The sequence below is a fragment of the Podarcis liolepis genome (assembly GCF_965112155.1).
Source record: "Podarcis liolepis genome assembly, chromosome: Z".
Taxonomy (NCBI): Eukaryota; Metazoa; Chordata; class Lepidosauria; order Squamata; family Lacertidae; genus Podarcis; species Podarcis liolepis.
This window is the reverse complement of record NC_139570.1, coordinates 35,872,485-36,160,189: the sequence shown is the minus strand read 5'-3', so window position 1 is coordinate 36,160,189 and position 287,705 is coordinate 35,872,485. Positions and strand designations below refer to the sequence as shown.

The 287,705-nt window shown below is 44.7% G+C and overlaps 6 protein-coding genes and 2 long non-coding RNA genes across 21 annotated transcripts; 3 read left to right on the top strand and 5 right to left on the bottom strand.

The window, feature by feature from the left end:
* Positions 1 to 6,872: 6,872 nt before the first annotated feature.
* On the bottom strand, positions 6,873 to 102,936 carry CFAP77 (cilia and flagella associated protein 77). The gene is made up of 6 exons (XM_083485366.1): positions 102,154 to 102,936; positions 50,127 to 50,226; positions 48,007 to 48,235; positions 27,465 to 27,570; positions 25,443 to 25,544; positions 6,873 to 7,181 (listed from the first exon to the last, which is right to left on the bottom strand). Exons 1-6 carry the CDS (start codon positions 102,337 to 102,339, stop codon positions 7,053 to 7,055), a joined length of 852 nt encoding a protein of 283 aa, XP_083341492.1. The 5' UTR covers positions 102,340 to 102,936; the 3' UTR covers positions 6,873 to 7,052.
* A 10,968-nt stretch (positions 102,937 to 113,904) lies between these two features.
* TTF1 (transcription termination factor 1) lies at positions 113,905 to 135,785 on the bottom strand. The gene is made up of 11 exons (XM_083485445.1): positions 135,665 to 135,785; positions 130,813 to 132,059; positions 129,690 to 129,922; positions 127,948 to 128,133; positions 126,601 to 126,679; positions 124,634 to 124,764; positions 123,985 to 124,207; positions 121,703 to 121,792; positions 119,409 to 119,474; positions 118,349 to 118,434; positions 113,905 to 114,245 (listed from the first exon to the last, which is right to left on the bottom strand). Exons 1-11 carry the CDS (start codon positions 135,671 to 135,673, stop codon positions 114,046 to 114,048), a joined length of 2,550 nt encoding a protein of 849 aa, XP_083341571.1. The 5' UTR covers positions 135,674 to 135,785; the 3' UTR covers positions 113,905 to 114,045.
* A 1,001-nt stretch (positions 135,786 to 136,786) lies between these two features.
* On the top strand, positions 136,787 to 188,522 carry SETX (senataxin). 5 transcript variants are annotated; one of them, XM_083484928.1, is made up of 25 exons: positions 136,787 to 137,006; positions 141,617 to 141,794; positions 150,430 to 150,598; positions 151,278 to 151,387; positions 153,516 to 153,735; positions 154,730 to 154,849; positions 157,582 to 157,753; positions 159,521 to 159,611; positions 160,070 to 163,462; positions 165,426 to 165,528; positions 166,273 to 166,428; positions 167,730 to 167,953; positions 169,349 to 169,516; positions 172,464 to 172,608; positions 173,336 to 173,437; positions 175,062 to 175,177; positions 176,290 to 176,361; positions 177,268 to 177,420; positions 178,558 to 178,665; positions 179,848 to 180,035; positions 181,729 to 181,821; positions 182,590 to 182,760; positions 184,233 to 184,331; positions 185,689 to 185,776; positions 187,778 to 188,522. In XM_083484928.1, exons 2-25 carry the CDS (start codon positions 141,618 to 141,620, stop codon positions 188,360 to 188,362), a joined length of 7,023 nt encoding a protein of 2,340 aa, XP_083341054.1. In that variant the 5' UTR covers positions 136,787 to 137,006; position 141,617; the 3' UTR covers positions 188,363 to 188,522. The 5 variants fall into 5 exon arrangements, with proteins under 5 accessions (XP_083341054.1, XP_083341055.1, XP_083341057.1 ...); XM_083484929.1 differs by lacking the exons at positions 181,729 to 181,821; positions 182,590 to 182,760; positions 184,233 to 184,331; XM_083484931.1 differs by lacking the exons at positions 136,787 to 137,006; positions 141,617 to 141,794; positions 150,430 to 150,598; ... (1 more) ...; positions 153,516 to 153,735; positions 154,730 to 154,849 and adding an exon at positions 155,559 to 155,714.
* LOC310698377 lies at positions 186,398 to 195,290 on the bottom strand. 2 transcript variants are annotated; one of them, XR_014521475.1, is made up of 3 exons: positions 195,160 to 195,290; positions 188,369 to 188,452; positions 186,398 to 187,632 (listed from the first exon to the last, which is right to left on the bottom strand). It is a non-coding gene; the product is annotated as an uncharacterized lncRNA (long non-coding RNA). The 2 variants fall into 2 exon arrangements; XR_014521476.1 differs by lacking the exon at positions 195,160 to 195,290 and adding an exon at positions 189,168 to 193,702.
* Positions 195,291 to 195,407: 117 nt separating this feature from the next.
* Positions 195,408 to 208,893, top strand: REXO4 (REX4 homolog, 3'-5' exonuclease). The gene is made up of 9 exons (XM_083485264.1): positions 195,408 to 195,555; positions 197,478 to 197,741; positions 199,139 to 199,500; positions 200,605 to 200,754; positions 201,821 to 202,014; positions 203,175 to 203,263; positions 203,953 to 204,027; positions 205,782 to 205,856; positions 207,050 to 208,893. The coding sequence occupies exons 2-9, from the start codon at positions 197,517 to 197,519 to the stop codon at positions 207,140 to 207,142; spliced, it is 1,263 nt and encodes a 420-aa protein (XP_083341390.1). The 5' UTR covers positions 195,408 to 195,555; positions 197,478 to 197,516; the 3' UTR covers positions 207,143 to 208,893.
* On the bottom strand, positions 208,636 to 238,721 carry STKLD1 (serine/threonine kinase like domain containing 1). 6 transcript variants are annotated; one of them, XM_083485147.1, is made up of 20 exons: positions 238,702 to 238,721; positions 237,046 to 237,150; positions 232,923 to 232,967; positions 230,353 to 230,427; positions 229,384 to 229,488; positions 228,591 to 228,661; positions 228,328 to 228,443; positions 226,277 to 226,389; positions 225,504 to 225,655; positions 224,547 to 224,677; positions 220,664 to 220,747; positions 219,573 to 219,692; positions 218,568 to 218,708; positions 215,074 to 215,202; positions 213,902 to 214,030; positions 213,212 to 213,340; positions 211,942 to 212,082; positions 211,029 to 211,108; positions 208,904 to 208,952; positions 208,636 to 208,804 (listed from the first exon to the last, which is right to left on the bottom strand). In XM_083485147.1, exons 2-20 carry the CDS (start codon positions 237,139 to 237,141, stop codon positions 208,791 to 208,793), a joined length of 1,920 nt encoding a protein of 639 aa, XP_083341273.1. In that variant the 5' UTR covers positions 237,142 to 237,150; positions 238,702 to 238,721; the 3' UTR covers positions 208,636 to 208,790. The 6 variants fall into 6 exon arrangements, with proteins under 6 accessions (XP_083341273.1, XP_083341271.1, XP_083341272.1 ...); XM_083485145.1 differs by lacking the exon at positions 238,702 to 238,721 and adding an exon at positions 238,439 to 238,528; XM_083485146.1 differs by lacking the exon at positions 238,702 to 238,721 and adding an exon at positions 238,041 to 238,394.
* A 3,342-nt stretch (positions 238,722 to 242,063) lies between these two features.
* On the top strand, positions 242,064 to 264,109 carry SURF4 (surfeit 4). 3 transcript variants are annotated; one of them, XM_083485382.1, is made up of 7 exons: positions 255,007 to 255,213; positions 257,011 to 257,051; positions 258,725 to 258,911; positions 260,461 to 260,537; positions 261,502 to 261,545; positions 262,069 to 262,255; positions 263,364 to 264,109. In XM_083485382.1, the coding sequence occupies exons 3-7, from the start codon at positions 258,806 to 258,808 to the stop codon at positions 263,628 to 263,630; spliced, it is 681 nt and encodes a 226-aa protein (XP_083341508.1). In that variant the 5' UTR covers positions 255,007 to 255,213; positions 257,011 to 257,051; positions 258,725 to 258,805; the 3' UTR covers positions 263,631 to 264,109. The 3 variants fall into 3 exon arrangements, with proteins under 3 accessions (XP_083341506.1, XP_083341507.1, XP_083341508.1); XM_083485380.1 differs by lacking the exons at positions 255,007 to 255,213; positions 257,011 to 257,051 and adding an exon at positions 242,064 to 242,415; XM_083485381.1 differs by having other exon boundaries at positions 254,995 to 257,051.
* LOC310698367 lies at positions 263,871 to 287,436 on the bottom strand. Of its 2 annotated transcripts, XR_014521462.1 has the most exons (4): positions 282,854 to 287,436; positions 281,981 to 282,143; positions 266,874 to 267,073; positions 263,871 to 266,749 (listed from the first exon to the last, which is right to left on the bottom strand). It is a non-coding gene; the product is annotated as an uncharacterized lncRNA (long non-coding RNA). The 2 variants fall into 2 exon arrangements; XR_014521461.1 differs by having other exon boundaries at positions 263,871 to 267,073.
* Positions 287,437 to 287,705: the final 269 nt, after the last annotated feature.

The following is a 287,705-nucleotide window of genomic DNA, read 5'->3' as shown; positions in this document are numbered from 1 at the left end:
CTTATTACAAGTCAGACCACTGATGCATCTAGTTCACTGTTATCTAAGAACAAAAGAAATGCCCTGCTGGATGTTTTCACAGTGGTCAAGCAGATGCCCTAATGCAGTGATGGCCAAACTTGGCCCTCCAGCTGTTTTGGGACTACAACTCCCATCATCCCTAGCTAACAGGACCAGTGGTCAGGGATGATGGGAACTGTAGTCCCAAAACAGCTGGAGGGTCAAGTTTGGCCATCACTGCCCTAATGTAAAGCTTGGTAAGCAGGATCTGAGCACAAGAACACTGAAGCATTTACTGCCTCCAGCAGTAAATAAAGGCAGAGCATAGCCATCAGGGTAGCTAGCAGCCATTGAAAGCCCTACCTTCCATGAATTTGTCCAATCCTATTTTTTAAAGCCATCCAAGTTGGTGGCCATCACTGCCTCTTGTGGGAATGAGTTGCGTTTTTTTTAAAAAAACAATTCTTTGTTTTCAGCAGTTCTTGCATCTATAGGCAGCACTGAGTATCATAACAGGAAAAGGCAGGGTATAAATAAATAAAGATATTATAATAATAAGTAAAAGGGCCATGGGACGGGTGACGCTGTGGGTTAAACCATAGAGCCTAGGACTTGCTGATCAGAAAGTCGGCGGTTTGAATCCCCGTGACGGGATGAACTCCCGTTGCTCGGTCCTTGCTCCTGCCAACCTAGCAGTTCGAAAGCACGTCAAAGTGCAAGTAGATAAATAGGCACCACTCTGGCGGGAAGGTAAACAGCGTTTCCGTGTGCTGCTCTGGTTCGCCAGAAGCGACTTTGTCATGCTGGCCACATGACCTGGAAGCTGTACACCGGCTCCCTCGGCCAATAAAGCAAGATGAGCGCCACAACCCCAGAGTCGACCACGACTGGACCTAATGGTCAGGGGTCCCTTTACCTTTACCTTTATATTATCCACCATCAAAACCCCTGATTTAAATCTCTTCTCTCTATTTGTCTCTCTATCTGATTTCTGAAGCATTAAACAGCACTTCTGACAAGTTTGTTCTAGATCTTGGAAGGAAGCAATTAATGACCATAAAACATGTATTTATTATAGTGACTAACATAACAGGGACTAACATTGCAATGTTATAACAGACCAGCACAATATCCTAAAAACAAAACATTTTTGGTTTCCACCTTCAGCTGCTGTGATGTGAATCAAAGGGCATACTAGCCAAAGTGCCACCACATCTGAAGTGCTGCTTGATGTTATATATATATATATAACCTCCCTCTCACAATTTCTGCGTGTGAGAGAGTGAGGGTGGAAGTGTTGTTTTTCAAAGCTAAAGAATATGTTTTTATTATAATGTAGCATTATCAGATTGTGTTATTTCCAGAGGGGTTGCAAAAAAAAAAGTGTGTGGGTGGGTGGGGATGTACAGTATGTCTTGTGACTCCTGAAAGATTAACACATTTATTAAGGCATGTAAGCTTTCAGGGACTACAAATGTAGACTATGTTACGTTGTGTTTCAATAGGTTCAGAACAGACAAATTCATAATCAGTTTATGGAATTCATTCCCACAAGACAGCAACTAGCTGATAGCTTTTTTTTTTAAAAAAAAATCCACATATATTAATGGAGGATTGATTTATATATTTCTATTAGCCTGGGATCATTGACTGAGACTTCCATATTCAGTGGCAAGGTACCTCTGAGAAGCAGATTCTGGTCAAGTGGGGTGGATTTAACTTTTCCTGATATGGGAGTGACTTCAATCCTTTTCATCATCTTGGTTAAAGAAGCTTGTGTAGCACAGTGACCAAGGGACAGAGCAATGAGCTCTGAAATTGCTGTTTGCTCCATCTCTGCACTTGCCTTACCTTTCTTACCTGCAGTATGGTCGTCACAGCAGCACCCCACCTTACAGGGTTGTTGATTACTGATACTGTTTCTTTACCAGCAGCTGGGTCACTAGCCAAGAAGTCTCAGGCCTTTTTTTGTTGGCTGGAATATTTATTTATTTATTTAGACATTAAAAAGCCATTTGAACCCTTAGCCAGGTATAGAATCATAGAAATGTAGAGTTGGAAGGGTCATCTAGTTCACACACCCCCACCCCCACCCCGCAATGCAGGAAACTGAGCTAAAACATCCATAACAGTTGGCCGTCCAACCTCTGCTTAAAAACCTCCAGAAAGGAGAGTCTACCACCTCCAGAGACCATTCCACTGTCAAACAGCTCTTACTGTCAGAAAGTTCTTCCTAATGTTTAGTCAGAATTTCTTGGAGAGTGAAGTCATTGATTCGAGTCCTACCCTCCAGAGCAGGAGAAAACAAGATTGCTCCATTTTCCTTTAGACATTTGAAGATGGCTATCATATCGCCTCCCAGTCTCTTCTTTTCCAGGCAAAACAGACCCCGCTCCTTCAACTGTTGCCCATAAGGCTTGCTTTGCAGACCCTTGATCATCTTGGTCACCCTCCTCTGCAAACATTCCTGCTTGTCAATATCCTTAAATTGAGGTACCCAGAATTGGACACAGGACTCCAGGTGGGGTCTGACCAAGGCAGAAAAGAGCAGTACTATTACTTCCCTTGATCTGGACACTATACTTCTGTTGATATTTGCATGCTAATGAACTTCATGCTCTGCTCAGAGTCCTCTTGAGGGTTTCCCCTCTGAAAAAAGCTTATTTATTCGGCATCTGGAGGATAGTCAAATAGCCATCCAGAATATGATGTCATCAGTCTTGAAATGACCAGGATTGCCTTCCAGCGTCTGTTGGTCACTGGTGGGTGGGGCCAGAGGCAAGAGTGGGTAGGGCACTGGATGTGACTCTCATAGTAGAGTATTTTCCAGCCACACAAAACCCAGGAATTCCGACACACCTCCCCATCCAGATAGATGGGCTGTGAGGCTGTAGCTCAGTGGTAAAGTATCTGCTTTGCATTCAAAAGGTCCCAGGTTCAATCCCCTGGCATCTCCAGGTGTGTAACCACTGTGATAATAGGCTGCTGGACCAGATGCATTACTGGCCTGACCCAGCAACCTCTTCTCAGGTTCTTATGTTCTAGTACAGGCATAGGCAAACTCGGCCCTCCAGATGTTTTGAGACTACAATTCCCATCATCCCTGACCACTGGTCCTGTTAGCTAGGGATGATGGGAGTTGTAGTCCCAAAACATCTGAAGGGCCGAGTTTGCCTAGGCCTGTTCCACTGGTGGAAGAGGAGTGCGGGGGGAGCGCACCGTCCTCGGCAGCACCATCCCGGCAGGGTGCCATGGCAGGTGTCCCCCCCCTGCGCTGGATGCCCCACCCCCGCAGGTGGCACGCCCCGCCCCTGCCTGCTCTCCGCCCCTCGGTGCCCTCTAGTACCTGCAATGATACACAGAGCCACCATTAATTCCCAGAGTTTCCTGTGAAAAGGGATTGATTGTTAAACCATTCCAGGATTTGTAGCTCAGGAAGGGGAATGGGGGTGGGGGTCTCCTAGCAACTCTCAGCGCCCTTGACAAACCATAGTTCCCAGAATTATTTAGGGGAAGCCATAACTGTTGAAAATGGTATCACAGTGCATTAAATCTATGGTGTGAATGTGGTCAAGGTTTCGTGGCAATAAAAAGGGTGAAAGGGTGTCAGAAATATGATTTTTAAAAGGAAAGGAGAACCAGCTTTTCCATATAAGTCATTCACCTCCAAAAAAGAGAGATGAGAATGTAAGGAAGGGAAGAACTTGGTTGATGGGAGTTTGAAATGACATTGGAGTTACCAGTGGGTGTCACTACAGGACAAGGAGGCATTCGTGTGTGTGTGTGTGTGTGTGTGTGAGAGAGAGAGAGAGAGAGAGAGAGAGAGAGAGAGAGAAAGAGAGAGAGAGATTTGAAAGATAGGAGGCAAGCAAGAACAGTGACTATCCGATCTGGGAAGTGGGATGGTTCAAGGGAAGGCATAAGGGAAGCCCATTTGACAGAGAACCTCTGTTACAAAATGCCCAGGCAGGGAATCCCTCCATGGCAGCTGTTAGCAAATGCAGTAGTGGGAAGAGGGAAGAGTTTTAGTTTGGAGAGGGGGGTTCCCAGCAAACTTGCCTCTTACAGGTAATCAAGACTGCATTTCAAAAATTGTACGTGCGAGTCACATGCCAGAATTACTAAGCTATTGAATTTTGTTGCCACAAGAGGGAGTGACTGCCACCGATTTGGATGTCCTTTAAAAAGAGGATTAGGCAAATTCATGGAGGATACTATTTGCTGCGATGGCCACTTAGTACTTCCATGGTCAGAGGCAGAATGCCTCTGAATACTAGTTGCAGGTGGGGAGCTTGCTTGTTGCACTTAGGTCCTGTTTGTGGGCTGGACTCGATGGGTTACTGGCCTGACTCAGCAGTCAGGCTCTTCTAGTGTTCTACATCCACTTCTGGAGGCTGTCTGCCTCTGGGCTAGACCACACTCCAGCATTCCTTGCTGCTTTCCCCCAGAAAAACCTGCTGTTTCCCTCTGAATCGGAACGAACATCAATTGTTTCTTTCCTGTAGATTGACGTTTGTTCCAATTCAGCAGTAAAAAGTGGGTTTTCCTGGGGATAGCAGCAGGACAATTTTTTAAAAAACCTGTTCATACTCATGCCTAGAAAGCATAGGAGGGGGCAGAAAACCCATTGGTCTCATGCTTTCTAGGCATGGGACATGCAGAAGTGTGGACAAATCCTCTAAATAACAGCTGCTGGGAATCACAGGTGCGCAGAGTACAGTACTCTTGTTCTTGGGTTCTTATTGTGGGCATCTGCTTGGGCCCTGTGAGAACAAGATGCTGGACTAGATGGGCCATTGGCCTGATCCAGAAGGCTCTTCTTAGGTTCTTATTTTGAGATCACCTGTTGCGGTTATTTACTTTATTTTTTAAATAAATTGCAACTACTCTCGTAATACTCAAAGACTAATAAACTTAGGTTTTGGGCCTATACTTTTACTAGTTTCCTTTTACCAGAATGCCTTTGACGATGCTCTGCTGTTGAATGTCTAAGAAAACATTCCATTTCTTAGAAGCTACACACAAGTCTCCCTTTTGAGGGGATCAAAGCATTATCTTGGTTCTGGGCAGGGTTGAGGAGTCTCTCTTCTGTCTGGGTGTCACATTCTCAGGGTGGTAATCTGACAGGGGCCATCCTCCCCTCTCATTTCCCTCCCTTTCTTGCTACCTCCCGTTTTCTCTCTCTCTCTCTGCCTCCTCTTCATTTTCTCTCTCACTGCTACCTCTTTCTCTTTCTGTCAGCCCTTTCTCTCTCTTCTCTATCCCTCTACCACCCTATCTAGAGAACTGTCAGAGAAGGAACAGAACACTATTGTCAAACGCCTTCCAAACTATAGAGGACTTACCCCTCTCCACCTTCCATCACCCCATTTCTTTTGACTTTCTCTTCCTCCTCACCCCACACCTGCCCTCCTCTGGCTCTCTCCACCTTGGGAGAGGAGACCCCATTCTTAGGCCTCTCTCCCCTGCAGACATGAAAGAGCAAGAACCGGGCATCTTTTTCTATCAAGTGTGTGTTTCCTACAATAAACTTATATTTCTTACTTTCATACTCAGGTGTGACTCAGTGTGATGGCAGTCAGGGTAAGGTGTGCTCCAGGTGGATCTATTGCTAAGCAAAGTGTCCGCTAATACATATAAACTCCAAACACTATTAGGGCATGACCCTAGGGAGAGTTCTGAGGGCCAGAGAGAAGGGGGGCTGCCTCTGGCCCCCAGGTCTGGGGTTCCTGACCCCATTTTAGATAAAGATCTCGTTGCTGATGGTGCTGCTTCAAAAATAAAGCAGTCACAGTCTCCATCCAGCCCCTCTCATGATAGATGGCTTGGAAGAGTGTGGGGTGCTGCAGTAGCTGAACACATTGCAGGGTGCTTAGGGGACACAAGAGATTTCACCATTTTGATGTTTGCATGATTCCCCCTTGCGAGTTTTATTAATAAAAACAGTGAATTATATAGCCCCCTGGCAGAACACATTATCAACTGTGTTACAGCCCGATCATTTTATCAGTCTTATCCTCACATTATCTCCCATGTTTGATTGATACAGCTGTAAGAGCCTGCTGGATCAGGCCATGTAGTGCAGCATCCTGTTCTCACAGTGGCTAAGCAGAAACCTGCAAGCATAGCCCTCTCCCACCCTGTGGTTTCCAGCTGTGGAAGAAGAGCATAGTTAGTTACCATCGTGGCTAGCAGCCATTGAAAGCCTTCTCCTCCATGAATTTGTCTAATCCTATTTTAAAGCTGTTGAGGTTGGTGGCCATCACTGCCTCTGGTGGGAGCGAATTCTGTAAGCAGATCATTGTCTTTGTGATGGAGAGGATACTTGGTCTCCATGTGACTTTACCCCGTCTCTTATGGTATGAGGCATTCTGAAGGCAGCTTCCTCCACAGAACCTTCTTTATTGTAATAAACATAACTGAATTACACCTTTATTTCTACAACTGGCATAAGTGCTCCACTATATGTGCTTTTTTGTTTCATGTATTGTTTATTTTACTCACATGCTGCTTTTTTGAAAAACCAATAAACATTTTTTTTTGGGGGGGGGAATGGTCATGTTAAGCACACTTCTTTAAAAGCTGCGAATGACATAGTGTTGTTTCATTATCTGCTTCTTTTATTTCACAAAAATTATACACTGCTTGATTGCAAACAGAACCTCTAAGCAGCTTACAGAAAAAAACATTCAAAGTGTCAGAATGTATTTGCAGTATGAACTCTGGACTATTAGATTTGTAAGGTGCTTGGGGCAGAGACTGCCTTGGTCAGTCCTGACCTTATGCAAGCTACTACAGTACCATTTTTTGGGTCAACAGCAGAGTTTTTTTAAAAATAAAAAATGCTTCCAGTGAATTAACTGACAAATGAATTAACTGAATAAATGTTTAATGTAGAGACAGAAGGTGCTTAGTCAATTATGAGCGTAATCAACTTCACAAATACAAACATAGACCTGAAATCTGAAACATGCAATGGAAGATTATAGTAGGATGCCCAGGCTGTGCAGAAGATGGAGCTTTGATTCTCTGTTTTTTCCTCTGGATGATCCTTAGCAGGCAGTGGTGGTGTAAAGGCCCTGCGCCAGGGGCCCAAGCCTCACAGGGATTTCTGACTGGAAGGCCTTCAGAGCCCTCTGGTACGATTCCTTGTCTTGGAAGGTGGAGAGGTGTGGACATATCTGGAGGGAGATGAGATGGACATTGGTCACATTATCGTTGCTGCAATGATTTTTTAAATTTAATTTTATAATGTGCATGAAACAGAGAAAATAATTATAATGATGGACATTAAAAGATGAAAAACAAAACTATAAACTAAGCACATGGAATAAGTAAAGGACGCGTGTTCTGTTTCATCGCCAGAGGTGAAACGGTAATGTAGCTGCGCTGCTGTTGCCTCGCTTAACTGGGTTGTGTGCCACTTGCCTGTGAAGTGGCAGCAGTAGCTTCCACTGAGAGCTTGCAAGATTTCACCAGAAGCCAGTGCTACTGCTGCTACCAGTGGTGGGGTGGGCAGGGTCTCCATGGGGCTGCTGCCTCTTGGCCTTTTGCCACCTTAGGTGGTTTCCTTACCCCACCTGATGGGTGGACCGGTCCTGAGAAAAAGGTACACTTGCATATGGGTTGAATGACAAAGTCCAAGCCATCAATGAAGAAAGCAAGGATAAAAGTTGCCTTCACCAGTGGCGTAGCGTGGGGGGGGCAGGGGGGCCCGGCCGCACCGGGCGCTACATCTGGGGGTTAGGGTTAGGGGGCGAAAATCCACGGGTTAGGGGGCGCAAATCCATGGGTTAGGGGGCGCAAATTACTTGCCTTGCCCTGGGTGCTGACAACCCACGCTACGCCACTGGCCTTCACATAAAGAATTATTATTATTATTATTATTATTTTGCAGATTTGCCAGGCTGCTACTGAAGGTTGTCTTGAAATGATGTTTCCACTGTATATGCAATAAAGGAATGTCAAATCATATAGAAAGGTTCTAGTCCCTGTCAAAATATCAGATTATGCATATGTTTTTTCCATTATAAGTTGTATTCCAATATGAATGGTACCAAGTGCCCCATGTAAGATTTGGAGCTGTTTGCCACTGAGTTGCAATTACTATTCGAGCTGCCATGATATTATTATGCTTATTATTATTATTATTATTATTATTATTACTTATTAGTCTCTTTTCTTACACAAAAGAACTCAAAGCAACTTACAAACATTCATTAAAACCAACATAAAACAGAGTTAAAGCTAAAATCTAAAGCACCTCCATATTCACAAAAAAGGCAGGACTAAGACATTCTACTCGGAGACAGAGGCCATAAATGAGCCATGGAAGACAAGAGGATATTTGTGTAACTTTTCAGGTGGGTTTTCGATGTGTATCTACTAAAGTCTTTGTTACAGCACAAAGTGGCGAACCTTTTCCAGTCTGAGGGCCACATTCCCTTTCGAGTGCTTTCAGGGGCCACATCACAGTGGTGGGTGGGGCCAGAAGAAAAGTGGGTGGAGCAATGGATGGGGTATGAGTGGGAGCTTACTGAAAGCTGCTTTGAGTTAATAGTATGGGGAATGTGATGATAATAATAATAATAATAATAATAATAATAATAATAATAATAATACTGCTGCCAGGTAACATTTACATTTGTTGCTCCACCCACTTTTGCCTCTGGGCCCACCCACCACCTGCACATGGTCCCTGAAAGCTTACTGAGAGGCAGCGGCGTAGCGTGAGTTGTCAGCACCCGGGGCAAGGCAAGTAATTTGCGCCCTCCCAACCCCTAACCTGCCGCGTCAGGTGATCTGAGGCGAGTTGCCGCTGGCGCTGCCGCCCAAACGACGCCGCTTGCTCAGAGGAGGAGGGGGGCAGAGAGGTGAGGAAAATGCAACATGGCCCAGCAGCTGCAGCAGCAGCGGCGGAGGCGGGGCTGTGAGGAGGGGCTGCCTGGCGCATCCTCCGCGGCCCTGACGCGCGGGGACCGCGGCGAGCGCTGAGAGCCGCTGCCTGCCGGATGCCTTCAGCCCGGACACGCGCACAGCTCGTGGGTTCCGCGAGACATGCGGCTCTGCTACAGCCTGCGCCCGAGGCTCTTCGGCGACTCCGGAGGCAGCGAGCGCGCCCCCCCCAGATGTTGCGCCCGGTGCGGCTGGCCCCCCTTGCACCCCACACGCTACGCCACTGCCGAGAGGAGATTATGGCCCTCTGGCTGAAAAATGTTCCCCACTCCTAAGTCAGGCAGAATGGGGAGCAGGTAATGGAACAGAATAGTTTTTGCCAGTGTCCCTTGATGGTGGCTGCTAGACAGAGTAGACAGCACTGGTCTAGATGCACCAACTTTCAACCTGATCTGAGGCAGTTCCCTAGGAGAGGTCCAAGAGAATTAAGAGGCCGACCTGTTCTTGCCTGTTTTCAATGGTGTTTCCTTGCCTCTAACTATCCAATCTGCCCATGAGGCTTCCCACCCTCTGGGAATGGTTGATTAAGTCCTTTGTCTCAGGTCCATTTTGGGAACCTTATCCTACCATCATCAACAAGGCTTAATGAACTACTCCGATACCAAAGGCTAATTTTCTGATTGGCAGACGAACCTCCAGCTACAAACATAATTGTGGACATTCAGGTATTAAGTCCTCAAATCTCATTAGAGCAGATCACTTGGCATTTTCCAAGTTAGATATCTAAATCCATAATTAGACTCCTGTATAATCAGGCTTTCTTTTCCTTTTTCTTTTTTTTTTGAGGGTGAGGGTGGTGGATCTCCCTTGGCTCCCTTCGAACTAAGCAGATAGACACTGTTAGGTTCTGCTTCAATGTCATTTTCAGAATATGAATTCCCAAACTGTCTGCTGTGTATGCTAAAAAAGAGGCATGTTAGAGCCTTAATAATTAGAATAATGTAAGCCCAAGGCGCCATTCACAGAGGGAAGTCTCTGTTGCATCTCTGAATGAGTCCCTGACCTGGTTTGGGCTCCTTTTTGCCAGGAATCACACCCAGTGCATGCTAAGATATGAGGAGTCAGGTGGTAGTTGTGGGTAATTGGGAGTCATGGGGAAGAAGGTAGGGAGGCCAACTGTAGGTGGAGTCAGAGCCAATGACAGGTGCAGCCATTCCCCTCCCCCTCCATCCTCCTCCAGCTGGTCCTCATCTACCTGCCTTCTTACATCTAGTCCAGGAGTGGCCCTTGTCTGTCAGCTTCCTCCCCCTTTGTCTCATGAGAACATCAAGAGAGCTCTGCTGGATCAGTCCAATGGCCCATATAGTCCAGCATCCTGTTCTCACAGTGGCCAACAAGATGACTCAGTTCGAAACCCTCAACCAGAACCCAAGCAGAGAGCACTCTCCCCTCCTGTGATTTCCAGCAAACAGTACTCAGAAGCATTACTGCCCCTGACCATAGCAATCATGGCTAGTGTCCATCAAAAACCTTCTCCTCCATGAACTTGTCTAATCCTCTTTTAAAGTCGTGTAGGTTGGTAGCCATCACTGCCTCTTGTGGGAGTGAGTTCCATAGTTTAAAAATGTGCTGCGTGAAGCAGTACTTCCTTTTATCTGTCCAACCTCACTGGATGTCTACGAGTTATCAGGGTGGCCCTTGTAGAAATTGGCAGGGAGGTGGATGTGGAGAAATGCTTCCAAGGCAACAGATGAAAAAGGCAACCGTCAGGCTTAGTATGAGCAGCCGGCCTGGTGGAATGCCTCTAATACAGACTAACACAGTGAATCACATCCAGCCATGAAACTCTGCTGTAGAAGCAGTGGTGGGAGAAAGTGGAAACTCTTTTACTCTGGCCAGATCATGCTGATTAGAAAGCACCAGATAGCAGTCCTATTGTTGTTTTGATACAATAAGGTCTGAAAAGGTTAGGTTTGTGTGAGCATCTGTGAGCCTTTCAGCAGTAGATACTCTCTGGCTCCTGAGTCTGCCAAATAATCTCCAAATCTGTCCAGTTGTAATACCCACATTATACTCTTGTTTGAGATTTCTCAGAGACAGTTTTTTCTTTGAATTTGTATGATCTGGTTTGTTTCTTGGGAGCAAAATGCCTGCCTGGGCACGAACATTCCTAGTCTCAGCACCAGAGAGGAATAATGCCATTTATTTATTTCTATGAAAAAAAATGAGAGCTTCTCTCATTATTAGGGGCACTTGAAAAGTATGGATTAATCCCAGGTCAGTCGTTAAAGCCACAGCAAGGGAACTTGAGGTTAGAGGTCTGTATCTGACAGCAGAAAGCGACAGGATTGTGCATTAAAACTGTCAGACCCTAATCACCCCTTGTTCTGCTTCTAAACTCTGTATTGGAAAATAAAATGACATTTACTCTGTAACCCTTCTCTCCCCAGCTGTGACACACACACGTATACCCTGCCAAATGTGTTGGTGGGATCCTGAAATCCACAGCTCTGGCTGCTTTGATAGTGGACACTCAGGGCCAATGGTGTAAACCACCCGTCTCTTCTTAACACAGGAATGTGGAGGTGGGCTTTTTTCACTGATAGCACCATTGTTGTGCAATGCCTACCCTGCAGAAATGGGAGAGCCCCATCAGCATTGGCATTCCCCTGGCTATTGAAGTCATGCCTGTTTAGACAACTGTTCCCCTGACCTCCAACTTGACCTAAACCTCCTCAATGAATAATTTCAATTGTTGTATTGTCTTGCTATGCTGTTTAAAGGTTTGTTGTATTGTAAACTTTGATTTTTGAGGTTTTAAACATTCTGGCAGAATTTTTTTCTTGTATATTTTAATTACTTGCAGATTTATTTTTACCAGCAGTTTTACAATTTTAAACCTCTTAGAAGCCTTTTTGGCATGTAAGTGATATATAAATTAATTGTTGTCATCATTCTGACCATGGCTTCACTGTGATTGTTGGCTTTCACCACTGGAAAATCCCATAGAACATCAGGTTCCATCAGTCTCCTGGGAGATGGACCTTCCAAACAGGTCTACCACCCTAACAAGGGATGTGATTGCCACCACCAATCCAAATTTTGCCAGATGGTGCTCAGACCATAGCAGTGTGACATCAGCATCCCGTACCCTCAAGCCATCCCTCACATCACTCTGAGCAGAGACTAAATCATGCCCGGCTCAGTGTTTTAGATAGATGACAATTTGAGACAGTGTAATGGTTGCCATGAAGACTGTGAAGTCCTGAGCTGGTCTAGCAACAGCCTCTGCATGGATGTTAAATTCACCCAGGATCATTGATCATAGGTGGGCAGAGTCAATCACCTGTTAATGACATTGACGGCTGCCATGATATTAGGTAGTCCACTTTCCTTTGCTGTGGAGGTTGTACTCAGGCTGGTTGTGTAGGAAGTTCCCAGCTAGGATTGGCTGCCTGTCAGACTTCCCAGTTCCCTGGAGTCCTGTGTATCCCAGTAAGGCTAGGACTCTAAGAGGTCCATTTGTATTAGAATACAAACAGATTAGATTCCATGAAAACCCCTAGTGTTAGGGGCAGAACAAAGTACCAGGAGCATGAAACACATCCCTAAGCCACCCCTGTAGCAAAATAATGCTTTAAAATGATAAAACAAGCACATCCCAGGTTCGGATAAGACTCCGTCAGTCAATATTCGTGGTTTTATTTTTCAGGAAGTCTAAACTTGTTGCTGGCTTTGGAACAAGGACATTTGAGGGTGCCTAGAATGGAGAGCTTTTGATTTCTGATGAAATTTCTGCAGGATTTTAACCACTCTCATACGCATTTCAAGGGTTGGACTAGAATGCTCTTTGAGTCCCCTCCAATACCTGATTCTATGATTCAGGACCAAATCCAATAATCCCAATAATCTCATCAAGTACATTATGAAAATAAACTTGTCTCTGTGTGTAAATAATGTGTATAACATTAATCATGATTTGGGTGCAACCCCCCTCCCCAAAATCAGGCATTCTAGTATGTAACTGAGTCAAAGTACAACTGCTTCTCCTCAGTGGCGGAGTTAGCTGCATGGGTGCTCGGAGTGGGGGCCATGCCATGTACCTGGTGGGGGGGGGGGAGCTGCCACGCACAGGGTCAGTGGGGCGAGCCCCTCACGGTGTGCCTTTTTGTCACCCCCCCTCATGGATGACACCTAGGGCAGACCGCCCCCACCGCCCCCCTTCCTACACCCCTGCTTCTCCTCTTGCCCACCCCATCAGAGATTTAACACCTGTACACCAGGGTGGGGTGGGAGTCACTTAAGAAGCCAGTGTGGTCTAGTAGTTTGAGTATTGGTCTAGGACCCAGGAGACCAGGGTTCAAATCCCCACTTGGCCATGAAGCTCACTGGGTGATCCTGGGCCAGTCACTGTTTCTCACCCTAACCTACCTCACAGGGTTGTTGTGGGGATTAAATGAGGAGGGGGAGAACCGTGGATCACATTGAGATCCATGATGGAATGGTGGGACGTAAATGCAATAAAGACAGGCAATTCCCTCTTTGTGCGGGAGTTGTGTTCTGGTTCATTGTGATTGGCAGCAGTCGTGTGTAAGCCCATTCCACCCCTGCCCTCTTCCGGGGCCAAAAACTGCGTGGGCATCAGTGGTCACGTGTCAAACAGACACACACAGAATGGTCACCGCCTGTAGATTAAATAAATACATAAACTCTGCTACTGCATAGTAAGAATGAAAACAAAATGTCCCCCTAAACAAAAACCAGGAGCAGTGTTTTTGTTTTTGTTTTACTGGGGACAGGAACGCAAAAATCTAGGAAAATCGCTCTTCTAGGCAGGTTTGCGAATTTTTATATTGGATCATTCCTATACAGATTGACCTGACTTGCCCCCCTCAGCCTGATGTGCAAATGTGATCTTAAGTATGCACTAGGAATCACAGTTACGACAGGCTTAAGGGCAAACACACATGCAAGTGGTGCGATTTGGCCCTCCCTAGACCATGCCAAGCCAGGAGAGCTGGGAATGGTGTGCTCTGAATATTTTGTGCCAAATTCCCTTCTGATGTCTCAATGCACGAGGAAGATGCACAGCCAGACAGAAAACACTGAAATGGTGATGTGCCCCTCATCCCACAAAACTAAACAAAACAAACCTCTCTTATCCACAGAAAAAGTAGCAGATTGTGAAGATAAGCCAAGCTAGATCCTGACTTCGTGACGTGCTAGCTTTCCCAGGGCGGTGAGTTTTTGATGTGGCGGGGAACGCACAACTCTCTGCCTCCTGCATACCATGAGCATTCCTCCTGAATGCATACATTGCTCCGAAGTGCTTGAGGCCCTCTGCCTCTGGCCTCATAGGGCTGGCACTTGTTGTGAGTGTTTTGTTGCTGTTGTTGTTAAAGCACCTACTAATTTGAGTTTCTTCCCTGGCAAACCCATCTCTTATTTTTGTGGCCTGGGGGAGTTTAAAGACACGAGGCCTTTATCGGAGAAGGGAACAACAGTGTCGCCCCTGGAACCCGGAAACACACAGATGTGCTCAGGTACACACCCTATACCACATCTCTCTGTATATATACACACACACACGGATGCAAATGATATCCGCAAAAGCCATCACTTGCGAGGCTTGGCAGAAAATAATGAGAAACACTAAATCTTTTATAAGGTCAACACTCGAGCAGCTGTCAAACAAGAAAAGATTTTAGCGGGAAAGGCGGGAGGAGAAAAAAAACTTCCATCGCCTCATTAAGCCCTACAAGCCTGGGCCTGGCGTGGTGAGGAGACGCCGGGGCGCCTCCGTTTTGTGTCAGTAATTTGTGGCGGAGGAGGCGGAGGTACCGTGCAACAGCCAGTGCCGAAGGGGCCTAGGGGGAAGCTGGGGGATCGTTAGCGCGCCAGGCGCGGCCTCGGTTCCTAATTGGAACCATTGGGCATTATCAACGGAGATTTTGCTTCGGATGCCTGACAGCTAGCGTGGCCCAGAATGATCGCCCACTTGTCAGTGTAAAAGACCATTAAAAACAGACCATTTTGATTTAATTGGAGGCGGTGCGCTGGGGGGCTCAGGTGAGGAGCCTCATCAGCTGATGGCGGCTGCGGAGGTCCTTTTAAAAAAATCCTTGGTATTGATGTGTTCTCAGCCTTCTCTACCCCGCCCCCCCGTCCCTTCAACCCCCCCTCTTTTTCATAAACTGTCTGGGAGTGAAAGATCGGTCTCCATCACGCCAAGAGCCACCTTCAATAGGGTTGTCAACAAATGCTGTGACAAGTGGCAGAGAGCATGGTAGCAGGTATTTAAAAATATATATATTTGAGAAAGCTGATGTTATCTCTGCAACAGAACCAAACTCAGCAAAAGTACACGCCCTTGGGCCACCGTTGGTCAGTCCCTCTCTTATAACTGTAGCCTTTTTGGCACCTGATAGAAGCATTTTTGTTTAGGCAAGCCTATTATAATCTATTGCATTTATATCCCACCACTTCCCCCGTTGAGTTCACGGTGGACACATGGTTCGCACCTCCTCATTTAATCCCCACAACAACCCTGTGAGGTAGGCTAGGCCTAGAGGCAGTGACTGGTCCCAAGGTGAATGGGGATTTGAACCCTGGTATTCCAAGTCCTAGTCCAACATGCCAATCATTATGGCGCACTGACTCAGATGTTTAGAAAGCTGATGTGAATTTAATCTGCTTTTTTGGTCTAAGTTTTATGAGATAAATAATAGTGAATAATGCCAGAACTTGAGTGTTGGAAGTTTCCAGGTGTAAGAAAGGCAATACTTGTTCACACTGTTCACACTTATACTATGGAATTCACTCCCTCAGTAGATAGTGATGGTCACCAGGTTTGGATGGGTTTAAGAGAAGATTATACAAATTAATGAAGGATGATGCTATTGATGACTAATGTGGCCCCTGCAAGGTTGCCCCGAAGGTAATGCCGCCCTTGGGCTGAAACAGGCTCCTCATCCCTGAAATCAGGGAATCAGGCCTGTCCCTGCAAACAGGACACATGGACTGCCTCATGTGTTCCCTCAATATCCACAAACTCCCCTTACGAACTTTTCATATGAGATGGCTTGTCAATGAGTCCCCTTCTGAAACAGTTCCATCGTGTAGAAAGAAGAGAAAATGCAAAATTCCAACAGTAAGCAAGACAACCTATACAGGCCCAGGAGGATGGTGTGAGCTCTGCTTGTTGACTGAGTTCTAAAATATCACACCCCTCCTTCTGAGAAATTGAGGAAATGTAAAATACATTGTCCCTCTCTCTGTGTGTGCGTGTGTTAAACCTCCATTGTTTGTTTTCAAGAAGAATGCGGATGTGAGTTAGTATCAGATCCTGCAGTGGGTGTCAAATTCCGATGACTAGCTTTGTTCTGGAAAAGTTGATAGAGTGGACGATTCCACCTCCGTCATCCATGATCCAGTTGTGGATGAGGAGGCTGATTTGGTCAGTATCACTGAGACATGAATGAATGAGCAGCGTGGAGTTGGTCTCAGCCAGCGGTGCCCACCTGGGTATCCAGCACAGCATCAGGGCAAACTTGAGGGTTTAAGAAGGGGAGTTGCTGTGGTCTATAAAGGTTCTTGTATCCACTGGGAGCTTGATTCCGATGTTACAGCAAATGACTCTCAAGGGGTGCCCAGAACATTGTCTTGTCCTCTTGAATTGGATGAGTTTCAGGTGGTAAGGTTTGAAGATGTGGGCAAGGTACTTGGATCAGTCAAGACAACCACATCAGCTCTTGGCTGATAAAACAGGAGGAGACAGCTGGCTGGGCCAGGAAGGTGATGAATGCCCCTTTGTGACACAGAGAGGTCCCTGCCTGCTTGAAGGAAGCAGTGGTAAAACCACTCCTTAAGAAGCCCTCCCTGGATTTGGAAAATCTAAGTAATTACCAGCCAGCTGACAATCTCCCTTTCTTGGGCAAAACTCTTGAGTGGGTGGTCATGGACCAGATGCAGGCACTCTTGGAGGAAACTGATTTTCTACATACACATCAATTCAGATTTTGGCACAGAAATCACTTTGGTCACCCTGTATGAAGTCAGGAGAGATACAAGGGAAATGTGTCACTATCAATTGTCCTCATCTCTTAGCAGCTTTCAATGCCATCAACCATAGCATCCTTCTGGAGCAACTCAAGGGGGTCAAGGGGGGCAACTCAAGCAAGTCCAAGGAGGTTGGACTCGATGGCCCTTGTGGTCTATTCCAACTCTATGATTCTATGATTCTATTCTAACTACCCAAGCTGTGGGTGGGTGGCACTGATTTGCAGCAGTGGGTGGCAGTGATTTGCAGCAGTTCCAGTCCTACCTGTCAGAGGGTGATGCTTGGGGAATGCTCTTTGGTCCCATGGAGCCTTTAATGTGGGGGTTCCTCTAGGTTAAATTTTACCCCATATGCTGTTTAACATCTACATGAAACCACTGAGTGGGGTCATTTGGAGCTTTGGAGTACATTGTCAGCAATATGCATACAGTGCTACTCCTTTACAACTGCAAGTGAGGCAGTGGATGTGCTGGACTGTGGTCCTGTCTTGGCAATGGGCTGCCAACAAATTGAAGCTCAATCCAGATAAGGCACTGTTAGTGGGTGGTTCCCTAGACCGGATGGATGCAAGGTTTCCTGTTCTTGATGGGGTTACAGTCCCTCTGAACGAGCAGGTATGTAGCTTGGGGGTACTTCTGTCACTTGAGGCTTGGATCACCATGGTGGTGCAGAGTGCCTTCCATCAGCTTCTGCTGTGCCCCTAAATGGACAAGGATTGCCTAACTTCTGTCATCTTTGGTCTGGTCACTTGTGGGTTAGATTACTCCAATGTGTTATATGACTCTGAATACAGTCTGGAAACTTTAGTTGGTGCAGAATTCATCATCCAGGTTTGAGCATATTACAGCAATCCTGGCCTGACTGCACTGCCTGCCAATTAGTTTCTGGGTCCAATTCGAAGTGCTGGTTTTGACCTATGAAGCCTTAAACAGCTGAGAATCACAATATCTCAAGGACCGTATCTCCATATATAAACCAGTCTAGTTGTTGGCATCTGTCGGTCTCAGAGGACAATGGTGGAATAGACCTTTGGGAATGAAGTCAAACTGTTGGAAGGTTGCAGTGTCTGCTGTGGTGGTAGAGACCGAAATGGAAGAGACATGTTTTGCTGCAGCTGGGGCAGATGATGGCATCTGGCTGTGCTGATGCAGGTGTACCATGACGTTTCTTCTTTCTGCACTCCTCCCAGTGGTCATTCCTCCTCTGGCTATGGCTATGGATGTATGAACCTGTCTGTCTGTCTCGAGGCATTGCGGTCATCTGCAAGGGATTCCCAAATGGAGGGGGTGACGTTGCCAGCCTTCATGTCATGTTTACAGACATCTTTGTAGCATAGAGTTGGTCTGCTAACAGGCCTGGTGCCTGAAACCAGCTCCCCGTAGAGCATGTCCTTGGGGATCCTGCCATCTTCCATTCTGTAGACATGACCAATCCAACATAGATGTCACTGATACAGGACTGCGAACATGCTGAGAATGTGGGCTTGGGAGAGCACATCTTCGTTTGAGACTCTGTCCTGCCATGCGATGCCCAAAATCTTCCTGACACAGCAAATATAGAAGGTGCTGAGGCGTCACTCCTGGCAGGTGTAAGTTGTCCACAACTCACTACCAGAAATCAGCATGCTCAACATGTAAGCCTGGTAGACCTTCACTGGACATTAGCATCACATTCTCCCATGTCCTTTTGGAGAGGCGAGTCACTGCTGTACCTGCCTTGCCAATGAACCAAGACCCTGCAATCATCACCTGAGGCTCTTCTTCGTGCATCTCATCTGTGACAGCTGCAGAGGATGGCAGAATGTGAATGAGCCTTCTCTGCTGTGGCTTCCCACTTGTGGAGTACCCTCTCAAGGGAGGCATGGAGGCATGCCTAGTGCTTTTATTATGTATCTTTAGGCAGCTTTGACTGATTAAACATTCTATGGCCTTTTAAATGTGTTTGTGGGAACGGGGTTATTGAGTTGTTATCATTAATTTTTAAAATTTCTATAGTGCTCTTCATTTGAAGATCACAGGGTGGTTTACTATATAAAAACACAAAAATGCATACTGTCATCTGTCATGGATGCTTTAGTTGAGATCCATGCATTACAGGGGGTTGGACTGGATGACCCCTGGGGTGCCTTCCAACTCTACAATTCTATGATACCATAATAAAAAACGAAAACAATACCCCATAGCTTGTTCAATTGGCCAAAGGACTTTATATGTAAGCGCTTATGAATTGTGTGTTCTTGTTTTGTATTTTTATGTTGTGAACTGGCCTGTGATATTTGGATGAAGGACAGTATACGAATTAAAAGAACAAACAAACAAACAAACAAACAAACAAACAATAAAGCATTACCATACGATTTTAAGCAATCATGGCTTCCTCCAAAGAATTATGGGAGCTGTAGTTTATTATGGGTGCTGAGAGTTCTTAGGAGGCCTGGTTTCCTCCCACGGAGCTACAATGGCCAGAGATCACCAGGAAAAGGGATGGATTCTTAAACCACTCTGGGAACTGTACCTTCTGAGGGGAATAGGGCCTTCTAACAACTCTCAGCACCCCTAACAGACTACAGCTCCCAGGATCCTTTGGGGAGAAGCCATGACTGGTAAAATAGTGCTTTAAATGTATGTTACAGAAATATGTTACACAGAGCTGCTTTGCTTTCTTTCTTGGAGGTTGTTAGGCGGAATGGACAGGATGCTAATTTTCTCCTATTCCCAAAGAGTTATGTGATGCTAAGCAATTGCTGCTGTGTCTGCACTGGCAGATATACTACAGTTCAGCAACTTTTGCTAATCCAGTGCACCTTCCCCCCGCCTGTTCCTGTTAGGTCAGTGAACTGGCGGGGAGACAAGCAAGCCCCGTAGGGTCCCAGGAGGCACAAATTAGGGCTATTTTCCCGCAAAGAGACGTCCAAATAAGAACCAAATCGGAACAGCGGCATGAAAATCCTGTAAATCAAACGGTTGGCTTAATAGCATGTGCCATTATTCTGGGGCACTGGGGCCTGAACTCTGCATCCGAATGCGAAAAAATATTCAATTTGTCTAGCCTTTAGTGACTGAATGACTGTGTAATGTCACAGAGGCTTGGCCCGGAGGGCAGGAAAGGTGGACAGATAGCAATTAAGTGGGCAGTGGGGTGGGGGGCAGGAGAAGGGTTTCCGTTGCAGAGAAATCCTTCTACATGGTCCAGGAGGATGAATGAATGGTTTGTTTGCTTGTTTATTGCATTTATATCCCACATTTTCCTCTAAGGAGTTCAAGGTGGCACACATGTTTCATCTCCCCCATGATTTAATCCCCACAACAACCCTGTGAGGTAGGTTATAAGCTGAGTGAGGCAGTGACTTGCTCAACATTACACCCAGTGAGCTACATAGCCAACTGTGGGGGGTGTGTGTGTGTGTGTGTGTGTGGGTGGGTGGGTGTGTTTTAAACCCCGGTCTCCCAGATCCTTGTCTTCATTTAATCCCCACAACAACCCAGTGCGGTAAGTTAGGCTGAGCGTGAGTCACTGGCCCAATGTCACACAGTGAGCTTCATCGCCTAGTGGAAATTTGAACCCTAGTCTCCCAAGTCCTAGTCCGGCACACTAAACACTACACCAGGCATAGGTGAAGGCAACTAGAGTGATGGGGTGGCATTAGTTTAGAGCTGTGTAAGCCTACATGCTGCCCCCAGACAAAGGGAAGTATTTATTCACACAGTGCATAGCTTATGAATGCATAAGCTTTTACAGCCCAAGGCCCGCATGCAACCTTCTGTGAGCAGGAGGGGCATGTGTTAGTGGTGGGTGGGGCCAGAGGCAAATGTGGGCGGAGCAATGGATGCAAATGTCATCTCTTGGTAGTGGGCTAGGTTCTATACACACTAACCCCTACTCTCTATCCAGGGAAGCAAGAAGCATTTTCAAAATTCAAGAACACAAAAAGGAAGGTGGTCTGGAGCATGTGGGCGTGTGGTCTGGAGAGAGACCCGATGGCCCCACAGAAAGGCTTTGAAGGCCCAAAGCTTTCCCAGGCAAAACTATGGATTAGATAACATGACCAGGGGCGCCGACTTATAAAAAATATTGGGGGGGGCCCATACCGGGGTCCATACTGGCGGCAGGATGGCAGTGGTGCTTTTGCATGCAAGAACCGGCCTGCCCTCCCCAGGCTTCGCGCCGGGAGGAGGCCACCCCCTCCTACCAATGTCACCTTAGCCGAACCCAGAAAAAAAGCCCCGCTCCGGCGGCGGGAACTCCCGTCCCCTCCATTCTCCCCTCACCCTGGTCCCTCGCCGGCGACGAATCCGCCGTTCCTCGGCCCCGCGGCTCCATTCCTTTTTAAAGTCCCGCCGCTGGGGGTCTTCCTCTGACTGACCGACCTGCCCGCCCCTTCTCAGGAGCTCCCGGTCACTTTGGGAGGCACGCGCCGGAGTCCCCTGCACGGTTTTTGGCAAGGTGCCTAATAATTTTCTTAAATTATTGGGGGGGCAGAGCCCCCCCAAACGAATTTTTGAGGGGGCTCGGGCCCCCTCAGGCCCCATGGAGTCGGCGCCTATGAACATGACCAATCACCAACTTGCATGGGAGCCAACTCCAAGGGGCCGAGGGGGCTTCAGCACCCCAATAAAATATTTGAGGAGGCTGGCCCCTCCCAAAATGGATGGGCATTGCCATTCGAATGGTGTGCGTGCACCGTGTCATATGATTGATTATGCGGGGTGGGGCTTACCTGGGCCCTCCAATATTTTATTCAAGTTGGCACCCTTGCCAACTTGGATGGCTTTGGAAGATGGAGCCATAGAGGTTATGGCTATCAGTGGTTATTAGGGACTGCCAGACTCACTATATCCTGGACTGATCATGGAGATCTTTGTGGGAGTCACTGATAGCAGTCCCTGATGGCTTGAACGTGCAACTTATATCCTCCAGGAGCCATGCATTCAGTATGGTGGGCCCAGTCTCATGGAACTCCCTCCCAGTTGAGGTCAGACAGGCCCCCTCCCTAGTGAAATTCCAGCAGCTACTGAGACTTTTTTAGTATTATTTCAGCAGGCATTTTAATTTTAACTGATTATTTCAATTGATTTTTTTAAAAAAATTCTCACTATGTTGAATTTCTCATACTCTGCTCAGAGATGATTGTAGATAACTGGTATATATAAATGGTCTAAATAAAAATGAAATAAAATCAGAGCAGTGCAGCTCTGAATACTGGTCACCCGGAATAGGGATGGGAGGACCTGTTAGTTGCAGTTACTCATTCTTTCCCCCCATCTTAAATTCAGTTTTCCACCTATCCACATAAATTTGTGGATTTTTGATTTTTTATTTATTTCATTTTGTTTCGTTTTTGGTTCAGATGAATGTAATTGGGCAAAATCAAAGATGATCTATGAGCTAAAAGACTTGTAAATAATTTAGCATCTGCATTTATCAAAGAAATAGGCCTATATGAGTCAACGCATTCAAGGTCTTTCTATCGTTTGGGGAATATTATTATAGTTGAGGTCTTCCATGTTTTGGGGATCTGGCCTTTACTCAGTCTCTCTAGAAAAAGTTTGAAGAGGAGAAAAATTGTATCTGTTCATTAAGAGATTTTATTTTAAAAGGCCCATAATTTTAAAAATAAAAAGTCCTCATGAAAGTTCACCAGTATTTTAGCACATTTTTTTTAAATCTACACAATTTTGTATGCTAATATACAAATGATTGCAAGGCAATTTTCCATTATGCACATCTTTATGTTATTTTCACAGATATATGCATTCTCACGTATACTTAACTTGCACCATATGCATTGCCATACATCTCACTTGGCGGGAGAAGTGCATTGCAAAATTCAAATAGCGCAAATTTCAGGGGATGACATCATTTCCGTTCATATCTTACTTAGGAAAACAGTGAATCGGGTAGGTTTGTTGCAAAATGTAAACTGAATAAAATCCCCCTCCACATCTATTCTAGGGAAGAACAGCAGGAGAGGGCTATTCTGACCTCTTTGTGACTTTCTCAGTGACCTCTCATTGGCCTCTATGAGAAACAGGCTAGTGAACAAGATGCCATTTTTATCTGATCCAGCAGGGCTATTTCTATGATCCGATACAGTTTTACCTTGGATCCCGAACGCCTTGGTAATCAGACGTTTTGGCTGCCGAACGCTGCAAACCCAGGAGTGTTTTGGTTTGTGAACATTCTTTGGAACCCAAATGTTTGACAGGGCTTCCGTGGCTTCTGATTGGCTGCAGGACCTTCCTGCAGCCAATTAGAAGCTGCGCTTTGGTTTCCGAATGTTTTGGAAGTCAATGGGACTTCTGGAACGGATTCCATTTGACTTCCAAGGTATGGCTGTACTAGCTTTCTGCATGTGGGGAGTATTAAAAGCAGGTGAATGTTCAAAGATGTAGGCAAGCAGTGTGGGGGTGGGGCCTTCTTCAATTCTGGGCGCCACATGCCTGTGGTAGTCTGGATAAGAGGCAAAAGTAGGCACAGCAACAAATGTGAATTTTACCTAGTTTCTACACACATGCACCACTCTCTATCTTCCATCCATGCATGCAGGAGGCATGGTCAGACCAGTGGCAGATCTTGAGGTCTCAAATTTCAGTGGTGCCCTCTGAAACACCAGAAATTGATGCCCCTCTGCCTCTTGCACTCCATTGTAAATCATAGCTGCGATGTCCCAACAGCGCCTCCGAGGCTCTGCACCCAGTGTAACTGAACCAGTCACATGCTCCTAAATCTACCTCTGATCAGAAAGGCAAAATAATTCTTGGGGAGGGTGCAAATGAGGGCTGGTGAGGGGTGTGGCCTGTGAAGAGGCCCAAGGGCCATGTAGAAAGGCTTCAGGGACAGCATTTGGTCCCCAGGCCTGATATTCTCCATCCCTGATGTAAACACTGCCACCACCTGGCTGAACTGGCCACAACTCAAGTGAAGACTTTAAACCGCTTGGTTTTGTTGAATGTATCATACTGACTCAAACCACTGCAAGCGTAAGAACAGGTGGGCAGTGGGATCAGTCTTCCAAGAAAATCTGGGCCTCCTCTCCTCTCTTGGAGGATTTGGCAAAGGGCCCGGAGGGAGTGAAGTTAGCAAGCAAAGGCTCCCAACCCCGGCTTGTGAGCAAGCGATTGCAATCTGTTTGAACAGCCCCTGGGTCGTGATCTTCCACTGACACATGCTGCTGTGGCAGACCCCACACTGACAAGTAGCTGGGATAAATTATTACTGACATATGCAAATGGATATGCAGATGAAGGTAGGGGCATAAGTGGAGTACAGCAAGGCCGAGGCAAAGAAGGCGGGGGGGGGGGGAGAGAAAGTTAAAAAACCCAGCCACACTCTTTTCTGATCAAAGCACTGTGCTTGTGATGGCATGGAGTGGCCGTTACAGGAATCTGCAAGCCCTTTTTTCTGTCCTGAGAGTAGCATTAAATGGGAAGCTGGGATGTGTGTGTATGGAAATGCAAATATATGACACCCCCACTCCTGGGACAGCCACTTGATCATCAGCAAAAGTGAGAACAACGAGGGCAGAGGTTTCCATTAAAAATGTGCATGTGCTAATTTACAAGGCGTAGAGGTAAATGTAGACATAAATGGCTATCATTTCAACAGACACATTTGCCCAGAATAGGGAAGAGGATGTGCAGGGAAACTGTGTGCCTGCTCAGGCTGCTATTCAGATGCTGCTGATAGTTGATGCACGATTTCGAGGCTCTTCCTGCTTTTGGTTCTTTATCTGTCAACTAGTTTTAGACACAGCATCTCTTCACACAAAATGGGGAGGGGAACCTCCAGCCCAAAGGGTGACCGTGGCCCGCCAGGGGTCCAATTTGATCCATGAGGCTATTTTGCTCAAACCATGCCAACCTGTCCATCAGGCAGCATCACTGGGAAATGGGCAGAAAGGTGAGGATCAGTTCTATATTGCCTGCACCTACCAGTTTCCCGCAAAGGACTGGTGCATGCATCTAAAGTGGGAGGATTTAGCCCTAACTTCTCAGCTGATAAGTCCTTCTCAGGCCCCTGCAGAGAGCAGGGCAGAAGTCTCCACTCATCAGCTGACAAGGTGAGAGTTCAATCCTGCTGGGTGCTATTTTGTCAGCCCTACCAGAAGATGTTGGTTATTGAGCCTGGGACCTTCTTCATGCAAGGCGAATGCTCAGACAACTGAGCAATAGCAGTTCCTAAACAGGAACAGAGGAATGTGGCTTATGCTGAGTCAGACCCTTGGTCCCTCTAGCCCAGTGCTGCCTACACTGTCTGGCAGTGCCTCATCAAGGTTTCAGACAGGGAGTCTTTCTCAGCCACACCTGGAGATGTTGAGGACTGAACATGGGACCCTCTACATGTGAGGGAGATGCTCTGCCCCTGAACTATGGCCTTTCCAGAGGTCTGAGTAATGTTAAGGTGCGAGCCAACTCTTCAGGACCTCTGTGATCAATGCTATGTTCACAAGTGAGTCAAGGCGACAAGTCTGTTTGTATCTCCAACGTACCTTCTGAAAGTGGGGCATTTTCCAAAGAGGATCTGCCTGCATCGGAGGCAGGAATCTCCTGAACAGCGTCGTGCGTGTGTCATATGTCTTTCCTCTGCGTTTCTAAAAACAAGTACGGCACACAGATTAATGTGCTGCCAACCAGAACATTGCTGCAGCAGAGATTCTCTTGTGTTGCATCAAGTGACAAGGGCCTAAGAGAACATCAGAAGAATCTGGCTGCTGGATCAGGTCAAAGGCCAATTCTAGTCTAGCATCTTATTTTCACAATGGCCAACCAGATGCCCCAATGGGAAGCCTGCAAGCAGGATGTCAGCGTAACAGCTCTCTCCATTTGTGATTCCTAGCAACTGGGATTCAGAGGCAGCAGAGAGGCAGAAGATAATAAGAGTCCTGTTGAATTAGGCCACTAAAAGGACCACTTAGTCCAGCATCCAACCACAAGCAGCATCTAAGGGCATCAGCAACTCTCCCCCCTTGTGACTTCCAGCAACTGGTCTACAGAGGCATATTGTCTCAGACAGTGAAGGTAGAACACTGTCATCATGGCCAGAAATGACTGATAGTGTTAGAGTCAATGAATTTGTCTGAAATATCCATTTTAGCAGAGACATATTCACCCGAAGCTTGCAAACAGACAGCTGGAAGAGAACTCAAAGGTCAGTCCAACACCTCCACCAGGGAATCCACTGCTAGAGTTCCTGATAGTTGGCCATCCAGCCTCCTTCAGATGAGGGAGAGTCCATCACCTTCTAATGTTCCTCCTAATGCACGCATGTATTCATTTCAATATTTATATCCCAACTTTTTCTCCAAGGAGGAAAAGGTAGCATACTTAGCTATCCTCCCTCTCATTACAACAACCCTATGAGGTAGGTTAGGCTGTGAGTGAGCAACTGGCCTGAGGTCACCCAGAAAACTTTGTTCTAATTTTGCACTTTGGAGAAAACACATCTGCTTCATTCTTTGTGTAAGGTATGAGCCTTGGGACTAGCCTCCAAATGAACCCTGCACCCCCAATGAGGAAACAAGTTTTTTTAAAAAGAGGTAAAAATTATACTGAAGCAGTCCAAGACAGTAAAGTCCAATTCCTTCAAACAAACTTTCAAAGAAATTACGAATGCTTGTGGTGTCACATGTTAAGCATCTCTTCTCCAAGCTAACTATGAAGAAGAAGAAGAAGAAGAAGAAGAAGAAGAAGAAGAAGAAGTCGTCAACCTTTACCCTAAGCTCCCAGTGTGGGTCACAGCAATTTTAAACACAACATTAAAAACAGTTTTAAAGAAATTACCATTTGTAGGGTTCTAAAAATATGTACCCCATGCATCAAAGGCTAGGGTAAAGAGGTGAGTCTTCTTATTTCCCCCCAAAGTATATAGGCACAGACCCATCTCTGTGGGGAGGGAGTTCCACAACTTAGAGGCTGCCACCCTCTCCAGGGTCACCACTATTCCATGAGATTCTGAAGGTGGTGTATCTACCATGAAGGCCCCCTCTGCTGATCCTAACACCCAAGAAAGTCTGTAGGAAAGAAAGTGGTCTTTCAGATATTTGGGGCCTAAGTTGTTTACAACTTTAAACACCAACACAAGCTCCTTAAGTTGGGCCTGGAAATGAACAAGCAACACACCTCCAATCTTTCATCATGGAGCTTGGCAAAACCCACATATCTCCAACCAGCTGCTGGAAACCACAGGAGGAGAATGTGCTCCTGCTTAAGGATTTCCCACTGAGGCATCACAACAGGATGCTAGACTAGATGGGCCATTGGCTTGATCCAATAGGCTCTGCTTATGGAGATCTATTGTGATAGCAAAATCTCCATACCCAGGCACAATGTATCTCGGAATACCAGATAATGAGGAACAACAATTGGAGAGTTGCTGTTGCATTCAGGTCCTGCTTGTAGGCTTCTATAGGCATCTGGTTGGCCACGGTGAGAATAGGACATTGGACTAGATGAGCCATTGGCCTGGTCCAGCATGCTCTTCTTAGGTTCTTATGCTCCAAAGGTCTGCTCACCTTCTGCTTTTTTTCTGCCTTCTCAGCTTTGATGATGGCTCTCTGCTCATCCATCCACATCTCTTTGTATTTGTGCTGCAATAGATCAAAGAATGGCGTGGAGGGCCTGGGGAAAAATGGGAAGGGAAAGATCTCATGGAAGAAGGAATCTATAAATGAATCTCTAATAATAAAAAGCCATATAACTGGATCAGATCAAGACCCACATGTGCCCTCTAGACATTGCTGGATTCCCAACATCCTATCAGCCTAGGGGTGGGTGGATGTATCAATTTCTGCTGTCTAAATTCCTTTTTTTTTGCAATCTTTGAAGCCACTTCTCCATAGCTCCACCTCAATTGATTGATTTCTCAAATTCTCGGAAAAATCCACCAGCCTTTTAGTATGAATTTCACCTAACAGACACAACTTTTTATATGACCTTTTGACTAACATCTCCACCCGTTGTGCAATTTCCTCTAACATAATACATTCTTTTCTACATCATATTTGCATATATATATAGTCACATGTTTCCTGATAATATATGCATTTTGATAAACATTGGTTGGATGGAGAACTTCCAACCCAAAATTTGGAAAAATGTAAATTTTGAATAACAGCTTTGTTTTCATTTGAGAAGTCTGAATTAAGTAAACAAAACTGAATTTCCCTACATTCAACCCCGGCTGGGCCAATGGTCAATGGTGATGGGAGTTGTAGTACACAACACTGGGAGGCCAGTAGATGGTGTGGTTGGACTACAATTGCCATCCCCCTAACCATTGCCCATGCTGACTGGGGCTGATGGAAGCTGTAGTCCAACAACATACAGAAGTCACTAGGAGTGGGTCCCTACCTAAAGTCAGTGTTGGGCAGCTATAAAATGCCTTCTTCATCATAGCCAACGCTTTAAAAATAAATAAATGGTGGAGGTTGCAGTTATTTCCCTGTCATGTATGCAAGTGGTCACTCTTCCTAAATCCCCCTCCCCTAATTTATTTTGCTCCTACCGTGAATTTTATTACTAATTATTGCACACTGCAGGCTTCAGAGGAGCCTTTGCTAATGATGTTATTGTTGGATATTTTCTCTCTCTGTGTGAGAATCATTTGTTCCAGAAACAGAGAAGAACACAGAAGAAGTTTCAATAAGCAGCAGAAGGCTGAGATTGTTTTGTTTATGCAAATGTTTTCTATGGGAACTCTTCTTTGGACACACACAGTATGACACTGTAACTTGTGTGTCTCTTGCTTGCGCCTTGTGGTGAGAGAAGCAGAGAGAGAGTCTTGGACTCTTGTTGGATTCAGGCATGCCTTGACCATGGAAGTGGTGAATGTCTGTATATATTTGCTACCAATATGCTTTTATGCCTGTCAAGTAAACCTCTACACTTGACTGAATCTTTATGGCGTCCATGAGTGCTTATTGCCTACTGTGTGTACCTTGAACCCCAAAGACGCTTCCAAGGAAGGAGCTGTATTGAGATGTAACTCATGGATACTGGCACACATGATCAGCGAAAGTGATGCTGGACCCAGTTCTTCTAAATCATCCATCAGAGGTTGATGGATTGATACAGTACAACAGTTATCATACCCTCTAACATTCTGCAAGGGAAAATTGGGATGTGTGCAGGAGCCAGCTGACTTGCATGAGAGCATCCCCACCCCATATACATGTTTGCAGTTGTAGCCACAAAGTTTTCCACGGCATCTTCTGCTTTTAACAGAAGCATGAGACAAAAACAACAGAGAGCTTTTCAGTTTTGTCAACTTCTATAAATACAAAAGCACTCTGTGACTCTCTTACAAAAAAGAAAAGAAAAGAAAACAACAACAACAACACCAAAGCAAACAAGAAACCTAAAATTTATTCTCTGCCTTGTGGAAAATTTCTTCCCTTCAAGTACCACTATTTAATTGAGCAGCAAACACATGCATTTTTAAATGGAAGGGGCAAAAAGGGGAAGTGACACATTTTTTTGTGTGCTATGCAGTCAGAAGACAGTTCTGGGAACTAGAATAGAAAAGGGAGGAAATGCACCATATGCACACACACATACCTGCACAACCAGGTCTTCCCCATGAGCTTCCTTCTCCTGTGCGTGGGGATGTTGCGCTCTCTCTCTTTTAACAAACCTGTTAACAATTACTGCTTCCCCCATCTTGCCCTCTCACTCCTCCTAACTGCCACCTCCTTTAAATCCTTGGCCTGTCTTTTTCTGCTCTCTGCCACCCAATGCTCCCACCACACAGCCAGCTCCACCTTCTGGCTCACCTAAGCTGCTACTTTCCAAAGTCTTTCGGGTGGGGAACACTCAGGGCTTCAGAACTATAGACGTAAACCAGAGAGTCCTACACAGACAACCTTAGAGAGGAGAGAGAAAGAGAGTGTGTGTCTCCTTTGAGCACCATAGATATATACCTAGCAAAAAAAAACCCTCTCACTTCCCATTCTGAGGAGAATCTCCCTCTTCTTTCTAGGTAGATGTGAAATTATTTCAAAGCACGTCACTGAAAAGTGGCCTTTTGGTTTAGGCAAAATCTCAAAAAAGGAAGTTCTTATTTTTTATGAAAAGAACACATACACACAAATCAGCACTTCTGATATGGGCTGCCATACACCCAGATTTCCTAGGATATTTTTGCCGCCTTTTGAAAATTCTGCCCAGACACCATTTTCAAGGGACGAATCCTGATGTCTGGCAGCCCTACATTTGGTTCTGAAAGCCTGAGTGCTCCCTGCCCAAAAAACTTTGGGAAGTGGTGGCTTAGGTGAGCCAGTATGGCTTCTGTAATTTTGGGATGTCCCATTTAAAGTGGGGCAGTTGGGGGGGCGGTATGTGTTATGTGCATGATCTAATGCTATACACCCAGTGTGGCCATTCATATATAAAGAGACCATCCTTTCTGGATGTGTGGAGCTGGGCTGAAGGGGATGGTATGCCATAGATCACAGGGACTATGTCTTATGGACATCACCACATCCTTGATTTGGGGCCAGCTGTACCATTTGATAGGCTGACACAGCCCATCTCAGAGGGCAGCATAATGCTGATTATAATTTAAGCATGATGGGAGATGCTATTTGGATTTTCTGCTTCAGGTATAGCAGGGATGGGGTCAGGAGAAGGGACAATCGGGTACGAGGAGCAATAGGCCACCTGATGCCTGCCCCAAACCGCTGTTGTACTCATGTCCTGATTGTGGGTTTCCCATTGAGGTATTTGGTTCGCCACTGTGAGAACAGGATGCTGGACTAGAGGGGCCCCCTTCAGCCTGATTCAGCAGCCAGGATCTTCTTATGTTCTTAATGCTTGCCATTCAGTTATATAAGAGAATGCAAACGATGCATCTTGGCACCCTACTGGAGAGAGGAGTTATACCTGCCCTTATTATCACCCACTCCTGCCACAGTGTCAGGGACCAGCACTAAGAATGTAAGAAGAGATTTGTTCATGCCAATGGCCCATCTAGTCCAAGATCCTGTTCTCATAGTGGCCAACCAGGTGCCTTTGGGAAGTCAGCAAGCAGGATATGAGCACTAGAGCATTCCCCACTCCTGTGGTATCCAGAAACTGGTATTCATAAGCATTACTACCTCCAGCTCTGGAGACAGAGCATGGGCATTATGCTCAGTCAGGTTTCTCTTCCTGCTACAGAACTCGGTGGGAGGCACTGAGAACCAAGCCAGCCTATTTGCATATCTCTCCTCTTCTTCACCTGCATATCTCATTCCCAGATGCAATGCAGGAAAGTTGCAGAATACCATACTTTTCCGTCTATAAGACGCCCCTGTGTATAAGACTATCCCTATTTTGGGGGACTCAAATTTAAGAAAGTGCGGGGAGATGGCACAGAGTTGTTGGCTCTGGTTGTTGAGCTTTTTTGAGGATTGCCCAGAGTTGTTGACCTTTTTTTGGGGGGGGGGATTGCAAAAAATCGCTCACCCGCACACGTCGCAAAATCCGCCTCCCGTCTGTCCCATCGCCAGCATAAGCTGTCACCCAGCCAACTACCACAGCATCAGCCAATCAACACCAGCAACCAATCAAATGGCAACCCTGTGCACTATCCATGTATAAGACAACCCCCCCCCACACAGACACACAGACACACACACACACACACACACAAACATTTAGGAGATTATTGGCAGAACTCCTTCTAATGTTGCCTCTCCTTAAATATCTGCAAACCAATTCCACAGTCTATTCAAAAACATTACTTTCAAAGGAACATCTCTCCCTCCCAAACTGCCACACTTTTCTAGATTTTTTTATGTATTCTGATGCTAAATTGATTTCCAAGACCCAGGAAATATTTCATTTGAAAGAGAAGCAAGCTCCTGTTCAGCTTGATTGTAAGATGGGCGCTAGGCTGCTTCTCTTGGAAAGCACACCTGCCTTCGAACTAGAATATGATCCTTCGCTGTGAAAAAGTTTTAACTCTTTCTTTCTTTTTGTCCATAGGGCTTTGCAGGATTAGGTGAGCAGCTGATTTTGATCAAGGCCCATCTTTCACTGTCACACACCTGACATCATATATGACCCCTGGACCACATTCACACGATGCATTTAAAGCACTGTGATACCACTTTAAACAACCATGGCTTCTCCCAAAGGATCCTGGGAAGTGTAGTTCATTAAGGGTGCTGAGGGTTGTTAGGAGACCGCTATTCCCCTCACAGAACTACAATTCCCAGAATTCTCTAGGAAGGAGGATTGATTGTTAAGCCACTCCAAAATGGGAAGAGGGAGTTCCCCCTCTCAGCCCCATCCACAAACCACAGCTCCCAGAATTCTTTGGGGGAAGCCACTACTATTTCAAATGGTATCATAGTGCTTTAAATGTGTGGCGTGAAGGTGGCAGGTGGGCATGACTTGGCCAAAACTGCCTTATGTGCCAAATGGGGAGGCTGGGAGTGCCTAATTAAGGCTCTGTGGGCTGGATCTCTCCCCCCCCCCTTTTTAAGGGATAATGAATTATTAACACTATTTTAAAATCAAAACTGTGTAGGCCTTAAACGAGCTACAAACTCTTCCCTGTTGGATACAAGCCTATGGCATGTTTGTGACAGAGACTAGGAAATCAGGACTTCTCTTTTTGAAAAAATAAAAACCCTAAGGTATTTGGTGGGGAGGACAGTCAACGCAAGGAACGATAATTATAATTTGCAAATATAAGGCTGACATTTTTCGGCTGTAGGTATGTATAAATCCTGACAGGCGTGATTCGCCCATTTGGCGAAACAGTTCTCTACCGAGAGCAGAACAGCCTGTTCTCATGATGGCCCGTCACATCCCTGCAGCTCATTAAAACTTTTTATTTTATTTTTTATATGGAGGATTAAACTTCCCCAAAGCATCAGAACCTTCTGAGGGACTTTAAGTACACACCGGTTGAAAGGTGTTTCAGGGGAAAAGCCTTGGGTCTGACAAACTGGATTTTTAGTAACGGCTTCCCGTTCACAGCGGGGCAAAATAATTGGTCATCAGTGACTACTAATTTGGTTGAATAGCCAGAGGCGGGTTTCCCCCCCACTTCCTGGAAAATCAATGACAGCTCCGAAGTCTGTTCAGCAGAAGACAGAGAATTTCTTTTTTTTATTATTAAAAAAAAAACCTTTTCAGATGTTGATGATCCTTTTGCTGGAGACAGCTGTTTTGTTAAAATTAAAATCTATGCACAACGCCGACCTGTGAGCAGGCAGCCAGGGACAAAGTGACAACACTGTACTCTAGGGTGGTGTGTCAGTTTCCTCTGAAAACTTTTCCCTCTGAAAAACTTACAAAATTCTAATCTGCTTCCTTCTCCCCATGCAACATAACCCTCTGATACCTTCTCTGGGCATTAAGAACATATAGAAAGCCCTGCTGGATTAGGTCAATGGCCCATCTCGCCCATCATCCCTTTCTCAAAGAAAGGACCCTCTCCTAGCCCAGCCTGAATATGTTAGGGATTGAACCTAGGAACCTGTTCTTTCACTTAGCTGCAGCCTCATGCCCCAAAGAAGAACATGCCCAATGGCTAAGAAACCAAGAAGAGCCTGCTGGATCAGTCCAATGGCCCACCTCACCCAGCATCCTATTGTCACAGAGGCCAACCAGTTGCCTGTGAGAAACCTGCAAAAGCAAGACCCCAGCAAAAGAGAACTGCTTTCCTGTGGTTTCCAGCAACTTGTGTTCAGAAGCATGCTGCCTCCAACTCTGGAGGCAGAGCATAGCCATCATGGCTAGTAAAAAAAGGTAATGGGCCCCTGGACAGTTAAATCCAGTCAAACTTGACTATGGAATGTGGCGCTCATCTTGCTTCAGGCCAAGGGAGCCAGCGTTTGTCTGCAGACAGCTTTCAGAGTCATGTGGCCAGCATGACTAAGCCGCTTCTGGCGCGACGGGACACCATGACGGAAGCCGGAGTGCACAGAAACGCTGTTTATCTTCCCACTGCAGTTGTACCTATTTATCTGCCTGCACTGGTATGCTTTCAAACTGCTAGGTTGGCAGGAACTGGGACAGAGCAACGGGAGCTCACCCCGTTGTGTGGATTCGAACCACCGACCTTACGATTGGCATGCCCAAGAGGCTCAATGGTTTAAACCACAGCGTCACCTGCTCCCCCATGGCTAGTAGCCATTGATGGCCATGTTCTCCATGGATTTATCCTATCCTCATTCAAAGCCATCCACATCAGTAAACATCAATACCTCCTGTAGTATATTATTATTATTATTATTATTATTATTATTATTATTATTACTTCTACCCTGTTCCACAGTTTAACTACATGCTGCATGAATAAGTCCTTTATATTGTCCATCCTGAATCTTCCAACTTTCAGCTTTGTTGGATGTTCATGAATTCTAGTGTTAGGAAAGTGGGCGAAAAACTTCCCTTTGTCCGCTTTCTCTATCCTGCACGCAATTTCATAAACTTCTGTAATGTTGCCTCTCACTTGGATTTCTCTAAATTGAGAAGCCCCAAATGTTGCAACCTTTTCCCATTTGATTTATTGCATTTATATCCCACCTTTTTCTCCAAGGATCTCAAGGTGGTGCACAACTCCCCCATCTCATTCAATCGCCATTACACCTTGTGAGGTACGTTAGGCTGAAAGGCAATGACTGGTCCTAGGTCACCCAAATGAGCTTTACAGTGGTACCTCGGGTTACAGACGCTTCAGGTTACAGACACTTCAGGTTACAGACTCTGCTAACCCAGAAATATTACCTCGGGTTAAGAACTTTGCTTCAGGATGAGAACAGAAATCGCGCGGCGGCGGCACAGCAGCAGCGGGAGGCCCCATTAGCTAAAGTGGTACCTCAGGTTAAGAACAGTTTCAGGTTAAGAACGGACTTCCAGAACGAATTAAGTTCTTAACCTGAGGTACCACTGTATGTTTGTTTGGAGATTTGAACCCTGGTCTCCCAGGTCCTAGTCAGTTGTTCCACCATTCCCTGATCAGTGTTACCATGCTGTGCAATGCTAGGGGCTCCTTTCCCCCATTCTACCTCTATCCCAAATGATAACCGATGAACAGCAGCTGACCAAGTCCCCCATGCTTATTTCTTCTGCTCTCTTTGTCCCAGTAGCAAAGAGAATGATGCATCCACAGATTCATGTCTTTCCTAGGCAGCAGATAGAGCCTGCTGTTCCTTGAACCTTCCTTCTTTCTCCCCCCTCTCTTGCTGGCTTTAATTGTTCCCATTTGGGTAAGGGACCTGTCTGGTCTAACAAGGCTGGCTGAAAGTAGGAGGGGGAAGCAGAGAAAGAGGAGAGGGAGGTAATTGAAGCACTTAGCTCCCTTCCATAGCCTTGGTGCTCACACCTTAATTAGGAAAGAGGACCGCTGGGCATTTGGTTATCTTTTTTAATTGTTTATGGCCTGGCTTGCATAAAAAAGTAATGGCAGGGGAGGGAATGTGGATGCAAGTGGCCGGAGGGCCTCAGCTTCCAAGTCAAGCTGTAAACGCCCATTTGCAGTTTGTTAGCTTGTTAGTATCCCCTCTTCCCAAGAAGGGGCAGATTCAATTAGTAGCAGGAGGGAGCCTTTGTCATAGGTGGCAGTGGGGGAAAGGCAGACAAGGAAGGCAGGACTATAAAGGAGCTGTCCTTTGAAGCCGTACCATGCAGCCCCCCACAGCTTTACAGATAGGCCTCTAAACAGACCCCAGAAATAAAGCCACTGAGAGGCATGGAGGATCATTTTGAAAATGATCCCCATTTGTCCTCATTTTCCCTTCCTCAGAAAAAGAAAGAAGACCCTTCCCCACTGACAAATCCCAAATGTGTAGGTGGAAAACATTTGGGAATCTGGATCCTGAATGCCAGCAAAACTACCCAATCAAACCAATGGTTAGCTTGCATGCATTTTAAAGCACACTAAATTAAATTAAAATGCCTTATCTTGGGTGGAAAAAGTGACTGTGGTCCCCCCCCCCCCCGTCCACCACAAAAACTGCAGATGACCTCAGATTTCCATACGCCTTCATGCCCCCGCCCCCAGTAAATTGCAAGGAGGGGGGAAACAGTGATATAAATTACTTCTCTGTGGGCAGCCAATAAGGAAAATGCTTTTTTCTAAGAGTCGGAAGATCAGTTATTTGACTCAGAGGGCTCGTATGAGCTGATGCCGTCAGAAGAATAAATTCTCTTGTAAACAGAACGCTTAAAAAGATTTATCAGATGTTCATTGCCATGCTTAGAGGAGTGTGTGTGTGTAGTTATGAGTGTCAAATTCGCTTTGCTCTTGCTGAGATGTGTCTGAAGCAGAGTACAAAGAAGTCTGGGGAAGGAAGGGCAGCAGTGCAGTGGGCTGAGCGGAAGGTCCCAGGTTCAAGCCCCAGTCACATCTCCAGGTAAGGCTGGGACCCTGGAGAGATGCTGCCAGTCAGTGTAGACAGTACTGAGCTAGATGGACCAGGAACTTGTACTGAGCTGACTCAGGACAAGGCAGCTTCCTGTGTCAATTGGCTGTTTATTCAGAATCATGAGGACTAGAATCTTACTTTATTTTGAGGGGAAGGGCCATAGCTTAGCGGTGTAGCATGTACCTGGGATGCAGGAGGTCCCAGGTTCAATCTTGTGCATATCCAGGTTGTGTTAGGGAAGTTCCCTGTTCTGAAATGATTGAGAGCTTCTGACAGGCGGTTTAAACCAGGGGTAGGAAACCTCAAGCCCAGGGGACAAATGTGGCCCTGCAGATCTCACTATCTGTCTCTTGGGACACTTCCTAGACCTCATCCCTCTCTGGCCCTGTTCCACATCCACCTTAGGTGTTTTTGCCAGGCTGGGATTTGTCATTAAACTCTGTTTGTCTGCATGGAGGATAGAGAAGTGTGAGTGTGGAAAAACTACCCTACTGTAAAAGATAAACTTTACATTCATTGCCCCAGACCACTTTTGTCTCTGACCCTGCTCATCACTGCCACATGCCATCCCCGCCCCCTGCCCTGAAGTTTGCCCAGAAAGGAACATTACTAAGTTAGGTGGACCAGCAGGTCTGACTCTTTAAAAGGCCATTTCCTGTGTTCCTAAATTGCTGGTGTTTTCAAGGAAGCTGAGTAAAGAACATGTAGGCCACATTAACATCCTATGTTTAAAGCAGTATGATACCACCTTGTAAGCAGCCATGGCTTCCCCAAAGCATCTTGGGAGCTGTAGTCTTTTAAGAGTGCTGAGGGTCGCTAGAAAATGAACTGATATTGATTTATATATATTAATGTAATTTTTATATGAAACTGTGTATTATTGCAATATTTTGTTTATCTGTTGTTGCTTCAGTTTTCTGTTGTTGTTTAGTCGTTTAGTCGTGTCCCGACTCTTCGTGACCCCATGGACCAGAGCACGCCAGGCACTCCTGTCTTCCACTGCCTCAGTTTTCTATACACCACTAAATCTTTATTGCAGTCCAAAGACCCATAGAGCAATTTCAGAACAAAATACAGTTAAGAAGGCCAACCGCAAAAGAGAGAGAAACTGAGGTGGTCATTTTGTTTTGTCTCGAGCTTGATGATCTTTATTTCTTTTATCCACTTAGGGATATTTATATATATATTAGGCTGTATAGAATTTCAGTAATCTAATTTATTCTCCCAGAGCTACAATTTCCAGTTCCCTGTGAAGAGGGATTGACTATTAAACCAATAGGGCAATTGTAGGTCTGTAAGGGGAATATAGGGGTCTCCCAGCAACACTCAGAACCTTTGATCAACAGGAACCCCCAGAATTATTTGGGAGAAGCTGTGACTGTTTTAACATGGTATCACAATGCTTTAAATATATGGCGGCTATATGTATGTGGCTATATTTGCAAAGCTAAGCAGGATCCAGTATTGTTTCAAAGTGGATGGGAGACCACATGTTCGGATTCTTGCATTGTAGGTGATTGGACTAGATGACACTCATGGTTCCTTCCGACTCTATAATTCTATGATTTGTCTATGATTTGTTTAGGGAAATAACTGGGGGATACCAGTTAATCCTGAAGTACCACTTGTGTGGAGAACTACCAAAAGAAAAAAATGGCTGATTACCTGAATTCAAAAAAGGATGCAGGGTTTGGCTCACTCTTTAACAAAAATAGCCCTCAGCAGAGTTTAAAATACAGATTTATGCAGCACTGGGAAAGCATGAGAAATATAGGTTGTCAAACTTATAAACATTCCATTACTAAGCACTTACAATTCTCCCCTGCCTCTACTCTTCTCTAAGTGAATAGACCACAAACTTTAGTAAGTTTAAATGCTTTACTTACAGTAATCACTGGTCTCATGTATGCATCTCAATGCTACAGCAAAAACAACAGAAGTAAGGCATTCTTGGGTTGCAAAATACAGAAGTTAGTCACAAACACGCGGTCCCAGCCTCAGATGTGTGCTCAACTTACATGGGGGCGGGGACAATACTTCCTTGCTCCCTCAAGGTGAGTGAGCATGACCTGGCCATGCTTTCTCTAGCAATTTAGTTTTGTGGTCCTTAGGCCCTTACTTACTTACTTACTGGCCCTTACTTATGCACAGTTATGTTTGGCTGCATTAAATCTCCCACTGTTTGGAGGCGGTGGCTTTTCCTTTGCTGGAAGTGCATAAGCAGAAGCTATCCAGTTTTCCGGCTGTCTGTCAGTGCAGGACAATGTAATTTAGGGTTGGTGAACCTGTTGTCCTCCAGATAAGGAAGAGCCAGGAAGCTTATACAGGAGTCAGGGAGAAACACACCATCCACTCTGGCCTATTAGATGCAACTATAACAAGGCTGGGAAACTTGTGGCCCTTAGCTTTTATAGGAGGGGCACAACTCTCCAGTCTATTTGGTAGGGTTGTAGCTAACTAAGTTATACTTGGAGTAGACCCACTGAAATGAATGAGCCTGAATTAGACATAACCATGACACTGGATACAGTGGTTAGAGTGCTGGACTAAGACCTGAGAGACCAGGGTTCAAATTCCCTCTCATCCATGAAGCTCACTGGGTAACTCTGGGCCAGTTGTTGCCTCTCTCACCCTAATCTACCTCATAGGGTTGTTGCTCTGAGGATAAAATGAGGAGGGGGGAGAACCATGCATGCCACTTTGAGCTCTTGTGCGGGGGTGGGGGAAGGTGGGATATAAATGTAATAAACAAACAGATATAAGTGCAATAAACAAACAGACAGACATGCAAACTCAGTAGTCTTTAAAAAATCATCGGGCCCTTTTTAATCAAAATGGTGTTTGATACATTAATCTAACCAATTTACTAAATATTAAAGTCACGCTGTATGTGCATAAATGCATGCGCTCTCTCTCTCTCTTTCACACACGCACGCACACACGCACACACACACACAGGCCTACTTTTGCTTGAAAGCAAGGCTCAGAGGATGAGAGCAGGGGTCTCTTGGATGAGAGCGTGGATGCAGAAGAGTTATCTGTTACTGAGGCGCTTTGCGCTCTGAGGGCAACCTCCCTGCGGCATAACCTGGTTCACAGAAGGCAGCCCTTGTAAAAATCAGAGGATGGAGTGCGGATCCGAGCGATCTGATTGGAGGATGCCCCATGGGGGCGGCCGGGGACCCCACCACATCCTCGTTAGCGCTGACCTTGGCAGGAGTGCCGGCTGCTGATGAATAGGCTACAGTCCTGGACAACGCTCCTGGGAGCGGCCATATTATCTATTATTGTCCCATCAGCGCCTTCCTGAAAAGCCCCTCCCAGCTTAGCACACCACAGACCTTAGGAAGGGAATAAATCTATGTCTGGGATGAAGAGAAGGGGAAGGAAAAAGAGGAATGAAAAATGTCCTTTTTATGGCTCTTTGCAACAAAAGGTGGCCACGTGGCCTGTGCAAAACAAGTTTCCTGGGGAAGGAGAGGGAGGTGGAGAAAACACACACACACACACGTTGAACAGCTCCTCTAATCATGATGCAATGTCTCTTGACCTAAACTGGTGCATGACCTTCCAAGGTAAACAGCCAGTTAAAGCCGCCTTACCATTTTTCTGAAGAACCTATGAAAAGCCCTCATGGATCAGGCCAAAGGCCCACCTAGTCCCATGGCCAACCAGAAATCCAAGTAAAAGAGAGCCCTCTCTCCAGAGGTGTCAAGCAAGTGGTATTCAGAAGCATTGCTGCCTCTGACTGTGGAGGCAGAGCATAACTATTGTGCTTAATAGCCATTGATAGCCTTCTCTATGAATCTGCCCAAAGAGAAAGCTTTTTTAAAGCCATTCAAATGGTCATCATTGGCTCCTGCAGGAGTGAGTTCCATAGCTTTACTATGAGCTATGTGATGAAGGACTTTCTTTTACCTATCCTGAATCTCCCAACATTCAGCTTCATTAGATGTCCCTGACGTATTAACCAGGTTGAATTTGGTTGAAGCAAACCCAGCAGACACACCGATGGTGACAGGTTACCAGGTAGACAGTACTGCTGAAGCGTTTTCTGACACTACGCTGTACAGATGCATTCCAGGCAAGTTGAATTTCATTGCTAGATGTTCAAGACCTGACATAGCTGTAAGCACTAACCTGCTTAGCAGACATGTCAACAATCCTACGGTTCAGGATTGGAAAGCTCTGAAGCGCATAGCCCGCTATTTGAAAGGGACTTTGCACTACAGGCTGAGGTTCACCAGTCAGAAGACTGGAGGTCTTGAAATCTTTGCAGATGCAAGTTTTGGAAGTGACACCACGGATGGTACAAGCACTTCTGGAGTATGCTACATGTACAACCACTGCCTTTTGACTGGTTGTGCAAAAAGCAGACGACAGTGAGCCTAAGTTCCTGTGAAGCAGAACTCAATGCTTTGTCATTTTCAGTCATGGATTGTGAATGGTTGATGCAACTGTTTAAGGACATCAGAGTTTCTGTGAAATGTCCTGTACAAGTGTATCAAGACAATAGATCCTGTTAGGCTTTGCTGAACTCGGAGAGTTGCAAGCAAAGGACCAAGTACTTGCAGATTAAGCTACATCATGCAAGAGAGTGTATTCAGAAAGGACTCATTCAGGTGTCCTACTTGGCAGGAAATGAAATTCCTGCTGATCTGTTGTCTAAGGTTGTTAACAGAGAACAACTTAAGGTTTACGTACAGAGGTTGCAATTGGGTTGAACCACAGGTACTACAGGTTACATGGAAAGGGGGAGGATGTTAGGATATTTCCGTTCCACCTTAAAAGGGAGTAGGCTTTGTGAGTCAGAGTCTGCGTATTTCCTGTTTCACAGGATGTTTCTGTTGTGTCTTTTGTTTTCGCTCTCTCTGTCTGGAGACACTGAAGAAGGCAGTCATGTTTTTTTGTTCTGATCAATGCTGAATAAAACTTGTAAATAATGCTCTCCTGAGTGCGACTTTTGCTGTGCATTATCTGCTTATAGAGTGTGCATGAGCTCTGGAATGTGGCAAGCTATTTCTGGAAGCTCGTGTCGCTAATTGCTGATACTGTATCTATGGGAGATCGATGGATCGTCCGGCAGCTGGCTTGGGGGCCATGATGGACTTTGTCTCCCTGGCAGTATCCCAACATTTTCTTCTAAACTAAAATGTCCCAAATACTGCAGTCTTTCCTCACGGGGGTTGCATTTCCCATTTATATTCCACCTGTCCTCCAAGCAGCTATACTATATATGATTTTCTTCCTCCCCATTTTATCCCTGCAGCTTTGTGAAGTAGGTTAGGCTGAGAGTGAGTGACTGGCCCGAGGTCACCCACTGAGCTTCATGGCTGAATGGGGATTTGAACCCTGGTTTCTCAGGTCTTGGTTCTAAACACTAAACCATCCTGGGTCTCAGTGGGATGTTTATCACAATTAAGGTGCCCTCAGAAGGCCAGAAACACAATTAAACATTTTAAACTGATGTTGTTCACTGTTTTATGGCTCTGAACTGCTTTGAACATAGGAACAAAGAAAAATTCCTTAAATTGAGTCAGACCATTGGCCTATCTAGCTCAGTGCCCCTTCATGGATCACTGCCTTGCCGTGGCGAAGGGGCTTGAATAACTCAGAGAAGCTATGAGCTATGCCGTGCAGGGCCACCCAAGATGGACAGGTCATAGTGGAGAGTTTTGACCAAACGTGATCCACCTGGAGCAGGAACCGGCAAGCCACTCCAGTATCCCTGCCAAGAAAACTCCATGGACAAAGACAACAGGCAGATAAAAGTTATGACGCTGGAAGATGAGCCCTTCAGGTCGGAAGGCATCCAACATGCTACTGAGGAAGAGCGGAGGACAAGTACAAGTAGATTCAGAGCTGATGAAGTGGCTGGGCCAAAGCCGAAAGGACGCTCAGTTGCGGATATGCCTGGAAGCGAAAGGAAAGTCCAATGCTGTAAAGAAAAATATTGCATAGGAACCTGGAATGTAAGAACCATGAACCTGGGTAAGTTGGATGTGGTCAAAAATGAGATGGCAAGAATAAATATTGACATCCTGGGCATCAGTGAACTAAAATGGACGGGAATGGGTGAATTCAGTTCGGATAACCATCATATCTACTACTGTGGGCAAGAATCCCGTAAAAGAAATGGAGTGGCCCTCATAGTCAACAAAAGAGTGGCGAAAGCTGTACTGGGATGCAATCTCAAAAATGATAGAATGATCTCGATACGAATCCAAGGCAGACCTTTTAACATCACAGTAATCCAAGTTTATGCACCAACCACTGGCGCTGAAGAATCTGAAATTGACCCATTCTATGAAGACTTACAACACCTTATAGAAATGACACCAAAGAAGGATGTTCTTCTCATTATAGGGGATTGGAATGCTAAAGTAGGGAGTCAAGAGATAAAAGGAACAACTGGTAAGTTTGGCCTTGGAGTTCAAAACAAAGCAGGGCAAAGGCTAATAGAGTTCTGCCAAGAGAACAAGCTGGTCATCACAAACACTCTTTTCCAACAACACAAGAGACGACTCTACACATGGACATCACCAGATGGGCAGCATCGAAATCAGATTGATTATATTCTCTGCAGCCAAAGATGGAGAAGCTCTATACAGTCAGCAAAAACAAGACCTGGAGCTGACTGTGGCTCAGATCATCAGCTTCTTATAGCAAAATTCAAGCTTATACTGAAGAAAGTAGGAAAAACCACTGGGCCAGTAAGATACAATCTAAGTCGAATCCCTTATGAATCCACAGTGGAAGTGAGGAACAGGTTTAAGGATTTAGATTTGGTGGACAGAGTGCCTGAGGAACTATGGGTGGAGGCTCGCAACATTATACAGGAGGCAGCAACGAAAACCATCCCAATGAAAAGGAAATGCAAGAAAGCAAAGTGGCTGTCCAACGAGGCCTTACAAATAGCGGGGGAGAGAAGGCAAGCAAAATGTGAGGGAGATAGTGAAAGATACAGGAAATTGAATGCAGATTTCCAAAAAATAGCAAGGAGAGACAAGAAGGCCTTCTTAAACGAGCAATGCAAACAAATAGAGGAAAACAATAGAATGGGAAAAACCAGAGATCTGTTCAAGAAAATTGGAGATATGAAAGGAACATTTCGTACAAAGATTACCATAATAAAAGACAATAGTGGAAAGGACCTAACAGAAGCAGAAGACATCAAGAAGAGGTGGCAAGAATACACAGAGAAACTATACCAGAAAGAAATGGATGTCTCGTATACCCCAGGTAGTGTGGTTGCTGACCTTGAGCCAGACATCCTGGAGAGTGAAGTCAAATGGGCATTAGAAAGCACTGCTAATAACAAGGACAGTGGAAGTGATGGTATTCCAGCTGAACTATTTAAAATTGTAAAAGATGATGCTGTTAAGGTGCTACACTCAATATGCCAGCAAATTTGGAAAACTCAGCAGTGGCCAGAGGATTGGAGAAGATCAGTCTACATCCCAATCCCAAAGAAGGGCAGTGCCAAAGAAAGCTCCAACTACCGCACAATTGCACTCATTTCACACGCTAGCAAGGTTATGCTTAAAATTCTACAAGGAAGGCTCAGGCAGTATGTGGACCAAGAACTCCCAGAAGTGCAAGCTGGATTTTGAAGGGGCAGAGGAACCAGAGACCAAATTGCAAACATGCGCTGGATTATGGAGAAAGCTAGAGAGTTCCAGAAAGACATTTAATTCTGCTTCATTGACTATGCAAAAGCCTTTGACTGTGTCGACCACAGCAAACTATGGCAAGTTCTTAAAGAAATGGGAGTGCCTGATCACCTCATCTGTCTCCTGAGAAATCTCTACGTGGGACAAGAAGCTACAGTTAGAACTGGATATGGGACAACTGATTGGTTCAAAATTGGGAAAGGAGTACAGCAAGGCTGTATATTGTCTCCCTGCTTATTTAACTTATATGCAGAATTCATCATGCGAAAGGCTGGGCTGGATGAATCCCAAGCCGGAATTAAGATCGCCGGAAGAAATATCAACAACCTCAGATATGCAGATGACACAACCTTGATGGCAGAAAGTGAAGAGGAATTAAAGAACCTTTTAATGAGGGTGAAAGAGGAGAGTGCAAAATATGGTCTGAAGCTCAACATCAAAAAAACGAAGATCATGGCCACTGGGCCCATCACCTCCTGGCAAATAGAAGGGGAAGAAATGGAGGCAGTGAGAGATTTTACTTTCTTGGGCTCCATGATCACTGCAGATGGTGACAGCAGTCACGAAATTAAGAGACGCCTGCTCCTTGGGAGAAAGGCGATGGCAAACCTAGACAGCATCTTAAAAAGCAGAGACATCACCTTGCCAACAAAGGTCCGTATAGTTAAAGCCATGGTTTTCCCAGTAGTGATGTATGGAAATGAGAGCTGGACCATAAAGAAGGCTGATCGCCGAAGAATTGATGCTTTTGAATTATGGTGCTGGAGGAGACCCTTGAAAGTCCCATGGACTGCAAGAAGATCCAACGCATCCATTGTTAAGGAAATCAGCCCTGAGTAGTTACTGGAAGGACAGATCGTGAAGCTAAGGCTCCAACTTTGGCCACCTCATGAGAAGAGAATACTCCCTGGAAAAGACCCTGATGTTGGGAAAGTTGGAGGGCACAAGGAGAAGGGGACGACAGAGGACGAGATGGTTGGATGGTGTTCTCGAAGCCACAAACATGAGTCTGACCAAACTGCGGGAGGCAGTGGAAGACAGGAGTGCCTGGCGTGCTCTGGTCCATGGGGTCACGAAGAGTCGGACACGACTAAACAACAATAGCTCAGTGCTGCTAACCCTGACAGGTAGCGGATCTCCAGGGTTTCAGAAAGGAGATATTACTGGCCCTGCCTGGAGATGCTGGGGATTGAATTTAGGAGCTTCTGAAAGCAAAGCAGATGCTATGCTACTGAGCTACCGGCCCTTTCCAGGAACGTAAGTTGCATTATGCAGAGTTGGTCCATTGGCCCATCTAGCTCAGTACTGTCAGCACTGACTGGCAGTGGCTCTTCAGGGTTTCAGATGAGGGTCTTTTCCAGCCCTTCCTAGATATTGAACCTGGGACCTTCTAAATGGAAAGCAGATACTCTACCACTGAGCTACGACCCTTCTTGGAAATACAGGTAGAGGCTTTATACTGAGTCCAATCACTGATCCCTCTAGTTCAGGGGTGTTCATTGTGGTGCCTTACACTGTGGTCATGGATGTGAGAGTTGCAGTCCAGCAAAATCTGCAGGGCCCCACATTGGCTAGCCATAGTCTGCCCTGACTGGTAGTGGCTCTCCAGGGTTTCAGGTGGAATGTTCCACTTCCCAGGTCTACCTGGAGATGCCAGCTATTGAATCTTGAAGCTTCTGTGTGCACGGCAGATACTGCCACACTACCTTGAGTCAAACTATCAATCCATCAAGCTCAGTATTATCTACACTGACTGGCAGCAGCTCTCCAGGGTTTAAGGCAAGGGAAACTCCCACCCTGACTAAGATTGAACCTGAGACTTTCTGCATGAAAGGCAGATTCTCTGCCTCTGGGAGACAGCCCTTCCCTCCACTGCAAATAAATAAGAATTGTGTGCAAAACAGTTGTTTAATTAAGGGTGCCAGGAACTGTAGCTCTTTGCGGGTAAACTATGGTTCCCAAGATTCTCTGTAGGGAAGGCATATGCTTCTGAATGCCAGTTACTGAAAACCAGAGGAGGGGAGAGTGCTTTTGTGCTGGTATCCTGCTTGTGAGTTTCCCACAGGTCTCTGGCCAGCTGCTGTGAGGACAGGGTGCTGAACTAAACATTATCCTGATCCAGCAGGGGTGTCCTTATGTCCTTATGCTTTAAATGTGCTTTTAAATGTATGGTGAGGATGTGACCGGCATCTGGCCCAGCAGGCACTTCTCTCCATTGGTGGTAACTCTTAAACCTGCCACTCAGAAGAGGAATGGGTTAAATACCACCCACCCCAGTTTTCTTTCCTTTTTAACCTAAAGTGGGTCTAATGAGCCAGTAATTTGATTTGGTCTATAACATGCTTTTAAAGCGAGGGGATAAATACAGCTGGCCTGCATAAAAGGTAGCTATTAAAGGCTATCCGGAATAGGGCATAATAACTTTAAATTAATAGCTCCCCCTCTTCTCTGTCAGATCCCGCACTTTGGCCTTACTTGGGATTTTGCCATATTTATTCTTTAAAAGGGCGGGCGGGCGGGGGGGGAGCAAACTTTCAAACCGTGCCTGCTGGTCTCTCGGGCAGCCATTTAACCTCCGTTTATGAAGAAATAAAGGGAAATTGATGCTGATTCCAGCCTGCTTCGGGGGATCATTGTGCGGTGTAAGAGCTATTCTGCCTGCAATTTACCGGTCGGCCTTGTCATCCCCATGACGGCTGCTTCTGATCAAGATAAAGCTTTATAGCCAGGGCATTTGCTGCTAACAGCAACCTAATGCTGCATTTTCATTTGGCTGCAATTAATGTTAATGCCTGCGACGAAAATTGTCATTAAAGACCATTTTAAAATCCATTCAATTTGCATAGGCGCAGCCCATTTGCTATCGGGTAAAATACTTGCTGTCGTTCATCACATCTTCCTTTTGCAGCCATTTCCTCCCCCTCCCTCCCACCCACTCCCTTTTTTAAATAGAAAAACCAACTTTATTAGCAGTTTGCTCTCCCCCACTTTAAAACGTGAGATCTGTAACATCACAGCTGACCCGGCACCATGCAAGGAATAATATTAATAATAATAATAAGTTTTTAATTACCTGTATTTGTAACCCGCCCATCTGGCATTTTACAAGGTATGCAGAATATAAGAGCCTGGCTGCTGGATCAGGCCAATGGCCCTTCAAGTATGGTATCCAGTGGCCAACCAAGATGCCTCAGTGGGAAACCCATAATCAGGATCTGAGCCCGAGTACTCTCCCCTCCTGCAGCTGGTAAGAGATTGAACCTGGGACATTCTGCATGCAGAGCAGATGCTCATCCACTGAGTTATAGATGCTTCTGATAAACACAGGAAATCTGTCAGGCCATTGATCCATCTCCCTCTGTGTTGTCTGTACCAGGAGCAGGGAACCTTTAGGCATCCAGACCTTGCTGAACTACAACTCCCATCAGCCCCAAGAAGAATTACCAGACTATATCTCCACTGCATTTGCCATGAATTCATACCAATCTCTGTCAGCGGGAATGTCAGTGGAGTTCTGGAGTGCTGCGGCAGCCCTGTGGGGGCTCAACAGATCCCAACCTGGAGTTCCCCTGACCTCACCACTTCTGGCTCACCCTGCCCCATCCTGCTGAGCGCAGCCTTGCTGGTACTCGGAAGACACTACAGTGGTACCTCGGGTTACATATGCTTCAGGTTACACACACTTCAGGTTACAGACTCCGCTAACCCAGAAATATTACCTCAGGTTAATAACTTTGCTTCAGGATGAGAACAAAAATTGTGTTCCAGTGGCGCGGCGGCAGCAGGAGGCCCCATTAGCTAAAGTGGTGCTTCAGGTTAAGAACATACCTCTAGAATGAACTAAGTTCTTAACCCGAGGTACCACTGTACTGGGTTCGCCCAATCCCCCAAGCCTCTATTATATGAGATTGGAGCATACAAAAAGAGAGAGGTAAATAACAGGGGGAATAAAATCAGTTTCTCCACCGCTACCCCTCTGTGGAATCCCTCAAGGAGGTGCCCCACTTTCTTCTGCTCACCTTGCTGGCCTCCCATATGTCATGTCCGCAGGTACTTTCGGAGGCGTCTTCTTGAAGCGCCTCTCATCATCCTCGCAGAGGCGGATGTCCTTTTGCTTGCGGTACAGGTTGCTCTCGTGTGCTGTGACAAAGCCGGCCTTGACGGCTCGGCTGTTGCAGGCCTTCTGGTCGCGGGGCCTCTCCTTCTCCGGAATGCTCTTGGGCTTCATAGAATTCCAGTGGCCAATGGCTATGGGGAGACAACAGTAGAGTCGTACCATGGTTTTTGAACAGAATGCGTTCTGGAAGTCTGTTCAACTTCCGAAACGTTTGAAACCCAAGGCGCAGCTTCTGATTGGCTGCAGAAGCTGCAGGAGCATCCTGCAGCCAATCGGAAGCCATGGAAGCCATGTCAGACATTCAGCTTCCGAGGCAAAGTTTGTTTACTTCCGGGTTTGCGGTGTTCAAGCTCCAAGTTGTTCGTGAACTAAGCTGTTCGAAAACCAAGGTATGGCTGTATTTGTGTTATGCAGTGAAGAGTATTTGTGGAAGCTGCTCCTGTGCAGAGACTGGCCAGGCAGACAGGGGGGTGGTTGAGGTTAAAGCAGTTAACTGTATAGCTTTCAGGTTGAGGACTGTGTGCTTGTATTTGTGTTTATATATTTTGGAATTTTTGAAGACCCTACCTGTTGACATCAGGCAAGTGCCTTGAGTGAACTTTTTTCAGCATCTGCTAAAAACATTTTTGTACGGGCAAACCAATACAGATATATAGAATGCTGACTTGTTTTAATCTGGTTTTTAGCATTTTTTTTAATGTTTCAAATAGTTGTTTTTGATCATCTAAATTGATAATCTCATTGTTTTAATCTTTTGATAAACCACTTTGAAGTTTTCCATTTTGTTTTTACAATGAAGTGGTATATAAATTTTATGATGTGTGTGTGTGTGTGTGTGTGTGTGTGTGTCTGTCAGAGAGAGAGAGAGAGAGAGAGAGAGAGAGAGAGAGAGAACTCCCAGCACATAGAAAGCTAGTTGTCAGTGAGAAGTCTAAGCTAGAGACAATCTTCCTGAGGCTCCCCCCCCCCCAGGGGTGGACCTGGTTTCCCACTGTTGCACTATTAGTGTTGTGTGAGATATATATATAGGTGGGGGTGGGCAAGACAGAAATCATCCATGCAGTGTCTGTATACATAAATAGCATCCCTTCTACTTTAGCCCTAAGAATGGGGAATACCATGCACAGTGAATGGCCTCTCAAAACTAGGGTCTTTTACATGGGTGTTTGCTGCAGTATACCATTGATGCAATAGTAACATACCCATGCTGGATTCATACTGGACTGTCTGCACATCATTTCACATCATTAGTTGTACTATACCACTTCCACAACATTACCACATTACTACCTATGCCCCCTGCCCACTGCCTAAACATTTATGGTACAAAAAGTTACAGGATTTCAGCAGAAATTTACGGGACATACACTCGCAGGGAATGAAGCAGCGCATCCTCCCTAGAACTTTAGTAAAGCTAAGGTAAAGGGACCCCTGACCACTAGGTCCAGTTGTGGACGACTCTGGGGTTGTGGCGCTCATCTTGCTCTACTGGCCAAGGGAGCCGGCGTACAGCTTCCGGGTCATGTGGCCAGCAAGACTAAGCTGCTTCTGGTGAACTATAGCGGCGCACAGAAACGCCGTTTACCTTACCGCCGGAGCGATACCTATTTATCTACTTGCACTCTGATGTGCTTTTGAACTGCTAGGTTGGCAGGAGCAGGGACCAAGCAATGGGAGCTCACCCCGTCGCGGGGATTCGAACCGCCGACCTTCTGATCGGCAAGTCCTAGGCTCTGTGGTTTAACCCACAGCACCACCTGCATCCCAGAACTTCAGTAGAGCACTGAAAATGGGATGGTATAGCACCTCCCTGTCCCCAGACACCACTCTGAGTTCAATATCATCCACAAATGCACAATTTTTAAATGATGTTTTGGGGGCCCAGGATAATGCCACATGAAAAGAGAGATTCAGGAAATCACAAAAATGCAAAAGACAGCACACTTTCTTCCTCTGAAAAATGTGGAAAGGTGAAAATATATCAGCAGAAATTAACAGGAAAATGCATCCTTATGGCCCTACCTTCGGCAACGCCTCCGTCCAGCCCATGCAAATATAACCCATAGTTGAAAGCATAGCCGGGGAGAGTGTAGCAACTTCTGCGGGGTTTCCCAAGCTCCGGCTGCAAAGAGAAGTAAAAACAGTCATCTTAAATATTCTACCAGCTAAATAATTTATTTATTTGCAGTCATGAAACCCTCATTTTCTGTGAGCAGAATAAATCACACAAAGTAAATTCACATGTAGAAATGCCTGATTAGTGCCAAGGCTCTGCTTCAGCATAGGAAACTGCTTTATATTGAGTCATACCATTGGTCTGTCTAGTTCAGTATTGTCTAGATTGACTGGCGGTGGCTCTCAAGGATTGCAGGCAATACCTATCTTTCTCAGCTTTTCTTGGAGATGCTGCTGGAGATTGAACAAGCGACCTTCTGCATGCTGGTCAGATGCTTAACTGCTGAACTATGGCCCCTTTCCAAATAGGAACAGAGGAAGCTGACTTACACTGAGACCAACTTGCCCAACCCCGCTCCAGGGCAGATCAATCTAGATAAGTTTGGCAAAGTCCAATCTGTGATTTTGGTAGTTGCCATTCTTCAAGATTATCAATAAAGTATTTTATAAAAGTATGCCATATTTCATTTGTAGCATTCAATGCACTTAATCTCTTTTTTAATTCCTCTGATACAGAATAGACCATACAGTCTGTTTCCAATGAGAGATACACAGATTTTCCCATCCTTTCCAATTCTGTGCCACTATTAGGTGTGCCACTGCTAAAAGAAAAGTGATTAGTTCATTATAACAAAGGTCAGATTGCCCTTGTTTGAAAATAGTTAACAATTCCAGATTTGGAGTACATTCCACATGTTGACCCGTAATATACCTCATTTATGTAAACACCCTCTGACAGAGGGGCTTCATATGTTCAACACACCCATCACATGTGAAATGTTGTACCTATACTATTGCAGCCTCTCCAGTACAATGGTGGGATAGTTTTATTAATATAACTACACTATTTAATGGTGTCAAATGCCATCAGTGTAGTAATTTAAATGTATTTTCTCATATCCAGGTTGATACTGATTTTAGTGGGTTTTTAGCCCACATTTTATTCCAATCCACCTCTGCAATCTCTATCCCTGACTGGCAGTGAATCTCTAAGACTTTAGACAGATCTCCCAGCCCTGCTTGGAGATACCTTTAGGGACTCAACCTGGGACTTGGGACCTTCTGCATGTAAAGCAGGTGCTCTACCACTGAGCTACAACCCTTCCCAGCATCTGTTTTCAAATATTATTTCATGGCATGAAGAAAGTGTATATAGAATTTTTTTTTCTCTCCCCCTCTCATTAAAACTAGAACTCAGTTGACATCTGAATAAAGCTGAATGTTGGAAAATTCAGGACAGACAAAAGGAAGGACTTTTTCACACAGCACAAGATTTAAATATGGAATTTGCTCCTGCAATAGGCAGTGGTGTCTGCCAACTTGAATGACTTTAAAAGAGTTGGCCACTATGATGGACTAGATGGGCCATTGGCATGATCTAGCAGAGCTGGAAAATATTTTGATTTTTTTTTTACAGAGGCAGAAAAAAAATCTCCAAGGGTTTCTTTGGTTTGGTGGTCACCATTAGAAGCAACAATTTCACAACAGCTCTCTCTTTCTTTTTTGCACTCTCTCCCTCTCCATCAACCTAGCATTGTCCTGAGAGATTTGTGTGCATGGGTTCATATGTATGGGAAATGGTGGTGTCCACACAGAAAAATATGGTAGAGAATATTTAGATGAAAATCTGTATTGTGGCTGCATTTCCCCCTAGGACAAAAGAGAAAAACCTTAAAAGAAATATACCCAGAGAAACTGTCTAATCCACACAAGATCTGCAAAATTTGTTTATTGCATTTATATCCCACCCTTTTTTCTCCAAGGAACTCAACATGGTATACGTGGTTCGCCCCCCACGATCTGGGCAGCGGTTGGCCCAAAGTCACCCAAGTGAGCTTCACAGCCGAGTGCAGGACCTCTTCTACGTCTTAGTCAGACACTCTAGCCACTTCATTACACAGCCTCTCCTCACAAAATCCGGGCTGCTCTTGATCCAAAGCAGCTAGACCCCGACTCAAAGATTCCCCTTGTAGCTACAACCCTACAAAGAAGACCTCCAAATTGCACTAGAACCGTGAAAACATTTGTGTGAGCAGTGTCGTAGCGTGGGGGGTGCAGGGGGGCCGGCTGCACCGGGCGCAACATCGGGGGGGGGGGCACTTGCACTCGCAGCTCTCTGCCCCTACCTGGCTCACTCACTCTCCACGGGTTAGGGGGCGCAAATTACTTGCCTTGCCCTGGGTGCTGACAACCCACGCTATGCCACTGTGTGTGAGTCCCTACAAAGGGCCCACCCTTCGCAGGCAGAAAAAGTCACTAAAACACCAACTGATGGACAAGTTGAAGCGGGGGAAGAAGGACAATATGGGGGTGGCCAGAGGAAGGTTCAAAAGAGGGCATGGGGGGAGAGTGGGCACACAATAGCTGGCCTCTTTTTATTTAGTTTTAAAATTAACTCCTTTTATTCCCTTCTGTGTACCCTGGCTTTGTGGTGTCTGTGGGATTAAGTGACCTCTGATCACTTCTTTGTGCCTTGACCAGGATCTCCATGGTGAAGCCAGCCAGAGATTAGCCCTCATGATGACATCATATTGTTTTAAAGGGGAGGGCAGGGCTGGGGAGAGCCAGACCAGACCAGAGGCTTTTGGCGGAGTGGTTTGACAGGAGGCCTGGAAGGGCAATGCCTTCAGGATGGCCCATGTTCGTGAATAGGGATGGAAGGATCTGTCAGTTTTGGTGTCTCATTTTTCCAATCTTAAATTCAGTCCTCCGCCTTTCTGCAGCAATTTGCTTTTTTAAAAAAAAAAAAAAAAAAGTACTTATGAAAATTTGGCAGCATTTATTCAAATCAACAGAACTTTGCCATTTTGACAAATATATATATTTTTTGCAAGCAATTTCTTTTAATATGCATTTTTGTATATTGTTGTTATTATTCCACATTTTGTTTAGTTATTGCATTTATATCATACCTTTCCTCCGAGGAGCTCAAGGTAGTATATGTGGTTCTCCCACTCCCCTTTTAACCCCCTGTGAGGTAAATTAGCCTGAGAGGCAGTGACTGGCTCAAGATCACACCCAGTGAGCATGATGTGCCTGTACATTTCATCCACTTTGGCCAAAAGCAGTAGAAAATTACAGCTGCATTTAGATTCCCTGTTATTGTTAATGGGAAAACTTGGAACTTTGTTTTATAGAGGGCAGTTCAAGAGCCAAATTGCAGATCAATTATGAGAGCATCCACAGTGACCCAGGAACACTGCAGAATTTTAAGAGACACACAATGTAGTGATATTTCAGTTTCTGGTTAGCAAAAAAGCTAGTGGGTTAATCTTTAGCACCAGTGAGATGTGCAGAATGGCAGAGGGAAGTACTGCAATGTGACACAAGGTGGCAGCCTTCTTTCCAGCCACATCCACCACCTCATCCCCTATAGCAGCCTGGCCTCATCTTCATCTTTTCACCAGCTTTGGCTAGAATGCAGATTCCCCCGCTTTCTTCTCCTGACAGCTGTCCCCACCAACAGACAACTTCATTAAACCTAATTAAGATGTAATTTCGCTGCCTTATTTCCACTCTCTCCGCTGTAATTAAAACCCATTTCTTGCTATCTTCCAGGCGGGCCTAATAATTTTCTCTGGGCACCTTCTGAAAGCTTTGCTCCCTTTATGGCTTCGATGATGGCAATCGAGCCTCCTAAACACTATTTATATGGCCACATTTGGAGACATCCTGCCTCAAATGTAGAAGGGGACAGAACCTTTAGGGAACCTAAAATTTAATGCCAGATTTCCACTGTTTATTATAGGAACACAGGGTGCTGCTTTAGATTGTTTTGCTCAGACCAGGGGTTATTCTCGCTACCTGGAGATGCCAGGAATTGAACATGGAACCTCCTGTGCTCTTAGCTACAGACCTTCCAGTAAGACACAGGAGCACAGGAAACTGCCTTATACCAACTCAAACTAATGGTCCAAGTGGCTCAGCATTGTCTAGCAGCAGCTATTCGGGGTTTGGGGCTGAGAGGCTTTCCAAGCCCAACCTGGAGATACAGATGACATGCTCGGACCTGCAAAACTCCACAGGTCAGCTACCTATCCTAATGCATGCATATACAATTCTTTGCAGTGGCCCGTTTACATCTACGAGTGCAATACAATGTTGGGGTATGGGGTATGCCAGCCAGTCTGTTCCATTCCATTCCATTCCCTCTCCTTGATTGTTTGATGCAGGTCTCCAGCCTAGTAATGGGTACAAAAGTTCATATACTGAGGTGTGCCTTAAAAATGCACATATTCTTGAAAGGAACATACCAAAAGAAAACAGAACAAGAGAAAACGACTTCACAAAAGATTTGCGTTGTAGGCAAAATGTGTGCATGTGAGGAAATCCTCAAAAAGGCTGTTTCTAGATTTGCAGTGAGTGCCCCCAGACTAACGGCTCTCTGCAGCACTATTTTGTAGCTGCTACAAAATTAGGGGTTAATATTTGGAGGAAAATAAAAAACATGAACAAACGAATGAAAGAAAAGCAAATGAAATCAAGTGAGTCCAGGATTTCAAATTTTATTTATTTATTTATTTATTTATTTATTTATTTATTTATTTTTGTAAAAACCACCCTTCATCTGAAGATCTGAGGGCAGTTCATAGCATAAAAGCACAAAATAAAAACACAAAATACATAATGAAACAAACAAAACAAACCCATAACCCATCCAAATGCGTTCTGTAGGCTGCTGCAACCACTACTGCTTCCTTGAAAAGCGACCTTGTGTACTTGTGGGGTTGGATGTTCAGAAAACGGGTGGGGCGACCCTTCTATGATGAAAGGTTGCAGTGTGTGGGACTTTTAGGAAAGGTGAGTGAGAGGTTAGAAGTTGGTAAAATTGTCCATGGTATGGAAAAAGTGGATAGAGAAAAGTTTATCGTCCTCTCTCATAAAACAGTGGTACCTCCGGTTACAAACTTAATTTGTTCTGGAGGTCCGTTCTTAACCTGAAACCATTCTTAACCTGAGGTACCACTTTAGCTAATGGGGCCTCCCGCTGCTGCCGTGCTGCCAGTGCGTGATTTCTGTTCGCATCCTGAGGTAAAGCTCTTAACCCGAAGTACTACTTCCAGGTTAGTGGAGTCTGTAACCTGAAGTATTAGTAGCCCGAAGTGTTTGTAGCCTGAGGTGTTTGTAACCCGATGTGTTTGTAACCCAAGGTACCACTGTACAGTGGTACCTCGTCGAGCATCCGGGATCCATTCCGGAGCCCCAGACGCTCGATGAAAGAGATGCTCGACAAAACATCGCTCTGTGCGTGTGCATGGAGCAGTTTTGCGCTTCTGCGCATGCGCAAAGCAGCAAACCCAGAAGTAACCTGTTCTGGTACTTCCAGGTTTGCCACGGATGTCTGCCGAAATGGACAATCGATGGGGCAGATGTTCGTGGAGGTAAGACTGTATTAGAATTTGTGGGCATCCAATGAAGCTGAATGTTGGCAGATTCAGGACACATTAAAGAAGTCCTTTATGCTGTTCATAATTAAACTTGGTTAAATGTGTTTGTTTTTAAAGTAAAATGATTTAATATGCATTAAGGTTACTGTAATGTGTATGGGTTGCTCGTGCAACAAAGCCTCTCCAGGCTTTGTTGCCTTGCTAAACCTTTCAGTCTGGGCAGCCCTTCACTTCGTGGCTGCCTCAGTCGCTAGCAGAATCCGTCAGTGGGCGTTTCTTAAATCTTTTCCAACATAAAAGTTGTTTGACACCCAGTCTCCTCCTACTCTCTCTGCGCGGAAGTCTTCTGCGCAGGGTGGGCGTGGGTAGCGGAGGACCCGTGCTCTCCCCGCTGGTGTCCGGTGAAGAGTCCTGGAGCCCTCTCGCCGATTCCCCCATCAGCCCCTCTATATCCCTGGTGTTGCGCTTCCCCATCTGCGGAGCTGCCTCTCTCCCTGCTGGGCCCTTCTCCAGCATCATTTGAGAGCCTTCCCTCCGCCTCTAGCTCCGATGTCAGTTCCCTGACAGTTACATTTCATCTTTTTTACCTTTTGTAATCATAAACTGCACATCCGTTTCCTTCTGGGATGTTTTACAATAAACTCAGTAAATCACCCAGCTGTGTCCTATATTTACTTATTGGTAATCGTATCAACTTAATATTCCTAAACTGTTTTTCTTTCATTTCCTTTTTCTGTAGCCTGTTATTAAAATTCAATAAAATATATTTCGAAATAAAAAAAATAGTTGCTGGATGCCCCAGAAAGGGAGAGTGCTCTTGTACTCAAATCTTGCTGGCAAGTTTCTTGAAGGCATCTGCATTGCTACTGTGAGAATAGGATGCTGGACTAGATGGGCCATTGGCCTGATCCAGCGGAGCTCAGGACATTCTTTCTGCAGAGCAGGAGGCCTCAGTGAAGGTTCAGGAGGGCTCAGAACAGCTATGGGGGGAGTCTGAACAGGAGATGGTGACAGCAGTTGAACACCTTGTCACCTATAACCAGGCAATGCCTTTGCAGAGGGAAGCAGACCCACCCTCTCTGACAGAGCTCACGTTCGCAATCCCAACACCAACATTTCCATGATGTGTGTGCCCCACTTTGTCTTTAAAAGTGTTGCAGGTGGGTTCCGAAACTTGTTGGGATATCTTCATTGCTTCCATCCACTGCTTGCCCTGCTTCTGAAGTGTAACTTCTGAGCACTGTGTCTGCTGCTGAGCCTGCACCATCATCTGACTGAATATGTATCTCTGTCTTACTTACAAGGCAGAGCCTTTGTCTGCATGTACCGTCTGGGAGAAGGATACCAGGGTTGAGATTTGTGGTGGTAGTGAGGAAAACGTGTTGTGCATGCTTGCAGCAATGGCCAGAAGCTAGTGGTTGGTGTGAACTGGCTAGTGCCCCTTCATCACATCACCAATTCACTTTCCACTAATCCCCAGAGCATTGTTGTCACTATTTTTAAAATGTTGTGTTTTTTTTTAAAAAAAGAAGAAGAGGCAAATGATGAAACTGCAAACTGATAAATGCATGGGGTTAGGGTGCGTGAGACTGACAACTCACTTAGGGTTGCTGTGTCTGATGGTAACAGACCCATTGAAATTCATGGGTCTGGCTAATTTTGAAATCCATGCATTTCAGTGGGTCTAATCTAAGTAGGACTAGCATTGGATACAGCCCCTAGCACTTAGAGTGATGGAAAGCCTATCTGCCATACATGTTGCGAAGTCAGGAGGCAGCCATGCTCACGATGTGGGTAAAGAAACTGCTCCAACATCTCTTTAAATATGACGTCTTTCTTCACCCCTAAATGGGTCTGTCCCTCATCAGAAGCTTCTGCAAGCCATGAGGTCACACCATTCCTTAACCTGTTCAAGAGCCCTGCTTGTTTCCTTCCCTTCTGCTCTGCTTTGGGTGTGTTTTTATTATTTCATTACACTCCCTTGCATAGTCAAACTCCTCATCATGCTCCCATTACGATTATTATTTCTGATTTACGGGTCCATGCCAGGCGGAGCAAAGGCCCGAAGTCTTCCCCCACCTACCCCGCCTCCTTTCCTCCACAACAGCTTGAAATCAAGCCGTTCATTTGCATTTACATGATCTCGCTGCGCAGCTTATGAGATGGAGAGATTTATTTGCTACTTAGCTTGATGTTTGATTACACTTGGAGAAGGCGGAGAGCTACAAAGTGTGGGGGTGTGGAGAGGCATGTGTTGGAGAGCGTCCCTGAGGGAACTGTAACACGGCACATCGGGTTTAGTTAGATGATGAAGAAGGAAAGGTTTCATGGTTTGGAAGGGGACGGTCGTTTTATCAAATATGCGGGCATAAAAAGGGAGTGTGTGTGTGTGTGTGTGTGTGTGTGTGTGTGTGCGTGGCCGCCACCGCATGTTGTGTGTTGTTTAAAAGAAGCAGTTCTTTATTACTGCTGCTAATATATCCTTGTATTAGGGAGGGACAGATCTCTCAATATTGGTTTTCCTCATTTTCTCATGATACCATCTTGAGTTCACTTTGCCATGTTTTCACCTTGGCTTCTAATCATTATTATTTTAGAAAGCTCTGGTGAAAATGCACCAACATTTTAGTCATGCCCTTCTAGAATACACATTTTTGTGAGTATTCCCCCCATATTATAATGAAATTTTATATACATTATTTTCACAAAGATGTCTGCAAACAGGACATCAAGGCTGGCAACATTACCCCACCGTGTGGGAATCCCTTGTAGACAACCACAGTGCCTGGAGACAAAGGAGAAATGACTGGTAGGAGCGCAGAAAGAAGAAATGCCATGGTACGCCTGCATCAGCACAACCAGACACCTTAATTTGCCCCAGCTGCAACAAAACGCGTATCTCCTGTATCAGTCTCTACAGTCATAGTATGTACTGCAACTCTCTAACGGTTTGACTTCACACCCACAGGCACACTCTTTTATTGTCTCCTGAGACAGGCGGATGCCAACCAGTACAAATATGTGGTCCAAGCATACTTGGAATACTGCGAACAGTTCTGGTTGCCTCTTCTCAAAAAGGATACTGTAGGTTTGGGAAATGCTGAGAAAAATGCAACTATGATTATCAAGGGGTTGGAGTAACTCCCCTTTGAGGAAAATCTACAACATCTGAGTTTGGGAAAAGAGAAAAGGTAAATAAGGCAGGACATAATAGAGGTGTATAACATTTATTCATAGTGTGAAGAAGGTGAATAGAGATAAGCTTCTAGAACCCAAAGGCATGCAATGAACAAGAACATTGGAAGATTCAGGACAGGCAAAAGACAGTACTTTACACAGTGCGTAGTTAAACTATGGAACTCATTCCCACAATATGTAATGATGGCCACCAACTTGGATAGCTTTAAATGAGGATTAGACAAATTCATGGAGGAAAAGGCTACCAATGGTTACTAGTAATGTACTACTAGCTACAAGGGCTATGTTCTCCCTCCACTGTTGGGAATCGCAAGCAGGAAGAATGCTGTTGTACTCCTGTTCTACTTGCCAGCCTCCCATTAGGGCATCTGACTGGCCACTGTGGGGACTAGATGGGGCTAATGGCCTGATGCAGCAGATGGCAGATGAACAATCATCGTCCATATTCGATTGTATCAGAAGAAAATAGTTGGAATTTAGCTCCGAGGCTGCCAAATTACCAAAAGATCTGCTGCCTTAATGAAGTGAAATTACTAAAAGGCTGCCTTGGCTGAGGAGTAGCCTCACAGTCATTGGAGAGACTGCCTAGAGGATCACAGACTTAATTGCTGAGGGCTTACAAAAACAGAATAGCCCATTATGGCTAAAAGAACGCTTGTTGCATCCCCCTGTATCCGACTCTCAAAACTGGCAGGCTTATTGCGGGCTGGCTGAATCTTGCCTCTTGTCTATATCACACTGAGCACAAGCTCTTGAATCTGAAGTGAACATTTTGAGATGGGGTTGGGTGGGAATGACTAGACCAGGCTGTAATTACTGAGAGAGGGGGGGTGGCGGAGGTGGGGGGGAGGAGAGAAGAGTGAAAAAGAACAGCGGGTTTTTCTAATGAATGACAAGCTACTGGGTGGAAATCTAATTTGGTCTAATTAAGCAGCCTTTGTGAGGATTTGTCTTCAGATGAGAAGGAACCAAAGGAGATCTAAATGCAAATGAACTCTTAGGAATTCGGTTTTAAAGGGCCAGCAAGACAGAAAAGCACTTAAGAACAGGTTCTTTCTGTGTGTTTGTGTGTATGTGTGTGAATAGGAGAGGGGATTGGTAAGACTTTAACTTCCTACTTGAAAACAGGGTGTTTCTAAGCAGAAATAACTTTTTAAAAATATTTTTGTACGCCTAGTGTTGTGCACTGGCAATTGGCAAGGTCTGTGCACTGGAAATTGACAGCAAGACTTTACTATCTAGGCCCAGTTGCTTAGTAACTTTAAACACGTGATGTACGAGTCTATGACGGTATAACAGTTGCACAAGTGCATACTTGCTGTTCAATAAAGTTTGTGGAGGCCTTAAAGCTACTCAGAACCAAATGATGATAAAGCCACCTGTGTAGCAATCTATCATTAGAGATCACTGTCTATCATTAGAGAGTGTGTTTCGAGAACAAGTGAGGCTTTTATATCATTGTGAATCACAATAATATTTAATCCTTACTTTTTGTAAAAATAATAATGAGTAAGGGATAGGAAAGTGGTGCTAGTAAACAAAAGCGGCAAAAAGAGCAGCAGGAAATACTTCAACGTTTAAAGCTAATCCTGTCATATGGCTTTGTACAGCAGGCAGAAGCAGTCCTACATAATCCCTCTGATACGGAAAACTCATGTTTACAAACGGAAGAAAATCAAGTAGACCACACTGAGCAGTCTGAGCAGACTAAAGAACAACCAGTCAACCATGTTGCCAGTAACTACCACTACAGGTACAGAAACTTCAGGAGAGGAGAAAATGACAATGAAGTGACCTTTGACCTACAGTGAAAGAATTAATACAAGGTGCAGAAGGAACATACTACAAGATAGTTACACCAAAAGAAGCAGTTCATGTTCATTACTGTGTTAAAGAATTAAAGGAAGTCCAAGTGTTGCAGACACAAAAATACCAATTGTTCATGCTACTAGTGACATTTCAGAGACAGTAATGATATAGGTTTCTGGATGACACTGAATAACGAGGAAATATTCTGAATTGAGAAAGGTCCATTGGAATGTCAGCACTGGGTTGGACCTCCTACCTAGAAGCGAACATACGGAACCAAGCCCAGTTCTGCTCAAATAATTTATTATATTCCACCAAAGTAAATGGAGAAACCTACCCCCTTGCACTTTCACCTGTACATCAAATAAGCTCAACCAGAAAAAATACATTTCAGCCACCAGTATATATATCAAATAATGTTGTCATGGACTGGTTGAGCTCAGAGAAATGGTGGAAGGAACCAGCTGGGGAACCACCAAGAGAGAAAGGTTTAGAGCCCGGCAACTGGTGGTGGGACAACGTCGAGTGTGCATGGTGTAATTTACTACCAGCTCACTCCTGACATATTCTAGGAGAAAATTCGACAGCTTTTCCAAATGTGGAAACACTTTTCAGATTGTTGCTGCGTTTAACTGGTTACAAATGGTACTGGCGAAAGATCCCTTTCTAGACTAAAAAGAGTGATCTGTGGTCAGCAACGTCCCAAGATCTGTTGTGTGATCTAAGCATTCTCTGCATAGAAAACAATAAATTGTGGCTTGCTGACTTTAATGATATAACTGATAAGTCTGCATCCAAGAGAGCATGAGAGAAACTGTTCTGACTCTGTATGTAGTGTATGGTCTATGTGAATGGTCCATGTGAACATCTTCATTAATGCCATACTTTCGTTAACTTATTAAGGGTTATAAATCTATAAACAATCATTTTATTAATGCTAAAATTTCAGCAATTTTCTATTTTCATTGCATAGATAAAAAAGAGAATGTGGTTTTGTTTCTTATGATCAGATGCTATCAGGTTTGGGCCTCCCAAGGTCCCCTAGCCCAGGGCCTGCAGTTGCTTTAATTTGGACCCAGATTGCTCCAGATATTGCACCTGTGACTGTGTTTGCCAGGTCAGTCAGAGAAGTGTCTGGGCAGCAGGGTGGGCAGTACACCAGCTATAGGGGTGGGTAAATCAAGGGAGTTTGAGTAAAAAGTAAGCAAATTCCATATAATGTAAGAACATAAGAAGAGCTTTGCTTGAATCAGGCCAATAGCCCATCTAGTCCTGCATCCTGTTCTCACAGTAGCCACTGAGAAGTCTGTAGGAAACCCACAAGCAGGACTCAAGCACAAGAGCGCTCTCCCCTCCTGTGGTTTCCAGCAACTGGAATTCAGAAGCATTGCTGCCTCTGACAGGGAAAGGGAGAACAAAGATATTGTGACTAGCAGACACTGATAGCCTTCTTCTGCTCCATGAATTTGTCTAATCCTCTTTTAAAGACATCCAATTTGGTGGCCATCATTGCCTCTAGTGGGAGCAGGGAGCATGTAGCAAGCTGGCCAGCCAATGGGTGCGGCTTTGGATCCTGACCGTTAGTGTTTTATTAACGTAACAACACTGGCAGAGGAAGGACCCCGCCTCCAGCAGCCTTGTACCCCACAATTCCCATAAGAAATCAAATATAATCCTATTTAAGAAGCTTTAAATAATTTTGAGCTTTCATATTGACTTATTAAAATGCAGCTTACAAATGCGCCTCACTTGCAATCCTTTTACAAGAAAGGGGTATTTTTTTAAAAAAAACACCACCACAGATGGAAGGAAAGATGATTGGAAAGATCAGTGAGTGAGAGAAATAGATATTTTCTTCTCCAGCCCTTGTGAGATCCATTCTCTCTCTTCCTCTCCCCAGCACCCCTGGCACCCAGTCCAGTCCCAGACAGCTGTATGACTCTGGCTGGACTATTAACAGAAACCAAAGCCTTTGGGAAGGTGTTATGGAGCGGGTTATATCTCCCTGCTTTTGACAGTCTTGCCTGTGCAGCGCAAGAGGCCCCGGGAAGTGGGGCCAACAAATGGCAGACCAAGGTTAGGGAGCCTTGCTCAGAGCTAAAGGGAGACACTGTCTCCATGCAAACACCACCTGCCCTGCCCCTTGCCAAGTCCCTGGATTTTGTGCCACAGTGTGGGGACAGGGACGAGAACAGCGAGAGGCAAGCAGTCCCATGGGGACAGATCACCCTAGTATAGCGATGAGCCCAGTACTTGTCTGTTCTAATACAAGGTGTGGAAAGAGCAGACTTTATGGGGGGGAAGACATCCGCTAGGATTTTTTAATTTTGCTTTTTGGCAGGGTGGAACATGCCGCTTTCAAAGTGGCATCTTGAATCTTTGCTCCCAGGCATGCTTCTGGCTTGGGCTCCTTAATGTAAATTGGTCTACTCTAAGTAAAACTTAGCTAAAACATGTGAACTTGCTGGATGGACCACAGGTCCATCTAGCCCATCATTCTGTTCTCACAGTGGCTGACCTGTGGGAAGCCTGCAAACTGGACATGAACCCTTCTTGAAGAGGGCTCTGAGGTCTGATCTCTCAGTCGAAGGCGTAGGGCAAAGCCTTAGACCACAGTTGATTCAAGGCAACAGTTGCTCATCTCTTACGGCTGTGTGACTGAAGCAGTGGGGGGGGGGGAGCCTGTTGTAGTTCCACCAGTGATATTTGAGGTAGACCTTGTACCTTCAATGGAGGTAGCTGCAAATCTGGAACAGGGCTCTTTGTGTAAGGGGTACTTCCTGTTACACCAATGACTGGCCTTTCATGGCCCATGCATCAGTCAGTCCATCAATTGGTGCTGCAAATCTTAGTATTTGAGTGTTAAAATGTGTGTGTGTGCGTTAAATTGACTCCCTGAAAGCAAACCAACTTACAACCACTTAAAAATTTGCCCAAGGTTTAATACTGACATCTTTGTGGAACTCTGCTTTATCTTGCAGTCCCCAACTTGCAGGCATAACAGAAGGTCTTGTTGTGTCAAAATCATGGTGTGCATGTGTGTGTTTTTTAAAAAACATGGAGAGAGAAAAAATGTCACACACATCCTGTGACAGCTGCAACCAAAGTCCAACCCTCAGGCATGAATAAAAAAGTTATTAGTTGCATTACTTCCCCGCGAAGTGGTTTGACATATTAGAATGTCACGATCACTAAAAAAGGTGTAATGAGCAGGGTGTGTGCTGTTGCCCATCAAGCTCAGTCTGTGAAATTTTGGCATGTTGAACGTACATTGCTGTGGGGTATGGCTTTGCAAGCATAGGGGGAAAATGAGACTGTGTATTCCAGGGAAGTGCAAGTCTCAATTTAATGGACACAGGCAAATTTATTGCATTTTAGGAAGGTTTAGGGTTGCCAGTTCTAGGTACAGAGGAGAAATTAAATTCTTTTTGCATTTTGATGAGGAATTATCTAATTCACACTTCTTGAACCAATATGTGAAACAATCTTTAGATATTTGCACTTCCCTGAATTTTTACAGTGCAATTCTTGAACCCCCAAAAATGTGTTTATTAGGGGAAACTGTGCATGAAAATACATACAGTGGTACCTCTGGTTACGAACTTAATTTGTTCCAGAAGTCCGTTCTTAACCTGAAACTGTTCTTAACCTGAGGTACCACTTTAGCTAATGGGGCCTCCCGCTGCTGCCACCGCACGATTTCTGTTCTCATCCTGAGGTAAAGTTCTTAACCCGAGGTACTACTTCCAGGTTAGTGCAGTCTGTAAGCTGAAGTGTCTGTAACCCAAAGTACCACTGTATATCGTTGGAAATAACATGCAAAAAGGCATTATGCGAGGAGAAAGACTCTGTGTTGGTCAGAAAGTAATGGCTGTTTCCACCTGCCTTGCTCCACCCTCCATCCACAGACACCTTCACAAGGGGAGGTTGGTTTAATCTGTGCTGCCCCCCCTCCAGTGAAAAATTATGAGTCATGGGGGTGAGGCATAGCTGTCAACATTTCCCCTTTTTAAGGGAAATTCCCTTATTCTGAATAGGATTCTGAATAGGATTCTGAATAGGATTCCTCACAAGAAAAGGGATGGGGTGTGGAGAGTGTGCGTATGAACTCAACAGTGCTTAGTTTATTTTTGGCTGCTACTTTGTTAATGTTTTTAATATTGTTTATAGATTATAAATGCTGTATTGATTTGTTGATTATATGACTTTTGGTTTAATTGTGATGTTTAACTTATTTTTCAGTGTCCTCTACATTCTAATTGCGTGTGAAGACCCCCAAAATAAATACACAATAGACACAGAATTTTAGTTTGTTTTGGCAATAATTTTGGCCACAACTTTATTGATTACAGCATGTGAATGGTTGCTTAGGCATGGTTCCTGACTACCTGAACCTGCACTGTGGCAGGAACAGGACTGACAACTGGGCACCACCAGAGGTCAGTAAGAGAAAGCATTCTGGGGAAGCACGAAACTGGCTTCAGTCTCTCAGCTCACCCCAAATGCTCCCAGGGACTCTGGCGTGGCCCTAGCCCCCTGACAGGGTTCGGACAAAAGCAAGGCGAGCCCCTGGATTCCTTTAATGGAATTCCCTAGTAGCAGCAAATGGAGGGGCAGGCACAGCCAACCACTTTCCCTCCGAAAACAATGCCTAACCGCCAACCTTACAAAGCTGTGACGATTTGCTACATGGTAGGCAAAAACCAGAGGGCAACAGCCAAACAGCCAAATGACAAAATTCCTACTGGGCCCCTGCTTCAAAACAGATGACCCCTAGACAGGCATAGCAAGGCCAAAAGAACAGCCCTAAATATAGGGAGGGAGGGCAGGTGATGCGGTGCATGTTGCAAGGAAGAGGAAGCTCCCAGCAACGTGCAGCAACTTAAATAGCCCATCGGTAGCCAATAGACAACCCAACAGGCCAAATATCTGCCCCAGCAACTGAGGGGCAACCAATGGGGTGTTGTGGCTATCCCCACAACAAGGAGGCAGTTTAGGTGATCTCACCGCAACATGTGCTCTCCATGATGGAGGACACAATTTGTTTCACTGATGATTTGTTAATTATTCTATATGACTTACGGTATGCTGTATGTGTGATGTTCTATTACATTTTATAATGTTATCATTATTTATTGTTTGTAAGCCGCTGTGCAATTCATTTGAATAAAAAGCGGCATAGAAATATAATAAATCAAATCAAATTATACCAAGGCTTGAGAAATTCAACAACGTGTATATTGGTCAAAACTGCATTAAAATAGAATCACAGTAGAGCTGGAAGGGACCCAACCAAGGCTGGAATGTTTGTTGGGAGAAATTCACACTTAAATGCTGATGTATTTTCGTGAGGTTTTTTTTTTTTAATGTGGAAGATTTAATTTAAGATTGGGGGAAAACAGAAACTGGGAGAAACAAACAAAAAGTACATATTTGTCCATCTCTGCATCTCACTCAGAGCATACATACTTGTCCCTTTAATAGGTCACTGTTAGAGCACATGCCTTGCACTGAAAAGGTCCCAGATTTTAAACCTGCAGGCTGACGGCGACCAGAAATTACATTTAGAGAATACGTTTTGTTAGTTTGACTCATACATGCACATAAACAAGCAAGGACTTCTGTGTTGTGGCCAGGCATGCCAATTCTAGGGGGTGGAGGTATTGCCAGCCTCCTCAATATTCCTTAGCAGGTGGCTCAGCCTCCCCCATGAATATTGAGGGGGTGGAGGAGGCCAAAGCATTGCTTCGAGCATGGTTGGTGCAGCATCAATGGAAGGCTGCACCGGCCTGTGTGGTGTCAGGAGTTGCTGTGCAGGTCGGTGCAACCTCATGCCAGGCCCACACTTGTCCCCCACATATGATGTCACACACATGTGGCCTGTGGCACCCCCGAATCTGGGGGGCAACCCAGCGCTGTGGCCGTGGCACCCGCATTATGAAACCATATTCACCAGGCTCTTAATCGGCATGGTTTTAGGTACCAATTTAGAAATGCAGTTTTTGCTCAGGCTCTTGATAAACAGCAATGCTGAATTTTTACTGCTGCGTCAGAATATTGGGTTGCCGCCAACTAAGTACCCAACTAAGTACTACACATTTAAAGCAACATCATATCACTTTAAAGTCATGGCTGCCCCCAAAAAGTATCCTGGGAACTGCAGTTTGCTAAGGGTGCTGAGAGTTGTTTTGCAACCTATTCCGCACACAGAGCTACAATTCCCATAACTTCCTGGGAAGAGGGATTGATAGTTAAACCACTCTGGGAACGGTAGCTTAGGCAAATGGCATCCCGCTGGTACATTATGTACCAGCTCATTAGCGAAGCAAAGTGTAAGTAAACATTGCATGCGGCTCGCCTAACTTATTTCAGGCGCAGAATTCTCAGGGTAACCTAAGAGCAGAATGTGTTTGTGGCTAGGCCTATTCTAACAGTCACTGTAGCAGCCCAGCACTGGCCCTGCTAAAGTTTCAGGTCCTTGAAGCTTGGGCGGCCAAGAAACATCTCCTTCACACGTCTTCCCCACCTCCACCCTTCGCAAAGCCTCATTCAGCTGGTGTGCTGTTTCCCTTCATTACGTTGGTGCCTCCAGACTGTAAACCTCTCTAATTTTCTACATCGCCGCTATTTATTTAAATGCTAACTCGCATTATGAAGTGATAATCCACCAGCGCAGGAGATAATTTATGAAGCATTTAAATTAAGAGAAGCAGCTAATTGGGAGCATGTGTCTTATAAGCCTGGCTAACACCAGAAGACTACAAATTAGGGAGGAAATGGAAGATCTGTATTTATTTATTTATTTTCATCTGAGCATAAAGGCACGGAGGGCCAAAATAACAACATCATATATATGTGCGTATATGTGTGTGTGTTTTATCTATCGATATCTATAGATAGCTATATTAAAAAATGAAGGGATGAATACTCAGTCATAGAATCAAGAGCTGAAAGGATCCCAAGGGTCATCTAGTCGAGCCCCGTGCAATTCACGAATCTCAACTAAGGCATCCAAGACAGATGGGCAGACAAGACATATGGCCTTGTCTTTCTTATGTGTGAGGTCATGTAACGTAACATCTATCCTGCTGTTTTCTTAGTTCATCTTTTGCCAACCCTCTGCCCTCTAGGTGTATCAAAGGGGAGAATGCTCTTATACAGAATAGGGGCCACCAAACTGAAGGCCCTGCTCCAAGTTACTGTGGAGTATGCTTCTGACATCTTCGGGACTTCAAGAGAAACGATATTGCAGAACACAGTGACCTACTGTGTATATATAGGGATTTTACTGGAAACTAGTGAATACTCTAGTGGATTGCACCCCATACATCTGATTTTCCACTTTCCCTTCCTGGCATCCCAAACTGATCACCTTTGCATAAAGATGTGTATGGAGATAGTGGGTGCAGTCTGAGCCACTTTTGGCAGCTATGTGGTTCAGACTGTGCACACTTGCCCCAGTTTGCAGTGAAAAAAACAACAGGGCAGGGTCAATATGTTTTTCTGCCCAAGGTGAGGATTGGGCAGGAATTAAAAATAGCTGCATTTAATAGGTAGTACTTCACACATTCTGAAACAACATTCAAATCAAAGCACAACCATTCTTTCACAGAATCATAGAATTATGGAGCTGGAAATGTGCCCCCCCCAATTATCATCTAGCCCAGGCTTCCTCAACCTTGGCCCTCCAGATGTTTTTGGCCTACAACTCCCATGATCCCTAGCTAGCAGGACCAGTGGTCGGGGTGATGGGAACTGTAGTCTCAAAACATCTGGAGGGCCAAGGTTGAGGAAGCCTGATCTAGCCCAACCTCCCTGCAATGCAGAAATCACAGCTAAGGAATCCTTGACAGGTTGGAAAAACCTCTGTTGGAAAACCTCCAGTGAAGGAGAGTCCACCATTTTCTGAACAGTTCTTGCCACCAGAAAGTTCTAATGTTTAGTCAGAATCATCTTGTAATTTGAATAAATGAAAACATCAGATTAGTCTGCCCTGGAGAGGGGTTTGCACTGACTATTGGGTTGGGCTCGCTCTGAATAGTTATGGGGGTAGGAAGCAAATACCCTTCATCCAAGGAAAGCCATAAATCCAAAACTTCAGTTGTGTCTTTATGTCCGTTCAGCAAAGGAAAGTGGGAGATTTATTCAACAAAAAAGGGAATGGCAGGGGGTTATTGCAGGAGCTATTGGTTTAGCTAAGAAACAATAGTTCCCCTGGGTGTCTCTGGAGAGCATCTGATGTGTGTCCATGCCATTGACAATAACAAGGCAATTATAAGGAACAAGAAGATGGACAGATGGGTGGCAATGGGATTGTGTATGTGTGTGTGTGTTGTGCATGGGCAGGCAGTGGTGGTGAGGGGAGAGTGTGTTCAGGCTTTGTTGAAGGTTGCACAGCAGTGCCCAAAGTGAGACATTTTGTCTGATTCAATACTTACCTTCAATATTTTTTATTAGCAGCCCAGGACTCTGAGGACCCACAGCCAGTGTTTTTCAAAATTCTTGTTTTCCCCTCACTCTGTTAGAGATCAGACATGACAGAGAGCACCATGGAAGAACCACCCAATAGCAAAATGGAGGGGACGCCTCTCTCTGCTTTTCCCACCACAAGACCCTGGGCACTAATAAAATCTATATGGTTCACTCGTAAATAGAAGGGCCATAGCTCAGTGGTAGAACATTTACCTTGCATGTGGAAGGTCCTGGGTTTGTTCCCCAATGGCATTTCCAGGTAGAGCTAGGAGGGCTCTACCCCAGAGAGGCACTGCCAGTCAGTGCAGTCAATACTAGCTAGATGGGCCAATGGCTCTGCCTTAGTATAAAGCTGCTTTCTATGTTAAAAATTAAGATAAGCCCTTTTGGCTCAGGCCACCTACAGGCCATCTATTCTCACACTCCTTTTCCAGTAGGTGTTTCAGCTACATGCCTCTGGAGAGCCTACCTGAAGGGCAGGGATGGAGACCGAAAATAGTATGCAGACCGAAAGGCAGACTGAAAATTTGCACTGCTCTGACTTTTGCAATGCAATTCTGCAGCCAAATAATGTGTGCACATTATTATTATTATTGCATACATTCAGGTAAAGTGTGCATATAATTGCATATGATAGAGAAAATTACTAATTAAGAAGACAGGGCTGCAAGGTAGGCGGATAGAGAGGGAATCTGGTTAAATTAAAGTTTAAATGAATAATAGGCCATATTATAGGGCCCTAAATATTCCTGTGAGAGGCAGGACCGCAACTCTTAAAATAGCCGATTAATTAGATTTAAAAAAAAAGGTCAAACCTGCACACTCCCTTAATTAAAGGAAGGGAAACGTTGCACTTTTCATTTTGCAAAAGAGCAATCGCCAGTTTATTCCCAGTGGCATTTCCTTCTATGCCACTGCATTGCAGGCGTCCCATCACACCCCTGCCTCCTCCCACGCTGCTTTGCTTTCTTTGTGAGTCATCACAAGCGGCTTCACCTGGGCCAGCAGAAGAGGAAGTTTTGAAATATTACGGAGAAGGGCAGGGGACATTCCCTGTGGTCCTGCCCCTGGTGGCACACAGCCAGACATTTAAACAAAAAACAAAAAACAAGCAACTACAAACACTATCAGTAACCTGTCGCCAAAGCCCAGCTCCGAGGCAGGAGTTTTCCTCCCTGCCGTGGCTGTTAACCACGATGTATATCTTTCGGCACTAAGCACCGTCTTTCCTGGGGCTGCATTAGAATGATTTATAAACCCCATTTCTGTGGCAAACTAATAGATCAAAGCGAGAGGGGAAGGATGACGCCGACAGCTGGAGAAAAGCAGTAGGAACAGGGAAAAACTAGAGGATGAAAAACTAGATGGTGACACCACTGCGCCTCTCCACGCTGTGGTTTTATTAGAGGGGGGAGGAATAATAACAGGGGCAGCTGTATTTTAACCACCTCTAATTCTTTTTTCTTTTAAATGTGTGATCCATCTGAAGAGCTTCTTCTGAACAGTGTACATGCTTGTACATGGGGGGGGGACACATCTGTGTGATTAAACCAGAACATTTGTGTTGACATTTTTCAGCCCCAAAGGTGGCTTATCGCCAATACTTCAAAGCCTTGTCCACATGCTTGACACCAGGTGGCAGACACCAGGCCTGGTCTGATAGCAGAGCAGTGATGTCAGGCCTCAACCAGAGTCAGAATCTGTCAGATCATAGTGCCAGGAGAGGGCTGTTGTGCCCTGATCCTGCTTGCAGGCTTCCCACAGCGGCATCTGGTTGCTCACTGTGAGAGCAGGAGTCTGGACTGGATGGGCCTTTGGCCTGATTCAACAGCCGAGCTCTTCTTATTTTCCGCTTCCAGTATCAGAGGTAGTCTGCCTCTGAATACCAGGGAATCACAAGTGTGGAGAACACGGTGTATGCATCTCTTGCTGGTTGCCTCAACATTGAGGCATCTGGTTGGCTACTGGCAGTGCTTTTTTTCTTTAAAAATGTTTAGGGGTACTCTCATTTTGACTCAAGAAAATTACCATTTTATAGTTCAAATTGGGGGAAATAAATACAGTCAGTGGACAAAAGTACAACGATTCACAAAATGTTTAGGGGTATGCGTCCCCCTGCGTCCCCCCAGAAAAAAGCACTGCCTACTGGGAGAACAGGAGGCAGGGCCAGCTGGTCGTTTTGCCTGACCCACTAGCCAGGGTCTTCTTGTGTTCATAAACCTGTTTCCAATGCCATAGGTTACACCATTTTATGCCTTGATGCAGGAGCAAGTGGTTGAGGCAAGCTGAAATGTCCCTTGAGAAACTAAGACACCAAGATAGCTGCATTTATGTCCTCCCCATAGGGGCATAAGCTGATCTACTGATGACCATCACCTTGGAGGATTAACACGAATTCATTGAGAACAGCTACTGGCCACTATGGCTATGTTCTCTCTCTGCTCTTTGAAGCAATATGCCCCTGAATACCCATTTATAGGAACCACTGGAGGGGACATGCTGTTGTGCTCTAGCCCCTTCTTGTGAGCTTTCAAATGGGGCACCTGGCTGGCCACTGTGAGAACATGATGCTGAACTGGGGGGGGGGGGAGGGGCCTGATCCAGGCCAGCTCTTCACTTCCAAAATGCACTGGGATACCCTAATGCAGGCTGCAAGATAACCAGAGCCCACCTGCCCATGGAGCAGGGGGAGGTGGCTGCCTCAGAGTGGTACTCAAGAGAGGCCTCGCTGCCGAATGCCACCCCTTGCCACTGCTGCTTTACATGGTTGTTGCCGAACAGTGGCCTCTAGTGCGGAGAGCAGCAATACCTCATTTTCACAGAGAGAGCTCTGTGCAAAAACAACGAGGCCTCCATTTCGCTGAGGCTGGAGAGGGGTGGTTTTGGCTGATTAAGAGACACAACTGCCACAGTTTTATACAGCAGGCAGGCAGAAAAAAAAAGAGGTGGCTTTGTTGCTGGCCAGGGAGTGTGTTCAGCAGGGCTGCCTTTGATATCACTGATGGGCTGTCCTCGCACTAACTCAGTGAGTGAAGCTGGGCCTCTTCCTCCTTTTCCTCCTGCTCCTGCAGAGAGATGTGCTCAGTTCCTAATGCATCTCTGCAGGGTGATGATGGGAGAACTTTCTTTTTGGAGCAGCAATTGTGTTGCTTCAGAGTAAATGACCTTCGAGGATGGCAGGCCCGATCTGTGCAGTACACCAGGCAGCTGGTACCTATTAAGATTTACACAGGAGTAAGCCCCCCCCCCCAAGTGCTCACTGGAAGGACAGATCCTGAAGCTGAGGCTCCAATACTTTGGCCGCCTCATGAGAAGAGAAGACTCCCTGGAAAAGACCCTGATGTTGGGAAAGATGGAGGGCACAAGGAGAAGGGGACGACAGAGGACGAGATGGCTGGACAGTGTTCTCGAAGCTACCAGCATGAGTCTGACCAAACTGCATGAGGCAGTGGAAGACAGGAGTGCCTGGCGTGCTCTGGTCCATGGGGTCACAAAGAGTCGGACATGACTAAATGACTAAACAACAAGTCCCCCACCAAGCATACTCCTAAGGACTTTTGCCAATGTACCATGGAGTAATTAAGGATTGAGTGAAAACTTGCAGGATCGTATCTCAGCTCCCTTTGAAACCCCCAGGGGTTCGATTTCACAGGTGTTGGCTTGTAAAACTCTCTTCCAGCCTACCAAGTTTAATGGGGCTTACTCTTCCATAAGTCTGCATATATTGCAGCATGAAGCATTCAAGCCCCTTTGATCACAATAAGCAGGGCCAGATTAAAACAACTGGAGGCGCAGGGCTAGAAGACCTTGGGAGGCCCAAGTTTAATTGCATTTGATCATTACGAACAAAACCTTGTTCTCTTCATCCAGCACCCCAGAGGATCTGTAGGGAAGGAAGTGCTCTTTCAGGTATTTGGAGCCTGAGTGGTTTATGACCACCCAAAAAAGAATCATAACAGTTAAAGCACATTGCATTCACAAGAACGGGGTGGGTCCTGAAAGCACACACCTCAGGTGTCACATAATCGAGAGTAGGGAATCCTCCTAGCCTAGTGTCAACAGAAAGTGTGCTATGGTCAAGGGATGGTCTATACAAAAGAAAATCAGAATGAGTAGCCGGAACCTTGAATTTTCAGGAAAGAGCTGGGGAAAATCACTTGACCTTCTCTGGCCCATCCTTAATTATGTTACAGGTGCCATAATACTTGTTCTGCATTTAATGTGGCAGGACCTACACTTTGGAACTCCCTGCCTATTGACATCAGACAGGTATCTTCATTTTATCCTTTTTGGCACCTGCTAAAAACATTATTGTTTAGGCACAGCTACCTAGACATGAATAATGTTGACATGTGCTTTAATATGGTTTTTAGCTTATTGTTAATTTTAATTATTATTTTGAAGGTTTTAAATAGTTGTTTTTAACTGCTTTTTACTGATGATGATGGTTCTGTAAACATTAAGATTTTTTAATATGAAAAATCAAGTTTTCTGTATATCTTAGGAACTAAATAAATGATAAGATTAATGATCCAATCGTTTAAGAATTCATGCCTGAGTTTAATTCCACCCTGCTTTCTTGCCTCTCTATTTTTCCTTGTGTGTCATAGAATTTTTGTTTAGATTGTAAGCCTATGAGCAGAGACTGCCCTGTTTCAACTAATTGTATGTAAACCACTCTGGGAACATATTTAGCTGAAGATCAAGGTAAAATGCTCTAATTCATTCATTCATTAACTGGCCTGGGTTAGGTCCATGCAGTTCACTGCTTCTGCCAGCAATGGATGGTGGTTCATAGGCTGACTCTCCTTCTTAAGCCCCTCAAGCCACTGGTTTGAAACCTGCCATGGGCTCATCTCTAAGGTATGCTGAGAGCTCAATATCTTGATGCTCAAATATCTTTCTGGTACTCTAACAACTAACTAGGTGCCACTTTCTACAATAAGGTGTGTATGTGTGTGTCTGTGTGTGATTTTCATTTGCTCAGAGGCTTCGAAAGAGGCTTTATGGCTTGCAAAAACACAGCTGCCCTGCCTCAAATTGGATGGAAAAAATGAAACCTGGTAATTTATTACTCTCCTAAATGTGCAATATTGTATCCATAAATTACTCACCCCCACCAACCCTGTTTCTGAAGTTGGGGAAAGGAAGCAGAAGGGCTGTAGTCTGGGTTTGTTTGCAATGTACTTATTAGTTTCATAATTTATTATTATTGCGCTCCTGCCGCAAACGTGCCAGCCAATAAAAAGCCAAATCTATTAAAACGACTGCGTTGCTTTCTCCAAGCTGCCAAGGGACACCACTCCAAAGGAATTGGGGATAAATTGCTAAAGGCAATTCCCACAGCTCTGATGTTACAAAGCAGTGGTTAGCAAGCATGCAAGATGCGTGTGTGGTTTTTAAAATAATAATAAATACGAAAAACAAAAATGTAGGTGGGTTAATTCAGGATTCAGCAGAGAGGAGCTGGATGAACTAGGAAGTAGTCTATAAAACACCACTCTCTCAATTGCACTGCTGCAGTAAGGAGGAAGAGTTATTTGATTCCAGTGGAGATGGTGGGTGGTGCGGGTCAGGACTTAATAGGGTAGAAGGTTGCTAGCCCAACAGTAAGTGGCACCAGAGCCAATGGTGTGCAGAGCCAACTAATTCTGCTTTGGTTCCTATTCTCCTCCCTGCTAAGTTGTACAAAGACAATGCCAAGGAGCAGGAAGTGGACAGGCAGTTCCACCCCCCTCCCTGAGTGGTTGTAAATAAGAGGGCAGGTAAGGGGTGCTGGTTGAGAGGAGCAGCGGCGTAGCGTGGGTTATCAGCACCCGGGGCAAGGCAAGTAATTTGCGCCCCCTAACCCGGGGCAAGGCAAGTAATTTGCGCCCCCTAACACCTAACCATGGTCATTAATACGCCAAGACGCGCGTCTTTGGGCGTCGCGGCGCAGCCTTCTCGGTCTCCCTCCCCGGCCCGGCTAGTCCCGACGCGGCTTCTTTCTGGCGCGGGGAGGGGGCGGCTCTGGGGCCAGTGCGTCGGCCGGCCTCCGGCGCGGGTGGGGGAGCCCCGTCGGGGCGGGTGGGCGGTCTTGGCGCGCAGGCACTAGAGCGCCGCCGATGGCGCGTTTGGCGGGCTGCGCGCGTCCAGACAGCGACCCGAGCCTGGGCGGCGTGGCGCTTGGTGCTGGAGCCTCCGCCCGCAGCGCCCCGTCGGGAGACCCGGCCGGAAGGAGCCTCGAGCCGGCTGTCGGACGCGGTTGAAGCAGCCAGGGCGGCATGGCAGGCGGCGGCGGCTCCTCGGCGACTCCACGCGGCCAGCCAAGCGCGCTGGCCGAGCCCCGCAGGCGAACGCTGCCCGTCGGTGAGGAGGGGCTGCCTGGCGCGCCCTCCGTGGCCCTGACGCGCGGGGACCGCGGCGAGCGCTGAGAGCCGCTGCCAGCTACAGCCTGCGCCCGAGGCTCTTCGGCGACTCCGGAGCCGGCGAGCGCGCCCCCCCAGAAGTTGCGCCCGGTGCGGCTGGCACCCCTGGCACCCCCCACGCTACGCCACTGGAGAGGAGACTGAGGGTAGTAAGGCAGTGCCTCATTCACCCTAATGGACCAACCTCCACTAATGATCCAAGACTGGAATAGGATAAGAAGAGCCCCATTGGATTGGACCAATAACACATCTGTTCCAGCTTCTTTTCCCACCTGCCTGCAATGGCCAAAAGGATGATCCAGGGAAGTAGGATGGGTGGTGGTGGGAGAATAGTCCTACTATGACTGCTTGTCACCAGTTCTGATATCTGGATGTGCTGCTTCTGTTTAGCTAGCATTATAACTAGGTAATAGCTGTTTGTGTTCTTGAGCAGTGATTGAGACCCAACCAAAATGGGTCTTTTTAGTTTATAGCCACAAGAGTACTTCGATACGAAGCCCGCAGGCTGCACACTGCCTTGTCATGAGGGGGTGGGAGAGATAGCCCAAAATTTGATAACGCCAACACCACCAGCCCTCATGTTGCCTTGCCTAAGTTGGCTAACCTAAGTGAGGCGGTGGCCTTTGGGAAGGAAGCGCAAGGCTCTGGCAAGGTCCTAGAATCCTCCCACCTCCTTCATAAAGCTGGGAAAGCACTAAGTAGGCTTTGGGAAGGAGGCGAGAAGACTCTAGGACCCTGTGAGAGCCCTCACACTTCCTTCCCAAAACCCAGCACTCTGTTTACCCAGCTTTGGGAAGGCAGAGCAAGGGCTGTGGTGTTGCTGAGGCCAGCCAAGAAAGGCCTTGAGGACCTCCTGTTGGACCACCCTGTGATAGACGTTTATCTCACCGTGGCTACTCAGCTGCCTATTGGAAACCTGCAAGCAGGCTTTGAGCACAAGAACACTCCCTCCTGCACTACACCCCGTGGTTTCCAGCAACTTGTATTCAGAAACCTTATTGCCTCCGACTGTGGAGGCAGAGCATAGCAGAGACTTCTCCATGAATTTGTCCAAACTTCTTTTAAAGGCACCCAAGTTGGTGGCCATCTCTGCCTCCTGTTGGAGAGAGTTCCATAGTTTAAATTTTGCACTGAATGAAGAAGGGTTTTCTTTTGCGTGTCCTGAATTGCGTTGGACATCCCTGAGTTCCAGGAGAGAGGGGGGAAAATGTTTCTCTAGCCACTTTCTCCAACAATGTATAATTTTTTTATACACCTCTTTTGTGTTTCCTCCTACTCATTGCCTCCTTTAGACTTACAAAGCCCCAAATGTTACAAGCTTTCCTCATAGGGCAGCTACTCTGTAAGAACATAAGAGCACATCTGGTCCAGCATCCTGGCCTCACCGTAGCCAACCAGATGCCTGTGGGAAGCCCACAAGCAGGACTCGAGAACAAGAGCACTCTCCCCCTCTTGTGGACTCCAGCATCTGGAATTCCGGAACGTTACTACCTCCTACTGTGGAGGCAGAGCATAGTCATCATGGGTAGTAGTCATTGATTGCTTTCTCCCCCATGAATTTGTCTAAATCCTCTTTAAAAGGCACCCAGTCCTCTGATAATTTTGGCTGTACCTTTCTCAGCTCTACAGTACCCTTTTGGAGGTAAGGCAAATGGGGAATACCTGATTGAGACTCACTTGGTCATGACCTCCCCTGTCTTTGAACAGTCTCTACTAGGAATAGATGGAAGGTTTATGGTCAAGGTTTTGTGGTCGCTTTTAAAGGCAGGTGGTACTCTGAGCAGTTTGGAACAGATGGACCGAACCAGGGATGGGCGGAGGTCAGAAGTTAAAGGCATCTGTGCACAGGTACAAGCCGGGGAGAAAGTTCTTACGAAGGCTGTTCTTTCAAAAGAGGAAAGAAAGAGGAAGATTTGTAGCAAAAACATCTAGAAAATATAATCTCCAAGGCAACCCCCTTAGAAGAGGAAAGAGAGGGAGGGAGAAATGCATTTCTATGCACAAGCATTCATCATTTATGAAAAAGTGAGGATATTTCAAGGAAAATGGGGGTGATCCATGCATGACAAGGTATCTATGGGCCATGCAAGGTGCAGGAAAATTGTGGGGCACTTGACAGCTTGTTACTGTAGAGTTGCTATTCTGCTGAAATACTGCAACCTGGTAGTTCGTTTGTTTATTTTGTCTGAAAAGTACAAGACGGCCCCTTTATTAGCTGTGAATCAAACAGAAATCACACATGAGACAGCACAGATGCAAGAGGAGAGGTTTGCATGCTTCTCCCAGCTGACAGAGCTACTCCCCCAAAACAAAAAGGGTTGGAAGCCTCATTAGTATTCATAATTGCCTGGGCTTATGACAAATGGAAAGTGATGTGCTTGTACAATGGCTAGGGTTCCATTTAGATTTCATACAACACCTGTTTTAAAACAGCTGGGCTGGTTGCCAGTTTGTTTCTGAGTCCAATTTAAGGTGCTCACATTTGTGTTGAAAGCCCTGAACAACTCAAGCCCCCAATACCTGAAAGAGCACATCCCTACAGAGCTTCTTGGGTGCTAAGATTGGCAGAGAAGACGTTTTTGGTTGGTCCACCAGCCTCAGAAGCTTGGAGCAGTGGAGGTGTGCCAGGAGAAGGCATTCTCCGTGGCAGCCCCTACGCTGTGGAATTCCTTCCTCTCAAGTTGACATTTGAGTGCAGGGAGGAAGCGAGGGCTGTTGTAGGAGGTTTAGAAGGCTGTGGTCTGATGGCTCATGAGGCCAATTTGGTCCTAGTTCTGAATCGGTGCCTAGATGAGAGTCCACTTTGGAACCTCATGAACACCACCCGTGTTCCATGACAGAAAAAAGCTAGGAAGGAAATAAAGGTAATAAATAAATAAAGTTCTTTAAAAAATAAAAAGCGACAATGAATCTTCCATTAAGGTACCTTCACGCATTACAAACAGGCATGTTTAAATAGTAGATGGCCACTAATTTAGAGCAAAATGATCAAAGGGGTGGAATGACTCCTCTACAGGAAAAGACGGATTTTACTTTAGAAAAATGGGAATTAAGGGGTGACAGAAGTTTATAAAAGTATGCATGGAATGCAGAAGGTGGACACAGAAAAATCCCCTCCCCAACATAACTCTAGGACTTGTGGTTATACAATGAAGCTGAACAGGAGTGTCAACTTGGGCCCACAACTGTGGGTGCCCAGGGCCATGGGTGACATGCACTGTGCATGGCCTTGGCAGTGAAATTTATTGGTGCCCGGACCCTTCATGGGGAATTTTGTGGGTGCTCGGGCGCCCAGGGCCCCAGAGAGTTGGCACCTATGAAGCTGAATGTTGGAAGACTGAGAACAGATAAAAGACAACACATCTTCATGCAGCACTGAGTTAAACTATGGAACTTTCTCCCCCAGGAGGCAGTGATGGCCACCAAATCGAATGGCTTTAAAAGAGGATAAGACAAATTCATGGAGGAGAAGATTGTGCTCTCCCTCCACTCTGATTACCAGCTTCTGGGAAATGCAGGTAGGCATAGTGCTGTTGTGTTCAGGTCCTATTTTTGGTTCAGGTCCCACAGGCGTCTGGCTGACAACTGTGAGAACAGGATGAACCCATGATAATAATAATAATAATAATAATAATAATAATAATAATAATAATAATAATAATAATTTATTTGTACCCTGACCATCTGGCTGGGTTTCCCCAGTCACTCTGGGCGGCTTCCAACAAAGATTAAAAATACATTAAATTGTCACACATTAAAAACTTCCCTGAACAGGGCTGCCTTCAGATGTCTTCTAAATGTCAGGTAGTTGTTTATCTCTTTGACATCTGATGGGAGGGCGTTCCACAGGGTGGGTGCCACTACCGAGAAGGCCCTCTGCCTGGTTCCCTGTAGCTTAGCTTCTCGCAGTGAGCGAACCGCCAGAAGAACCTTGGCGCTGGACCTCAGCGTCCGGGCAGAACAATGGGGGCGGAGACGCTCCTTCAGGTATACTGGGCCTACCCACCCGTCAGACTCTTCTTATATTCCATCTCCACTGTCAGAGGCCGTATACGTCTGAATACCATGGGCTTGTGATCACAAGTGGGGAGAGCACTGTTGCACTCAGATCCGGCTGGTGCGTTTCCCATACATATCTGTTTGGGAGCTGTGAGAACAGGATGCTGGACAAGCAGCCTGATCAAGCAGCCATGCTCATCTTTTGTTCTTAGTTGTAGTTATTGCTTTTAAGAAACCAAGCCAAACAATTCAAAAATAGTCCCTAAAGGAGAAATACTACCGATGAAGTTTAGTAAGTAACTGTGCTTGCCAGGCCTCTTTCTAGCCAGGGGAACCTGTTCATGAATTAAGCCATCCATCTTTTTCTCTGCCCTTCTCCTCACAGGTGGCAGGGTCTTACCCCATTGTAGGACTTCAGGGGTGGCTAAGGGATGCTTTTCAACAGTCAGAGAATGGAGATACATTGTAGGAGAGATGAAATGCTTGCCAAATCTTTTCCTTCTCATTAAGTTTGTTTATGGTCTGGGACCACCTTGGCTTAGCTGGATTTTTCTATCTCATGAACCCTGTGTTGAAAATATCCAACATTCATAAAAAGAAAAGTGGAAAGAAACAGAAATGCTACCAAAGCCCCTCCCCCCTCAATCCTCCTTGTCTACTTTGGGAAAAGTGTGAGATGAATTTTGTAAAGCAACGCAAACACGCTCACAAACGTGCTCTGGAAGACAAAACATCAGGCTAAACTAGAGGAGGTGGAATCTTTTTCGAGATTAAGGGCTACATTCCCTTCTGGGCAGTCTTTTGAGGGCTACATGCTAATAGGGGGCAGTAGCCTTATCTTCCAAGGAATTTGTGGGGCTGTGCTTTTTATTGCTCTTTGGTTTAAACCTAAACTGGGCAGCCCTTCATAAGTACATAGGAAGAGCCCTGCTGGATGAGGCCAAAGGAGGCACATCTAGTCCAGCATCCTCTTCTCACAGGGCACCCCAGAACTCTCCCAAAGGGAAGCCCACAAGAAGGATCCGAATGCAGGAGCAACTCTCGCCTCACTTGCAATTCCCAGCAACTGGTATTCGGAGTTATGCTGACTATAAAAGGGGAGGAAGAGCACAGCCATTGTGGCTGGTAGCCACTGATAGCCTTATCATCCATGAATTGTCTAATGCTTTGTTAATGCTCTCCAAGTTAAGTAGACCAGACCATCAACAGTGGGCACCTTGGTCAGCAATCTGAGCACAGACCAGCGTGGCCTACTCACTGTCTCTCCCCAACATGGTGATATCTGTTGTATTTCTTACTTAAATTATAGTCATTATTTCTAAATTTGCTCCTGTACATACAAATTAGCCTATGCAGATTTTATGCAAATATGCATACCTTGGAGGGAGGTGAGATGTGTGAGAGGCTAACCTACCTGAAGCCAAAGAGGCAGATGAAACAGATAAACTAACTTTCCAAAGCACCCTTCCACAACTATTTAAGCAAATCAATTATTGCAAACTTTTGATTGGTTGACAGCTGAACTTAAGGGGTTTAAACAAATAACTCTTTATTTATTTTAAAACCCTCCAATACTTTCAAAATGGCCCCTTTAAATCCAGATGAAGAAAATCGTAGCACAGCACCATAAACAACCATGCCCTATAAAAAAGGAGTCGCCATTAGGAGGAGCAGCTGTTTACATAAAATATAATTAATCCGTTACAATACTATCCCCATCCCCCTTTTAATGTAGCCATATGCTGATTTGTTTAACGACGATTCCCAGCCATCTTGATGGGTTAACTTTCTTTCCTTTTTTTAAGGCGAGGCAAACCATATTTTCTCACTCTGCTCGTAATCACTGTTATCACCTCATTAGTTTATTTGGATGGTATAATTTTCAGGAATGATTGTTGAGGGGGGTGGCCTTGTTCCTCCTCTTTCCACATGCCTTCCTCATCTGACAAACCTTATTAATTGCAGACTTGGCATCGGTAATGGGGATGGCTGCTCATGCTCTTAGTGGAGTTTTAATTTCCCCGTGGCGAGTCAATATTGACTTAAAGTGGGGTAATGTCAGCAAAAGAGACGCTCGCTCTCCCTCTTCCCCTCCCCTCCCTGCAACAAACACAACAATCGAATGGCTGAAGGAACAATACATACAAATGACTCTAGAGATGAAGGCCGTTTTATGCAACTCCCTGTGGTGACTGTCTTCATGGGATTCATCGCCACTGAGGGACTTCCCCCCCACCCCCCATGCCAACAAAACCTTGATTTCTGGTAGCATGGAAAAGGGCTGCATATGCACCACAGATTTAAAGTTATATTAGCAAACTACAGTTCCCAGAATAATTTGTAAGGGTGACATTGACACCATATATTTAAAGCACTGAGATACAGCCACTTTAAACTGTAATAGTCACTTCAAACAGCCATGGCTTCCCCCAAAGAATACTGGGAGTTGTGGTATCATTAAGGTGCTTAAAATCATTAGGAGACCCCCTATTCTCCTCACAGAGCTAAAAAAGAACTTAAACTTCTCATGGTGTGGAGCACATCCATTCATTGTGTAACAAAGACAACTTTGAAAGGCCAGCCCAAGATGTTCCACTGCCTGAGGCTAGACAAGATGGTGCCTCCCTCTCTCCTCTCCATTTCCAAGTACAAAAGCTGAGCGACACATTGTCAATGTCCTCTATTGCACCCAATGATATCAAGCTAGCTTAGGGCAATGGAGGTTGGTCCATTCGGGCAAATAGGGCACTTCCCCATGAAGCCCAGTCTGCCCTCACTTGCCTGCCTTTCTTAAAACCACTACAGGGGGTGGGACTGGCTCTCAGCTTTGTCCTCCTCCTTGGGCTCAGGACAGACCCACACCATACATTTAAAGCACTATTATTCCCCTTTAAACAGCCATGGCTTCCCTCAAAGAATCCTGGGTTCAGTAATTTGTGAAGGGTGCTGAGAGTTGTTAGGAGACCCCCTGTTCCCTTACATAGCTACAGTTCAGAGTTCCCTGTGATGAGTGACTGATCGTTAAACCACTCTGGGAATTGTAGCTCTGTGAGGAGAATAGGGGCCTCCTAACAACTCTCAGCACTCTTAGCATACTAGAGCTCCCAGAATTTTTTGGGAGGAAGACAAGAATATTTAAAGTAGTATCACAATACAGTGGTACCTCAGGTTATGTACGCTTCAGGTTATATACGCTTCAGGTTACACACTCCGCTAACCCAGAAATAGTGCTTCAGGTTAAGAACTTTGCTTCAGGATAAGAACAGAAATTGTGCTCTGGCAGCGCAGCGGCAGCAAGAGGCCCCATTAGCTAAAGTGGTGCTTCAGGTTAAGAACAGTTTCAGGTTAAGAATGGACCTCCAGAACGAATTAAGTACTTAACCTGAGGTACCACTGTACTTTAAATGTGTGGTGGGAATGTGTTCCTTGTAAGTTTTATTTTCTCTCTGTTCTGAGAACTTGTAGAGAGAGAGAGTGGTAGAAGAGAGCAACAGACAACCACTTTACCTCATGCATGTACTGACGATGGCCAGTTACCAACTGATAAATAAGTGTATTCGCCCATTGTTTTCCTACAAATGTGCTTAGGGGCTAGAGTGCACCAGAGAGATTTGTGGTAGAAATGCGCCTAATTTATCTTTTCAAATTCTGTGTCAACGGACACAGGAGAAGCCATTTGTTAATGACACAATCACATTTTAGGCTGATTATAATTTTGTAACAGTACAACGAAATGATGGCCGCAAGCAGGAATTCACATGTTTTGTAAGCACACTGTTTCTGAGACTGATGGATGCCATCCTTCTCCCAGCCTTCCTCTTTCACAATCTCCCCGATCATAATAAGTCTGTCCAAAAGTGATGTTGCTCATTCCGTTGAAAGATGGTTTCATTTTCTACTCAAAATTGCTATGGAGAAGGAAGGGGAGCGGGGGAGGAGAAACAGCAACCCTAACTTTGGTGAATGAATGTTGCGTACAAAACCTGACAGATTCTCTCTCCTGACAGAAATAAAATATAACTCTGGGTAGCGGAGCTTAAAACAGATTTAACAAGGCAACTGAGACGGAAGCAGAACATGTTTCCTTTGAGGAGGCAAGAGAGGCAGGATTAACCAGGGTGTTATGTACGCTGAAGAGTGCATAGGCCAGAGCAGTGAGTCACTCAGAGTGGCAATGGGCAGCTTTCCCTGTGGGTGGGGTAATTTAGGCACCTGGTGCATATGTGTGCACCCTTTACTATTTAATTTATTTAAGGGGGGCAGTGTGATGTAATGGTGAGAGTGTCAGACCAGGAGCTGAGAGACCAGTGTGCAAATCCCCACATGGCCTTGAAGCTCACTGGGTGAATTTTGGCCAGTTATCGCTTCTCAGCCCTAACTTACCTCACAGGATTTCTATGGGGCTCAGATGAGAAGTGGAAGAACCATGTATGCCACTTTGAGCTCCATGGAGAAGGTGGGATACAAATGCAATAAATAAATTATAAATAATTCTTAGAGGACACTGGTTGTTCCCTTGCAAACACAACACATAAAGCCCCTTCAAACTGGGTTTTTTTGGCAGGTGTATTCTGAAATGTGTCATTCATGTAGTAATAGCATGTTAGTGATGGTATTATGAGTTTGCCCTGTGGATATTTCCCTAGTGTTGCTACATTATTGTCTGGAGGGGTAACTCTTGTGCTACAATACAATAAAAGTGAGACAATAAAATAAAATAAAATAAACTGGAGCATTTGCAGTATGAAAAGTTACAGATTTCCATCAGGAACTTACAGGATGTATACCGATTGCAAATGAAGCAGGAAGTCCACCCTGAAACCTTTGGAGGTAGAAGCAGTAGAAAAAGTGGGAATGCAGATAACTGCCCCCATATCATCATGAGCACTAATTAATGCACTTTTAAAAGGATGTCTAGAGGTGCCCATAGTTTTGGAAATCACTGCCCCCACCACAGGCCCAGTGAAAGTAGAACATTGCTGAAATTTTAGCACTGATAAAATGTTTATAAATGTATAACCTTTAACAATTTTACAAAAGTATGGAATTAATGAAGACATTCACACAGACGTTCATAGGTGAATTAGAGCTATGTTATAACATTACGCTATATACAAAGTCAGAGCAGCTTCTTTCGAGCTCTTTGGGATGCAGACTTATCAATTATTTCATTAAGTAAGTCACAATTTATCATTTTCTATGCAGAGAATGCTTAGATCACACAATCAATCTTGGAACATTGTTGACTGTAGATCCTTATTTATCCTTTTTAGACTAAAATATGATATTTTGCAGGTACATTTTGTAACCAATTAAGCATAGTTGGAAAAGCTGTCAGAATTTTCTTCTCGAATATTACTTGATACATATCTTGGTGGGTGAAATTTTCTTTTTCAGGGTGAGCTGATTGATGTACAGGTAGAAGTGCAAGAGTGTGTTGACTAGACTAAGGTCAACATCCTTTGGATTCTTTGCACCAAAATCACAATGCCATTGTGAATATGTTCCTTGGTTGCTTGAAGGTTCAGCACAAATGAAAAGTTGTCAGCTAGAGTTGTATATACTGTTGCCCTTCTGTTTAGGTTGGCTTCAAGAGCATCCATGACAGGGATAATTAATTTTCTTTAAACTTGTCTTTTGGAGAAAGTTCATCTAAGTTTTCGGGTGCTCTCTCACAATTTCCCCACACCCCTAGAATCTCTGCTTTCTTTGACAGTTTTGTCTAAAGTTAACAAAGTAGAGTAATCTGGTAGAGTAAATTTTGTTTGCTGTTCAATTTCATCAAAATAAGCTTGAATATTAGATACAAGCTTGCAATAGTGAGCTGTAAATATTTGCTCAACAAAACTTGTGAAATTTGTGAGTGCCTTGTTAACTTTATGAAATTGGTCCAAAGGTGAAGCATGAATTCAAATTATTCAATTTTCTGCAGAAAAGTTTCAGCCTGTCATCTAAATAGTACAGTGGTACCTCGGGTTACAATCACCTCTGGTTACAAACACTTCGGGTTACAGACTCCGCTAACCCAGAAGTACTACCTAGGGTTAAGAACTTTACCTCAGGATGAGAACAGAAATCGCACGGTGGCGGCACGGTGGCAGCAGGAGGCCCCATTAGCTAAAGTAGTACCTCAGGTTAAGAACAGTTTCAGGTTAAGAACGGACCTCCGGAACAATTTAAGTTCGTAACCCAAGGTACCACTGTATCTCCTGTCATACATCTGGATTTTCCCATAAATATGATTGAGCGATTCAACAATGTTAGCATAACTTTTGCTAATAGCTGCAGTAGCTTTGGCATGAGCCTCTCATCTTGTGTCTGATAAATGCTTAGGAACTTTTGACTCAAGAGGCAATAATTTTTTTTATCATCGCCCATCTTTTTGTGAGAAGTAAAATAAACCTTGCAAACTTGTTCCTCTCCAGAACTTTTTCTTGAACTCTGTTATCCTTGCCAGCCATATTGGCTGCATTGTCATATGACTATCCTCTACATTTGCTGGAATCTATTTCAAGTTCAGTATCAGCTCAGCCATACTTTCACTGGTGTGATCTTCCAGCAGGAAGGTAAACGGCGTTTCCGTGCGCTGCTCTGGTTCGCCAGAAGGGGCTTAGTCATGCTGGCCACATGACCCGGAAGCTGTACGCCGGCTCCCTCGGCCAATAAAGCAAGATGAACGCCACAACCCCAGAGTCGGCCGCGACTGGACCTAATGGTCAGGGGTCCCTTTACCTTTACCTTTTTATTTCAAGTTCAGTATCAGCTCAGCCATACTTTCACTGCTCAAAAAGACTCAGAAAGTGTTGAGCTCATAATCCATCATGAAGAGAAACATTTAACAATGACAGTAAATTGAAAAACATGGGAAACATCAGGTGTTGAATTGACTAATAAACAAAAATAACCTGCCAGTTTGAAGTCGCTCAGTATTGCTTCTTGAACTGTATTACCCATCAACTGGATAACCTCATCGCATATGGCTTTGGATAAGTATGATGGGTGACCAAAGCCTTTATCTCCATACTGATTTATGAGATCACACAGAAAGGGATCAAATCTGGCAACTAATTCAAGCAATTCGAGAAAGTTACCATTATTTGGAGAACCCAAATAATAATTTCCCCTAAAGTGGCTATGTTCTGCCAAAAGAGAAATCGCTGCAATAACTTGCTGAAGTACGTGCCTCCAGTAATCCTGCTATGCTTTGATTTGCTCTTCGAGTTTTGATGTGAGCATCTGACCATGCTTTCTTGTTAAGTACAGTTAGCATAGAGTTCATATTTTCTGAGTTTCTCTGGGTTTGATGAATCCAGTAGAAGCTAAAGCTACAGTTGAGGTAGTTTGGTTACAAAAAAGTATGGAAAAAAGTAGACTTTTCCTTTTGTGGGAGAATACACTAGCCATTCTTGAGGGTAGGTTTCTCCATTTACTTTGGTGGAATAGAATAAATTATTTGAGCAGAAGAGGGCATGGCTTGCTTCAGAGTAGTAAATGGTCTATCCCAGTGCTGACATTATGATGGACCTTTCTCAATCAAGTATGATATTTCTCGTTATTCAGTGTGGTCCATAAACCTACGTCTTTATTGTCTCTGAAATCACTAATAGCATGAACAGTTGGTATTTTTGTGTCTGCAGTGTTAGGGTTTCCACTGAGATGATTTGCTTCGTTTCCAAATAATGTAAAATGGTAATGAGCTTCAACTACTTCTTTTGGTGTAACTATCTCATGCCGTGTTCCTTCTGCGCCTTGTATTAATTATTTTTCTGTAGGTCTTGCCACTTCATTGTCACTTTCCTTGGAAATTTCTTTATTGTAGTGGTAGTTACTGACAACAGTTCTCATCAAAGTTCTTGGGAGGCTGTGCTCTGATATAAACTGGTTGTTCGTCAGTCTGCTCAGACTGCTCTGTTTCGTCTACTTGATTTTCTTCTGTTTGTAAACATGAATGTTCTGTATCCAAGAGATTATGTAGGGCTGTTTTTGCCGGCAGTGCAAAGCCATTGAATATTTCCTTCTGTTGGGGTTTGGGGGTTTTTTTGGGTCACTTTCATTTACTAGCACCACTTTCATATTGCTTACTCATTATTATTTTCATAAAAAGTAAAAAATAATATTGCTATTCACAATGATATAAAAGAATCCTCACTGGATCTCTAAATGCACACTATAATGATGGACACAAGTGATCTGAACACTTGTATTGTTTTATCATTTGATTCTGAGTAGCTTTAAAACCTCCACGAACTTTACTAACGTATGCACTTGTGTAACTGTTATAAAATCATAGCACATAGTACATAGGAAGCTGCCTAATACTGAACTGTTCCACCTAGCTCAGTATTTACAGCAACTGGAGTTTAAGATAAGGAGTCTCTCCAAGCCATAGCTGGAGATGCCAGAGATTGAACCTGGTGTCTCCCGCACACAAAGCAGGTGCTCTATCACTTTGTACATCTCCAAGCCCACTGAATGTGCATAGTTTTGGGGGGCTTGGATAGAGCACAGATTGATTTGATGTGTGGTGTGGGCAGTACCAAATTTACATATGGGCTGAGCAGGCTGCAGTCCAGGGCCTCATAATCGATGGTGACCTGGAGGATGTGAATGGTGGTGTGGCGGGGATGGGCCTTCCAAACCCTTGGAACCCTTGACCAGTGCCCAGTTTGGCTAGCTGCTGGAGCCAGGCCTGCTTATAAGGAATCTAAATGGCAGCTAGAATCAGGCACCTGGTGCTTCTCGGACCATTGTCCACCCATTAGGACCCTACTGGCAATAGCTCAGTTGGTAGACCATAAGACTCTTAATCTCAGGGTCATGGGTTCAAGCCTCATATCAGGTTCCTGCATTGCAGGGGGTTGGATTAGATGACCCTTATAACCCCTTCCAACTCTACAATTTGATGATTTTATGACCCATCAAATGACAGTATCTTTGCCTACCCTGCCCCTGAAAACCTGCACAAACGTATCTGCATGGGAGTCTGTTCATGCAGCCTTCTGAATGCATGGGTGTTGGGGTGTGAGCTCTGGATATGACCCTGCTCTCCTCTCCTCAATGGTGCATTTTCTCACCTTAGATGGTGTTATAGGTTTGTGAAGGTCAGTCCAGATAATGGATGTTCAGTGCTGCCATGTACATGTCTAAAAAAGTTGCCTGTTGCCATCAATATAAATAAAGGTAAAGGTAAAGGTACCCCTGACCGTTAGGTCCAGTCGCAGACGACTCTGGGGTTGCACACACATCTTGCTCTATAGGCCAAGGGAGCTGGCATTTGTCTGCAGACAGCTTCTGGGTCATGTAGCCAGCGTGACTAAGCTGCTTCTGGCAAACCAGAGCAGCGCACAGAAACGCCGTTTACCTTCCCAATGGAGCGGTACCTATTTATCTACTTGCACTTTGACGTGCTTTTGAACTGCTAGGTGGGCAGGAGCTGGGACCGAACAACAGGAGCTCATCCTGTCACGGGGATTCGAACCACCGACCTTCTGATCAGCAAGCCCTAGGCTCTGTGGTTTAGACCACAGCACCACAGCACCACCCACGTCCCTATCAAGATAAGTAGGTGGGCCTTATCCTACCTCACCTGGCTCAATGCCATGCCATCCAAGCCTGAAGACCTACATGCGAAGGGGGGCTGTGTGAATTTTGGCTGATGCTGGGAGCTGAAGAAACAGAGACTTGTATTGCTCTATGCTGGACCCCAAAGCTATGGGTGATCTTCCTCAAAACCTAATGGGGAGAGAAGACCTATGGAGTGTTAATGCTGTGACCCCCTCCATCCTAAGCTCAGGTTGTATATATACGTAAATAAAGCCACACACCCTAAAGACACCACAGGCTCCACTGACCTTCTCTCCAAGGAAATCAGAGCCAATGTGGTGCAGCAGTTAGGATGCCAGACTAGGACCTGGGAGACCAGGGTTCAAAGCCCCACTCAGTCATGGAACGTCTCTGGGTGACCTTGAACCAGTCACTGCCTCTCAGCCTAACCTACTTTACAGATTTGTTGTGGAGATTAAGGGGGGGGGGGGAACAACCATGTAAGTCACCTTGAACTGAACTCTGGGTAAGCATTGGAACCCCTGGAGTTGCTTACCACTCAGAAATTGGAGTTTGTGCGACCATAAGAAAAAGCTTCATTTGCCTAAGATCTGTACAGATTGTTCTAGTTTTGCTCTTTCCAAAAGTTTTCAGCAGTAGAATACTCACTCCCCCCACCCCACTCTTATGGGGGGGGGCAGAGAAGTGATTCAAAGGTGTGCTTAAATATAACCACGGTAAATGATAGCTGTTTCATTATATCGCCCATCACACCATCTAAGCGACTTCTTTCCCTATTAAAATTGTTGATTGAAGGTGGTTAGCTGTTTATCAGCTCTAAATTACATTTCTTCTCTCTTAGGGCCCTGTTGGTTGGAAAACGGGGAAAAAATCATCAACAGCCCTCCTAGTTAGTCACAAGGAAAGCTTCCAAAAGCTGGATTTTCAGGGAGTGGGGAGTGGGGTGGGGGAGATCGACAAACACAGATTGCACCTCCAGATCTCCCTTGAGACATCATGCTTTCTTTGTTCTGCTAAGAAAAATTAACCTCAATCTTGGCTCAAGGTCCCCGGATTGATTATCATAGTCATTTAAATACTGTAATCTCATTTGCAGCATCAAGGAAAGGGAGCGAAAAGGAGAAGGAATTAGAAAGGGAAAAGGAGGGGGGAGGAGACCAGAGAAAAGAGTGAGCAGGGCGGGTGGTGTCTTTGGGGGGGAAGAAAACCGCATAAATTATCTGACAAAAAGAGAAGGCTTTTGGCTTTCTGCTTATGGACCCCATTTCAAGATCTTTCCACTTGATTGAAAAAGTTGATGAAGTTTAAATGAAGCAGAATTAGGAAGCGGGGGTGGACGAGTATTGACGTCGGCCCAGCTGAAGAATGTACAATTCAATAGGGCTGGGAGGGATTTTTTTTTCTCCTCTCTCCCCTTTTCAGTGGCAAAGAGGGGGAAAGGCCTAAATGGTATAATCTTCAATCAAATCTAACATTGAGGATGACAAGGCAGGGGTAATGAGAAGAGGCCAAAGCAGGCGTGTTGGTTAAAGAAATTAATCCCTCTTGCTGAGCCCAAGAGTTCAGGCTTTGATGTCTATTGTGTAGCCGTGGTGCCATCCTATCTAAATGCTAACTAACTAGGAGAGGGATGTGGGACTGTGCTTTTCATGGCGGAGGCTAATCTGATAATAACTATTTTATCCTCTCGATTCATACGCTCCAACTGTCCCCATTTCCCAGGGAAGGTCCTGTTTGTTTCGTCGTCGTCCCCTCTCCTTGTACCTGATCCTGATAAAATACTGTCCTCAATTTGGGGGGCCAAAAAAAGAGAGTTTTAATTCTGGCTTGGAAAGAGCCACTCACTTTGTATGGTTGCTTGGGGCACACAATTTCCTTCAGGTAACCCAAGTGCAAAAGTTGACAACACCTAGTTCTTGGAGTGGGGATGTTTCCTCTTTTAAGCCATAATTCAAGGACAAACTGCACATGGTTTGGGGGCAGGCATCTGTGTCTAAACACAGGTCTGCCCCATTCACTGATATAGCAGAGTACAGGATCTTTGTGTTAAGAGTCATGTGGTGAAGACTCTTGACTTAATGGTTCCCTCTTTAGATGCTAAATTTCCAAAGGTAATAAGCCAGCCCTGTTGTGTTTGGAGACCCAAGTGGGGCTCTAGGCTTCTGCTCCAAGCTACCACCCTTATGATGCCACTACCTCCCAGCTCTCTAGAGATGGGGGAGAATGTGTTTCAGTTCACATTTAAAGGCCAACCTACCAACTTCACCGTTTCAAAAACTATATGCGAACCAAAATGCGGCCATCTTTCAAAGTTCACACTTCTCCAAATTTTGCAATGCAGCTGCTCAGCCAAGTAATGCTTACAAAAGTGCAAATCCCAGAGTAAAGTGTGCATAAAAATTCATATATTAGTGAAAATGACATATAAGAATTCATTATATTATGGAAATTTGACAATTAAGTATTCAACATGAATCCTAATCAGAGTAGACCCATTGAAGTTAATGGGCATGGATAACTTATAGAATCATAAACTTCTGGAGTTGGAAAAGACCCTGAGGGTCATCTAGTTCAATCCCCTGCGATGAGGAATCTCAACTAAAGCATCCATGATAATTTGCCATCCCACCTCGGCTTTAAAACTTCAATGGAAGGAGAGTCCATCACCTCCCAAGGGAGTCCGTTCTATTGTTGAACAGCTCTTACTGTCAGAAAGTTATTCCTGATGTTTAGTCAGAATCTCCTTGTTTTGATCCTACGCTCCAGAGCAGGAGAAAACAAACTTGCTCCATCTTCCATGGGGCAGCCCTTTAGATATTTGAAGATGGTTCTCATATCTCCTCTGTCTCCCCTTTCCCAGACTAAACATACCCGACTCCCTCAACCATTCCTCATAATTTTTGTTTTCCAGACCCTTGATCATCTTGGTTGCCCTCCTTTGCACATGTTCCAGCTTGTCAATATCCTTTTTAAATTGTGGTGCCCAGAACTGGACACAGGACTCCAAGTGGGGTCTGACCAAGGCAGTACTATTACTTCCCTTGGTCTGGACATTAGACTTCTGTTGATGCATCCTAGGATAGCATTTGCTTCTTTTGCTGCTGCGTCACACTGTTGACTCATGTTAAGTTTGTGGTCTACTAAGACCCCTAAATCCTTTTCACTTGTACTGCTAAGTGCACAATCTTACATTTTTCCCGGTTGAAATTTACAGTAGTACCTCAGGTTAAGAATTTAATTCGTTCTGGAGGTCAGTTCTTAACCTGAAACTGTTCTTAACCTGAGGTACTTTAGCTTATGGGGCCTCCTGTTGCCGCCACCGCATGATTTCTGTTCTTGTCCTGAAGCAAAGTTCTTAACCCGAGGTACTATTTCTGGGTTAGCGGAGTCTGTAACCTGAAGCGTCTGTAACCCGATGTACCACTTTATTGTGTTAATTTTGGCCCAGTTCTCCAATCTGTTAAGGTAATATTGAATCCCAATTCTGTCTTTTGTGGCATTAGGCACCCCTCCCAGTTTGGTGTCATCTTCAAATTTGTCAATTTCAGTGGGCCTGCTCTAAGTAGGATGTAGCCAAATGCTACCCTAGACATTCAAAGCATGTGGCTTCCCTCAAAGAACTCTGGGAACTGTAGCTTATCAAGGGCACTGGAAATTGTAGCTCTATGTGCAGCAACCCATAGTTCCCAGGATTTTTGGGGGTAGTCATACACGTTAAATGTATGCAACGAGAACTCTTCGATGGCCCCAGACACAAGAGGGAGGGAATTGTATTTCAGTACATATCGGTGCTTTAAGGCACCATAATGACATTATCCTGTCATTTCAGTCGGTCTTGAAACCACATAGAAGGGACTCACAGATTAAAATAAGTTACACTCGTCACAGTGGAGCACATAAATTCATTGCATAACAAAGACAACTCTGCAAGAATAGTCCAAAACATTTTGCAGTTTGAGACAAAGGACAAGATGACATATTCCTCCCCTCTCTCCATTTCTATGTGCAAAAGCTGACCACACTAGCTGTTGAATCTTCCTTCAGCATCCTCCATTGCACCTGAAGGATTCAGGCTAGCTTAGGGCAGTGGAAGCTCATATGTTAGGGTATATGGGACACTGCTCCACCAAGCTCAGTCTGCCCTCACCTGCCTACCTTACTTAAAAACAGTCCAGGAGGCAGCACTGGCTCTCAGCTTCATCCCTAGTTTCAGGCCACACTCACACTAAACATTTAAAGTACTATGATACCACTTTAAACGGTCATGGTTTCGCCCAGAGAATTCTGGGAGCTATAGTTTGTGAAGGGTGCCAAGAGTTGAGCCACTGAGCCTAGGGCTTGCCAGTCGGAAGGTTGGCAGTTCGAACCCCCGCATTGGGGTGAGCTCCCGTTGCTCGGTCCCTGCTCCTGCCAACCTAGTTCAAAAGTTCAAAAGCACGCCAGTGCAAGTAGATAACTAGGTACCACTGTGGCGGGAAGGGAAACGGCATTTCCATGCATTGCTCTGTTTTCGCCAGAAGCAGCTTAGTCATGCTGGCTACATGACCCGGAAAAACTGTCTGCAGACAAACGTCAGCTCCCTCAGCCAGTAAAGTGAAATGAGATGAGCGCTGCAACCCCAGAGTCATTCATGACTGGACTTAACTGTCAGGGGTCCTTTACCTTATTCGCTTCCCAGAGCTATATTTCTCAGAGTTCTCAGGGAAGAGTGACTGATTGCTAAATCGCTCTGGGAATTGTAACTCTGTGAGGGGAATGGGGCCTCCAAGCAGCTCTCAGCACTCTTTCCAAACTACAGCTCCCAGAATTCTCTAGGGAAAGCCATGTCTGTTCACCATGGTATCACGGAGCTTTATACATATGATGGTCTTCTTTTTGTCCTTTATATAACTCATCAGGAAGGAAGATGGAGACGAAATTGAATTAATTGGTTCTGCCTGTCATTGGCTCTCTGGCACCATCTACTGGTAGGCTCCCTGCCTTCTGCCCCACCAGTCGCAATGGCCACAAGCCACCATTGGATTAGAGGCTGTGCAACGGGCTGCGAGGCACATGAACAGAGACACAGAGCTCTGTCCATTCAGCACCATTCAGCAGCTGCCACATGAGGCAGGGCCTTATGGAAAGGACAACTTTCAAGGGGCGAGGCCAGCTAAACAACAATAGCACAGGCAGCTCCAGTTTGCTCACTGCTTCTGTATCACTGAAGAAGGCGGCACCCTGGTGGTAAATTAGTCTAACCCTTTGCTCAGTGCAACTGCCACAACCCCACCAGGAGGGTATTCAACCTCTGCTAAACTACTTCCATGTTGTTCCACTATTGAATAGCTCTTCCCATTAAGACAGGGGCGAGGAACCATTTTCAGTATTGGCTAAGGCGGATGTCAGCTATAGTCCCAAGGAAGTGGAGGCACCAGATTGGTGAAATCTGCCTTACCTTTTGATTCTGAACCTAAAGGACAGAATCTAACTTTGTGCAAGGCATCCAAGAAAACACTGTGAATATTTCAGTGGTTTCCTTTAATATTTCAGGGTGTTTTGAGGATGAACTATGCTTTTTTATATATAGAAATACAGTGGTACCTCGCATTAAGAACTTAATTCGTTCTGGAGGTCCGTTCTTAACCTCAAACTGTTTGTAACCTGAGGTACTATTTCTGGGTTAGCAGAGTCTGTAACCTGAAGCGTCTGTAACCTGAAGTGTCTGTAACCTGAGGTACCACTGTAATGTGGAGAGTTTTCACTCTTCGAAATATCAGCATTTCCAGAAATGTTACATCTCTAGATAAAACTGCTTTGGTTGCTATCCATCTGTACGTTGGACAGATCACTGGGAATTTCCTGTTCATTCTTATTGGAGAGAGGGAAATGGACATTCTTGTCTAGGGTACTGCCATGACCCCAGAGTCCAGCAGCTGCCAGGATCCTGACTCAGTTGAATCCCCACCAGGTTCTGGGAATTTTTTTAATGGCAATTTATTTGTTTTTTAAAAGTTTATATCGCAATTTTCACTGCATCTGACTGGATTAGGAAAATAAAACAAATCATAGACAAAGCTAGAAAACAATGCAGTGAGCGTTAGCATGCTGTGCAAATTTAAGTATAAAGGGTTGCCGCCAACTTAAGTCCTTCTCAGAGTAGACCTACTGGAACTAATGGGCCTAAATTAGTCATGTGCATTAATTTCAATGGGTCCATTATTTCAATGGCTCTTCTCTGTCCCCCATCCCCCCCTTTTAAACATCCCATCCATTTTCTCAAGTGCAACGCTTAAGAGGATCTTCTCTTGATATAACTGCATATGGCTTCAGGGAAATTACACTACCCTGATAATTCAGTTTGGGGTAGAAAAAGGTTCCCATAATATTGCCTTGGTCTTTTTCTTATTTTATGGATCTGAGGATGGATGTACCACTCAGAATTGCAGTCATGTTACAGTTTTAAGCAACCCTTTCCAAATTCTTTCATTTTATGATCAGGCCAATCCCCCACCTTGCCCCCAGGATGTAAATATATGTAAAAGCAAGGACAGGGAACCTATGCCTCTTCAGGTGTGATTGGACTACAACTCCCATCATCCCAAACCATTGGCTATGTGGCCTGGGACTGATAGGTGTTGTAGTAAAAAAAAAAACAACAAAACTCATCTGGAGGGACACAGTTTCTTCCAGTCCTGTTATAAGCAAACTTTTCTCTTTTTTAAAAAACGGCATCTTGTGCTAAGGATAAAGGCAGTGAAATAAGGAAACTTATGAGAGGTTGCCACCTAGAGGAGGAGGAAGAAAGTAGGTGCTGCAGAAAAGGCACGCTTGGTGTCGCTAAAACAGAGGGTGGCAGCATTGCCATAAATACCGGTATATTTATTTTGGAGGGATGAACAGAAGAGGCAAAGTGAATTTTTGAGGACAGTGAGGCATCATCCCACAGACTAGATTTCTAAAAAGGAGGTAACTGGATATGCTCTGATGTCGAAACACATTTCCTGCAGTGAGTCCTGCTAAATTTTGATGGGGTTAAGTTTCAAGAGAGCAGTGCTTGGTGGGTTTCAGCCTTGTTTTAACTTCTAAACTGTAATCTGGTTACACGATTTGTATGTGGAAAGTGCAATCTGATGATGACTAGCAGGCTTGGCTTCAGCAGTTGCACCCTGGGGCAGCTAACAGGACACATCCTCAGTATGGGCTATGAATGGAAGCTGCAGGCTTGCACATATTGTATGGTGTAGTGGTTAGAGTGTCAGACAACAGTGCCTGGGAGACCCCAGGGTTTAAGTCTTTCACTCAGCCATGCTGGGTATCACTTAGGCCAGTCACCGACTCCGAGCCTAATCTACTTCACAGGGTTGTTGGGATTAAATAAGAAGAGGCAGAATCATGCATGCCATCTTGAACTCCTTGGGAGAAAAGGTGGGATATGAATGCAATAAAAATAATGGAATAGAATAGTCAATTTATCTAATAACACTCCTGGTCATTAATCTTTCAGATGTTATTTAACAAAATGTATACAGAAAACCTTTAAGCAGGTTTACAAAAAAACCCCACCCAAAACATTAAAATTATAAATAAAAAACAGTTAAACGGGTACTTTCAATGTTTTTAAAGATGATTAAAATCAACAGTAGCTAAAAAGAAATAAAACACCTGTCAACATTCTACAGGTCTGGGGAGGTCTGACTAACCAAATAGGAGAGCACAGTGAAAGTGCCTGCCTGATGCCAATAGAATTTCATCCAGCAGAGCTTTTCTGCTACTGAAGGCAAATGAGCATAATGGTCACAAATCCATTCAGGATTGGCACTGGCATTAGAAATCCAGTTGCAGCAGACTTAATTTAAACTTACAACAACTTATAATAAGACTAAACCTTAACACTATATACAGTCATACCTCAGGTTACAGACGCTTCAGGTTGCGCATTTTCGGGTTACAGATGCGTTGAAACCTGGAAGTACCGGAACAGGTTACTTCCGGGTTTCAGCACTTGTGCATGCGCAGAAGCACTAAATTGCACTTTGCGCATGCGCAGAAGTGCAAAATTGTTACCCGTGCATGCGTGCACTGACATGGCACTGCGGGTTGCGAATGCTGCAGGTTGCAAACATGCCTCCCGCACGGATCATGTTCGCAACCCAAGCGTTTACTGTACAGAAACACCCAAGGCAAAAGAGATAGAAAGATAAAGTTAAACCCACGCTCCTTCTGGCCTTATTTTTATACTCAGCATGGCCTTGACTGAAAGGGACAGCAAAGCCAGTTAAGCCAGCTGTACTCAACCCAAACATCATGAACCTTCTGCTTTTTCTTTCACACAGAGAAGCTTTCATAACCCTCTTTTTTTTAATAATGTATTTTTATTTTAAAAATTCTTGATTTACAAAAGTATGTATAATGTCTCTTGTATTTTTACCATGTAATATTTTTACAAATCAGTTTCATTTGTTGAGACATTAGAAAGAAAAGGGGGAAAGAGGAGGAGGGGGGAAAGATGGGTGAGGGTGGGGTGGGGATGTTTCTATTTTACTTAATGTATGTAGGGTTTGGTGTCAGCGTTTCTTGTGCTGTTCACTTGTGTTCCTTTGGTGGTGAGAGAGGTTGGGGTTGTTTGTTTGTGATTGGCTGTGGTGATCATTGTTTTTGTGTGTTAGGGGGTGGGTAGGTGTTCCATAACCCTCTTGAGTTAATTAGAATAGGAAAGATCTTTACACATCATATCAATACTTTCTACACTAAGAAATGCAAACTGACAGTTACAGTGCCATCCTCCATACCTGGGAGACCAGAGTTCAAATCCCCAGTTGGCCATGAAAGCTCAGTGGGTGGCCTTGGGCCAGGCACTGCCTCTAAGCCTAGCCAGCTACACAGGGTTTTTGTGAGGGTTAAATGAGGATGGGGAGAAGAACCAGGAGCAAAAAGTGGGATATGAATACAATAAACAACTGTGCAAAGGAAACAGAATCTCAGCTCATCCTTAAACTATTGATCACGTGCTTCCCTCTAGTGTTTAATCTGGCACCTGCAGGCACCCGCACTTCTAATTCTGTGTTATCATCAATATTCAAGGCCACTGGAACTTTGCTGCTTACTAAAAGTAGTCAACCTGCATTCCCTTCCATGCTGACCAGTTGATCTTATTAGCGAGAAAATCCTGATGTCTGCCTTTTGATAACAACCATCCCAGACCCTGCACTCATCTCTGAAGGATGGCAACAGGAGAGGGAGACTTTTCTGTGGTGGCTTCCTGTTTGTGGGATGGTCTCCCCAGGGAGGCTTGCCCAGTGCCTTCATTACATATCTTTGGGCACCAGGCAAAAGCATTCTGGATCTCTCAGCAGCCTTTGATACAATCGACCATAACATCCTTCTGGACCGTCTAGAAGGGCTGGGAGCTGGGGGCACTGTCATACAGTAGTTTCACTCCTTCCTCCTGGGCCGTGTTCAGAAAGTGGTGGGGGAGGAGTGTTCAGACCCCTGGGCTCTCACTTGTGGGGTGCCTCAGGGTTCCGTCCTCTCCCCCATGCTTTTTAACATCTATATGAAGCCTCTGGGAGAGATCATCAGGGGGGTTGGACTGGGTGTCCATCAATATGCAGATGATACCCAGCTCTACCTCTCTTTCAAATTAGAACCAGTGAAGGTCCTGTGTGAGTGCCTGGAGGCGGTTGAAGGATGGATGGCGGCTAATGGACTGAGGCTGAATCCTGAAAAGACAGAGGTACTGTTTTTGGGGGACAGGAGGCGGGCTGGTGTGGAGGACTCCCTGGTCCTGAATGGGGTAACTGTGCCCCTGAAGGACCAGGTGTGCAGCCTGGGAGTCATATTGGACTCACAGCTGTCCATGGAGGAGCAGGACAGTTCTGTATCCAGGGCAGCTGTCTACCAACTCCACCTGGTACGCAGGCTGAGACCCTACCTGCCCGTGGACTGTCTCGTCAGAGTGGTGCATGCTCTAGTTATCTCCCACTTGGACTACTGCAATGTGCTCTACGTGGGGCTACTTTGAAGGTGACCCGGAAACTACAACTAATCCAGAATGCGGCAGCTAGACTGGTGACTAGGAGTGGCTGCCGAGACCACATAACACTAGTCTTGAAAGATCTACATTGGCTCTCAGTACGTTTCCGAGCACAATTCAAAGTGCTGGTGTTGACCTTTAAAGCCCTAAATGGCCTCGGCCCAGTATACCTGAAGGAGCGTCTCCACCCCCATCGTTCTGCCCGGACGCTGAGGTCCACCGCTAAGGGCCTTCTGGCAGTTCCCTCATTGCGAGAAGCAAAGCTACAGGGAACCAGGCAGAGGGCCTTCTCGGTAGTGGCGCCAGCCCTGTGGAACGACCTCCCATCAGATGTCAAAGCGATAAACAACTACCTGACATTCAGAAGACATCTTAAGGCAGCCCTGTTCAGGGAAGTTTTTAATGTGTGATATTTTAGTGTATTTTTGGTTTCTGTGGAAGCCGCCCAGAGTGGCTGGGGAAACCCAGCCAGATGGGCGGGGTATAAATAATAATAATAATAATAATAATAATAATAATAATAACTAATCTTCATCTAGGCCTTTGGCTAATGAAACTGTATATGGGGCAGGGTATTGTTTGTGTTTGTTACTACCGTATTTTTCGCCCTATAGGACGCACTTTCCCCCCTCCAAAAATGAAGGGGAAATGTGTGTGCGTCCTATGGGGCAAATGCAGGCTTTCGCTGAAGCCTGGAGAGCGAGAGCGGTCAGTGTGCACCGACCCCTCTCGCTCTCCAGGTTTCGCGGACCTCTCTGCAAGCAGCGGGAGCACTCCCGCTGCTTGGGGAGAGTTGCCGGCATCCCGAAGCCTGCGCGTGCTGAGATCAGTGCGTCCAGGCTTCGCGGACCTCTCCGCAAGCAGCAGGAGCGCTCCCGCTGCTTGGGGAGAGTTGCCGGCATCCCGAAGCCTGCGCGCGCTGAGATCAGTGCGTCCAGGCTTCGCGGACCTCTCCGCAAGCAGCGGGAGCGCTCCCGCTGCTTGGGGAGAGTTGCCGGCATCCCGAAGTCTGCGCGCGCTGATCTCAGCGCGTCCAGGCTTCGCGGACCTCTCCGCAAGCAGCGGGAGCGCTCCCACTGCTTGGGGAGAGTTGCCGGCATCCCGAAGCCTGCGCGCGCTGAGATCAGTGCGTCCAGGCTTCGCGGACCTCTCCGCAAGCAGCGGGAGCGCTCCTGCTGCTTGGGGAGAGTTGCTGGCATCCCGAACCCTGCGCGCGCTGAAATCAGCGCGTCCAGGCTTCGCGGACCTCTCCGCAAGCAGCGGGAGCGCTCCCGCTGCTTGGGGAGAGTTGCCGGCATCCCGAAGCCTGCGCGTGCTGAGATCAGCGCGTCCAGGCTTCGCGGACCTCTCCGCAAGCAGCGGGAGCCAGCGCTGGGCTCCCACGGCTTGCAGAGAGCTGCCTGTTTGGGGGCTGGGGTCGGGGGAAGCTCGGGCCGCCCTAGCCCCGCGCCTGGGGGAAAAATATTTTTTTCCCCTTTATTTCCCCCCCAAAAAACTAGGTGCGCCTTATGGGATGGTGCGTCCTATAGGGTGAAAAATACCGTATGTTATGTATTTTTGTGTTTTTGTATTTTATTTTATTTTTTTAATATTTTTTATTACATTTTCAGATACAAACTCCAAAAGTACAAGAAATATAAGGAAAAAGTAAGAAAGAAAAGAAGAGAAAGAAAAAAAAACACCACCTTTCCCAAGCTTTTTCTATACAACCTACTGGACTTCCCCACATCTTCCTCACCCTGCGTTCTTTACAATAAAAATATCAGCAAATTATTACCTTGTTTCATGTCTTATTTTGTACCTTTCAGATATTATGTTTTTGAGTTTAAAATACTTTTTGTGTTTTTGTATTTTAAACTCCCTGTGATCCTTGGATTATGGGAAGTATAGACATTTATTTAATATGAACAAACAAACAAACAAACAAAAGCATTTATTGGTGTTCCTTTTCTAACATATAGAAGAAATGGCAAAATATATGTTCCCTGTAAGGCAGCCTTGAAGCACCTTAAAATTATTATTCCAATCCAGTGCAGCGAGAAGACAGGGGACACACACACACACACACACACACACACACACACACACTCATAAAATGAAAAGGTCAGATCTAAACAAATAATACTGGACAGCATGTATGTAAATGTGCTTGGCATCCACAATTTAAGGGGCAGTCCTTATCAACCTTTCTGCCCGCCCCAGGCAGCTGCTGGAGACCTCGCACCCTCCCAAGACCACCACCATGTGGCTTCTATGTGAGCCCCTGCACCATGCTGGGTGTGAAAGCTGCCATTTTGAACTTCCACCACTCCGTATCATTGTAGGAAAGTAAAATTCCCTCAGTGAGAAGCTGTGAATAGGTGTGTGTCGATCTTAACTTTTTCTACGGTTTATTACTGTAGATTAAAGACTGGCATAACTTAATATGAAAACAGGTTGCCATGGTAGCCAGAGAGCAAAATAGAAAATGGCTACTGCTACAGCCAGGCCCAATGGAGGGGAAAGAGCTGTAGCTTAGTGGTAGAACATCTGCTTTGCAGTCAGAAAGTCCCAAATTCAACTTGCTGGGGTTTGGCAAGGCCCCTATCCAAAACCCTGAAGAACTGCTGCTAGTCAGTGTGGACAATACTGAACCATATGAGCCAGTGGGCCTGACTTAGTTTTATGGCAGCTCCCTGTGTTCCTATTTTAACCAGCCTTTAAAACACAATGAGGACTGGAAACTTGCTTTGTTTTTAGCTCAGTGGCAGTCCCTGGTGCCTCCAGGTAGAGCTGGGGAAAGTTACTCCATAAAACCCTTGAGAGCTTCTGCCAGTCAGTGTAGACAGCACTGAGCCTGATGGACCAATGCTCTGACTCTCTATGTCCCAAAGCAGCTGGGGTGGGGGTCCGAAGGCTGTCAGAGGTCCCTTTGCTGACAGTCCCATCAACTTGTGAAAATGCCACAGACACAAATCCCAAGAGGTCCCCAAAAGCGGCCTGGGGACCTCCCTCCCTCCAATCCCGCGCCATAGCCTCCTCACCTTAGCGATGAGATGGTTCTGGAGCATGCTCTCGCGGGCCACTCCTAGCCGCTCATTCTCACAGCCTGGGTGCAACTCTGCCAAAGTCATTGGCCTCCGTGGCGGGGGACAGATCTGGCTGACACTGCGGCGCCGGGGCAAGCGCACCTTCTGGGCGGTCTTCTGCTCAGGGATGGCTGCTGCCATGGCTGCCCACTGGTGCCGCACGAGATGCCCACCACTGCTCTGGAACGAGAGGGATCTTGCAGCGGCTCCCGGCTCTTTTTGGGCTGCACCACGTTGGAGGGGAGAGAATGGATGCAGAGGCAAGTTGAGTAGAGAGACGCCCCTCTGGGTTACGTCAAGGCCTTGAAAAGAAGGAAAGGAAATCCTGAGGAACCAAACGTACACATACACTCTCTCCTTCTCCTCTCTGGGGAATGGTGAGGCTGGTTGTCGCGGCAACAGGGGACGCTAACCGTGTTTATAAAACAATAGCCAACAGCAGGGTAGGGCACAGCAACACCACACCAGCGCAAGGGGTTGCTAAACAACCGAGTGCAAGAAAGCACACACAGATATCAAACTGTAAAACTCTCTGGCTGATAAGATGGGTCAGCAGTCGTGAAGTCCCAGGGCAACTCTGGACTTAGGAGCATGTGCCAGTTTATGCATTGTCAAATCTGCCATGAACTGTCAGGGCCATAGGTGCCAACTCCTAAAGGGAGTAAATGAGGCAGTCCCCCCCCCCCAATGTATTTTTTTAGGGAGCCAGGCCACCTCAATGTTCAGAGGGTGTTCAGCTCCACCCCCTGGTTCCTTGCGATGTCATACATGCGATGTCAGGATGTCACGCAACATCGCATTGGGGCCCCTCAATAATGCCTCTGTTCTGGGCAAATCATAATCAAAACACATAAACAGCTATTCAAGCTCTAGTGTTCAAGAAAGGAAACAACATTCACAGTTGTTCAAGAAAAGCTCAATTAAGTGGTTGGAGTGCTGGGCCTGGGAGAGACCAGGATTTGAATCCTCACTTGGCCATGAAGCTCTCCTGCTGACCTTGGGCCAGTCACTGCCTCTCTGCCTGACCTTCCTCACAAGGCTGTTATGGGGATTAAATGAGGTGTGAACCACGTGTACCACCTTGAGCTCCTCGGAGAAAAATGTGTGCAATAAATAAATGGAGTAAAAATAATTTTAAAATGAAAAGTAAAACATTTAAATTAAAAATAGTATACAAATGCAACTTTGCATTCATTATTAGAAATTATCTTGACACAGCTTTAAAATTACCGGTAGATTAATTACATTAAAAATAACTACAACAAGGTTCTTTGGAGATTAAAGGTTGTTCTTTTAAAAAGTGTGGTGGGGGGGGAGACCTGGACAAAGATGCCGAGATGTGTTGTGTGTGTATGTATGTATGTATGTATGTAGTTATGTATTTATTTGGCAAAAGTGCCACTATGGGGAATTGCTTTGCAACTATGGGAACCTGGAACAGTTAGAGGAGAAACTGACCAATCACGAGGTGAACTAATTGCAGGTCTCAACAGTTATGGGTCACATCATTCTACCATTTGTGAGAACAAGCAGTCATAGATTTTACTTAAAACCATTAAAGGGGAGCTATGACAATCAAGGATAGCCCAAGTTTTTTGAAGCTAGAAAAAACTAGAATGCTCTAAACACACACACACACACACACACACACACCCATCACAGCCAGAAGGCAGAGGAAGGCCATATTAAAAGCGTTATGCTACCACTTTAAACAAACATGACTCCCAACAAAGAATTATGGGAGATGTAGTTTGTTAAAGGTGCTGAGAGTTAAGAGGCCCCCTGTTCCCCTTACAGAACTACAATTATTTCACTGGTACCTCGGGTTACATACGCTTCAGGTTACATACGCTTCAGGTTACAGATTCCGCTAACCCAGAAATAGTGCTTCAGGATAAGAACAGAAATCGGGCTCCGGCAGTGCAGCGGCAGCAGAAGGCCCCATTAGCTAAAGTGGTGCTTCAGGTTAAGAACAGTTTCAGGTTAAGTACGGACCTCCAGAACGAATTAAGTACTTAACCCGAGGTACCACTGTATTCATTTCCTTTCTATACCACTTTATATTTTTAAGAAGAAATCTCAAAGCGGTTTACCACACATTAAAATATGAAATAAAACAATCCAGAATAAAGCATTAGTGAAGAAATTCAAACATAAAGTATACAAAAGACTCTACCCCTCCACACTAGGAAGTACAGTACACCAGACAAAGTACAGTACTAGAGCTCTCTGCTCCTCCCAAACTGAACTTAGTGTTGCCGTCTGAGAAAACTTTTATCTCTCAGCAAAATTGCTTCTTGGGGTCACAGAATGGAAGTTGGGGAGGAAGGGAGAATCCAAGCACCTGCTCCAAGCAGTAGTTAGGCTGAAAAATCACTTGGCAGCAGTCTTGGCAATCAACTGTTATTTTGAAGAAAGGAGATACTCCCTTCCTTTTTCATCTTAGAATAAACTGGATGTGTGAGCGGGTGTGTGTGTGAGGAATTAAGGTATGAATGCAGTAGACAAATTGGTCATCTTGTATTTCTCTCCTTTGATGCTCTTTTCTACTTCCCTATGCCCCAGAATAGCCCCACCCTCACAAATATGAAGTAGCAAGCAAAAATTGCAAGGTCCAGTAGCTGCTGAGCATATCAGAGCAGTTTATTTTCATCAGGTGAAAATGAAACGCCTATGTTTGCTACACAGAGCGTAAATATTCATATCCACAAAATGAGCAGATCATTTACATAGAAAAGTCTCCTTTAACTTGATGTACGTGGAAGAGGCATTGATTCTGTTTAGCGATTAAGGTTGCATTAGGATAATACATAGGCAGGTCACACTCAGGACTGCCCCCATTACAAACACTTTGCCCCACAAAAACCCATTATTTGATAAAGATAAATCACCACCTGATTAATTATCATTGCTTTCTCACACTGCTGGTGCATAGCACTGGCCCACTTGTTGTGCCATTTTGACATCTTGGATTAATTTCCGACATCAGAATACCAGCACAAGTGACAACAATGGCTATTTCCCATGAGAACAGTTTCCCTGTTGATTACAGACCTTTCCCATACATGTTATCACCCCACAACTCTTATGTACAAGCCAAAATAAGTTTTCCATCAAAACATCCTGCACATGTGAAGTGTACCTTAATTACTGCAGCATCATAAATATTTACTAAGATGTCTTATCAGTTCAATTTCCTTTCAGTAAGGGTGCTAGTCTTATTTTCAAAGCCAGCTCATCTTTGAAAATGTTTGAAAATACAAAGATTTAAAAGGGCAAGGAAGTATTTCACTCACAGCTGTTACCACAGTTCCTTATAAAGTGGGATTGTTAAACCTCTGTAAATTGCAGCTCTGTGAGTGGAACAGGAACCTCTTAACAACTCTCAGCACCCCTAACAAACTATAGATCCCAGAAACCTTTTTTGGGAAGCTGTGACTGTTTAAAGTGATAGCATAGTGCTTTAAATATACAATTGAAACAAGAATATTGAGGGGTCCCTTCAAGGGGTTCAGCTTCTTAGGGAAGACGACCTTCAGAGAGAGTGTACATTTTAAGGCTCAAACCAGTCGGGAAATGAACAGAGACCAGACCAGGATCTACGAAAGCAAAGCGGATATTAGCCTGATCAATGGGTTACATCCATATTTCAAAGTTTCCCATAATACATCTCAGGATGCATCATCAAGACGTCATAGATATGTCGCTGAAAAGGTGTGGTCTCAGGTAGAACCTGAGATCCAGGTATGCTGGTCACTCAAATATAGTCTTTCATACTTACTCCATCACAGTACAAAGGACAGTATTTATAGTTTCCAGGTCCCTGAGTCAAGTCAAATACCCCCCTTTGTCTTGACTGGGCTTTGATATAATAATAATAATAATAATAATAATAATAATAATAATAATAATAATAATAATAATTTATTTATACCCCGCCCATCTGGCTGGGCTTCCCCAGCCACTCTGGGCAGCTTCCAAAAAAATATTAAAATACTATAATAAATCTAATATTAAAAGCTTCCCTAAACAGGGCTGCCTTCAGATGTCTTCTAAAAGTCTGATAGTTGTTGTTCTCTTTCACATCTGGTGGGAGGCCGTACCACAGGGAGGGCACCACTACCGAGAAGGCCCTCTGCCTGGTTCCCTGTAACTTGGCTTCTTGCAGTGAGGGAACCGCCAGAAGGCCCTCGGTGCTGGATCTCAGTATCCAGGCAGAATGATGGGGGTGGAGACGTTCCTTCAGGTATACTGGACCGAGGTCATTTAGGGCTTTAAAGGTCAGCACCAACACTTTGAATTGTGCTCAGAAATGTACTGGGAGCCAATGTAGGTCTTTCAAGACTGGTGTTATGTGGTCTCGGCAGCCGCTCCCAGTCACCAGTCTAGCTCCCGCATTCTGGATTAGTTGTAGTTTCCGGGTCACCTTCAAAGGTAGCCCCACGTAGAGCGCATTGCAGTAGTCCAAGCGGGAGATAACCAGAGCATACACCATTCTGGCGAAGCAGTCCGCAGGCAGATAGGGTCTCAGCCTGCGTACCAGATGGAGCTGGTAAACAGCTGCCCTGGACACAGATTTGACCTGTGCCTCCATGGACAGCTGTGAGTCCAAAATGACTCCCAGGCTGCGCACCTGGTCCTTCAGGGGCACAGGGTTACCCCATTCAGGACCAGGGAGTCCTCCACACCTGCCCGCCTCCTGTCCCCCCAAAACAGTACTTCTATCTTGTTAGGATTCAGCCTCAATCTGTTAGCCGCCATCCATCTCCAACTGCCTCCAGACACTCACACAGGACCTCCACCGCCTTCACTGGTTCTGATTTGAAAGAGAGGTAGAGCTGGGTATCATCTGCATACTGATGAACACCCAGCCCAAACCCCCTGATGATCTCTCCCAGCAGCTGCATGTAGATGTTGAAAAGCATGGGGGAGAGGACGGAACCCTGAGGCACCCCACAAGTGAGAGCCCAGGGGTCTGAACACTCATCCCCCACCACTACTTTCTGAACACGGCCCAGGAGAAAGGAGCTGAACCACTGTATGACGGTGCCCCCAGCTCCCAGCCCCTCAAGACGGTCCAGAAGGATGTTATGGTCAATGGTATCAAACGCCGCTGAGAGATCCAGCAGAACTAGGAAACAGCTCTCACCTTTGTCCCTAGCCTGCCAGAGATCATCAACCAGTGCGACCAAGGCAGTTTCAGTCCCATGATGAGGCCTGAATCCCGACTGGAAGGGATCCAAATGGTCCGCTTCTTCCAGGCGTGCCTGGAGTTGTTCAGCAACCACTCTCTCAATCACCTTGCCCAAGAATGGCAGATTTGAGACTGGGCGATAGTTGGCCATTGTGGCCAGATCTAAAGATGGTTTTTTAAAGAAGTGGTTTAATAACCGCCTCTTTCAGCGAGTCCGGGAAGGATCCCTCATGGAGGGAAGCATTCACCACCACACGAAGCCCATCACCCAGCCCTTCCCAGATAGCTTTTATAAGCCAGGATGGGCAAGGATCAAGGAGACAGGTGGTTGGTTTCACTCATCCAAGCAGCCTGTTCACATCCTTGGAGGTAACAGATTGGAATTGATCCCACGCAACTTGACTAGACAGGACTCTAGCACTCTCCCACTCCGGCCCTGCTCCCGCGGTGGAGTCTACCTCTTCCCGAATCTGAGTCACTTTATCTGCAAAAAACTTTGCAAAATCATTGCAGGAGATCATGTGGTCCATACTGGGCCCTGATGTAACAGGTGATTTCGCTAAATTGCGAACCACCTGAAAGAGTCTCCTGATGCTGTTTTCTGCAAATGCAATAGAGGCGGTGAAGAAAGTCTTCTTCGCCGTCGCTATTGCCACTTGGTAGGCTCGACATTGAGCTCTAAGCCGTGTCCAGTCAGATTCAGAATGAGTTATCCGCCACCGGCGCTCTAGCCGTTTCAGCGATTGTTTCATTGCCCTCAGATCCATGGAAAACCACAGGGCTGTCCAGGCTCCATGCAATCGGAGAGGGCGCTTCGGAGCCAAACAGTCAATAGCCCTGGTTAACTCCACATTCCAGCGGGCCACCAGGGAATCAGCTGAAAGGCCATCAACATGGGATAAAACATCCTCTACCACTCTCTGGAAACCATTTGGATCCATTAAGTGGTGGGGGCGGACTATCTGAATCGGTCCCACCTCCCTGCAGAGGGGAAGGGTTGCGGAGAAGTCCAGTTGCACCAGGAAGTGATCTGACCATGGCACTTCTTTAGTTTTGCTTTTACTTAGTGTCAGATCACCAACATCCATAGAGGTGAACACCAGGTCTAAGGCATGACCGTGGCTATGAGTTGGGTCAGACTTATTCAGGGACAGCCCCATGGAGGCCAAGCTTTCCACGAAGTCCCGAGCGGCCCCTTGTAAGGTCGTGTTGGCGGGGATGTTAAAATCCCCTAGGACAACCAAACTAGGTGTCTCCAGGAGACCATCCGCCATGACCTGAAGCAGCTCGGGCAGGGAATCATTGGTGCAGCGGGGAGGTCGATACACCAAAAGGAATCCTGTTCTGCCCCTATTGCCCAACTTCTAGAACATGCACTCAGAGAACTGGGTCTTCCCAATAGGACGCCTGGTGCAAACCAATGACTTCCTAAAAATCACTGCAACCCCCCCCCCCCCCCCCGCCCACAAGGCTGTACGTAAGACAAACCTGGTGGACAAGCAGCGGCAAGGACAGGCCCATCTGCTTCATCCAACCAAGTCTCTGTTACACATGCCAGGTCAGGTCCCCCATCCATGATCAAGATATAAGAAAAAAAACTGCTCCTTTTCCCTCATGGGGTACCCAAGAGCCCATATAAAGTCCTTTTGTAGGTTCTCTGTTGATAGGATAAAATAACAGAGACCAACCAGAGAATATTGAGAAGCAAAGCAGCTAGTAAGCCTGATCTTTTATTAACTGTTGCAACAGGGTGCTCCCCTCACATGCAGGAGAGAGGAAGAGGACCCCGAGCCATGTGTGCAAGCCCTTATATAGACATTTTAAACTGCCCGTCCTGGAGTCCAAGACCACCCCCAAAAACTTCATACATGCACCACAGAAGGGGTGTAGCCCAAGACCACCCCAATACATCATACATACAGGGGCAGGCAAACTACAACAGAAATCTGAGTGCGTTGTTTTTTCTCCTGTCTGCTAGGTTACTTGATTGGATTACCTGGGCACCCTTGCCACTCTTTTGTTTTCCTGAATCAAGGTCACAGGCTCACCTTATTCACATCTTAACTGTGCCCTTGAGACAGGATTTGTGAGCAAAGAGACAGTGGGGAGGCTCCTCGTTTCCTTTGATCTTGCAGAGAAATATTTGAGGTCAATTTGGAAGAGACAAATGGTTTCAGGACTTTTTCTGTGGGTCTCAGACATGTGGTCTATACATTTTATGTATGTGCTTGCTTGGTACATTTATGAACATTTAATATACAGTGGTACCTCGGATTACATATGCTTCAGGTTACATACGCTTCAGCTTACAGACTCCGCTAACCCAGAAATAGTGCTTCAGGTTAAGAACTTTGCTTCAGGATGAGAACCGAAATCGTGCTCTGGCGGCGCAGGGGCAGCAGGGGGCCCCATTAGCTAAAGTGGTGCTTCAGGTTAAGAACAGTTTCAGATTAAGAACGGACCTCCGGAACGAATTAAGTACTTAACCTGAGGTACCACTGTGTGTATGTCTCCTGAGAAATCTCTATGTGGAACAAGAAGCTACAGTTAGAACTGGATATGGAACAACTGACTGGTTCAAAATTGGGAAAGGAGTACGACAAGGCTGTATACTGCCTCCCTGCTTATTTAACATATGTAGAATTCATCATGCAAAAGGCTGGGCTGGATGAATCCCTAGGCGGAATTAAGATTGCAGGGGGGAAATCTCAACAACCTCAGATATGCAGATGACACAACATTGATGGCAGAAAGAAAGGAGAAAATAAAGAACCTTTTAATGAGGGTGAAAGAGGAGAGCACAAAATATGGTTTGAAGCTCAACATCAAAAAAACGAAGATCATGGCCACTGGTCCCATCACCTCCTGGCAAATAGAAGGGGAAGAAATGGAGGCAGAGAGAGATTTTACTTTCTTGGGCTCAATGATTACTGCAGATGGTGACAGCAGCCACGAAATTAAAAGACGCCTGCTCCTTGGGAGAAAGGCGATGGCAAACCTAGACAGCATCTTAAAAAGCAGAGACATCACCTTGCCAACAAAGGTCCGTATAGTTAAAGCTATGGTTTTCCCAGTAGTGATGTATGGAAGCGAGAGCTGGATCATAAAGAAGGCTGATCGCCAAAGAATTGATGCTTTTGAATTATGGTGCTGGAGGAGACTCTTGAGAGTCCCATGGACTGCAAAAAAATCAAACCTCTCCATTCTGAAGGAAATCAGCCCTGAGTGCTCACTGGAAGGACAGATCGTGAAGCTGAGGCTCCAGTACTTTGGCCGCCTCATGAGAAGAGAAGACTCCCTGGAAAAGATCCTGATGTTGGGAAAGATGGAGGGCACAAGGAGAAGGGGACAGAGGACAAGATGGTTGGATACTGTTCTCGAAGCTACCAGCATGAGTTTGACCAAATGCGGGAGGCAGTGGAAGACAGGAGTGCCTGGTGTGCTCTCGTCCATGGGGTCACGAAGAGTCGGACACGACTAAATGACTAAACAACAACAAATATAGTGTGTGTGTGTGTGTGTGTGTGTGTGTGTGTGTGTAAATTCTTATAAGACAGTGAAGATCCTGTATCTTTACTCTTGGGTCCCCTGATGTCCCTTGATGTTGCTGGACTGCAACCCCCATCAGCCCCAGCAGACATGGCCAACAGTCAGGGCTGATGAGAATCCAGGCAGTATCTGTGGAACCCAAGACTGAAGAGCACTATGCTGGCTTACTAGGGTGGGGACTACAATTCAAATGCAACAGAACCTTAAGGCAGTTTGATGCCTTGCAAGATGTTCTGACTACAATTCCTATCATCCCCTGACCATTGGCTATGTAGGGTGAGTGTCCTGATCCAAAGGAGGCCCTGTACAAGTGGTTTGATGCTAAAGGATGCTGAAATAACAGCCTGGTCAAGTCACAGTGCTTCATTATAAGAAAGGGCAAATTTACAAAAGCCTGCAGAGTCTTGCTGCCTTGATTCAGGGCAAAAAACAAGAGAGCAAGTGTTCATCATGACTGTCTGGACCCAGGCAAGCATTTTTATTTTATTGCTTACACACAAAAAACCATTGCATTCCAGCTGGCCAATTAAGGCCACCTGTCTGTGAAGACCTAGGTAGCAGGCCTCCAAGCTGAACTTATCACTTCCCTCCCTAGCCAAGTGTCCCAAGCCAAGAGATAAGCATAGCATCAAGGCAAACCAATAAGCATAAATCAAAGCAAGTGGATAAACGTATGCGAGCTCATTCTGGCAGTGAATAACAATTAGTCCAACATGGTGTTCACAGGCCTTCCATGACATTTTTAATTGTTTGGTTCTACACACTGAGGCCAAAGGGAGAAGTCTAACAATATGAGGATAGTATGTTGAACCCCAAGTGAACTGTTCTGGAAGCTCTGCATATACAACCTTGGTAGTCAAGATGACCCCACAATTAATTGGTAGTTATAGCACTGAGCTCGAATGTTTGTATTAACTTGCTTTGATATAAGCTAATTGGTTTTCTTAGGTGTTATCCTTAATTGTGGGCTTAGAGTGCTGGGCTCTGAGCCCAGGAATGGGAACTATTTGTAAGATTTGGCTATTTACCACCTGTGCCCTCATCTAATCAGATGAAGTGAAGGGAAGTGCTGGCCTAAGTGACTTAAGCTGCTTTGTGTATAAAGAATGCATTAATGTTTGCTTGGGCTCGGACAAGCCATCCCTTCCTGTGGTGCCCATCACACGTCTATAAAGGCTGTAAGACTTGGCAGGTTGATTTGCTGCAGGTTTACAACTTTCTTTTAATAAAGCACTCTAGTGGTATCCCTGCACCCATACACTCCCACGAGCCCTCCTTTGGTCTACTGTTCAGAGCAGAGGTGATGGGCTTCAGAGATAACAAAAGGAGATTCATGGCCTTACTGTGAAGCTGCATGTGTGAACAAGAGAGCCATAAAACTTGCCCAAGAGGCAACTGATGTGCCCAGGAGGCAGCAAAAGCCCAAACCAATTGCTGTTAACCCTGCTTGGCTTAAGCCAGGGGTCAGCAAACTTTTTCAGCAGGAGGCCGGTTCACTTTCCCTCAGTGGGGGGCTGGACTATTTTTTTTGGGGGGGGGATGAACAAATTCTTTTGCCCTACAAATAACCCAGAGATGCATTTTAAATAAAAGGGCACACTCTACTCATGTAAAAACACGCTGATTCCTGGCCCGTCCGTGGGCCGGATTTAGAAGGCGATTGGGCTGGATCCGGCTCCTGGGCCTTAGTTTGCCTACCCATGGCTTAAGCTATAAGGCAGGCATGAGGAATCTTTGGTGCACGTGATGATGCTGAACTACAACTCATATCATCCCTGGCCAATGACCAGATGTTTGCTAGGACTGGTAGGAGTTGCAGTTCAGCAACATCTGGCGGGTCTAACTTTTACATGGATGCTAATAGACCTAGCCAACATGATGCCCCCAGATGTGTGAACCAAAGTAAAAGGAACCATCACCATTATGAACTCAGGGTCTCACACACTTTTAGGCAGAATAAAGGATGCTTGATGCTGGCTGAGAAGCAGGAACCTGAGACAGTCAGAAAATCCATATTTATTTTCTGGTACAGGGACCCACTTTTTAAACTGCTAGAGGGGCTCTCCTTTGTTTTCAAGTATTTGTCTTGCTTATCTGATGTTATTTCGGGTGTTTAAATGCAGCCATATGGTTGCTTTGGTTTCCCCTTGCTAATCTGCTGTAGCTACAGAAGCTCTTTTAGTGAGAAAGTTGTTGCAATTGTGTGCGTTGTTTTCTTTTAGCCATTCTTGAACTTTGCATCATCCATCATACAAGGTGACCAAAGCAGTTTCTGTTTTAAAACTTGTCCTAAACTCCACCAGCTCAAAAATCTTGCCCAAGAAGGGGACAGTGGCGACTGGACAGATGTTTCTGAATCCAGGGAGGGTTTCTTGAGGAGTGCTCTATTTTACCTCTTTTTAAAATACCGTATTTTTTGCACCATAACACTCACTTTTTTCCTCCTAGAAAGTAAGGGGAAATGTCTGTGCGTGTTATGGAGGGAATGCCTACGGGTGGCATGCCTACGGATTTTCCTCCTCTAAAAACTATGTGCGTGTTATGGTCGGGTGCGTGTTATGGAGTGAAAAATATGGTAATTTTTATTAAGTACAAATTAGAAAACATACATACTTACAACAAAGGAAAAAGAAAATACATATAACCAAGGAAAAAAATTTAGAGAATACTTTGCCTATTTTACCTCTTAGATAAGCAAGGAAGAGTCTGTACTTTAGTGGAACTGAATGTTGCACCTTTATATCAGACCAAACAATAAATGTCACTGGTCACCAAAATAATATACACCTTCCCCAAAATAACCTAGCAGAGATAGAGCATGAACATATCTTGGACAGGAATTTCTGGGGGTAGCTTCCCGGACCCCAGTGGATTCAAAGCCTCTCCCATAATTCTTTTGATGGACAATGTGTCTGTTGCTCCTTCAAATACAAAGTAGTAATAAAATATTAAGTTCAATCCTCCAAAATTAAATAAAGCTTTATTTATCTTTTTATAAAGTGAAGAAAAAAAATTTTATTCTTTCTTTTTATCAGTGGAATTACTGTCTGTCTGTTATGAACTCAGAGAGTTCTGCTGGCTCTTAGCATTGGAAGCTCCAGGTCCTAATTCTCCTGATCATCGTCCGAGTCATCATCAGAGATATAGTCGCTGTCATGAAAGATGTCGCTGAACTTGAAAACTCTTTTCCAACTGTGGTCTTCAACTTGCTGGGGCTCCACAGTTATATTCTTTCTTGCCATTAGCTCTGCCTGTTGTTTCTTTAACATTGGAAGTGTCACTTCATACAGATGAGTCATGATTTCTTAAAAAGACACAAACAAATACGAAATCTCAATGAGCCACAATGGCTATGTTCTCCTTCCACTGCTGGAAGCAACATGCCTCTGAATGCCAGTTGCTGGGAATCACAAGTGGGGGGCAGGGAGCGCTGCTTGCATGGTTCCCATAATTAACGGGCATCTGGTTGGCCAATGTGAGATTAGGAAGCTGGGCCAGATGGACCTTTGGCCTGACTCTGCAGGGCTCTTATTATGCTCTGATCTTGCTGGATTTTCAATAGTTGGTTTGCCCCGCCTCCAACACTTGAACCCACAGAACAAGGTAATACTAACTGATAGACTGGTAAGGGTCAAGAACCTTATCAGGAAGTCAAAACTAGCATCTCTCATGGAGCACAGTTGGTTGCAGATGGTGCCATTTTCAGTTCAGGTGGAACATCCAAGGAATCAAAGAGAGATAGCATGAAAGAGTTCCTGGTTCACCTTCCACAACTTTGGAAGCTGCCTTGTCCTGAGTGACACTGATATAAAAATTAAGAGAACCAAGGTGTATATTTTTTATTTTAATAATTCTTCAATGTTTTGCTTTTAATTGCATGAAGGGAAAGGCTTGCTTTCTGTGCAAGGATCTTGAGGGCCTGCATTTTACAACTGTATGCTCTCTAGGCTGCAAACAAAAAACCCTGAAAATGGCACAAATGGCCCTCCAGGATGTCTATCATGAGTCAGCACCAGAGAGCTAATCAGAAATCCTTGAGGCTTCCTGGGAGGCTCAGGGACTAATAATAATAATAATTTTTATTTATACCCTGCCCTCCCCAGCCAAGGCCGGTGTCAGGGCGGCTAACAAGCAATAATAAAAACAAGTTGAATGAATACAACTTAAAAACAAGATTAGAATACTGAAACATTGAAATATTAAAATGCAGCCTCATCACAGGAGCAGAAAGGAAAAAGAAAAAAGAAAGAGGGGGAGGGAATCAAATTGGCTCCAAGCTAAAGGCCAGGCGGAACAACTCTGTCTTACAGGCCCTGCAGAACAACTCTGTCTTACAGGCCCTGCAGAAAGAAATCAGGTCCTACGGGGCCCTGGTCTCATGAGGCAGAGTGTTCCACCAGGCCAGAGCCAGTGTTGAGAAGGCCCTGGTTCTGGTTGAGGCTAATCTAACTTCCTTAGGGCCCAGGACCACTAGGGTGTTGCTATATATGGACCTCGAGGCGCTCTGTGGGGCATACCGGGTGAGGCGGTCCCGTAGGTATGAAGATCCTAGGCCATGAAGGGCTTTAAGGGTCAAAAACCAGCAACTTAAATCTGACCCTGTACTCCACTGGGAGCCAGTACAGCTGGAAAAGCACTGGGTGAATATGCTCCCATGGCAGGGACCCTGTGAGGAGCCTCACTGCAGCATTCTGCAGCAGCTGGAGTTTCTGGGACAGCTTCAAGGGCAGCCCCGCGTAGAGCGAATTACAGTAGTCAAGCCTGGGGGTGACCGTCGCATGGATCACCGTGGCCAGGTCGGGGCGGGAATGGAATGGAATGGAAGAGGTAAGGGAGTGAGATAAGAGAGAGGACTGTCAATAAGCTCTGTTCACAGGCTTGGCTACCAGGGCAACATATGATACCCAATACCTAAAATGGTCAAATGGCATGGGTATATTTGGGGCGCTCTAAGGTGATTGTGGGGATACCAATATGGAGCCACACGTGTTTTACTTCTCATGACCTATAAGCTTTTCTGATGTATGTTTAGGAATGTTTAGATGCTTAGTACTCTTTGTTTGATGTGTCTGAACTACTGTATAAGCTTTGTTCTGATTTGCCTCTCATCAGTTGGCAGTCCTAACTAGCATCTGAGCAGCTGGTTGGCAAGGCTATCCCACTGCAAGAGTTTTAATAAATGCTGGGTCCCTCCTGGATGATGGATTTGTTTTATTTCCTTGGTTTGTGAGGTTTTTTTTTAAGATGTGTTCCCCCACCAGGGTAATGAACAAGGTGGTGTAGAAGTAATTAAAAAAAAAATATTCTTTATGCTTTTACAGTAAATTGGCACATCCATTTCATTATCCGCCTGCCTTGTTCTTTCTTCCCCACACCTCCCTCCATGGGTTCCTTTTTAATCTTAGTTGTGCTACAAATCTTCCTATACCTTCCAATTAATTCAACTGCTATTCATATCTAGTCCTACTTGGAGATTTACGTTATTCTTTAAATATTCTCCCACTCCTCTCTCAAGGTATGTACATCCTGGTTTCTTATCTTTATAGTCAGGATTGCTAACGTATTCTTTTAACTTATTCTGCCAACCCTCTTTTGTTGGGCTGTTTTTGTCCTTCAACATTTGTGCATATGCTACTCTGGCCGTACCAGTTGCATAAAGAAAAAGATTTAAAACATTCTTAGGTATCTCACCCTCTGCTATACCCAAAAGGAACATTTCCATTTTGGGGGGAAATGTCAGCCTTAACATCTTTTTTTATTTCTGTCTATATCATCTAATATTCCTTAACTTTCTTACATCCCCTCTATTTCTTCTCATTTCCAACACATCTTAGATCCCCTTTTATACATTTGACTAATTTAGTCAGGGTGAGGTACCATCTTTTGTAGGTTTTCCTTTAGGGTGTGACATACTGAAAAGCTTAATGCTTTTTTCCACAGCCTCTCCCGGGATATCATGTCTATGTTATGTCCCAAATCAATTGCCCATGGGATCATTCCTGCCTTTGTTGTTTCTTCCTTAGTCTCCCATTCTAACAAAAAATTATAAATTGTGGAAGTTAGTTTTTCTCTGTTAACCATTATAACTTTTTCACACTCCAAGCTTTTCTTACTAAATCCTTTTTCCTTTATCTTTTTAAAATAAAGGAAAAAGGATTTAGTTGATGGTACTGAGAACAAGTCATTGATACAGTCTTGTACAGTGGCTTCAGGTTACAGACTCTGCTAACCCAGAAATAGTACCTTGGGTTAAGAACTTTGCTTCAGGATGAGAACAGAAATCGCACAGCGGCAGTGGGAGGCTCCATTACCTAAAGTCGTACCTCAGGTTAAGAACAGTTTCAGGTGAAGAATGGACCTCCAGAACGAATTAAGTTCTTAACCCGAGGTACCACTGTATATCTTTTCTCTTTTTAAATATTGGTTGGCCTTCTTTGAATTATATCTTTATAAGTACCCCAATTTTCTTTCATGTTTGTCTTTTTCACTGACATGTTTCACTTTTTCACTGCTTCTATGGGTGCTATCTAGTTTGGCATTTTCCTTTCTAAGAGGTCTTTATACCTATTCCAAACCCCATATAGACTTCTTCAAATTATGTGCTTTAAGAACCCACTGTGTACTCGAACCTTATCACAATACAGATACGCATGTAGAAGTAAATTCTTACCACAACATCCACACTCACACACATAGAAAGAGCATGAATGCAGCTCAGAGGTATGTGACAAGTGTGAAAAGGCAACTGGAAAGATGGGCTGGCTTTAGGCTAAAGCTGCATTAGCCAACGTGGTGCCCTCCACACAAAGGATAGCACTTCTTCACACAGTGCACAGTTCAGGCAGAGGGAACCTTTTTTAGCCCAAGAGTCACATTCCTTCCCAGGCAACTTTGCAGGAGCCACATGCCAATGGTGGTTGGGGTGAGGGCAAAAGCGTGCAGAAAAATGGATGCAAATGTTAGCTTTCCTACAGAAGACTGGTTTCCAGTCACACAAACCCTTCTCTATCCTCCATTCAAGCAAACAAGAGGCACCATCAGCGTTCAATGACACATTCCAGTCAAGCAAAAGCACTCAAGTAAGGGGTTGGAGCAGGGCAAGTAAGGGGCGTGAGAGTGCCGAGCATCAGAGAAAGTCTTAAAGGGCCACATTCAGCCCCCAGAGCTGAGGTCCCCCCCCCAAGTACATTAGAAAAAGATTCATATGTTCAATACATGGAATAAAAAAACCAGACACAAGCTGGGTGAGGGATTGGGATCCGATGGCCCTCCAGATGTTGGACTCCAATTCCCATTAGCCCCAGCCAACATGGCTAATGGTCAGGGGATCATGGGAGTTGTATTCTAAACAATTTCTGAGCCGCAGGTTTCCTGTCCCCAAGGAAGTGGAAAGACCAGCAAACTCACCCATGAAGCTTCTGTTATTCCAATGAGGGACACGGTAAGCCTTGATTCTGTAAAATCTGCTCCGAATATAATATGGAGGGACATTCCTGTGGGGCAGAGAAGGGGGTATATAAAAAGATAAATTATTCTGCAATACTGCTTGCATGAGAGAATGAAAAAGCGAGCAACCCACATTTATTTGCTCACATTGGGGGGGGGGGGCTTGGTTGGTTGGTTTCTTGATGTTGGTTTTTTGCATCTTTATTTTAAATCTTGTGATTTATGTGGAAATTGTTCAGTTTGGTTCTTTATTTTTTATTTATTTATTGCATTTATTGACTACTTTTGTTATGTTGTAGTTATGCATTTTTTTTTTCATCTGTAAGCTGCTTTGAGCCTGGTTTGAAAAGTGGAAAGGTGGCATACATATAAAATTATGTATGCATGTATTTAATGAAAATTGAAAGATTGCTCCTATGAATGCTTCTGCTGTAAACAAACCAGTCAACATCTATGGTCCATGGAGCTCGCTGTTCCCCTGATCCAGGAAACAGTTCTTAACTGTGTTTTCCTTTGCTATCGATACTTGCCAAAACGCTTCAAATAGACGCGTTCAGAAACATTACATGCTCCTTTCCATACACCTGAGATGGGAGGCTTATGACCCTCCACATGATGTTGGACTACAACTCCCATCATCTCCTGACCATTGATCCTGCAACTATGTACAGGTTCTCCAGCCCTGATCTAAGAAGCAGAATCCTTCTCTTTCATGAAGGGATCACCTCTTCTAGAGGCATTCTTCCTTCTCTTACATTCAGTAGGGAATTCTTCTTCTTGGATCAGAGGTAGGAAAATCTGTGGCCTTCCAGAGGTTGTTGAGACTCCAACGCCTATCATCCCTGAGTATTTGCCATGCTGTCTGGGAGCTGATGAGAGTTGGGAGTCCAGCAACATCTGGAGGGCCACAGGTTCCCAATCCCTGCATTATACAGACCAGCAATACATTCAGAACTTGACAACAAGGACACAGAATTGTAGGCACTTCCCCCATGTTACTGACAAATATTTTTTAATGTACCCTATAGCACTGGCTATCTCTTCCCAATCAACTTCTTCCACGTCATCAGCGTCCACTTCATACAACCTGAAATACAGAAGAAATCTGGGTGATTTGCTCATTATCTATTATTATCTTTATTATTATCTTTTTAGTATATCCCACCTTTTCCCCAGAAACTGAACTAAAGGCGGCTCACACACAAAAATTAAACATGGGTAAAACATGGAAAGCTAAAAACATATAAAAGTTTAAAAGTATAATAGAATTAGAATGATTGATGTAAAATACAATTTATTAAAATGCAGCTGGTGAAAACAGCACACCGTTAAAAGCCCTTTCCTTAAAAGCAGCCAGTTGCAAAAGTTTGTTGGAATAAAACAGTCTTCACCAGCTTGAGGAAGGACAAGAAGGAAGGAGCCAGTCTAGCTTCTCTAATAAGGGAGTTTCAAAGTCTAGGAGCAGCCACTAAGAAGGCCCTCTCTCGCATCCTCACCAGACATGTCTGTGAGGGTGGTAGGACTGAAAGAAAGATTCCCTGATGATCTCAGAGCTTGGGCAGGTTTGTAAACCAACTGAAAACAGTGGGCAGAAAACTTAAATTTTCAATTGGTTTATTCTGACTGTAATTTAGTTAGCTACAGCCCTATGTTACTGTTAAAATTAAATGCGCTCTTTAGAAAGGAGACCTGTCTTTTGGTTGTTGTTGCTTAGCTTCTTATATTCTGCTGTATAATGACAGCATCACAGGATCTGAGACGGATTCCAGGTACTTGTAAGGAACCTGGGCAGAGCTTATACACTCACTCAACCGCTTTGATCTGCGGAACTGGCACTGTTACAGATGCCACATAATTCTCATTCTGCATTATAAGGAATCAATCTTTTAGCATAGCAACACCTATGCTTTGAAACCCCCTGCCTATATGCTTCTCGGCACCTGCTAAAAACATTTCTCTTTAGGCAAGCCTACCCAGACATGTGTTTTGATCTGGTTTTTAGTTGATTGTAGTTATTACTGAATGCTTTAAAATAGTTTTAACCTGTTTTTATTGGTAGTTTTTGTGGGAGTGGTTAATCCAAAATGCTATGGAAAGAGTTAATGTAATATAGAATCCTATGACATCACCATAATAGGCAGTTTTTGTCATGAATTCTGCCTCAATATTGATCCAGAGCAGATCCCAACATATAGTTAGCAGAGTAAAAGCTGAAATACTTTGCATGATTCCCCCAAAATAGACCAGAGGCAATTAGCTTCATCCAGCAGAGCTTTTACTACTGAAGACAAATGAGCTTAACGGTTATGAATCCATTATCTTCAAGATCGGCACTGTCCACAAGAAATCCAGTTGCAGTAGACTTAACTTAAAACTTACAATATACTGAAACCTAAAGACTAAGCATACAGTGGTACCTCTGGATGCGAACAGGATCCATTCCGGAGCCCCGTTTGCATCCTGAAGTGAATGCAACCCACGTCCGCGAGCCTGGTAATTTGCCGCTCCTGTGCATGCGCGTGAAGTCATTTTGAGCATCTGCACATGCGTGAGTGGCGAAACCCGGAAGTAACGCGCTCCGTTACTTCCAGGTCACCGCGGAGCGCAACCTGAAAATACTCATCCTGAAGCTACTTCAACCCGAGGTATGACTGTACTCTGTACAGAACACCACACCAGAACAAAAGAGAAAGTGAAACAGGCTCCTTCTGACCTATTATTACGGTCAGCATGACCTTGATAGAAAGAGATAATAGAAGAGTTTGAACAAGCTGTTAAGCTCCTTGGAAATTATAACCTAAACATCAAGAGCCTTCTACTTATTTCTAAGCAGAATAGAGACTTGTTTTTTAGCTAGAAACTTTCACCTGGCACCAGCTTGTATCACACAGAAAAAGCTTCCAGAAACCTACTTGAATCAATTAGAATGTGAAAGATCTCTGCACATCAAAAGGAAAGATCTCTGTACATCGAATACCCTCTGCACCAAAAAATGCAAACTGACAGTTTTTTCAGTTAGATCTGTTATCAACTGTAGAGTGAGAGAGCACACATACACACACATGTGTAAATATGTTTTAGTATACAAAGTAAAGTAATGTGTTAAGTTTAAACTCTAAACAGAGAAGATTGTACAGTCTTTTATAGGAAAGAAAAAGAGAACTATATTTTTAAAAGGGTCAAACAACCTGGGGAAACTTTCATGCATATAAATACCAGAGTTTTATTGTCTTATTCCTTTTGAAAACTATGAGTTTGTTTCTGTTGTCCATTGTATATAATTTTTATTAAACAAACAATAAATTTTGCTAATACCTTTCAATGAGGGCAATGTTTATCCGCAGGTGTTCAAGTCTCATGCTTTTCGTCCGCTTACCCATAAACTTCTTGGTTACAATATTAATCCTTAAGAAGAAAAAGAAAGCTGATTACAATTGTTTATTCAGTAAACTGAAGGTATTTGCAGGTGACTTAGTAATAATGGTGGAAAATGCACAGGAAAGTATCTTGAAAACGCTGGAAAAAATGAGTATATTCGGTAGAGTTTCAGAATTTAAATTGAATAAATTTAAAATGAAATTAATGGTTAAAAACATGGGTGAACAAGAGAAAAATGAGTTACAAAAAAATCTGGACTGTCAATAGCAAAGAAAGTCAAATATTTAGGAATTGGGGTAACCATGTATAATAAAGTATGGAAAGAAATAAAAAAAGATATGGAAATCTGGAATAGATTAAATTTGACACTATGGGGAAGAATTTCGACTATCAAAATGAATGTTTTACCCAAAATATTATTTCTTTTTCAAATGATCCCAATTATAGGGAAATGGGAGTGTTTTAAAATCTGGAGAGGGACATATCCAAGTTTATTTGGCAGGGCAAGAAACCACGTATCAAGTATAAGGTACCCCTGACCATTAGGTCCAGTCACAGATGATTCTGGGGTTGCACGCTCATCTCGCTCTATAGGCCAAGGGAGCCGGCATTTGTCCGCAGACAGCTTCCGGGTCATGTGGCCAGCATGACTAAGCCGCTTCTGGCAAACCAGAGCAGCGCATGGAAACGCCGTTTACCTTCCTGCCGGAGCGGTACCTATTTATCTACTTGCACTTGACATGCTTTCGAACTGCTAGGTTGGCAGAAGCAGGGACCAAGCAACGGGAGCCCACCCATCACAGGGATTCGAACCACCGACCTTCTGATTGGCAAGCCCTAGGTTCTGTGGTTTAGACCACAGCGCCACCCGCATCAGTCCAAGTACAAATTACTAATGGATAAAAAAGAAAGGAGGCTTTGCTCTACCAGATTTAAAACTCTATTATAAAGCCACATGTTTATGCTGGTTAAGAGAGGAGATGATTTTGGGAAATTGGGACATTTTAGATATTGAAGTTTAGGATAAGTAAAAATCCAGATAGATAAGTCATTTATTTTACGCAAAAATGATAACAAGATATACAAAACAACAGAAAATGAAATGTAAATAGAAGAAGCTGCAATGTGGTGGTGGGAAATCACCGGGGGGGGGGGGGGGAGAGGTAATCACAACATGGATTGTTATACCTTAAATATAAGTGAAAATATGGGTGTGAATTTGTAATTGTATAATGAAAGAAAATAAAAAGCAATAATTAAAAGGAGGGGATTGAGCAACAAATTTGAATAGCCCCACCTAATAATAATAATAATAATAATAATAATAATAATATTTATTTATACCCCGCCCTCCCCAGCCAAGGCCGGGCTCAGGGCAGCTAACAAGCAATAATAAAAACAAGTTGAATGAATACAACTTAAAAACAAGATTAAAATATAACATTAAAATATTGAAACATTAAAATATTAAAATGTAGCCTCATCACAGGATGAGAAAGGGAAAAGAAAGAAGAAAGAGGAGGGGGGAATCAAATTGGCTCCAAGCCAAAGGCCAGGTGGAACAACTCTGTCTTACAGGCCCTGCGGAAAGAAATCAGAACCTGCAGGGCCCTGGTCTCATGAGACAGAGCGTTCCACCAGGCCGGAGCCAGTGTTGAAAAGGCCCTGGCTCTGGTTGAAGCTAATCTAACTTCCTTAGGGCCCAGGACCACTAGGGTGTTGCTATTTATGGACCTTGAGGCTCTCCGTGGGACAGAGGCGGTCCCGTAGGTACAAGGGTCCTAAGCCGTGAAGGGCTTTAAAGGTCAAAAGCAGCACCTTAAATCTGACCCTGTTCTCCACCGGGAGCCATTGCAGCTGGAAAAGCACTGGGTGAATATGCTCCCATGGCAGAGACCCCGTGAGGAGCCTCGCTGCAGCATTCTGCACCCGCTGGAGTTTCTGGGACGGCTTCAAGGGCAACCCTGTGTAGAGTGAATTATAGTAGTCAAGCCTGGAGGTGACTGTCGCATGGATCACTGTGGCCAGGTCAGGAGGAAAAGGGAGGAACAATTTGCCTGAGGACAGCTGGCAGGGGTTTCTTGAAAGGATCATTCTGCAGACCTAACTAAAGGTGTCAAGGATTGAACCTGGGACCTTTTCGCATGCATGTTGCCAGTGGCTGATGAGAGTTGTGCTCAATGTCTAGAGGGAGACAAAGGTTCCCTGGCCACTCTTACCACTTCTGTTTACACTGCCTCCAGTGCCTGGTGTCCACTTTGGCTTCCACTTTGGACCACGAGATGCCCTTGCAGAGATTCTCATACGTGACCATGAGTGCTCCATCCTCATCCTCTTTCTCTGAAGCAGGGTCTGAGTCTCTCATTTTGGACAGCAGTGTCTCCTTGATGGCTTGAACTAGCTTCCTTGTCTCTTCAGAACCCCAAGGACCGGAGTTATATGCTGAATTCATTTAAAAGGGGGAAATACTGATTTAATTCATTATCAGCTCTAGACATCTTGCAAGGGCTTATGCAGGGGAAGGTCTTGGCTGGCTAGCATCAGTAACAAGAATAGCAAACTGGATTGCTGGCTTAAGCAGATAGCAACAGTCCTCCATTCAACCTAGTTCAGTAGTTCCCAAACGTTTTTGGGCCTCTGTCCCCTTGGCTCCCTCACCCTCAAGTTGCCAAACTTGAATGACAGAGGTAAGAAAGTACCTTAGAATAAATGATCCAAAAAAGATACACCAGCATGCCCAATTTCCATAATTCTGCTTTTTGGTGATTTTTTTAAAATAATTATTTTTAAAGCCCTGAGCCCTGGTTTGAGGAAGGATTAGGCCAGGGTTGGGGTGGGGTGGAAGGAAGAGCAGGAGTGTTAATATACCACACTTGATCTCAGAAAATTTTGTTTCAACTGAATGGCTGCTGCGAGACATCAGGTCTGAGATCTTTTTCCAGTTGTTGCCATACATCGCTTGATACTTCTTGAGCTTCTTCTTCTCCAACTCGGAATACCTAGGGAGAAAAGGGGTTGCTGTTCTCAATGAGCTAGTTACACTAGTAGTGGGTTAGTGTGTCAGACTTGTGGTAATTATACTTTACAGAGTTGTGCGGAGGTTGCCCCAAGTTGTTAGGCCCTTTTTAATAGTTCTCTTTTTCTCCCAGAAAAAACAACAACTATGCAACACTTGCTTTTAAAGTTTAAAAATAACATATGGCTTTTACTAGGTGTGCTTGCTCTTGTCAGATTGAATGAACAAGAAAGGCAGGTAATACTTATACTACTGAAACATATTTACATGAACTTGTCTCTGAGACTGACTAATATTCACAGACTGACTATGAGGCAGACAGCAGCACAACACAATATACTTGCTACAGATTCTATGCTACAGCATTAACTCTTTGCATAGTATTCTGGATGCACCATTCCTATGACTAAGACATAGTAGACTAGGGTTCAAATTCCCATTCAGCCATGAAGTTCATGAGCCAGCTGCAGTCACTCAAACCGACCTACCTCACAGGGTTGCTGTGAGGATAAGATGAGGAGGAGGAGCTCATTCAAGGAAGGTTATAAATGTAATAAACATAATAATAATAATAATAATAATAATAATAATAATAATGCTTATGACTGGATCCAAGAGCAGCCTTTGGTAAATGAACATTTTGGAAAGAAATTGCTCAATGCAAAATACATTTTGCATTCTCACCCAGTACATACCCAATGAAGCACCAATGGAATCAATATTATAATGCCCTCATATGGATCTATGGTGCGACCGCATTTGGAAGACTGTACAGTTCTGGTTGCGTCACCTCAGAAAGGATATTGCAGATTTGGAAAAGCTTTAGAAATGGGCAACCAAAATAATCAAGGAGATGGAGTGACTGCTTTATGAAGAAAGGTTGAAGCCTTGTGGACTTTTCCACATAGAGAGAAGGCAATTACTTGGTGACATGATAGAAGTTTCTAAGCTTATGCATGGCTTGGAGAAAGTGGAGGGAAAGAAGTTTTCTCCCTCTCTCATAACATTTGAACTCATGGACATCCAATTAAGCTGTATTTTGGAAGATAAAGGAAAAATAAAAAGGGACTTCTTTATGCACCAGAGTTAAAATATGGAGGATGCTCCCACAGAAGGAAGTGATGGCCACCAATCTAGATTGTTTTAAAAGAAGATTAGATAAAATTCATGGGGAGAGGGCTATTAGCGTCTACTAGCAATGATGACTATGCTCTGCTTCCATGGCCAGCAGCAGCAATGATCCTAAAGACCAGTTGCTGGAAACCACAAGAGGGGAGAGGGCTCTTGTGCTCAGGGTCCTGCTTGCTGCTTTCCCACAGACATGTGGATGGCCACTGTGAGAAGATGGTGCTGGACTTGGTGGGCCATTGGCCTGATCCAGCAAGCTCTTATGCTCTGACTTCACTCTGTAGGAGCTGGCCTTCAGCAGATACCATATTATTGGGAGGTCCATTTGCTATGATGCAGGAATCGTCCCTTTTGTGTAGTGGCATGCTACATTTGGAACTCCCTCATGCTACACATCAGACAGTGGCTGTCTCTATTGCTTCCATGACTTGCTTCCTTGAGATCAGGAACCAGTAACCCCCACCCCCACAAGTATGCATTGAACTGGAAGTGACAAAGGACAAAAGTTAAAGCTTTAGTGAAATCAGAAATCTGGAGCTAAAACGTGAGTCTTTTGGAGTTCAGGCAGAGAGAAAAACTTTCCGAGTAGGAACTCCAGAACCCTGTCCTGTTAGGCTCGGTGGCCAAGTATTCTGGGATGCCTCCATGACAACAGCAAAAAACCCCAGAGAAGCCCAGTTGCCTTTCTTACCTTCCATTATAATTCTTGGGATCGTACATTTTTCTTGCTCGGTAATATACTAGCCTCCAAGGCCTTGGAATTCCCTGAGCTTCAGAAGAATTGATAAAGATGCATTAAAATCGACATTTTGTGATTAAAGACAATCTACATTAAGGACCTAATTGGATTATGGGTTGCTGATTTTGCAGTAGTTATGTTATGATTGTGTTTTTATACACCAAAATATTACCACTCTTTATTCAATTTATATAATAAGCCCAGCATTTATTCGTTATGAACCTTGTTCTCTCTGGGAACATGTTCTCAGAGGCCAGCTAAGGAAAACTGTACATCACATTAGAAAAAACATGAAACTTTTTGATTTCTTAATGACTGTGGTTGATCTTTTTCTTTAGGGGTTTTCCCTCTTTCTGAGAGGTTAAAAATAAAATTCACTCCATCAGCCCTGCTTGGACCACATGAGCTCCATCATGCATCATCTCCCTAAACTGTCATCTGTGAGCAGCCATTCCATCAGGCTGCCTCAGTGTGGGAGAGAGAGGAAGCTGAAGGCCATCAGCTTGGCCAAAAGACCAGCTCCATCAGAGCCTTTGACTCCTGAAGTATGCAAGTTGGTAATTGTGAGAACAGCTGTTTAAAGGGACCTCAGTTTCATTCCCGCCCTTCCCTCCCTGATGTTGCTGGACACCCATTAGTCCCAATCATCATGGTCAATGGTGATGGGAGTTCATAGAATTGGAAAGTACCCCAAGGGTCATCTAGTCCAACCCCCTGCAATGCGGGAATCTCAACTAAGAATCCCTAACAGATGGCCATCCAATCTCTGTTTAAAAACCTCCAGCAAAGCAGAGTTCACAATCTCCCAAGGGAGTCTGTTCCACTGTCAAACTACTCTTACTGTCAGAAAGTTCTTCTTGATGGTTTTGTGCAGTAATATCTACAGAACCAAAGGTTCTCCATCCCTGACTAACTTGTATATAACTAGCTAGCTTGTGCCCAGAATTGCTTGGGAATCCAAGAAATGAAGAAACCCAGGGCAGTTTTGTAAGATTTCAGTTTGCCATCTTGATTCAAAATGGCGTCCAATGGTATCCAAACAAACCTAAATACCTGCTCCGCGATCTCAGGAACCAACGTGCTAAATTTGGCTACGGTATCTTAACAAGTGTCCATACACATGTGTCCATACACATGGTAAAACAAACAACTTTCCCAAATATGTAATAGATTATGGTTTGATTCGGACAAAGGAGGGAATTTGGACAGCTTCACAAATGTACTAGAGAGGCAAATCTTTTAGCAAGACTACCCCTCACTACCAAGTCACCCACAAAAGCCACCCAGTCAAATACTCACCAATCTTTGCACCAAACAAGTTTTTAGTTTTCAGTTTGTTGATGGATTCTCTTTCTTGGGGGAACCTGTGAGCAAAGAGGAGTTTTTCTGCAGACTCTATCCCAGTGTCTTTCAAGAAGGCCTCAACATTGTGCCGCAGCTGATTGTTTTCTTTCTTGGAAAATTTGCCAAACCGCACAGCAACGCCTACATCATTTCCAAGGGAGAATAGGAAAGTTTCAGATTTCAGACCTTGCCCTTCAGCGTTAATCACTCATTCATAACGCTGAGTAGTTTTCAGGGCCACGTATACCTTGCAGTGTTGCAACATGAGCCTCACGGATAACTTGTCTACTGTCAGCTTTTGTGAAACTGGCCATTTTTCAGGACTCCTAAATTGTGCTTGGTGCTCCCATAAAACAGGTGCAGTAACCTTTGGGTCTCTAGAACCTTTGGGTACCTCGGGTTAAGAACTTAATTCGTTCTGGAGGTCTGTTCTTAACCTGAAACTATTCTTAACCCCACTTTAGCTAATAGGGCCTCCCACTGCTACTGTATCATCGCCACACGATTTCTGTTCTCATTCTGAAGCAAAGTTCTTAACCCAAGGTACTATTTCTGGGTTAGCGGAGTCTGTATCCTGAAGTGTCTTTAACCTGAAGCATAGGTAACCCGAAGTACCACTGTATTGCTGAACTCCAGCTCCCAACGGCCCCATCGCGTTTAGCCAATGGCGAGGTATGATGGGAGTTGGAAGCTCAGCAACCTTTGGATGGCCATAGCTTCTCTACACCTACCATAAAATGATAAGCTAGCTGTAGATGTGGGTTTGGGTCTTGGTTATTAGGGCAAACACCAAATGTTTGCCATCTCAAAGCCAGAGGTGGGAAACATTGTGACCCTCCACATGGTTGCTAGACTTTTATCTCCCACCATCCTTGACCATTAGCAGCCATGTTGTCTGGGGCAGACAGGAGTTAAGAGTCCAACAACATTTGGAGGGCCACATGTTCCCCACCCCTGCTGAGAATGTACACACCTACACATGTATGAGTGACATATATGAGGGCAGACCATGCTCTTTGATTTTCTGAATTGGGAGTCAAGAAACGTGGTGTCCCAACCTTTCCCCCACAAAATAAGCAACATCTAGAGAACCACCGGTTACTCACCACTATTATGCCCCTTGCAAAGAGCACATGTGTGTATGTGTAAAACCTACCATTCCATCAGGTTATCTTGGTGGGAAAGAAGGACTCTCCACCAGTTCTGCCAGAATACCAGCTGCAACAGAAACCTCCTACCCCTAAACTGTTTCTGTGTCAGCTGGTTATTAAAGCCCTGTTTGGTGCCTGAGTTTGTGTTTTCCTCTGCCTGCCATGTCTTCCTTTCCTTATGTGCTGTCTTTTAAAAATTGTGGGCCCATAAGAAGCGACTGCTTTGTTTTAAGGGATTGTATGTAAGCCACTCAGAGCCTCTTTTGGTTGAAGAATGGGGTACATGTGGTCTGAATATATATATAGACACACACACACACAAATACACACCCTTTCTTTCAATACATATAACAACATTTGTATTCCACCTTTCCTTCCAGGATGAAAGGGTAGTGTACACTTTCCTCCCCCTCTGCATTTTCATTATTTGAGTATTAATCACCTGTACATAACACTTTGGAGATTATGCAAAGAAATTGCCGTGACCTTTGATTTACTGAAGAGCCTACCCAAGTGAAAGGTGTTCTCACTCAGGACTGTACACACCTTTTTTCTTAAAATTTCTAAACCTGACCAGGTCCCGACTAGCCAGCTGTCTGATCGCTGAATCACTCAGGGTCCTGATGTGAGGAATGAACTCTTCCAGCTCCTTGGTGGCAGAGTCCAGATCTTTCACTGAAAGCTGGGAAAATTCTACAAACTCATTGTCCACAAGGGAAAACTTGCTGGAAGACGATTCCTCAGCGTCTGAATGGACAGGAGTTGGAGATTTCTGTGGCCTGTTAGGAGAGCAAAACGTGAGGCCTGCATACTATTACTGGTACTTGTTGGCACTGAAAATCGCTTTGTGATGCCAGGGAAAAGCCCGGCATTAGCTTGTGAGACACTGACAAAAGCCACACTTCACCAAGACTCCAGTCTTGGAAAAATTACTTACTAGGTGACTTGATCAACGAGCCCAGTGATGCTTATGCAGTGTTGGAATAGCATATCTAATGCTTGAGTGTAAGATTCTTGGAATGTGTTGTGTATATTGAAACAATTTACTATGCACACAAGCTTGGATAAGGAATACTAGTGGTGGCTGGCAGCTGAAACAGTCTTTTTAGTACAATCCGACACTCCAACCATGGAAACCATGGAAACGTTTTACAATTTGGGGGGAATTAATACAGCCAATTATTATTATTATTATTATTATTATTATTAAGAAGAAGAAGTGTGCATGCACACAAAAGCTTATACCCAGAACAAACTTAGTTGGTCTCTAAGGTGCACTGCGTCAGACCAACACGGATACCTACCTGAATCTGATTGGCTGTGTTTCTAGATTGTAAGCCAGTGGGAAGCAACTATTTCTGATACCTGTAAGCTGCCTGGAGTGCCTTTTTCAGCTGAAGTGGCAAAGGAAGGAAGGCTTCAACACTCCTAAGCTCCACCCTCTCTCTAGTGCATCTTCTGAATCCCAGACTCCCACTTCTACACATCTGGGACAGATCTGGGTCGAGACACACAAGAGATCTGTTGCCAACAAACTTGTTTTAGCCTTCAGCCTGTGCATGAAGCCCTTCACCCTTTTGCTAAACATCAATTTAAATACTAAAGCAGTTCATGTTTTCCTCACACCTGCCAAGAAAGCCCATCCATGGGCTTACCCACCCATACTTACCCACCATCAGAAGCATTCGTGCTGGGAGCATTTTTACGCTTATGTGATTTCTTTTGTGTGGCAGGGCTGCTGAAGTTCACAGTTCTGTCCACCTCATTCACAGTTCTGTCCACCTCATTCACCTCATTGTTCTCCTCTTGGGAAAGGTCTGAGGGCTGTGTTAAGGGTACAGGAGGAGGCAAAGGTGTAAAGAAGTCCTCCTTCACGTCCTCTGTGTCACTGCAGTTGCTTGTATTGTGCTTGTGCAATCCTGCATTTTCCAAGTCACTGGCTTCAAGCTGGCTGCTGGCCTCTTCTGGAGTTTCAGGTTTTTTACGCTTTTTCTTCTTCTTCTTCCGTGCAATGGGACTACGGAACTCCACAGTTTTGTCTGACTCAGTTGCCTCTTTTCTCTCCTCCTGGGAAAGGTCTGAGTGCTGTGTTACGAGTACTGCAGAAAGTGAAGGTGCAAAGAGGTCCTTTTGTGTGTCCTCTGTGTCACTGCAGTCTGTCCTATTGTGCTTGTGAAAACTCGGAGGGTGAGCCCTAATATCAGTGAGCCCGTCAGAAGCTCCATTTGCCTCGGCCTGCTCTGTTAACAAGAGCACTTTTGCCTTCTTCTTCTTCTGAACAGGTGTGGATTCAGAGACATAACCTGCATTTTCCAAGTCACTGGCTTCAAGCTGGCTGCTGGCCTCTTCTGGAGTTTCAGCTTTTTTACGCTTTTTCTTCTTCTTCTTCCGTGCAATGGGACTACAAAATTCTGCAGTTTTGTCCAACTGAGGTGTCTGCTTTTTCTCCTGCAGGGAAAGATCTAAGCGCTGCATTAAGGGTACCACAGGATGCAGGCTGCTGGCCTTTTCTGGAGTCTCAGGAATGCAAAAGTCTCTGCCACCCTCTTGTTCACTATGTTGATACTTCCTCTTTTTCTTATTACATACGGGAGTTTCTGTTCCAGACTTGCTATTCAGCTCACTGTCTGTTGGGATCCAAGTAGCATCCGACTCAGAGTCTGGAATCTCTTTTCCAGCTTTTATGTTCTTTGTTTTTTTTCTACAGGCCCCAGTAGCTTCTGAATCCTCAACAAGCCAAGGAAAAATTGAGGAATGTCCGGATGATGGAGGCGAGCAAGGGGCAGCCTTCACAGTTTGGTCATCCCCCTGTCCATTAAGGCCCTCCTTCCTCTTCTTTTTCTTTTTCTTCTTCACCAATTCTGGGAAATGAAAGCCATTTGAGGCTGATGATGCATCAGCTCTGTGCATAATTTCCTTTAAAAGGAGAGGTGGCAAATAAATAAATAAATAAATAAATAAAAATTATAATATATTATTTATACCCCACCCATCTGGCTGGGTTTCCCCAGCCACTCTGGGCAGCTCCCAACCTAAAACATGATACAGCATTTAAAATTCAAACAGTCTTAAGAGTATTTAGGCACCGTCAGGCCCACTACTGCGGCACTTCAGTGCTAGTTTCCAGTTATTTACCTATTATATTCACATCTTGCCTTTCCTTGCAAGGAACTCAATGTGGTGTACGTAGTTCTCACCTCCCCATTCTATCCTCAGAGCAAACTTGCTAGATAGGTTAGTCTGAGAGATGGGTTGACTGGACCAAGGTCACCCAGTAAGCTTCATGATTCAATATGAATTTAACCCACGTCCAGCACTCTTAACTGTTACACTACTCTGCAATATATTGGTATTGGGAGATATACCCCACAGATTTCTCTGCAGGATGTTTTTCAGTTTAGTTCCCGAAGAAGGCCTTTAAACTCACTGGGTAGGTTTGAAAGTAAAACCTGTATTTTCCCCCAACATCTCTGCATTGGTTGCAGGGCTGCTGTCTGGATTTTGAGTTTTTGGTTTGTTTTTTGTTTTGCAATTTAAAGACTACCGTATTTTTCGCCCCATAAGGCGCACCGGCCCATAAGGTGCACCTAGTTTTTTTGGGGGGGAAATAAAGGGGGGGAATTATTCCCCCCCCCCCCAGAGGCGGGGGAAGCCCGAGCTTCCCCCGACCCCAGAACAGGCTGCTATCCGCAAGCCTAGGGAGCCCGGCAGGAAGTCGCGCCGGTCTCCCAGGCTTGCGGATATCTGCCCGAAGCCCGGGGCGCGCTGCGCTCCCCAGGTTTCGGGCTGCAGGCTGCTATCCGCAAGCCTAGGGAGCCCAGCGGGAAGTCGCGCCGGGCTCCCCAAGGCTTGCGGAGAGCTGCCCGAAGCCCGGGGCGCACTCCGCTGTGCTCCCTGGGTTTCGGGCTGCAGGCTGCTGTCCACAAGCCTTGGGAGCCCGGCGGGAACTCCCACGGGCTCCCAAGGCTTGTGGATAGCTTACTGAAGCCTGGAGAGCGAGAGGGGTCGGTGCGCACTGACCCCTCTCGCTCTCCAGGCTTCAGCGAAAGCCTGCATTTGCCCCATAGGACGGACACACATTTCCCCTTCATTTTTGGAGGGGAAAAAGTGTGTCCTATAGGGTGAAAAATATGGTAACTTCATCAGTTGCATGACACATTTTCTTGGGTTGCAGTTCTGTGAATAATGTTTGTTAGAAACTTTCATGCTTTTGAGAACCTGTCAGGGATATAAGTGTAAATATATACAGTGGTACCTCGGGTTAAGTACTTAATTCGTTCCGGAGGTCCGTTCTTAACCTGAAACTATTCTTAACCTGAAGCACCACTTTAGCTAATGGGGCCTCCTGCTGCCGCCGCGCCACTGAGAACAATTTCTGCTCTCATCCTGAAGCAAAGTTCTTAACCTGAAGCACTATTTCTGGGTTAGCGGAGTCTGTAACATGAAGCGTCTGTAACCTGAAGCGTATGTAACCTGAGGTACCACTGTAAAAGGTTTGTTCATATATTGGTTTGCTATACTAAGATGAGATCATCCAAAACAGCTGTTACATCATGCACCTAAGGGAAACACTTTAGGCATCTGACAAAATGGGACCAGTGCACAAAAGCTTCTGTACTACAGGAGATGAAGTCAACATAGTGCCCTCCAAACTTTCATAACAAGCTGCCTTATATCAAGTTAGACCATTGGTCCATCTAGTTCAGTACTGTCTACACTGATTGGCTCTCCAGGGTTTCAAGTATGAATCATTCCCAGCCCTATCTGAAAAAGCTGGGACCTTCTGCAAGGCAGATGCTCTACCACTGACCTGCAGACCTAATCATAAGAACATAAGAAGAGTTCTTCTGGATCAGAAGAGTTCTTGTAACCACCAAGCAGAAATTGAGGTCACCAGCACTCCCTCCTCCTCTGGTAACCAGCAAGTAGCATATCCTACGTATGGTTATAAAATTTTATGATGCACACACACAGCAGACATACACTCCACAGAAAACCAATCCTTCCATCATCAAAATTTAGGAAATATTCCCAGAGAAAACAGAACAATCCTAAAAAACCATCATGGCTCTCCTAATGACCTAAAGAGAAGCCTTTCTTGATACATTAGTTCTTTCACTTCCAAATCCTGTCCTAAGGGCATTCTTTGTGTATGAATAGGGTGGACCTGTGACCTGGATTCAAGAACTAAAGTATTTACTTCAAAAGAATAGCCACACTGCCCAGGTAATGCAACCAGTAAAACATGGGAAGGCAAACTAAGGCCGGGGTGGGGGGGCGGGCAGATCCAGCCCAATCACCTTCTAAATCTGGCCTGCAGATGGTCCGGGAATCAGCGTGTTTTTACATAAGTAGAATGTGTGCTTTTATTTAAAATGCACCTCTGGGTTATTTGTGGGTCATAGGAATTGGTTCATTTTTTCTTCTTCAAAATATAGTCCGCGCCTCCCCCAAGGTCTGAGGGACAGTGGACCGTCCCCCTGCTGAGAAAGTTTGCTGACCCCTGCAGTAAAACATTATCAGGTATCCTGGCAGATAGGAGAGAAGCCACACTCTCAAATGTCTGTGGCAGTCTGCCTCTTTCTGTGATATTTTTCTGTGTGGTCTTTGGCTAAGGGGTTGAGCATTGTTGAAAGTCTTTAAAGCGGCTTACAAACCTTTGCTCTGAGCCTCTCATCTCCTTGCAAGGAGGGGGGAACTCTGTCACACAACAGAAAATTAAAGATCTGCCTTGCTTTCACTGGATGTTGCCTCCATCCATTCTTCTCTCACTGATCATGGACTTAGGGGACTCAAGAGTCTGTTGGGGAATTGGGCAGCAAAAGCCAATCCCATTTCCCCCCCTACAATACTAATATCAAACATCTCACACACAGATGAGGCCTTGCTGGTGGTGCCACCATTGAGGGTTGTCTGGTTGGTCCTGACTCATGACAGGGCCTTATCAGTGGTGGTTTCAGGTTTGTCATATGCCTTCTCTAGTGAGGCTAGTCTGTCTCCAACGTTATTAACTTTCAGGAGGAATTTGAAACTGTCAAGCTTACCCAGATATTTGGTGGCTGAAAAACACTGATCCTGGCAGTCCTGAAAACGGTGGATGAAATGCCAAGGAGTAACCCACGTGGAAGCGCTTTAGGCACCTATAATACTAAATACTGTAAAGAAGAAGAGTTTGGATTTGATACCCCGCTTCATCATTACCCGAAGGAGTCTCCAAGCGGCTAACATTCTCCTTTCCCTTCCTCCCCCACAACAAACACTCTGTGAGGTGAGTGAGGCTGAGAGACTTCAGAGAAGTGTGACTGGCCCAAGGTGACCCAGCAGCTGCAGGTGGAGGAGCGGAGACGAGAACCCGGTTCCCCAGATTAGGGAGTCTACCGCTCTTAATCACTACACCACACTGGCTCTCCAAAGCAATTAAGCATCCCTTCCTGCTTCGAAAACAGCATCCCGAGAACCCTAATTCCTCTTTACGAACTGGCCAGGCTACTGTAATGCGAGATAAACGCACGAAAATATACCTGATGCATCTGCTTCTTCTTCGGTAACAGATCGAGGCAAAGCGGTCCAGCACACGCGCCACAGGCTCCACTTCCGGTTGTTTTTCACCGTTTCCTCCCCTCGGCGGAAGGAGCGTGTTGACTTGGAAAGGCTAGAGCGCCTCGGCCGAACTTTCGAAATACGTTCCATCCCGCCCCTGCGAGTTGGTTGGAGAGAGGAATAAACATCTCCCGAGAGGAGAGGCGGGAGGCCAGGAGCTTGTGCTAAACATGGGTGGGCTGGATTGGGTTCTGAGCGGCTATTTTAAGCAGAGCGATGTGTGTGACATACCCAGAGCTCTTTAGATAAAGGGTGATGTTAGAAAGCGGACCCAGGTAAGAGGCCAAGGCTCAAGCGTCTGCTAAGCTACGGTGATCACTGCGTGTGGTATTTGAGCCGGTTAGCTTCTCTTTCTCGAAGCCTCAGCCCACTTCACAGGGTTGTTGTTGCGTCTGTCTCTGTAATAGCGTTACACAGCAGAGAGAAATAAGCACAATAAAGCACATGCAAACGAACTGCGCCCTTTTAAAACGAAGAGTGCAGCCAAATCAATGAGCGATCAGAAACAATTTAAAAAATACAGGCGCAACTAGAATTTCGCTGTAAGTTCAAGGCAGCACGTGGAGTTTTGTTTTCCTTTTCTCCTGGTGACGCGAGAAACTCTGCCGTCCAATCAGCACCGGCCTAAGGTCCTGCGTTCCCGCCTCCCTTTCATTTGGCGCAACCTTCGCAGGGCGCGCAGGCGCCGTGCGTGCGGAGGCGAGCGAAGAGTTTTTGTGCGTGTGTGCTAACTATATATGTGTATATCTATATCGGACGCATCGTCTCCGGCAGTGAGAATGACCCGCCTAATGTTTTATAAGTCTATGCAAAATGAGTAATGAAGCAGAAGAGCGGCAAGCCGAGTCTGAGGCGACTCTACTGCTTTTCCTAACTCTAGGGTTGCGGGAGGGGAGAAGAGCGGCAAACGGAGCCTGAGGCGACTCTACAGCTTTTCCTAACTCTAGGGTGGCGGGAGAGCGGGGAAAAGACTTTTTGAGCACGCGCGTTTGTGCTCTTGCCTCTCATTTACTTATCTACTACTGTGGGCGGAGCCAGGGAGGCGGGGCCAAGAGTAGAAAAAGGAGGCTCGGATGCCGGCTTGGTCTCTTTCGCTGGAGCGAGAGGCTTCCGTCGCGTGGTGGGCGGGGTCAGTGCCTGGCGGAACAGCTTGAGCGAACGGAGAGAACGAGAGAGCGAGAGCCGGAGGCAGCAAGGTTGTCCGCGCCTACGGGCCGGCTGTGGCAGCCACGTTGCCTCACGGGCACCTGTCCGGAGCAGGAGGTGAGTGAGGCGAGGGGCTGGCGGTGTGTGGGAGGCTTATGAGGGGCTGCGGCGAAGGTGTGGGGAGGAGGACAAGGAGTAATACAGCAACTCAACAGTTGCTTATGGTTGCGGGGCTGGCACGGCTATTCCCCGCTTCAGGTACCCCCCGCAACATCTCTCTGTCCCTCCAGTTCTGCATGTTAGAAAGTGCCTTTGCTGCATCCCTTTCCCCCCACTGTCAGGGGAGAGTCCCCGTGAAATGTGCGTGTAATTCGCATGTTACACTTAGGGTCGGTTCCGGGGGGTTCCTCGCGTTTCCGCGAAGTCTCTAAAAGACGGGAATTCTTGGGGTCGCTGCCGCTGCGCAGACGGCAAGGTGGAGGGCTGCTTACCGGGCTTTGGAAGAAGACGCGGGGGGTTCCCGGAATTATTTGTGTAGCTGTATGTAGCCCCTCTTTCCTTATACGTGAAGTAACTTTAGCCCCTGAAGAGATACACATTATACATTTGTAGCATTGTTCTTTGTGGCAATTTGTAGCAATTCTATGCCAACGGTACAGTTTAGTACAGTCTAATGTTTTTTTAAATAACATTTTTTAAAAGTTAAATATTGTTTTGGTTTGCAAAAGTACATGCATTGTTTTTTTCAGGCTGTAGGCTTTTTTTACATTTGAAGTGAGACATTAATTTTGTATGCAGAATAAAGTTGGGGAAGAAGAGGGGGGGAGAGGGGGTGGGGTGGGTTGGGCATGGTAATGCTTGGTCTTTGTGTGTGGTTTTTATGTCAGCGTCGCTTGGGTCGTTTCCCTTTCTATCCATTTAATTTCCTTGGTACTGAGAGAGGTGGAGGGCAGGCATGGCTGGTTGTCTTTAGCGGGCTGCAGTGAGATTTGTTTGCCTGCGGGCATGGGGGGGATTGTTGGGTTGTTAGCCATATTGATTCATATGTTGTTGGTGGGTTCTTCTTGTTTTGTTGGGTACTGCCTGAGAATGTTGAGCTGTTGACTCCTTAGGTAAGCCTATGCTGAATCTCTCAACAGAACCCATCTGGCAGTGGGTGCCTCCCCATATACATGGGTAGTGGGGTATCTAGTCATGCAGATATTATCACTGCCTGCTTTGTAAGACAGCTGAAATATTGTCAAGGCCACGGGAGGATTAACTCAGGGAACAGGTAATTAATGCGTTCCAAGAATGGGGATGAGGTGAGACAAGAGTTCTGTCCTTGCAGAAAATCCACAGAAAAATACAGCTGTAGTGTGTCCAAGTGCTGCACCTCTGCTGTCAGGATCTGACCATTTTGCCATCCAGAGGGGAGTCTCAGGCTACTGAAAGAGTTTATCTGCTTTCCTTTGCTCTTTACATTCCTCATTCTCTGAATAAAATCCATTTAAGAAACAAGCTTGGTGTCCTTTATTGCCTACTTGAATCAAGAAAACCTTGGCCAGTTTGCCAGTACAGTAGCACTGTGGCAGAGCAACTGCTTTGCATTCAGAAGGTCCCAGGTTCAATCCTCAGCATCCCCAGGTAAAGCTGGGGAAGTGTCCTGTCTGAAACCCTGGTGAGTTGCTGCTGATGGACCAATGGTCTTGTCATGGTATGTGGCAGGTTTCTATGCTCCTATGCTGATGTGTTCTGCAAAAGTTGAGTTTATCTATCAATTATAACTTCGTAACGATTTATAAAGTGCCTAAAATCTAAACATTGGATGATGATTTAAATAGGGTTACCAGATGTCCCCTGACAGTCCCCGGATTTTCAAATCTGTCCCCGGACAAATTCTGTCCCTGGAATGTCCCCAGATTTGCAAATCTGTCCCCGGAAAATGTGGCAGCGGCAGCCTCAGCAGCCTGGAGCCAGCCTGGTAGCGCAGTTGGCTCTGGCTGGCTTCAGGAGCTGCTTGCTGCCCGCAGCCATGGCGCCCACCATTTTTCCTCGCTGGAAGTCCCCATATGATGTGTATTGTGCGCAACACATCATATGGGGACTTCCGGAGAGGAAAAATGGTGGGTGCCATGGCAGCGGGCAGCAAGCAGCTCCTGAAGCCAGCCAGAGCCAACTGCGCTACCAGGCTGGCTCTGGGCTGCTGAGGCTGCTGCTGCCACTGCCAAAGTGGAACCAGGGACGTCAGGTGGTACAGATCCCCTTCCCCCTGCCCCCTTTGTTCTGACTGATCGGGGGAGGGTCGGGAGTTGTGGTTGGCCGTTGCCAAGTTTTTAAAAAACACTCTGCGCATTTATGCTTCACAGGGTGCGAAAGAAGGGCTTTGCACATTGCCTGGCAGGGAAATCATGTGCCTTGTGCCCCTCCTGGGCAACAGCCGCCTGCCCGTGACTCCTGAGCCTCCCCCAAACAAAGGGGGAAAGGGGCAGGAGATTAAGGAAGGCTCAGGTGTCACAGGTGGGTGGCGCGCCGTTGCCCAGTTTTTTAAAAAAAACCCCTGTGCATTTATGTTTCACAGGGTGCGAAAGAAAGGCTTTGCTCCTTGATACAATATGCATGTGTGCTTGGACCCAGGGTCTTTTGCCTCACCATCCCCACTACTGACTCCCTGTTGCTACTCAGCTTCAAAAAAGTGTCCCCGGATTCACTGAAAAAATTCTGGTAACCATAGATTAAAAAGAACGAATCATGCCCATACACTTAGTCTTAAAAAATACCTACCCATAAGGAAGAGTAAGGAAGTCAAAAGGAGATGCAAATACAGAGTTATGGCTTGGGATAAGAATTCTGCTGTTTAAATAATGGCAATGCATGAAAGGTGTAGTTGTAGTGTCCCTGCACCTAGGCTGTGGAATTCCCTGATAATTAGGATGAACCATTAGCGCTTTGTTTCAAATGCCTGCATTGAACATAGCCAAATTCATAATTTTATCACTCAGTTCCTTTGTTACGGCATATCACTCTACAGGTGCTTGCTTTTATGCTGTTTTACAGATGTGACTGCCACCTTGTTGATTTGTGTGGTATGCCTGTAAAATAAATGTATTGGGAGGTAGCAGGTTACAAAGAACAGGAAAAAAGTGAGTCAGGGACAGTAGTATTAGGAAGTAATCTTGTGAGTAAGCAAAGAAAAAAATGAATTTGGCAGAGTGAAAGCAAATGGGAAGAAACCAAAGTAACAAATTTGGCTCATCTGCTTTAATGTGTATTTGGGGTAGACATTTGTATTTTATTGTGGGGAAATTTTAATTGCCTTAAAGCAAGATTATCCAAAGGGATGCGGGTGGCGCTGTGGGTAAAACCTCAGTGCTTAGGACTTGCTGATCGTAAGGTCGGCGGTTCGAATCCCTGCGGCGGGGTGAGCTCCCGTCATTCGGTCCCAGCTCCTACCCACTTAGCAGTTCGAAAGCACCCCTAAGTGCAAGTAGATAAATAGGTACCGCTTTTTAGCGGAAAGGTAAACGGCGTTTCTGTGTGCTGCGCTGGTGCTGGCTCGCCAGCTGCAGCTTCGTCACGCTGGCCACGTGACCTGGAAGTGTCTTCGGATGGCGCCGGCTCCCGGCCTCTTAAGCGAGATGAGCGCGCAACCCTAGAGTCAGACACAACTGGCCTGTACGGGCAGGGGTACCTTTACCTTTAAGATTATCCAAGAAGCAGTGAACAGTTTGTGTATTAAGGTTCCATAACTAAAGCTGAAGTTTGGGCACCCCTTCACTTGTGATCTTGTGCAGTTGATTTATCACTCCAAATTTATAAGCTGCTTCTCCTCCCCAAAAGGAAGCTTTGGAGCGAAAACATTAACCAAACTACTGGACATAATAGCAGTTAATATTCATTGTAAAATTTCCTTAAATTGCATTGCAAAGGCCTTGGCAAATATTAATAAAAGTGTTAATATTCCTCCTGAGCGCAAACTAGGGTGTGAGACTGCCTGGTTTGTCCTGGGAGCACAATAGGTTGCCAGCACAGAGTTGTGCATTTCTTCTCAAGTGTTGGCAGATTCCTTGCTCATTTTGGCCCTGGATGGGTTTTTTTTTTTTGGGGGTGCATAATGGTCATGACTGAATGAATACCATCAAATCAATTTACATATTAACGTTTGGCAAAATAAACAGCTGATGTACCATTCTTAAGCATCTTTAGTTCAGGGCCACCGTGATGGTCACCAGAGTGCTTATCTCTTCCCCATTTCTGAAAACCAACCACAACTCTGACGCAGGGAGCCATCTATTTATGGCAAATATTTATGCTTTAACACAACCTATGTTGTGCTGCCTTGTCAGGCAGGAAGCTGGGAGATAGATGTATGTGGGGAGTGTGTGTTGGTAAAAGTTACATTGGCACATTAAGTCATTCAGTCACAAAATATTGATAGTTATTGTATGTACAGATGTGAACCTGTATAGGGGAGCTTCCCCCTGAGGTAACTCAGGAGGGGCTGTAGCTCAGTGATGGAGCTGCACCCACTTTGCATGCAGACAGTACAAGGTTCAGTCCCCAGCATTTCCAAGTAGGGCTTGGAATTGCCCCCTGTTGGGCTGATTTGGCAAGCTCATTTATGTTCTTATGCCAGGCTTGGTATAAGGCAACTTTCTGTGTTACTGAACTTCGCTCAGGTCACTTCTGTGTTCATGTTTTTAAATAATTAAAACAATAATTTCTCTTATTTTTGTGTTTATCTGCAGAATGGAGACGTGCTGTTGGTGCACCCCTATTGATTCGGTTATCACCACCTTAAAGAACTATGCCAATTCTTCACTGTCTCCAGAAAGACTTGCTGCAGCCAACGAAGACCTTTGTTACTGTTTGGAGTGTGTGGATGAGTATCATAAAGTGAAGGATGACTTGCCATGCTTACATGAGGTAATTTGCTTTCATTTATAGGCCACCATATCCTGGCTGTGTTGGGGTTAACAGATGACAGAGACAGTCAAAGCAGATTTAGGTAGGCAGAAGACCAGTAGTTATTGGTTTAGAGATGGGGAGCGCAATTCACCTGGTGGGAGAGATGGGCGGTGATGTTGTCAGGTGACTCATTTCCCGCTGCCCTATGTGATGAGCAGCACTTTAAAGCGCCAACAACAAAATGTTGGGGCTGCCAAACAAATCTCTATCTATCTTCCAAATGCTAAACACTGCTTTCAGCTCTAAGTTAGTCACTCATGCCCATTAATTTAACGGGGACCAGCTCAGATCGAATACAATCCACTGTAGGGGTTTTGAAGTTGAATTCACAAGGTGGCTGCAGCAACTATGAAAGTAAATTATCTGCAGTTGATTTACTTTGGAACTGAGTCTTTCTTTGTGTAAAATAAAAGTGGTCTGCAAATCCCTTTCTTTGCCTTGTTGCTCTGTTTCTATGTCCTTAAAAATAAAGTCCTTTGTTCCTCTAGTTCTGAAAACAAATTTCAGATTAACCGTTGCTGTTTAGACTTTCAGGTGGTGTTCACTGCTTGTTTTGTCTCTTTCCTTTGGTGTAACTCAAAATCTGAATTGCACAGAGAATGATCTAACAAAGTCTATACAAGTGTTTTTACCAGCTGCAGACTTGGGAGGGTACACCCCCCCACCCAGATTTTTTCTTACCTCTGTTGTGTCCTTCTGTTTTATACTTTTGTATCCTGTTGTAATTAAACTCTAGTTCCCATTTATGGTATATACGGAAGACAGCCCTGGGTCTTTTGACCCTTTAATTAGTTCTCTTTTCTCTCCTATAAAAACTATGCAAGACGCTTTCTTTTAAAGTTTAAATAACAAATAATTTTTACATTAGTGTACTTGCCGTTGCAGATTAAAATATACAATGCAGGTGGATGTTTCTTAAATTGCTAATACAGCTTACATAGGTTACACTGCCACAGACTAACTAATCAAGGCAGACAGTAGCACAACATAACATACCTGATGCTGTAACAGTTAGGACTGTTCTACTAACTGTCATAGAGTGCTACAGCTCTTGCAATTAACCCTTTAGATATGCATTTTGGATGCTAACATCCCACATATTGAACCCTTAGGAAGAGTTTTTGCTCATTACATTCTGACATGTCACTCTTTTTTGCTCTTCTTTTTTGAATAACTTTTTACTAGGCTTTGGAATAATACATGATGCATATAAATAGACAAAGTCATCACATGTCATTTGTTTATCACAAAAATAGCATAATGTGCAGTAATATCTACAACATATGATTCATCATTAGTGGTCAGTGTATAGTTTATTGGTTCGTGAATTAGTTAAAACAAAAGCAAAGGGGAAACAGTACAGAGTAGAGTTAAAAAATATTTAACATTGTATTGCCAAACATCCAATCAGGAGCCCATGCGGTTGTGCTTAGATCACCGTATTTTTCGCTCCATAAGACGCTCCTGACCATAAGACGCACCTAGTTTTTAGAGGAGAAAAGCAAGGAAAAAAATATTCTGTGCAGAGCATGTAAGCGGCTCTCGCTTTTCTTGCTTTAAACCCTTCCGTCCCTCCTCCCTCTTCGCTGAGAAGCCAGCAGAGCAAGCTGCGCAGCTCTCGCTGAAGCCAGCAGAGCAAGAGCGAGAGCTGCGCAGCGCCTCTTGTTCTGCTGGCTTCCGAGCAAAGCGGGAGGAGGGACGAAAGGGAGCCCTTACAAGGGAGCGTTGAGCAGAGCCTGGCAGCGGCTCTTGCTGGCTTTTCCAGGAGGTGTGGGAAGGGACAGAGGGCAGCCCGTCAATCCCTCCTCCCTCCTCGGGGAAAAGCCCCCAAAAGCTGTACACACGCTCCGTGCAGCTCTTTAAAGGGAGCGCTGAGCAGAGCCTCCTGCCTGCATTCACCCCATAAGACGCACACACATTTCCCCTTACTTTTTAGGAGGGAAAAAGTGTGTCTTATGGAGCGAAAAATACGGCAAGTATCATGCTACTTTTACATTATCAATGAAACAATAAAAAGTTTTGGTGTACAGTGGTTCCTTGGGATGCGAACGGGATCCGTTCTGGAGCCCCGTTCGCATCCTGAACAGAGCGTAAGACGTGATAGCGCATCTGCGCGGGTCACGTTTTGCCGCTTTTGCGCATGCATGTGATGTCATTTTGAGTGTCTGCGCATACATGAGTGGCGAAATGCAGAAGTAATGCGCTCCGTTACTTCTGGGTCGCCGCGGAACACAACCCAAAAGCGCTCAACCTGAAGCACATTCAATCCAAGGTATGACTGTATTGACGAATTTGGGAGGGGGAGTTCAAAGTGAAGATGATTACATTTAAATTTAAATTGTAAGTGTACTTATTTAGTCCGTATTTCTTGGTCTGATGGTGGTATACAGTCATACCTCATATTACGTTTGCTTCATGATACGTTTTTTCAGGTTGCATCCTGCAGTGACCCAGAAGTACTGGAGAGGGTTATCTCCAGGTTTTGCCACTTGCGCATGTGCAGACGCGCAAAATGACGTCACGCACATGTGCAGAAGCGGCAAATCGCAACCCTCGCATGCGCAGACATGCCGGTGTGGGTTGCATTCTATTCATGTTGTGAACGGGCCTCCAGAACGGATCCCGTTCGCAACCAGAGGTACCACTGTATTTCTGTTACAAAAGTCACATAACTGGTATAGACCTTCTGCTCTCTATCTGGCCACATAAAATTGTCGAGAAGTGTTGTGAAATTGTGGGTGGGAGGCAAGGGCTGCCAGAGGGGACAGTGCTGGAGTTAGGAGTCCTGCCTTCTCTTTCCATGCATTAAGAATGGTTTGTGTGGATCAAATATGAACTTTTGGGCCAGAGCCCAAACCTGAGCCTAAGCTGCCCGCTCCAGAGCCGAACCAGAAACAGCCCAGGTTGTCTGTGCCAGACCCCAGAGCACAAGCCAGAGCCCAGGCTGCCACAGCCAGAGCCTGAAACTGAGCTCAGACCATCTGCACCAGAGACTGAGCACAAACCAGAGTCCAGACCAACCACGCGAGAGCCCAAACATAAACCCAAGCCTCCGTGCACAAAAAAGTAAATACAATAAAATAAAACCAACCCCCCGAAACCTGGACAATTGCTGTAACTTGTAAAAATCTCCCTTGATGGGGATGTAGGCCCCCCAAAAGAGGACATTTATAGGATTTCCTGGGCATACGGCAACCCTACAAATTGATGCCATTGTTTTGAGGTATCATCTAAAATAAAAGGGATGGCATGTTTTACATGGTTAGCAATAAAATACAGTATCAAGTTTGGGATGCCCCTGCCTCCTTCTACAGGGAGTTTGGCATTTATTCTGGTTTGGTGTTTTTTTTGCACTTTTCTTGAGTGAGATCCAAGTGGGTTAGTGATTGGAATAGAAATGGCAGTTTTGGTAGAATCTCCATTTTTACCATTTCTAATTTGTCTAGGATAAAATGGGGTTTATTCTATTGTGTGTGTTTTTGTCAAATTCTGAATTGTCCACAGATATCCACAGGAGGATATTTTGTCAATAGAGTCTGTTAAGGTTTCTTGTTTTAATTATTCCTAAATAGCTAAGCTTTGTGTGAGAGAGTCTATCTAATGCATGTGAGTTTTGTGAAAGCTTTTTGGTTGGGTGGTACACTGAAGCATAAATCTTCAGATTTTGAGAATTTAACATGCAGACCTGATTGTGTTGCAAAGCTGTGAAGCTTTCAAAATATTGCTGCTCCTGTCTTCAAGGTCAGGTGTCATTATCATTAAATCATCAGCAAATAGTCCAGTCGTATAGTTTTGTTTTCCAATTAGGACTTCCTTGACACCTGGTGTTGTTCTGAAGTATATAGCTAATGGTTCTAAAGCTAGGATGAACAGAAAAGGGAGAAATTGGACAGCCTTGCATTGTTCTTTGAATCCCCACTAAGGATGAATTTATATTATTTATTTCTACTGTAGTGGAAGCTTCAGAGTATATTTGTTTCAAAATTTGTATGAATTTGGGGCCAAATTGCATTTTAGAAAGGACTGCCTGCAAGTAGTCACATTTCAGACATTCAAAGGCCTTGAGGATGTTTGAGGCCATTACTACCAGTGGGAAGGTTGTCTGTCTACTATGTAGACAGCTTTTTGATAGGTCCGGTGATGTTTCAATGGAGGACAAAACCAGCTTGGTCTCGGGCTTAGTCTGGGGCTATTAGTTTGTGTAACAATGTCTTAATCCTGTTGACTAGCACTCATGTAAAAATTTCATAATCAGAAAGATTGGCTAAAAAGATTCTATTTTTTGGTGGTCTTTAAATGGTTTTGGGATAGCTATAATCTTGGTGTGGTACCATATTTTGTTGATAGGTGCTCCTCTCATTAGGTCATTAAATAAGAGGACCATATATGATGATAATGTTTCTTTAAATTGTTTATAAAGCTCAAGAGCTTAGTAGTGAAGCCACCAGGTCCTGGGGCTTTATGTGGTTTCAGTTTTTTAAGAACATTGTCAATTTCTTCTAGGGAAATGGGGCTATCTAAAAAAGGTTTTCTCATGAGTTAGTGAGGGTATAGGTAAGTTTTCTAATAATTGTGGATATCTTTTGGGGGATTATAAGGTATATAATTTAGAATAGGAGGGGGTAGATGCCTTTAAAAGAGATTGTTTTAGTGCCTTTTTAATACTGTGTACTCCTGACAGAATTTATTTCTTTTTAAATCTGTTCGCTGAAAGTCTAGTCTTTCCTCCATATTCATAAAAGTATTGTTTCATATATAAGAGGTTGACCAGTGTACTACTATTTCCAGTGAGCTTATTTCTCATCTCTTTTGTTAAACTACGTTGAGGAGGTGTTTTGACTATGATTCCAGAGGGTGGCAGCAGGATACTGTATTTTGTGGCATTAGCTACCCCTCCCAGTTTGGTGTCACCTGCAAATTGAATAAGCATGCCCTCAATTCAAGCCATTTATAAATATATTGAGCAACTGTTCCAGGAGAGAACCCTTCGGCACCCCACTTGTCACTTTTTTCCAGGAATAGAAGGAACCTTGAGTAAGTACTCTTTGGATTTGGTCAATTAATCAGCTACAAATCCACCTAACAGTTACCCCATCTACCCCATATTTTACTAGCTTCTCCACAAGAATATTATGTGACACTTTGTCAAAAGCTTTACAGAAAGCAAGATACACTACATCAAGAGCATTCTATTAATCCTCCAAGCTTGTACCTCTATTAAAATAAGAGAGATTCGTCTGGCATGACTTGTTCTTAAGAAACTAATGCTGGTCTTGGTAATCACAGCATTCTTTTTTAACTGTTCACAGACTGGCTGTTAAATTATCTGTTCAAAGGCCTTTATTGGAATCAATGTCAAGCTGTCTGGTTGGTAGTTACTGACTGGTCAGTATTTTTCCCCCTTTTTGAAGATGGTGACAATATTTGCCCTCCTCCACCGTGGGTGCAGCTCATTGGGCCCTGGGAGTCTGAATTCATTTAAAGTAGCTAGGTGTTCTTTTACCACCTCTTTTCATATCTGGGGCTTCAGCTCTCTTCTTGCATTCCCCCCCCCCCTCTTTTTTATGCTATGCATAATTTTATATACTTCTGCCATCTTTTCTCTAAACTAAAAAGTCCCAAATTTTGCATCCTTTCTTCATAAGGGAATTGCTCCATCACCTTGATCACTTTAGTTGTCACTGTCTGAGCATATTCCAACTCCGCAGTATGAGAATTTGAGCTGAGACAACCAGAACTGTGCACAGTATCCCAAATGCGGTTGCACTGTAGATTTGTTTTTATGTGCTTGGATTTTTCTTTCTCATGTAATAGACGATTTCCAGAGAGGTTGCCATGTTAATTTATTGCAGCCTAAACAACAAATTCAAGGGACGCGGGTGGCGCTGTGGGTAAAACCTCAGTGCTTAGGACTTGCTGATCGTAAGGTCGGCGGTTCGAATCCCCGCGGCGGGGTGAGCTCCCGTCATTCGGTCCCAGCTCCTGCCCACCTAGCAGTTTGAAAGCACCCCTAAGTGCAAGTAGATAAACAGGTACCGCTTTATAGCGGGAAGGTAAACAGCGTTTCCGTGTGCTGCGCTGGTGCTGGCTCGCCAGCTGCAGCTTCGTCACGCTGGCCACGTGACCCGGAAGTGTCTTCGGACGGTGCCGGCTCTCAGCCTCTTAAGCGAGATGAGCGCGCAACCCTAGAGTCGGACATGACTGGCCCGTACGGGCCGGGGTACCTTTACCTTTTTTAAACAACAAATTTCTTGGTCTTTAGGTGCCATAAGGCATTGAGGGTTATTGATGCAGTTTTTGTATTTCTTGTATCTGCCAGCATTTTGCATTTCTGTTGTATTGCTTCCTTTTCTGCGTGACTTAAAACTTACACATCCTTTCAGCATTACTTAGCCTTGTCAGTGGCCCCGACTTATAAAATGACCTGTTATCTTTTGCCCTGACCTTCCGGAAACAGAGCCATATAATCTTTTCTGAAAACTGGCACAGCACAGTGGAGAAATATAAACAGTCATTGATAATTCAAGTGTGGCTGAAAACTAAAAATGGCCAAGGATATGTTTTGGCTTGCTTCTGAATACAATCAATGTACAACACTATTTGCTAATCCTGAGCTCCAGCCTGCTTTGACCCTCCATTTGCAACATTTATGTGCTCCCATAACTTTTAAATCTATTTTCTTAATTAAAAAATCTCCCCTGCAGCTACCAGTTGGATCACTGGTCTCTGTAGCTCAGTATTGTGTACACCAACCAGCAGCTGCTCTCCAGGGTTTTAGACAGGGAGTTTCTCCCAGCCCTGCCTGGAGATGCCACTGGGGATTGAACCTGGAACCTTCTGCATGCAAAGCAGCTGCTCTAGCCCTGATCTGCAGGCCCTCAGTCTGGACCTCTTTGGGGTGGAATCCACATGTATTTGGGGGTGAGGGAAGCAAAGGTTTATAAGGAATCATGGAGACACATGGTAGGAATGGGCAAAAGCTGAGTTTAGAAACTTGGTTTACATACAGGGCTGTCCCTCCTGATTTCTCTCAGCCTCAGTTTTCAGATGTGGGAAAATACAGGATAGGGGGGCTAGGCTTTTGGCTCAGCTATGGAACCAGCTAGGGACGCGGGTGGCGCTGTGGGTAAAACCTCAGTGCCTAGGACTTGCCGATCGTATGGTCGGCGGTTTGAATCCCCACGGCGGGGTGAGCTCCCGTCTTTCGGTCCCAGCTCCTGCCCACCTAGCAGTTCGAAAGCACACCTAAGTGCAAGTAGATAAATAGGTACCGCTTTATAGTGGGAAGGTAAACGGCGTTTCCGTGTGCTGCGCTGGTGCTGGCTCGCCAGAGCAGCTTCGTCACGCTGGCCACGTGACCCGGAAGTGTCTCTGGACAGCGCTGGCCCCCGGCCTCTTAAGTGAGATGGGCGCACAACCCTAGAGTCGGACGCGACTGGCCCGTATGGGCAGGGATACCTTTACCTTTACCTATGGAACCAGCTATGGAATAATAGCCCAGTGTCAAGAAGATACATGGCTGAGGTGATTCCTGTTAAGCATCACCAGTCTCCTCAAAATACATAGGAAATCTTGAGACAGTCTTTAGACAGTCAGGAATTTGAGGTTATAGAGAACAAATGTGTTTTTGGGTTGCTGGGGAATAAAAAATAGGTTGTGCTCCTGCATTGAAACTCACTTAACTTTTGACCTTTTGAATTTATATGACCTAACATCCATGTCAGAAAGAAGTTGCCAGAGACACCAACAAACTAAATTCCAGCTTAATTTCAAATTAAACGTCCAAATCACAACAATTTATAGCAATTTTATCTTCTTCTTTTTTGCAGCCTGTGCAGATACGTTCCTTGCCTGTATGTTGCTATTAGCATTAACAGCTGGGCTAACTGGCTTCAAAACTGCTCAAAATAAAAACAAATTAAAACAGACCACAGAGCTCAAGGACAAGTAGCTTTGCCCATTGCCATCTTCTCCATTTTATTTCCTTTGTTCTCTGGTGAAGCGCAAACAAAAATATTTTAACTTTTAGTTACTGTTTTTCACCCGATTAATTTTTCCTGGGTTTCCTACACTGGACGGATTTATGCTAATTTACACCTGAGATTGTACAAATCTATTTCTTGAACTCCTGTTATGAATAGGTAACTGTTATTTTTTTCTTTTTCTCCATTACTTGGAAAGACAAGGGGCAGAATTGTCTCAAGGATATGTAATTTTACATAATGTAGTTTTGATTTCATTTATGCTATATCATTGTGAGTTATACTTCCATATCCTGGAATGCAGTCATTGTTTGTGATACATTAAAAAAAATAAAATCCTTTCCGGTTGCTACTACTTGCCCATTTAAGCCTTTTAAATAAAGATCTTTCCTAGTCTGTTTCTCCTTTGGAATTGTTTTTAGATCTTTTAAGTGTTTCATTGCATCCATGTCTGGTGATCTGGGACCCTTTTGGGATGAAGAGTGGGAATGTTTTAAAATAAATAATAATCTGTAGATTCTATTTTCAGCTAGCATCTTTTTAGGGCAGCAGAGTTAGTTACTGCAATCTCTGTTCTAGAATTCTGTAGTTAATTTATTTTCTAATTACAGAGCCTGTGGAATCTTGAAACCACTCGTCTTATTGCCCATTTTGAGAAATCGCTGAACTGTGATGAGGGGGGAAAGGTGCAATGCCTGGATTCTGACATCGAGAAAAAACTTAGAGTGCCATTGTTGGAAATACTGAAATACCCCTACCTGTTGCTTCATAAACGACTCAGTGAGTATCTTGAGGCACCTGAACTTGATCTGGTTCTCCCTTGCATAGTAGCTACAGATTTTGAAAGCAGCTACTGAAACAGGTTGTGACAAATCACTTAATGGTTGCATTCTCAGGATACGCCAGGAGGTGGTATGTTGACTGGGCTTTTTTGAACTATTTCGCTCCTCAGAAAATCTTGTACACAAAATTCTTATTACTATATTATGTATATTCTGTTGCCATCACAAGTGATCAGAAATTGTGGCCTGGGTGGTGTTGCTCACTTGACTTCCTCAAGACATGCATCCCTGCTGTTTACTAAGAACAGGAGGGCAGAATTCTTTTTGTTGCAGGAACCTGAGTATTAACTTTGCTGGAAGGACAAGCTGTGGGTTTGTTTTGGCCCAGCCATATAGTAACAAGGTGCCTATGGAAGGTTTACCAAATCTCTCCTTTGTATGTGGAGGGGAGGCATGTTTCATGAAAATGCCAGACAGGTATCTCCCTTAAGAAGCTTTATAGGATAAAATCCTCTGCATAGTGTTGATCTGAACACTATGCAGAGGGTTCCACAGAGTCCATTCCTGTTCTATGAATCTTTGAAAATGGCTTTCATCTTATGCAAGGATCATTTCCCTTCAAATTATGGTTATTCCAGCAGCCCTAACACTTTGTGTTCTCTTTTTTTGAATTGTAGGCATGCTGTTTGTGGATGCTATTTGCAAAATGGAGGCAATCAACTACCCCTGCCAGGTGCTTGGGAAACACCCAGGTGTCTATTTGCTCATGGTACACCCTAATGAAACGGTGAGCTGCTTTAATTTTCTTCTACATTTTCAGTTTTGCTTCCCAGGCTTAAATGTAGGATTAAGCTGCCTTAACCATTGGTCAAATGAAAGAAAGTCCTTATGCATAGACTTGTAGAGTTGGAAGGGACTCCAAGCGTCACCAAGTCCAACCCCCTGCAATGCAGCAATTTCAGCTAAAGCATCCATGACAGGTGGACATCCAATCTGTTTAAAAACCTCCAAGGAAGGAGAGTCCACCAACTCCCAAGGGAGTCTCTTCCACTGTCAAACAGCTCTCACTGCTAGAAAGTTCTTCCTTATGTTTAGTCAGAATCTCATTTCTTGTGAATTGAAGTCATTGGTACAAGTTCTCCAAGCAGGAGAAAACAAGCTTGCTCCAGCTCCCACATGACAGCCCCTAAGATATTTGAATATGACTATCATCTCTCCTGTCTCCTCTTGTCCAAGCTAAACATACCCAGCTACTTCAACCACTCCTTATAAGGCTTGATTTCCAGACCCTTGATCATCTTGGTTGCCCTCTGTATACATTTCAGCTTGTCAATATCCTTTTTAAATTGTGGTGCCCAGAACTGGACGCAATATTCCAGTTGTAGTCTAACTAAGGGAGAATAGAGTTGTGCCTGTACTTCCCTTGAATTGAACACTACACTACTGTTGATGTAGTCTAGATCAGTATTCCCTCTTTGTTCTGCTGAATCACAGTACTGACTCATGTTAAACTCGTGGTCTACTAAGACCCCTAGATATGTACCACTAGCAAGTCAGGTGTCCTTCCATCATATATTTATGCAGCTGGTTCTTCCTGCCTAAAGTGCAGGAAGAACCTTACACTTGTCCCTACTGAAATTCATTTTGGAAGTTTGGACCCAGTTCTCCAATCTGTTAAGGTCCTCTTGAATTTTGATTCTTTTTAAGTGGCATTAACTACCCTTCCCAGTTTGGTGTCATCTGCAAATTGGATGAGCAGCCCCTCAATTCTTTCTTCCAATTCATTTATAAAGACATTGAACAACAAGCCCAGGACAGAACTCTGTGACACCCTATTTGTCACTTCTTTCCAGAATGATGAGGAACCATTATTGAGCACTCTTTGAGTTCAGTTATTCAGCCTGCTGCAAATCCACCTAACTGTTACCTTGTCCAGCCCACATTTTATCAGCTTCTTCACAAGTATATAATGGAAGACTTGTCAAAAGCCTGACACAAATCTGTATTTTTCAAATTACATTAACAAGTTTGAGAAAACAACAGTTCCAACAACGCTTTCCTTCATAGTTCTAGGAAATAACAAACAAGCTGTTTTGTGTTTTATATATTAATAGAAACACCTTGAACTTGGCCTGGTAACAAACCAACAGGTTGGTCTGTGAGCATGTGTGTTATATGCTGACAAGGTCTCACACCTGTCAGCAGCCATGATGCACCATTCTGCACTAACAGCAGCACAAGGAAAGCCCGACATAGAGCACATTGCATTAATGCAATATTGAGGCAGCCAAACCTTTATAGGAAGCTTGTTCTTTTCATCAGGCTGAGGGCCTGGCAACAGAAATCTTTGCCTGGTTAAGACCCTTGGGGGGGCTACCCTGTGTGAGAAGAAATAAACAAACTTAACTTTTGTAAGTATCTCTGAATTCTCTTTTGGCTAAAGGGTGAGGTGTAAAAAAAGACTTGTATCTAACTTCTACTTAGAAGAGATTCATTGATGTTAACAGTCTAAGTTAGTCATGCCCATCAATTTCAATGGGCCTGCTCTGCATAGGACTGACACTGGATTCAACCTAAAGTAACATCCTAGTTGTTCTATGCTGTTATTAACACAGTTCTATTTTTAGTGATTCCACCCAGGTTTTTTATTTGTTTTTGATAGGTGGTTGTTAAAATATCCCTGTCCCTCATTTTCTGGGATGATTGGTAAGTGAGGAGGCTGTGGAGATGTCCACGGCCTTCAAGTAAGTTTTCCCTGAAACATATCTACACTGTGTGGTTTGGAATGTGAACCTTTAGGTTAGACTTGGTAACAGTTGTCTTTCACACCAACTTGGCTTCTGCTCCACTTTCCATAACAATGACTGCTCTGATTCCTTACCATAGTAATTAATAATGTCCCTTCAAACCCACAGATCCGTCGATGGGCCATTATGACAGCCAAGAGTCTGGGAAAGGTGGACAGGGACGATTACTATGACATACAGGAAGTGCTAAATTGCTTGCTCAGAGTTATAGAGCTGAACCTCTTTGAAAACGCTTATGTTTATAGCCCCACAACAGTTGAGAAGGGTAATCTCATCTTGTTGCCTGACCACCTGTACGATATTACCAGTTACAAAAACTACTGGCTAGGTGAGTAGAAGCAGCTGAGATGGTCTGAAGGGTAAAGGGATTTGGCATGCCCCATTCCACTGGGCATGGTAGCATTGTGGGTACAGCAGGAATAGCTAAGCTTTTTTTCTCCTTTTGGTAAGAGCAACATTGGCTCATAACGAATGCTCGGAGGGCCTCATGCTAGCAGTGCTCCCAAAACGGGTACGGGGTGAAAGTGGGTGCGACCACCATACACACAGCCTCTGCCTCTGTCCCTCCCTAACACACACACACACACACACACACACACACACAAAGCTACCTTACGCTGACTGACCATTGATCTATCCAGCTAATAGTTCACATTGACGGGGGCAGCATCTATCTCCAGGGGGTGTATTCCAGCCCTCATCCATGAAATCAGGTGCCACAATAAACCTATTAGCCTTCTCTCCCCACACCCAGCTCATCTCTGGCCTTCCAGATGTTTCTGGAGTATGTTTCTCATCCTCTTATTTTTTGACATGCCAGCTGGGGCTGATGGGAGTTGTATACCAATAACACGTGAAGGGCCACAGGTTTGCCCACCCTCCTTTAAGGTGTTGCCAGGCTCCTTTTCCTCCTGTTCCATTTAGAATTAAAACTTTGCTTCCTTATCATTGACTTTGTGGCGCTTAACAGTTGTATATATCATTATTTTTAATTAAACCATCCCATCCATGTATGTGCAACCTTGCTAAATTCTAAAATGTAGGTTCCTATCCCAAGGGATGGGTAATGTAAAGCAGGGGTAGCTAACATGGTGCTCCTCATATGTTGCTGGACTCCACCTCCTTAAGCCCCAGTCAATATGGCCTATTGCCAGGGATGGTGTGTTCCCAAACTCTGGAGGACACAAACAGTCTAAAATTTGAGAGGACTGCAAGCAGGCACAGTTACATTAAGTAGGTTTTAGTTTGTTTATGGATTAAGATTGGGAGTTAAGGCAATGCCCAGTGACAGTTTCTGAACTTTCTAATTTTCATTGTTGTAGGTATATGTATGGTGCTGCTGGTGCTGGATGAGCAAGCCATGGATTCATTGTTGCTTGGCCCAAACAAACAGAACGACTTTATGCAATGCATAATAAACACCCTTAAGAAAGACTCGGATGGTAATTAATTAATAATCTTTTAGGGCAGTGATAAAAGTAAATTAAATGAATAGCCATAAAACTTGTATGTCAAATAAATTATTTAATGTTAAAATGCTATAGTGCATGATGGCTGATCACTAGTTTCTATGCTTATAAAAAACAGGCCTCAAATGTCACTGAAGTTTTGTTTTTCTTATGTGTTTTGCAGTTATTAGGTGAGATCTAACTAAGTCATAGTTTAGACACATTGGTTAATGAAAGTTCATTGATTTCATTGGTGTCTAGATTATTAACTGAAGTTTGATATCACCAAATGGGTTTTAGGGGGTTTCTTTTTGGAGAATTAGGTGTCATTTCTTCTGAGGAGGAACAGAAATCTGTTTGGATGCACCTTATATCCAACTGAAATTGCATACATTGATATCTGTAACCTGCCTTCCTTTATCCATAATACTTCTGTTTTGGTTGCTACATGAGAAATTCAGTTTAAAAACATTACACACACACACCCATGTGCTTTGGCTCACATTTACCTGCAATGTAATATCTTCTTTCAGCATAGTTGATAAAGTCATTAGGTTTGCAGACCTTTATTCTTACTGTTGGTTGCTGATAAGCGCTGTTGTGTTGAATGGCATTTTCCTGCAGCAGAGAGGGACTCCTCACATGGATTGTCCCCCCCCCCCATTCCACACTTGCTCCACAGGCAGGAATATGTAGATTAGACAGATCTTACCTCAGTGGGACAGCATTGCTTCCTTTCCTTCCTGCCTTGCTACTGTGCAGGCCCAGGTCACAGCTCTATGCTGCTGCCGTTTGCTGCTTGAGGAGAAGCTTTCCTTTCCTTGAGGCACATTTAATTACAGAATTCAACAACAAAAAGGTATGAGTCGTCTCTGAGAGCTTGCAGCCTCCATTTTTGGCCAATTTCTCAGATGAGGAGGACGGAGGAGCAGAGGCTACCCACAGCAGTGGGGTGGTTTCCCTTGGTGTACCCTCAAGCTTGCCAAGAACTGCATCCCAGGAGCCAGCAGAGGCTGCAGAGGAACAGCCAGCAGAGAAAGCTGAGGCTTTGTAGCAGCTGCTGGGCCTTGCATCACCCCGTCATTTAGTGATTGACAGCACAACACTCCACACTGAGTTCTGTCAGTGAATCCGGCAGGCATTGGCCCAGGATGCAGGAGCTGGTTTAGTCCCAGTCCCTCAGATGGCATTTCTTGGCCCTCCAGTGCCCAAGGTACTTCAGGTTTTGGCGGGAAATAGGGCCTCACGCTTGTTTTCTGCTGAGAGTTTTGCCCACCTGTTGAAGATCCTAAAGATAGATAACCGTGCCCAAGAACACAGGAGCTGGTGGTGGTGGCGGCAGCAGCGGCAAAGGGAGTGTCCAAAGTAAGGACTGTTTCAGTCCTTCAACCGTTTTGGCACCTTTTCCATCTGTTCTCAGTACCTGGGGATAGTCACTCCTCAGGCCCAGGTAGGCCCAGGTCCTCAAAGGTTTTATACCTTTCAACTTGAGACTATGACTAAATGCTGAGTTCCCCACCGTACCTCTGTATGTTCGATACAGTGGGTATAATGACAGTCAAGGGTTATTATGTAAAATGACCTGTAGGAAAATCTTGACCAGCATGTCATGTCATGGCTGATGTAGAATGGACCATGTGGAACTGGTTATATACTTAGCGCCATGTAAGCGGTGTATGGAGAAGTATAAAAGCTGTCTTGAAACCTGTGATTAGCACAGTACCCACTATTCTATGGGATTGTCCTTTACTGCAGCAAATTTAATAAAAAGTATTGTCTTGCTGGAATTGGTTCACTGAGGTTCAGCTCTGAGGGCCTTCTGGTGCTTCCCTCACTGTGAGAATTGAGGTTACAGGGAACCAGGCAGAGGGCCTTCTCAGTAGTGGAACCCACCCTGTGGAATGCTCTCCCATCAGATGTCAAGGGAATAAACTACTTTCCAACCTTTAGAAGACATCTGAAGGCAGCCCTGTTTAGGGAAGTTTTAAATGTTTGGTGTTTTGTTTTATTTTTAATATTCTGTTGGGAACCGCCCAGAGTGGCTGGGGAAGCCCAGCCAGATGGGCGGGGTATTGATTGATTGAGTTCCTTACCTGGGAATGAACCTGAGGAATGTTCAAGCAGCTTTGGTACATCCTATCCGAGGATCCCCACCCTCCGGGCATGGAAATGTGACATTGGAGCACCAGTGAAGGTCCAGTTTCTGCAGGGGGTGGAGGGGATCCTATGCACCCTGGCGTAGTTTGCATAATTGGCTGTGTGGTTGCACGCATACACTGCTTTTTAGTATTTTCTCTAATTGAATACGTTCTAGTTTGGTGTTGAAACACTCTCTCCTCAGTTCAGTTTAATACAGTAGTGCTCTCCTGTTCCAAACATGTGGGCATTCCACCTCCCTAGGCAGCAAAATTTTGCTGCCAGAGGACGGTTGATCAGCTGCAGCAGGCAGCATGAAATACTTGCAGGGACTACAGGTTGCCCATGGATTCAGCATCAAGCCAGTTCCTTAATTTAGCCAGGTTCATTCATTTCATTTGAAGTTTACTCTGAGTAAAACATAATTTGAATACAAACTTGCTCACTGATTTTATGGCAATTCCAGTATTGCTTGATACTGGGTTTTTACACCCCCCCCATGTACTCAACATTTTCATTTTTTAATTTACGTGTTTTCATTGACTAAATATTATTTCCCATCTCAGCGTGTTTTGACTTGTCTGTTTCAGATGAAAGTAACAGTCCCTTCTGGCCTGCACTCCACTGCTTCATGGTGATCCTGGATAAGCTTGGGTCCAAAGTGTGGGGGCAGCACATTGATCCAAGTGAGGCATTTCAAACTATTAACAACAGCGTGAGTTATAATAAAGAAATAGAGAATATTCGCCAAAGGTGCAAGAGGTCAGTCCTTTATCCTTTTATTACAGTTTTTATAATACAGCATTTTGGAAGCCAGTGTGATATCCTTCAATTCTTGCTGAGCAATTGGCCGTTCTGGCTGGGGCTGATGGGAATTGTGCATCAACATGTAACTATATTAGTTACCACCGGATTAAGATTAAACATATTTAATATAATTTAAATGTTATCTGCAAATCAGTTAAAGGCTTTGCTTAAAATATTTTCAAGTGTTCCAGTTAAAATACCTACCAATAAAACTCACTCACTGTTTAAATTGTAATTTGTTTTTGTTTTTTGTTTTAGTTCTAATACTAGTTTTTATAAATATATTGTGCTTTGTAGGGATGGTTATCTGTAAAAAGTTAACTACTACATTGATTTTAATCATGAGTTTCTTGATTGGATTTGTGTTGTGTTCATGTATTGTGACACTTTCTAATTTTATGAAATGTGGTTCCTGCAGAAAATATGTCAGTGGAACAGTTTCCATCTAACATCATTGGATGAGCTATGTTGCTCATGCCCATTTTGTGGATGTTGTGGTATTTCTTCCAAAGCCACCTAAGGAGCCTATGACTTAGTGAGGTTGTCTTTCCTGCATTTACAAATCATGGTGCATCCATGGTGCGTATGTGAACTATGGTTTGTTCCAACGTGCCTTAGATTGTCTCACAGATGAGCAAGCAAACCAGTTTCTTTCTACAGAGCTTAAAATAAGCCATGTTTCATAAACCTACAAGAAATTTTAGTGCCAGATTGGAATCAACCAAACCAAGCTGTAGCTAGTCAGCTGAGCTGGGTTCCAACTCTGGGAAGAAATTAGTAGAGGAGTTTGAGCAGAGGTTGCCCTCCACTGAACTCCCCAAAGACACAGGCTTCAGTTGAAAAGTAGGCCTTTATTAGTACAAATGTACGTAGGGTCAGTCTCTTCAAAAATACTGGAGAGGACTGTGTTTTGGGGCTTTCAAACGTTATTTCTACCAGTCATAGGATTACAGCAGACTTTCCCATCACAGTTACAACTCATTGACACCATTCTAGACCAACCAGAGATCCTTTTGCTCTTCTGTCTAGCGCATCTCAACCTCCTCATCTTACTATACATTTTTTTAAGGGTAACCTTTTTTAAGGGTGTTTTTGATTAATTTCTCTTATTAGCTGTTTATCAACATCTGTTTTCCATTATCTGTGATTCATTTATCAGGTTAAATATAAGTGCTGCTATGCTTAGCAGTCCTTTCACTATTGCCATACTGATTATCTGCTTACTTTCCTTCAGAGTTTGTGTACCAGGTGCACAATAACCTCTTAGTTAAATACAATGTTTTTTTCCTTACTAGAAGAGCTTAGTTAATCTTCATACACATATGCTGGATACATAATATAGAGTCCTAAAGGCTCAAAGTGGATTCAAACAAGATGAAGAAAAATGGAGATTCTTCTTTTCAACCATCTGTGGTTTAGAGTTAAATCTGAGTGAAATCCTGATCGCTCTGGCTTAAGTGAATTAGCTTTCACTAAGGCAGTTAGTTTAAGTCTGAGAGCAATTTAAGTACTCTTTATGACAAATTTAACACTATAATTATTTGCATAGTCTTTGGGACTCAGGGTCAGAGGAGGAAATAACATTGACCTTGATTACATATTCTTCTGTTCTGTTCTCTTCCCCCCCCCCCCAGCAGTCGTGAGCTTTAAGAATGATGTAAACTACACATTTAAATAAATAGCTTTTGGTTTAAATGCTTTGCTTTCTTAATGTTTTCAAAGAAATAGATCTGTGCCGCTATCAGATTGTGAAGATGAAATGGTCACCTGCAGCCAACTGGTGTATGACTACCGCCTAGAAAAGCCACAGAAGGTACCTTGCATGTTGATCTAATTTATTGTCTCCTTCCATGGTTGAAATATGGTTATGGGGGCAGCTCCAGAGTATAGCTGGAGAGAAGAATCAAACCACATATGTCCTCTAGAACAAACACTTTTCATTTTAAAAGCTGGATCCTGGTGTTCGTTTGAAGGGTGGTTTCTTACTGGCAACAGAATTCAGCCTCCTGAAAACTTTGTTTTTTTCATTAAAACAATGTAGACCTGTTGCACTCTGGATGATGCTAGGCTACAACACCCATCGTCTCTGATCATTGGCCATCCTGGCTGAGGCTGATGGAATTTTGAGTCCAGCAACATCTGAAGCGCCACAAACCCCCTTTCCTGTCATAGTAAAATCATGTGAGGATGGCATCTGTATATGCGGGGTGGGGTGGGGTGGCGGCAGCGGAATGGAGAACATGCTGTTAAAACAGTGACTTCTTGTTTCAGGTTACCAGACAGAAATCTGCTGCTTGTCCTAATTACTTCCCTGACTTGTATGAAGATATGAAAACATTAATTGATGCATTCCAGGCTGACTTTGGCCAAGACATACAGTTGCACAGCAGCACTTTTCTATGGCTTATCCCTTTCATCCACTCCCTTATGGGCCTCAGGGAGCTGGGGATTGGCTACAGCGTACAGGTTATGAGCCACCTGTGTTTGAAAACGGATGTCTCTGAGAACTCTGCTGAATCCTATGACAAAGTATCTCAGTTCTTTATTTGGGTTCTGGTGATCGTGATTCAACTCCACCTTAAGAAAAAGTGCCTGAGTTCTCTGTGGGTCAGCGCGGAAAAATGGGTGCGGACAGTGGTAGCATGGGCCAAGCTTCCACGTGCAGTGTTCATGGCTGGCATTGAGAGAAGGGCTGCCAGGAGCTGCTTAATAAGCACAGCTACATCAGCATCTCTGGAAACAGAGTCTGTGCAGTCTTTCTGCATGAAACTGATTCGTAATATCCTGAAGGAAGGCTTACATGATGTGAAGACTCCCGTTTGTAAGCAGTTCTTTCTTGAACTCAACTTGCTTCTCCGTAACCGCATGAACTTGGAGCTGAGTCCCAAGCAGACTCAAGAATTGCAGAGTACTCTGAAGCATATCATAAGGACCATGTGGATGAAATCAGGACCTTCTTCCCCCATCGTGGAGAGCTTTCCCATTGGTGTAAATGAAAGACAGGAAGACATGCATCCAGTGAATATGTGCAATGAGCACCCACCTCACTTGTCAGCAGCAAGGAAGGATGAAGTCTGCCAAGAATGCCAAGTACAAGAGGGCTCCATGTTAGCAAACAGATACATGTATGTTCAAAAAACCATGAGCTGTCATCAGACACTAGGGATAGACATAAAGGTTGAGAACATCTGGTCAGGGGTGGAGAGACCCAGAGCTTCCAGTCCTCTGATGACAAAGAATGATGACAGCAGTGATGCTTTGGAGAAAAGTGTTGATCAGAATGACCTTACAAGCCAAAGGAAACCTCTGAGACCTCTGATACCCGACATCAAGGAGAAGTTGAGACATCTTTTTGATAAGTATAGAATCAGCACCATGCTGGAGTCAAAAACAAAGGAGGAGCAGTCAGTTAGAGACCAAAGGAAAAGCCAGGAAGGGCTGAAGAGTGATATTGTTGCAGGTAGCGCTGGCAACACATCAGATCCATTGCTCTGCAAATCAGGGGCAGGCTCAAGCAGTCTGTCAGCCTGTATGAAAAATAAATGCAAGGAAAGGGTCCTGGATTTTGAAACAGGACAGACCGATTCTGAAGAAGGCAGCAGTGATGACATGAAGGAGACGATGCCACATGACATTGTGGTGAGGAATCAGAGGAATGAATTTGAAGCAGCTGTCGCTGTCACTTCAACTAGCACAGCAACAGATCCCCAAATTAGCATAGTCCTCAATAAAGGCAGCTTCACTGTTTACACCAAAGAAACTAGTTTCCCCGTTGACTCTAGGCAGGAAAGCAGCAAGAAAGTTATGGGCTCTGTTCAATCTCAGTCTTCCAGTGAAGACTGCCCTTCTAAGGCAGCAAAGGGACCAATCTGTACAATTATTATTTCTGATTCTTCAGAAGAGGATGAAAACCAAGGGAACACTAGAGAGAGCAGAAACGATACTACATGTGTGCGCCATGAGAAGCAATCCAGTGCACAGGGGCAAGAGCCAATGAATTCCTCACCAACAAATGCGGAACATGAATCACAGTTGTTTGAGTTTGAATCAGAAGCTGAAATTTACTCAGAATGGCAGGACAGCCAAACTAATGAGGAACCGACAGAGGAGGAGAACCTTTTAGCGGAGACAGACAATGGCCACAGAGCCACTGACTTGGAAATAAATTACTGGGGTTATGAGTCGAACCCTGATTGGTTTAATGCCACTGAAGAAGCAAAAGAGGACCATGTGCAAAACAGTGAAACTAAAACAAAGACACTTACACCGGCTCAGAAGGTCAACATTAGCAGCAGAAATGCAATGTGTTGCTCGACTTCCACAGGGATGGGTGCAGGGTGTTCCAGACACATAGATCCATCAGCACCTACTGCTCCTTCAGAGTCAGCATCTGCTGTCAAAGAATCTACTATTCAGCCAAAGAAGGCACCACCACAGGCAGAACCAGCAAGATCTACTCCTGCTGTGGTGCCACCTGCCAAAGTCCACCATTTTCCACCCCCAACCTCACTGACAGAGAATCTTGGCCTGTCAAAGAAAGTCCGTAGAGCAGCTGAACTATCTCAGCGCACACAGGACAGTCTTGCTGAGTTGCGTCGTCATGGGGAAATTGCTGGCAGGGTAGATGTTGCACAGAAAAGAACATCACAACTAATAAATGCTTCACACCTAACTACTAAAAATAGAAAAATGCTTTCTTGCCAAGAACGTCAGTTCTATAGGCAGACAAGGCCTAAAGAGAGAGAGAAGGGTCAGCACACTCAAAGAGGAAACCCAAGTTCCTCAATCCTTGAAGCTACAGCTAGTAAAACCAATCCCTTGGCCTCTACCGATTCCTCCTCTAGCTCTTGTGATGAGGATGTGGCTTTGAAAGAGGGAGAGCCACAATTGAATGAGAACATTGAAGATGACAACTTGTTTCTTACACAGTCCGATCCAGTGGACATGGAGCTGTGTTCACAAATAGAAAGTGGCAGTAACCCCACACACATGGAAGTCAGTGTATCTGCAAGCCCACTACAGGATGCTAATGAGATATGCAATGAAGCAGGTTCTAAAAGAGCAGCTGAAGCAGAGGCTCACAGCGCAAGCTGTTCTGCTGGTGGCCCACAAGACAATGCGTCTGCCAAGACTTTTGCACCCCCTAGGCTCTCCACGATGAAAATCTTCAGCGTTTCTTCCCGGAACGCAAACCTCACCAAGGAGCTCGAGAGCATCCCAAAGCCCCCAGCAGTTCCAAAGAGCAAATCATATTCCTTCATGCCCCCCACCTCAAAGGGGAATGGATTGCAGTCCCAAATCCCCATGCCGAACAGCATTCTCCAACCACAGAATTCGAACAATGTCCCTCAATTGCTAAATGTGCAAAATAACTCCGATGTGTATACTGGTGGGGTGCTGCCTGCCTGCAGACCTGTTTCCTGGCATGAAATGAATCCACGCTTCACACAAGCAAACAGCGTGAATGCCCAGCAGAGAAGTCCTGCAATATTTAGTAGAGAAATCCTGAAGTGGAACTATGACATGTTTGCACAGTTCAGTCAGTTTGGGCCACCAGCTTACCTCCTCCAGTCTGTTATGACTTCTGTTCTAGCCACTTTTAACAATTACAATGACTACTTCAATACTTTCTTCCCCTTAATGATGCTAAATACCTTTGAAACAGTAAGTAAAGTCTCCCTCAGCTCTTTGTAGTCTGGTGGCCACTTTTAACTGGAGTCTTTTGGCTAGTTTCAGGGAGGCCCACCTGGCTTAAAGAAACACATTTTAATTGATTTTCAGACCGTTATGTAAACAGAGTAAGTGAACAATAACAACAATAATATAATAATAACTTGACATATCTAAAACAAGTCAAGGCAGATAGAAGAACCACCATAAGAAGTAATGACACCCAACTTTAAATCATGACATATTTCTCTGGTGTAAGGAAATATCATTCCATGTCCATCTTTGAACGGAGTAAAAATGTTCAGGGTCCTCCTTCCCCTTGCAGACCCATAATTTAGGTTTTTTACACCATGGAGAAATATTCAAGCTCTGTAATGTTTTCCATTGTTGGAACTACGGAAATCTAGGCTGCTGCCAGCACCCATGTTTAACGTTCCTTTGAGCGAAAAGTCTTCTTCATTTCTGCCCACATATTTATCAAAGAAAGCTGGGCAAAAATTTAAACAGGTATTTCTTGATCCCAGACCAAAATGACTTGCGGGCATTCCCACCAAAGGTGGAAAATGTCCCTTTGGTCCCACAGTCCTGCCAACTGTTCCATGCTATAGTAGAAGTAATGTGGGATAATTGTGCTGGTGCACAGTGCCACTGGTGTGCTATCTTAAAGTGCATTCTTGGGCATGTGCAAATACAGGTTGGACAGTCTAGAGTTCCATAGCTTTATATTCAGCATTTTCTGTACAAGAATTAAGTCTTTTTAAGAAGACACACTTGTAAGGAGAATACATACCTTAGTTGGTGGACCCTTCAGGAAGTGCATTGGAGGTGGTTAGGAGCTGCTGCATGCCAGCAGAGGACAGGACCAGAGTTGGCAACAGAATGCCCCATTTTTCTCTTTCCTCTCCTCTTCCCTTCCTACCTCCACTGCAATTCCACTTAGGCTATACATTTAATCAGCATCATACTACTTTTTTTATTAAATTATTTTTTATTAATTTTTAATAACAATCCAATGTAGGCCACATTAATACAATACCAAATCACGCCAAATCACAATACAATCAAAAGAGCCAATTAATCAGTTCCAAATTAAACATTTTTGAATGACTTCCCATGTTCCGGCTATCAGGAGTTGATGTCATTCCTTGGTCCTGCACCAATTCTCTTAATTAGTCCAAGTTCCACAATTCCGATCTTAATCCTTTATTTTAACAGCCACTCATGTGATGACTTTCGATCATATTTAATAAATCCCTCATAAATCTCATTTTACAACAAATTCAGAGGTTTATTCTCCAGGGTAAATTCCTGTGCCTCCAGGTTCTTCCATGTAGTATAAACCCTCTCTTCTAGCTCTGCTGAACTCCAGGTGGTTATGTTTGCTACAGTGGTGGAGCCACTTTGCCCAGGACCCGACTCCACTGGTGGTTGATGCAGGCACCACACCTTTGGAACCAATTCTCTATAGCCTGCCTGCCCCTGACCAACTAGAATTTCTCCCTTATTCTACCCAAGGGTCTTTGCTACACCAGAGTGCCCCAGCTTCTTTAGCTTTGTTAGCGTGTGGTGCTGATAATGCCAAGGTTGCAGGTTTGATCTTCATATGGGACACCTGCATATTCCTATATTTGCAGGGGTTTGGAATAAATGATCCTCAGGGTCCCTTCCAGCTCTATGATTCTGTGACACAACTAGCTGCCACCTTGCCCAGCCCCAGTGGTTTCTACCCATTATCTGTATAGTATGTCATCAGTGAGCTCTAGACTCGTCCATTGAGACCAAAAGGCCTTCATGGTGGTGTTGAGTGGGGACACAACTCCTCAGGGTGGAAGAGCCCAAGAATTAATTTTTCACTTACACAAAGCATTGATGTCTGGATCACCCCTTTGTAAAGTCTAGTGGATGGAAGAGCACTCTTCATAGCTGCTGTTAAGCCAAAGCTTGCTTTTTCTTGTAGGTGGCACAAGATTGGATAGAGAACCAGAAATGGAAAGACAAAAGGAATTTCCATTTAACTTTGCTGAACTTCAGTCTGGACACAAATGAAGCAGATTTTACAGGTGAGTGAGAATTTCACTGCATATAAACAAACAGGCAGTAAAAATTCGGTTCTGTTTTCAGTAGTGGTTGAAGTAGATAGCAAATGCTTGTGTAGCAAAGGCGAGATTGCTGGGGTAAGCAGACAAGTGCTATCATACTTCTTTCTGCCTGCATAATTTTTGCTTTTTTTGCCCACACATGTTGATGGGTGTTTTAGACCATTTTCAGTTTTGCACTGATCTGAATTTAAAAAAAGAAAGGTTTATACCAATAATTTTATTGTTTTATATCTTGTGTATAAAAGAAGTATTAAACCTTGAGGTGGGTGGGTATAAATTTTGGGAAATAAAATAAACCAATATCCCATGCCCATGACCCAAGCAAACTGAACTCCAGGTGCTGTAAAGGATTAAATAAATAAAAAGCTAATGCTATTTCATAAAAAACCCCAAAACAAAACAGGGATTGAGGAGTGGTATGCCTGTTTTATCTCAACACCTAGATTGCTTTATATGTCTCCAAAACTGTTCTTATCAGGTCATACAAATGAACCGAGAAAAAAACCCTCATACAACTAAATTGACAAAAGATTTATTAGGCTGGGTCACAGGTGTAACTGAAAACACCTGAAATTCAAAGCTGAGCTTCAACAACTTGTGGTTGACCTGTTATCTTTTTACTGAGAGTTTGGTAACATTAAAGCCATATCCATATGTGGCTAGATGCTTGCATATTTTTATTCTGTGTTCAAATTATTTTTCCAGCTAACCTCTCGGAGAGCAATTTGGGGAGACAGTACCCAAAGCAAGATGACTTTGTGGTCTTAACAGTGTATGAAAAGCAAGCCTTTCATAGCAACCCTGGCAAGGCAGAAAGCCACCCAGTGTGCCACGTCGGTTGCGTCACTCGGTTTTATTTTAGTAAGTTTTTTAAAACTAACTTGTCAGTGGGGAAAAGAATTACCTTAGCCAACCATTTGTGTCATTAATTCTTTTGATTTGGGATGTGGGGTTCCTTTCGGCTATTTGAGCGTGGAATTCTAGCTCGGCCCAGATATTGCAACAAGCTTTGTGGTTAAGAAAAATTACCGTATTTTTTGCTCCATAAGACACACTTTTTTCCTCCTAAAAAGTAAGGGGAAATGTGTGTGCGTCTTATGGAGCGAATGCGGTGGGGGCAGGCAGGAAAAGCCCCCAAGAGTCGCACACAAGCTCTTGCGGGTTTTTCTCCAGGAGGGAGAAGGGACTGACGTGGCCAGTCAGTCCTTTCTCCCTCCTCGTAGAAAAGCCCGCAGGAGCCGCACGCTCCTTAAAGGGTGCACAGCTCCTGTGGGCTTTTGCAGGAGGTGGGGGAATTGCCATAGCCGCGCGCAGCCTCCCCCGGCTGGAAAGGCTACACGTGGCTAAAGAAGCCAAGACAGCCAGCAGGATGGATCCCGCTCACTGTCTTGGCTTCTTTAGCTGCGCGCAGCCTCCCCAGCCCGGAGAGGTTGTGCACGGCTAAAGAGGAGCAAAAAATACAGTAACTCTAGTTTGATGTAAAGCCGGACTTGACCAACCATGGTCAGCTGGCAACCCAAGAAATCTAGAGATCATGGTTTGACATGAGAAACAATGGTTTGAAGTGGGGTTGCAAACCATGGTTTTGGGAAATGAATGCAGACAAAGAACTCTAAACCATGTTTGTTAGTATGTATATATACTGGAAATGCTCTCAAACTTTGATTTGGGATGTGGGTGGTGCTGTGGTTTAAACCACTGTGCCGCTTGGACTTGCCGATTGGAAGGTCAGTGGTTCGAGGCCCCGCGACGGGGTGAGCTCCTGTTGTTCGGTCCCAGCTCCTTCCAACCTAGCAGTTCGAAAGCACACATTGCAAGTAGATAAATAGGTACTGCTCTGGTGGGAAGGTAAACAGTGTTTCTGTGCACTGCTCTGGCTTTGCCAGAAGCGGCTTAGTCATGCTGGTCACATGACACGGAAAAACTGGCGGTGGAAGTGGACAAACGCCGGTTCCCTCGGCTTGTAAAGCAAGATGAGCGCCACAACCCCAGAGTCGTTCGCGACTGGACTTAACTGTCAGGGGTCCCTTTACCTTTACCTTTATATATACTGGAAATGCTGTCAAACGATGGTTTGGGTTCTAAATGTTGATGAATGCATGTAGTATTATTTCTGAATTTTATTCTTTTGTATGTGTCTTTTCTTTTTTAAAAATAAACAGAATACAAAGAGCAGGATGTCGTTAATCTGTCTGTCAAGACACAAGGGAATTTGTCCCATATCGAGAAGAAAGTAATGTGCTTCACCATTTGTTCATTGGCTACCATGCAGCGAATGTTTAAGGCCCTTCTTCTGCTTAACCGAAGCCCTCTAGCCAAAGCCATAATCAGCACAGAATATTCTGACTTCTCTCTCATGGGCTCAAATGTGGACTCTAAGAATTCTGTAAGTGTTTGAATTGGTTTTAAATGGGCTAAAGATATGTCCCAGTCCTGATTTAGGGAAGTATAATATCCTTGCTACCCATTACCAAATTGTATGCCAATGAGCCAGGTTTTAAGTTGAAATTTCCTCAGAGATGGGTAGAGAAGGCCAGAGAGAGAGAGGGGAGATGATTTCTGTTTATTTCTACTCCAGCAGCCAACTTTCCTTAGTGGGCTGGGGAGAGGGAAGAACTGAAGTGACAGTTAAATGGTAAGATTAGCAACAAATGGAAGCTCTTTCCTTCTACCATCTCCAAGGAAACCTTCGGAATTATGGTTCACAAAGTGCTGCTTTCTGCATGGTGCCCATAACATGGCTACAAATCAGTAGACCATGGGAACAGGGAATGGTCTTTTAGATGTCTTAAAGGGGTGAGGAACTTCAGGTCCAGGGGCCAAATTCCACCCACCAAGCCTCTGTCCGGCCCTTGCAACTCTCCCCAGGCTATGTCCCTCACCAGCCTTGCTTTGCACCTTCCTTGAATGGTTTTGTTTTGTTTTTTGCCTGGCTGTGATGTGTACTTGAGCTCTGATCAAGCCTCTTGCTTACCTGAATTTGGGATGAGATAAAGTGGTGTCTTCAGTGTGAAGAAGCAACTGTACAAAGGTAAAATGTACTATGTTGTTCTGCCCATATTCATCCCTGGCATGTGGCCTTAGAAGGTTGCTCAAGAAGGAATGCTGTCTCCACCCAAGTGTATAATTCTTCCTACTCCTTTATGTTTCCTTTTTATTATGCATTTTGTGCTCTCATTTTGTATTTTTATGTTGTGACCCTCCCTATGAGCTTCGGATGAAGGGCGGTAGACAAATTTAATCACTCATATAAAAATAGCAGCAATGCATGAACTATGGAGGGACGCGGGTGGCGCTGTGGGTTAAACCACAGAGCCTAGGACTTGCTGATCGGGGTGAGCTCCTGTTGTTCGGTCCCAGCTCCTTCCAACCTAGCAGTTTGAAAGCACACATTGCAAGTAGATAAATAGTTACTGTTCCGGCGGGAAGGTAAACGGCGTTTCCGTGAGCTGCTCTGGTTCGCCAGAAGCGGCTTAGTCATGCTGGCCACATGACCTGGAAGCTGTACGCCGGCTCCCTCGGACAATAAAGTGAGATGAGCGCCGCAGCCCCAGAGTCGGCCACGACTGGACCTAATGGTCAGGGGTCCTTTTACCTTTACCTTTATGAACTATGGCCTAGCTCAAAGCAGGAGAATTAGCAAGGTTCCTGTCCCAGGAACCCACATGCTCACACTAAGCCATGCTTTGGCATAGCAGCAGTGTAAACCAAGTCACAGAAATCTCAGGGAATAGAAAGTTCTTGTGAATGACATGCCTTTGTCCTCTCTCCTACTCCACAGTCTTCGTACATGAGAGAATTTAATGAAGATCAAAGGACAGCTATTGAAACAGCTTATGCCCTCGTGACACAGTCCCCTTCACTGCCCAAAATTTGCTTGATCCATGGGCCACCTGGGTCTGGGAAATCTAAGACTATCCTTGGACTCCTTTACTGCATTTTCATCGAGGTGGGTTAGGTCGATAACACCCTGCATGTGCCAGTCCTTGTGAAATGCATGAGAGTAGCTAATAGGCTTAACAACAAATGGCATCCCCGGCTCTCTTATTCTGGTGGCAAATTACAAGACGCAATATTTTATATTGCTTTATTTAATACACTTAGGATTTTATTTTGAGTTATTGTTGTTAATTAATGGGAAACGACATAGCTATAATGGTAGTGTATTTGCTCAGCATACAGAAAAGGTCCCATAATTGATCCCTGGCATTTCCAGGTATAGCTAGGAAAGGGTCCCTGCCTGAAACCTTGGAGGACAACTGATGTCAGTCCATGCACCCTATTGAAGGAGATGGGCCAGTATAAGGAAGCTTCCTATGTTCCCATATAAATCTTGTTAAATAAATAAATAGTGGTCCCTCTTATTATATACTGGTTTTAGCCTGGTGCTTTTAACAAAAAAAGTAGGGTTGCTTTCTTCTCTTTTTTTATTGGACCTGTTCTTGTCCCTTTACATAATGTCCATTCTGTGTGTTCAAGGAGTTGAGCTTTCAGTGAGGCAGCACTTATTCTCTGGAACTCCCTGCCCATTGAAATTAGGCAAGCATATTCCTTGTACTGTTTCTGCTCAAAACCTTTTCATTTAGGCAAGCCTATCCAGACTGTGGTCTAAACAACAGAGCCTAGGGCTTGCCAATCAGAAGGTCGGCAGTTCAAATCCCTGCGACGGGGTGAGCTCCTGTAGCTCGGTCCCTGCTCCTGCCAACCTAGCAGTTTGAAAGCACATCAGAGTGCAAGTAGATAAATAGGTACCGTTTCAGCGGAAAGGTAAACGGTGTTTCTGTGTGCTGCTCTGGTTCACCAGAAGCAGCTTAGTCTTGCTGGCCACATGACCCGTAAGCTGTACATCGGCTCCCTCTGCCAGTAAAGCGAGATGAGAGCCGCAACCCCAGAGTCGTCCGCGACTGGACCTAACGGTCAGGGGTCCTTTTACCTTTACCTATCCAGACATATAATTTTATTATGTACATCTAGTTTTGTATTATTTTAAAAGTTTATTTTTATCTCTTTCATCATTTTATATGTCTGATTATTTGCTATTTTTCTGTTTTTTCTTTAACTTTATTAAACCACTTATATTTTTTTAAATTAAGCAGCATATAAATCTTGTTTAATTAAAAAAAAATCAGAAAAGATGAAGGTCTTATAAATTGCTATGTATTGGGTTGCTCTTAAAGACACAGATGTAAGAGGAGGGACTGGTAAAGAAAAAAATGTATATAGATAACTCTGAATGGTTAAAGACTCATATTCTTCATATGATTTTTCTTTTAAAATAAAATCCAGAGTACACAATTTGTTGAATCCACTGCTAGTTGATAGCAGGCAGTACGTAAAAGAGGACTGGATAAATTTATGGAGAATAAGACTATCAATGGCTTCTAGCCACAATCAGAAGCATCAATGCTTCTGAATATCAGTTGCTGGAAACCTCAGGAGGGAAGCAGGGGCATAGGAAGGAAGGTGCAGGGGATGTGGTCCGCCCTGAGTGTCATCCTTGAAGGTGGTGACAAAATGGCACTGCCTGAAACAGCAGCGTGGGGCTTCCATCCACTGGGTGGACTTTGTGGGCAGCTCACTGTGGCGCCCCTGTGGGTGGATTGCCCCGCCCCCACCACTCCGAATGCCGGAGCAGCTGGCTACGCCCCCAGAGGGATGAGTGCACTTGTTCTCAGATCCTGTTTGCTAGTTTTCCACAAGCATCTGGCTGGCCCCTGTGAGAACAGGATGCTGGACTAGATGGCTCATTGGCCTGATCCAGCAGGCTCTTCTTAGCTGTACTTGGAACAGACTCTTTGCAGTTACTGTGCACAATTAACACAGGCCTCATAAATTTAAGGGTCTACTCTATGAGTAAAATTATGTTGGATACAACCATTGCGCTTTAAAAAGGGACCTTGATCTGAAAGGGTGCAAGACTGCCCTACATTATTGCATTTACATTTTTCTCCATCCCCTTTGTGCCCTGAGAGAACTGCAAGGGAGTCACTTATTTGGCTAAATATTAGAGGGCACTTCATAGAATTAGGAGCTTTTCAAATGAGACTATCTCGGGGGTGGGGGTGGCCTTTCTGTTGCAGGAGGTCCTTTACCCAAGAGCATTTTTTTCAAGGATGTTGAGGTTGCAGTGTAGACCCCTTGTCCAGCAGGGAGTTGGACTAGATGCTGTTTGAAAGACCCTTCAAGGATTGTTGTGCATTCCTCTTTTTTTGATCATGTTTATTAGTTTTCCTTTACAATAATCCAATAATAGCCTCATTATAACAATGCCAAATTATAATACAATTATTAATACTATTCATTTAGATGCGAAATTATATAATTTTGGTCCATCCCCCCACGTGCTAGAATTGATGGTTTGATGATTTACTTTATTTCTGCATTCCAGAATCTTATTAATTTCAATTACACTCCAGTAAGAATAACAATCCCTTAAACAACAACTGCACTTTTAACTACTTCCATTAATATTGTCACATTAAATTATTTGTAAATCTACAGATGAAGCATTCAAACTGTATCCTTGTTCTTCCTGTGTGGATTGTTATGCATTCCTAGACTGGACATGACTACTTACAGTGGTACCTCGGGTTACATATGCTTCAGGTTACAGATGTTTCAGGTTACAAACTCTGCTAACCCAGAAACAGTACCTTGGATTAAGAACTTTGCTTCAGGATGAGAACAGAAATTGTGTTCCGGCGGCGTGGCAGCAGCAGGAGGCCCCATTAGCTAAAGTGGTGCTTCAAGTTAAGAACAGTTTCAGGTTAAGTACGGACCTCCGGAACAAATTAAGTACTTAACCCGAGGTACCACTGTATATGATTCAGTTGTTTCAATTGTGCTACACTGGGTGTAACTTACAACTTCTCTCCTCCCCCTTTTTTAATCTCCAGAGACCAGGAAAAGAAAATTCTGTGCAAAGCAAAATCAAGAACCGTGTGCTACTGTGTGCCCCATCCAACGCTGCTGTCGACGACCTGATGAAAAAAATAATTCTTATGTTCAAGGGAAAATGTCAGGACAGTAGCAGTCCTTTGGGTACACTGAGTTCTTGTCCAGTTCTCATATGTGGAAGTCATGGTTTGGTGGGAGCAATTGGCTTGGTTATAGCTAAACGCTTAGACTTATTCAGGGTTTAAGTCACTTAGGACTGTGCTCCCACCCTTTCAGTGTAGTTAGCAGTAATTACGCTTACTGTAGCATATGTTCTTGCAGAAAAGTCATTCCAAATGGGGCCTGGTGCCATCTCTGTGTATCTTTTAGACTCCAAGCATGGTCTTTCCTGTACATCCTTACGCTTTTTAAAAAGGATATTTAGGGTCCTTTGAGATATTTTTAATGCTGCACTTGTCTACTGAAAGGTTTGCTTCATTTCTTTTTGCTAGTTTTAGTGGTTTTTTAAAAAAAATTATTTGTTTTTGTTTTTTTGTAAACCATCCTATGGGTGTTTTCAGCAAAAGAACGTTAAGTACCTAAGAAGAGCCTGCAGGATCAGGCCAGTGGTCCACGTAGCCCTCTTCCAGTTCTCATAGTGACCACCCAAAAACCTAAATGCTGCAACCTTTCCTTGTAGGAGAGTCACTCTATCCCCTTGATCATTTAGTTGCCCTTTCCTGAACATTTTCCAACTCTTAGCTCTTAATGTGCAAGATGCAGATTTCAGGATTTGCTAAGCAGATCAAAATTGTTTGCCAAATGCTTTTCTTTCTTTTTCAAAAAACTAACTGTAATGTAGCAAGGCACTGAGTATCTGTTTTACATCCAGGAAACTGTGGTGACATCAACTTGGTGAGACTGGGACAAGAAAACTCCATCAGCAGGGACGTCTGGAAGTTTAGTCTAGATGCCCAGGTCGACCATGAAATAAGTGAGTATCTTATAAAGGGGTTTTTTCAAGGTCCCCCCCCCCATATTTTATTAGAAGCATTTCATTTATAAAAAGAGAGTGAGGAAAGAGAAAGAAAATGAGTGAGAATGAAAAAAGAAAATTCTTTTACATTACCATACATAAATATCCAGATGTGTATATTCTTATTATTCTAATACACATATAATTGTCAGTAGTTTATTCTGTGTAAACTCATTCCAAATATTATTGTATATATCCGAAGAAAGTCTGCGTCCATAAGCTGTCCAATCATATGCTAAGCCATTGATTAAGGGGAATAGTGTGTCTGTTCCTCCAATTCATCAGTATCAGTCTCTTGGCCACCATTAGGGTATGTAGATTCCATTTTTGCTGTCCTTTTGTCAATTTCCATACAATGGGTATATAGCTCAAGAGCACATTCACCTCTGAAAATCTTAATTTTTTCCGTAGGGTCTTTGTTTATATAGTTCAGCACTGCCTCCCCAAAACTTAGTAAGTTGGGACACAGTAAAAACAAATATTTCAAGGAAGCACTGTCTATATTACAGCTCCAACAAAGAGCTACATTAGATAGTCCTTTCTTATACAAACATAAGGGAGTCCAGTAGAAAATAATACTTAGAATCTACTGGACTCCCTTATGTTTGTATAAGATCCATTGATGCATCTGATACTGAAGCTATGACATTTTCTTTCTGTCTAGGAAATAGTGAGCATTCCAAATCTTTATTCCAATAATTTCTTAGAGTTTAAGAAATTAAACTTTATCAAACTTATTTGTTGATAGTAAATAACTATAAAAAGTAATCCTGCCTTTTTAGTTTCAAATGAATTATCCAATTGCTCCAAAATCTCTGGTGTGTCATATGTTGTGAAGGCTGCTGGACCAAAGATGTTGTTGCTGCAAGTATTGCCATTGGGCCACCTCTTGACAGATGGTATTTTTCTCTTAGAGCATCATACACGTAAAATTTGTCTTCCTCATCTATCAGTTGGTTTTTCCCCATGGTCAATTGTCTATTGATTAGTTGTTTTAATAGTGAGGTCCAAAAGTTGGCCTCTGTTCTATCTGAAATAGTCTTCCCAGATCATAAGCCCAGAGCAGGGATTAGCTGAGGGGATGAAATCCTGTAACATCATCCTATCCATCCCATCCTATCCAGGTCTGTACCTGGAGATTGTTTAATTAAATAAATTTATACGTGCAGGTTCTGCTTAGCAAACACAATGTGTTTCTTGGAAATGGGAATTGGTTTGTTAGGAACTACTTATTTTTGAAAGCACATCATAGTGCAAGTAGATAAATAGGTACCGCTCCGGCAGGAAGGTAAACGGCATTTCCGTGCGCTGCTCTGGTTCACCAGAAGCGGCTTAGTCATGAGTGCAAGTAGATAAATAGGTACCGCTTCGGCGGAAAGGTAAACGATGTTTCTGTGTGCTGCTCTGGTTCGCCAGAAGCGGCTTAGTCATGGTGGCCACATGACCCGCCAGCTCCCTCGGCCAGTAAAGCAAGCATTGAATTTCAGTGTGTGAGAGAAAGCATCTTGGTAAGTGACCAACATTCTGTTTCAAAAGTGGAATATAAATGACTAAACTAAAAGCACTTGGTTGAATTCCTTAGGCAAAGCAGCCCTTGGCAGACATCAAGATATCTGCAGACGAAAAGAAGACCTGGATCGACAGCTGGACATTATTTGTCGCCAGCGTGCTATAGCAAAAACCCAAAGCGCTGGCCAGGTACTTGTTTGTTAGCATGGGTAATTGGACTAGGGTTAGCACGTCCAAATCAGGCTGTTGAGTAGGCTGGCATTCCGAAACTTGTTTAGACATGCTTTGCAGTTAAACGTGTCAAGGCATGAGGGAGGGGCCAAAACATGGTGGTGCCGTGCTTCACTTGTTCAGCCTCCAGAAATGGGGGGCTCAGGTAGCAAGGGGGCTGTGCAGAACAAAATGTTTTTAGTAAGATTTGTTGAGTTAGAGCGTTGGTCCATCTAGCTCAGCATTGTCTGCTCTAACTGGCAGTCACTGTCCAGGGTTTCTGGCAAGGGTCTCTCCCAAACTTACCTGGAGATGCCATTGGGGATTGAACTGGGTCCCTCTGTGTGCAAAGCAAATGCTCTACCTCTGCACAGCAGCCTGTCCCCTAAAATGAAATAAGGTTCCAGTCCTCGTGGTTCTGAATTAAAGCTGACTTAATAGCTGCTCTTCACTGAATCAGACCATTGATCTCTCTAGCATTGTTTACATCAGGGTGGTTTGACGTTTTTTGCTTTGCTAGAATGTGTCCTTGGAGTTTTGCTTTCCTGGATAGCAGATTGGGGGAGGGGTGTAGAATTGAGTCAGCTGTACAAAGGGAACACCCATTACTGACACGTGACCCCTGCAAACTTGCTCAGAAAGGGATGCAGCCCTGAGGTTGAAAAAGGTTCATCACCCTGATCTACACTGACAGGCAGCAGCTTTCCAGGGTTTCAGGCAATGGATATTCCTCCCTGGAAATGCTATTGAGGACTGAACTGGAGAGCTTCTGCATGCTTAGCAGATACTGCTGCTGAGCTCAGGAAGCTGCCTTATCTTTCATCCATCCAGCTCATTTTCTCAATACTGACAGTCAACAGCTCTCTGGGGTTTCAGCTGGAGTTACCTGCCTAGCCCTACCTGGAGATGCCATTGGAGATTGAATCTGGGACCCTCTGCATCCAAAGCAGATGCTCTGATGCTGAACTATGCTCTTCCCCATGCTTGGTTGTTTATGCTTTTCAAAAATATATGTTGCTATGGCCATTGGCTAATGCGAATAAAGTTTATCTTGCTAAAAATAAGAGTGCAACTTTCCCCCTTTCATTCAGCTGCAATTATTAGACAAGGAGATTTGCAGACTTGGAGAGGAAAGAAAGAGGCTCACTGTTCAACTGAAGAAGGTAACCATTTGGTCTTTAAGGTGCTCTTAAAAACAGCCTCACTCAGTGAACTGCTTTGTTTCGTCATGCAAAGAAGTGTTTGTATCTCAAGTTAGCTCCAGCTAGGATATATCTCTCATTACCGCAGATCACTGATGGTGCTGCTGCTCTGTTGCACATCAGTCATGTGCCATAAACTCAGTCCAGTCATAGACTTATAAGCATTTGTGGGGGCTCAGAGATCATTGAGTCCAGTGTCTTGCCTTGAAAAGCACATCAAACAAAAATAAGTTAGAAGTGTAGCGCTCCCTCCCACTTCCTCTTTCAGCTCTACAAGTTGTGTGCAACTAAATTTTAATGGGCTCAATATGTTATTAATTGTGTTGGATACAACCTTTTGCACTTTCCAAGGCTCTCCTCACCCCCTTGTGGCACAGAAGGTGGGGCTCAGGGGCTTGGTGAGCATCGGGAGAAGTGGCACTGTTGTACTCTTGAGTGCCACACTGGTGAACATATGCCTTCATTTGACTCTAAGCAGGTATTGGCTGTGTTCATCATGAGTTATAGGAACACAGGGAAGCTGTGTTATACTGAGACCATTGGTCTGTCTAGGTCAATACTATCTGCACTGACTGGCAGTGGCTGTTCAGGATTTCAGGCAGGGGACATCCAAAGCCCTAACTGAAGATACTGGCCAATGAAGCTGCCACCTTCTGCATTCAAAATGGGCACCCCTCCACAGAGCTATGGCCCTTCATTTTAGCATCTAAGCCACTTCTTCCTCTAAAAGGAGCTGAATTCATCTTTAACCACACACTGAGCAGGGACTTGTTGTTGTAAAAACAAATCAGGCAGCTGAAAGAAAACTGGGCTCTGTCTGAAAACTAGGTCTTCTTCAAAATGAAATTCCTGGTTCTTATTTTCCAGGATTGCGGACGATCGCAAGGCGATTTGAAAGCGAACATCATCCTGAAGTCTAACATCATCTGCTGCACACTGAGCACCAGTGGGAGTAGCATGCTGGCATCAGCATTCCGGCGGCAGGGCTGTGACCCTCTGAGCTGTGTCATTGTGGATGAGGTTAGTGGGCACTATGGCGGCAAGGGGGTATTCAGAGGGGAGGATGTCATTGGTACCTTTTAGGCATTGCAGAAACAACCCTTTTCATTTTAGCTGGCTTTGTATTTATTTGATTGTTTATTTCCACCACTGACACCACCTTCTGACACTAAAAGCTCTCAAGGCAGCTTTTTTGTTCAATGTGATTGATTGATTCTGGAGACATAGCCTATTTTGAGATGTGTATGAGTGGCTTGCCTGGGGTTTTTTGTTGGAGGTACCGGTGAGTCAGAGCCTTGCCAGTTTTTCTTCCATGAAATGGGTATTTTGTGGAGCCCATAACAGTTTCTTAGATTTCCAGATAGGCCCCTGAGCTCCAAAAGGTTGGGTATCCCTGTTAGCAAACAAAGGATGCTGCCTTATATTGAATGAGACCATTGACGCATCTTGCCTATCCTGACTGGCTGCAGCTCTCCAGGGTTTCAGGCAAGAGTCTCTCCCAGCCCTACCTGGAGATGCCACCCGGGATTGAACCTGGGACCTTCTGCAAATCATGTGCCTTTTGGAGGGCATCTTGTTGTCTACCCTTAGACAGGCCTCTCTTACCACCTTACACTTTTCTCTGCAGTGTAACAACGTCAGTAAATATACAAAATACAAGAACAAAATAGTCTTGTTTGTATGTTAGCATTTAGCTGTGCAGTTGAGCATTATGTGAAAGGGCTCCCATTTGGGGCTGGCAGGAGTTGCAGTTCCGAAACCTTTGATGGGCACTCGCTGGGTTGGGAGGGAATGCTGAACTAGATCAAAATAACCATACAGGGAAAACAGAAATACATTTAAATGGGAAGCAGACAAATAAATGTTGGAAGGCTAGGAATTTGGGATGATTATTATTTTTAATGCAAGATCCCCAGGAACCTCCCCTCTATTTGAAGACCCTGGCTTTCCCTCTCCTCCTTAAAACTGGTTTCTGGGGGTCGCAGTGGATGAGCTGCAGGTGTGGGGCTGGGGGTGGGAAGGGGGAGCAGGATTTGATGCAAGATGGCTCCCGCAGCAAGATCTTAGGATCCATACCTGTGGCTTTTCTGTCATTGCCTGGAATATACCTCTCTTCCTGTCACCCCATTGACACTGCTGTGTTTTTCTTCTTAAAAGGCTGCACAGTCTTGTGAGATGGAAACTCTCATCCCGCTCACTCATGGCTGCAAAAAACTGGTCCTGGTTGGAGACCCAAAGCAGCTTCCTCCCACAGTTAGATCTATGGTGAGTATGGCACAAATTAAGGTGTTTTCTCTATCCCAGGAAAGATGAAGTTGTGCAGCATTCTTTTTATCTCATGACCCTGTTATTGGCATGCATAAAGTAGACCACCTATCAGCTCCTTAATGGCATATGAGCTGTTTCCAGTGGCGATGACTGAATTACTTTGCCTGATCAAATGAATCACACAGTTTTGCAGGCTTTTCTGAAATCAGCCCATGTGGCTCCCGTTTTGGTAGACAACAGAGCTTTTGGTGAAAGATTTATCTACCCAAGCAAGCTGGGATACATTCCAGTGGCAGGTGAAGCAGAGGCAAAAGTGGGTAGGGCCGGTGTTTTAAAATGCATTTTAAAAATGTATATTAAGAAATATTCCCATAGCAATAGCCTTTGAGAGACTTTTGATGCTCAAGCACCACTAATTCTCTTAGTTCTGATGCACTGGGGAGAACGTCAGAAGAGGGGAGATGTTCCTGCACTCTTTTTCTCTTGCCATCTTCCCCACATTCCAGTATATAAAAAGTAGGGTTATTTCATGGGACTGTTAATTTCCCAAGCCTTTTAGGTAGCTCAAGGTAGTTCATTTGTAATCTCTACTTCAAACATCTCTTCCCTGCCGTGAACCCACCCCTGCCTCATTCCCTCCCCTCCCAATTTGTGAAATGGGCATAATATTACTGATTTCCCTTTATAGGATGGTGGTAAGGGTTATCACAAGGTAATGTACATGGGACACTTTGAGCCATCTAAATCACTGTAAATGTTAAACTGTAAACTAATACTGATCTCCAAGCCCTCATGTTTATGTAGCCAAAATGTGGTAGCTATGCACAAAGAAATGCAGCTTGCAGCAGCCATGCAGAAAATGCAACAGCCATGCACAAGACGGAGCTATCAGTGGACTTGGTTTGGCCTCTCAGTTTGCAGAAGTACAAAAATATGGTTGGGGGGTACCTAATGATGTTTCTTCCAAAAACAGCCCAGTGAGAACTGAGTGTGCCCATGAAAATTGACTTACTCTTGGGAGAGGGAAAAGACAAAAAACCCAGAGGGTGTGGAGTTAGCTGTATACCCTGAGCAATTTCACATGGCAACCTCTTGTTCTTTAGTTGCTGTCTGCACCTGACCCACCCACTGAAAGTCTCATTCCTCCTCCTTTCTCTTGCTTCTTTCCCACATTGGCAGAAAGCTGAGGAATACGGCTACGGGCAGTCTCTGATGGAGCGGCTGTGCAGACAGCTGGATGCGCAGCTCCAGAATAAAGTCACTGACAGGCTTCCAGTCCTGCGCTTGACCACTCAGTACAGGATGCACCCTGAGATCTGCCTCTTCCCTTCTAACTACGTCTACAACCGTGCCTTGAAAACTGACATGTGCGTAGTCATCTTTTTGTTATTGATTATCTCACCTCAAGTCAACAGACGTTGCAGAAGAAGAAGTGGATGAATGAATGTGGACGAATGAACCTGAATGTGGACAAAGGTTCCACTTTATCCTGGATTTTTCAGAACCCCCAAGTCCAGTGGTGGGTCGGCTATGCTCTCCAGATGTTGCTGGAGTCCAGCAGCCCCAGCCAGGAGGTCCAGTGGTCAGGGATGGGGGGACTTGTAGTCTGGCAACACCTGGACATCATATCCGGGGTGTGTGTGTGTGCGTGTGTTTTTTTTGGGGGGGGAATACACTTGCTCAGACACTATAGGTGAGTACTCAGGTGAGTGAAAATTCTGCACATGATCATAGGCATCCATCCTGACTCCCTCTGGCAACCTGATTTGATACGTAAACAATAATAATCTTTCTTTCTAACCATTTCTGAAATGTTACTCTTGAATTATGTGTTCTTTGATACTTGACTGGATTTGTATAGTGGCAAGTAGCTATATTTATGCCAAGCTGCTGCTGCTGCTGAGCTTTTTTAAAATAAATAAATAAATAAAATAAAATAAAATTCTGTGCCCTTACACTTCAAATTCTGTGTCAGGAAATGCTGGTTTAAGTGACATGCATGAATTGTGCATATGACTCACTCATTGTTTTTGTAATTTATCTTACTTTGCACAATTTTTTAGCTGGGTTTTCTGTTGCTCCTGGGAAAGTCAAAAGCACTCCAGAAACCTTGTTCTGACTTCATTCTTGCTCCTGGGGGCTTTGGCAGGCATTGCCTTTGTGCTTTCAGGCATTAAGGCTTGAAACAACTTATTTTTACTGAATGGAAGTTAAAATTATCAGAAAGTTGGATTTCACACCCAGTATCATGTTCTGCAGAATCTCAGCATGCCAACAGCACTGAAAACAGCTTTCATGCCCTGTTGTCTCTGCAGAACTGGGTGATTCATTGGAATCTGTGACAACACGTTTAGGATTAAGTGTACCCCAAAGACAGTCATATGAGGCACAGTTGCTTAAACTTTTGTTTTCAAGCAATCCAGACTATGTGGCAAAGGGGGTGATGCTTTTCAAAGGGCAGAGAGACAGGATACTGTAGAAACAGGGAATGAGAGTCTTGGGGAAGAACCAGGATGCTAAGTTCTCAAACCCTAACTGCTGAAAGAACTTCTCAGAGTCCCATAGACTTTCTGAACCTTCACCAGGGAAAATCTGTATAAGCCTCTGTATTTTTTCACCCTTCCACTGCTAATCTCTGCCTGTACTTGTCATACTTTTGGAATGTTTCCCTGCCTCCCTGACATGCAGGGCCGTAGCTAGGGGGTGTCAAGGTGGGCCCCCGCCAGGGGCGTAGGCGATGGGGGAGAGACGCAAAACCAGCTTTAAAATATGACTATAAATAAATATAAATATCAATTATTGCCTCATAAGAAATGGTTTTAAATAGAAGGTGAATTGAAGGGGGGGCAGTTGGAGGAGAGGCAGAAAGAAGAGCTAATTTGTCTGTGACTAGTTCTGCCAGGGGCACAAGATCACCTGGCTACGGCTCTGCTGACATGCTAGTTTTCTCCAGGTGGGGAATATCGTGTGAACGGACAGTGTCTCCTCCAGGAGTAAAGAATTTAGCCAATTGACTTTCAACACTGTTTTTACATGGTGACTATTTTCATGGCGTTACAGGAGAACAGAAGAGAACCGATTCTCTAAGGATTGGCCCTTCCTACCGTACCTCCTCTTTGATGTTTTGGATGCCCATGAGATACGGGAGAGCGAGTAAGATACTCATTTATTTGCTTGTTAAATGTGTAGTCTGCTTTTTTCACGGTAGCTAGCAGCAGTGAAATAAAAAAGCAAAATACAAAACAAACAAATTCAAGCAAAAACCAATACAAATGAAACATTATTGATTTGTTTTAATTTATTATATTTGTTAGCTGCTTTTTACACAAACAAGTCTCAAACCAACTTAACAGATTAAAAAACAAAGAAGACTAAAAACCTTCCAAAAAACCCCAAAATGCATAATTTTATAAACTTCTACTGCATTGCCATTTCTCTAAAGTAAGAAGCCCCAAAGGCTGCAACCTTTCCTCATAGGGAGAGTTGTTGCATCCCCTTCATCGTTTAGGTTGCCCTTTGCTGAGCCCAGCTCAAGGACCCCTTAGTTCAGCATCCTGTCCTCAAAGGGGCCAAACAGATGCCCCACTGGAAAGCCTGCAGCAGTCTTAATCTGATCTTTCCCACTGTCCGCTGCAGCAAGAGCAGGTGGCAGTTTGGGCAGCCATGTCCTCCTTCACAGCTGACAAAGAGTTTTGAGAGCTACCTTTTTTTCAGAGTTGGGGAGAACCAATAAGTTTGAAGTCAACTTTTAGGTCACCTAGCCAGAACCATGTGGGGGCAGGGTATGTCCCCAAACCCCCCCTCTTCAAGAGAAACAAACAGCCCGTGCTGACTTTTAACCTGAGGCACTCATCCATCTACAAGGCCCTTCCGCTCATCCTTTTCTTCTCCCCCCCTTCTTTTTACTACTTTCTTGTTCAGTTCCTTCGTCAATCTCCAGGAAGTGAAACTGGTTGTAGAATTAATTACATTAATTACAAAAACGAAGAAAAGCATCAACTATCGTAACATTGGGATCATCACCCCATACAGTGCTCAGAAAAGAAGGATCCTGCTCGAGCTGGAGAAAGAATTTGGAAGAGAAGAAAAGGGGTAAAAGCTTTGCAAGCCTTGAGTGGTCAGGGAATTATGGGAATCTGAGTCCCTCAAGCAGGAGATGGAAGAATTCCTCTATGGAGAAAAGGCATTCCCTCAGGGGAAAGGGAGGATGCTTCTCAGATCAGAGCTGGGAAACCTGCTGTGTCCCTCTCGATGCTGCTGGACTCCCAACAGTCAGGATGGCCTGTTGGGGGCGGGGGGGATACTGTCCAGCACCACCTGGAGGGCCAGGGTTCCCCCATCCCTGTGGTGTACAAAAGTGCAATAGGTAGCCAGCTCTGTCCATAATCTCCCTGCTGGATGAAGGCAAGGATCCAGTTTATTTATCCATTGCATTTATATCCCACCTTTTCCTCCAAGGAGCTCAAGGTGCCGTACATGGTTGTCCCTCTCCTCATTTAATTCCCACAACCACCCTGTGAGGTAGGCTGGGCTGAGAGGCAGTGACTGGCCCACAGCCACCCACTTTCAGGGCTGAGCAGGGATTTGAAGCCTGGTCTCCCAGCTCCTAGTCCAACACTCCAGCCACTACACCTCACTGCCTCCAGATGCTTCTAGGAAACCCACAAGCTGGGCACCTTGTCTTCAGAGGTGGACTGCCTCTGCATGTGGAGATTGCGCACTCCTTGCAGCCGCAGACAAGCCTCTCCTCCACTCACCATCTCCCCTGCTCTCTGGAACACCTGACCAGTGACCTTCACTCCTTCATCTCTACCACCCTCAGCGGCCGGAAGGCCTCCCCTGATACTTCCTTGTTGACCCTTTGTGTCTGGAATGCCCTGTCGAAGAACACTTGCAGTGCGCCATAACCCTCCCTATCTTCCTTCAAAAGTGATGTCGCTGGTGAGGCCTTTCATTTGAGGCCTTCCCTGCTGCTGAAGAACACTTGGGCAGCCATCCCTTGCTGGACTTGCCTGCACTTATTTCATAAAATAGAAATTTCCCTCCCTCTGTTTCCCTGTTGTTAAAATGTACATTGTAGGCTCCCTGGGGCAGGGATCTCTCTACTTAGATGATAGTAAAGCTAGGGCTGCCATACGTCTGGATTTTACCAGACGTTACCAGGATTTCAAAGATGGAATTGACATCTGGGGGGATTTCTGGAAGGTGGCCTTTTGTGCCGGATCTTTTTGAAATACAGCAACCCTAGAAAGCGTATGTAAACAAAAATATTTTCCCCTCCCAAAAAACCTCATTTCTTTATGCAGCAGCTGTGTGTGAAATATAGGATATGTTCTCATTTTAGTAGTGGAACAAGTGATGTGCCGCAGCCCATTCAGTGACTCTGGTAATCTTCCCTCTGCCCCTCCCTCTTTTTCCACACACACAGACAATAAGTGCAGAGTTTTCTTCTAATGTCATAAGAGTGTGGCTTGTTTCCTTCTTAGTTTCACCTCTGCTTTCGGGAGGCAGTACTAATAAAAAGAAATGTGTTGAATGGCTCTGTACATTCATTCCTTTTTCAGCGTTGCAGAAGTCGACACTGTGGATGGATTCCAGGGCCGTGAGAAGGACTGCATCATTGTCAGCTGTGTCAGAGCGCAAAGCACGCAAGGGTCAATAGGGTAAACCTTTCCTGTTGTTTTGTGATGTGTCAACTGGGGTGCCTCTGCTGGCAATTCTAGGGCTCGGGTGCAATCCTTGGGGTGGTCAAGTGTGTGGGCCATTGTCCACAAGTCACAGTTGTCTGTTAGAGCCCCTGTTGGTCTCTGGCCACATTCTTGCAGCCCCCTGTGATGCCCATAAGGGAATTCAGGAGAGGAGAGCTTTGTGGTCCCACAATAGTCTTTGCAGGGGGTGAGGGCAGGCCTAGGCCATGTGAGCTTCGTCACTGCAGCTCTCTTACTGCAATGAACTTCCCATTCCTGACGCTGGCAAAATGGCTTCTCTGAGGGAGCTTCCGCTGTGTCTCACTGGGGGAGAGGAGAACTGGAGCCCCAAACCCCTGTCCTCCCTGGCAGGCAAGGGGTTTGGTGCTCTCAGATGTGACCCGGCAGAATTGTTGGCCCCACGGACGGCTGATGGGGTGAAATCAGGCAAACAGGGCAGCACTTCTTTTGGTTTTCCTTTACAGGTTTGGGTTTTTCCTGTTTTTTTGAGAAGGAGAAAAAGGTCACAGCTGCGCTAATGGTGCCTTTCTGTTTTGCAAGTCACCTTTGGAATGAATAAAATATTCAGGCACAGTTTTGAAATATTAACGAGAGTTTTCACATGAATCACAACAAATAATATTAATCCGCCAATGGTTTGTGCTGCAGGGATGTGTGGCTAAGGTCTAAAGCTGTTTCCCACCACCAGCCCACTTCCTTCCCACCTGGGGGGGGGGGGTGGAAGGGCACTCTGTGCTTGGAAGCCACATGGTGGGGGGGGGTGTAGCTGAAATTGCAAAAAGCAGATCATGGACTGACTTCTAAGATTTATGCCCCAAGCTTCTCACTTTGCTCTCAAATGATGTCCAATAAAGGAGGCACCCAAGGAACAATTAAATTAAATGATAATTAAAGCTATCGATAAACAACCATTTTGAGTGTTTTAAATTATAATCTTAAAAGGTATTTCATAAAGCACCTATGGGGGAGGCAGAGAGAAGCTAAAATATTGCAAAGCAAGGGAAAAAACTATGTATAAATGAGTATCACTAATAAATATTCACCACTAACGAAATTGATCAAAATCAGGGCCTCCAATAAAAAATCTAAAGCAGAAACATGGCAGCAGGGGGTTGTCTCTACTCAGAGGAGGCCCACTGAAAGTATACATAGACATGGAAACCTTGGTAGGAATGCCTGCAACCTTTTAGTAGTGCACTTACAAATGCAGGGATTTAGTGAACCCCACTGTGGTCATCTCGGAGGACACGGGGGGGGGGGGCACTGTCCATCCTGAGCCAGCTTCACCTGTGGCTTGTTTTGCCCTCTCCAGGTTCCTGAAGAGTCTGCAGCGTCTGAATGTCACCCTCACCCGGGCCAAGTACAGCCTCTTCATCCTGGGACACCTGAAGACGCTCATGGTAAGTGGAAGAAGGCATGAAGTCTCTCTCTGGATATATACGTCAGCCCTCCTTGTAGAGAAAGGCGGGACTTGGAGGCCCAGTGGGGGTGCCCTGGCAGTGTGTGGGGCTTGGCCCAAGGCCCCCCCATTGCCTACTTCATAGGGTTGTTTGGAGGAGCAGGGTATCCACAGGCCCAGTACGCTGTGTCTATATGTGGTGCTCTCCGCCTGCCCTTGAAAAGGGGGCACAGATTTGCTGCTCTGGCTGTGGCAGGTGAGAATTGCAGTTCAAAACTTCAGGAGGGATCTAGGCTGGCCAGAGGTGTTGTAGACAATTCAATCTGTTGAATCTGCGGGGTTGGGGAAAATGTTGGGCCACATGTATTCATTCATTTATTGAATTTAGGTCCAGCCCTCCAGAGCCCAGGGCAGTAAACATATCAGACACAAAACAATGGTTTAAAGAGCCTTCTAAGAAGAGCTACAGTTCTAAACCTCTTTGGAAAAGGCATTCTCTCATCCCGTATCCCGTGTCCTTCAGCCACCGAAGGCACCTGTGTAAACAAACAGGTTTTCAAACTCCTCCTGAAAGGCAACAATGAGGGAGACAGGTGCAGCTTCCAGGGAGGGGACCACCACAAAGAGGGAGCTACCACTGAGAAGGTCCTGTTGGGGGGGGTCAGTGCCATCTCAATTTTGTCCCTGCTTGTGGACGCCCAGAGGAACCTGAAACTCGGGTTTCATAGATGGTACAACTTACGTTACTTTAGCTCTTTCACCAGTTGATCTTAGACTGGCAGTATGGTATTCCAGAGCTAATGGACTGGACTACAACTCCCATCACTCCTGACCATTGAACACTGTGGTTTTTCATGCAAGGCCAAGCATGGCATTTCTGGGAGGTGTTTGTGAGATGCTGTAAGGGCCGGGGATCCTGCAGCCCTGCAGATGTGCGATGCCCAGCAGCCCCACTGGCCTGGCCAATGATGAGGGGCGGTGAGAGATGGAGTTCAGCAACTTCTGGGGGCCACAAAAGTTCCCCACTCCTTCCTCTGTGCTAGAATGCCAGCTGTGTGCAGGGCAGCAGAGAAAGGGATGCCGCCCTCTGCTGGTTGCCCCTGTCCCATCAGACTCCTGTCCTGCCAGTTGTCTCCCAGGGAGGCGCCCAGTGGGGGATAAAGCAGCTGGCATGGGGGACTCCCCTCTTTCCATCCTGGCACTTTCCTGCATGAGGTCACAGTTACTCCCATATTGGGCGCCAAGTCTTCATGTGGTCCTTTTCCCCAGCCTTGTACCATAACGACTTTGCCACTAGAGGGCCTCCAATCCAGGTTTGTCCATTGGAAGGCCTGGCAATGATGGTTTGCTCCTGTAAAGTTCAGAGTTGTGAACGGATTCCTGTTAAACACTCGTTTCCCTGCTGCTGCTGCTTGTTTTGTAACTGCAGTGAGGAGGGAAGGATCCTTATAGCCCGAGTACGGCCATATTGGAGGGATCCTCTGTTGCGTGTTCACAAACCACTGTTTACCAGTGGGTGCAATCCAGAGGAAGTTTGTCCTCCTTTCTCCTGACACCCATTATTAGTGGTCTCTAGTGTTTTAGATTAATTCAGCCAGCCTTAGAGGAAGGGTGAAGAACACTTTTCAGGCCAAGGCCCCCATTTTCCCCAAGCTGAAAGCTGTTGAGAGATGCACTCCAAAAGCAAGGGAAGCCCAAGACCGACACAGTCAAACTCCCACTTTCCTGCAGCGCAGCCAAGAAGCTAGAATGGTCTCCTAAGCAGCAGGCAGTAGGGTTGAGAAGAAGTTGAAGGTTGGCAGGCCAGCTGGGAACACTAGGGGGCAGATTAATTCCACCACCGCCAGGTTCCCCTCCCTGCCTGAAAAGGAAAGAGAACTGGGATCAAGTTACAACAGTTTCTAGTTTGAGGCATCAGATTAATTTTCCCCAGTTTATAGACCACCACTACTCCCAAATCATAAGAATTTGTTTTGTAAAAAAAAAAAAATTCCTTTCGTAGGAAAATAAAGATTGGAACGCATTGATTCAGGATGCTCAGAAAAGAGGCTCCATCATCAAGACCACCTCCAAAACCATGTACAACAGTATTCCTTGCTATGCAGCTGGTGCTAAGATGATCCTGAAGCCCATGTCAGCCCAGCAGAGACTGGCGAGAGCCACAATTGGGCAGGTGACCACGGTGGCCACATCGGGTGAAGCTCCTGCACAACATCCCCAGCCATCATCTTCTGGTGCTCCTGCTCCTGTTCCTGCTCCTGCTCCAGGGAGCAATAAAGAATCTCCTGCGCAAGCCCAGCCGAGTCTGGTGGTACCCAGATTTGGGCAGGTGACCATGGCAGCCCTGATGAATGAAGTCCCTGTACAGCATCCCCAGCCATCATCTTCTGGTGCTCCTGCTCCAAGGAACAGTGGGGCACCTCTAATGCCAGCATCTGGGCACTCCAGTTCCTCAAACCCACAGGCTACATCTCAGAATAGGCCAAGAGATCCGCGGCTGGCCAAGAGGGCAGAGGAAGGAGTCAGAAGGAGCCCCACTGAGAGCCATAGCCCCACAGATCCCAAGCGACAGAAGACAACAGAGTAGCCCTACCTGTATAAGCAAGAACTCTTATTGTGGCTGCACCATGTACAGCCTTTTTCTGAATGATCAGCTTTCTGGTTGGTTCCCTGTTCCCTGTAAGATAATGTATTTTTTTTTTGTTTAATATATTTTTAATAAACTATTTTCTTTGATACCAATACAATATATTGAGTCTCTTGTTTTCAAGTCATAAAACCATTCAAACAAATCAGTTGTATCCAGAGTGAGACATTACTGTTATTGGCAATTTGGGATTGAGGGAAAAGAGGAAGTGGGAAGAGAGAGGAGGAGGAAAGGGGGAGAACTTTTTTTTTGAGAATCATAAAATTGTGGAGTTTATGTCCTTCTACGTAGAATTGTAGAGCAGCCAGATCAGTACTAGCGACCCACTGGAAGAACATAAATGGACTGTCACATAATAAATGGCTAGATAAGAGTACAGCAGGTAGTCCTATCTGAAAAACTAAATCACCATACCGAATTCATGAGATGCACTGCAAAAAAATTATTTCTTTTGTTATGTCATTCATTTATAGAATTCATTAATAGTCAGCAAAGTTTGTTCCCACCTACAATTCACACAATGTGTTGAAGAGGACTTATTCTTAATATTGTAGGAAATGACTGACTGGAAGTATAGGAAGTGACAAGTTATTTTAAATGTTATATAATTTACATCTAAGATAAAACTTTAAACAATGGGGTGGGGGGTAGAGGCTTCACAGAGCAAGCCTCAGATTCAGCGTTTGCATTTACCTGCCACCTTCCAAGGCAAAATGTCACTATGGGGCTTAGGAGGAGGCCCCACCTGAGCACAGCATCCTCTCCAGATTTGGCAGAATCCCGGACAAGGTAAGCCTCTGAGGAATCTCTGAGGAAAACGACAGGGTGGGGAAGTGCTTGTGTCATCTGTGGAAGATTCTGCAGAAGCACTGTGCAGTATCTGGCTCATCACTACCATCAGATTCATTAATATCCAGCAATAACTTATTATTTGTATTAGTGATTCTGGAACATAGGTGTCTGCCTTATACTGAATCAGGCTATGGTCCATCTAGCTCAGTACTGTCTACCCTGGCAGGCAGCAGCTCACCAGGGTTTCAGGCAATGGGTCTCTCTCGGCCCTACCTGGAGATGCTGGGGCTTTTAGCATGCAAGGCAGATGCTATGCAGCTGATCCACAGAACTTGCTATGGTTCTGACATAACAAACATGAGGAAAGTGCAGTTATGCCCTCGCTGCCTCATTTCAGTAATCAGCAGAATATTTTCCTCAATCGCCTAGAGCAGGCACGTCCAACAGGTAGATCGTGATCAGTGGACGTCTGTGGTAGATCACTGGCTCCCCCCAAAGAAGCTCAACAACTCTGGCTCCCCTAAAAAAAAAGCTCAACATTTTTGCCCAGCCCCCCCCTAAAACAGGGCTTTCCTCCTTCCTAAAAAAAAAAGCTCAACTTGGACCTGAACCCCAAAAAAGGGGGATAGATCACTGCCAGTTTATAGCAATGTGAGTAGATCGCTGTCTTTTGGAAGTTGGACACCCCTGGCCTAGAGCCTGAGATGGCCCTGGAATATTAAAAAAACCCACTTTGCTAGGCCAAGGAAGGGAGAATGCACCTAGATGCGCTCTCACCTACCTGGGTTTTAAAAATGGCAAGAGGCAGTAACCACCAACCTCTCTCATGATTCCAGTCTCAAGGGGAGTAGAGAAATAGAAGAGATGAGGTTTTTTTTGGTGTGCCTGGCTACACAGCCAGTAGCCAGAAGAAACTAGTCCCATTAGCCCAAACAGCCTCAAATCTGCACTCATCATTCCCCCATCTGCCCACTTGGCAGTTTAATCTTTGTTGCAGCTGCAAGGGTTATTTGTTGAGAGTGGGGATGTTTGGCTGGACATCCATAATGGCGTTTTGTTTTTCAAAATTTCACATACAATCCACCATAAAATGAAGCACAACACAATAAAACATAATTTGAATATTGGTGGAGTAGCACCTTAGAGACCAACTAAGTTTGTCCTGGGTATAAGCTTTCATGTACATGCACAGTTCTTCAGATATCTGAAGTGTCCATGCACATGAAAGCTTACACCTAGAACAAACTTAGCTGGTCTCTAACATGCGTGCTACTGGACAATTTTTTTCGACTGCATCACACCAACATGGCTACCTACCTGAATCTTGAACACTGGTGGGTGTATATGTTTTGCAAGTACATACCTAAGGAATAAATAAGCCAGTGCCTTCATCTGCCCATTTAGCACAAAACCACTATTGGACCGTGATATAAGAAAAACTCCTTTTCCATTATGGGGTACCAAGAGCCCATATAGAGTCCTCTTTTAGGTTCTCTGTTGGTAGGATAAAATAACAGAGACCAACCAGAGAATACTGAGAAGCAAAGCAGCTAGTAAGCCTGATCTTTATTAAACTGTTGCAACAGGGTGCTCCCCCCACACGCAGGAGAGAGGAAGAGGACCGAGAACAATAGTGTGCAAACTCCTATACAGTTGTACCTTGGGTTAAGAACGTGCTGTAGTTTTCGCTCCATAAGACGCACCTGACCAAAAGACGCACCTAGTTTTTAGAGGGGGAATGCAAGAAAAAAAATTATTTAAAGGGAGCGCTGAGCAGAGCCTGTTTGCCTCCCAGGCTCTGCTCAGCGCTCCCTTTCACGAGCCGTGTGGAGCGTGTGTGCGGCGCTTGCAGGCTTTTCCCCGAGGAGAAGGAAGGGCAGCCCGTCACTGACGGGTTGCCCTTCTCCCTCCTCGGGGAAAAGCCCCCAAGAGCCCCACACACGCTCTGCGCGGCTCTTTAAAGGGAGCGCGGCTCTTGCTGGCTTTTGCGGGAGGTGGGGGAAGGGACAGAGCGCGGCTAAGCCAGAAGCTAGAACAGCGAGAGGGAGCGCTGCGCAGCGATCCCTCTTGCTGTTCTGGCTTCTGGGATAGCTGCGCAGCCTGCATTCACTCCATAAGAAGCACACACATTTCCCCTTACTTTTTAGGAGGGAAAAAGTGCGTCTTATAGAGCGAAAAATACGGTAATTCATTCTGGAGGTCCATTCTTAACCTGAAACCGTTCTTAACCTGAGGTACCACGTTAGCTAATGGGGCCTGCCACTGCTGCCACGCGATTTCTGTTCTCATCCTGAACCAAAGTTCTTAACCCGAGGTAATATTTCTGGGTTAGCAGAGTCTGTAACCTGAAGCGTCTGTAACCCGAGGTACCACTGTAAAGACCTTTGGAATTCCCATCCTCCAGTACATCACACATACATCACAGAAGGGGTGTGGCATAAGACCACTCTCCAATACATCATCCATACATCAGAGAAGGGGCGGGCAGGAAACCTGTTGATGGGGTTACCTGGAGAGCCTGACTATTCTTTTTGTAATGATAACTACTTAATCCTGAATCCAGGTCACAGGCTCCTATTCATACACAAACGCACCCTTAAGACAGGATTTGTGAACAAATGGGACAACAGGGAGGCTTCTGCATTTCCTTCCACCTTGTAGAGAAATATTTGAGGTGACTGAAAGAGTCAAAATGGCTTTAGGAGGTTTTTTTGTGGGTTTCAGACATGTGGTTCATATATTTATATATGTGTTTGCTTGGTACATTTATGGACATCTATTATATATAAGACCTTAAGATTCTTATAACCACCAGGTCTTCAAATGCCACACAGAAACAGCCATTCTATCAGGCTGCCTCAGCAGGAATGATGGGAAGCAGGGCCCTTCCCTCAAGCACCTCCTACAACCAATATGTTTCCCTAACTTATAAGAACAGCTCTCTGAGAATTGGCTCCTTTGGGAGGAATGTTTCCTCTTTCCTCCCCATCCATCTTGCCTTGTGTGCTGTGTATTTTACATTGCAACCCTGTGTGTTGGGACAGGTTTCAATCTGGTATGTAAGCCGGGCTGAAGAGCTGGTTAAAAATGCACCTCAAAGTAACTGATTCATAAGCACAGTGTTATAGGAATTCTGAGGTCTCAAATATAGAATAAATGTTCATAAATGCAAACACACATACATAAACCACGTGTCTAAAATAGTACAGGAGAGCAATCCTGAAGCCATTTGGACTCTCCCCAAAGGACCTCAAATATTTCTCTGCAGCAGGAGAATGGGAGAAACTTTCCAATTGTCTTTTCACTTGCAAATCCTCCCTGCAGATTCAGCCTGGCAAGTTTCTGCTAAGCTGAGCAGACTTTCAGTAAGGTGTAAATTTGTAAAAAGGAGATTCAGGAACTAAAGTATTTAATATTGCAGTAGTGAGTTCCGCAGGCTTAGGTTGGAAGGTCAAACAAGACTACAGTCAAGAAACTGAAGCAAACCAGTGGCCAGGAGGCCCAATCTTTTTTGTTGCAACAAGACTCCAAACTACAACACAGGAGAAGCAGAGAGAATCAATGGGTTACATCCATATTTCAAAGTTTCCCACAATACATCTCAGGATACATCATCAAGACATCGTAGGTATGTTACAGTAAAGGTGTGGTCTCAGGTAGAACCTGAGATCCAGGCATGCCCGTCACTCAAATATAGTCTTTCATACTTTATCACAGTACAAAGGAAAGTATTTATAGTTTCCAAGTCCCTGAGTCAAGTCAAATACACCCCTTTGACTGGGCTTTGATATAAGGAAAAAAACCTGCTCCTTTTCCATTATGGGGTACCCAAGAGCCCATATAAAGTCCTTTTGTAGGTTCTCTATTGGTAGGATAAAATAACAGAGACCAACCAGAGAATATTGAGAAGCAAAGCAGCTAGTAAGCCTGATCTTTATTAACTGTTGCAACAGGGCGCTCCCCTCACATGCAGGAGAGAGGAAGAGGACCCCAAGCCATGCGTGCAAGCCCTTATATAGACATTTTAAGTTGCCTGCCCTGGAGTCCAAGACCACCCCCAGAAACATCATACATACACCACAGAAGGGGTGTATCCCAAGACCACCCCCAAAACATCATACGTACATCAGAAGGGGCAGGTGAACTACAGCAGAAATCTGAGTGTGTTGTTTATCACCTGTCTGGCAAGTTACCTAATTGCATTATCTGGATTTTGGCCACTCTTTTGTTATTATAACTACTTAATTCCTGAATCTAGGTCACAAGTCACAGGCTCACACCCTGTTCATATCTTGAATGTGCCCTTAAGATGGGATTGGTGAGGACAGGATTTGTGAGAAAAGAGAAAATCGGGAGGTTTCCCACCTTGACCTTGCAGAAAAATATTTGAGGTCAATTTGTTCAGGACCTAATCTGCAGATTTTCAGACATGTGGTTTATATATACAGTTCTGAATATATATATATATGACCTTAAAATTCTTATAACAGCTTCATCCCACTATAGGATGGATAGGCATAGTGACTGAGGTGGTTGGATATCACTGGTCATGACTCCTTGGGAAGGCCCTGCAGATGTGTCTGTACATCTCGGGGATTATGGTGGGCTCACTCACCCCTCCCCTTATACCTCACTCCCCTGGATCCTAAATGCCATTGGAACTGAGAAGATTGATACAATGAGTGATTTCCGATGAATTTCTAAAGTTTTCCCATTGAGCCAGTGCATAAATACATTTATCAGTGAATCACTACATTTGGTATTGCCACTTTTCCTGTTTTCCTTTGTTGGAGACCTGGGGCCCAGCGGGGAGTCACAGACGCCTGAGCTGAGCTTCCATTGCAGATGCAATGCCTTTGCAGATATGTTGCTGTTGTTTTCTCTTGACACTAGAGGATTTCCTTTGACAGGTGAAAGGCTGGGAAATGTGCGCGAGTGAATAGTTTGGTAATATGCAGCGGAGGCTCTTCTCATGGTGTGTGTGTGGGGGGACGTCTTTCAGCCCCCTTCCAATTTCCTGGTAACGCCATCTCAAAGGAATGGCCAGGCTATCCAAAAAATGCAATCAGTAAGGCATTATCAGGTATCTTGGCAGACAGGAGAGAAGCAACTCTCAAATTTCTGTGGAAGACTGCCTCCTCCTGTGATGTATGTATGATGCTTTTTGGGGTGGTTGTTGACTACAGGGTGGGCAAATTTCAAAGTCTTTATAGGGGTTTGCACACCTTTGTTGTAGGTCTCTCTTGCCTCCTTGCAAGGAGAGGGAACTCTGCTGCAACAGATAAATAAGGATCTGCCTTGCTTTCAGTGAGTCCTGCCTCCATCCACTCATCTCTGACCAATCCTTGGGGATTTTGCTGCCCAACTCCTCTCGCCTTGGGGAGTTGGGCAGCAAAAGCCAACCCACCTATTTTCTATAACAACAGAAACAGCTCTTACTGTCTGTTTTCTTGATAAAAAAGAAAAAGCGACCAATTAATAAATAAAGCAAATGAATTCCGAAGTAGACCCCGTCCGAGTTTGGTGGTAAATATATTGCAGGAGAGGGACGCGGGTGGTGCTGTGGGTTAAACCACAGAGCCTAGGACTTGCCGATCAGAAGGTTGGTGGTTCGAATCCCCGTGACGGGGTGAGCTCCCATTGCTCGGTCCCAGCTCCTGCCAACCTAGCAGTTCGAAAGCATGTCAAAGTGCAAGTAGATAAATAGGTACCGCTCCGGCGGGAAGGTAAACGGTGTTTCTGTGCGCTGCTCTGGTTCGCCAGAAGCGGCTTAGTCATACTGGCCACATGACCTGGAAGCTGTACGCCGGCTCCCTCGGCCAATAAAGCGAGATGAGCGCCACAACCCCAGAGTCGGCCACGACTGGATCTAATACCTATATTGCAGGGGGCGTGGGGACCCTTTGGTCCACCATATGCTGATGGACTACAACTCCCATGATCACCTGGCCCTGCTTGCTGGGCGCTGTAGTCCAATCAGCTGCCAGAAGGCTGAAGGTTCCCCCGTCCCTTCCTCGATTACAGCCTCTGTTTACCGTTACCCGAGCATCCCGCATTAACATCCCGCCACACCCGCTCAGCAACCCCTGTTATTCCACGCCGCTCCCACTAGAGGGTGCTGTCCCGCATCCCTTCCTTTCTGTTCCGTCCCTTTCCGCAGGAACCAGCTCGACAGAGCTTGCGTTTCCCACCGGCGCTTTCCTGGGAGCGGACCCGCTTCCGGTTGCCGTCAGGCTTGGGAGCTCGTTGCTTCTTCGGCAGGAGGCGTGTTGCAGGAGCCGGAGCGCGTCGTTGCCACGTGCTGAGACCCGCGAGCCTCAAAGCCGGAGCCCGAGCGCTGGGTAAGTGGAGGGTCGAAGCACCTTGAGTTGTGCACGCTGCCTTACCTGAAAGATCATCATTATCATTATTATGAGTCATCTGGGAGAACTGAAGTTGTAAGAGGCAGGACGATTTGGGCAGGGAGGGGCTATTCCTTTAAAAACAAGAAAGTACTATATATACGTACTAGTGTGTGTGTGTGTGTGTGTGTGTGTGTATAGGACGCCCCCTAAGTGATGCTGATTGCCTCCCAATATCCTAAATGCTCTGGTCTTCAGCTGTTGGGTCGGGACCCACAAGGTGGCTTTCAACCTGATCCAAGGTGGGATACCTCTTCTAATGCATGCATTTCATGTGCAAAAGCAGCTCCCATGTGCAATATTTTCAGTGCTTTGCCACAGAATCTATTATTAATTGAATTTGTTAGTCACTTTATTTGGGACGGGGTGAGCTCCTGTTGCTCGGTTCCTGCTGCTGCCCACCTAGCAGTTCGAAAGCCCGTCAAAGTGCAAGTAGATAGATAGATACCTTCTCCAGCGAGAAGGTAAACGGCGTTTCCGTGTGCTGCTCTGGTTCGCCAGAAGCGGCTTAGTCATGCTGGCCACATGACCTGGAAGCTGTACGCCGGCTCCCTCGGCCAATAAAGCGAGATGAGTGCCGCAACCCCAGAGTCTGCCACGACTGGACCTAATGGTCAGGGGTCCGACCTTTACCTTTACCTTTATCTGGCCTATGGCAGCCAAAAGAAACTTACAACCAACCAGGATCTAGCAGAGCTATTGAGAAATGCTCTCTTCCCCCCACCCCCACCGCCAAGTACAGTTTTGCAGATTACAGGGAGTACAGCTTGGAGGCAGTAATGCTTCTGAATAGCGATTGCTTGAACTGCAGGAGGAGAGGGTCTCCTGCTTGTGGGTTTTCCATTATGTATGTATGGTTGGTCACTGTGAGACTAGATCCCCTCCCCTATGTTTTTAGTGGTTCATGTTTTTATCTGTAAGCCACCTTGAGTCCCATCGGAGAAAAGGACAGGGTATAAATAAATACATAATATGGGTGGGCATTCGGCTTGATCTAGCAGGACTCTTATGTTCATATTCCAGATGCCAAGTTTCATATACAGTGGAACATTGGTTCCCGAACGCCTCCACTGTCCTCAAATGCCGAAAACCTGGAAGTAAATGCTTCTGTTTTTGAATGTTTTTCAGAACCCAAATGTGCGATGTGGTGTATGAGCATATCATTTGACATTCGTAGAGGGTTGGGTCTGCTTTGTCTCCTTTTGCTTCCAAAAATTGGTTTGAGGGGATCCAAGCAGGACTGTTAGGGTTATGGCCTTAGAATACTGGAATTTGTAGCCTATGAGGGCAAATCTTAGCCTTTCCCCACAGGCTTTTCAGAGAAATATGTAATTTAAAAATCCTTTATAAAATCCTTAGGCTTCTTAGGTACGTATAGCCTAAGAAACATTTTAGCAATGTTTCACTCCCAATTGACATACAGTGGTAACTCGGGTTATGGAAGTAATCCATTTTGGGGGTCCATTCTCAACCCAAAATTTATGCAACTAGAGGCGTGCGCGGCGGTAGACTGCTTCTGTGCGTGCCGCTGAGACGTTCTGGTACTTCCAGGTTTGCTACGGCTGTAAACTGGAGATTCTGTAACCTGGAGGTTACGCAACATGAGGTACCACTGTACATCATTGTCTTATCGCTCTGGCAGTCTTTTTAAAAGACAGATCTTAGGTTGTTTTGAAATGTGTAATTGATGAGCAAAGGGTATCAGTTTTTTTGTTTTTTTAGTGATTATATGACCACATAGACTGCCTTTTGGACCGGGGGGGGCGGAATGAAATAACTAAATACATAAGATTATGTTGTTATTATTGTGGAGTGCCTAAATTTTTACTACATGGGTTATAAAGTTTGACTTCTTATTTCAGAAATGGTTGTGGTGAGAGGTCAGTGACTGTTATGTCAGGATGGCAAAAATTAGAACCAAAGAATCAAAAGCCCCAGCAGGCAACTCCACAAGTATATCAGAAAATTTAAAAAAACAACACAGGAAGGAGAAGAAGAAAACATTGTTTTGGAAAAAGAAAATCAAAGGGGCAAGGAAGAAAGCACAAAAGGATTCCAAAGCCAAGGCAGATATGCCTCCGAAAAATCCTCAGGAAGTTTCGTGCAACTGGAAGGCCTTGCAGGAGGTATGACTGGACAATGGTTCTCTGTTTTCTATCTGTGAGCCTTTATCTTCTAGAGCAGGATGGTCCAACATGCAGCCACATGCGGCCCCAGAGGCTGTTTTTGGTGGTCTTTCAGCTCCCCATCCTCTACCTCAGCTGGAGCAGCGCAGACATGGTGGCGAATATGTGTGCTGTTTCTCCTCCTCCTCTTGCCGCTGCTGCAGGTGCTCTGTGTGGTGAACACAGGCCACCACTTGGACCTGCTTGGAGCGTGGCTGCGTCCCCAGAGAAGTGGGGGGTGTCTTTGTGTATCTTGTCTGTGTGTGTGTGTGGAATACTGTGTTTCAGTATGGAATACTTTGCTTTCTTTTTTTGCAATACAGAGAAGATCGAGCTTTTGGATGCACCAGTTGGTGGGGGAAGGAAAGGAATTTTGGTGCAGAGAAGTGTGGGGTGTGTGTGTGTCTGTGAACAAGCATTTTCGGACATGAACGTCATAAAGTCCAAAACTTGAAACAACTTAGCAGAGTTGCCTGCGGATGCCAACAACCAACCTCATCCAAATTGTGATGAATTCTATACCCCAGACATCCATTTGATGTCTGCGTTGTTAACGAACGTGCATACATATGTTTGTGCATTAGGTAAAGGTACCCCTGACCGTTAGGTTCAGTCGTGGATGGTTCAGGGGTTGCGTGCTCATCTCGCTCTATAGTCCAAGGGAGCCAGTGTACAGCTTCCAAGTCATGTGGCCAGCATGACTAAGCCGCTTCTGGCGAACCAGAGCAGCACATGGAAATGCTGTTTACCTTCCCGCCGGAGCGGTACCTATTTATCTACTTGCACGTTGACGTGCTTTCGAACTGCTAGGTTGGCAGGAGCAGGGACCGAGCAACGGGAGCTCACCCCGTTGCAGGGATTTGAACTGCCGACCTTCCAGTCGGCAAGCCCTAGGCTCTGTGGTTTAGACCACAGCGCCATCTGCGTCCCCCTTGTGTATTAGATTGGTTTAATAAATAAATATGTTAAATCCACTAATTGCCTATTTAATTAAATATATTAAATAATATTGACTATATTGCAAACACATTAATTTACATTATGGAAATTGAATTCATTGTGCAGCCCCCAGATTCTGTGTTGAAGTATGCTTGCGGCCCATTTGGTCTGAGACATTGCACCAACCTGTTCCAGAGGATATGACAATAGCTGCGTGTCTTGGTTGTGAAAGTCCTATGTTAAACCCTCACTTGGTCTTCTGTAGTTATTCTTAACCTTCCTGGTGGAGATTACAATGTGGAGATTACAAAGTGAGAGTGTTATGGGGACCAGATAGGAATCTGCTTGGGCTGGAGTCTCTGTTTGCCGACACCAAATTGGAATTGCACTGATTTTCAGTTTCTTGGTTTGTTTTTCAGCTTCTGAAACCAAAGGCTGCCATTCTGGATTCCGCTCTTACTGCCCCCAGCACACATTCCAAGGGCAAAAACAAATCCATAGAGGGAGGAGCTACCCTCAAAATGCCAAAGGTAAACGGAAGTGAGAGGATGCTGGCATCCAAGCCTCCAGAAAAGGCCAAGAAGAATCAGGCTGAACATTTTGCTCATCCAGTTTCTGCAAGCTCTGAAAAGCCTGTACATGGAAAGAACTCGCACCAGGCCCAGGAGGATGGAAAAGGGCCCAAGGGAGGCCATAGAAGGGGCAATGTTGAGAGGAACTATGGGGACATTAAAGAGAAAAGAAGGAAAGCAGAAGAAGAAGTGGAACCAAAGCCAGCAGAGTAAGTCTTTTTCAGCCTTGTGCTTAATGATTTTTAGGCAGAGCTGGCAAAAGAGCTCAGGTTTCTCAGCACCAGCTGCAGATGTATAGGCCCCTAGTTCCTTCATGCAGCACACAGTTAAACTGTGGAACTCCCTTCCACAGGAGGCAGTGATGGCCACCAACTTAATGACATTAAAAGAGGATTAGCCTTCTCCTTCTCCATGAATTTGTCTATCAATGGCTGCTAGTCAGGATGGCCATGCTCTTGTCTCCACATTTGGAGGCAGTAATGCTTCCAAATACAAGTTTCTGGAAATCACTCAAGGGGAGAGATGCCCTTGTGCTCAGTTCCTGTTTGCAGGAGTCCCATAGGCTTCTGGTTAGCCACTGTGGGAACAGGATCCTGAGCTAGATGAGCCATTGGTCTTCTTATCTTCCTGTGTAGGAGCTTAGCAACAGGCAGAACCAAAATAATTTCACTTGTAACCACTTGTGAAACTTACCTGCTGCATATTTCAGGTGGAGGTTGGGTGTGTGTTTAAATTTGCAGATCAGTTGGGTAGCAACTCTTTAAGACAGAGCAGTCCCACTGAGGTCAACATCTGATTTGCAGCGTTGAAAATTTTATGGGCATGTTCATCAAACATGTTTACATAGAATCTGTGCTGCATGGACCGATTCTATTACCAGTCACACTTTTTACAGACACTATGGACACCCCATTCAGATATGATCCATTCCCTGCCCTCGTTTTCCATACCACAAATAATTTTATACACTTCTATCATGTTGCTTCTTACTTGCCTCATCTCTAAACTTAAAAAGCCCCAAATGTTGTAACCTATACCTATAAGGAAGTTGCCTTATTAAATCTGAGTTACTTGAAGAAGATGCATCACGTTTATAGCTTACACTTAGGGAGGTATACAAAGGATTATGCCATTCTTATTCTCACAACAACCTTATAAGGTGGGCAAGGCTAAGTGATAAAGAGTGGCCCAAATGAGCTCCTTGGCTACAAGGAGACATGAAATCACCCATCTTAATTGCAGCTGTTTGACTCTTCTGCCTGGTTAATACTTTGTGCATTTTTTGGTCACCTGTCTTTTGCTTTCCCTTCTAGTATCTGGTTTGATGATGTTGATCCTGATGATATCGAGGCAGCCATGGGTCCAGAAGCAGCAAAAATTGCCCGGAGAAATCTGGGCATCCCAGAAGTCAGACCCCAGCAGTTAGCAGAAGAAACGCTGGTTAAAGAAAAGGCTTTTGAAGGGTAAATGTTTCTCAGTAAAGCTAATACTTAATAGCACATGGCTTTGAACTGTTGCAGCAATATTAATTGAACATTAAACTGCCTTTGAATTGATGGATAAATAGATTCATTAACTACATCTTCATTTTATTAAAAGAAAATTCAACAGAGGAGCAGTATGAGACATTAAGAGCTTACAGTTTAATGGGGGAAATTCTGATTCTCACTGTTAAAAGAAAAAAACCAACATCTTCAATATTTTCTGTTTTGTGCCTGTTAACAGTTAATATGCTGGAACTAAAATAGCCTGGGAGTGAAAATGCACGTGCACAGAAACACCAGCATGCTCTTAACACACAGCACCACCATTTGAAAATTTGTCCTTGTCAATTTGTTGAAGAAGCACCTTACAAATTATTTCAGAATCCCATTATTACAAGCCTGGCCACTAGTAAAAGAGGATTTATTAAGAGGTTTAACTTTAAGTTAGTATTGATTCCTATGAAAAGATTGGCAAAGCAAATATGGCAAAAAACACATGGGAAAATTGACTAACAAAATAAGATTTCCACAATGTTTGAAGCATAAAGACTCTTGCAACTCTCTCTTCAGCTTTATCATGCATATGGCTTAAAATGAAAACAGAGGGAACACCCACCCCTATAAAACATTTTGGTAAAACATAAACTGTGTATTGCCTTCTATACAAATGGTTGTCTGGTACAGGAATTTACTACATTAGTTGGATATTATTTTAGATGTAATGTCTTCTGTGTAGCGTGGGATATTTAATGTGTGTACGATGTTGTTATATGTTATAACCTAATTTTTTGAAAATGCACCCACTAAATTAATTGGCTCCCCCCAATTAAAGCTTTAGTTAATCAATTTTCCAGTCAGACCGATTTAACACTGCAGCTGCTTAACTGTGCAGCCTGTTTTATGTTGGAAATAAGCTCTCTCCAGTTAGGGCCAAGTTCTGGGCAAAGAGCTCTTTAAATCCTTTCCCCAGAAACGTTGATGTCCTGTGGAGGCAGCTGGTGAGCAGCTGGTTAATATAATAATAAGGCTCTCTCCTTTTCGGCAGCCTAACCAAAGCTGTGGCCATGGACTGTGAAATGGTGGGCGTGGGACCCACAGGCAAAGACAGCATTGTGGCCCGTGTGTCCATTGTGAACCTCTTTGGCAAGTGCGTTTACGACAAGTATGTCAAGGCAATGGAAAAAGTGACAGACTACAGGACGGCCGTCAGTGGGATTCGGCCTGAAAACCTAAAGACAGGTTGGTGCTCTGTGGGTGTACTGATTTCATATTACAGTGGTACCTCGGGTTAAGTACTTAATTCGTTCGGGAGGTCTGTTCTTAACCTGAAACTGTTCTTAACCTGAAGCACCACTTTAGCTAATGGGGCTTCTGCTGCTGCTGCGCCGCCAGAGCACAATTTCTGTTCACACCCTGAAGCAAAGTTCTTAACCTGAGGTAATATTTCTGGGTTAGCGAAGTCTGTAACCTGAAGCGTATGTAACCCGAGGTACCACTTTATGACTGTAAGGAGCTGTATTTTGTTGAGTCAGGCCATATCTGTACTATACATTTAAAGCACCATTCTATGACTTTGAACAGTCATGGCTCCCCCCAAAAAATAAATCTTGGGAAGTGCAGTTTGTGCAAGCCACTGACAATTGTTAGGAGAGTCCCTGTTCCCCTCCCAGAACTGCAATTCCCAGAGTTCCCTGGGAAGAGGGATTGTTAACCACTTTGGGAATTGTAGTTCTCTGAGGGAATCAGAATAAGAGAATTGTAGAGTTGGAAGGAACCATGAAATGCCTGTTATTTTCAAAAAGGCCCAGATTGTCCCCCTCGCTAGCAATTGTTGTTGCTGTCGATGATGGGTTCTGATCAGATTTCATTCTGGTGTAAACTCTGACCCATTGCTCCATATTTATTAACATTGAAGAAGAAGATGATGTAAACCAGGGGTCAGCAAACATTTTTAGCAGGGGGCCGGTCCACTGTCCCTCAGACCTTGTGGGGGGGGGTTGGACTATATTTTGGAGGAAAGAATGAATGAATTCCTATGCCCCTCAAATAACCCAGAGATGCATTTTAAGTAAAAGGACACATCCTCATGTAAAAACACACTGATTCCTGGACCATCCACGGGCCAGATTTAGAAGGCGATTGGGCCGGCTCCGGCCCCCGGGCCTTAGTTTGCCTACCCATGATGTAAACAATCTTTATACTTCACTCAGTCACAATTATGGTTAGTTATGGGTTTTTCTTCTGATTGATTTGTACATCGTGCTGACTTTACAGCTATGGTCTCAAAAATCAATACACATATATTAAAAGAAAGAAAGGCCCTTGTGTGGTGTTTTTCTGTGGACTCCTGTTGTGCTTTTGCTGAGAACATTTTTCTCTGTGTTTCTTGGGTTGTTCAGGTGAGGATTTTAAAATCGTTCAGGAGGAAGTGGCCAGCATCCTGCAAGGAAGGATCCTTGTTGGTCATGCTCTTCACAATGACTTAAAGGTACAGAGCCCTTAACTTTATTATTATTTTGTATTGAATTTTTATATATATCTGTTTCTATGCTGCCCTTCATCAGGTAGTCACAGGGCAGTTTACAATAAAAGTTTTTTACAAAAAATATGTAGCATAGTAAAAAACAAAAATAATAATCCCTCCTCCACAATATTTTATATCCCACCTTTTTCTCCAAAAAGCTCGAGGTGGTGTACGTGGTTTTCCTCATTTAATGCCTACAACAATTCTGTGAAGTATGGTTAGGCTGAGAGAGGCAGCAACTAGCCCAATATCACAGTCATAAGCTTCATAGCTGACTGGGGATTTGAACCCTGGTATCCCAGGTCATAGTCTGACATGCTACCACTGCACCACACTGGCTCATTGTCTTTCAACCCTTGCCTTTCATTGTTGGTATTCAGAGACTTGCAACCAGTCTAGTTTTTCATCTGCTTCTCCCACCCCGAACTCAACCAGAGAGGCCACGCTTCCTCTCCTCCTGAGGACTCCCACTCTGAGATGTCCTATGCTGGGCTGTGATTGTTCTCTTGTCAGCTGAAGTTTGAATTGCAATTTGCAAGCCCAGATGCTTCTCACTCAGGTTACCTGTTCACGTTTCAACTGTGCGTGCTACTCCGATGTCTCGATTACACCATGAGCAATGTTCACAGTGGAAACCTTTTGAATGTTTTCAGATCTTGTTCCTTGACCACCCCAAGAAGAGAATCCGGGATACACAAAGATACAAGCCTTTCAAACAAGAGGTCCAGGTAGGAACTGAGAGACACCCCCCTCTCCCATCTCAAATCAACAGACTCTACATTGGGGTTGGGAACCTCTGCCCTATGGGCTGGTCTTGGCCCAATAGGGGGTTTCACCTGTAAATCCTGATGAGTGGGGGAGGAGGGAGGGCTCAATCTTGCTGAGTGCTGCTTCCTGTGTGCATTCCCTGCAAACATTGCGCTGGTGAAGCAGACTCCTCTCACTACCGTGGGCCAACTTTGACAGCTGATCATGATTGCCCACCTATTATTCACCTGACAGCACGTTTGACAGTGCACGGGCCACCCCACCTGTCAAAAGCAGGCTTTCAGTGTGGGGGGTGAGATAAAGATTGGCTCACTGGGCCAAAAAAGGTTCCCCTCTCCTTTAAATTGAAAAGTATGGAAGCTACTAGAACTTGGGGCCGTTGATCATTCCACTGCCATTTTCCTTCTGGACAAGTTTTATTGGTCTGGCAGCTCTACTTAGGCAAATCTTCTGGTCCAAGTGTTGGCTGTTACGTCACTTTTATATTGGAATATATAATTGGTGGTATTATTGCAATTTTGAATGATTTGATTGGATTTGTCATTAATTGGAGGATTCTGTTGAAAATGAATAAAAATTATTTACAAGAGAGAGAGAGAGAGAGAGAGAGAATCAGGACTTGGAAGATAAACCAGTAATTGGATTTTTCTTAGGAGCAGCATGTGGCTATAGCCACATTCAGGAAGGACTTGAAAGGTGCAAATTAGAATGCTTGGTACAAAAGATTATAGCATATTGAACTTGGGAAAAATTGACTTATTACCGTACCTTTCCATCTATAAGATGCCCCCATGGATTAGACGCCCCCTATTTTGGGGGACTCAAATTTCAGAAAAAGGGGCAAAGATGGCTCCGCTTTTTTGTGGAGGATTGCCCAAGGTTTTACAGCTGGGGGGAGGGATTGCCAAAAATCGCTCATACGCAGCATCCATGCTGACCATTGCCGGCAGCTGCCAATCGCCCACTTGCCACAGCGACAGCCAATCGCAAACAGACCCTTCCTCAGCAAAAAATCTCTTACCCGATTGAGAAAAGCTGTCCACTGGCAATTGCACGTGTCCCAGAACAGCAGCCGCCAATCGCGGCAGCAACTGCCAATCCACAGCAGTGTTTGCTGCAGAAACCAATCACCAACCCAATTAGAGAAGCAGCAGCCAATCCAAAGCGGCCCTTCTAGCAGCCAACAATTGTCGCTGACAAGCTCCTGCTCACAGCTGCAGCCAATCACCCATCCACCCCATTCACTATCCATGTATAAGACGAGGCATGTTTTTAAACAAAATTTAGAGTAAAAAAACCTTGTCTTTTACATGGAAAAGTATGGTAATTGACAAATGGACAGAATTAAAGATAGGCAAGAGGAAAAAAGCACAAATATACTTTGTGGGAGAAGGGTGGAGCTTTGTTTCATTTACAAATACCAGAAGTGGATTCCTGCATTTCAGGGTAGCAAGTAAAAAGGCATTGTCCAGCTGTGTGCTTTTTAGGTTTTATTTAACAGACATAAGGGAGATTTGTGCATCATCCATTAATGCAAATGGTCAAGACCAAAGCAGATTGACTTTTGTGGTAATCTTGGATCTCTTGAGCTTTCTCAACAATTAAACCTGTCAGGATTTGTTAGTGTAGGCCAAATTGTTGGTGGCCTCACAGCAACACAAAGAAATCAAGCACAGTACCTCCTCTTCAAACCATGATTTCTCCTTTCATATAGAGTGGGAGGCCATCTTTGAAGCTGCTCTGTGAGAAACTGCTGAATGTGAAGGTGCAAGCTTTGGAACACAGTTCAGTAGGTATTCTTTCATTAGGTTCTGGTTGCAAGCGACATATTATTCCGGGCTCAGAAAGGAAATAATAGAGAAATGTATTCTATTTTACTGGGGAGTTGGCTCTTGTTTAACCCTGGGCTATCTCCTAATTGGTTATATTTCCTTTTCTAAGAAATTACAACTTTTAATAAATTCTTACTGGTACACTGGCCATCACTTCTTAACACTGCTAACTCCCCCCGCCCTATATCTAACCCACTTTACTTAAGCTTTACCGAAATGGAACACCTTATGTTTCTAGCTTATTTTTTTGCTAAAATGCGAAAACTGATCATGTTACTTTTTTTCTTCCTTAGTAGTGTCAAAGAGACTTTACAGTGCAGTTTCAGGCATGTATACTCAGCAGTAAACGCCCATGTCCACTCAGATGTAAGGCTGATTGGGTTCAATATATCTTACACCCAGGAAATTGCATATAGGATTGCAACTTAAGTGTCCGAACAGTTTTCTATGCCATTTCCACAAATGATGTGTTTGAATCTTAAAATAAAGATGAGTTCACACGTGTACTTGTCACGTATCGACTGATAATTTGCATATATAACACAGCCATCAAAATACAAATGCCTCAGAGAGAGCTTTTATATGATCTCAAAGACTATGCTTTTTAATGGGGAGGACCATAGCTCAGTGGTAGAGCATCTCATTTGAATGTAGAAGGGCCCAGGTATCATCCCATGCAGGACTAAGAAAATGTTCTTTGTCTGAAACCCTGGAGAGCCACTGCCTGTTAGCTGAGACAATACTGAGCTAGATGGGCCAATGGTCTGACTCAGTATAAGGCGGCTTCTTATGTTCCTATTAAGTTTTTATATTTCTGTCTCACCTTTCTTTTTCAAATGAAAACCAAAGTAGTTAATGCAAGCCTTATGAAATGCTTTTTGTCCTCCTCATGTGATGTGGCTGTTTGCTGGTAGAATGTGCAATGTACCAGCCTTCCAAATCAGGGGAAGGGTTATAATTTTGTCATTTAAGCTGCCCATTGTTGTTTGTAGAAATGTGAGAGTAATTGGGGAACAACCAGGAGTTACATCATTCCTGCAGTCAGGTCACTTGGCAAGATTTCATCCTGTTGATTCCATCATTTGACACAAAGTCAACTAATTCATTGTATCCTAAACTTGTTGCTCATTTCTCTCTCTCTCTCTCTCAGATTCAGGATGCCCAAGCAGCCATGAGGCTGTACATGATGGCGAGGAAGCAGTGGGAAGCCTCGCTCAAAGAAAAATCAAAGACCAAGAAATAATAAATCTGAGTATCTCTGGATATGTTCTGCTTGCTGTACTGCCCAGCACTGACTGAGTAAAAATAGTTGTCCTACTGGCCTTTCCCCTTGGACCCTTTTGTTTGCTCTTGGTCAGCTACCATACAAAAATTACTCCCAGTTATGAAACCCTTCTATTTGCTTCTGCAACTGACAGCTTCCTGGAGCCTCTCTCTCATAAGCTTGGGACACAGTGAAACACAATTATTTCCTTAACTGTAGAAGAAGAAAAAGAAGAGTTTGGACTTGATGTCCTGCCTTTCACTCCCTTTAAGGAGTCTCAAAGCAGCTAACAATATCCTTTCCCTTCTTCCCCCACAACAAACACTCTGTGAGGTGAGTGGGGCTGAGAGACTTCAGGGAAGTGTGACTAGCCCAAGGCGACCCAGCAGCTGCATGTGGAGGAGCGGGGAATTGAACCCGGTTCGCCAGATGACAAGTCCACCACTCTTAACCATTACACCACACTGGCTCTGGTTGCCTTCAGATTTGCTATTTGATATACCATTCAAAGATAGCACAAGCCCAATAACCAAACTAGTGCGTCACCTGCCACTCCAAGGAAGTCTATGATTTCTCTTCATAAATGCTCTGAAGAGAAACAGCTACCTCTACCCATAACCCCACTTTTGAAGATAGTGTGTTTGTTTGCACATAGAGCTGACTGTACTATCATATTGAAAATATATGAACATTTCGCCAACTCTACATACCATTGCGCTCCTGTTGAGATAAATCAGGTTCCTGCTTTCAAACAGACTGTCGAAATTAGACAACTTGTTCCCCCCTAAAGTGAAACATGAGCCACCCAAAATGTTGACATGACTTATGTACCAGCAGATGGGAACCAGCAAGGCCCAGGGCATTGTTGCTGGACAATGAATGAATCGTTTGAAAGGTGAACAGCTGTAGCAAGTACACCTCTGGCATCAGTTTGGTGAACATACAAAGCTGTCAGAAGTTAAGAGAGGAGCTCGGAGCCATTGGCCTGAGTGCCAGAGGAAATCCATATAAACTTCAAAATCTATGCAAACTTGTATATTTGTAAGCTGGAAGCATAATAAGCCATGAAAAGAGAGGCACTTCATGATTCTGGTGACAACTGCTTGTAAACACTGATAATCAGTTGGCTTACAATTCCTTTCAGGTCGCCAGCTGCTTTCTCTCACTAGCATCCAGAGAACTAGTTCTGCAGGCAGAAAGGGGAGCTTTAGGCATGATTTCTTGCTCTTAAAATAGCAGTGTTCTCCACTGTGTAAGGCAAGCTGCTTTTGAAAGGGGTGAGTTTCAAGAGCAAGTAAAAATAAAATATATGGATCAGCAAAAATCCCCAAAATTCATTGGATTAGTTAAATATCTACATCTGAAGCTGAATACCTCTGCAACACCACAGACAAGGGACAAAGTAGATGATGCCTTGATTGGATTTCCAAATTTTTAAAATAGCATTGACTACCAAACTGAAGGACCACATATTCTCATCTGGTATTCATATTTATTGACTGTTTTGTAAAACAAAAGTGTATAGAAGGTTTAAGATTTCCCTGAAATATGGCAGGTTCCTTGAATGCTGTTGCTGACTTACAAATAGTGCAAAGAAGCAATCTTCTAGAGTGAGACTTGTCTCATTTCAGACAAGGAGCCCTGCAGGTAGGGGTAAAAGATACATGCTTTAAAGAATACTTCTGAAGATTCAGAGCTTTCAAAATAAAGAGCTGATGTTTGTGTTTTGATATCATTTACCTTTTTTCTGCAGTTTAGAGAGTGCCTTTTCTGCTAGAGCAACTATTTCCTGGTTGGGGAAATAAGCAAGTGTCAGATGCCAGTTTTTGTTTTGTTTTTTAAACTTCTTTTAATTAAGGTAGCTCCTTTTTTTACGCCAATCCTCCTATGACTCTTTCAGAGGTATGCTGTGTCCCTTTAAAGCTTGACAATTAAAACTAATGAATGCAAGATTGAAGTACTGAGTCAAAGGCCACATTTGTACCCTGCATTTAAAGCACAACAGTGCCACTTTAAATAGTCATGGCTTCCCCCAAAGAATCCTGGCAAATGCAGTTAGTTAAGGGTGCTGCAAGTTGTCCCCTTTTCCTCTCTCAGAGTGGTTCAGCAGTCAGTCCCTCTGAAAGAGCAATAGGAATATCCTAACAACTCTCAGCACCCTTAACCAGCTACAGTCGCCAGGATTCTTTGGGAGAAGCCATGGATGTTTAAAGTGGCATTGTAATGCTTTAAATACAGGGTGTTTTTAAATACATCTTGTTTATTAAACAAGATGCCAGGGGCGTCCTACCCATAGAGGCTAGTGGTGCAGGGTGCCAAGTTCTGGAGGGCACCAGGGAAGAGGTAGAAGCTGGACACTGCGCCTCCTGGCATCAGCTCGCTGCCCTCACTCGACTCCGCCATGCTGTGCCAAAGCAGCGCTGCACCCGGAGCCTCTGTCTGCTGTGGCCACCATGGCACGAAGCGGCCAGCTGAGCCGGGAGGTGCCACATCCAGCCTCCGCCTCTTCCCCACTGGAGGAGCCGTCCTCCAGCCACTGCCTGCCTCCTCCAGCCCCGCTGGCAGCGCTGTCCTCCCTAAAAAACTCGGGGCGGGGGGGGCGGGGCGCCGGAGGGAGCTTTGCACCACGGTGCCAGATATGCTTAAGACAGCCCTGCAAGTTGCCCTCAGTGGTACCCTGTTTGTTTGTTCCTGACACACTCTAATTCCTTCACTTGTTTTCTCCTTCTGGACCCAATCCATGCAGCCATTCAGTGATGTAGCATAAGGCAAGATGCTGCTGTGTCTCTTTTCTCTTCTCTTGCTGCTTGACATGCTTAGAGAGGGCAAGTGAAGAACTCCCTGGGCTTACTACTGTTTTGTTACATTTCTACACAGCTCTTTGACCATTTAGGGATGCGGCCATGGTTCAGTGGTGTTTGTTGATTTAATGTTTTTATCTCCCAACTTTCTCCCAAGTTGGGATTTAAGGTAGCTTCCAACCTTTAAATCACCATTATAAAATGCAAAGTTAGTAAAAACAAACTACTTAAAAATCATAGGCAAAATACATCAAAACATGTGTAGAAGCAGCAATTAAATTAGGTTTGCCCAGACAGCAGCCCAGCAATCAGCATTGTCTGCGCCTGTGTTTCTAAAGGTCTGTCTGAATAGAAATTCATTAACTTGCCAGTGGAGGGATAAAAAAAGGGAGCCACTCTAACCTCTTGGAAGGGAATTCCACAATGTGTAAATCTCATGTCACCACTAGCCATGCTCCTGATGTTGATGAGACCAAGAGAAGGTGCTCACCTGAGGATCTTAGCACCTAGACAAGTTCATAAGGGGAGTTAATATCTGTCAGGTACTGGGCCAAAGCCATATAAGTAGACCACCTTGCTTTGAATGCAAAGGGCCCCAGGTTCAATCCCGGCATTTCCAGGTGGGGCTGGGAGAGACCCCCCGGCCTGAAACCTGAAGAGCCACTGCCAAATCTGTGGACAATACAGAGCTTAGATGGATACCAATGGTATTAACTGTAGCTTCCTGTGTTTCCTAAGTCCCCCAGGGCAGTTTTCAAAAATAAGCAAAATGCACCATTCAGTAGACTTTGCAGCTAAAAAGGTAGGCCCTCCTGAAGGGATGTGAGCCTTAGGTGCACAACAAGACCAAGCCCTAGAGCCAGTCCTATAAGATACTGACTTTAAACAGCTGAGGAACAGAAGGCAACTTCCAATCTTTTTAGTTTATTATTTTTAGCCCAGTGGCTTTGTTGTAGGCCAGATGCTATTATTTGTATTATCCCTTCTAGGTAGCTATAGAAAAGACAGGGCTTCTTACTGAAGCGTCAAGGTTGTCCACTGTAATCTCTAGTATCCTTCCTTACCAGACTAGATGTAAACCGGTTCTTCATTTCAGTCAGCATCTCAGTAATGTGCTGGGAAACCATCTCCAAAACTATTTCCTCTGCATTTCAAAGAAAGGGAAGAATCAACCCTTGTTATGCAGTGAGCATTACTAATTAATTTCCCTGCCTGTTGTTTGACCTTCCTCAACAATGGTGGCATCCTATGATATCAGATGTGTAGTGGGTAAAGGGCCATAGCTAAGTGACAGAGAATCTGCTTTGCATGCAGAACACCCCAAGTTCAATCCTTACTGGCATCTCCCGGTAGGGCTGGGAGAAACTGCTGTCTGAAGTCATGGAGTGCTTCTGACAGTCAGTGTGGACAATACAGTATATAGACCCCAGTAGCCTGATTGGAAGCTGCAACAATTGCGCTAGTGGAAGCTTGTTATGCAGCAAATTGTGTAAGCAGGTTGCTGTAGCCTTGTGCAATCTATTGCCCAACAATGTTCCACTGGCACAAAACATTTTGCCTGTGGAACACATATACCACTAACTGGGTTGTATCCAATGCTAGTCCTGCTCAGAGTAGGCCCATTGAAAGTAATAAACATGAATGACTTGGGTCCATTGATTTCAGAGGGTCTACTCACTAAGTAAAACTTAGTTGAATACAACCCAGAGACTTTTAACTGGTTGCTACATTTGATACAACCCTTAGTGTTTTAGATTTTTAGTGTACTCCATCCCTCAAGGTTTGGAGTAAAAAATCATCCTCATTGGGTTTGCTTGTGAGGGAGGTTGGTAATTCATTAACCATTTTCACTTGCTCAAGGCTACCTTGAAAGTCCTTGTTTAAACATGGATTGGAACCCAAGGCCCAGATCCTTCTCCCCACCCCCTATTGGTTTGCAGAGCACACAGGCTAGGATTCCAAAGAAGACAGACTTGCCATATTTAAACATCTCATTAATCAAGTTGCAAATGTTTTCCACAACTTCAGGATCCTCACGGTGGAGCTCATAGCAGTCTTTGAGCAGGACAATCCCGTTGCCCCTCTCATCGGTTACTATGAACCGGAAACCACACAACTCTGGAAAAAGGGAGACAGTTTGTTAATCAGAAGGTTCCTGACCACCACCAGTCTTCCTCTGCAAACAATCTGTTGCCCACCTGCAATGTGGTGAAAGCTGAACCACTCTGACTTGTGAGTGCTCAGGCACAACCTTGCCATGCTCTGCATCTATTAGCACTGGCTTGTGTTCCTCTGGGTGCCTTAAGAAATAGTTACTGGTAGCATTTGATGGCTTGGCAATGATTGTGTGGGACCACTGATTATTATCATTAATTGGTTGTTTTAAAATCATACCCCTCCGTAGCAATAAATAAATATCTAGGTATATATTAAAAATACAGCATAAACACAGCCAGCAATCTGATGTGTAAAATATAATTTAATCTAGACCAACCCCAAAAGTTTGGATGCCTGCAAAAGTTCGGGATTGTTTATCTTCATGTAATCAATAAAACAGTAACCAGTCATCTGTAAATGAGCCTTTGCACCTCTGTCTTTTACATAGTTGTATGTTCTTTGTCCAGGACGCAGGTGGCGCTGTGGGTAAAACCTCAGTGCCTAGGACTTGCCAATCGCATGGTCGGCGGTTCGAATCCCCACGGCGGGGTGCGCTTCCATCGTTCGGTCCCAGCACCTGCCAACCTAGCAGTTCAAAAGCACCCCCGGGTGCAAGTAGATAAATAGGGACCGCTTTATAGCGGGAAGGTAAACAGCGTTTCCGTGTGCTGCGCTGGTGCTGGCTCGCCAGAGCAGCGATGTCACGCTGGCCACGTGACCCAGAAGTGTCTTCGAACGGTGCCAGCTCTCAGCCTCTTAAGCGAGATGAACACGCAACCCCAGAGTCGGACACGACTGGCCCGCACGGGCAGGGGTACCTTTACCTTTTTATGTTCTTTGTCAACATCTCAGGGCAGAATGCCAAACCCCTTTAAGCCATTTCCAAATCTTTCCAAAGCATCTACTGGCAATAACAACTAGTCTATCAACCCTATCCACATCTCACTCAGAAAGTCCTGTATGTTTCAATTGCATTATTCTGAATCATTGCACTGGTGCAGCGACTTGCACAGCAGCTCGTAGGATTCCAGTTAATGTGCCAAGTGGTGCTGGCCACAAATGTTGCCCAACCCATTATATAGGCTATTACCAGATGTCCTCAAGAGGCTTGCCAATGCCAGACAGGCGTTCTTTGCCAGCACTGGCCTTTCAGGATGTTTCCGGAGAGCCTCCAGGATAAGCAAGGAATAGGGTTCGTAATTAACTTCATCTATACAGCCTGGCAAGGAAAGGGGGGAGGAATCCGGTTAAGCAAATGCCATTTTGATGACTCCCCACCCCTAACTTTGCTCCAAAGATGGGTGAAGAACTGTTAGGGTGTGTTGTTCCTGGTCTACATGAAATAATCAGAGAATGGGAATGTACAATATGGCTTTTCTCTTTCAATTTTAAAGCTTCTAGCTGCAGGAGACAATTCTTTCTCCACTGATCATCTGCTGACAAATATTTAAGCAATCATTGTGGAATTACTCCACATTGGAGACTCTTCTGGAGTGTGCTTTAGAACGCACAGCTCGGTTTTGCATGGGTGTGTGTGTGTGTGTGTGTGTGTGTGTGTGTGTCTAGGGAGGCCTTTTTTGGGTCTAGCTAATTAGCATTGCCTTGGAAGTGGGCACTGGGGGAAGATCAATCATGCGGAGCAAGTTGCCCACCATTGCCAATCTTGGTTGAGAAGTGTGCTTGTAAGCTGTACTTTGAAATAATAGCCACCGTCCCCAGATGGGGGAAGTTAAGCTCCTCTGTCCCACTACTATGGATGAAGCAGATCTTGAAAGCTCACCGTGGAGAGAAAGAGCCCAGAAAGCGCAGCATGCTGCCTCAGCCACTTCCACATCCTCAAGGTGCATGTGAAGGATTATAGAGACAACCTCAATAGCATACTTCAGGGGGCTTTCAGCCACATTGGTTGCTGCAACAGAAGGAGGCAATACCATATGAGGTAGCAAATAGATGACTGGCTTTTACAGCCTGCTCCTTCCCTAAAGCTCTTGGGTGGGCAACGGTAAAATGAAGCGAATACGTAAGCTTGGGGCTGCTAAAGATCTGTGTGCACTGAGGGAAGGCAGAACCAAGGGAACCCAGACCAAGGGAGCACACATGCCATCAGCTCTCAGCTGGCGTGAATGGATACCATCGGTCTTCATTATCTATAATGTTTAGTGTTTAAACTTACTACTGAACCAGGTTCAATGTTCTTGTATTAATTTACAAAGACCTGAACAAATTAGGTCTACAGTACCTCAGGGGTCACCTGAACCCTTCCATCTCAGCTTGATCACTGAAATGATCTGCAGGGGCATCAATGATTGCCAAATGAGCCTCAACAACTAGGGGGACAACAATAAACCAAGCCTATAGTGTCATTGGGCCAATCCTGTAGAATATTCTCTGACAATAAAGATTCAATTCTTAAATACCTGCTGAAAATGTCTGTAGTACACCAGGCCTAGGCAGGCAATTAAGAATATATCCTTCTACAATGGTTAACTGATGTCTGTTTTTAACTTTTTATGGTTCTTATTGTATAGTTTTATAATTTTATTGCTGCAATGCGCTTTGTTTTTTTATGACACGATAGTATAAATAAAAATATATAAACCCAATAAATAAATAATAAGCAAAATATGTTTAAACACTTGCACCCTATCTTTCCATATTGACTTGAAAACCCAATGCAATTTAGGCAATGGATTAGAATGAGCAGATGAAAAACAGAGCAGGTTTTTTTATTACAAGGGGGGGGGGAGGCTTGAAAATGAAAGAGTCAGGTGTAACAAAGGCCCAATAAAAGCCCTTTAAGCAGATCTGCTCCCTTGCTTCTGATTTTACTCAGGGCACACAAGTTATGACCACCAACATTTTCTGCCAGAGAGATCTGAGCAAGTCAACAAATTTAGGAAGCATTTTTCCCAACTGGAGAAGCCAACACGTGTTGCACATACAGATACCTACCATGTACTACCAGACTCCAAATAACCCCACAACAAGCAAGGCAGATCTCTTTGTTCTGGGCAAAGTTACCCAGAATGGTCAGGATGTCTGTGAAGACACCAACTTTCCTCAGGGTCTGAGCCGCAACTTCTGAGAAGCAAAGGGGAAAGCATTTTAATGGACAGTGGCTGTAACTGCACAAAGGCACTTGGATAACTACACTAGTTCTTTTTTGCACTCAGCGAATTCATAACAGCATGAAATGTAAGAGTTTTAAAAACATAACAAAAGATAGGGATCCCAATGTTATTTGACAATAACATAAGGCTTTCCGCCTTTTCCTGTTCTATCTACTGGTACTTCAGCAGTTCCTAAACCTTTCTTTATCCCCATAGAACACTTGAAATTGTGCAGGGGCTTAGTGGATTACTTAATGAATTTCTGTCTATAGTGGCCACTATAATGCTGCTGTACATGCTAGATGCTATATGGTGTTTATTACTTCCTTTAATTTATTATCTATTGCCTTTAATTGTGTACCATAAAATTCAAATTGCAATACAATAAAACACAGTGCTAAGAAATAAAAACGGCAATTAAAATGCAATTAAAAATCAACACGAATACTGAATGTGATGGATGTGCCCTCTTCTGCCTTCAACCACAAATCCACAAGCATATGGAGGACTATCTGAGTGAACAGTAGATCGTTGGCCACAGCTTCGGAGAGCCTGACCTAGTTATATTTTTTAATTGCTAACACCCAATAACTTTACACACACACCTTTTTTTCTGAGACTGGAATTTGAATAGAGGAAGGTTCAAGGCCAAGTAATATCTCTATCCATTGACTCAGTTCCATGGAAGCGAAAATGCCAGTTAATTTATATATTTTTTAAAAAAATAAATTTCTATACCGCCGTTCATCTGAGGATCATAGGGCAGTTTACAATATAAAACACAAAAATACATAATATATTAACAAACAAAACCAATAACCTTCCCTGGTTTAGATGGCCACATTTTAAAAAGCCTGCGGGGGGGGGGGGGGGAGGAATGTTTTTGCCTGGCATCTAAAGTTATATAACAAAGGCACCAGATGAGCCTCCCAGTGGAGAGCATTCCACAAATGATGAGCTATCACAGAAAAAGCCTGTTTTCATGTTGCCTCCCTCCGTAGGACCAATCAGACTGCTGCATTTTGGATCCTATTCAACTCAGTAAATAACAATACCACTTGTAGGGGCACACAAAGGGGCACATGAAGAAGCACCATAGATGATAATCACAGGTTCTGGGTCAGTTCATATGGGGAGAGGTGGTCCTTGAGATAATTGCAATTCTAAGTCATTTGAGGCTTTATAGGTGAAGCCCATGCTTTAAATGGGATCTGGAAACTGAATAGCAGACAGGGCAGATAGGTCAGGATTGGCTCAAACTGTCTTGCCCTGGTGAGCAAGCTGGCTGCTGAATTCTGCACCAGCTAAACTTTCTGAACTGTCTTCAGAGGCAGCTCTACATACAACACATTGCAGTAATCAGTAATCGAGAGCCAGTGTGGTGTAGTGGTTAAGAGCGGTAGTCACGTAATCTGGGAAACCGGGTTCGTGTCTCCGCTCCTCCACATGCAGCTGCTGGGTGACCTTGGGCCAGTCACACTTCTGAAGTCTCTCAGCCCCACTCACCTCACAGAGTGTTTGTTGTGGGGGAGGAAGGGAAAGGAGAATGTTAGCCGCTTTGAGACTCCTGAAGGGGAGTGAAAGGCGGGATATCAAATCCAAACTCTTCTTCTTCTTCTTCTTCTAATCTAACCTAAAGGTTACCAGATGTAAGCGACAGAAGTTAAGCTATCCCTGTCTAGACTGGGGCACAGCTGGGTCACCTGCCAAAGCTGATGGAGGGAATTCTGCACCATTGAGACCACCTGAGCCTCAACCAACAGATTTAGAAGTACTCCCAAGCTGTGTACCAGTTCATTCAGAGCCAGTGTAACCTGATCAAGAGCAGGCAACCTCTCATCCATCTGATTTGGCAAACCACCCACTAACTATGCCTCAGTCTTATCTGGATTGAGATTCAGCTTGTTGGCTCTCAGCCAGTCCATTACCCGGGCAAGTTAAGAGTTATTTGGCTTTCTTTCCTCAGTATGAAGAGAAATGGGGGCTTTGGCAAAGTTCTCCATAGAAGCATCACAGCTACTGACTCACATTGGTCTGTATCTTGCCTTACATAAGGCAGGGGTGGGGAACCTCAGGCCTGCAGTCCAGATGCGGCCCTCCAAGCATTTCTATTTGGCCCCTGGGGTTCTCCCCAGGCCACACCCCTCACCAGCCCTGCTTTGCCCCCTCCCTGAGTGTTTTTGTCTGGCTGGAATGTGCCCTTGGAACTCTGATAATGCTTCTAGCATGCTTGGATGAAAACTGGAGAAACGTGTGTGTAGAAATGCTGCCCCTGTTCACAGCATCTGCCACCAGTATATGGCCCCAGAAGGGAAAGCAGCCCTCAGGCTAAAAAAAGGTTCCTCACTCTAGACATATCGTGTGTGCAGCTGAGATTTCCAACTATGGGCCTGTCCATACCTCCATTTGTCATGTGCCTAGAAAGCACAGGTCAGAGCAGTGTTCCGCTTGTCCCATGCTTTCTAGGCATGGGTCTAAGTAGTTTTCCCTTTGCCCCACCATTTTCACCAGGAAAACCTACTCTATACTGCTGGATCAGAGCAAACATCAATCCACAGAAAAGCCAATTGACTGATGTTTACTCCGATTCAGCAGTAAAGAGTGTGTTTTACCAGCAGAAAGTGGTGGGAAAAGCAGAAGCATGTGCAAGCCCTAAGCATCTGTTGCTGTTTACACAAGGGTGTGGGGTACTTTAAAATGCCCTTTGCCTCTTTCTTGGCTCAAGTGAGAGTCCGGTTAGAGAACCCTCAAGCCACTAGCTGTTTATCCCTAAAACAAAAAAAGCTGCCTTCTCACTTACCATCAAGGCAGACTTTGAGGAAGCAGCTCAGGTCCCCTGAGCAAGAGGGTCCCCAAACATAGCAGGGCTGGCTGTGTCTACATTTTGTAATGAGTGAAATAACACATTACTATCCTGGGCTTTGTCAGCAAACACTGATCATGTACACACCATATATTTAAAGCACAGGACTTCCAAAAAAGGATCCTGGGAAGTATAACTCTTTACAAAATCACAGAATTGGAGAGTTGGAAGGGACCACAAGGATCATTTAGTTCAAACCCTTGCGTTGCAGGAATATTTTGCCCAACATGGGTGCTAGAAATTATAGCTCCATGAGGGGCAAACTAAAATTCCCAGGATTCTTTGGGGGGAAGCCATGACTGTTAAAGTCCTGTAAATGTGCTTTAAATATATAGTGTGAGTGCAACCATTATTCCATTACTTACCAGGCTCCACGTCCAAGCTCACCACTGCTTTCTGGAGTAAAGGCAGAGTTACAGTGCTAAACAGGATACTGCTTTGAACTAGGGCAGCATCTGGTCTATTGTACCCACCATTAGTCGACATCATCATGAACAATGTGCAAATCATCCAGATCAACTCTTTGTTGTTGAAATGAATTCTCATGGAGGCTAACAGGCAATTGAGTATGTTTTCGGAGGCTAGGAATTCAATATTCAGGTTCTGCCTCATGGCTGCCAAAAGCAGAACATAAAGCAAGGAGGCATTAGATGCTTTAGATGCTCATTCCAGCATCTTATCACAAAGGTGCCAATAAAAAAGTGATGGTGACTGGTGCCTATTAGGACAGGGTGTAAGGCAGGGAGGCCAGCAATAGGGGGAGCCACGGCCAATGACAAGCAGAGTCAACTCATTCCATCTGCCTCCATGCTGAATTTGGTAATTTCTTATAAACCACTTAGAGGTTTTACTATAATCAAGCAGTCTATATGTTTAGTTAAATAAAGAAAACGGCAACACCCAGACTTTGAAGGAAGTTGCTGGCAGACAGGGCCACCCCCCCCCCGGGACATATCAGAAGAAAGAAGAAAGGCAGGTGGGGGCTAGCTGAAGGCAGATTGAAGTTGGTGATGCAGTGCTCCATTTGTCACAGTGGGCCAGCCTCCACTGCAAAGAGAACATCTCTTGCTACATGGATACAAGACTGGATTCAGGAACAGTCTCTGGCCTGGTTCACACATAATACTAAACCATAGCCAATGTTAACCATAGTGAAAGCTGAGGTGTCTGGCAGATGAGCACTTAAACTTGGTTTATTACATTGTCTGTGCCCCTCCCGCTTTTAAAGAGACACAAATCAGAAGAGCCACTTTGTAGCTTTGGGGCAAGTCAACATCTAACAGCTAAAAAAAGAGGTCAAGGAACATGGTAAGAAGTAGATTAAAGCAAGTTCAATTTAGGTGAAAGAAGATGATAAGAACAGCAAGACACTCTGCCAATAATTTGAGACCTCTGAGTATAAGGCAGTATATAAATTCAATAAATAAATAAATTTCATAAAATCGGTATGGAACTCAAACATTGCTCATCACCCTTACCTCTGCTAGTGATTTCAATCAGCAAAGAATATCCAGCTAACTGTACCTCAGGAGAATCAATATGATTCTTCATTGCAGAGGTAACAAGCTCCGTTATTCCAAAGAAGACTTTTAGACTGGCTGTGGGGAAGAAACAGAAGCTATCATTATTATTATTTTAATCTGTTACTGCTCTTCCCTTATAGTTTTTAATTTTTTAATTTTCTTTGCATGGATGCTGGGAAATGCAAATATGTGGATGTGGACAGAGGATGATGGCCTACAGCACTTCTTCTTTAGGGGTTGCCACTTTGCCGTATGACCTGGGAGCAGTGACTATCAGCGTGGCTGCAGAACTTACAAGGTACTGCATAGCAGCTGCATAAGGCTGGCAAAGCTGCTTTCTGCAGGAACTGACTGTACGATTGAGTTACCCCATGGGAAACATAGATGTACAGCCAATCCAGCCAAGTATAACCAAAATGGTGACTTCAAATCTGTTTTCTGCATAGATTGGCTGTACAATGAAGTTCTTGATCATACAGCCAATCCAGCCGCATCTTTTCCTGCCCCCCATGTCACATATGGCATCAGGTATGGGGCAAGTGGGTGTGGTTTGGGAGGGAAGTGGCCACCTACAGGTCAAAAGTTCCCCACCTCTAATGTAGCTGATCTCCTTAATCACTCATGGTTTTTCCCCAATCCTTGAAATGTTGCTGGAAATGCAGTAAATCCCAACCCCACTGGTAGGAGCTATGGCACATGCAACTAACACGATGCCCCACTCTTATGACCAAGATAAGCCTTTCCCATCCAGTTTGGCTCTGAACAACACCCCCTTCCAAACAGAAGTAACACGCCCAGGGCTTTTTTTCAGCTGGAACTCACCGGAACGAGATGAGGGAGGTGTTCATGGTGAGTTCCAGCACCTTTTTCTACAAAAATAGCATTGTTTATGCCTATATTACAAGTATAGCAGGGGCAGGCAGGAGAAATCTCCACATTTGCACTCTCTTTGGGGGGATTTCCCACTCTGACTCATGCTCCTTATGGAACCCCATGCATCAGTTTATAAGCATCCAATGAGAGACAGCAGCACAGTCAAAGCATACCCTTTCCTTCTTTCAAGAGGACAGTTAGACGCTCAATGCACTTTTCTTGAGCTTGCTCTATGTCCTGGTAAGACAGCATGAATTCTGCAGGAGGCAAAATAGTAGCACCTTTCTGTGAAATCCTTCACACACACACAGACAGACGGGGGGGGGGGGTACACAGAATTGTATTCTGTGCTAATCCTACTCAGAGGAGAATCACTGAAATTAATGGACCTAAGTTAGCTGTATGACTGGTAGCACTAGCATTGGATACAGTTCATAGTTCTTCAAATACCCTAGTAAATGCCTATAAATGTGCATAGGTTAATGTTTTCTGATAATAGCAGCATATAATACCCGTGGCTTGTCCAATATTAATCCTACTCAAAGTAGATCCATTAAAATTAATGCCACAATGAATTTTGTTGTTGTTGTTGTTTAGTCATTTAGATGTGTCCGACTCTTCGTGACCCCATGGACCAGAGCACACCAGGCACTCCTGTCTTCCATTGCCTCCCGCAGTTTGGCCAGACTCATGTTTGTAGCTTCAAGAACACTGTCCAACCATCTCGTCCTTTGTCGTGAATTTAGGGTTATTCATTTCATGGGTCCAACTCCGAGTAGAACACAGTTGGAAGCAACTATGTGTCCACAGCCTTCCCACACACTTTACTGGGAATATGTGCCCCTAGTTTTGGTGTGTCTACTCTCTGAGTATGACTAACACTGGATACAAATCCACTGCATTTAAGGGCATGAAACATCAACTGCAAATCCCTGGATTAAGCCTTAGTTTAGCCACACCCTTACAAGACAGCTTGTGAGTACCTCAAATGCAGAACATTTTCTGTCACCAAGGCCATTTCCGACTATGGGGAGGAGAGGGGGTTGCGGTCTAGCCCCTCCCTCCCAAGCACGGGGGCTAACCTTGGCCCCCGCAAGAGTTGGGGGAATCCCTGGGCGTGCTCGCGACCCTGCCCGCCTATCGGCGGGCCGGGGGGAGGCGTGGCTTAAGGTATTTTAAGCCGGGCACGCCCAAGGTCCCCCCTCTTCACTCTTCACTCCCGACCAGCTCCTAAGACACTCAATATTCACTCAGCAGGGATCTCGTACTTTTGTAAAACATTCTTCGAGAAGGACCCCTGCGCAGCCTTCATTGTGCGCAAAACTCTGGAGGGATGGCGTAGGCAGCAACCCCCATGTGCGGACAGGAGGCGGCCTGTAACTTATGAAATTCTGTTTAAGATTCACAAAGTTCTTCGTGAAATTTGCTGGTCAAAGCACGAAGCGCGTTTATTCTCAACAGCGTTTTCCATTGCTTTCTTCGGCGCCCTACGCGTAGGCGAGGTTGTATGTGAAGGGGATGCCAGCCAGTCTCAGAGGGGAATTTTGATGAGCGACCTGACCCTTTCTAGAACCGATCTCATAGTGCGGGTGCGGAGCTCAAAGACAGATCAGCAAGGCAAGGGGGCCCTGCTCCGGCTGCCGGCAGCCCACGGGAAGGGCCCTTGTCCGGTTCGGGACACGAGGCGTTTTCTTTACCTAAGGCCTAGCGGCCCTGGTCCGCTGCTGATACATGCGGACGGATCCCGCCTTACTAGACACCAGTTCACTAGGGTTATGCGGTCGGCATTGTCGGCCTGTGGTTTCCCGGCATCAGAATTTGCTGCTCACTCCTTTCGTATTGGCGCAGCCACCACTGCAGTACATATGGGGCTCCCCACGGAGAGGATTAAGGACTTGGGGAGGTGGAAATCTAACGCGTACAAGGCCTATGTGAGAAGCAACTTGTGACTGCGTGTTGCACCCCTGACCTCCGCCCACTTTTCTATTTGCTTTTCAGAACCCACGAGACTGCGCATTTGGTTGGTGGGCCACAGCATCGTGCACTGGGCCAAGTTTCATGCCTTGAGAAGTGGTCTGGGCGGCAACCTGAATTTACATCCCAGGGTGGAGCTGGTTTGGATAGCGCGTAGAGGGATGCGCTGGAGTGAATTCAAACCAGCCGTGATGGCCAGGGCTGCGGCTGAGGGTCCGCCTGACGCCCTAGTGATTCAATTGGGAGAAAATGATCTCGCTTATCGCAAGGCGATCGATCTGAGGTGGCACATTTTTGATGATCTGACCGAGTTGGTAATTGCATACCCACATGTCACAATAATTTGGTCCTCGTTGCTTGAGAGGAGGACATGGAGAGATTGCGTGAGCCCAGTAGGAGTCAACAAGGCGAGAAAGGTTTTAGAACGAGCGGTGGAACGTAGAGTGGCAGCTCTGGGCGGGTTCGTCATCAGACACCCGGGCATCCAGTTCAGCAACGAGGCCCTCTACAGAAGGGATGGCGTGCATCTGTCAGATGCAGGGAACGACCTATGGTTGGGTGATATCATCGCAGGGATTAGGTCCTGGGTTCAGGGGCTTCCATAGCAGAGCATAGGAGTTGGTTATAGTTTTGAAGGTATTGGCGGCGAGCTTTGCTCGAGTGGCGGTTAGGCATTGGCTGGGGTTCAATTGTTATGCAAATGGATGGGGGGGGGGAAGGAACGCCATCACCTTCCCCCAGAAAATGGGGTAGTCCGGTACAGGACTCCGAGGGGCGTTGTCTTGTCCGAAACCTACCTAGGTAAGGGCCCCCGGCACGCCCCAAGCGGTGACACACGTGGGATCCTAGTTGGCGTACTCCAACGGGGGGCCTCCCACGGTTAGTGTTAACCCTTCCCGGACATCATGCCGGGTAGCGGATAGGAGCCAATGCCTAGGGCCAATACCTTCAATTCTCTAATCAATAAAGTTGTGGCCATTTCATGCCCATTAAACTTAAACATCGTGTCCTGTGTCTTTCTTTCTGGGGGAGGGGTTTTGACACGCAAGGCCATTTCCGACTATGGGGAGGAGAGGGGGTTGCGGTCTAGCCCCTCCCTCCCAAGCGCGGGGGCTAACCTTGGCCCCCGCGAGAGTTGGGGGAATCCCTGGGCGTGCTCGCGACCCTGCCCGCCTATCGGCGGGCCGGGGGGAGGCGTGGCTTAAGGTATTTTAAGCCGGGCACGCCCAGGGTCCCCCCTCTTCACTCCCGACCAGCTGAGAGGTTTTCCCTTCCCACCCACCCTTAGACGCTTAGGTAGCCGTAGGTAGTCACGACCTTGCTATGGACTTCGGTTGGTCGCCGCAAGGGGCCTGGTAGGAATTTTTCCAAGTTGGCGATCTTCCGCCAGTTGGTTTTTTCGCCTACCTCGTAGCAAAACGTCACAACTTTCCCTGTATTGGCGGTTAGGCATTGGCTGGGGTTCAATTGTTATGCAAATGGATGGGGGGGGAAGGAACGCCATCACCTTCCCCCAGAAAATGGGGTAGTCCGGTACAGGACTCCGAGGGGCGTTGTCTTGTCCGAAACCTACCTAGGTAAGGGCCCCCGGCACGCCCCAAGCGGTGACACACGTGGGATCCTAGTTGGCGTACTCCAACGGGGGGCCTCCCACGGTTAGTGTTAACCCTTCCCGGACATCATGCCGGGTAGCGGATAGGAGCCAATGCCTAGGGCCAATACCTTCAATTCTCTAATCAATAAAGTTGTGGCCATTTCATGCCCATTAAACTTAAACATCGTGTCCTGTGTCTTTCTTTCTGGGGGAGGGGTTTTGACACGCAACCCATCTGCCTAAAACAAAAGGATTACATGGGGTTTTAATGGTTTCAGATCAGATTATCTGCATGTTTCTGTCATTGGGTGTAAAGGAGAAGGGGTTCAAGGCATGAATAAGACAGGGACTTTGTTTGGAAGTGGGGATACATCTGAATCACTTTGAGAGTCAAATGCAGCCCACAAACAACCCCTCATATATTACATTCTTTCATATTCCCAAGAAAGCTACAAGCCTCTGTTTCAGAGCTGCTTTTCCAGCATTACCTAGAATAGTTGGGATCCCACCGTTGAGTATTAAGTTCAGTAATCCTGGAGGCAGAGTCTTCTTCACCTTTACTAAGGGTGAACCAGCAAGAATCAGGCATTCTCTGATAAATGCATTGTCAGTCAGCTCCCTAAAGTAGCAAGAGAAGTGGAGTGGGAAATAAATTAGTTTAGTTTAAAATACAGTGGTGCCCCGCAAGACGAATGCCTTGCAAGACAGAAAACTCGCTAGACGAAAGAGTTTTCCGTTTTGGAGGTGCTTCGCAAAACGAATTTCCTATGGGCTTGCTTCACAAGACGACAATGTCTTGCCAGTTCCTGCAGGTTTTTTTCCCTTCCCCCCTTTTTCTAAGCCGCTAAGCCGCTTATCAGCTGATCCGATCAGTAGATAAGCCGCTAAAAGCCGCTAATAGCGCTAATCCGCTAATCCGTCAATGGGCTTGCTTCGCAAGACGAAAAAACCGCTAGACGAAGAGAATCACAGAACGGATTCTTTTCGTCTTGCGAGGCACCACTGTATGTACATTGTGTTGAGGGTCCAATTTGGGCTGAAAGGTGAGTTAGAAATGTAAAATAAGCAAAATAAAGGGGAAGGATTATTTAATTGTTAAAGCTGGGCATTCATTTTGAGGGATCCTGATTTCTCTTTGAGATTGGGGGCATAAACCATTAAGTTTAGCCAACGACCTTCTCTTTCAATGAACAATGACAGTAACGTCCATAGTTACATCTACACCACACATTTAAAGTCCATTTAAAGCCCATGGCTTTCCCAAATAATCCTGAGAACTGTAGTTTGTTAAGAGTAAAGGGCATTGCAGTGGGAGGGGTAAACTACAATTCCAAGGATTCTTCGGGTGGGGGGGAGCTGTGACTACTAAAGTGGTATAAATGTCCTTTAAATGCATTGTGTGGGTTATTGGGTGGAGCAAGGGAGAAAACAAACCCAGGACTGACCCTGATGTGGGCCTCATTGTTGGCTCAATCGTCAGCATCATTAGCAAAAGAGAAGACAAAGGTGTATCCATCTGCTTCATAGTTATCAGGGCTTCTTCCAGGTGACTGCTATTCTCCTTAATGTTATGCAGCAATGAAACTGGATCTTTCACCTAAAAAGAAACTCATGCAAATACACAAAAGGAGCACATAATAAAATCTACGTATGTTTTCTCTTTACAGACTCATTGTAGCAGAGCTGCTTATAGTATAGCTGCTGTTCTGAGCATCTTTGGGAGGAACAGTTGTACAAAAATGTAACCAATAATAATATAAGTGTGAGTACTGGTTGGTGCTCATTGGGACTGGTGGGGCAGAAGGCACTCACACTTATATTATTAGTGGAGCCAGAGCCAATGACACCTCAAACCTGTTACATTAACCCCTTCTAATAAACACTGAGACCGCCTTATAACACATCCCAGTTATAATATACAAATTATAATTAAATCCTAATATTTACAAAATCTAATTATTTAGCAGAATAGATCTATTATCATATACATAACAGAGGGGGGTACAACCGATATCTATATCTATCGTAGGCATCTCCAATGTTAGAGGCAGCATGCTTCTGGATACTAGTTGGAGATACCTTTATATATATACTGTTGGTAGGTTTCTGAATATCAGTCACTGAAAACTGCATGCTGTGTGTATTTAATGTAACTATCTCTCTCAAGAGCCAACTCTGAACACCGTCACAGTACTGTTAAAGGGGAAATGTACCGTACTTTCACACAGGAGATCATGTCGAGAAGAATACAGCCAAGAGACCAGATGTCAGATTTGTCACTGAAAGAAAATTTGAGTGCCTCTGGAGCCATCCAGGATTTGAAAGGAGGATCTGTGGGAAGAAAAGCCAGGGGTGTGATTTATTTGTTTATTTTTATCCCTTGTAACTTTTCCTTTGTAACCAAGAGTAACATCTCTTTGGAGGTGGAACAATATTCCATCAGAAGGCAACAACTGAATACATATTTTTGTTTTGTAAATGTTTTCTAGCTAGATGGGGGGGGTGAGGTCTGTGCTTTATGTGCTAATGTTAATTTTGTTCAATTTCTAAACCTATCTTCAATCGCTGCTTTGTACCATTTTTGTGATATGTTTGTAAATCGCCTTGAGACATTCATAAAAGGCAATTCATACATTTAATAAACTGAAGAGCCAGTGTGGCATGGTGGTTAGAGTGCCAGACTAGAAGCTGATAGATAAATCCCCACTCGGCCATAAAGCTTCCCAGCTGACCCTGGGCCAGTCACTGCCTCTCAGCCTAATCTCAGCCTAATCTACCTTCCGGGGTTGTTGTGGGGATTAAATGAGGAGGGGGAGAACCATGTACCCCACGCTGAGTTCCTTAGACAAAAAGATGGCCTATAAATGCAATGAAATAAATAAAGATAGTGGTTTTCAAGCTTTCCACATTCAGAGAACCATTTCTACAGCTTAACTGTAAAAGAACCTGCAAAACATTCTAAGGATAATGTTCAGTTTGCAAGGGGCACTGCGGAGGTCTGTCAGTTTGTTTCTGGGCCTTATTTAAGGTGCCCGTGGTAGTGGTTAAAGCCCTGAATTGACTTAGGCCCCAAATATTTGGAAGACTACCTCCTTCCCTATAGTCCCTCCTGGGCAGTGCTTTCCCCCCTAAAAAAATGTTTAGGGGTACTCTCATTTTCCTACTCATTGAAATACTGCCCCTCAATGAGGCCAAACTTAGATTCACAAAATGTTTTGGGGTATGCGTCCCCCCAGAAAAAAAGCACTGCTCCTGGGTACTAAGATCAGTAAAGTGGGGGCCCCTCTTGGTAGTCCTTATAAATGTGGGGTGGTGTTGGCCTAGGAGAGCAGTCCCCTAGGTTGTGTAACTCCCTCCCCACAGAGATTAATTTGCCATGCTCATTATAAAGCTTTCAGGGAATGGTGAACACAAGCCTCTGTACTCTGACCTTTTGACACCTAACATGTGTATTTTCAGGATCCACCCTATTCCTGTGACTGCAATATGTTTTAATGGTCTTTAATGTTGAACTTTAAATCATTAAAACCTTGCTTGTGAAGGGACAGGTAATAATAATAATGTCACTGTAACTTAGGGTTGCCATATTTTGAAGGGCAAAAAAGAAGACATATCTGCTGACTTTTAACTATGGATCCCTATGACGACTCTCATTTTACATACCCATGATAAGGAGAAGGTGTCCTGGAAAAAGAGGACATATGGCAACCCAATGTGTTGCTTCACATGAGGTGACAGAACAGCTTAAAACAGGGATAGGGAGTGTGGCCCTCTATATATGTTGTTGGAACTTCCATCAAGTCTTGGAGTAGACCCATTTAAATTAATAATTTGGTCAGTTCAGTTAATTTCAATGACTCTCCTCTGAATAGGATTAAAACTGGACACAACCCATTGTAACGTACTGGATGTGAATATGTTCTGACAATATGAGCACATCTCTATTGCACTGAGACTCACTAACCATCCACACCATGGCTCCCCCCAAAGAATTTTGGGAAATTTTAATTTAGGTGCTGGGAATTGCAGTTCTGTGAACTGGAATTCCCAAGGTTCATTGGGGGAAGTAATGCACTTTAAATGTATGGTGTGGCCCACTCCACATACATGTCAAACTACCATTACTAAACTACATATACTTTAACGTTTTTCTAGATGCTAACAATGTCATGTCATAAGGAAATATTTTCTCCTTGACCTTATATTTTCAAAAACCCGACAGTCTTTCTGAAGAACAAGGCTGCTGAAAAGATAACAACACATTGCTACCTTCTTCCACCCTAATCTTCCATTTCATCTCATCATTCATGAGGGTTTCCGTGCTGAAATCACCAAGCACGAAAGATGCCTTGTCATCTAAAAGGATGTTGGATGGTTTGAGGTTTCTGAAACACATCAGAGTTGTTTTTACAGCATGTTGAAACAGAGTTGCAGCCATGTTAAGAGTTTGTTTGTTAAAAGACCTTAGGTTTTGCACTACAAACTACTGCAGATAAATAACAAAACAATATTTTGAAAAACTGACACCTCACCTGTGAAAAATGGTTTGTTTGTGGATGTAAACTAAAGCATCCACCATCTGCCCCAGAAACATTTTAATCACCTATGGAAAGAAATATATGAAATGATGAGGACATAATATACAGGAGAAAAGTTTGCTGTTATGCCATGTTAAAGTCTTGAGAAATTCTCTCCCTCCTGTTGGCCCTTGACAAAGAAAGGGTGGACAATGGGAATAATGCTCTTCCTTCCGTAGCAACATTTGCCCACCTCCTGTTTTCTGATTGTACTATCATGCCTTACCTCAACATATATTTTTGCCACGAAACATGCCAAGAGTAGGCTGAGCCTGCGAGTGACAACACCCAGAACAAAGTCCCAGAAGTGGACATTCTCTCAACAGTTCCTGTGGCTAATGCCCACAAGGAGTTTGTATACTTAACTACCCAGGCAGGAATAATTAGTAGCTGTAAAAACTATGCAGGCAAACTATATATTCAGTATAACCAGTGTTAGGCATGTGCCTGGGACTGGAGCAAACAAAGAAAATGCCTGCCCTCGTGGCTGGTCCAAGAAAGAGAGATAGGAACAGAAGTACTATATGCTCCTTCCTCTTCAGGAGAAAATGAAACCACACAGAGCCTTCTCTACCAATTGCTTTTCTATGGCCTGAGTATCTGCCTACCAGCTACAAAGCTCTGTGGACCAAGCCCCTTCTAATGCTAACCAGCAAGAATATGCACTTGTTAGGTTTGGCTGCTAACCTCCCGCAATTATTACTATTTGTATTATACATATTTATTAAATAAAAACATTCTTTTCTACCTTCTTTTTAATTTTCTCAGGTTTTTGCCTCTTGGCCTTGATCAGAGATGAAAGATCCCCTTGATCTGAATAACGCATCACCAGACAAAGAAAGAGGGAGGAAATCTGCATGCAACAGGATGAAGATGAAAATCACTGTGCCACTTTAGTCAAGGGGTTTCAAAGTTTATCACAGTAAGGCTTCCTACACCAGTTTCAGCCCAGCGTGGGGAAGGGGGATGCTAACAACACAGTACAGTGGTACCTCGGGTTACATACGCTTCAGGTTACATACGCTTCAGGTTACAGACTCCACTAACCCAGAAATAGTACCTCGGGTTAAGAACTTTGTTTCAGGATGAGAACAGAAATTGGGCTCCAGCAGCGCGGCAGAAGCATGAGGCCCCATTAGCTAAAGTGGTCTTCAGGTTAAGAACAGTTTCAGCTTAAGAACGGACTTCTGGAACGAATTAAGTACTTAACCTGAGGTACCACTGTACAGGCTTTTCCAAGTGAAACTAATAACCCAATCTTGCATATAGGGTCAGGCAAGAAATCCCAGGACTTGCACTCTATCTAGGTGTGTGTGGTCCAGCCTCTTCATGTGATAATTTGGCAGAGCTTCTCCCTAACGTGAGACTTTTTGTAAGTTCAAGTAATTTGACAAAATAAATAAATGGGGATAATTCAAATATTTTTCTTCCCCCCCCCCCCCATCCTCTCCTCCCCAACCTAAGGTAGTACAATCCAGTAACAGGGAAATCACAGATCTACCCACTATGGGGAATATGAACCTGGGTCTCTATGGTATGGATCATTGTTATTTAAAGTCATCCACTGGACTACACTGATATGGATTCAGAAGCAATACATCCCTGGATCACCAGTTTAGAGCTGCTGCAATTTACCTGGGAGCAAGTCTCATTGAATTCAGGAAACTTAATCTTTCCAGTAAGCGTATATACCATAGTAGCCTTAGGAAATTGTCACCTGGTTGTCCCAGATGATGAAAAGTTCTTTGTAGCTGCAGATGTTCTGATGATTCAGCTTCAGCAGTTCCAAGGCCTTTCAGAAAAATGATGAGAAAGGTTCTATAGTAAACTACTACAATTTAAGCTAAACTGGTGCGGTCCCTAGTTTGCCAAATTTCTCCTCTTGATTCAGTCATGTTGCTGGATGCTATACAATTGATATCAGCAGACCATGCTCCCATGAAACTGTGCTTAGGATCACACCTTAACTTCTTTTTTAGGGGAGGAAGGGATTGGGAGTTCAGCCACCTTCCAAGCTAAGATAGATCTAAGGTTTGTAACAATCCTCACCTAGATTTAGAGAGGGATCCTAGCTCTGCAACAGATTTCCAGTTACTCTGCCATGGGACTCCACCCTTTCCACATCTGGAAAATGCAATTCCAAAATTACAGCAGAGTAACTACCGTAATCATACAGGCAGCACCGGGCTTGGGAGGAAAGCACCCTCTAACAAGGAACTTGCTCCTCAACTTGCCCCCCATTGCTAAACTATTGTTAACATATGCTGCAATTTTTCTTTCTTGCCAGCCTAGAAATATCCTTAGTCTCTTCTGTGCCATCCCCAGAATTTTTTGTATGTGTCGCCACTGACTAATCAGGATGTAATTATAAGTTTAAGCCTGCAGATGGGGCTGGTGCAGGGGCTTGGTGTTTCTATTTTTTGTCAAGTGGCTAGACACTTAATAATAAAAACTAATAATATCAGAGGCAGCTTTGAGAAACCTGAGTCCATGAGTGTTAAAAAAGCCAGTTCCATAGCTCTATGGTCTGAAGTTGGCTTGTTTTGAAATCAACCCCTGTTCCTGATTCACAGGTAATAGCCCAGCTTCTTTGAAAGTAGAGGTGTAAGAAGAAAAGCTGTTTCCATTCCAACCTATATTTCTAACAATCAGCACTGCTTCCATTTCACTTCCACCAAATATGATATTATTCATAACACTGTCCCCTACTTAATGCAACTTACATAACTTACTTACGGTACATTCATTTCACTGTAAAGGGCATATCAGAAGAATGGTAAGACAACCTTTATTAATTGTATATTGTTAGTAAACTTTAAAAAAAACCCAACAACTATGATATGTGCAAGTACCAGTCATTAATTTGCATAACTGGTTTCCATTCTTGATCACAGACAACACACAAACTGCAGCAATTTAGTCATGTCTATCAATTTCAATGGGTCTACTCTGAGTAGGACTAACCATTGATAAATCCCTGGTGGTTTCCTGCATGAAGTCCAGAAGGGTAGCTTAGTGTGTTGTAGTAGAACCAATAGTAATGTGCCGTTCTAAAGACAAATAAATGTATTGTGCCATATGCTTTCACAGTTTAGGAATGGGCCATAGATCAGTGGTAGAGAATCAGTTTTGCATGCAGAAGATCCCAGGTTCAATCCCCAGGTAAAGTTGGCAATGTACCCTGCCTGAAACCCTGGAGAATCACTGCCATTCAGCATAGACCAGGGGTCTGCAACCTTTAAGACAAAAAGAGCCACTTGGACCCGTTTCCGAAGAAAAAACAACAACTGGGAGCCGCAAAACCATTGCGACATTTAAAACAAATATATCTCCGGAGCCACGATCTGACAGCGGGCGGGAAGGTGACGTCGGGACGGTGCGTGACTAACGCACGCACCGCCCCCATGCGACATCACAGCCAGTACAGCGCCCGCCACAGTGAGGAGTGTCGGGGCGCACAATGCGCCTCCTCCCCTCTCTAGTATTCGCCCCGGAGCCACAGCAAAGATGTAAAAGAGCCACATGCGGCTCCGGAGCCGCGGGTTGCAGACCCCTGGCATAGACAATGTTGAGCCAGATGGTTGGTTGGTCTGACACTATACCACAAATAGGCAAGATCCTACTTCCAGTGGCGTAGGAAGGGGGGTGCAGTGAGTGCAAGTCGCCCTGGGTGTCATCATTGAGGGGGGTGGCAAAAATATATTTTTGAAAAAACAACTCTCACACCCACCGCATGCCTCTTCCTACACCACTGCAGAAACACTCTCCCCTTGAGTGATTTCCAGAAACCAGGAGCATTGCTGCCTCCAACTTTGCAGGCAGAGCACAGCCTTTATGGCTAGTAGCCTTCAACAGCCCTCTCCTCCATGAATCTGTCTAATCTGGAGGAGTAGCTAGGTAATGCGGGGGGCACTGGGCATCACACTGCAGGGCCTGCAGTGTGCCTGAGCCACACGTCTCTCCTGAGGGGGAGGCGGTAGGTGGACTGCCTGCAAGCTCCGAGCTTTTTCCAGCAGCACGGGGCTTGCGTCTGCCCACCACCTCAGCCGCCCTACAGCTGAGGAGGAGGCTGCGGAGAGTCTCCATGCAGCGTCTTGGCTCACCCTGTCTCATCCTGTCTTGGCTCACCCCGCCCCCCATGGGTGGCTTGCCCCACCCCCATGGGCAGCTCGCTTCACCCTGGGTTGCAGGGCACGCATGCCACCCCAGGCACCCGAGCGGCTAGCTACTCCGCAGTCTACTTCACCCAATGTGTGAAATAAAAAAGGATGATTAAGAGAAAGCTACCTCTTGAAGAGCATCATTTGCTTGCTTTTCATCAATGCATTCAACCTGCACATAACAACAAAGAAGTTGTTAAAAGTAGAACAACTTATTATCCACTCCAGACACTTAAGGCACATTCAATACACTTAAACATTTAACACACATTTAAAGCACATGGTTTCCCCTAAGGAATCCTGTGGGATGTAGTTTCACTCTCACAGAGCCGTAATACCCAGCAGTCTTAACAAACTACTACAATATAAAGCAGTTTTCTATCTTGCATTCCTATCTTCGGATGCGGGTGGTGCTATGGTCTAAACCACTGAGCCTCATGGGGTTGCTGATCGGAAGGTTGGCAGTTCAAATCCATGCAAAGGGCTGAGCTCCCATCAGTGGCAGAGCTTCATGCTCTAGCACCAGGGGGCGGAGAGCAGACAGGGGCCTGGCATGTGTCCTGGGGGCATGGTGCCCAGCGCGGGCAGGGGAGCAGCTATGATGGCACCCCACCGGGATCACGCTGCTGGGGCGGTGCGCTCCCGCTGCACTCCTCTTCCTCTGCCACTGGCTCCCGTTGCTCTGTCCCAGCTTCTGCCAACCTAGCAATTTGAAAGCATAGCACTGCAAATAGATAAATAGGTATCACTGAGGCGGGAAGGTAAACAGTGTTTCTGTGCGCTCTGGCTTCCTTCACGGTGTTCTGTTGTGCCAGAAGCAGTTTAGTCATGCTGGCCACATGACCCAGAAAGCTGTCTGTGGACAAACACCAGCTCCCTCAGCCTGAAGTAAGCTGAACACTGCACCCTATAGTCGCCTTTGACTGGACTTAACCGTCCAGGGGTCCTTTACCTTTACCTTGTCTTTGGAATTACAACTCAGAAGTCCTTCTCTCTAACTCTGAAAGTCTCTAGAGAATGATTGTGGCCAGTGCCAGATTTATGTATAAGCTAAACAAGTTATAGCTTAGGGCCCCACTCTCTTGGGGGCCCCAAAATTTTTTAAAGGGAAAAAACAACTGGATGTACATTTCCAAAATATAAGATAAAAAAAAAAACAACCTACATACAGCAACAGTGTTTTGTGTTGTGTAGGCTCCTATGATGTAAGTAATGTGCCCCATCTGCTAGCCTGCTGCCTAAAATATCACTGATTTGCTGATTTCTATATCAATTACTCTGATAAAATACATATTTGTTATGTGCAAATGGCTTTAGATACCTATTAGGTCCATAAATTACCATATAGCATATATTCAACACAAAAATCAGCAACAATTTGTTGTTGACAAAGGACAGCTGGAACCGCCGACTTTCTGATCGGCAAGCCCTAGGCTCTGTGATTTAGACCACAGCGCCACCCACGTCCCCTAAATCCAGCCCTGATTATGGCTATTCAGTGAAGAAAAGAGACTCTTTACATGCCCCAGCAGCATTGAGCCCTGGCATTTCATTTTGACATTACTGAGTGTGGTAAATATCTCTCTGTGTGGTTATATGAAGTATTTTTTTTTTTACTGCAAACCATATAGCCTGAGAAGTAAACAGGTCATACATTTCTGAATAAATATCAGAAATAAATATTATACAGTACACACCCACATATAAGCAGGTTCCCAGGCTAAACCCTGCTGAATGCTTCTTTGTTTTTTTTTTATAATAGTTTTTTTTTATTGCTTTTTTCCAGGGTAAAAATACATCATCAATAGCACAACAAAAGCGGTTTTACAGAAAAGAAAAGAAATTATAGAAAGAAAAAAGAAATTCACTTTTTCACATCAATTTTCATAATCAACCAGACTTCCCCACGTCCTCCATCCCCTGCTTTCTTTACAATGAAAATAAACAGCAAATTAATACCTTATTTCAAATGTTTTTGTGTTTTCATTTAGTTATATAGTCCACAATTTATGCATTTCTAAATCTTAACTTAATTTCCATCGTTTACCAATTTCAATACTGAAGCATGTTTTTCCAGAACACTTAGCAAATTCTCAACATTCATGTAACTTATAATGTTTTTGTAAATAGTCCTTAAATTTTTTCCAGTCCTCTTCCACTGCGTCTTCTCCCAGATCTCGGATTCTGCCTGTCATTTCAGCTAATTCCATGTAGTCGATCAGCTGCGAATGCCATTCTTCCAGCGTGGGTAGCTCCTGTGCCTTCCAGTATTTGGCTATAAGAATTCTTGCTGCTGTGGTTGCATATAAAAAGAAAGTTCTATCTTTTTTTAACACTCTCTGGCCCACAATGCCCAGGAGGAAGGCCTCTGGTTTCTTGTGAAAGGTGTATTTAAACACCTTTTTCAACTCGTTATAAATCATTTCCCAAAAAGCCTTCACCCTCGGGCATGTCCACCAGAGGTGAAAAAAAGTTCCTTCAGCCTCCTTACATTTCCAACATTTATTGTCAGACAAATGATATATCTTTGCAAGTTTGACTGGGGTCATGTACCACCTGTATACCATTTTCATAATGTTTTCCTTTAAGGCACTACATGCCGTGAATTTCATACCGGTGGTCCACAACCTTTCCCAGTCTTCAGACATAATGTTGTGCCCAATGTCTTGTGCCCATTTTATCATAGCTGATTTGACTATCTCATCTTGAGTATTCCACTTAAGCAGCAAGTTATACATTCTTGAAAGCACTTTCGTCTTAGGTTCAAGTAATTCTGTCTCTAGTTTTGATTTTTCCACCTGGAAACCAATTTTTTTGTCTTTTTTAAAAGTCTCTAAGATTTGGGCATAGTGGAACCAGTCTCGCACCCTGAATGCTTCTTTGTATTAAGTCCTGGCTATTACACAACAGATAAAATGGACTGGTGAGAATATGTAAGTCCTTTTACTCTACTAATGTTCTGATTGTTATTAAAATAATACATTTTGTAACAGAAGCCATGTGGCTCTTGATGAATATGTGGTTTTTCATACAGCCAATATGGTGTAAGGGTTAGAGTGTCAGACTTGGACTTAGGAAACCAGAGTTCCCCTACTTGACCATGAAGCTCACTGGGTATGATTTTGAGCCAGCCCTGCCTCTCAGCCTAACCTACCTCACAGGGTTGTTGTGTTAAATAAAGAGGGAGATAGAACCATATATGCCACCATGAAGTCCTGGGAGAAATAGGTGGGATATAAATAGTGGTACCTCGGGTTACATCCGCTTCAGGTTACATCCGCTTCAGGTTACAGACTCCGCTAACCCAGAAATAGGGCTTCAGGTTAAGAACTTTGCTTCAGGATGAGAACAGAAATCATGCTCCGGCGGCACGGGGGCAGCAGGAGGTCCCATTAGCTAAAGTGGTGCTTCAGGTTAATAACAGTTTCAGGTTAAGAACGGACCTCCGGAACGAATTAAGTACTTAACCTGAGGTACCACTGTAATGGAGTTGAAAGAGACCCCTCTAGGCTCATCTAGTCAAACTCTCTGCAATGTAGGATTCACAGCTAAAGAATCCCTGACAGATTACCATCTCTTTAAAAACCTTCAATGAAGGACAGCCCACCACCTTCCAAGGTAGTCCATTCCACTGTCAAACAGCTCTTACTGTCAGAAAATTCTTCCTAAGATTTAGTTGCGATCTCCTTTCTTGTCTGTGAAGACACTGATTTGGGTTCTATCCTCCAGAGCAGAAGAAAACAAGTTTGGTCCATCCTCTGTGTGACAGCCCTTTAGATATTTGATGATGGCTATCCTTTCCACTTCCAGTCTTTTATCCAGGCTAAACATGCCCAACTCCCTTCACTTTTCCTCCTAAGGCCTGGTTTCCAGACACTCAATCATCTTGGTGGCCCTTCTCTCCACACCTTCCAAGTTGTCAATATCCTCCTTAAACTGTGTTGCCCAGAACTGGACACTGTACTCCAGGTGGGGGCTGACCAAGGCAAAATAGAGTGATGCTATAACTTCCCTTGATCTGGACACTCTACTGTACTTCAGTTGATGCAACCTAGGATTGCATTAGCGGTTTTTGCTGCTGAGTCCCAGAATTGACTCATGTTAAGCTTGTGGTCAACTAAGACCTTTAGATCCACATGTACTCCTGTCAAGCCACGTGTCCCCCTTCCTTGCAATCAATCAAATCAGATAAAATAAAATAAAATCACTGGAGACACATCTTGTCATAAAGACCCTTGCTCCCCCCTTACCTTTTTCATAATATACTTTTTTCTGCTGCCATCTTTTTCTTTCTCCACTTTTGATTCCACTATCAGCATTGTCCCAAGGGCCCCATGAGGCAGCATATTCAGAATCTGTAAGGAATAGTAGATGTATGCAAGGCAAGTGGTTGAAGGACAGTGGGACCACCTTAAAGGCACCATACTTCCTCAAGACAAGACAGATACATTTCAGTTATGCACAGAATGATTGTTACTCAGATCACAATATATTGTGAAGAAATAAATTGATTATTTTAATCAGATCTACACTGTACACACAAAATGTTTTTAGCAGTTATCACAAAGGGGACAGTAAAAGTGCCAGTCCGATGTCAACAGGCACTGGCAGGGAGTTCCAAATTGATCCATCGCAATATAGTGGGAACAAAGAGAAGGAATTTTCAAGCAGATCCACACTGTACATCTAGAGCCCATTCAATACACATCTAAAGCTGACAGTCTGCTTTAAAAAATACACGGTAACTTAGTTAAAGAACTTATAGCTCTATGAGGGGGAAACAACAGCTCCTGGGATTCTTTGGGGGAAGTTATGAACTTCAGATGTGCATTAAATGTGCTTTAAATATATGCAGTTTACTCCTCCACAGAACTACAATTCCCAGCACCTTTAACAAACTACAGTTCCAATTATTCTTTGGAGAACATTCAAAATTCAGAATTAAAAACAGTCGAAACATTCCCTGTTTGCATCTCTCACTGATTCTCTTTCCTCCAGGACTCAAGACCCATATGGAGGCAACACTTCCCTACACATTTACAACCATTCTAGTGGGAATAGTAAAATAAAAAGTCTACGAATGACAATGATGATAGCAGCATTGTTCCATCCATTCCCTCCTTGAAAACCTAGCTTGCCCCCAGACACCCCTCCCTAGGTCTGAGATGCCTTCTCACACAAATTGCCCATATGTTAACCCCCCACCCCCAATTCCTACCACTCCCCTGTAATGAAATAAATATACATAGAGGATGGGCAGTCATTTTGGTCTTCCAGATGTGATTGTACTACAACTCCCAGATGTCAGCGTGGTCCAGTAGTCGGGGGATAAAGAGAATTTTAGCCTTAACAGCATGTGGAGAGGCTATAGAAATGCTCCTTTCATCCTCCAGATGTTGTTGAACCACAACTCCCAGCAACCTCGTGAGCCAGAATGGACAAACCATCAGGGGATGACGGGAATTGTAGTCTGGGGGGAGATACAGTATAGATTTTTTTCCGATCCTGCCCCCTCCGTCACTTCAAATGCATGTGTGGGGAGGGGGAGGAGTCAAACTTCCGTTGCTTTCCCTCCTCCTCGCCTCAAATCGTCCCCCCCCCGCCTCTCCTCAGGCCAACCCTCTGCCCCCCGCCCCGCCACACCTCGTAGTTCTCCATGGCTGGCCGGGGAAGTGGGAGGGGCAACAGACACAAACGGCTCCTGCCTTCCTCCTCCCCTCCCCCCCCACTCGTTCTTCACCTGCCAATTCTGTGGCTGGAAAAAAGTCTGCCTCGTCCTCAAACCTGTTTTACCCGCCCATTTTCAACTTTCTTCAGTATATATATGCTCCTTTTATGATATCCAAATGTATTTCGCAGTTCCGCCCCCCCCCGCCAACTTTTTAGAATTTAGCTTATAACCTTACCCAAAAACGGAACCTACTTCTTCCCACTGTCTTTCTTTCTCTCTCTCTCTCTCTCTCTCTCACACACACACACACACACACAAATCCCAATGTGATATTTTATTAGGGTTGCTGCACACCAATTCCTCTAGAGGGCGTGACGTGTTTTAGAGAAAAAGGCTCCAAAGCATGTGCAAAGTGGTTTTTTTTTGGCCCACAATGAAGTTTTTTTAAAAGGGTCAAAGTGATTTGAGAACAGTGAAGGGTGTCTTTCCTTTGCTAATACAGCTGGTTTTAAAAATAAACCCAACAACCAAAATTCTGCAAAGTTACTTTTAGGCTTTAGCAAATATTTGCTAATCATAGGTCTAAGTGGAGGTTGCTGGGTAGCACTTTTGTGCTAACTGAAAATCAGTGAATGTCTATTATTATTATTATTAAACAATTATTATGAAAGGACAGGTAGCTGCATTTCATTGTTATGAAAACTAGATGACAATGACAATAATTATGATGATGTTCTTATTATTATGGATCATTGTTGATTTTAAGTCTCAAGGCAATTCACAATCATATAAGGAACTAAAGCAGATTTTAAAATAATACCAAAAGCAACAAATGAAGTTAGATTTAAAAGCAATACAGTGGTACCTTGGGTTACATACCTTCAGGTTACAGACTCCGCTAACCCAGAAATAGGGCTTCAGGTTAAGAACTTTGCTTCAGGGTAAGAACAGAAATTGTGCAGCAGCGGCACAGCAGCAGAAGGAGGCCCCGTTAGCTAAAGTGGTGCTTCAGGTTAAGAACAGTTTAAGGTTAAGAACAAACCTCCAGAACGAATTGAGTTCTTAACCCGAGGTACCACTGTACAGATAAATAGTCAAGGCAGAGATCTTTAAAAAAAGGTGCTTTTCAACTAAGTTTACTCAGAGTATATACAATGAAAGTTATGGACCTTAGTCATATTCATTAAGATCTTAACTGAAAAGCATGTTTAAAAAGCAACATAAACCTAGCAGCTGAATGAAGCATCCTAAAAATCCAATGTGAATAAAGTCTTAAGCTGGGTCAAATTTCTAGATACACTAAGATCACATGCACACCATACATTTAAAGTACATGGCTTTGCCCAAAGAATCATAAGAAGTTTAATTTTCTCTTTCACAGAGCTACAATTCTCAGCACCCTTTTAAAAAAACTATAATTCCCATTATCCTTTGGAGGAGGTCATGCTTTAATTATGCTTTAAATTTATAGTATGGATGTGATATAAGATTGTGTCCTAGAACCGTTGATTGTGATGCTGACGATATGGGACGCAAAACCTGGGATGTTATTATGTATTTTTCCATTTAATATCCCACCTTTCCCTCCCAGGAGCTCAAGATGGCTTATTCAGCAGTGACACTGAGGACCTGGTTTGTGATGCCAGCATTGCTGAATCTTTTGGAAGCAGTGCCATATTGCTGTCAGATTCAGTGTTGTATGCAAAGGGAACTGGTGTGAAGGAAAGTACAGCACAATCACTTCAAAAGAGGAAACCACAAAAAAACCAACACAGAGTATTGGTAAAAAGGAAATTGGAATTGAAAGCTAAAAGAGTCAAATCTCTTTGAAGAACTTGTATAACCAGGTAAAGTACCATCAAGTCCAAGAGGATGCCTGCATGACTGACATATGCTATGTTCCCTACAGCAGCCCTGTAATGTAGAGACTGTTTTTTGCCATTCTCACATTGCAGATGGGAGGCAGGGAGGTTAAGTAAGAATGGCTTTGTTTAATGCCACCTGGTGAGTTCATCACAGGAGAGGTGAGATTCAAACCAGAGATTTCGTGATTTTTAGTCTCTGAGATGCACTGGACTTCAACAGATAGGTTGGGAGTCCCACTACCTGGCTGTAGCACCTGACCTCAGGTGGGACGCAATAGCAGTACTGCTACCATACAAATACGTATATACTGTTATGGGTTTCCCTGTAAGATTTCTATGTGTATAGGCTGCCTTGGGGCAATATCTGGGTCAGCTTTGACAAAAAAAGTTGGGAAGTGATCTAGTGTTAGGCATAATTGATATAGGAGGCCCTCTTGTAGTTATTTGGGTCTCTACATAAGTGCTTTGAATTTGGCCCAGTGGCAAATCGGCAATCAGCATAGTTAATACTGCCATTGTTGCTTTTAGTTTTACATTTATATCCCATATTTCCTCCAAGGAACTCAAAGTGGTGTACACAGTTTTGCTTCTTCCCATTTTATCCTCACAACAACCCTGTGAAGAATGTTAGGCTAAGAGTGACTGACCCTTCTCCAGGTTCCCTGCAAGGGAGGCTCAAAAGATGGTGACAAGGGAAAGGGCCTTTTCAGTGGTGGTTCCTCACCTGTGGATTGCTCTCCCAGGTGAAGTTCACCTTCTACCTTCACTGCCATCTTTTTTGGTGCTGGACTGATCTTTCCCTTCAGGCTTTTGATGGACCAAACTGATTTTATTCTGCTGTTAGCATTCTGCCAGTGCTTCCTGTTATAGCGTGTATATATGTCCTTGAATTGTGTTTGTATGATAATGTTAAATGTCTCATTTGAATTTGTAATAGTATAATGTTTATATACTGTATTGGGGAAGGGCCATAGTTCAATGGTAGATCATCTGTCTTGCATGCAGAAGGTCCACAGTTCAATCCTGAGTATCTCCAGATAGCTCTGGGAAAGATTCCCTGTACCAAACCCCAAGAAGCTGCTGCTAGTCAGTGTAGGCAATACTGAACAAGACTCAGCAGATGACAGCTTTTTTATTTAATTCAGCCTTTAATTCAGAACTGTAAGGACTAGAATCTTACTTTATCTTTAGAGGAAGGGGTGTAGTTCAGTGGTACAGCATCTGCTTTGCATGCAGGAGGTCCCAGGTTCAGCTCCCAGTGGCATCTACAGGTATGGCTGGGAAGGAATTCTTGCCTGGAAACCCCGATTTGCTGCTGCAAGATAGTGAAGACAAATACTGAGCTGGTTGGACTCAGTATAAGTTAGCTTCCTATGTTTGATGTTTTTAAATGGAGGGTGCTTAGAGACCTTGGCAATAACAAGTGAACAAATAAATTAATAATAATAATAATAATAATAATAATAATAATAATAATAATAAAGTTGCAGAACACATTGGTCTGGAGATCCCCCTACTTGCGAGATGCCTTAGAAACGGACTGCAAAACTGCAACCCTAATACACCAAATGCAGGTTTTGCTCAGAGGCTAAGGGCTCACTGGGGTTTTATTTCCAGTCCTCTGCATTGCGCACGGGATTGCGCCCTTGGCCTCGGGAAGGGTGGCGGGGCCTTCTGTGGGGCGACTCCACATGCACCGGCTCCACTTCCACGAGCGAGGCCTCCCGGGTCAGTCTGTGGTGCTTCTCCTCCCCAAGCCAAAGGGAGATTCCTCGGAGGCTCCGCCGCCCCGTGCGGTTCCTTTAAGAGTTGGCCTACGTGGCAGTGCTTCTCGCAGCGAGTGCAGCCACTTCCTGTGCAGCCTCGTTGCAATAAGAGCAGCAGCAGCAAGCTGCCAGCAGCCACCACAGGAGGGGTTGTCGGGGGTGTGTTTGAGTGAGCGGCTAGTCCGGTCTCCCAGGCGCTGAGCAGCACCCAACACATCCTGGAGCGAAACCCATAGCTCCCTTCGCCACTCCCGCAGCACTCACTTAGCCATGGGGCAGAACGATCTGATGAGCACCGCAGAGGATTTTGCAGACCAGGTGGGTGTGGATTCATTCCTCTTTCCTCGCTCCACTTTCTCTTGAAGCAGAGGAGGCCTTACTGCACACATGGGGTTTTGCAGATATTTCTGCAGCGTCCAGTTCCTTTCCTTCACGCGTCTTCTTTGTATTATATAGGAGAGAAGATTTGCGGAGTGGGGGTGTTGGTATTTTGTGCCTGCTGTGTGTGTGTGTGTGCTGGGGGGGGGGAATTGGTCGTTGAGGATGCAGTCTCGTTCCCAACATCATAGGATCCACCTCAGAGGGAATCGGGAGATCAGCCTTCCCCTCTCCCGAGTGCTTTGCACCCGCACAAATTTGAGGGGCGCGGCCCCATCTTTCAGTGATCTAATCTAAAATGACGGGGGAAGATTGCTTAATAGAGTGTTCGCTTGATTGGTGTGGGATAAGTCTTACTTCCCCATCACAGACAGAATGAGAAACCAAAGCAATGTCTATAGGGCCAGGGTTTTATCACTGGCCTCCTCAACCTCCTAAACGTTTGCGTCTTGCGATAATTGGGGCTCAGGTCACCTGTGAATAGCCAGCCCTATCGAGTAGCTAATCAAGCAGATGACTAGTGTGAAATTCACCATTCCCCTTAAAGAGAACTCTGGATTATTATGGGACAGAAGACCACTTTCAGACATCATAGATTTTCCTCCCCACTGGCAATAATTTGCCTCTGAGATTAGAGGGATTCGCTTTAACGTTATGGGGTTGCACGTTAGAGAAATGAAGGCGTGTCTTGTGCGTTTCTTTGCTATATCTATCCTATCCTTGAGGGAGGTAAGAGATTTGGCAATTTCCAAAAAATGGTGAAGTAGATGTTGGAATAGGGTGTTTATTTAACGTGGTCTATAAATGTGGGGGGGGGGAGAGAAAGGGAAAGAAAATGTGAAAATAATGGAAGTTTCTCTACCCATGAGCTTCTGGAATCTGGGAGTGCTATGGTGTCTAACCACCACCAGTATAATCTCTCTTTCCCTCTGTAGAATGTGTGAGTCATTTAATGTACCCTACCTTTGGAGTGGGGGCACAAATAACTAGTAATGTAAAGTCAGAAAAGGGGTTTTTCTCAAGAGACCATGATCCTATCAAAATGTTGGACAAAGCATGAGGAAATTGATTGGTGTATTGGTAATATGCTGATCATTTGTCTGTGTTTTATATTTACCTTTACCTATTATATTTGAGTAGTATTCAAGTTTACAAAAACCCCAAGTCTTTTCTTACATATTTTTTTTTTACTGATTTCTGTACTGGAGGCATCAGTACCTCTGTTTGGCACTCCAGATTAAATAGAGTGCTAACACAAACCAATCTTATCCTGGGGTTGCTTATTAGCCAGAAGAGCCAAATCTTCACCTTTCTCTGGATCAAAAGCGGAGAGGCTAAAAACTTTCCTCCCTATTCCCTGTGTTCATGAATGAATGGAATTCAAGCTTCCTTTCCTTTCCTCAGCTCATGTGACATCTGGTTCCTTACTGCCCTTGTGTATATTTCTTTTTAGCTTATGAGAAGGTAGAAAACTGCCCCAAACTATTCCTCTGGTTTCCTTTTTAAGAAGAAAGTGACCAGGAGGTGTTGAAAGTTGTTTTAATTCTTTTGGCGTTAGGGGAAGAACTGTTACCAAAGGCAGCTGGTGACATATTCTGTTGTTCAGGTGTGTGGAAGGTAAAAGACACGTCTCTGCTTCCTACCTTTTGGACAAAGGAAACGACAATCCGATATTACCTCATAAGCCAGTGTCAACTGTTCCTGCCCTGGTACAGGTTTATCTAGCCACAGTCTGGCACTGTGATGGAAAACATGTGTGAGACAGGCAACAGCTTAAGCTGTTTGATGTGTCTGGTGCCTCTTAAGTGAACCAGCAAGTGATGTTGGGGTGGGTGTGTTGCCTTTACAAAAAAGGTACATGCATCCTGTGGGACTCCAGGGTATTCCCCCCTCTTATTTTTTATAATAATATTTATTAGTTTTCCAACAAATTGAACACAACACTACAAAAAACCAAAAAAGAAAAAACATACAACAATACAATACAAAACAACAACAACTGCAAAACACTAACATACAACTAACAAAACAAAACAAAAACCATTTAAAATACAGCCCAATTTCAATATCTTATCTTTCTTTCACTAATTTCCACGACCTCCTCACACCTCCCTTTTTGTATTCCACTTCTATTGTTTCAGCAATTCCTTTCCTCCTTCCTGTTTTCTATCCTATAATTGTCTTAACACATTCTAACCTTATTTTTCCCTTTAATGCTCTATTAATCTATTTATACTTAATTCCTTATAACATTTCTACTAAAGCCATATAACTTCATTCCAACGTTTTTCTAACATTCATTAATTTTACAGTATTTCTGTAAATAGTCTTTAAACTTTTTCCAGTCTTCTTCCACCGACTCTTCTCCCTGGTCTCGGATTCTGCCAGTCATTTCCGCCAATTCCATGTAGTCCATCAACTTCATCTGCCATTCTTCCCTGGTGGGTAAATCTTGTGTCTTCCAATACTTCGCGATGAGTATTCTTGCTGCTGTTGTTGCATACATAAAAAAAGTTCTATCCTTCTTTAACACCAATTGGCCGACCATGCCCAGGAGAAAGGCCTCTGGTTTCTTAAGGAAGGTATATTTAAATACCTTTTTCATTTCATTATAAATCATCTCCCAGAATGCCTTAATCCTTGGGCACGTCCACCAAAGGTGAAAGAATGTACCTTCAGTCTCATGACATTTCCAACATTTATTATCAGGCAAATGGTAGATTTTTTCAAGCTTAACTGGTGTCATGTACCACCTATAAATCATTTCCATTAAATTTTCTCTTAGGGCATTACATGCCGTAAATTTCATACCTGTGGTCCATAACTGTTCCCAGTCAGCCATGATTATGTTATGTCCTACATCTTGTGCCCATTTAATCATAGCTGATTTCACCGTTTCATCCTGAGTGTTCCATTTCAACAGCAAGTTATACATTCTTGACAAATTCTTGGTTTTTGGATCTAACAATTCTGTTTCCAATTCTGATTTTTCCACCTGGAAACCAACTTTTTTGTCCAAATTGTATGCCTCCATTATTTGATAATAATGGAGCCAATCTCGCACTTTATTTTTCAATTTTTCAAAGCTCTGCAATTTTATTCTGTCTCCATCTTGCACCAGAATTTCCCAATATTTCGGCCGTTTGGCCTCCATATTGAGTTTTTTCTGTGCCTTCGCTTCCATTGGTGACAACCATCTTGGGGTTTTCTTTTCTAGCAAATCCTTATATCTTATCCAAACGTTAAACAATGCTTTTCTAACAATATGATTTTTAAATGCTTTATGTACTTTTACCTTATCGTACCACAAATATGCATGCCAACCAAATACATAGGTATTCCCCCCTATTAAATATAAAGCACCATAGAAATGAAACGAATAATAACAATTATTCTTTTCATTTCTATACTGCTTTATATTTAAGAAAATAAACAAATTTCAAAGCAGTTTACATCCTACATTATTATCTGCTTTCTTTGGTTTGGAGAAAGGATAATATCCCTTGGTAAAAATATCCCTTGGCAACAAATACATTTAACTGCATGACCTTAATTTACCCTGGGTAAAAAAAAGAAAAAGCCATCTGAGACGGCAGGCATGGTAACAGTGACTTCTGTCACTTCTGCAGTAAGAGTTTTTATAATTTGATGATTGAGGGCCCTGGAGCTTAGCAGCTTGACTGAACATCTACACTACCCCAACAGACAAAGTATGGGATGCTGTTGTGGTGCAGCAGTTAGACTGCCATACTAGGACCCAGGAAACAAGGGGTCCGATCCTCACTCAGCTACAAAGTGCACTGGGTGACCTTGGGCCAGTCACTTACTCTCAAGCTAACCTACCTCACAGGGTTGTTGTGAGGATAAAATGGAGAGGGGGAGAACAGTGTACACAACCGTGAGCTCCTCAGAAAAAAAGTGGGACAAATAACTAGACGTAGCATAGTGGCTGAGATGGCGCATAGGAACGCAGGAAGCTGCTTTATACTGAGTCAGACCCTCATCTAGCTCAGAATAGTCTATACCAGCGGTTCTCAACCTGTGGGTCCCAGATGTTGGTCAACTACAACTCCCATCATCCCTGAGCTCTGGCCTTGCTAGCTAGGGGTGATGGGAGTTGTAGTTCAGTAACATCTGGGGACCAACAGGTTGAGAAAGGCCGGTCTATACTGACTGGCAGCAGCTTTCTAGGGTTTCAGGCAGGGAATCTCCCAACCCTACCTGGAGATACCTGGGATTGTGTCTGTGACCTTCTGGGTGCAAAGCAGATGTCAGAATAATAGAATCATGGAGTTGGGAGGGACCCCAAGGGTCATCTAGTCCAACCCCGTGCACTGCAGGAATGTTCTGCCACTGAGCTATGAACCTTGATTCAGGAAGGCCCTGGCTCACCTTGAAGTTACGAAGTGTCATAATAGAAAGTACTGTATTTTTCGCCCTATAGGACGCACTTTTCCCCCTCCAAAAATGAAGGGGAAATGTGTGTGCGTCCTATGGGGCGAATGCAGGCTTTCGCTGAAGCCTGGAGAGTGAGAGGGGTCGGTGCGTACCGACCCCTCTCGCTCTCCAGGCTTCAGGAAGCTATCCGCAAGCCTTGGGAGCCCACAGGAGTTCCCGCCGGGCTCCCAAGGCTTGTGGACAGCAGCCTGCAGCCCGAAACCCGGGGAGCGCAGCGGAGCGCGCCCCAGGCAGCTCTCCGCAAGCCTTGGGAGCCCGGCACGACTTGCCGCTGGGCTCCCAAGGCTTGTGGATAGCAGCCTGCATCCTGAAGCTGGGGGCGCGCTGAGCAGCGCGCCCTGGGCTTCGGGCAGATATCCGCAAGCCAGGGGAGACCAGTGCGACTTCCTGCCGGGCTCCCTAGGCTTGCGGATAGCAGCCTGTTCTGGGGGCTGGGGTCGGGGGAAGCTCAGCCCCGCGCCTGGGGAAAATCCCCCCCCTTTATTTCCCCCCGTCCAAAACCTATGGGCCGGTGCGCCCTATGGGGCGAAAAATACGGTACTTCACGCAGGACGTAGTTGAACTATGGAACTTGTTCTCATAGGAGGCAGTGAGGGCCACCAATTTTTTCAGCAGGGGGCTGGTCCACTGTCACTCAGACCTTGGGGGCTGGACTATATTTTGAAAAAAAATATGAATGAATTCCTATGCTCCACAAATAACTCAGAGATGCATTTTAAATAAAAGGACACATTCTACGCATGTAAAAACATGCTGATTCCCGGACCATTTGTGGGCCAGATTTAGAAGGTGATTGGGCCGGATCCGGCCCCCAGGCCTTAGTTTGCCTACCCATGATCTTATGTCTTTAGGCAAGCATATAAAAATGCTGAGTTAGCATTTTTCACCCCATTTTTCTCAGCCCCCCCCCAATTCCCACACAGCTTCATTCTCCTTTAGCTAGCCCAGACAACTGCAGTGTCTTTCAGATGCTGCTAGACTACAACTCCCATCATCTCTGACTTCTGACTGAACTGGCTGGGGCTCATGGGATTTGGAATCCAACAACATCTGGACTCTAGAGGGCACCACAATGGCTACATCCCTTTTTAAACCTTCTACAGCCCAGTTTTGTTCTATCCCTAAGCTTTGATTCATGATAAATTCCCTGCACATGAGTTGCATCTTCCTAGCTTTGCTCAACAATTCTGCACCCGTCCTCACCCCTGACAGCTCCCCATCTGCTCACATTTATTCTTTATCTCAACTCCTTGCCTCTTCACCTTGATTATGCTCCAGGTGCCAATAATCTTTTTGTATACTGCTACTCTGCAAAGTGCTGTGCACGTTAGTAATGATACATATTTTAAAAAACAGTAAGCATTCTTGCCTAGAAACCATTGTTCTATCTAGCTCAGAATTTCCTTCACTGGCTGGCAGCAGCACTCCAGGGTTTCAGGCAGGAGACATTCCTAGCCCTGTCTGGGGATGCAGGGAAGTGAACCATTGTGCTTGCATTGTGCTTGCAAAGCAGATGCTCTACCTTCTAGCCATGCCCCTTGCCAATAAAAACCCCAACTTAATATTGCCCTAGGAGCAGAGGTGCCTTGGTGAAACAGTATTTTTTAAAGCATTATCTAGGACCATAGGAAGCTGCCTTTATGGCAGGGCTGATCTTTGGTCCATCTAGCTTAGTATTATCTACACTGACTAGCAAAGGATTTTCAGGGTTTCAGACAGAGCTCTCCCTGTTGAATGGTCTCTTTAAATTTGAAGGTTCATTATTGTTCCACAAGATGTGTATTTCTTTAAAGGCCAGAGCAAATAACATGACCTTGTTTTACAGCTGTGAAGCAGTATAGCAGGTGCTGTTAAGTTGTGGTAATTAAGTTGTTGGGGAAAGAGCAGCATGTAGCTCTCTCAGTACCCTGGTGGATGGGTCGTGCTTATTGATATATTGTAATTTAGTGTAAAAGGAGTTTTTGTTTTTGTTATTAAAACCTAGCAAAAGTTATTTTGCGTTTCTTGTATGTGTGGTCTCCCCAGCATGCTTTCTGCAGTGCAACTAATCTGCAAATAGCCAACACTCTCAGTCTTACCTGGGGATGCCTGGGATTGAACCTTGGACCTTCTGCATGGAAAGCAGATGCTCTACCCTGAGTTGTGTCTCTTCCATGCTACTGGCAGGCCCATCAGCTGGATAGAAAAAGTCAAGATTTTTGTTATCCATAAAATGCAGGGCGACAACAGATGTTTTGGATCTGCATCTTCTGCCCAGTTTTACAAGACTGCATTCTCAGATGCTTCTCTCCATTAAAAAGAGGAAGCTGTGCATTTATATGTATATTTGCATGTTTATTTCTATGAGTTTGTTTACACTAGTTGCGAAATGAGGTTTCTTAATCACACATTCTGAAAGCCCAGTTGTCCAGGAGAAGATCTTTCTTGCCCTTCCCAAAATGACTTCCACTAAAAATAACTTTTTTTCGCACTGATTTTTTGTTTTTTAAATACCCACATCTTCTTAGCCACGTACTCTGTTGGTCTAATTTTCAAATGGTGAGTTGGCAGAGCTCTGAAATAAGGATGTGTCTGTCTTAGTTCAAATACGAAAGAGGCTTCTAACTTGGTTTTCAACAGTCTTCTCTTCCCATCTTGTGGGGACAAATGGAGGTATGGCAGGGCTGCTTTTCGGTGAGAAGACAGACCAGGTAGGTGGAAACCTTAGCTCTCCAGATGTTGCTGGACTACCACTCCCATGAGCCCCAACTAGCATGGCCAGGAATGATGGGAGTTGTAGTTCAGCCATATCGGGAGGACCAAAAGTTCCCCACACCTAGGACTGACACAGGGAACAGAGTTCGCATTTCTGCCACTGGAATTCTCATTGCCACATGGGCCCATAACCACAAGGGGTTCGCCCCCCCCCCATGGGTCTCTTTAGGAATCTTCCAGACTCCGTTCCTAAATTGTTGGCTTTCATTTCAAAAGAAAAAGATGCTTTTAATGTTCTTCATTTTGAGGGGTTTTTTTAAAGCACGGAGGCAGTATTTTTTGAATTGTTTAGTAAAATGCAAATCTGTTCCTGCCTTGAGTTGATCTAGCCAATGAGTGCAAAACTGGCAAAATTATCTGGTGTTTGTGAGGGCGTATTTGGATCCTCTTGAAATTGCAAGGTGGATATTCATTTTTTAAATATACGCAAACCATAACCTCTAGGAGCAACTGATGCACTTCTGCCATAGTTGCAAAAGGCAACCTCAAGTGTTTTGCAAGTACAGTACTTTGCAATTTAATTGCAAAGCAGCTGTTGAGGTTTTGGCAGCTAAATTGATTTCTCTGCCAACTTCTCCAGATAATTTCCTCTTCATGTCCCTTACCCCAGCAGATGGGCCAATTACCACCTATGCAACTACAAAGCAAAACCATTCAACTTTGGGGGAGTGCAGTAATGTACTGCAGGTTATATGTCTGTATGTGGGGAGAGATATTTGCACAGTTGGCGTTTGTATAACAAGCAACTCCTGAAAACATCTAATCTGGGATTTAATTGAAGATTCTTTAGATAAGGAAGGGGAGGAATGGAAAATTCAACTCTACAAGCTATCATTTTTTGGAATGGCTGGCATTTCTGCTCTAATTAGTGTGATGCCAGCATGGTTGTGATAAGCTAAAACACCCAGAAGGGGAAACATGTTGCTAAGATTGCACCGGTAGGATTGTGATATGGGATTCTCTAATTTATGCTGGCCGTGGTTGCTAGCCTTTTGTGGTTGCCACCAAAACTTGAGAGACCACGTTATCCCATATATACACAGTAGGTCCCTGCAGTCTACAGGAGAGCTTAGTCAAGTTTCAAAAACCTCAGAAACCTACTTCATAGTAATTTGCAGGTGCCCGCTACAGGTGCCCGCTATCTGCACTTTTCTGGAAACATTGGAAACTTCTTGTTGTTGTGATAGGCTTTCCAAGCTTAATGGATAGGTTCTGTAATGTGTGTCTAAAGGTAAAGGCACCCCTGACCGTTAGGTCCAGTCACGGATGACTCTGGGGTTGCAGCGCTCATCTCGCTCTATAGGTCGAGGGAGCCGGCGTTTGTCAGCAGAAAGCTTCCGGGTCATCTGGTCAGCATGACTAAGTCGCTTCTGGCAAACCAGAACAGCACACGGAAACGCTGTTTACCTTCCCGCCGGAGCGGTACCTATTTATCTACTTCCACTTGGACGTGTTTTCGAACTGCTAGGTTGGCAGGAGCAGGGACCGAGCAGCAGGAGCTCACCCCGTTGCGGGGATTTGAACCACTGACCTTCTGTTCGCAAGCCCTAGGCTCTGTGGTTTGACCACAGTGCCACTGGGTGTGTACTTCATATTATTTTTAAATTCATCTGTTGTCATTTTATGTGGTGCTTTAAACTGTTTTTCGCTGTGTTTATTGCACTGTGTACATTGCCTTGAGGCAATGTAGATAGCTAGATGATCGCTAGATAGATACATAGCTGTAGCTCAGTAATACAGCACTTGCTTTTCATGCAGAATGTTCCAAGATCAACCCCTGGCATTTCCATATAGGGCTAGGAGAGACCCCTGCCTGAAACCCTGGAGAGCTGCTGCCAGTCAGTGTAGACAGTACTGCACTAGAGAGATGAACAGTCTCACTCTTTATAAGATGGTGACCTTTGCTACTAGCAATTGCCCTTTCTCTTCCCCAACAAGCCTCCTCTTCAGAGCCCAGCCCTGAAGAGAACTAGGCCCAGTAGAAGATCTGAATTGAATGCAGCCAGGTGCTCTGTAATTGTTGTTTATTTTACCCTCTTTTCCATTACATGGCTTGGCAGGCCATTCATGTAACCTAATTAGCAGCCAAGCTGTCTGCATAAAAGTCCTTCCCACTAATGGTTTGGCTTGAGAGAGAATAAGCTGCTGGTTTCCTCTCCAACATCTTTATATTCTTACCCTAGGTACTCTGTTCACAAGCTCAGTAGATCCATTAGTATAGAAACTACAGGAGAGAAACATGCTGCTTTTTATTATGTACAGTGTAGGATAATCTACCCACTCTCAGGGTTTTCCAAAACAAAACCATTCGCTTCACACACCTGTAGGAAGCTCTATAACTCTTCTATTTGGGTTATTTCTTTAGATCAGATAATCTCTATATCATTTTCTGACATTTAACCAGTTGCAACTATGTGAGCATGAGGCAGGGGGAGGAGCTGCAGCAGGGGTCAGCAAACTTTTTCAGCAGGGGGCCAGTCCACTGTCCCCCAGACCTTGTAGGGGGCCAGACTACCGTATTTTTTGCACCATAACACTCACTTTTTTCCTCCTAGAAAGTAAGGGGAAATGTCTGTGCGTGTTATGGAGGGAATGCCTATGGGTGGCATGCCTACGGATTTTCCTCCTCTAAAAACTACGTGTGTGTTATGGTCGGGTGTGTGTTATAGAGCGAAAAATACGGTATATTTTTTTTTTGGGGGGGGGGAATGAACGAATTCCTATGCCCCACAAATAACCCAGAGATGTATTTTAAATAAAAGCACACATTCTACTCATGCCAAAACACCAGGCAGGCTCACAAATAACTCAGAGGTGCATTTTAAATAAAAGGACACATTCTACTCATGTAAAAACACGCTGATTCCTGGACTGTCCGCGGGCTGGATTGAGAAGATTGGGCCAAATCCGGCCCCCGGGCCTTAGTTTGCCTACCCATGAGCTACAGGTTTTAAGCAACTGGGAAACAAGAAAGCCAAAAGCAACTACTATGCAAATCAAGGAACGCGCGGTCCTCCATATGCTGTTGGAATACAGCTCTTATCAGCCCTAGCCAGGATAATGGGAGCTGTAGTCCAACAATGTCCAGAGGGCCACAGATTTCTCAATCCCTGATGTAAATGATCAACATTAACAAGTGTGACCTGAAATCAGTAATTGCATGTCTCACTGTGTCTTCCTCCAGAGGGCTATAACCATGTTGTAAATATTGAATTTAAGATGTTTAGGGTTCTAGGACATTTTGCCAAACCTATGTCCCAGTTTCAAATTTTGTTTATCTGCATCTAGTCACTGGGCCATCACAAGTGCGAGGATTCAAAAACCCCCACAAAAAACCACAAGGGAAAATATGTATCCACATAGTAACATGAGTTGACAAATAATTTCTTCACGAAAGGTGCCAGATTTCTTGTAAAATTCTTATCGGGGAGGAATTGTGAAACTATGAACAAGGCTATTCAACTGGAGTAAATATGTACCATGCTTTTCTCCTTGTTTCTTCTTCCAGATTTCCTCGGTTAGTTCCACCCAAAAGTACAATTCTCTGTGTTAGTCATGTATGGTCTGTGAGCATGCCTGAGTTTTTACTTACTGCTTTTGCATCTTGCTCTCTCTGTGTGTATAAGTGATCTCAGCACTTGCATTTTAACCTAGAGATCTGCATAAATTCCTGCCTTGTTGCATGGTGGACATCAGGAGTTGGGGACGTCTGGTGATCACAGAATCGTAGAGATGGAAGGGACTCCCAAGGGTCATCTAATCCAACCCCCTTCAATGTAGGAAACTCAGCTAAAGCATCCATGACAGATGGCCATCCAAACTCTGCTTAAAATTCTGCCTAAAAGCATCCAATGAAGGAGAGTCCACAACTGCCTGAGGGATTCTGTTCCACTATTGAACTGCTTTTACTGTCAAATCTCCTTTCTTGTAACATGTTCAAATCTCCTTTCTCGTAACATGAAGCCATTGGTTCAAGTCCTACCCTCCAGAGCAGAAGAAAACAAGCTTGCTTCATCTTCGATGTCTCGGTCTCCTTTTCCCCAGGCTAAACATACCTAGCTCCTTCAAGTGTTCCTCATAAGGCTTGGTTTCTAGATCCTTAATTATTTTGGTTGTTCTCCTCTGCACACATTCCTTCTTGTCAATATCCTTCTTAAATTGTGGTGCCTAGAATTGGGCACAGTATTCCAGGTACAATAAAGGTAAAGGTAAAAGGTACCCCTGAGCGTTAGGTCCAGTCGCAGATGACTCTGGGGTTGCGGTGCTCATCTTGCTCTATAGGCCAAGGGAGCCGGCGTTTGTTCGCAGACAGCTTCTGGGTCATGTGGCCAACATCACTAAGCCGCTTCTGGCGAACCAGAGCAGTGCACAGAAATGCCGTTTACCTTCCCGCCGGAGCGGTACCTATTTATCTACTTGCACTTGACGTGCTTTCGAACTGCTAGGTTGGCAGGAGCTGGGACTGAACAATGGGAGCTCACCCCGTCGCGGGGATTCAAACCACCAGCCTTCTGATCGGCAAGCCCTAGGCTCTGTGGTTTAGACCACAGCACCACCCGCATCCCATATTCCAGGTATAATAGAGTGGTACTATTACTTCTCTTGATCTGGATACAATACTTCTGTTGATGCAGCCTAGAATAGTATTAGCTTTTTTTTGCTGCTGCATCACACTATTGACTCATGTTAAGCTTGTGGTCTATTAAGACCCCTAGATTTTTTTCACATGTACTGCTGGTAAGCCAGGGGTCTTATATTTGTGCTGCTGGTTATTCATGCCCAAGTGTAGAATCTTGCAATTGTCCCTATTGAAATTCATTTTCTTAGCTTGGGCCCAGTTTTCCAATCTGTTAAGGTCATTTTGAATCCCAATTCTGTCCTCTTTGGCATTAGCTATCCCTCCCAATTTGGTGTCATCTGCAAACATGATAAGCATCCCCTCAATTCCTTCATCTAAGTAATTTATAACAACGTTGAACAGAACCCTGTGGCATCCCAATTGTAACTTTTTTCCTGGATGACAAGGAACCATTAATGCACAGCTTTCCAAACTGTGTGTCATGACACATTAGTGTGTCGGCTGCAGTGTTTAGGTGTGTCACATGACACACAATGCTGCTTCTGGGGCTGGAAAGGAGTTAGTTCCCCTGATCCACCAAGTTTTTTAACTCCATCAGAAAAAGAAATGAGATTGGTCTGGCATGGCTTGTTTTTGAGAAACCTGTGCTGGGTCTTAGTATTCACAACATCCTTTTCTAAGTGCTCACAGACCAACTATTGAGTGATCTGTTCTAGGACCTTTCCTGGTATCAGTGTCAAGCTCACCAGTCGGTAATTACCTGGATCTTATTTTCTTCCCTTTTTGGAAGACGGGGACAACATTTTTCCACCTCCAGTCTGCTGGGACCTCACATGCTTTCCAAGAGATTATAGGCAGAGGTTCTGAGATTATACCGCAAGTTCCTTTAGTACCCTTGGGTGCAGCTCATCAGGCCCTGGAGGTTTGAAATCAACTAAAGTAGCTAGGTATTCCCTTACCATCTCTTCCTATCCTGGTCTGCAGCTCCCTCCTTACATCATTAATCTGTTATCATTGCTTTCCTTTTGTGCAAAGACAGAGGCAAAGTAGATGTTGAGCAGTTCCACCTTCTCTCTGTCACCCAATAGCATTTTTCTGTCTTCTCCACATAGAGGACCTACCACTTGCTTGTTGTTCCTCTCGCTTCAAACGCAGCTGAAGAAACATGTCCATCTTAAATCTCAGTTCATCTGTAAGCTCCTTATGCAGCCGCTCTGGTTTGTTTAGATGCCTCCCACTTTTCTTGTTGGAACTGTCTGCATTTGGTCCTTCAGTACTTTGCCCTTAAAAAACTCCCATCCATCTTGGGCTCCCTTCTCGTCAGATATTTCTGACCATGGGATCTCACCCAGTAGCACTTTAAGCTTTTTGAAATTGGCAAGTCCAGAATGCCTGTCCGAACTACGCTCACCTTTCCCTTGCCTCTGTATCATGAACCCTAGGAGGAGAGGACATGATCACTTCCTCCCAAGTTTCCAAGTACTTCCACTTTGTCAGTCAGTTCCTCCTTGTTGGTGAGGACCAGGCCTGCAAACAATCAAGCCTCCAAACAGCTCGGACAAACTACCAGCTTTAATCCAAAAGAAAGAAGCTGATTCTCTTCAGTCTCCTCCACCAATCCTTGCAAACACCCCTGTTTATGAGTCCTGTTCACGAGCTCCCAGTTGTGAGATCCCAGAAGTTACTTGCCTGGCATTATTCACACTGTAGTTTTCATCTGCCCCAGCTTGCTGGTTGGTTGTCCCGTAACCATGCTCAACAAACAGCATGAAGACTTATTTTTATCTGCTTACTTCCTGTGAAGGGTGCATTTACCCAGTCATCAGAAATGAGTGTGGCAAGCCTTTCCTGGTATAAATAAATGTAGGAGTGTGTGTGCATGTACGTGTGTATCGCTGCCTGAATCCAGAAAGCTAGCCTGTTGGGGGAAATGCTAGGCTGAAACTTTTTTCCTGACTTGCTTTTTTTCTATGTGCCAGGAAGGGTGGGGGTTTTTTTTGGGGGGGGAGCTGGAAAACCTCTTTTTTGTAACCATTTCTTAAATTGCTTTGTCCAATATAAAGAGAAACAAGTAAATGTACAAAACCATAACAAGATAAAACAAATCCAAAAAAGATAACGAAACAACGTTCAGTGGTACCTCGGCTTAAGTAGTTAATTCGTTCCGGAGGTCTGTTCTTAACCTGAAACTGTTCTTAACCTGAGGTACCACTTTAGCTAATGGGGCCTCCTGCTGCTGCCACCGCGCGATTTCTGTTCTCATCCTGAAGCAAAGTTCTTAACCTGAGGTACTATTTCTGGGTTAGTGGAATCTGTAACCTGAAGCGTCTGTAACCCGAGGTACCACTGTAATAGGGTTTCTGGCACCCTGCTTATATTAATAAAATGTAAGCTAAAGAATACTATAGAACAGGAATGAGGAGAATTCTGTGGCCTGCCAGATATTGCAGGAATTCCAGTACCCATTAGTTCTGACCACTGACCCTACTGGCTGGGGCTTAGGTGAGGGAGGAGCCCAGCAATGTCTGGAGAGCCACAGTTTCTATACCCCTGCTATATAAAGTTGCCTGAATTGAGAGATCCTTCAAATTTGGGGTAAGAAGCTAAGCTGCCTCCCTGAACAGTCACAGACAAACCATTTTGCAGCACCATCTGAACATGGAGTGGCAAAAGTCTCCATAACTCTTGGTCTCAAGGTGCCCAGAGCAAAAGGACTCACACCAGGAAATTTTGGCTATTCACAGAAATTTTGTGGTGGTAGGGAAGCAAAGGCAAGGATTCACAGGTAAGTGGGCATAGGATTGCAATCTATATTATACATTCTGGGGAGAGAGCGGGCAGAGAATCCACTCTTTCTCTCCTAGTGCTAGAGCTCAAAGTCATCTAATTGAACTGATTGGTTTGGCAGTAGATCCGGGATGAGCAAAAGGAAGTACTTTACACTGTGTGTACATTTAAATTATGGAGTACACTGGAGAGGGCCACTAGCTTAAAATAGCTTTAAAAAAGAAATCATGGAGAATTTGGTCTGTTAAAAGGCTCTGGCTAAATAGACTTATCTCTGAGCCTTTTGTCTCATAAATGGTCAGTACTGGAGAAAACGAGGCATCTTTGGAGCATCTAGGGCTGGCAATTGAGAACCAGTGTGTTACAGTGGTGCCTCGCAAGACGAAATTAATCCGTTCCGCGAGTCTCTTCGTCTTGCAGTTTTTTCGTCTTGCGAAGCACGGCTATTAGCGGCTTAGCGGCTATTAACGGCTTAGCGGCTTTAAGAAAAAGGAAACAAACTCGCAAGAACTCGCAAGACGTTTCGTCTTGTGAAGCAAGCCCATAGGGAAATTCGTCTTGCGGAATGACTCAAAAAACGGAAAACTCTTTTGTCTTGCGCGTTTTTCGTCTTGCGAGGCATTCGTCTTGTGGGGCACCACTGTATAATGGTTAAGAGCACTGGATGAGTACCTGGGAGACGGGTTCAGATCCCCACTTGGCCATGAAGCTCACTGTGTGAGCTGTGGGCCATTCACTACCTCTCAGCCTCAGCTATCTTGCAGAGCTGTTACGAGGATTAAATGAGGAAATGATAGATAGATAGATAGATAGATAGATAGATAGATAGATAGATTATGAGAAACAAGGTGGTGGATTAGCAAATCCTTTAGTGTGACCTATTGCTATAGGTCTGGGATTAGACTGCCTACTGCAGCCTTCACTAACCTGGTGCCATCCTGGTTGGTTTGTGTGTGTGTTGGACTACAACTCCCATCATCCGCAGGCAGCATTGCTGATAGTTGGGCATGATAGCTGATAGTTGGGCATGATAGAAGTTGTAGTCCCAAAAAATCTGGGGAGTACCCAAGTTTTCAAAGGCTGGTTCATTGCAAGTCCCCCCCTCCCCTCCAGTTTTGATTAGCTGTGGTCTCTGTACAGTCACACAATTGGGGACATTTTCAAGCTAGATGCATTTGGCATGTGCCCCATTTCCACCCTTTATGTAACGTGCATCAAGGGGCATGGCTCCTGCATCCGCCAGTTTGCAGTTGCCTCAGAGGGAACTTGCTCTGGCTAGAATCTCCTGGTGGGTCAATCTTACCACCCAAGATACAAATTTGGTTTGTTTACATTTAAGTGATGAGAAGGTATTCCCCAAGCCAAACACTTTGGAAGTGCCCTTAAGGACATTAGGAAAAGCTCTGCTGGATAAGGTCAAAGGCCCATGTAGTCGAACATGTTGTTCTTACAGTGGCCAACCAGAGGCCCATTAAGGGAAGCCTGAAAGCAGAACCTGAATCTTTCCCACACACGATTCTCAGCAACAGGTATTGAGGCTTGCTACCTCTTTGACACCAGAGGGAGAACAGAGCTGTGCTTTGAGGGGAAAGCCATCCCTATCCAGGTAGGAAGCCAGACGGTCCCTGCTTTCTGCCCATTCTTCTCACCTGTGTTTCTTTCCCCTGGCAGTTCTTGCGAGTGACAAAACAGTACCTCCCGCATGTGGCCCGCCTCTGCTTGATCAGCACGTTCCTTGAAGATGGCATCCGCATGTGGTTCCAGTGGAGCGAGCAGAGGGACTACATTGATGCCACATGGAACTGTGGGTACTTCCTGGCCTCCATCTTTGTCTTCATTAACCTTTTTGGACAGCTAAGTAAGTGGCACAATATTGAGATCCATGTATGCTTGTTGTTAAATGGAGATTCTGGTTCCTGGACCAAGGGGACCCATAAATTCTCTGCTTGGACTACAGCTGCCCAGTCTATAATAGTGGCATGTCCTCTACAAGATCACAGCCCTTAAGAGCATTCACAGTCCCCTTCCCCACCCCACCCCTTTATACCAGATGACAGGTTTTGAAGCCGCCCTCACTCTTCTTAAAACCAGGGGTGGGGAAGCAGATACATCCGGCAGGCCGAATCCTTATCACCCCTCCCCAAATTTGACAATTATGCCTAGTGGTGAGGTGCTTTGAAGCCCCATGAATCAGCTGATCTGCAGGGCTTCAAAGCACCATTTGGGGCTCTTGGTAAGGGACTGGCTGCAAAGAGCTCTGCACTGTGCTTTGAAGCCCCACAGATCAACTGATCAGCAACACTTAAGGAGATCCTTCTGGCCAACCCACCTTGTTTTTTTACCCTCCTGCTTACAACCCACATGGTATCAAGTGATTGGAAGGTGGGCCAAGTTAAGCCCTTGGACTAGAGGTCCCCCACCCTCTTTAGAGATAGGAGCCCCAGTCATCATACAGTCAGATTGTGGGCAACCTTTCCAGGTTCCTACAGGTAGTGACCATTTTGCAGGGGGAGGCAGGTTTCCGTTCCTGGCACCTGCATGCATCACCAGAGCATTCATAAGCACGTTGCACCCCATTACACCCCCACACCTGTTCTGGCCTCTTCCGGGTCCAAAAGGACTTGTACACCAGCAATCGTGCATCAACTACGCATGCCTAAAATGGTTGCCACCTCTACAAGTCAACCATCCTTACATTCTCCTGCAGAGTCATTTTCATTCTTCCTCACCCATTCTCTCCTCTCACCCCCCCCCGGTGGCTTATAAAGCAGAAACAGCCACTCACAGGCCTCTCATTTTCCAATCCTGCAGCCGTACACCATGGCTTGATGCCCAACAGCTCACGTAGGTGAGCTTTGGAGTATTTCCTCAGTTGTAAATTGCAGTGACAATTGCTTAATATACTCTTGGCTTAATATACTGTAGAAGAGCAGTGGGGAATCTCCACTCCGTGGACCTGATTTCAGCCAACCCATGCCCAACAGCCCTGCACCTGACTGTATATGACAGCTGTTCATCAGTGCATGCCAAGCCCTGGACCTTTGCCTATGCGCTTTGCTTTTGTCTCTCTTTTGGCTCCCATGTCTGTCAGCACTCGGTCCCCTGAGTTTGCTTTTAGTGGGAAAGGAAAATGGGTCAGCTGATGTCATGGCCATGTCACATGGTTGACAGGCAGGTGATCTGGTGGCTGCTGGATTAGTGCTTAAAAACAAGGCTGCCTTTGAAGAGATTGATATTGCTAAAGTTTGAGGAATGAAGGCTGTGGTTCAAGAGACAAGCCAGCAGAAAGCTTTGCAGGCGAGTCAAGAATTTAAAAGATAGGAGGGTCAACAGAACCTTAGCAAGGGGAACATGATTCACTAATGCTGTTGACTTGGCTATTTCTTCTCTTCCGCCTCCTTTCCTAGGTGGCTGCATCCTAGTGCTGAGTAGGAACTTTGTTCAGTATGCCTGCTTTGGATTATTTGGCATTATAGCACTCCAGGTAAGGAAATCAATCCCAACTCTTAATTGCACAACACTGAAAAATCGTGCCTATTCACACTTGCCCCTCCTGGCTCTGAAGCTGGAGGTTCCATTGCCCCTCAAGCGCCCCTCCAGTAGCAAACTAAGGTGTCTGAGTGCTGACGGGCTCGAAGTCAAAACAAGAGGCGTGGTCACATTAGCCCTGAGTTATATAGAAGTGGGGAAAAACACCTCTTGTTTTCTCAAAGAAAACCACAATGGGGGGCAAACAGAAATTTAAAAACAGCCCCGTGCCCAGCAGTTTAATGTTCAGTACTTCAGATGGAATCTGCACACTCACCTTGAGCCCTGAGTTATGATGGCTATGCTCTGCCTCACAGCCAGAAGCAACACTGCAGTTGCTGTGGGAAGAATGCTCTTGTGCTTGGGTCCTGCTGCTGTGGCATCTGGGGACCACTGTCAGAACAAGATGCTGAACTAAATGAGCTGTTGACATGATCCAACAGACTCATCTTATGTTCTTATCTTATGAGATAGCTGCTGCAAAGTTCTTGGGGGCAGGGAAGCAAAATAAATTTAAAATGGGTACCCTCCTCTCTAAGTCATGCACATGTTTGCAAAATATATTAGGAGTAAGGCATTTGTTTTTCTTTAGCAAAAAAGCGCTGCTCCATTTTCACTCTCATATCCCTTGCTTGTCCAAAGAAACCCATCTTATTTACACAGTGACATTAATGTGCATAGATCTTTGCAGAGAAAGCATAAGTGAACATAACAGATCCTTGGTCCCAGGGAGTTTGTGTGCTAAATAGGGGACAGAAAAAGAGTGTGGGAGAGGGAAGGTAGAAGAAGCGATGAGAGTGAGCATCAGCAGATAGATGCCAAGCTTCTTTTTGGAGTATTTAGCTGCTTCAAGCTTGAGATCAAAAGGAAAGGGTGGTTTTAAGCAAAGGGTTCAATCGTGTCTGGTTGTTTCCTCCTAGACAATTGCGTACAGCATTTTATGGGATCTGAAGTTTTTGATGAGGTATGTCTCATTCTCTTTTATCTCGTTTTACTAGTTCTTGTTTATTTAATCTTAGTTTCATTTATCGTTCACTTCTAACCAGCCAGCACTGAGGAAAATGATTATCGTGTCCCTTGTGCATTTTGCTTGTCAAGGTTGCTTTTGAGTGTTTCTTAACGTTTTATGATCATTGCTATCATCTGTTACCTACCTTTCACTCTTAAGGCCTCAGTTTGGCGACAACAATCAAATCGCAAGGTTAAAAACTGTTTACAACTTACAATCACAGAAATAAGGTGGATCCCAAAAGATATATACATCTCAGGTGTCAAAATGTAAGCCACTTTCACTCTTGGGACTTGTCACTCAAAAACTCCAGAGGCAACCAGCATATAACCTTTAAGCATCTTAAGACTTGTAACAGCATATTTGATTGTGTCACTTTAATTTTTGTTGGTGCACAAGCCCTTTGTGAATCTTGTCACACATGGTGTAGGTATTCAGGTGTGTGTGTTTTGGACTAACCATATTTCACCGTCTACAGGAACCTTGCTCTGGGGGGTGGTCTGCTGCTGCTGTTGGCTGAATCACGGTCAGAGGGGAAGAGCATGTTCGCCGGAGTCCCCACCATGCGGGAAAGTTCCCCTAAGCAGTACATGCAGCTGGGTGGACGAGTGTTGCTGGTCCTCATGTTTATGACGCTGCTGCATTTTGATGCTAGCTTCTTTTCGGTAAGTGGCCCAAACATTGCAAATAATTTGTTTTTAATTAGTGGGAGAGGTATTTTTGTATAGAATTTGCCTCCTCCTCCTCCACCTCCTCCTATTCCCAGCACTGGTAGGTGCCTATTGATCCTGGTAGGGTGGAAAGCAGGGAGGCCAATGTCAGGGGGAGCCAGAGCAAGTGATGGGCAGGCAGAGTCAACCGATGATAGTTTTCTCCTCACCCTCCTTCCTAATGAGATGCTATTGTTACTTATTGTATGCATTGGCCATATTTTTTTGCATTCAGCTGCCTCAAAGCAAGTCACACAGTAAAAATAAAATAGCAAAGACATTAATATCAGATTTTAAAACAGCAATAGATAACTAAAATAATGTATTTACAAGGAATGTGTCCTTCCATATCTGAAGGAGCGTCTCCACCCCATCGTTCTACCCGGACACTGAGGTCCAGCACCGAGGGCCTTCTGCCGGTTCCCTCATTGCGAGAAGTGAGGTTACAGGGAACCAGACATAGGGGCTTCTCGGTGGTGGCACCCGCCCTGTGGAACGCCCTCCCATCAGATGTCAAGCGAATAAGCAGCTCTCTTTTCTTTAAAAGACAGCTGAAGGCAGCCCTGTTTAGGGAAGCTTTTAATGTTTGATGTATTACAGAATTTTAATATTTTTTTTGGAAGCCGCCCAGAGTGGCTTGGGAAGCCCAGCCAGATGGGCGGGGTATAAATTATTATTATTATTATTATTATTATTATTATTATTATTATTATTCCACTGCATGTAAAGGATAAGCCCAACAGATAGATTTAACTACCCTCCCAGTTAAAAACCATAAGCCTGGATAAACATGACAGTGATGGCGCAGGGTCTGCTTCCTGGGTGTGTGGGTGTGTGTGCATGCATTCCACCACTGAAAATGCCTGTTGTCAAAGACCTGGGAGGCTAAGGAGGAGGAGGCTGACAGCCAGGGCTGCCTCCCCCTAGAATGGTGGCAAATCCTAAGGCCAGCAGGTGAGGCCTGGCTGAGGGGAGGCTGAGTTAGGTGGGGTAAGATGCCCTCTTCTCCCTTACACCAGCCTCTGCTGAATTCTACTTTTCTCTGTCCCATCTCCTCCCATAGATCCTCCAGAACATTGTGGGCACAGCTTTGATCATCCTTGTGGCTGTTGGCTTCAAGACAAAACTGGCCGCCTTGACCTTGGTCATCTGGCTCTTTGCCATCAACATCTACTTCAACGCCTTCTGGACCATCCCAGTCTACAAACCCATGCATGACTTCCTCAAGTACGACTTCTTCCAGACCATGTCCGTCATCGGAGGCCTCCTGCTGGTGGTAGCCCTTGGGCCTGGTGGCGTGTCTATGGATGAGAAGAAAAAAGAATGGTAGAAATAGGAGGGGCAGGGAAAACACATCATCTCGGTGTCTGGGGACTGACTTTTTCAACATGGGTTCCGTGGGAGAATAAAACCAAACTGCCAGCATCTTATGTATGTGCCCAACAATCCCTTCTTAAAGGGCACACTTTTTTTTTTTTAGAATTCATGAAGGCACTGATAATCTGATAACTAGAGCATTCTTCATCAAGGAATGTATTTTTTTTTTGCCTCGAAACACTGTTCTGCTTTCTTTTGTAATCTCCAGAAATTGAAACATATAGAAGCTGGCTTGCCAAGCACCATGTGGGCACTGTATTTGCCGCCTTTAAGTTTCCTTAATGGTTTTCTAAGACACATTTTTTTAAAAAACAAAACAAAAACTACTGTGATCCGATATTCCTGTTTGTATACTTTTGGTGTCAAGGTGTTCCCCACGTCTTTTTTTTTTTGCGTTCTTGTTGTAATTAAAGAAGTCGCCTCCCAGATTGAGCCGTGACTATCTGAGCGATAGATCTAGCGCACCTTTTGTACTATGGGAAAGGGATTTTTCTGCTTTGAAACAAGCCAACCCACCACAGTATTACAATAGCTAGAGGGAGGACCATCCCTTGAAACAGAGGCAGGAGAAAATATGTGCAGCAGCTGGGTCCCTCCCAGCAAAAAGCCACTACTATCCACTACTATGCTGTAGCAAAAAGAAGTGGGTGGGTGGGTGGTTGGGGACAGTGTGTTTGGGTTTCATGAACAATTCTTTCAGGTGGGGCAGTCAGAACAAAGTCCATTGGCAATTCAGATTTCTAAAATCCATCTTCACCTATAGCCATTCTTGTTACTTTGTTGGAAATTTGCATACATTATAAATTTTGGAGCAGTGCCCCATATTCTGTAGATTTATGCAGTTGCTATTTGGGGGCAGTAAAAATCTGACCCAGATGAGCCTGTGTACCTGAACAACCTTGCTGTATTACACCAAATACCCATCTGACAGACACTCAGAAGATGCCAGAAGAATGATGGAACCTGTGACACACTAGATACTGTTCTGCTACAGTTCACTGACCACTGTCCATGCTTGGCAGGGGCAGATGTGAGTTAGGTGTCTATTAAGATATGGAGAACAGTAGGTTCCCTGTGGCTATATTATGTCACAAACAGGCAGGTAGCTGTTGGTATCTAGTATTCAGTGGTAAAATGCTTCTGTCTGTGAAGGTTCTCTCACAGCAAATGGCAACAAATTGGAATCTAGACAGTTATCTAGTCGTACTTGCCTTATTTTGTGGCACTGATTCCCACCAAATTATTTATAGGTTTGGTGAAAAGCCTCCATTTTATGTAGCCCTCATCTATCCATCTAGCCGCCTTCATGGGTGAGACGAACCGTCTACGTTTAGGGTTTTTTGTTTTTGTTTACATTTTTTAGCCCTCTGAAGGGCTACGGCAGTGCGAATGAAGATCCAGCTAGCTACTCTGTGCTAAAACCTCAAAATCCTTTGAAGAAAGGTCCTTGCCAATTTTTTCATCTTGCCCAGTAGATTTCTTCTATTCATCCACCAATAAATATATTTTGCAATACCCCAGAATTTGCACCTGGAATAATAATAATAAAGAGGTCAAATTCACTTGTATTTATCTTGTGTAACCTAAGAGGATTGAAGCATTTTTTAAAGGCAGAAACTTAGCATTTGCCCATCTGTCTAAGGGGGAGCTATGGACACTTGTGTTCCAGAGGAAAGAATCTCTAATGCACCACCGTTATTTTGGCTGGTTGTGCAAGATACAAAATGAAAAGTAAGGGAGCCTCCTGGTTTAAATCTACAGAGTCTTCCTGCTTTCACCTTCACTTCTTCAGAAGGGGAACTGCAAAGCCAGCCTGACTCTCACATATGAGCCTCCTTGTTCAGCCCAATAGCCCCCATCTAGTCCAGCATCCTGTTCTCAGTGACCAACTGGAATCCATTTGGGGGTGAGAAATCTTAGTTGTACAAGTATAGAGATCTATAGAGATCTGTAGAGATCTAACTGATGAGGAACCTGTGGCCCTGGCTCTGGTCATTAAGACTACAACCTGACCATTGGCCATGCAGACTTAAGGTTACCAGATTTTTTTCAATGAATCCGGGGACACTTCAACTTCAATGGATTTTGTATGGGGACTGATTTGTAAATCTGGGGACTGTTCCCGGGAAATGGGGACGTCTGGTAAGCTTAATGCAGACTGTTGTTGGAGTACAGCAGCAACTGGAGGACCATGGGCTATCGCCATCCATCATAAAGATTAGAGCAGCCTATACTTTATTAACAGACACTGCCCAGATCCCCCTCAACCCTGGACCTTGCCCCAAATACCTTGAGATTAACAAGAAAAAGGCAATTTTTGAGTGAAGGAAGTGCTACACTGAAGGCCAGCAACACTGGTTGTGCCTTCATAGCAAGACTGAAAGGGATCTTGCAACAAGGACCATTCTGTATTCAGTGGTGCCTAGTTCAGATGATGCATTCCTAGTCCACCAAACTGTTTCCTGGATCAGGGATGAATTGGGAGAGCTTCTTCCTCATCTCACACACTTCAAAGGCTGAAATTCTAGCTCCCACTAACCTGGTTATAAACCCAGTGAATTCATTAGGACTTCCTGCTGAGCAGAAAGTTAGCATTGTGCTGTAAGCCCTGATTCATATGTTAGAGCCTGGGAAGTTCAGATTAGGTTAGAATCCCCAAAGATCAAATTCCGTTGTTTTTAAATGCAAGAACATGTGCAAATATCAAACTAATAATTAGGCCTGTAGCTACTATCCCACGGTTATAGCTTCTTTGGCGATCACTTGTAGCCAAGTAAGATTGTCTTCTATAAACACGGTTTTAAAAAGTGAGTCCATAAGTGACTGTGGAGGCCAATTCTGAATCCACCTGTCCATCCACAGTGGGGACATTGGTTTCTAGGTGGGAGTTGATCATGTGAGGGTTTGCCAAGCATGCCTTCCTTTTAGCACGTTTCTCCCTTGTGTCCTGAGTTTGAGTGTCTTCAAAGTCCATGGCACCTTTGGTAAAGGCTTTTCTCCAGCTGGAGCATGGCGGGTCAGTGTTTCCTCCCCCACAGGGGACCAGGCAGGGAACTGTTAGCAATTTTGGCCCTTTAAAAAACAAAGAGCAAATGCAGGCAAGCATGTCAGAAAAACATTGTAAACTAGAAACTTAGAAGGTTTGTACAAGCTTACATAAATCAAAGTACAATGGCATTGTTTCTTCCACACATACCTCTAAAGATCAGAATTAGGCCTAAGGCAAAATACTGTACACATCCAGACAAAAACCCAGACTTCCTTTCCCAGCTTCCTTGCAACACACAATATGTGTTTATGGTGTAACAAACGTCTGCTTCCCACTGGTGTCTCCCAAAGCTTTGAGTCTCTGATTTCAACTTTTGATATCAACCTCTTGCCCAGGCCTGCTTGTTTCTGGAAGAGAAAAATAATTCCATGTGTAGAAATTTGTCTTTAAACAAAACAAGAGCTTCTAGACCTCATAATGGTGAAACATCTTTAAAAGGACAGGACTGTAGTTCAAGGGTGCTGGGAATTATAGTTCTGTGAGAGGGAAACAAGAGTTCCCAAAATCCTTTGGTGGGGTGGGGAGTCTTAAATGTATGGTGACTTAAATGCATGGTGTGTTTGCAGCCTGGTTTTTATCCCATTTCTGTTTGGCGGTGGTAAAATTTGCTTCATTTTAATGCTCCCTTTTGCTTGATCGTGAAGCAATTTCCCCCCAAAGCAGCAAAGAAGCCTTTCATATAAATCATTAATATGTCCAATGTTATAAGAAAAAAACTGCTCCTTTTCCCTTATGGGGTATCCAAGAGCCTGAATAGAGTCCTTAAGTGGGTTCCCTATCAGTAGGAGAAAATAACAGAGGCCAACCAGAGTATATTAAGAAGCAAAGCGGCTAGTAAGCCTGATCTTTATTAAAGGAAATAAACTGTTGCAACAGGATACCCACTCACCACATGCAGGAGGGAGGAGGACTCTGAACAATGGTGCGCAAGCCCTTATATAGACCCTTGAAATTGTCCACCCTGTTGCCCAAGACCACCCCTGTAAAACATCATACATACATCACAGGAGGCAGTGGTCTACAGCAGAAATCCTGTCTGTCAGGATACTTGATAATGCTCACTGATTGCATTACCAGTGCAGTCTGGCTATTCTTTTGTGATGGTTAATACTTTAGTTCCTGAATTCAGGTCACAGGCTCACCTGATTCATACACAAATACGCCCTTTAAGACAGGGTTTGCAAGCAAAAGACAATGGGAAGGCTTTCCCCATTTGCCTCCCTTACTGCAGAGGAATATTTGAGGTCAATGTGGGAGAATCAAAATGGCTTCAGGATTGTTCTCCCATACTATTTCAGACACATGGTTCATATATTTAGATATGTGTGCATTTAAGAATATTCAATATTTGAGACCTTAAAATTCTTGTAACAAGGTTGTGACTCCATTTGGGGGACTCCAGAGCTTGTGCCCAGAGCTGGGGTTGCTAGTAAAATGTGACACACCCCCTCCACACACAACACTCCTGGTTCTAGTGAGAAGGGTGTGTAAAGTGACAGAAATTGCATTTGCACTCACCCTAAAGAATGCTGAGAACTCTAGTTTGTTATGAGTGCTGGGGATTGATTATATGTAAATCACAGTTCCTAGGCTTCCTGGGTGAAGCTTTGTGCTTTAAATTATGATTCTTAATATCATCATACCCATCTGTGATTTATTAATTGCTTTCTAAACAACTGTCTCGAGGTGATTTACACATGAGATAATTAAAAACGGCAGATACATTTAAAACAGGTCTAAAAACCTAACGTAGGCACTGGTGGTAAAAGACCAATTTATGGCGCTGGGAAAACCTGTGGGAACCAAAATGCTGCTTTGGAAAAGTACAGTGAGTGATTGCCTGCTCCATCTCAAAGAGGAATGCTATTCCTCAGAACAGGGAAAGCCACGCTGAAGGCTCTGTTCCAAGTTACTGGGGAGCAGGCTTCTCATATCTTTGGAGTTTGCAGGAGAAACTCTCTCCAGGAGATGGCAGTGTTCTACTGGGTGTATAAAGGATAAGGCGGTTTCTTAAGCAACTTGATGCTGAGCTGTAGGAACTTCTAGGTTAGTACCAACATCTTGAACTTGGCTCAGTAGCAGATTGGCAGCCAGTGCAAGTCCTGCTAGCAGGGGGCTTGTATGCTAGCTGTAGTTTGCCCCCACAAGCAAGTCAGCCACTGCATTCTGCGCCAGCTGCAGCCTCCGGACCAACCCTGAAGGCAACCCCACAAAGAGTGCATTGCAGTAATGCAGCTGCAAGGTTACATATGTATGGACAACTGTGTTCAGTCTATCCCTATCCAGGGATATTTGCTTTAAATGTATGGTGTGTATGCAGCCTTACTTCAGTGCCAGCAATGGGATATCATCAGAGCACCTGAAAGCACCAGGCTTGCTTAGGGTGCTCAGCTCAGACTGCGTGTCACTCACAGCTATGTCCTACATCAGAACATAATAAGAGCTCTGCTGGATCAGGCCAATGGCCCCTCTAGTCCAGCATCCAGTTCTCACAGAGGCCAACCAGATGCCTGTGGGAAAGATCTGAGCACAAGAGCCCTCTCCCCTCCTGTGCTTTGCAATAACTGGTATTTAGAAGTATGTCATGCATAATTTTGTAAACTATCATTGTCACCTCTAACTCAACTTTTTGTATACTAAAAAGCTATTTTTATTTTATTTAAAATAATAAAATAAAATAAATAGCTGTCCACCCTTTCCAACTGCCTCCTGCGGTGCTCGCCCCATCCTGCCTAATGCTAGGGCTGGTCTGAAGACACCACATGTCCCCCCAAATGCAAACAAGGGGATATGGTTCATGCCCTCTTTTGCCAGTGAACACACTTCCTCCACACGCACCTCCAACTGGGCTGAATTCTTGACCTTTTTGAAATTCAGGCCAGTGCATGGCACTACAGGGAAAGTTGCTCCCAGTTCTTCCAAAGGCTGCTGTCAGCCATGGAAGTCCCTTCAAAAATGGTTGTGTGCTGCAATGAATCTCACCGCTAGATGGCAGAACTGGAGCATTGCTGAATGAAGTTGATTTACCTACTTAACAGGATCTTTTTTTTAAAAAACACACACCAAAATAGATTGTATGATTATTTTTCTTAAGAGAAAAGCTAGGTTATCAAATAAGGAGCTCAGGTGAGTTCGTACAAAGTAGGAGGACAGTAGTTGGACATTTGCCTAGTTAAACCTTTTGTACTGGATGGGTTTATTACATTGGGTGAGTGGCCTGAACCTAACACCAGCCTAGAAGATTTTTGTAGGATGTTCATAGCCATTGATGGGTCTTATTTTTAAGAACTAAGGCAAAACTAGAGGCTAGACACATGTGATGACGCAGACCTGCAGGTAACAATATGGGCTAATGCTCTCAATTCCTATTAGCTATGATAGCTATATTTTATAAAGGTAAATGTAAAGAGACCCCTGACCATTAGGTCCAGTTGTGGCCGACTCTGGGGTTGTGGTGCTCATCTCGCTCTATAGGCTGAGGGAGCTGGCGTTTGTCCGCAGACAGTTTCCTGGTCATGTGGCCAGCATGACTAAGCTGCTTCTGGCGAACCAGAGCAGCGCACGGAAACGCCGTTTACCTTCCCGCCGGAGAGGTACCTATTTACCTACTTCACTCTGACGTGCTTTCGAACTGTTAGGTTGGCAGGAGCAGGGACCAAGCAATGGGAGCTCACCCTGTCACGGGGATTCGAACCGCCCACCTTCTGATCGGCAAGTCCTAGGCTCTGTGGTTTAACCCACAGCTCCACCCATGTCCCACAGCTATATTCTATACTTGCTATCAAAGCCATCATGCCTTTGAATACTAGTTTCTGGGAATCTCAAGTGGGGAGAGTTGTGCTGTTTTGCTTGTGTCTTGCTTCTGGGCTTCCCATTGGGGCTTCTGGCTGGCCACTGTGAGAACAGGATGCTGGACTACACGGGCCACTGGCCTGATACAGCAGGATCATCTTATGCTCTCATGGGTCATCTTCAAATTTGTATGAAATGGAAGACAAGGGCCAAGGGGGAGAGAAAATATGTGAGTGGGGAGGACAATTTTTTAAAAGGAGATAGGGATCTATCCTCACCACTTCTCCACTGCTGGGTGGGTGTGTTTTTTTGCTTTGCCCTTGAACCAATCAGCCCACTTTTCCAGGGACGCAGTCCTCCCAGACTCCGGCTCTCTGCAGAGACAGCATCCCCTGCAGCAAACTGAGGAGCAAGCAAGGATCCCTCAGAGCTGTCCAAGGTCCTGCATGTTCTCTGCTTAACTTGAGCATGCAGCTAGAGACTGCCTTTTGTTCATGTTTTGTTCAACTGAGAAGGAATTAGGTAGGCTTTCCTTTAAAAGTGTGCTGAATCAGATTTCTCCTCTGCAATAAACAAACACAGTTTCTTAAGGCAGTTTCCTTTAGGAATCTGTACTTCTTGTCCACCTGTTTGTGCTCGTTCCTGGGCTATTCCCACAAGCGTCCCTGTGCAGAACGAGTTCCGTGAGATGGGCAATGGCTCTGACATGGCTTCCCTAAGGAGAGCAGGAAGAGCCCAGCAGTGTCTCTGTCTTTTTCTGGACTCATTGTAAGACTCACCTCTTCACCCAAGGCAGCAGGGTGGAAGGGAGCCTGCTTTGTGCACCCAGCGATGAAACAGAAGCCGACAGCAAAGTCAACTAGACCTACAGAGAATCAGCTCCTTTCTTCTGGCAAGAGTTTCTGTGTTTATAAAAAATAATAACACACCTTTTGGGAAAGGCCGTTGTTGTTGCTTAATGGATTTATATCCTGCCTTTCTTCCAAGCTGGGATTTAAAAACATCATTATAAAATACAAAGTCATAAAAACAAACCTGTTGAAAAACTATAGTTAAAGTACATCACAACCCAGTCATTAAAATCCACTTTGCCCTGACAGCAGCCCAGTGATCAGCATCATTTGCACCTTAGTTTACAGGAAAGTGAGGGATGTGGGTGGCGCTGTGGGTTAAACCACAGAGCCTAAGACTTGCCGATCAGAAATTTGGCGGTTTGAATCCCCGTGACAGGGTGAGCTCCCGTTCTCAGTCCCTGCTCCTGCCAACCTAGCAGTTCAAAAGCACGACAAAGTGCAAGTAGATAAATAGGTACTGTTCCAGCAGGAAGGTAAATGGCGTTTCTGTGAGCTGCTCTGGTTCGCCAGAAGCGGCTTAGTCATGCTGGCCACATGACCCGGAAGCTGTACGCTGGCTCCCTTGGCCAATAAAGCAAGATGAGTGCCGCAATCCGAGTCGGCCACAACTGGACCTAATGGTCAGGGGTCCCTTTACCTTTACCTTTTACAGGAAGGTCTTAGCCTGCTGGTGGAAGGAAAGCAAAGAGGGAGCCAGTCTGACCTCTCTTGGGAAGGAATCCCTCAATATGGGAGCAGGTGCAGAAAAGGTCCTTTTTCTTTTGTCACCGCTGATGCTGATGGGAGCAAGAGAAGGTGCTCACCTTAGGATCTTGGCATTCGGGCATAGGGAGGTACAAACTTTCAGGTAGTGGGGAATCCAGGTTTTGGAGACCCTTTGGTACAACACACTCCATGGGGTTCCTCTGTGAGTTCAGGGGGCTCTCTGCTGCTTTGCATGCCCAATCATGCAAAGTCTTGATGCCTCTGACTCCACTCATGTGGCCCTTAAACAAAAAATATTAAGGTACCCTCTAATAGGTAGTTCTCTCATGCTTCTGTTAGGAACTCAAGAAGCTGCCTTATCCTGAGTCAGACCATTGATCCATCTAGCTCAGTGCTGTCTTCAGTGGTAGGCAGCAGCTCTCTTCCCAGGGTTCTTCCCAGCTCTGAACCTGGAGATGCAATGGGGGGGTTGAACCTGGGAGTTTCTCAATGCAAAGTAGATTATCTTCTTTACTGAGCTACAGCCTTTCCCTACTTTTAGGAATTTATTGCAGTTTTACTGATACATTGCATTTTATTTATTATTTATTCAGCAAGGTGTGCATGCTACTTAATCAGAAAGAAGAAGCAGCTCTGAGTGGTTTGCATAAAATATTCATTAAAAGTAGCAATAAAAGCAGACTTTAAAAACAGCAGGCACAATAAAATTCTAAAATTACCAAAATATTGATAACCGGGAGCTGCCACCCCCTGCTTGCTTTGCTCATCAATCCCACTTACCTCTTTGCCCTTCCCCACACCTGAAACCCCTCCCTCACATGAAAACTCACTTGAACCCCCCCTCACCTTAAGCCCCACCTCCTTTTAGAGGAGGGGGAGGGACCACTCAGGGCAGCTTGCTAAACCCCACTGTAGGTAGGCGTGTTAAATGGAGGGTGGGGTGGGGGTGGGGAGAGATGCTTTAACAGTACTTCCTCACTCTATTATACAGCTTGCTTGCTGTTCCTGTTGGTGGCTGTGGTAACTGCAGAGTGTGGCAGCACCATGCATTTCCACATATATAGGAATAAATCATTATTGCATATCTAGGTGGGTTGTTGGATTGTTTCAGAGTTCACTTCACTAACTTGGGTTTCACCCTGAAAAGCAGTGTACATTTATTTATTTTTTTAAATGATAAATGAAATAAGTAGTATTTTAAATAAGTACATACATGGGCATAGCCAGGATTTTTTGGGGGGGGCAGGCTTGGGGGGGCAGAACCTCAGATTTGTATTTTTTAAATTGATTTAGGGAGGGTGCAGCTTCCCCCTGCCCCTCTGGCTATGCCCCTGAGTATATTCTATTAGTAAATAAACCCCTTAACAGCTTGGGACTAGTTTACCCACAATATTGCCTTCTTCTTCTTCTGCAATCCCTCGTAGCCAAGTAAGATTGTCTTCCATAAATACGGTTTTAACAATGAGTCCATAAGTGACTGTGGAGGCTAATTCTGGATCCACACGTCCTTCCACAGTGGGGGACATTGGTTTCTGGGCAGGAGTTGATCATGGTGTGGATTTGACAAGCGTGCCTTCCTCTTAGTACAAGATTCCCGACAGCTTCACTCACAAGGGTCCCACCAACCACAACAAGGTGATGATCCAGCGAGTGGGAATATTGCCTTACCTGATATGTGCCCACTGTTACAGTTGCAACAAAATACCCATTCTGCATTTGTAAGAACTCAATCTTTTAGTATGGCATTGCCACTACACTTTGGAACTCCCTGCCTAATGACATCAGGTAGGTGCTACAACTATACTCTTTTTGGCGCTTGCTAAAACACTGTTGGTCTAAACCACTGAGCCTCTTGGGCTTTGAATCCCTGTGACGGAGTGAGCTCCTTTTGCTCTGTCCCAGCTCCTGCCAACCTAGCATTCGAAAGCACGAGTAGATAAATAGGACCACTGTGGCAGGAAGGTAAATGGCATTTCTGTCACGGTGTTCTGTTGCACCAGAAGTGGTTTAGTCATGCTGGCTGCATGACTCAGAAAGCTGTCTGTGGACAAACATTGGCTCCCTTGGCCTGAAAGCGAGATGAGCGTCCAACCCCATAAGTCGCCTTTGACTGGACTTAACCGTCCAGGGGTCATTTACCTTTTACCTTAAAATACTGTTGCTTAGACAAGTCTGTCCAGATGCTTGGAAAGTGGATGCGAGTTTTCATCTGTTTTTAGTCTATTGTTATTTCAAATTTTCGAACATTCTAAATTATTGTTATCAGTTTTTCTTAGCGATAATTTTGTTTTATTTTTTTTGCAAACCAATTATTTTATTTTATTTATTTTATTTTATTTATTTTATTATCAAGTGGTGTATAAATTTTATGAAATAAATGAATATGTGGCAGCAATTTGGTTCCTTCACTTGCTCCAAAACGAAGGCCTGTCTTTAATTTGTAAAGTGTTTTCCCACTCTTTTTAAAAAGTATTCATAACACCTTGGACACCTCATTCAGCAATCCTTTCAGCAACCATGGAAGGTCAGTCACCGTGATCATCTCTATGTTTTACTGATGGGATCGCTGTGTGCGCGTGTGCACGTGAGGGAGGCTTCAGACAGTGGCATCCTGAAGAAACCACCTCGTGATTACGCAACCGAGGAGGCTGACCTCGAGCTGGACTAGCCACCTTTGTAGTCTATGCACCCCATTCCCCCACTTTTTTTTTTAAGGGTGGAAATCGCCCCACGCTACACTGGTATGCACCTGCTGTCTCCTTCGACGGCGCTTTCCGGCTCTGCTAATTTGTCTGTACAAACACTCTGCAAAAGGTTCTGGAAACTTAGCCCTCATTTATAATTTAAGCCCCTTTCGCTCTTTCTCTTGTTAAATATATTTTCCTCACTCCGTCTCTCCTCCTCCCCCCTGCCCACCCCGTTCTCTCTTAAAGCATCGGGAGAAAGCGCTAGAGAATAACCGTGAATTATGAAGGTCTTAGGAAGTCTAAAAGTGACTCCCTCTGCTCAGGAATTTCAAAGCCTCATTAACATATATTGACCTGGGTTTTGACAGCTGGAGCTGAATCCGTGAGCCGGGAGTGGATTCCCAGGACTAGAGAAACTTTGCTTTGGCTGCTTGTTGGGAGCGGCGGGCAAGCGAGGGGTGGGGGGCGCGCGGAGATGGCTGGTAGCTAAGCCTCTATCCTTCCCTCCCCCCCTTTCTCCTTTCTTGTTTAAATAGATCTGTGTTTTCCCTTAAGCATGCATGAATGAAAGAAAGTATTGGGATTATGGCTGGATCTGGGTTCTGCTCTTATAAAGGACTCCAAATTTGGGGGATGGTGGTGGTGGAAGAACAACCTATCAGACCATTGCTTTTTTATTATTATTTGAAAGATTTGAGAATGGGGGGTTGGCAACAGCTCCTGACCAGTCACCCTGGAGCTGCAACAGCTACTGTAATGCAATACCCATTACTGGTTGTCTATGTTCTGATAACTGTCTATGGAAAGAGCACATTCAGAGTGGCCAGCCGAGGGCCCTCCCCACTCCGTGCTCACCTTACATAACATTCCTCTTGTTTTGCAGTCTTATTTGCTTGGCTATTTATTTGTTTGTTTACTAGGGGTCCACCACTGAGCTGTGGACCATCCCAGAAACATAGGAAGCTGCCTTACACAAAGTTACACCATTGGGCCCATCTAGCTCAATACTGTCTGCACTGATTGGCAGCAGTGGCTGTCCAGGGTTTCAGAGTCTCTCCCAGCCCTAACTAGAGATGCCATTAGGAACTGAACCACTGAGCTCTACCACTGAGCTTTAGCCCCAGGAAGGGTCAACTGGTAAAAAAAAAGACCTATACTGTATACCCCTTCTTGTTCAGAAAGAGTCATTGGTGTGCCTCAATGGGTGGAGTTAGTTCAAAAGGCAACCAAAAGAATCAATAATAAAAATAATAATATTTTTTTATTTATACTCCACCCTTCCCAGTTTAAAAACTGGGCTCAGGGCAGCTAACAGCAAATTTAAAACATTGATTAAAATGTGACTTAAAAACAGCATAAAACAGCATAGGATACAACATAAAATGCAGCATCAATGTCAGTAAAATTCAAAAATTCAGGGGTCATTTTTTTGGGGGGGGGGACGACAAAAACACAGTCAATAGACATCCAATGACCACCAGGGCTAACTGGTCAAGTTGGTCCTACTAGGGCCAGCAAGGAGACCAGGGAAGAATTTAAATGTGTGGTCCCAGAAAGGGTTTCTTCATAGAAGGGGAAAGGGGAAAGGGAATAGAGGATCAGGCTAATTCAAATTGAAGGCCAGGCGGAATAGCTCTGTCTTATAGGCCCTGCAGAAGGAAATCAAGTCCTGCAGAGCCCTAGTCTCGTGGGACAGCGCATTCCACTAGGCTGGAGCCATCACTGAAAAAGCCCTGGCCCTGGTGGAGGATAGTCTGACTTCCTTCAAGGAGTTGGAGCAACACAACTATGAGGAAAGTGGTTAGGGAGATGATTCTCTCCATAACACTAGAACTCATGGACATCCAATGAAGCTTAATGTTGGAAGATTCAGGGCAGACAAAGTAAAGTCCTTATTCATTCAGCACGTATATGGCCAGCCCAGGACATTTTGCCATTTGAGGCAAAATAGAAAATTGCACCCCAGGTGCTCCCTCCACCCCCACCTGAGGTGATTAGACACAGCAGGGGAGAAGCTCCAGCACTCTGTACGTGGTAGTAGTGGGGAGAAAAAAGGAGGCTGGGGATGAGTGGCAGTGGTGGAAGACGAGGCAGCAAGTGACAAGTACAGGAGGTGGTGAGTGGCCTGCTCCTTGGCCAGATCTGCTGCCCTTCCCAGCTATCCCTAACCTGCTGTCTGAGGTGGCTGCTGCCACACTGAGCCTTATAGGTGGGCCGGCCCTGAGCACATAGCTAGACTATGGAATCTGCACCCACAAGATTTAGCGATAGCTGCTGGAATATATGCTTTAAACTAGTATTAGACACATTTGTGGGGGATAAGGCTAATCAACAGCTACTAGGCATGATGACCGTGTTCTGCCTCCCCTGGATGTACTGTTCCCAGGTTTATCTGAACACAGGGCAAGTTGGTATGCAGCCTGGCCTCCGCCAGCCAATTCATGCACGACAAAACTGGCTCTTCTGCAGTGAAATTGGAAGGGCGGTAAAGCTTGGGGTGCCGGCTGAGCTGTTTATTCAGCCCTTCTTTGGAGCAGCACATGACTGGGAAGCCAAAGAGCAGGGAGAGTGTGTTGGAGCGAATTCCTCTGACACTTTCAGCCCACCCACCAGCCACTATCAGCAGCCACACCGGACAGGGGTGAAATTGGGATTTGATACGGAAACGTGGGAGCTGGAGGCTATTGAGGGGGAAACAGTGGGAAGCGAAGGTGATGCGCAAGGCCCAGGGGCTGTCGATAGGTTGCTTTCAGCAACCCCTGAGGCAGGAAAAATGCAGATCAATAGGGAGAGAGAATATGCTTGTTCTGGTTTGCACCTTATCTAGAGAAGGCCGGCCTTGCCTCAGTGACATGTCCATTGGCTCCATCCAGACTAGATTACTGCAATGCATTTTTGTTTGTTTGTTTGTTTGTTTGTTTGTTTGTTTGTTTGTGGGGCTGCTCTTAAATAATGTATGGAAATTTCAATTGGTGGCAACTAGATACTGAGAAAGGTTGTTTCTATTGTTCTGTTTCATGCCCTATATATTGACACATGCACTGGTTCTGTCCAGGCTATACAGTGGTACCTCGGGTTAAGAACTTAATTCGTTCTGGAGGTCCATTCTTAACCTGAAACTGTTCTTAACCTGAGGTACCACTTTAGCTAATGGGGCCTCCCGCTGCTGCTGCACGTTTTCTGTTCTCATCCTGAGGTAAAGTTCTTAACCCGAGGTTATATTTCTGGGTTAGCAGAGTCTGTAACCTGAAGCATCTGTAACCTGAAGCGTCTATAACCTGAGATACCACTGTATTACTGAAATGCATTTTTTGTGGGATTTCCATGAAAGACAGTGAACTTCAGTGAGTGTAGAATGTAGTAACTAGAAAACCAGAAAGGAAGAATGATATGGTTATTTTCATTATTGACTCAGTGACACAACCATTGGTTCTATCCAGGCTGGATTACTGCAATGCGTTCTTTGGGGAGCTCAAAGAGAGTATGGGAAGATACCGAAGTATAAAAAGAATAGAATTGTAGAGTTGGAAGGGGCCCAAGGGGTCATCTAGTCCAGTCCCCTGCAATGCAGGAATCTCAACTAAAACATTAATGACAGGTGGCCATCCAACCTCCAATGAAGGAGAGTCCTCCACCTTCCCAGGGAGACCATTCCACGGTTGAATGGCTCTTACCATCAGAAAGTTCTTCTTGATTTTCAGGACAACCCTCATCACAAGCCTAGCAAATCTGGAGCTAGGGTTGATAATCTGATAATGCTGGTAGTCTTTACTTGGACTGTGTTATTTTAATTCAAGTACAACTGGACTCATTCTATGTGCCAATTTGTAGTTTTGTTGTTCATCTTTTAATTTTCACCTGTTGTTAAAATTACTATTCTCTGTTTTATATATATATATATATATATATATATATATATATATATATATATATGCAGGTTTTGGTGTCTTCGGGTGTCTTCCCGTGTAAGAGTTGGGGTGTCTAGGCGACGTTTCGACGAGGTCTCACTCGTCATCTTCAGGCTGGTGCTTTCGGCTTCTTGTTACTGGAACAGAGCCTTTAAACAAGAAGCCGAAAGCACCAGCCTGAAGATGACGAGTGAGACCTCGTCGAAACGTCGCCTAGACACCCCAACTCTTACACGGGAAGACACCCGAAGACACCAAAACCTGCATTCCTGTACCCGTGAAAATCTACGAAAGCATATATATATATATATATATATATATTACCACATGAAATTAAAAAAAAAACTTTACAAGAGAAAAAGAAAAGGAGAGTATGGTGTAGAAGGTAGCATTTAGATATTGAGAGGAGAGAGGAGAGACCGTTTTTTTCAACTGCTCTGTGTTGTTCTTATCTAGAGAACCATAGGATTGCAGAGTTGGAAGGGACCCTGCTTTGCAGCTGGGATGTGTCCTTAAATTCTTGCTTTCCTGGACAGCAGATGGTGAGGGTGTGGGTGGGAGAGAGAGAGAGAGAGAGAGAGAGAGAGAGAAATTACAGTACTGTAAAAACTACACTACTGTAACATTTCTATTTGTTGCTCCGGCCACTTTTGCCTCTGGCCCCACCCACTACTGGCATGTGGCTCCCAAAAGTTTGCCATGAAGGGAATGAAAACAGTTTCCCCTCCCTAAGCTGACTGAGACCAGGCGAGCTGAAGGGAAGGAGAGGCATTGTGGATTGTAAACGTAATAAAATTAATTAATTTCTTAATGCAGAACTTATATCTTTGATTCAGGAGTTCCCATTCCTCATGTACATGGCTTGTGTTTGTCTTTTAAAATTAGACAATTTGCCAGAGATAATGCAATCACAGGAGAAAAAGTCAAATTAAACCAAACAGACATTGCTTTTCTAGGAAACAAGTGCTGAGGAGTGATGCATGAACCAGCGTGGTGAAGCAATTAGAGGAGGTGTGTGGAGTCTTTGGGCCTGCAGAAGTTGCTCAACTACAACTCCCATCATCCCTGACCACTGGCCATTCTTGCTGTGCTGATGGGAGCTGGAGTCCAACAACAGATGGAGGGCTGCAGGTTCCCCACACATCTGAGGCAGAGGCTTAAAAAAAATACATTTTGTCAATTTTTCCTACACATAAAGAAACAGCAATAAAAACAAACCCAAACTAATATGGAGTACATTTGGAGTATTCATTTGCATAGAATACACAACAGTGAAAGTCCTTTATGAAATCGTATCTCTCCATAAGGATACATGCATCACTGGAGGTTTGACCAGAGAAGTAAGAAACATAAACCATGTTGCCCCAAACTTGCATTTTTTTGCTTGGCCTCTGACCACTCTACTGTGTTGAGTTAGCTGCTCCGATCATACTATTTCCCAAATCATTGCAAGCGAGTTTGGGGCAGATAGACCTGAGCCTGACTTCCATCTGGCTGCCATTTCCATCCTAGTCATTGCTAGCAAGAATGCTGTCAGGCATTTATACACATTTTTTTTAAAAAAAATCTTATTTAGGCAAGTCTTAGACATGCTGTTGTGAATTTTAATCAGTTTTAGCATTTTAACTTTTTGTATGTTTTAAAGTTATTGTATCTTTTTCTTGATTCTGTTGTTTTATCTTTTTGTAAACCTATTTGAGGTTTTCTATTTTTACAATGCAGCAGTGTATATATTTTATGAAATAAAAAAGCACATGGCTTGCTATCACTCCTGGTGAAAGTAGAGTTAGCACAGGATCAGATATGATCTGTTGACATACAGTATTAGATTCTTCTTTAAATACCATTACCCTGAAAGTCTGAATTGGGGTGCCTCCCCAGTCCATCATGTAGGGATCTGAGTTAAGAGTTTTATGCCAGGACTGGGAAGAAAAGAGCTTCAAATCTCCCTCTGGCCATCAAGCTCTTGGAACAGTCTCTTTGCCTAACCTGTATTTCTGTCTTTCTTCCCACTGTGGACAGCTAAACTTTGAAATTCGCTGCCACAACTTGCAGGGATGGGCAACAACCTGGATGGCATTAAAGATGGTTAGACAAATTCATGGAGGATAAGGCAATAAACGAACACTAGCCACAATGGCATTGTTCTGCCTCCACTTCAGTATGCCTCTAAATGCTGGGAATCCCAGGTGGGGGGAGCTGCTGTTCTGCTCATGTCCTGCGTGAAGGCTTCCCATTGGGGCATCTGGTTGACAAGGCTACTGATGGCTACTAGTCACAATGGCCATGGTCTATTCCCACTGCCAGAGGTTGTATTCCTCTGAAGACCAGTTGTTGGGAATTTCAGGTGGTGGTGAGTACAGTTCTGCTTACAGGCTTCCAAAGGCATCTGGTTGGCCACTGCGAAAACAGGGCGCTGAACTAGATGGGCCTTTGTCTAGGTTCTTTAGGTGAGGAATTAATTTAAAAAATGAACTGAGACCAGTCATTATAAAATTGACCTCCTGCAATGTCACCTCTGACTACACTGCAATGTTTTGTTAATTTTTCTAGAAGTGCAGTCTTCCAAACCTGGTCATACCAATTTTGTGTAGCTAACAAAACAATCACATCTCCAGGAGAATGCTAACTGCATCCGGGTTGCTACCAGGAAATGGATTATTAATGGCTAAGACCAGCGGTACCCAAAGTGAGCAGTAGGAACCCCTGGGGATGGGGGTAGTAGGATTTACTAGTAGGGGCACTAAGAGGTAAGAGGGTGGTAAGGGGAGCCAGAGGTGTAAATGACTATTATTCTTTGAAAAGCTGGCATCAAGTTCATCAGTTTTGATGAATTAATTAAACAGAATAGTTTTAATTGGATTTTGAATAAATGTGCAATTAATTGTTACTGTTTTGTATTTTATTGTGTTATTATCTTCCTGAGTAATGCAAACCACTATTCTGAATGCTTTTAATAGGGTAGTTGGCACTGGGGATGAAATTATGGAACCAAGGGGGGTGTCTCCCCCAAATAAAAGTTTGGGAACCACAGTCTTAGATTAAATAATGATAGCAAGGCCACTGAATTGTGGGAGACCCGAAAACACCAACTCTGAGTCAAATGGACCATGCACAGCTCAGGTTTTTAGGAGGACTGACTGTCGCTCAGCAGCAGAGTATCTGCTTCGCATGCAGAAGGCCCCAGGATCAAACCTCAATTGCATCTCCAGGTAGGGCTGGAACAGACTTCCTGCCTGAAACCCTTGAGAGGCACTGCCTGTCAATGTTGACAATATAGAGCAGGATGGGTCATTGATCTGACTCACTATTGAGCTGCTTCCTGCAATCCTGGTGTGAATTGCTGGTCTCGCTGCTAATGGAATTGCTCTGCTGGTTTCTCAGCAACATTCCTGGCTCCGCAGCTCCTCCTGTGACCCGTCACTGTAGCTGCCTTTTGGCTAGCGGCATCTTTCAGGTTCCTTGGAGCACCTGTCGAAGATTTGACAAGCCACGGCGACACAGAGGCGATTCTGCCACTCAGTTGGGCTGCCAGTCAATCAATCAACTCAACCAACGGAAGCCTGACAAAGCTCATTTGGGGAATGCACGAATGACCTTCTGCCAAGGTGCCAACTGCACCAGGCCTGACAAAACCATCATTACACATCACTCAGGACAGTTGCATGGGCTTCTGCCAGAGTGTCAGTCATGGGGTGGCATGATCAGCCGTGATGCACTCACATGTATGACCTAGGCAGATCTTTCCCAGCAGGCTGTGCAGTGAAGCTCCAGAGCCCACCAGTGGTAGAATTTTCCAGTCAAATCTCATTACAGTCAAGCTGTCTGCAGTTTTGTCATTCAGGAAGGAGAATGGAGGGATTAGTTAAAGAATGCTGGCCTCTTTTCCTTCTGGCTTCCTAAATAATCGTATGAATATGCCATGATCTGCTCCAGAATGTGATAGTGACCACAACATACAGCTTCCTGAATATCTAAGTTTGTAACTGTGGCGTTTGTATGGAGCCCCCGGGTTGTCTCATGGACTATTGACCAGTACACCACTAATCCGCAGCCACCAACCATGTCCTCCCCAGTAAATCACTTAGACTCAGTCAGGTTCTTAAGTTAACAAAGATGAGCGTAGTTTATTGCAGACACAAATAAACTTTAACTGCATTCAAAATGTTGTTACTCTTTACCTTCTTAGTCTTATTTTTATCCTGTCTCTATCTCTTCTACCTCCCCTCACACAAGAACCAACTGCACTAACTGTCTATTTCCAACTGCCTGCCAACTGCTTTTCCAACTGCCTTTCCCAACCAACCAACCAACCAACCAACCAACCAACCAACCAACCCACCCATTAAAACCAACCAACTACCCACACCCAAACCTTGGGCTAAGCCCTTTTATAAACAGATAGGCTCTGCCTCTGGCTTTCCTATTGGTCTACATATTAACCCTTTCTCTCCCCCTGTACAGACATTTTCAAACGAAGAGGCAAACGCCAAAGTAACAACAACAACCAAAGTGAGTTTCTAGTCCTTAAGACTGGGACACCCTGTTTGAAAAGGTGCAGACCCCAGAGGGATCTCTGTCTGATTCCTAGCAATAAGTGCTCGTTCCTCCTTGTGATTAGCGAAATAGAATAAATTATTCAATCTAAAAATGTGCAGATTGTGGGAAATTATGCAAAATTACTCTATTTGCATAATATATGTAGTTGGCATTGCCCAGGTTTTTTAAAAAAATTCTTCAAGAAGGAATTTGTTTCAATTGGTGTTGAAGAGTTTTGGGGTGGCAAAACTTGTCTTAGAGATCCATAGTTAAAAGTAGAAGTTGACAAATGTGTCCTCTTTTTTGTTCTTCAGAATATGGCAACCCTAGATTTGCCCCAGGTCCTGGCCAGTTCATGGCCCCAATATTAAGCGCTAAATCCTGTTCATTCTTGAATATATCAGACAGACACAATTTCTATAATAAAGATTAACAATGATGGTGATAGTAATAATAGTAATAGTAAAAATAGTAGTCAAAATAATAGTAAGTCAGATGATTGTCCTTTCGGTGCCTATTGAAGACATTCCTTTTTAAACCAAGACTTTTCAGTGGAGATGTATTTATTTTCCATCCTGGTCTGTATCTGTATTAGATTGAGGATTGCTTCATATATGAAACTGCTGCTGCTGCCCTCTTGGTTGATGTTCTTATTGTTAAATCGCTTCGAGATATTTTTATTGGAAGCAATTCATAAATGGAAGTAAAAATAAAATAAAGCAGGATTGCAAAACCTACCATTTCACCTACTCTCTCTCTCTCCCCCTCCCCCCTCTCTCACACACAGACAGACCTGTGATAACTATTGCTTTACTTGGGATGCTTATCCTCAATTATAAATATGCATTAAAAAAAAATTTTTTTTTGCCTTTGGGAAACAAACATCCAGGATATTCATTGCATCCATACTTACATTTTATTTTATTTTTAAAAGTGAATTTGCAGTTGTATCAAAGAGGTTTCATGGCTGGCCTGGGGCCTTGTGGAGCTCAGCTTTGAAAAGATATAGTAATAAAGTACTCAGCGTTTCCAGCAGAGTTTGCCACCCAGCTGGACATGGTGTTGGAAGAGAAGAGGAATGGAGATTTTTTACCCACATTTTAATCAACAGGAGCAACGCAGACCTGGAAGATACAAAAAACAGATTTGCCCGGATGTGTTGAAGGGGAACCAACAGACATCTGACTGCCACAGCCCACATACAACATCTTGTTATTTATTTTTAGACTGAGCATTCCTTCTCTGTACCAGAGGAGAGCTCATATAACTCTTTATGGGTTTGTTTGTTTTTTAAATACCAGGGCCTGTTGCCCCTGCTTGCATTGCTCACTAACACTACCTACCTGCAACCCCCTACCCCACCTTGCTCCCCCAGGTCTCAGACCCTCTAAGTGTTGCTATTTTCCAGGGACAGTCCTGGATTTACAGAAGGCATCCCGGTTTCTGATTTGATCCCAAAATGTATCATTTTTTCCTTGTTGTTTAGTCGTGTCCGACTCTTCATGACCCCATGGACCAGAGCACGCCAGGCACATCTGTCCTCCACTGCCTCCTGCAGTTTGATCAAACTCATGCTGGTAGCTTCAAGAACACCATCCAACCATCTCATTCTCTGTCATCCCCTTCTCCTTGTGCCCTCAATCTTTCCCAACATCAGGGTCTTTTCCAGGGAGTCTTCTCTTCTCATGATGTGGCCAAAGTGTTGGAGCCTCAGCTTCAGGAGCTGTCCTTCCAGTGAGCACTCAGGGCTGATGTCCTTAAGAATGAATAGGTTTGATCTTCTAGCAGTCCATGGGACTCTCAAGAGTCTCCTCCAGCACCATAATTCAAAAGCATCAATTCTTCGGCGATCAGCCTTCTTTATGGTCCAGCTCCTCACTACCAAATGCTGATCAGTTACAGTTGGTGCTTTTGAAGGCAGCAGTGTGTGATGTCACATAGGCTGAGCTGGGTGAGTCATGGTTGCCTTGACAACAGCCTCCCCACTAAAGCTGGACCACTCTGGCTCCTCCTTCAGAATGGGGAGGCAAAACCCTCCAAGTGCCCCTATTTTCCAGGGACAGTCCTGGATTTATAGAAGCCATCCCGGTTTCTGATTTGAGTCTTCTCTTCTCATGAGGTGGCAAAAGTATTGGAGCCTCAGCTTCAGGATCTGTCTTTCCAGTGAGCACTCAGGGCTGATGTCCTTAAGAATGGATAGGTTTGATCTTCTTGCAGTCCACGGGACTCTCAAGAGTTTCCTCCAGCACCATAATTCAAAAGCATCAGTTTTTTGGCGACCAGCTTTCTTTATGGTCCAACTCCCATAGATCACTACTGGGAAAACCATAGCTTTAACTATATGGACCTTTGTTGGCAAGGTGATTTCTCTGCTTTTTAAGATGCTGTCTAGGTTTGTCATCGCTTTTCTCCCAAGAAGAAGGCGTCTTTTAATTTTGTGACTGTAAAATCTCCCACTGCCTCCATTTCTGCCCCTTCTATTTGCCAGGAGGTGATGGGACTAGTGGCCATGCCCCTATTTTGACTGGAGAAATGTTGGAGGGTATGTGATCTCCATGAATGTGCTCCCTGATCTTTATTATACCTCTTTATCAAGTGGATCGCTTCCCTGCAATCTTTTTGAGGCAGCTTTTCCCTCGTGTCTTTTGCTGTTTGATGCTGGCACTAAATTTCTTTTTATTTATTTATTTACCATTTGCTGCGGTGTGGCATTCAGGCTCCGAGCTGATTTGAAACTCCCACAGCATATCAGGTAGTGAGCGGGGAGACAGAGAGCTGACCCCAAGGCTGGGGATGAGAAGACAATAACCTGGCTGGCTTGTGGGAATGAAACAGAGCGCTCCCTCCTTCATGATTTATTTAAGAAAATTTTTTTTAACCCTGCTAATTTTTTTCTTGTGGATCCTTAAAACTGCTTGGAACGGCTAATGCAAGCGAAAATGTATGTTCTGTAAGTGAACATTCTGGATCTCCTGCTGGTGCTAAGAGTGTATCTACTTCATTCTTCCCTGAGTAATGCCTGCTTCTGGCTGTTTTGAGATGCTCCCACCAGCAGTTCAGGAGTAGACTTACCTGCTAGTTAAGATGGATATCCTGCAGCTAGGTAGAGACAGGGCTGGACCAGGTGCACCTGTGGAAGCCTGACAGATGGGCAGCAAAAGGTATACACTCCTATATATTGTTGCTCTTCTGTCTAGGTTGGTTTCAAGATCACCTATGACAGGGATGAATGAATTTCCCCAAACTTGTCTCTAGCCTAAACAATGCCCTCCCCCACTCCCGGCCCAAAGCTGCCTTCCCAAAGCTGGCTAAGTGAGGCACTGGGCTTGGGGAAGGAGGTGTGAGGCTCTGGCAGGGTTCCAGAGCCCTCCCAGCTCCTTATCAATGCTGGGCAAGCACTAAATAGAGAACCCAGTATGGTTCCCCTTTATCACATACACAGCACAACAAGACAACAACAAGAGTCCACCGACAGCATACAAATCAATCTGGCTTGCCTGACTCAACAAGCCCTTTCCCCCTCACAAATACAAACACTGCAGACAACCAACCACACCCTAACCTCCAATACCTCTCACAACCAAGAAATGCAATAAATAAACAAACAGAAAGAGAACCTACCCAGTTGACACCGACACAAAATCCCACACGTACACTATACAAAAAAAATAAGCCTCACCACCCCTCCTCTCCCCCCTCTTCTTCCCCAACCTTATACTGTACTCAACACAACTAATGTAACTGATTTGTAAGAAAGACTGTACAACCTGTAAAAAGAGACAAAGCATATAATTTTGTAAACCAAGAAAATCTTTAATAATAATAATAAGGCTTTGGGAAGGAGCTGGGAAGACGCCCTCTTGGCACAGAGCTCTGGGGGGGATGGGACCAGTTGTAGTGCCTTAAATCCACCTCTGCCAGAAGCAACTGTTGCTGGAATTATTAATAGTATTAATAACAGTATTAAAAGGGACGCGGGTGACGCTGTGGTCTAAACCACAGAGCCTAGGGCTTGCCGATCAGGTTGGCAGTTCGAATCCCCAAGACGGGGTGAGCTCCTGTTGTTCGGTCCCAGCTTCTGCCCACCTAACAGTTCAAAAGCACGTCAAGTGCAAGTAGATAAATAGGTACCGCTCCGGCGGAAAGGTAAACAGCATTTCCATGCACTGCTTTGGTTCGCTAGAAGTGGCTTAGTCATGCTGGCCACATGACCCGGAAGCTGTCTATGGACAAACGCCAGCTCCCTTCGGCCTATAGAGCGAGATGAGCGCACAACCCCAGAGTCATCCGTGACTGGACCTAATGGTCAGGGGTACCTTTACCTTTTAAGCTAGCACAAATACTTGGAAACAGGTCACCAAGTCTGTTCAACAGTTCTATTGGCTTTAACTGTGCATTTACAAAATTTGTTTATGTACTGAGAATAAATGTTGCATTTCTTCTCCAAAATTATCAGCATTAAGGTCAGCAGGATATCGCTCTGATAAAGACAAA

Coding starts and splice junctions, on each gene's coding strand:
- TTF1 (XM_083485445.1), bottom strand. Junction 129,923..130,812: donor ACGAATGCTTCTGATGGTGG/GTAAGTATGGGT, acceptor CTCTCCTAACAG/GCCACAGAAATCTCCAACTC. Junction 119,475..121,702: donor AACATTGCCCTCATTGAAAG/GTATTAGCAAAA, acceptor TCTGTATTTCAG/GTTGTATGAAGTGGACGCTG.
- SURF4 (XM_083485380.1), top strand. CDS start 242,368: ATGGGGCAGAACGATCTGATGAGCACCGCAGAGGATTTTGCAGACCAG. Junction 258,912..260,460: donor TAACCTTTTTGGACAGCTAA/GTAAGTGGCACA, acceptor CTCCTTTCCTAG/GTGGCTGCATCCTAGTGCTG. Junction 260,538..261,501: donor TTGGCATTATAGCACTCCAG/GTAAGGAAATCA, acceptor GTTTCCTCCTAG/ACAATTGCGTACAGCATTTT.
- CFAP77 (XM_083485366.1), bottom strand. CDS start 102,339: ATGGCAGCAGCCATCCCTGAGCAGAAGACCGCCCAGAAGGTGCGCTTG. Junction 50,227..102,153: donor AGAACCATCTCATCGCTAAG/GTGAGGAGGCTA, acceptor TTCTCTTTGCAG/CCGGAGCTTGGGAAACCCCG. Junction 27,571..48,006: donor ACATATGGGAGGCCAGCAAG/GTGAGCAGAAGA, acceptor ATTTTTCCCCAG/GCCCTCCACGCCATTCTTTG.
- REXO4 (XM_083485264.1), top strand. CDS start 197,517: ATGGCAAAAATTAGAACCAAAGAATCAAAAGCCCCAGCAGGCAACTCC. Junction 199,501..200,604: donor GTGGAACCAAAGCCAGCAGA/GTAAGTCTTTTT, acceptor TTTCCCTTCTAG/TATCTGGTTTGATGATGTTG. Junction 203,264..203,952: donor CTCTTCACAATGACTTAAAG/GTACAGAGCCCT, acceptor GAATGTTTTCAG/ATCTTGTTCCTTGACCACCC.
- STKLD1 (XM_083485145.1), bottom strand. Junction 232,968..237,045: donor AAAAGTATATTATGAAAAAG/GTAAGGGGGGAG, acceptor TGTTATGTGCAG/GTTGAATGCATTGATGAAAA. Junction 228,444..228,590: donor AAACAAACCATTTTTCACAG/GTGAGGTGTCAG, acceptor GATGTGTTTCAG/AAACCTCAAACCATCCAACA.
- SETX (XM_083484928.1), top strand. CDS start 141,618: ATGGAGACGTGCTGTTGGTGCACCCCTATTGATTCGGTTATCACCACC. Junction 153,736..154,729: donor TTACAAAAACTACTGGCTAG/GTGAGTAGAAGC, acceptor TCATTGTTGTAG/GTATATGTATGGTGCTGCTG. Junction 154,850..157,581: donor CCTTAAGAAAGACTCGGATG/GTAATTAATTAA, acceptor TGTCTGTTTCAG/ATGAAAGTAACAGTCCCTTC.